General features: G+C 36.5%; 6 protein-coding genes across 10 annotated transcripts; 5 read left to right on the forward strand and 1 right to left on the reverse strand.

Annotated features, from left to right (window-relative positions):
* Positions 1-502: 502 nt before the first annotated feature.
* LOC148829330 (uncharacterized) lies at positions 503-16,370 on the forward strand. The gene is made up of 19 exons (XM_088924317.1): positions 503-522; positions 794-852; positions 1,221-1,278; positions 2,327-2,481; positions 4,895-4,959; positions 5,523-5,616; positions 6,145-6,411; positions 7,252-7,533; positions 8,022-8,273; positions 10,202-10,933; positions 11,022-11,140; positions 11,230-11,440; positions 11,738-11,887; positions 12,054-12,244; positions 12,827-12,975; positions 13,624-13,881; positions 14,768-14,927; positions 15,058-15,187; positions 16,240-16,370. The coding sequence occupies exons 1-19, from the start codon at positions 503-505 to the stop codon at positions 16,368-16,370; spliced, it is 3,483 nt and encodes a 1,160-aa protein (XP_088780443.1).
* A 3,281-nt stretch (positions 16,371-19,651) lies between these two features.
* krr1 (KRR1 small subunit processome component homolog) lies at positions 19,652-29,221 on the forward strand. The gene is made up of 10 exons (XM_088924022.1): positions 19,652-19,768; positions 20,685-20,860; positions 21,836-21,970; positions 22,475-22,600; positions 25,004-25,087; positions 25,167-25,223; positions 25,778-25,948; positions 26,680-26,757; positions 27,404-27,497; positions 28,672-29,221. Exons 1-10 carry the CDS (start codon positions 19,693-19,695, stop codon positions 28,812-28,814), a joined length of 1,140 nt encoding a protein of 379 aa, XP_088780148.1. The 5' UTR covers positions 19,652-19,692; the 3' UTR covers positions 28,815-29,221.
* A 2,698-nt stretch (positions 29,222-31,919) lies between these two features.
* On the reverse strand, positions 31,920-41,555 carry glipr1a (GLI pathogenesis-related 1a). Its single transcript, XM_088924303.1, has 6 exons — positions 41,285-41,555; positions 37,226-37,474; positions 35,234-35,352; positions 33,997-34,082; positions 32,326-32,352; positions 31,920-32,231 (listed from the first exon to the last, which is right to left on the reverse strand). The coding sequence occupies exons 1-6, from the start codon at positions 41,468-41,470 to the stop codon at positions 32,065-32,067; spliced, it is 834 nt and encodes a 277-aa protein (XP_088780429.1). The 5' UTR covers positions 41,471-41,555; the 3' UTR covers positions 31,920-32,064.
* Positions 41,556-44,844: 3,289 nt separating this feature from the next.
* LOC148829333 (uncharacterized) lies at positions 44,845-53,252 on the forward strand. Of its 3 annotated transcripts, none has more exons than XM_088924379.1 (7): positions 44,875-45,171; positions 45,813-46,024; positions 48,247-48,316; positions 48,739-48,829; positions 49,177-49,286; positions 50,586-50,803; positions 52,603-53,252. In XM_088924379.1, exons 1-7 carry the CDS (start codon positions 45,033-45,035, stop codon positions 52,630-52,632), a joined length of 870 nt encoding a protein of 289 aa, XP_088780505.1. In that variant the 5' UTR covers positions 44,875-45,032; the 3' UTR covers positions 52,633-53,252. The 3 variants fall into 3 exon arrangements, with proteins under 3 accessions (XP_088780504.1, XP_088780505.1, XP_088780503.1); XM_088924377.1 differs by having other exon boundaries at positions 53,012-53,252; XM_088924378.1 differs by having other exon boundaries at positions 44,845-45,171; positions 50,586-53,252.
* A 1,072-nt stretch (positions 53,253-54,324) lies between these two features.
* caps2 (calcyphosine 2) lies at positions 54,325-72,628 on the forward strand. Its single transcript, XM_088923828.1, has 18 exons — positions 54,325-54,518; positions 55,008-55,054; positions 56,425-56,470; positions 58,268-58,378; positions 60,022-60,063; positions 60,562-60,750; positions 61,807-61,920; positions 65,017-65,084; positions 65,401-65,511; positions 66,064-66,138; positions 66,366-66,461; positions 66,567-66,660; positions 66,896-67,011; positions 67,930-68,006; positions 69,254-69,408; positions 69,665-69,784; positions 70,128-70,224; positions 71,793-72,628. The coding sequence occupies exons 1-18, from the start codon at positions 54,435-54,437 to the stop codon at positions 71,966-71,968; spliced, it is 1,818 nt and encodes a 605-aa protein (XP_088779954.1). The 5' UTR covers positions 54,325-54,434; the 3' UTR covers positions 71,969-72,628.
* A 17,965-nt stretch (positions 72,629-90,593) lies between these two features.
* Positions 90,594-179,697, forward strand: kcnc2 (potassium voltage-gated channel, Shaw-related subfamily, member 2). Of its 3 annotated transcripts, none has more exons than XM_088923667.1 (4): positions 90,594-91,457; positions 167,608-168,541; positions 171,224-171,388; positions 175,455-177,681. In XM_088923667.1, the coding sequence occupies exons 1-4, from the start codon at positions 90,891-90,893 to the stop codon at positions 175,517-175,519; spliced, it is 1,731 nt and encodes a 576-aa protein (XP_088779793.1). In that variant the 5' UTR covers positions 90,594-90,890; the 3' UTR covers positions 175,520-177,681. The 3 variants fall into 3 exon arrangements, with proteins under 3 accessions (XP_088779793.1, XP_088779794.1, XP_088779792.1); XM_088923668.1 differs by lacking the exon at positions 175,455-177,681 and adding an exon at positions 177,764-179,697 and having other exon boundaries at positions 90,601-91,457; XM_088923666.1 differs by having other exon boundaries at positions 90,601-91,457; positions 176,941-177,077.
* The last annotated feature ends 108,661 nt before the right edge of the window (positions 179,698-288,358 follow it).

Raw genomic sequence — 288,358 nt, forward strand, 5'->3', positions numbered from 1 at the left:
GGAAAAAGCAACTTTAAGTGTTATTTCCTAAGCAGGCAACGTCTCATGTACTTATTGTGATTAAAAAACGATGGAATGTCCCGTACTAAATATTTAAATTTAATAAATGAAAAAGGGAATAGTCAATTTACTGAAACAGCTGTGACTATTTCACTATTGTCACTGATTTTCCTCATAATCAATTGCACATTTTAGCCTTTATGACCCGAAATATTGTTTTGGTAAAAAAAGGTTAGAAGTGAGAATACATAGTGAATAGGACACTATTCATAACCTACTCTTCGTGAGACGAACTCTGGCCATTGTCCTCCCGGATCCAGCATTCTAATCTTCTAATGCACTGAAAAAAATACCTTCCTTCTCCTTTAAATCCCGACAAGGCATTAACGGGAAAATGATCCAATTAAAAAAAAACCCGTTAATTACCTAAATACCATGCAGGTGCTGCAGACCTTTAGATCAAGACCAGAGGGGGGAATTGGCTTTTTAGACGAATAAAACAATGCAAGGCTTTCTTGAAGGGTAAATAAGAAGTATCAATAATAACTCTTAAAAAACATGAGTACGAAGTGTGTAACATTGTACTATATTTTACTAAGCTAATGATTTGATTAGTACAAGAAGGTCTTAACTGTTGACATTGTAGCCATAGGCGCTTCATTGACCTTTCAAATTTCAAATCACCGAATCATCGCATTTGATTGAAAGATGTAATGTCATAGCTAATACTTTATTCAGTTTTTAACAAAACAATAAAGGTTTTCTTGGAATTAACATTATTTTATTTTTTCAGGCTTTATTCGGCGCTCATAACCTTTCTAAGCGTCTTTGTAGGTCATTCAGCTTCTGTTGGTAAGTAAGATTTTGTGTGCATGAAGCGTCTTCATAAAGTCCCAGGGTCTTCGTTTTGTTACCAACGCTGATAGTTTTTTTTAACTGTAAGTTTATTTACAGAAATACAGATTTAAGTGACTAAGTATCTGGCTTGAACATTACCTCGAATATGACTTCCTCATATTCAGAATTATTGACTTGATTTTCCTTGTTTTTTAGAAGGGTAGTTAAATAGGCATCTGGATATCATCTGTATGTAAAATTAATACCAAAACAATTCTGAAATTTCGATTTTAGTCGAGTGTCAATAGTATTTGTTCTAACTATAGCCCTGGTTGAGCGTTCGTTTCAGTTTTGACTGCAGAAATGTTTGCGTTGTTTTAAAGGCAACTGTGGTACCTACTCTTTCTGCTGGATGATAAATTCCAATACCACCTATGAAAGGTAATGTTTATTTACATCGCAGACAACGTTGTAATACCAGGCGGGCAAGGTATTTCAGTACATCATATTCATGTTCCTCTATAAAAGTTCGTGAGCGAAACATTATGATATTCTTCCCATCATTTGCTTTCACACTTCATTCCTTTACGACAACGTTCGGCAATCTAAATCTTACGAGAACTGCAGGTTAACACTAGATACTACAAGCAAAGCAATTAAAAAAGGTAATTCATTGATGTAAATGCAATGCTCATGTTATCATTCTATATGGTGAGAGGATGAACCACCACTGCTTTAGATTTTTATACTTTAAATGTGCACAATCTGTAAACTGGCTCGTATTTTTATTGCGCTACATCCTAATGTTGTTAGAAGAATGATATTAAATGCTTTCAGTTCCAATTTGTAATGATTATAAGGACAAAACCTTGTTTTATTTTAATGTGGATACAGGGACTTGTCAAGAGTGTATCTTTAGCATTTATTGTGCCATTAAATATGACTAGGAACTTATTGGAAGTGTTTTTGCCATCTATATCTCTGAAAATGTGCCCATTCAGTGTCATACTAAATGGACCTCCCTGGTAAACTGAAATTCTGTTGTAAAAAATGCTGTCCCAAGATGCCATTCATTTTTTTTAAGGTTTACCAGTAAACCCATCCATTCTTACCAGCACTGGTTGTTTTCCTTTTCACATAGTATTTTAAATGAATAGTGCACTGTTGCATTTTAAATGGCAAAATAATCTTTAAATCTTTAAATAATCTAAGAGTAGAAATAATTTTGGTTGATTTTATAGACACAAGCTTCAGAAATGTGTGTTATAGTAAACTGGTACAGGGAGTGTTTTCTAAAGATACGTTGCTAATAGCATTCAATTAAACTAACACATCTATCCTGACCATAGGTTGCATACCATGAAGGTAAAATATTAATTCCCATGTTCATTTCCTTTTTAGATCGTATTTAACAGGAACTGATGATTTAATTCTTCTGAATGGGTAAAAATGCATTATTACAAATTTACAACCTTCTTCTTTTAAACAGCCTTGATAGCAATCTTTGGTTAAATGGTGTTGAATTGTTGTCGATTGGAGAAAAAGAAAAGTTCATGTCTCTGAAGTTGGTATCATCAGGTTTCCATTCATTAACATTTCAGAATGGAAGAGACCTCAGTACTTGGAGAATTTCAACAGGTGCATGTAAGTATAGTATAGTCTTTAAATTTCTGACCAACAGTTTTTTTTAAATCCAAGAAATAGTGCTTTCGTTATTTGAAGTGCCAATTATTATTGCAACAATTTTATATTTGGGATACACTAAAATGTGTTTACAGTTTGATCTTTGGTACAGTAAACCACTTAGTGTGTTTATGCTTGACATGAATCATGTCCTCACAAAAAGTTTAAATGTTAATAAAATCAGTATACTGTATCTGTTAATTCATTCTAAATTTTGGCAATGAAAGGCAGAATCTGTAGCAGGTTTGTGGCTTAGTTTTTATTGTGGTTTTGCTGCTATGTAAATTATTTTTGGAATCAAACACATTATACTACTTGATAATAGCAAAAATAGCCAGCCCTTGATCCTGCATAGCCACATGTCTAGCCACATGATCTAGCATGTCATATTGATCATGCTTAAACCAATTTGTACTTGAAGCACATAATCTTAGATCAATTAAGAAAGCTAATTGTAATTGCTTTCAATTAATTCTGGAATGGTCAGTTCATTTAAAATAATCTTTGACTTAATTGCATGGATAACCTTAACTAGGTGAAGTAAAATTGATGTCCTTAGAAACTGATAATTTAAGGACCAGCGTTGGCTGACCATGTTGTATACAAGTGCTTTCCATTGCCTTGTGGAAACTATTTGAAAATGACACTTTCAGTCCTTAGTTTTGTCTCGCATCAAAAGCGGCAGAATCGGTTTGATAGTATGGTATACTGTGGACTGAAATGGTTCAGAACACAGAAAAATATACAGTACATATTCACAAACAGAATGCTTAAACAAACAGTGCATTAACATTTGTTTTTCTTTCTTTACTATTTCATATGCAAGTACAATTAATATAGCCATTACATCTAGTATTAACTGTGAACCTTACTCAAAAGCAGCTAAGTGGTTAAAATGGGTTTATATGAAAAATAAGTTTCTCAAAAGACAATGTAGGAGAACACTTTGTCTTGTATTAAACGCTTCATATTCTGCCTGGCTTGCAAACAGCTCAGTACATTATAGTTCTGCCTTTCTTTTTCACTCTGCTGCAAAGCTGGTTCTATAACATTTCAGGTGTCCCTTGACATGTCATTTAATTATTTAAGCATCTTGTTTGTGGTGTTGTACACTAGTGCATATTCTGGTGCAATAATCATGGAGTACCTTTCTCAAGGCTACGACATCATCACCCCACCCATGGTTTGAAGCCATAACCTTTCAATCTGGAGTCTAGAGCCCTGAACACCATGCCGTGCTGCTACACTATAGTGTAATTCCATTACCCAAAAGTCACTTTTTTGAAGGCACTTAAAGAATCTTATTTCTGTTTTATCTGTATTAGTGCCGCCTATTTGTGTACTAGTTGTATTATTATGGTTAAATATGTTGAAGCGGATTTTATTCTGTTTATGCTTGGGTAATATTTGTCTCACCAGCATGCATTATAGTGAGAGATGTTGTTAAATGGAGATGTTGATTCACCTCGGTGTTTTCCTCATCCTGAGCTTCTTTCTCTGGTCTGGAGATAGTGGCTTATGTGCAATGCTGGCTCCAGCGATCAGCCTGTTCATGGGCCTCCTGGTATATTTGTGCATGTGTGCTATGCTGACTCATGTAGGACCTCCAGTGAACTGGATGAGACCCCTTTTCATCGCTGTTTCATTAATTAGTTCACTTTATAGTGGTGCTTCAATGTCGCTTTGCTCCATCTCCCTGCTGTCGAAGAAAAGTCTTCACTCAGGTTAGGTGTGGTCAGGCCGAGTCCTTTATTCATGCGCATGAGGAGGATAGATCATGCAGATCTGAGAGCAATCCCTCATACAGATCTACAAACATCTAACTCCCCGAGATGATAAATGCAATGAGTTTTATACAGTGGACACACACAGGAAAGCTCACTCCAAGTTTCCATATTAGGAGATGTTTTTCTCTCTACAAACATTTCTTTGTAATTGAACACGTTCTTCTTAAGAAACAGTTCTACAGTACCTTGCATACAGACAATTCTACCTTGCATACAGACAAAAGGAAGTATAAAAATAAAAGGTGTGAAAATGAGCTAGACATTCTGCGGTTTGTAATATCAATGTCAGAAGGTCAAATAATATGCTTGAATTATCCTTTTATACTGTTGCTAAGCAAAAGGCATATGAGCTAATAAAAAGTCACTATTTATATATTTAATAAAAAGGCAATTGCTAAAATTCTTCCTCACTGCCCATGTCCTCTGTAGCATTTTCATTTGAGAAAACTACTTCTTTTTCAGTAGAATGTGCTTGCTATGGTAATGTTCTCATGACCAGCTGATCTAACAGTTGAGAAGATAGCTTAAAAATGTTCAATTCAGTTGCACTATTTTTCCACCCTAATGGAAGTTTTTCTTGTTTCAAGGTTCAGCCCCTTCCGTTGTAAAAAGTCAAAATGAGCCTAAAGAGCAGCCCATCAGCAGCACAATTGTGAGTGTCGTTTCTGGTTTTCTAGGGGATTGTAAATGCTGTCAAATGTGTGTTCCTCAAATTTCTACAGTAGCATAGTGTTGGAGTTTGGCCTAAACTGTCTACACAGGTTCTCCCTCTTATGGTGAAAACCTTTCATATGAAAATCAATTGGCACATGGCCAGAACAATAACATATTTCTAAAATCAACTTACTGTAAGTGATAGAATGCAACAAATAAAATAAAATTTAGAGTAAGGGGTGAATTGGGGGGGGAGGGGAATCATTCAACAGTCCTGTTTTGTAATCCAAAGAAAGGCTGAGCTATACGTACGTAGTATTCTGAGGACTGAAACATTGTACAATACCTCAACTAACTTTTCAAGTTGTAATGAAGCATAATGACACATACAGTAGGTTTAGGTTTTATTGTATTCACATTTTGCACTTTATTGGCACATTTCTGCCTGTTAGAATAAGTAGAGGAATATTTGTTTGTTTCTCAAGGTAATACAACTATTTTCTGCTGTTTGCATTTAAAGTCTGTTTTGAAAGAAAACTCGGTGCTCTTTTTATTCTGTAGGAGGTTTTGAAGTCTTTCACAGCTGATCAGGTTTTTGCATGTGAAAGCAAAACTCTTTATCTGCGTCAAGAGAAGGATCTTATTTTTGCAGTCGGTAAGCTTTGTTGCCTTTAAATTGAAAATATTTTTCAAGAAATGGAAATGCCAAGCATTTTTACAAGGTCAAAATGATTTTATATAGTTCAAAAACTACAAAATCATACACATTTCAGAAGATGGCAGCAAAATTAAAAGGTTGTCTTGACTTGGAAAAGTCTCGGAGACATGCAGTTAGAAACATTACATGGCTTATTTTGCTCCATTTGTTTCAGTACATGAAAACAAAATCTAAATTTTCATTTTATGTATGCAACCTTAGTCTAGCAAACCAAGAAGAGTTCAAATAAATTACTTTGCTCTCAAAGAAATTACATCTGAATGAATCACAGTTTGCTGGTAGGTTTTTAACTGCTTGAATATCAGATCATTTTTTAAAGCAGGTTTTTTTTGGTTGGAGGTCAGTAACATTAAACAGTTAGTTTGGCTATATAGTTTTAGGTTAATGCATGTGCTCATGGAATTTTAAAATAGCAGTTTCCACTAACTTTTTTTTTAAAATTTTGATTGTCTAAACACCTCCCAGGTTACACTGAACGCTTTCCAGTGAGAGTCGAATCGAGAAGTGTCTCTACACTGCAGCTCTCCTGGACTGTGTTGTCCACTCCACTTGAAGTCCCTGTGTACAGGGTCACCTTATATGAGCCTGAAGATGACGCTGCCATTTTGGTGAAGGAGGAATCTGTAACGGAACCCTACTACACGTTTCGCAACCTCGACTCCTGTAGGGATTACATTGCATGTGTGAATTATCCAAGTAATCCCTCCATCTTGTGTGTGAAAGCCCTCACGGGTAAGGCTGGTTGGTTGACATTGGAGTGTGTTGCTAGAACTGCTGAGGTGACAGAGAGCAGTTGTTAGTACTGCTTTAATTGGTTACAGAAAAGCTTTGCAGGGACCAGACAATTGTGTTAGCAATGTCTCATTTCAATCACATATTGCAGAGTTGACAAGTCTGAGGAAGACTGCATTTTCTTAAATGGACCCGAGTCTGCCACATTATTCTGTAAACCTTAGGGTTAATGAAAATATTGTGAAATATGAGATAGGTTTTTAACTAATAATATTACATTCATATTATAATAGCTGTTATTTTCTTATTTTAGTTATCCAGTTTTTACTTTGAGGTTATTTAAATGAATCAGCATACTTGTCCCCAAGGGAAAGCCTTTATTATATTAATAAAAATATATATTACCATCAAATATGGTATAAAAAGTAATATAATCAGTTTTGCTTATTTATAAACCTCAAGACTGACAGAATGTCTTTCCTGCTACTGAGGAATAATCAATAGTTTTGAGGTACTACAAAATGTATTCCTTGTGATTTTCAAGGTTAAATCTCTGAGTTGTATCTCTGCTTGATACAGGCTTGTATCTAGACACTCCTGTTAAGAGCTGTTTAGCCCAGCTGGATAGGAGAGATGAAACTCCAGTGGCTGAGATGTATCTGAGGGGTAGTTGAATCACAACACAATCTCTAGCTACACTAGCCAACTCCACTATATCAATTACTAATAACCACAAAACTTAGACTGCATTGTAGCTTTGATGTCTGTCAAGGTTGTGTTACTTAAATAGCTAATTATGTTTTTGTTGAAGGATTGTGTAGAGTTATTCTTATTTTTCAGATCCTGAAAAACCAAGGAATTTCCGAGTCACTGATTCCAATGGCAGCAGCCTCACTGTGTCATGGGACTGCCCTCTGAATCAGGAGTACACCTTGTTCACGGTGTCTGTTCTCTACCTGAACTCAACGGGTCATCTCCAGATAGAGGAGTCTTACAGTCATAAGGAGGACAAGCTGGAATTCACCCTCAGCAACCTGCCTCCTTGCAGCAAGCTACAGCTGGCCCTGCAGACCGTGTGTGAAACTGAAGAAACGCGGAGCAGTGAAAAGATCTTTATTGATGGTAATGTGAATGTGTTGCAATAGTGATGAATGTTATTTTCTTCATGGAACTGTTGGTTTGGCCCAGTGAGGCGTAAATATTCATTGCTACCATGTTATATGTGCTTCTGTACTTGATCAATATGATAAAATGTAAAGTGTTACAGCATTGCTTTACAGTAATAAGTTGGTAGTCCTAGAAAGCATTTTACTTGTTTGTGTAACATTATGAACTTTGAGTAAAGTTTGCAGCAAAATTGGATTATTGGAATATGCTTTGTTAATAAGATCCAGATTTGAATTTCAAATAAAATAGTAGTAATGTAGTAATTCTATGAAATAGAAAGCATATACTGGTTCCAATATTTTATAGCTTTGTAATTCACTTAAAAAAAACAATTGATAAGTTCACAATTTATTTTGGTAATGCTCATGCGTTGTATTTGTGTATGGTAACGGGTATTGTTTATTCTTCAAATGCATGCAGTAATTTTGTTTCCTTTTCCGCAGCTTATGCTAAACTGGAAGATGTCCGTCAAGTTGCTCACACCAATAGTAGCTACACCCTGATGTGGTCTGTAAGGAACAACTCCTCCATTTCTGCATTCAGAGTGTACAATGATGAAATTCTGCAGGGGTCTACCTCCCAGAACACCTACACAGTGACTGGAGTACTGCCCTGCCACCAGTACAATGCAACTGTAGAAGCCATCTGTGGAGAGAAAACAGTGATGAGTGTGAGGACCATCCAGGCTGAGACGGGTAACTAACAGAGATCTGCCAAAGCAGTGGTTCCTGATAGATACTGGCCATAATATGCAGTGACCTTCCATTAAAGGGTCCGTTTCTTCCATTAAATCTTATGAAGGATTGAAAATTGAATGGTAATTTTCCTTGTTGTGGGTTTTATAGGCTGTTTCCTTGGCCACTTATTATCATTTCAGTTTCAGAATTGAATGTAATAATATACAAATGACTCTCTCAAATCTTTCTCATGTTGTTATGCCCAGAAATGAAGAAGGCTCCACAGCTGAAATGTTTCTTTTCTTTACCTTTCTGCATCAAGTGCAGATGGAATGAATCTTTTAGCATGTTTTGACATGTTTGGCTACCTACTCGAATGTTACTATTTAGATGCATCAACAAAACACTTTGTATCTCTTGTTGGTTGGCCCGTGTTATTGATGAGTGTGTTTCCAGTCAGGTCCTTAATGACACTAATGTGATATAAAATGTGACCAATAATTTTTACTTAAGGTCATTTAAAAAAAACATTTTTGATATCATTGTCATGCTATAATAAGAATAATAGTAGTAAGATCATGGCATATTTTAAGTAGTGTACTCAGTGTATTAGACAACATTTGTTAGTTTTATTTTAGTGTAAATTTTAAATAGATAATGATTTTAAGTTAAATCATGAATACATACTGCTTAGTAAGCTATCAGAAATGACAATTGTAACCTGTGCACTGACATTACATAAATCAGATAAGTCGGTGCTAATTCATTATAATGATTTAACAGGAGATCTACTGCCAAAGTCCCAGTCTAGTAGCCTATGTGACTATTAGAAGCAATACAAGCTGTCCATCTATAACAAACGCTTCGCACCATGTTGCTGTTGTGACGGAATCCTACAAGACAGCATATTTTACTATAGGCCACTGGTCTAGGGTAGCGCATGTGGTCCTGTGACTTGATCAATGTAGTTCTGTGCAATTTGGTTGCTATCAATCATTCTAAAGCAACTGGACACTGCTGCCCACCAAAGCACTTCTTGGAATGTCCCGTCAATCTTGGTGAGGCTGGGCTCCTAATGGCCCATCATTGATGGATTGTTTGGATGTAAGGCAAAGGGTACTGTAGAAAGTGCTGGCTATGAACATTCTAAATAAGTGACAGTATATCTAGTGCAGTTTACAAAATACTGATAACACAAAACCCTTGTTCTTTTGATAAGCGGGGCACATTGGTTTGTTCAGTTTTCAGTTGTCAAAAGTCTTGACTTTTAAAAGGTTAAAAAACGTCATCACCAGTGCCCAATCAGCTGTCACTCCTAAGGTTATTTAGTGTCAACTCGGCACTTGCTTGCAATTTATCAATGGTTCCAATCAATGTGAAAAATCTATATATTTTATCTTAAAGCATGTGTAAATATTGAGTATCAAAAGAAACTAATGTATGCAGCATTTGTGATTTTTAAATTATAAATATCCAGAGGATTAAAGTTCCGGCCACCCTTTAAATGGACACGTTTCAGCACTATTCATTTTTATAATCTTATTAATCACATCAGTAGGTGTATCTTTCCTGTAACTCCAGTGGTTTTATGTATTATCTTTTGGTGCTTGCTGTAATAGATGATGTGCATTAATAATGAGGTGATATGCAATGACCACTTCACACCTCCTTTGATGTAAAGAGGTGAAAAGTGGTCATTGCATAGGAGGAAACATGAGAGTATCTTTACATTGAAGGCCCATTGATGCAAAAATACTCTCATGTTTCCTCCTTTCTGATGGCATCAGCATATTTAGCAATAAGGTATCTGAAGATTTTTAAATGGCTTGTTACTTGGTGTGATGAAGTTAGTCAAAGATGTGATGTTAATTTTTTTTTTTAAATGGAGCCTTTGTTTTTGTTTACTAAAATGATCAGAAATTCTCACAAGTTGCAATGTTTTGCAGGCCCGGGTACTGTAACAGATTTGCAATTCCAGCAGCAGGACTCCGAGGTCCATTGGAAGACTAAGTCTGGGCCCAGGGTGATGTTTGCCTACCAGCTTTATGATGAAAACCGTTCTGTGATTCAGGGTGGGAAGGTGAACAGCACTACTCTGGATCGTTTTGACTTGAATCCCAACACTTCCTATCAGCTTGAGGTATTTGAGGAGTGTTTGGGTGAACATGGCCTTTCAGCGTTCTTGGCTTTTATTACCAATGCAGAGACTAGAGCTGTCCCAAGTTTGGATTTCACTGACAAACCAGTGTTGGAACCCCCTGGTAGCATTGTGGCTGCAACAAAGCCCTCTCCTGATGCTGATGCCCCAGCTGTTCTGATAGGCGCAGTCCCTCAGTGGGCAGTGTCTGGGGTTCCCCCAGACTTGGAAAGGGAGACTAAACCCCCATCAGTGGTTGCGAAAACTCCGGAGACGGCAGTTAAAGATGATCTCGCGGAAGATAACATGATGGTGATAACGGCATTGGATCCAGAAGCAGATGAATCCCCATTGCAACAGATCACACCCACTCATAGAAAATTCCCACCAACCCCATTTGATCCCAAATCACTTGTGCCCATGAACACAACCAAAGCATTAACTCCACCTGCCCAAGCAAGAACCACATCTGTGCCTGCAAAAGTCACGCCTATTCTTGCAACAGTCATACCAAGCCAGAAGGTGGTCACACCTGCTCAAGGTTTGTGATTTGTATTTTTATGTTGTATAATTTAGAATACCAAAACTTCACTCTAGGATTAATGAAAGGCATTTTTATTTTTGTAAAGATCTAGAATCTGATGTTCCATCATCCCTTGCCGTTGTTGTGCCATGGGTATTGCCAACTTATCTTCAGACTTTGTCATCTAAACCCAGAGTTGAATTGGAGCAAGTGGTCAAAAATCAAGTAAGTAAAGCTTAATTGTGTGAAATATCCACCAATGTCAATCCATCATATCCTGTGAAATTTCCACTGATGTATCCATATATTTTCAGTTGAAGGATGTCTTAAAGAAATATCACCCCATAGAAGTTGAATTGGTCGCGTTTAAGTCGGATGAAGATAAAACTAAGATCTCTTTTAAAGTCTACAACATTTCCAACAAAGAGGCTAAAGAGCAACTGTCTGTCACTGAGCTATCCAATTACATACAGGCCCTCAACTACCCTAACATCACAGTCAAAGATGGTATTATTTTCTGGAATGGTAAGTGTGTTTTCTGTCATACTGTAGTCTTAAGTGTTTTTTTTTAAAGACTGTAATAAATGTAATGAATATGCAACACATACAGGAATGTTAGACATTGTCATACATTAGATATTGTGTGTAGTTAAATAGAAATAGTCCTTTAAACTTGTATATTGCGCATGCAAAAATGGACTTAAATTTCACTTTTTCTTAGTGACCTTAATTGATTCATATGCCAGATGTCTTTCCTAACCTATTTTATGTTATCTCCCCAGAAATGATTTTCATTATATAGTCTTCTCTTCCTGCACACAGATACAGATGAATGTGCTTCCCCTGTCCTGAATGAGTGCAGTAAAAATTCTTACTGTATTAATACTCTGAGTTTCTTCACCTGTGTCTGTCACGAAGGATATTATGATGTCAGCGGTGCCTTCAGCCCTCCTGTGCACTCTGCCTGTGATGGTAGGCCTACCCTGGAACTAGTGCAGTTGTAAAAAGTGTCCTGGGGTGCTGCAGTAACGGCTGTGCATCCCCAGTGCTAAAAAAAATAAACTGACATTTCTCTGCTGTAGCCTGAACACAAAAAAACAACTAAGTGCAAATTGATCATTTATACTTCGGTTTACAGAGGCTGGGATGTTTACTCATTGTGATGTTGGCCACATAAAAGCTGGGATTTCTAAGGAGTTTTTAAGGAGTCGTTTCAGTGGTGAAGTGAGTGTCGTTTTGAACGATGGGAGCTGCCAGGCTAAAGAGAATGAAAATTATTACTCCTACTCCATAACTAGCAATCGCAGCTACTGTGGAGCTACAATTCTGGCAAGTATCCCATGATTTTTGTTCCTTAATTTTATATTGTTATAATGATTTTATATACATATAAACTTATACAGTACATCCAAGGGGAAGTTTTTATTTGTACAGTAGCTGAATGAAACAATCCTGTTTAGCCTGGCTTAAGCCTGAGACTACTATTATTGAAAGGGCTGCTATTGAATTATTGTGGAGGCAGAAACTAGCTGCAGTTCACTGGTCACATGGCCAGTACATGTGGACATAAACCCAGGCTCTGTCTTGAGCAGAATCCAGTCAAACATACCTGGCAGAATTTGAGTTGGATTGTAAATGTACTAAATGTTTGCCTCCTGTTCAGATAGAATTGCCTTTGTGGCACATTTTAAAGTATAAGCAACTCTTTGTGATCTTAATTTGGTTAACAGACCACTTTACTTGTATACTCCAAGGCAGTTTTTAATCTTTGTTTTCACACTTGATTTACAATGGCCAAATTGTGGATTTACATTAAAGAACTGAATCCTTTAGTCTAACGCATGACTCTTGTTTTATGAACCTTAACTGAATGGTTCTCAAATAATTTGATGTTTTGTCACTCTTAAATAGGTGAATGAAACCCATATCATGTTTAAAAATGTTCTTCACGTCACTGCTGGTAAAGTGATCACTAGAAGGGACCTTCAGGTGGTATGGAAATGTGTCTATACCAGAGAATACCTTCGTCACACACACATGGGAGAGGATCTCTTGGACTGGTGAGGAAAAAGGCAGTACTTTAAAAAACAATCCTTTGTCTTGACTCTAAGATACAGCATTGCGTTTTTAGTTACTCTGCAGTCAAGGGACTCGGTTCAGTTAAATTATTTGTGTAAAGCCATAAAAAGTCATTCTTTAGTTGTCCGGCTTTTATGTGGAGTGTGGGAAGGATTTTTGGTAGGATTTTATTTGCTAATGGAATTCTTGCTCCTTTCTTTTCTGGGAAAATCAAGTCTGTAGCTTTTCACTGGGAGTACATTTCTATTCATTTTTCTATTCCATTTAAAGTTTATCGGGTTAACTTCTAAGCAATTGCATTTCACTTCAAATATACACACATGCCCACAACTCCATACTTAATTTTTTACTACTTTTGAAGCTTTTTTTAACTAACATTAAGATCTAATGTTTTTAATTTAGCAATTGTAAGATTAATACTTCTACACAGTTACAAATTTAAAATGCTGTATTGCACTGCTGTATGCAGTAAATTTGTTTATTGGTTCTGATTTTTCTGCTAAAAAAGTCTAACCTTATAGACAGGTTAGCACAGCTTAATACCTTTTCCCAACATTTGAGAGAATCAGTTTTTGTAAATATATATTTTCATATACCACATCAAGCACAAATGTTTCTTTCCTTACAAGGCATCAATCCTTAATCCTAATCCAGTACAACACCAGCCGGATTTTGGAACTCCGTATGACTCTACACGACAATGATTCTTTTAAGTCCAACAACTCGATCCCGATGGAATTCAGCTCGGACACTCACCTCTTTTTTGAGGTGACCCTTCATTCACAGGACACCTTTGCCTTTGACTTTGTTTTGGAGGTGGTCTCCTGTTGGGTAACGGAGACCTCCAACCCAAAGGGAACACCGAAGGTATTCTTCTTGAATGAAAGGTGAGCACATACAGACCTGCTGTAGAGTGATGTGCCTGATATCGCACATGATTCATTGAAGTACCCATTGTTGCATGAGCTAGTGCAAATTTAATAATTTGATATAGGTCTTTGTTTTTAAAACATGTTTTTCCCTCACTGACCTAGGATGTACACTAAATTGAGCTGTGAACATTGTATTTACTGTATGTCGGTCATTTGTACGGCACTGGTAGATTATTGAAACAACTGCCAGACCACAACATTTCCAATGCCAGTGTTGTGTGCTTTTTAGTTGCTGACCTGTTGCATGTCTGTTCTGTTATTAGTATAATGGATAAAGGGTCATTAATGCCTAATATTTCCTAGATTTAATTTGGAAGTAGCAGGTTTTTGACAAATGCAACAGCATGTACAGTAGCATTATGGATAACTACAGCTCAGCTTAGGTATTGTCCAGTTTTTTCTAATTGTCCCCATTTTAATGTTTTCAAACCTATAAATTTAGTCTACTGTACTTGGTTTCAAGGCCTCTTATAAACCTGTATTCTGTAAAACAGTTTGCCCTTGAGGCTGATTTATAAATGGCTTCTCTCTCACACCTACAAGAAATGCCTCTGTAATTGCATGACCCTGTGTAGGACCCTGACAATGGGAGCAATGGTCACGTGGGGTTTCTAGAGTGTTTTCACTTGTGAGATGCGAGTTGACTTCAACGTTCGTAAATAAGCTCCTTCACTGGCCTTGAAAATGTTGCGGTGCACTTTAACTGTAAAAGTTTTTTAAAAAAACTTGAAAAAATACAGGAACATTGTGTAATACATAGAGGATCTGTAATGTCATATCTATGAGGAATTCCCATTTTTGCACTTTAAAGCCATATATTGTAAATTGTTTTTTCCCCCAGTTGTCCTGTTGACGAGACCTTTCGGTGGTATACAGCTAATGGATTACAACAGAAGAGACGGTTTTCAGTACAGATGTTTACTGTCACTCCAAAGAAACCCATCTATGTGCACTGCTTAACAAAAATATGCACCCAGCAGGAAAAGGAAAACTGCTCAACGGTATTTTTTTTCTTTCCAATAGCACTAAATTACAATAAGTTTTCTTTTACACTACTGCATCTTGTATATAAGTTACCAGAAAATATTAAGAGTATGCCCCCTCCCTTTCATTCTTAAAAATCTTTGACAGGTCTGTCCTGCAAGGAGAACAGACAAAAGAAGAAGAGATCTTAAAAACAAACTGCTAACGGCAGTTCTGTCAGCTGGGCCCATCATTGTCGGGGATCATGCCATGATGTCTGAGGCAAAACGATCTGATTGTAAGTAACTGAACCAAAAGAACTTCACATTGCTCGCTTTAGTACATTTTTTTTTTACCAGTTTGGTATTGACATCTCCAGCACACAGGACCCTCACAAAAAAAAATTAAAGAACAATCTAATCTCTCTGTGGCTACTGTAGGTGCAGCTTCTGCTCCAAAAGTTAAATCGACCACTGTTACAGAGAGAATCTTAATTCTTAATTCACCGCGGGTCAGTGCAGTGGCTCTGTGGCTATGGATCTGCGGCTGTGGATGGGAGGTTGCCAGTTTCTATTCCATGGCTGGCAGAGGAATCCTACTCCATTGGACCCCTGAGCAAGGCCCTTAACCTCAACTGCTCCAGGGATGCCGCATAAATGGCTGACCCCAAGCTTCTCTCCCTGTCTATGTCTCATGGAGAGCAAGTTTGGGTAGGCAAAAAGACAAATCCCTAATACAAGAAATTGTATATGGCCAATAAAGTGATCTCTTAATGTGGTGTTCAACTTGGTTGGTCTGTGCCTGGTTTCTGTTCGTGTGTTCTCAATGAGATCACTAATCAATACTGCTGTCTTTGTGACTAGTGATAAAACCATTGAAAAATGTAGTCCATTAGATTCACTGATGGGCATCATGGGGTCTGCAGTGTTAAGTACTGAATGTATGTATTCTGGAGGTGCTTGGCAGTCTGAGAAGTCTGGAAATATCTAAAAGATGTAATGGGTACCAGTTTTATTTGTAACCACTAGATGTCGATGTTGGTTCACCTGGCATAAGATATTAATTGAGACAAACCATTCTTTTTTTGAGTGCTCAAGCCATAAATTTACTTTGAAATCATTTACACATTTTCATAGCTGATGTTTTTTATATCTGCAATTTAAACTATGCTTCCTGAAGAATGACCTGGAAATTTAGTTTGATGTACTTTAATGTAGGAGATTAAAGGCGGATAAATTCTTTCTTTCTTCAGTGAAACATTTGCTGTTCTCTCCTATCATACTGAAGTCTCTCAAGTGTTAATGACATTCTGTCATGTTCTTTAACCTGAACCTTCTTGTTTTCTCACAGGGGATCAGCTTCTAAATGTGATGACAATCATTGGTGGAACAACAGGCTTCCTGCTATTAACCTTGCTGGGCATGAATGCAATAAAGCGCATTTTAAAATGCAGTGAAAAACATCAAGAAAGGATTCAGTGATAATACTCCTTTCCTTCCTCTTAGTTCTTATAGAACTTTTATAAAATTTGTTTCTGTTCTGAAAAACAAATCCAAAAGTACCTAATGGACTAATTTTGAAGTACAATGTGGTGCTGGATGTACCCAGTAGAGCTGGTGTGGAGTCTGTCAACACTGGAAGACAACTTGTGACTTGTCTTCAGTGTCCAGGATTTGTACCTGTTTTTGCAGGTGTTGTACATCTAAAATTGTTATTAATAAACCTACTGAATTCTTGATTATTGCAGATTGGTATATTTCATTAAACCAGATTTTGACATGTACAAAATATAACATTTTTACACCAGATTTTTTTTTACTGCACATTAAACGAGAACAATGCAATTGTCTTTAAACACAATTTCAATGGGCTGCCGTGCTGTTAGTGTAAACTTCTGTAAACCGTGACATTCTTGTAAACGGAAAGCCCACCAGAGTCTGGAGAGATTTCCACAAGGAGCCAATGCAAGGAAGCTACAACATGAGCCAATTTATACTGTACATTTTACTCATCCTCAAATCAGGCTGCTTGAGTTTAATATACTGCAACCAATTTAAGACAGCCTTACCAAAGAAAGCAATGGAATTAAGCTTGTAGAAAAGCAGCTCCTCTGTATCAGACTAAAGATTTAACCTTATGATTTAGTTTTTCGTTCAAGTCAAAGTTTGAGTAATTTGAATAATCCTTAGTGATCAAGACTATTTTCAAGTTCAAGTTTGTCATTCCAGCCATATACTGTACAAGTATACAGAGGACTGAGATCGTTCTCCAGGTCTATGGTGCAAATACAGACAAGACACTAACAAGACAATATTATATACAATGCTGACGTAGACGTTTTCTGACCGGTTACATAAAGTGCAATGTGGCTAGTGCAATTCACTTTACAGGATTGTGCAAAGAATACATCGGACAGTATGCCTGACATTAGGCAAAAAAGAACTAAGTTTCCAGATTTGGAATAGATGCAGTAAGTACCAGGGTGTTGAGGAGCCCTTCAGCCTGTGGGGAAAAAAGCGGTTGTGGAGTCTGGTGGTGCTGGCCCCTATACTGCGATACCTTTTATCAGATGGTAGGAGGGCAAAGAGGTTGCAGGAGGTGTAGGAGGGATCGTCCACAGTAGTGGGGGCTTTGTGTGTGCAGCGTTTGTGGTATATGTCCTGAATGGACGGAAGGGAGGCTCCAATGATGTTTCCTGTTGTATTGACAGTTCGTTGCAGGGACTTGCGGTCTGTGACCTTACAATTCCCAAACAATGATAGTTTGTCAAGATGCTCTCGATAGTACCTCTATAGAATGTGGATAGTATCATGGAGGGAAAGTTTGCCCTTCTCAGTCGCTGCAGGAAGTGGAGACGTTGTGCTTTTTTAGCTAGGGAGCTGGTGTTGATAGTCCAAGTGAGGTCATCCGTGATATGCACACCAAGAAACTTAGTACTTCCAGCTGTCTCCACAGGGGAGCCGTTGATGTGCAGTGGGGAGTGATCAATGTGGGCCATCCTGAAGTCGGTTATCCTCTCTTTTGTCTTATCTACGGTCAGAGACAGATTGTTGTTGAAGCACCAGTCCGCTAGTTGCTCCACGTCCTCTCTGTATGGTGCCTCATCGTTGTTACTAATGAGGCCTACTACTGTTGTGTCATCAGGAAACTTGATGATGTAAGTTGCATTGTGCTTAGCAGTGCAGTCATGAGTCATCAGCGTGAACAGGAGCGGGCTGAGTACACAGCCCTGGGGGGTTATGGTGTTCGGTATGGTGGTACTAGACATGTTGTTTCCTATCTGGACTGTCTGAGGTCTCTTGGTCAGAAAGTCCAGAATTCAATTGCAGAGGGAGGCGTTGAGATTCAGCAAGCTCAGTTTTTCTATCAGTTTCTGGGGAATGATTGTGTTGAATGCTGAACTGAAGTCAATGAACAGCATTCTTACATAAGTGTCCCTCTTATCAGGGCAAGGTGAAGGGCAAGGGATACGGTATCATTGGTAGACCGGTTGGGACGATACGCAAACTGGAGGGGGTCCAGAGAGGTGGGGAGTCTGGACTTAATGTGGCCCATGACTAGCCTTTTGAAGCACTTCATGATAATTGGTGTGAGTGCCATGGGACGATAGTCATTGAGACAGGACACATTAGTCTTCTTCTGGGCTGGTATAATTATGGTGGTCTTGAAACATACAGGGATGACCACCTGGCACAGGGAGATATCAGAAATGTCTGTAAAAACATCAGCTAACTGTTCTGCACATTCCTTGAGCACGTGACCAGGTATATTGTCAGGTCCAGCAGCCTTATGTGGGTTAACTTTTGCTAGTGTCTTCCTCACATCAACTGCGGACAGGCATTAATAGACAAACTATTTCAAGTTAGGATTAAGATTAGTGATTTGTATTTTTTAACTGCACTGGTTAAGGTGTTATTGATCCAAGTCTTAAGGATGATGGTTGTAGTGTGAAAGAAATACAATATTTTAATTTGTATCATGAGGTTTATAGTTAGATGGGAAGGTTTAGAGTTGTTTGTGTAATGTTGTTTGGATCAGAATTGGGCTACATTAATTTATGAAGGCCCTATATTAGAGCAGAAAACGAAAATTGTGTAAATTGTGATGTTCATTAAATGCAGAATAATGATAAATTCATGTACCTGTTCGGGTGTTAAGTATGTAGATAGAACACCCTAGGAGTGGTTGTGAACCAGTGCTGTTGGAGTCCTGGTTCCCGCAGTCTGACCAGGGTGTCTGCAGTAACCAGTATAAAATGAATATTCCTACTCGTATATTTTCTAAAAACAAATGTTTCCTTTTAGTAATTGTGGCATTATTTAGGTTATGAATTTAAATTTTGATTTTAATCAAAATTAATGATTTAATTTTGCAATCTACAAAAGCTAAGACCTTTATCGATGAGGCAAACAAAAACTTAATTTATTTTTCTATGTCTCCTGAGTGAATTCCACCCAAAGCAAAACCCCTCTTTTTGAAGTGCCAAACATCATTGTCGTTTTAATCAATTTGGATGTTTGTGATTTGTACGGAAAATGATATAAAGCGTTTATATCCTGCATGTTTCAAATATACCTACAGTAAGTACTTCATTTTACTTGCCTTTCTATTATTCCTAAAAACAATATTCCTAATTTCTACAGTTAAAGTTGTTTAAGAGGAAAACTTCTATTCAAAAATATCATTTTATTTTGCTCGGTAAGAAAGTTACAAACTTGTTGCTCCTCACGGATTGTTTACGCAGATGCACAGTTTTTTTTCCCTGTCTGCCACGTGATTCAGCGGTGAAAGGTTAGTGCAGTCATGGCGTCTTCCACAGAAGGAGCAAGCGTGAGTGAAACGCCGAGCAAGAAGAAATACATAAACAAACAAAATGAAGGTAATAAACCATAACTTCAGTACGAAGCCGGTCATAACGTTTAGGAAGCTACAAATCTGCAACATTGCAGTGTGATTGGCAATGCTATTAGTTATCTTAGGAGACAGTATTGCATATCTGAGATTTCTGTTGCAAATGCTAACTTTCCCATCTATGTTGAAGCATTTCTTAAAAGTATCTACCAATAATATTGTAGTAACAGTGGTTCATATCGTTCTAGATACGTGGTGTAGAACTAGTACATACAAATCTTTTTTGATGAAGCCATTTCCTAACAAATCGCACCTATACAAAAATAGAAATCAAGATATAATTTCTGTGAAAGTTTGCACTGTATTTAAGAACTAGATATCGGCGGTACTTATCCATCGTACACACTTCTAGATTTAGAGATGTGGAACTTGTGAAGATATTAACTGATAACAAATACAGAACCTGTATACAGAAATACAGAACAGCACAAGACATTGAGAAACATAACAGGTAGACTTTCGAGGATTTTCGAAAAAACCTGAAGATACAGTATATGTAGAGGGAAAACGAAAGTCTCTGGAACGGAGGTAAACGTGGAATGTTATTTGGGACATCTGGAACAACATTGCAGAATCGGGCAAAAAAAGTAAACAAGCATTGCTAGCTGCTAGAAATAAAACAGATTATTTCTTTAACTTTAAAAAACGGAGCATTTCTAGTTTTTGTTTCCACTTTTCAATAGTTATGTGTTGAGTAGCTTCTGAAATTCATAGGGGCCTGTTTGTTGTGTTAAAATTGTTTCAGCTTAGTAGTAATGTTGCTGTTGCTACTGCAGGTTTTGGTATCTGAATAGTAAATGTTCAGAAGCTTAAGTGTCTTGTTTGTCAATTTCTTTAATTGACTATTCATTTGTTTGTTTGTTTTCGGGGTCTTGAATGAGCAGTTGATGAGTCTGAGCTTCTGACAGTTCCTGAGGGATGGAAGGACATCCCGTTTACCAGAGAGGACAATCCGAAGGGTTTGTTGGAGGAAAGCAGTTTTGCCACTCTGTTCCCCAAATATAGAGAAGCCTACTTAAAGGAGTGTTGGCCTCTTGTGCAGAAAGCACTAAACGACTCTGTAAGTTAAATAAAAAAACAATATATTTTAGTATATATCCAGTGCCTTCATATGTTGGCTTAAGGTGCAGTGTCCAACAGATTTTTTTTAAATACTAGATGCCTTTCATATTGAGCACTGTAACATGGAGTGTTTGTGGGAAAGGAGAATATTAGCTTCAGTTCTTAAAAGAGAAATGCAGAAATGTTGGTTTTGGAGGTAATGACTGCATAAGTGATGGATCATTATAACACTGAATTAATACAATTTGAATCATTAACATGGAGGACTGAAAAGGGAGAATCTAAAAATATATATCCAGACCTAAAAGGTAATAAGTAGTTAATTATACTAAAATTACTCTGTTGTGTCTAAAACATGTTGTTTATTTTTTTTCTTCAACACTTTTTTTGCCTTTGTTTCCTGCTGTTAAGCCAGTTCCTGGTGTTTGTACCAATGTATGAAGTAATGAAGCTTTTATGTGCTACTGTGCAATATGTACTGTAATAAAATAGGTACCATTTGAATTACAGTTTCCAAAGATATGGAATAGATGTGTGAAACATTTTAATTTGATGACCTTGTGCTGTTTTTATATTTAAATTTTATAGTTGAGTTAAAAATGCTTAATACTGTAGTGTACTTGTATTCTAGCATTGTAGCTGCTACAAAAAAATCTTTTGTTCTTGTTTTTTCATGGGAATTTAAGTGGTGCCAGGCAGCAGTTAAATGTTTTTTATCCATTTCTGTTTGTGAAAACAGTCTAAATAATTTTATTTGGTGGTAGTACTGTATGTGAATGTAAATGCAAGTATATTTTACTTTGCATATTTTACTTTTATGAGCCACCAAAAAGTATTGGAAAAGATAATGATCATTGTGTGGATCTTTTATAATTTTGTGTATTTTAAAATTCTAAAATTGCCTCAGAAAATATCCTTTGCTTTAGTGGTACTTTGTTTCTCATGTGTTTTATATTTCTTTTCCTTTCTTCAGTACATCAAAGCAACCCTAGACTTGATTGAGGGTAGTGTGACAGTCAGCACCACAAAAAAGACATTTGATCCATATGCCATTATAAGGGCTAGAGATCTGATAAAACTGCTTGCAAGAAGCGTTCCATTTGATCAGGTATGTATTTTGGTACATTTACAGTACACCGCCAATAAACACGAGTATCTATTCTAGAATAACTTTGATATTTTGTAGCCCAAAAGTTAAAGTTTGGGATCTGTCTGAAAAATATTTTCATTCTAGGACTAAAGTGCGAGTTTTGTCTTTAGTCCTAAACATTTCATATACGTTGTTCTTAAATGATAGGTTCACTCGTGGATGAGTGAAAAACATCATAGGTAATGCTAGGTAACTGCTGAAATAGACGTTAAATATGTCTAAGCCTATGTAGGTTCAAGTCTGCCGTTTTTCCAAGAGTTGACTGTAAATAGAATGTAGGTTAGATCAAAACTGGGTCCCTTGTAAATGGGGGTATTTGAAAGTACTGTATAAAACCATCTTGAGTGTAATTAATTTGATTTTACTAGTGGTTAAATGATGGGCAAGCCACTAAATTTCAAATTCCACATTTAATTGACATCTGTTTTCCTGATCTGTCCACCTAATGATTGTTTGCTTTAGGCTGTGCGAATTCTTCAGGATGATGTGGCCTGCGACATCATCAAAATTGGGACTTTAGTCAGAAACAGAGAAATATATGTGAAGAGGAGAGAAAGACTGATAGGACCAAAAGGATCAACTCTTAAGGTAAGCATCACAAGGTGTCATAAAGAATCCATGCGTTGTGGTTTTAGCTACATTTTTGTATTTCACTCGCTGGCACTGTTATTAAATAAACAGTCCTGTAAAGCCCAGTACTGAGGCCACTGTGTCCCTCATTGTTCTTTGATGTTTTATTTTAGTTGGGGAAAAGTATGACTTAAACTTTTACTTTTTTTTTTAAAAGACCAAGAATTAAACATCAAAGGCCAGTGATGTAATTTTGAATGTATTTTTTGAGAGCTTATCTAGATTGTCCCTGTGTGCTTGTGTGGGTGTGCACTGCAGGGTTCTGGTCTCCCATCCAGGATGCCCTGCCTTGTGTCCTATGCTCCCATGATAGGCTGATAAGTTTTCATTTTGTTTCTGTAAAAACTTAACTCTTTAGAATTTTCTTCTTCCTTTTTGTAATATCAGGCATTCTGTAGTTTTGATGACAGCATTTCAGAAGTTGGTGCTTGAATTACCTTCATCAGGATATATTAAATCATTCTGCATGTTTTTAATTACAGTTTGTTTTAGTTACATCATAAAATGGAATATAGTGTGGTCCTATGCAGTTTTTTTTTGTGTACACCACAAAACTTTTATCTCAAACAGGATGAAGCTGGTCCCTGTTGCCTATTTCAGTTCTAAACTGCCGAAAAGCTGTAAAATTAATATATGGGGAGAGTCTTTAGTTTTTCTGTGCTTTAAGTGTGTTAGACTTTTCAATGGTAAATTTCAAGTTTCCTTTATTTTTCCTTACAGCATATTGTATGTATTGTCTGACTGTAGGTTTTGGAAGCATCTTATAGATTGTTTTGTGGTTATTTTTAATTTTGTTCTCTTGTCTTGGAGAGATCCATAGCATCACAAGAGATTTTAATTATATTTTAAATGTATACAGTCCAATAAAGTTTGCCAGCATGGGACTGTAATTGAAATAAAAATAGAAGGAATTAGTGGGCTAGACAACTGTTCACCCTAAAACAATCTAAACATAGAGTACACCTATTAGTATTGAAACTCTGCAGGACAGCCAAGCAGTTATATCTTGTACCTCTGTTAGTACATGTGGTCTATTGCACTGCCCATCTTTGTAGCCCACAGGTTCTTGATCCGGTCTTAGTGTGTCAATGCAGTGACCAGTCCAAGAAGGTGTTCGGTCTTGTGTTGTCACACATGAAGAAATGATTGCATATTTAGATGATTGCATATGAGAAGCTGAGTGACCAGGGAGCTGATTTGTATTTGCATTTGGGATTTTGTTCTCCGTATATCTCTCACCACTGCCTCTCTACCCATGTTAAGGCATCTTGCTTTGTTGAGCTGAGCTAGTACCATTTGTTGTTGACTCAAACAAATGTGGTTGTGTGTCCATGTCTCTGTTCTGTACGATCAGACTAAAATTATGTAGATGATTGTTTTACCCATGGAGAAATTAGATACCTATGGCTTCCACCATGCAATGTGGAGACTTGTAGAATTTACTTCATCATATTGCAGAGTAGAGCTTCTTATACTAGTGATTATCTTGCATGGTGGCAACTTTTCAGTGACTAGTTTCTTGGCCTTTTGTTCTCATTTGGTCCCTACTTGACCAATATCATTGGTCAGGTAATGTGTCCTCTTGAAAATGAAGTGATGGCACAGTTCTATTATGATCCCAAGCTGTTAACTTACAGGCCTTTACCTAGATAAGGTGATGTTGAACACTTCTCCATCTTCATTAGTTTATCACCTTGCAAGATGAAATGTGCTTCTTCAAGACTACCTTTAGAACCCTAATCAACTCAAAACCAAATGAATTAGGCCATCCTAAGGAACTAAACGTTACTATAAGACCTCTACAGTCAAGCATGGCTTGATTAAATAATTGCTTACTCAAAGATTGCTCCAGAGTTTGTGTACATTCCATTTACTGCTCATCAAAAGTTAGTAATTTTGAGCAGTCTATTTTGTGGTGGGTTTGTTGATTTGTTTAGTTAGAAATAATATTGGACATTCATTGTATCAAAGAAAATACAAAGCAGAAAAAAGGAACTGCTTTGAAAATGCATTTCATTAATATTGTTTGCTGTCTTATTTGTATTATTCTCTGCCTGGTACAGAATGTCATACGAACAATAGAGCAAAAAAGGCAATTAATCATTTTCTAATAAGTGGAAATGCCAAAATAATCAGTATGAAACAGTTTGAAAGAAAGGTGGACTTGGCACAAAAAACTATTTATATAAAATGTCTATTTTCTGAGCCGCCTTGTTCTTTCATGTACTGATTTATCATCAGACTAAAGATAAGGGGGTGTTACCCTCAATGTGTGGAAAGACCTTGCCATTTTCAGAAAGTTACTATTTATACACATTCTTATCATGTTTTTCAGAGCTTTTTTTTCCTTCTTTGCTTTAGGCTCTTGAGCTTTTGACAAACTGTTACATTATGGTACAGGGGAACACAGTGTCTGCCCTGGGACCCTACAGTGGCTTGAAGGAAGTGAGTACAACTTGCCATAACATCTTGTTTTAAGAAACTGCTGTGTTGTTTCATTAATTAGTTTTACTTTGCCTTCTAGGTCAGAAAGGTTGTTTTGGATACAATGAAGAATATACATCCAATATATAACATTAAGGTATGTCCTTCTGTCGTTGTAACTTGAAGCATTCTACGTGCTCAGCCTGTTACTTTGTATGGTTCCTTTTTCATTAGGAAATCTGTGAGGAATGATTGTGGAGATATATATTCATGTGCATATACACATTAATAGAGTATTGTGTACATCTGAATACATGCAGCTAATGAGAGACAAGCGAGATAAAAACAGGAAATGAACTGTTTGAATCATTGAAACTGCTTCCTATTTTTTTCTAACATTCTGTATTTGTTCTCCAAATAATGCATTGCAAATTAAGTTACACAATCACTCTTCATGACCTAGGTCCTACTCATTGTCTGTCTATATCTTTACCTCTGAGTTAGAGTGGTAACCAGGAACTTTTAATAATACATTGAATGGCATATTAGTCGGTGTGCCTGTTGTATCTAAATACACAATGTAGTGACATAAGGTCACTATCAACACTGGTAACCCATCCTTGAACTCAGCCTGTGATCTCCATGCTGCTTTTCTTTCGAATGACAACCTGCGTACTCGGTGACGTTTTTTTTTCATTGCCCTTTTTTAAGACTTTGATGATCAAACGGGAGCTCGCCAAGGACCCCGAGCTGCGAACACAGAGCTGGGAGAGGTTCCTGCCCCACTTCAAGCACAAAAACTTGAGCAAACGGAAACAGCCCAAGAAGAAGACCGTGAAGAAAGAGTACACACCCTTCCCTCCAGCTCCACCAGAGAGTCAGGTCTGTGCCCCATTGCTGCAGAGGAAGAGCCCCTTATACACCAACAGAAGTACAAAACTAAAAAGTCTTGTAGTCTGAATTATATAGTGGTAGGCAAAAGTCGCCTTATTATAAGGAAGCGCCAAACTGTATCGGGAACTATAAAACTTTATTTCAGAGGCGTCTGCATATAGACTGTCCTCACAACAGCAAGCCACTGCTCTGTGCAAACAGACAAAGGAAAAGAAAGCACCCTACCTAAATTCTTCATAACTCATCATATTCCTAGCTGGTCCAGCCAATCACTGGCCACTTGATATAGAATTTTACCAAAGCGCATTGTTCTTGTATGCTAAACCATCAACCCTGCAGGCAGTTTGTAGAGATAATTCTGCATCAGGCCTAGAATAAAGTGCCAGTACTGGAGAAAACTTTGACGTCAGAAAGAAATTGCAACATACATCTGAGACTGCAATCAAGATGTCTCGCGCAGAAAAGTGATAAAAATATTCCTCCAGTAATCCTGGCAGTCACAGAAAGAAAATATTCAATTTAACTCTTTACATTCCTTCCTAAGATGGCTAAATCAAAGGAAATCATCACTGCTCAACAACAGGAAGATGTTCCCAGGTTCCTTTTTAAACCTTGCTGAAAAAAAGTTAAACCATAAAACACTTACATCTTTTTGAATGATTAATTAAAAAAAAAAACCTCTGTGATTGTCTTTGATTGCATGATGTGATTGTCAACAGGTTGATAAGGAATTGGCAAGTGGCGAGTTCTTCCTCCGGCAAAGTCAAAAGAAACGGAAGAAGATGGAAGAAGTTAAGGTGGGCATTTTTTCGGGGTGTTTCTGATTAGCATTATAGTGCTTGTCTGAATGTAAACTTTTCAGTCAGTTAGGGTTGTTTTTTATAAGTGCTTGATAATAGATGAAACATCTTTGTATGCAGTGTTTCGATGTGTTGTTCACTCATTGTTTGTGACTAATCTCTCTTTGTTATGCAAGTTGCATTCATTGCTGTTAATTTGGTTATTGCCACACATAATGTAACTGTAGTAAAAATATATGGAGCATTGTAGTATTTTGTTATGCTGTTGCTTTTATATATTTATTATGGGAGAACTGTTAAGGATAGATGGGACAAATAAAAAAGGGATGCACAAGTAGGGAATGGATATACCTCAGCTGTGAGGAATTGATTTATTTGAGGCAGCAGTATGGAGCAGTGGTTAGAGCTCTAGACTTATAACTGGGGGGTTGAAGTTCAAATTAAGGTCCCATCCTCGCATTCCTGCAGAAAAATTACCTACTGTATAACTGAGTATCTATTAAAGTAGTTCTCAGTTGGCCTATCTGTTTAAATAATGGTTTTCTGTGCATTTTAGGTTCTGCGTACCATTTTGTGCTGATGCCAAGATTCTCAAACTTGGGTCAGGTTTCTTAGTCAATAACTCACACATTTTGTGTCCAAGGTGAAACAAGCTGAAGCTTTAACCAAGAAGCAAGAAGAAAGAAAGAAAGCCTTTATTCCTCCCAAAGAAAAGCCTGTTGTGAAAACGAAAAAAGGTATGCCATTCTTGCAAGAAAAGCTCATGAAATTGTGGTACACTCTTGGAATGGCTGGCTAGTCATATGTCTGACTAATTCAAACTCCGCTTCCATGTCCAGCATAATAAAGAAGCTTTCATTTGAGGGTGTGGGTTATTTAAAAGTACAATAGTAAAATATTCAAAGTTCAGTGTAGGCTTTAGCATTAAATATTCTGTGATTCTTAAGATTGAACTGCCCAGCTGTGTCATTTCACACTTCAGATATAAATTGAGAAACCCGCTGTAAAAATATTCTGATTTGTAGCTTGTCTTATTGTGAAGTGCTAAATCGAACATTTAAAAATTCTTCTTCTTACGGACTGTAACACGTCTCAGATTGTGAATCATTATGCCCCAAAATTAATGTTACCACCACACAATACGTTATTAATCCAACCAAGGGATCGAGGTGTTATTGCTGACTTTAAATGCATGAACATTTAAAAATAAAAAGAAAAAAACTGCACTGAAGCAGTGAACGATTTTGATTTTGTTGGTTTCAATGAGATCACTATTTGAAAAGAGTTGATGCTTTTCTATTTGTTTTTTTATGGGTTTAAGTTGCATTAAATGTATATAGCTGTGTCTGAACTGTTTGCTGGGTGCATATCTCGTATGTATAGCAATTCCCTTTTGAGTCAGTTTGCTATAAGTTGCATTATTTAGGAGTGTAAACTGGAGTTCTAACAAGACCTTCTGTGCTGTATTTGGTGAATCACTCAGTCTAATTTATGGTCCCCTAACCCAACTCTATTCCATTAATTCTAATGGGAAAAGCCTTCCGCTTTACGTTACATAAGCATAGTTTATGGTCTTAAGGTCTCAAAACCTTCATGTTTACATTTTGTATGGGGAAAAGTTCTCCTTTGTACGCTGTTTCACTATATGTTGACTTGTTGTTCCCTAACTACCATGTACAGTATCTCATGGACCACCTGTATAGAGTGTCCCATTAAAGATTTATATTTGTGACCTTCTATTTTGAAGATAAGAGAACAAGGTTGTTAAAAGAATATTTCCGATTTTCTCTTTTTGGCATGTATTTATGTTTTCTTGAAGGTTTATTCTTTGTCATCTGTGGGCAATCATCCCATTTTGGTGTCAAATTCTAAATTTTTTCTAGTACAAACTTTTTTCTTTTTCATTTGTAGCTCCTAAGGAAACTAAAATCGATGTTGAAGCTATCAAGGAAAAAGTTAAGAAGGCAAAGCATAAGAAGCTTGGAGCTCCCCCGACTAACCCAGATCTGCCCTCATCCTCTGCCTCTGAAAAGAAAAAGAAGAAAAAAGCCTGAACTGGCTTTCAGTAAGAACTTTCTGAGAAATCTTGGTCTCCAGTAGCCGTAGCTGCGTTCTGTGCTGACACTGGCTGTATTTTTATAACTCCATCTAATTTATAATAAAATCACATCATAATAACCAAGTTTTTTTAAGCATTTATTTCACTTAAAACTAACAACTGCGAAGTCTTTATTGTATTTTATTGTATTATAAGTACTGTAGTTTTTTATAATAAGTTTGTGATATACAAAAATCAGCTTTGAAGTTTCTAATATTTCTCCACAAATGTTAAATATCAGAAAAGCAAAGACTGCCACACTAGATTATTCTGTTATTTACCATTCTGAGGTGTATCACGTGGCAATTGTTAATTGCAATAAAATGACTAGCTTATAGGTGTCGTAAAAAAAGCCAATTTAAAGAGGAGTCTTGTATTTTGTATACATTACAGTATAGTTAAAAAGCATCGTATGTCATTGTATGGGCTTGGAAGACTTCTTGGTTTGCAAATTTGAAATTCTGCATTACAAACTATAATTTAAGTTGTAATTAAATATTGCCAAATGTAATCTATTAAATTTGAATATCAAGCCTTGCTGACAGGAAAATGTGTAAAGAATTGAAGGTGTGATATCACCAAAAAGGTGTATCCTTTTAATGCTTTAGGTGTGGAAGGTTCTTCTGTCTTTAGAGAGAGACCTGCATCTGCTTCAGAAACTGCCTTATACATCCAAGGTGAACATACCTTTTGAATGGTGGCTATTTACTTCCGATATTTCAGGAAAATGTTTTTATAATAAGAATTTACATGTTTATACCTGAAAGTGTTGTGGAATTTAGGTAATGGGTTAAATTTTCAAGATGTGTTGGAAAAGCTTCTCTTTTAAAGTAAGCTATTACAAGTTTACTTGTTTATTTAGTTATTTGTGTAAGGGGTTACAAATAAATGGCTTGGGAGGAAATTGCTTTTAAGTTTTGGTGTTGTTTTCCATAGTAAGTATACACAATACGTCAATCACTTTGATCATTATTTTCTCCCACATTTTGCTAATTTTATAAAGTAACCCCTCACACATCTAACTTGTAAATGTAAGGGAGTAGTATTTAACTTTCCTAGACACACTAACGGGTCACATTTATGTGCACAAAATAATAGGGTTGCTTCATGTCGTCTGCACGTTTAAGTGGATGGATGTCATGGAAAGCTTTCTTGTGCACATTTAATCTTTTACAGAGAGCTGTACTATATACTTTATAGCACTGATGGTGCTCTGAGAAAACTAAATAATACAAAAGGCCCAAAAGGTTAGTTCCAAAATAAAGAAATGGATGTATTTAATTAGTAACATTCCAAAGCTAAGTATAAAGAGTGCTTAGAGGGGAACAGGCCAATAAACTGCAAGGAAGAAGAGAATGGGTTTTTAGAATAAAACCTCCACAAAAAGGGATTTTTTTTTAATTCAAAGGCAAATGAACATTGTACTTACTATAAGTCCATCTTTAAAGTAGACCATTTTTAAAAAATAGTCATTTACCAAACAGCAGGTTACATATATAATGCAACTGTCACCCTTGCATATTGCACAATGTTAAAGGAAATTCACGTCAACTTCCATTAATGATATTTAAAAAATTGTCAGGAGTGAGGAAGATTATTCATTAGTCATTAAAGATTGCTACGGCTTAAACCTAGCATTATTTTTTTAAAAAAGCTGTTAAAATAAGAGAAGTTCTACTCAGCTTGAAACAATCAATTTTACTTCTAATGCATATAAGATTTCAGTCCTGATTACAAATGATGAAAATACTGGAAGGTTATATCTCTATAGTCGCAACATTTTGTGATTCTATGTTGTGCTGTAGCTGTCACAGATGTAGAATGCAGTCACTGCAGCAACAATCTGGGAACTCCTCAAAGATTTGGAGGTCATTCAGGACTTGGACAAAACTTGCAAAAAACATCACTGAACATGAGTAACTGAGTACCCGAAGGTTGCCATTAAATATCATTAAATCGCCCCATTATGTTTTTCTGTCTTGTGTAAGGTAAAGCACAGCACCAAGAAGCATTAATGTCACTCATTTGTTACTCGTACTGTCTCCAGAATAAGCAAGTGATTACCCACATTGAGGCTTCTTATGTCTGTTTCCTGTATATAAATATTATTTTTCTTAATTTTCAAAAGAAGCTCAGACTTTAAAATGTTCAATTTTTTAATATGAGCTAAGAATAAAGATTGTGACATATCATTATGTACAGGGACCTTTGTAGCTCCATCCTGGAAACTGAGCAAATCTGATGTTCGTTCATTTGTCTGCCCATATCTTAAGGAAGTTCCACACCCAGAAATTAAATACAAAGGATGGTGGGTGTAGTGATAAAGATAACTCGAACATTTGGATTTTTTCCCATATTTATCTACAATGCAGTATATTTTAAAAATTGATGTATAAACGTATGAAGAACGAAAGATAAAGGTGATTACTCATTCTTTAGCAGACAATGAGGCATACTCAACTAATTCTTTAGCAGTACAAGATGACAAAGACTTAGATCTAGAAAAGAATATTGCAAAAGTACCTAAAAATTGCTGAATATTTGTCTAGTTCTTTAATAACAAAAGGTGCTAAACAATGATAATGCAATATTAGACTGAAAAAGAAAATGAATTTAGAATAAAATTAGATATTGTGTTCTGATTTTTAAGTTTGGACTTAGACTCGATCTGTGATGTTACATAGGTGTAACATAAGAGTTACAATTACAGCAAGCACAGTACATGGTACATGTATGTGCCAAATCATACGTGATATTCATGAAAGTTATTTTAAGCATACAAACGTCTGTTTCTTTATTTCACTAGAACAAGTCATGTTAGAACAGGAAATAGAATAGGAATATTGATCTTAAAGGCATGTGCTGTGCTGGGTTAGCATCATCAGTTAGAATCAACTCTTCTTATTGTCTTGTGTTCAACCATCCCAGGCATGATGTTGTCCCATGACAGCACACGCTGTGCCGTGCACTAGTACACTAGTGCATGATATAATACTGGTGTTCAGGAAAACTCATAACAATCAATTTTGTTATGCAATGAAACAGATGCAAAGTTTCAGATCAGTATGATTATCAACTTTATTTTGTTTTTTTTTTACAGTGTTGTTTGAATTTTACTTAAGAACAGAGAGTGTATAATATTTAAACCAGCATTTTTATTTGCTGATGAACTAAGAAATGTGCTTTCCATTATGAAACAACCTAGATTATTCATAAGCAAACATGTTTGGATACAACTGCTGAACCCCGTATACTCCTGCAAATATCAGAAGAAGTGACACAGGCCTTGAGATTAGGACTGAAATGCAGAAGTAGTTGCTAGAAGCAGAAGAGGTGGCATCAGTATCCCAGTCTGGATACCAGTCTTTATAACCTGTCAAGCAAGAACAAAATAGTTTTATCCATGACATTGAATCTGTAATTTATTCAAATTTATTCAATTAACCTTATAATCATTAAATACGTACTTTTTAATTGCTCTTGGGCTTGGTTTCCTGAAAAACAAAATAATTTGTTTTAAACACATGCTAACCTTTTATCAAAGAACACATTTCCCAAGATACACATGGTATCATACACTCAACTAACAAAAAAAGAAATTACAGTGGTTAATTTAGTTTTAGATATTGCTTTAATCAGATTTCACTTAGTTTTATCTATTCTATATGTTTATTTTTAGATTCACACTATACTGTAAAATCATAGCTACTATTTGAATGTTGTGCTTACAGTGTTTTGCAAAACTATTGAAAACCTTGCACATTTTTCACATTTTGTTGCTTTAAAGCTTGCAGTCATGATACTTTGAACTATCAATTAATATTTTTATCTAAACTCCACACAATGTAAAAAACTACTCAAAGTAAAAAGTACAGTACATAGATAATGAATATGAAAGAGTCATGATTGCATAGGTATTCAAATCTTTTTCCATGACAAGCCTAAATTAATTTTGGTGCATAAAATAACAATACAATTACAATTAACAATAACAATACAATACAATTGAACAATTGTACAATACACTAGATTATTCTGTTATTTACCATTCTGAGGTGTATCACGTGGCAATTGTTAATAACTGCAATAAAATTGGTTGAGTGGCCTCTTTGTGTGGTATGATACTGTAGTTCTTTGCATGAGTTCAAAATAAATAGACCTGTCTCAGCAATATCCCTCGGTCAGGTAGTAAATTCCAAGCAACCATAACCATAATGACCATGGAGCTTTCAAAAAATTGAGAAGGGTACAAAAGCATTTTGAAATACCCTTACTATCTATTTTAGCATGGTGAAGTTGATAAGAAGTGAAAGGCACCTAAACACTGCCTAAACCAGCTGTCCATCCAAATTACACATGGTGGTATGGTGGTTAGGGATGGACAACGGTGACTTTGAAAGATTTACTGAATTCAGTGCTTGAGATGGAAGAAAATGTCCATCGATCAACAACTGTCGTGCATGGTGGTGGCAACATTATTGTAAAGTTCCAAGTCTCATTAGCAGACACTGCGAAGCTTGTTAAGAATGATGGGAACAAAGGTGGAGCAAAGTACTGAAAAATCTTAGAGGAAAACCTGCTTCAGACCTAAGATTGGGAGAAAAAAATCACAGTTCAGTAGGACTGAATAGACTGAGGTACACTGCTGTGACTAAAGAATTATAAAGTTAATGCCCTTCATTGGTTCAAAGTCCTGACAAGAATCCTATTGAGAATCTGTGGAAAGGCTTGACTTGAAAACTGCTGCCCATGCGTGATCTCCAAGCAAATTTAGAGAGCTACAAAGTAGGTAGAGGATTACTCAAAAAGACCTGCAATTGTAATTGCTCCTAAATGTGCTTCGACCAAATATTGAGTTCACGTGTCTGAATACTTATGCAATCAACATATTTTTTTTTTCTTGGTGCTGACATTTACTGTAAGACATCTAACTCTTCAGCATCTTCAGTTTGAACATTCAGGTTTTGAATGAAACCTTTAAAAACATTTTACATTTTGTGCATGCAACTATTGTAATTTCACAAAATGTATGAGATTGTTTTTGTATCAGATTTAAAAGACTGAGCTGAATACATTCATAAATCATTGAAAAATGCTCAATGCTGAATTTTATACACTTGACAGTATGTTAAACTTACGGCATAATTTGTTAACACAAGTGTCACTACCACATCTACTGCAGCTGGCTCCACTAGTGTAAGGATGGACTCCAATTAAGTTCCCACTGGTAAGAAAGAACACACACTTTAATCAAAACACTGTCCTTAGGACTAAGCCAGAGATAGTACAAGCAGTAAATCTGTTCCAGAAAGGTAGGAAAGTATAAAATATACAGATGGAAAAAAGAAACGCAACATTTTCTGGAATGAGAATACTATAGTTATAGCTTATGTACTTTCACAAAAAGTTGTCAATTTGTTTTAAGTCCTCTGACCAGCAGTACAGCTTGAGGCATTGCAACTTGCCAATCATACGAGGACTCGTCAGGTGCACCTTTACCCAATGAGTTCCAGGTGGAACAATGCCTGATGTGGGCACCTTTAATATGGCCTTAATTCAAAGCTTAGGTCACTGCAAGAAAAAGGCCACACTTAGTCAGTTTTCTGTGCATTCCATAATGCCTCGAATGTCACCAGAAGCCAGGGAGAGGGCCATTGGCATCCTGCAGGCAGGCATGTCATGTGCCAGCATTGCCAGACACTACAGAGCAAGCCACTCCACTGTGTCCCGACTGCAGATAAGGTTTCAGCAGACTGGCAGGACAGATGACTGTCCAAGATTCAGTCGCCCTTAAGTGACCACACCAGAGCAGAGCCGACATATCAGACCAGTCCATCTGAGAGATCATTTCAGATCTGCCACCCGTTCTGCTGCTGAAACTGCCGGCAGAAGCAAGGCTCCATGCTGCTGGCCTTAGAGCAAGGCGACCTTTCAGAGACCCTCTGCTCACACCTCCTAGACGTCACACCCGACTGGCTTGGGCCAGACAGAGGCTGCGATGGACTTGTCAGCAGTGGCAACAGGTCCTCTTCACGGATGAGTCACTCTTCAGCCTGTTCCACGCAGAGTGTGGAGGAGGAGGTGATGCGTTTCTTTTTTCCATCAGTATATATATTACAACAATTGCCAATATATTATTAAGGACAAACTTAATAATGAGGATAATATGTAGTTTGATTATGATAATATTTGGTTTATTTTCACTAGTGTTGTAGTTCTCATATATGTAAGCATGTCACGATGCTTATTTGTAGTAGTGTGGACATTTCTTTTGCATTCATCTCCAATATTGATGCATAACCTTAGGGTCTGAAATCATTTACTGGTTAGATGTGCTTGCAAATCATGCTTCAGTGTTGTGTTCAGTATACTCACGCATCTCCATAGTTGCAAACAAATATGGTTGGATTTGGAATGGAAGTAGAGAAATCAGTGATTCCAGAAGGACAAACCTGAACAGCACAACCAACCTTGTAGCTTTTCTCCCAGACAACCTAGAGAATAAATACATGAAGTCAAATTGCTACAATAAATTTGATGTTCTCTCATATTTTTCCATCTTTCTTTAGTTTTTTTACTAGGTAATTTCATTAGCTTGAGCCAGATGTCACTAGCATATGTAAAAGACATTTAGGCTGTTTGAAATCACCAATAATACTTTACGTAACTATTGACTGAACATTTGGAAAGTTCCTGTGTAAGTAAGGACCTATAGAATTGTTCTAAATAGCAATTTTTTTATTGATTACGCATTTAAAAAAAATGAAACAAAACATTTAGAATATATTTAAATGTGAGTAAGACAGTGGAAACTGAAATATCATCTCACATTTTAAAAAATGTAATATCTTTTAGACCCTTCCCAGAAAACCACACGACTAACGGTAACTCAAGTAGATTTCTTTACTGCAATATACAAAGGAGGACAGATGCAGCCAGTAACTCGACCTCTCACTCGTTTTCTCAAGACCAGCAACAGGCTTTGATTTTTGGAGATGAGCAACATTTCCATGCAACAACAATGCATTTTTATGATTGTTAGTAACAGTTTGTTGCCATATACAGTACAAAATTAAGACAGTTTATACAGTTGTGGTCAGCCCTGGGCAACTAGCCAAAGTCCCTGTTCCCACTATATGTAGCTAAATCAGATGCAAGATACAAAAGCCATACCACCGTTCACGAGACCCTGGCTGTTTGAAGTGCAGAAACAAATCTTGCAGAATTTGCAGATTTAATTTTGTAACATAACATCGGAACAAGCATGAATGCTGAATGCCTTCATGTTTAAGCACTGTTCTGATTTAATAATTATATTCCAAGTCTTGCAGTAAGCCCATGTTAGGTGAGGAAGGTTGCAAGTGCAGAGAAATACAAACTTCTTCAATGATTTTAAATATGGTCATTGAAATAATTGAACATAATGGATCTAAACGATGAGTGGAATGACTATTCAATTACTTTTTGAGACCTGCTCTGTTATTAACAGCAGGAGTAACTGATAATACTTAACCTTTTTCTCTGAATGTCAGGATAATAATGAGGTTTTATTTGTTTCTTCTTCATTACGTAAGCCGAATTGAAAATATTTACTACAATTGGAAACGTACTGGTCGTATTTTCAACATTTCCACTACTTGATCGTTACAAAATAGAGGGTGTCAGGAAAGACAGAGCAGTTAAATAAAAAGTGATAAATTGTGTTTTGTCAAGAACGTCAAATGTCAAAAATGCACCCGAGTGGTAGGTAACCATTTGAGACAAGTGAAAAATAGCACTTGGATTGTTTCTATTCTTGGGCACAGAGTCACAGAGTGACAAAAGTGGGCATAAAGCAGTGTCTTGGGGGGGGGATATATTTAATTTAAGTATATATAAAATGTCCAGTGTTTTGTCATGGATGGTGTGTTTTGCCTGTTTTTTTGTCTGCTTTCTTCTTTCAAGACCTGCAATGTTTCTTGTGTAAGCAGTAGGGCAGATGCCAATCAACAAAGATTTAATGACAAACAGTTTGCCTAGACATCCATCAATTACCACACAGCAAGCGGTTATAAACTAGATTATGTGGGGTTGCTGAATAGGCTTAACTGAACCTCAAACAGGGGGACAGAGAGGGACAAAGGAGGAAGGGACAATGCACTATGACACCTGCACAACTACAGAGTCAGTCCTTATCTGTCCCCGATTGTTACGTCTGTCTTAACCCCAGTATCACCTGGATAGTCCTGCCTCTCATTCAAGTCCTAGAGTTTAGGCCAGAAAGAGGGTATACTGTATAATCCTTGGCCATGTCTAAACAATGTCAATGAGAAAAACTCAGTGACAAAAACAAAGTGTTATCACTGTGATTTATAAGAAATATCATACCTGAGTGTAATGTCCACATACTTTGCTGCACATATTGCCGTTATATTTATAGTCTTTAACTTCACCATACCACCCTTCTACTGCTTTGGATACATTGAATATGGAAGAAGGTGCTCCAACCCAGATGTTTTCCCCAACAGGAGTAAAAGTGGGATGAACCTTTCCAGGTTGTTTCAGGTAGATATTGTGATTAAAATTGCAGGTCCTTGCCCAGGCTCTTGCGGTTTTGGCCAAAGCCTCATCCCAGGTCTAAAAAAAAAAAAAGTTCCATAAATTCGTAAACCTAACAAAGATTAATTCACTTAATAATCAATAACAGCAATTGAGAGAGTTTAATATGTTACTTTCAAGGAAATAACACCAAGAAGTATTTTTTTTTTGTATTTCAGACATTGTTTCTTAATGAAATAAATAAAGTGCTTGTTACTATTATAAAGTCCTATCTATCATTTGCATATTTTACCACAGGATTATCTGTTCCTTCTGGCTCATTTTTATTTCATTAAACATTGTGATAACAGAAACAATGTAAGTGCATTTCAATTTAAAACTAGTCTGAGGGAGGTCTGGATGTCAGTGGATGGTCAAGGTCTTTTTTAATAAAAATAAATTACTACTTATCCTTTAAGGTTGAGGACACAAATCAAGGAGCACATTACAGGGGTTAATATTGGTTATTACAAAGTGGTCAATGGGATTACCTAGTGACACACTGTCCTCCACATAATTCTGTGACATCCAGAAATGACCAGAAGCTGGTTTCTTAGCCTCTAGTGGTTGGAGTCTATTCTCTGAGTGTCTGTTTCTCTGACCATGCAACAGGAACAGGGCATCTATCTGCACTTCATATTAGTCAGAGGACCTAACACCTTTAGTGTTGGTATAGCCAGTCATTGAGGCAAAATGTGTGGTAGCAAAGCTAGGGGTAATGTTTGTTTTAAATAGCGATTAATGTGGCATGTATGTTAAGCAGGAAAATTGCCAGAAAATCCAAAGGATGTTTTCTCCTTAGTTGTTGAAGAAAACAAATGAGACTCACTTAAAATACTAGTTAGACTAGAGCATAGTAATAATTATAAATTAAAATGAAGTAGATAAATATATGTGTAACTACAAACACAAGATTATTATTTTTTAATTACCAAATGAGAGATAATTAGGAATATTTCATAGTAATCATCTGAGACTGAGAATTCTTTAAAAAACTTCTTCTTCACCACCTTCCTTTTGTACCTCTTTACTACAGTATCTTCAAGGGCTTCAATACACTTAAATAAGTGGTTCTTCTGAACTTTTCTTTCTTTATCTTTGACTGGTTGACTTTGTCTATTCCAATATGTATATCACTGTCTGCAGACATCATCATTATTTTTTTACTTTGTTGCTTTCTCTGCTTTAAGGCCCTTCTTTGTCTTGATTCAGTTTTCTGCTGGTGAGTCTGGACAAGTTTAGTTATGCCAGCTGACTGCCAAGGATCTCCATTAATGCTGATATGCAACAATATTCTAGTCTTCTCCTTTCTCTTGTTCCAAGAAGCTTCTCAATCTGGTTTTGATGCATTCCAGGGCACTTGCTGTATGTTCAGGTCAAACATCAGCTATAAACCTAGTAAGTGGCATCAGACTGCAGAAAGATGGACACTAGTTCTTTACTTTGTCTGGCCAAATGTGGGGTTTTTCCTTATTGAATAATGCAATAACCTGGGTTGCTTCTGTAATTCCATCAGCATTCTGAGTCTGTGTCATATCCTCAGTAGTAAACAGAATGTAGAAATGAGAGACAAGAACCTGTTTGTGATTTGCTGATCTTTGCCCAGTGCTGTCCTCAGCCAGGTGAGATAAAGTCAAAGTACAGTACATCTCATTTGGTCATTATAACAATATGACTGAATAATTGTATGGGGTGTAAGAATGCAGAAAAGAGGGCTGAATTATGATGAGAAAAGCAAAAGGACTGAGGATTTAAAATTGTTATTTTTAAATGGGACAGAAGTGGTGCAGGCAACATTATATTGAACAGCCATTGCCATGTTTTTTAAATAAAATATTATGCTTTTTCATAGCCATTTGTGACCTAGATTTCCAAATCATGGTGACATAACAGGCCAGAGAAAAATGGGCTTGACTTGGATGGAACATCCTGAGTTTACTGCACAACAGAAAACTCTGGAACAGTTAATATCGCATACCATGAGGATGAGACCATAGACATATCGTAAGAGTGTATGCACAAATACCAAACCAAGTGGGTATAAAACAGGAAAGAAACAACAAAATGAAAAGACAAAATTGTAAAAAGTCATCATAAAAGTTTTCACAAGGCTTTGTTGCAGCTTTCACAGGATTAATAGATGCTATTTTTAGTTTAATTAACATATTTATAGTGGATCTGAAAAGGTTTTACCAGACTTTAATTATACAGTATTACGAGACTATACATTTAAAAAGATAACACACTGACAATCCAGACTAGAAAAGGTTGATGTGTAGTTACTTGCTGGTAATTACTAATGGAAAATCCCAAAATAACCTAAGGTGTGACTAAAGGAAACGTTCAGAACTTGTTTTTGGAAGTAACAAGATAATGAGATTGTTCCTCACTTAGAGTAAAAAATGAAAGCTTGTTATGCTCAAAGGGGAAATGGATTTAAATGGGAAATGGTACAAAAATCCACTTGGGTCCTTATTTTCCTGAAAAGGTGCCAACCCAACATTAAAACTACTGGATAAGCAATCTGCCCACACTGTACTTAAGGGGACAAAATATCCCTTAAACTTTCAGTTGCCTTACAAAGGGCTTTCTAATTCATCTTTGTATTTGTTGCATTATAAAAAGCTTAACAATCAAAAAGGAATTGTTTGTAAAAAAGCCTAGGAGTTATTACTATTTTCTGACAATGTCAGGATCTGACTGTCATCGTGACAAGTTGGTAGAAAAACAAATAAATCATAAGCCCTTTCTTTTAAAATAATTAAAAGTCATATAAACACAAAAATGTCAAGATCATTTGTTCCCAGTGTACCTACCCATCCTTCAGTATTATTAAATGTCTTTTGAATGTCTGTTCTACCAGAACATACATTTAAATTATTTGCACAGCATAGTGTCCAAACTTGCTTTTTATCTCCTGGGAAATTCCATGTCAGATCCATTTAATGTCAGTAATTATGACATGTCACAAGAAGCACTACATGCAGATTTATACATAGGGAACAGTTTACAACACATCATTTGTAGAGAGCACTTCTCACCTTAAAAATAGTGCAACATGTTCATAAAATGAATGGTTCTAATAATGAAAAGGGTAGGAATGTATGTTTAAATACAACAAAATGCTTTCCTTCATACTCTGATACCATGCCATGTCTACATTGCAGTTGACAGTAATAGCAAAATCTTACATTAAGCTCAATTTGGAGTCTCATTTAACAGACATGGAGGTTGGTATAATATTAAAGATAATTAAAGTCATTAATTTGTCAAAGCACAATTAGCTTGATAATGCATAAGCTGATGATAAGAACAAATAGGAAAGAAATAGTACTTCACTCTCCAGAAAATTAAAACTAGATATTTAAAGCGTTCAAGAGTGAATTCTATAGATTTAAGCAGTCAAAGAAACATCTTCTTGAAATGAATCAATGTTAACAGACCCTTTACTTCTGCTCTATACTAGGAAATCTCACACATTTTTTTTCCTTTCAGCATTTGGTTTTTATGCCATCCCCTGTGGCTACAAACATATGGTGCAGCACTACACCTAACCTTCTGAAAAAGCAAAAAAAATAACACAGGAAATATCAAACTTCAACTACCTCCAGAAAATCTTTCTTTTTTGCAAGACCTGCTTACATCAGAATTTCATGCAGAAATGTCAAATGATAATGCAAGATTGTATGCATTGCTTAATGAAATTTCAAGACAAACAGTAGCTGATTGTCTTTTTCTTAATTCTGCATCTGCGCAGCATCATCATATCAAATGTGCATAAAATATGTAGTACATTTATTATAAGAATACACTCTGAAAATCTTTCTGAAGTTTTCTGAAGTATCTTACCATGTACATCATACCACTTGCAGGTGGATTTACTTGAGAGCGAAACTGGTTATGAGTCTCAACACACTCTTTGATGAAGTCTTGATTGTTGATATCTGGCAAAGGCTTCTCTCTTGAAGACTGCAGGTAAACTGTGGAATCCATCATTATTGTAAAAAGTAGCAGAATAAAAGACAATTGGGCCATGTTCAGCCTTTCAGTCTTGAAGTCTTACAAGCGTGGATCTGTGACTGGCTGTAGTGGCTGTGAAGAGAATGATTTTAGGGTGGGAACTGTATCCCAGAGAGCACTGACTAATGCAGTAGTTTCTGAAGAGCAGAAAGAAGTTATAATCAGGAACTTTGCTAACAAGTGTAGAAGTGTGCAAAACAGGAAGGAAATCAGTATACATGCGGATATTATGACAGTTACTTCAGATGTGTTTCACATTTTCTTTAGTTCATCAGGTGAACATGCAAAATAATCCTCACAATGACAGCCCATTTCCTTTTAGAAATTCTCATAAAGCAGGGGCTTTGCCTAGAAAGTTAAATGAATCTTATTTTATTTCATATCGGAAACTTGTCCTGTTGAGTGCTTTGAGAAGACAAAGGCTTTGTGTATACTGGGTTTCAAGAGTTGGCTTTACTTCTGCTGATATATGTACAGTATGTACACATGATGATTAAATAAATGCAAATTATATCTGTTGCAGAAGATGAAAGGAGTTCTTTTTTCTTATCTCCCTTTTTATTACTTTCATTTTATAATGATTGTCTTTGGTACTGCTTTAATAAGAAAATGAAAAGGTTATGGTCATTATTAGAGTGCTATTTCTATGATAGCAAACTGAAATTAAAACTAACACGGGAGAATTCTATACATGTAAAAACAATTTTATACTCTATGTTGTATCTTACGCTTATGGATGGACTTTGGCACAGCACAGGAACTACAGCTAGCAGTTACTGTATTTTCTGATTCTACTTACTGTACATTTCTTATAGACTGTTCATGTATTAAATTGTATTACATTTTCTTAGACACCTTCGTGGAATAAAATATAATAAAACCGCGTGTATACAGCATTTCCATATTGTATTAAGTACAATACACTATATGTATTGAGCTCCATCGAGAAGTTAACGTAAATATATATTTTATTCATAGTTTTGGCATTACTTGGTAATGTTTGCAGATGTAAAAATACTGATCGTTTTTTGATATTAAATGAATCGGGCCTTTTTGGGGTTGTTGGATTTTAGTACCATTTTCACGTATAAGTGAAAGTAAACGTTTTTTTTTTCTATTTAATGTGAACTAAATTATGGGCTATGTACCCACGAACCATTAAGTTAACGACGGATGTATTTGTATATTTTGGGCTTCTACAATTTGTAGACTCCCGCCACCTAGTGGATATATTTGAAAATTATTTTTTTGACAGCTAGTCCCGAAAGTTGAAGGTTGTAGTAGAAAATACTGTACATAGAATACACTTATACCCCGGTATCAGAACGTAATATATATTCCATATTTCTTATGGGGAAGATTCAACTCCGTTCCAACTTGAAGTCAAGTTCACTTAAAAACCACTCTAAATATATGATACCATAGGGACCAATTATAGCAAGCCTAGTTAACAATGTTATTCAAATAAGCCAAGTATAGCTGTAAAGTTATTAATTATATCATATTTACATTTTTCATTTTTTCATAATATATCGCTGGTCTTAAGAAGTCCAGGTCCATTCTCAAGGACCCCAGTCATACCAGTCACAAACTATTTTCTCTCCTACCGTCCAGTAAACGGTACCGAAGCATTCGGTCAAAGTCCAACAGATTACGGAACAGCTTCTACCTCCAGGCAATAAGACTGCTAAACAGCCAACCTGCAGCTCCCCTAACAAATCACCTGTAATGGCTACATGGAAATACAGTTTTCATTGTATTCGGCACACTGCACTACTTGGACATAATATATTGCATAGACCATGGACACATAGCAGCTCTATTCATATTGAGTTTTGTCTGAGTTTATTTGATTCAATTTCTATTACATTATTATCTATTATTATGTAACCTTATTTTGTAACCTTAATTTTGTGATTTGTACCCCCCAGTGAGCTCGTAGAAAAGACATTTCATCACAAAAATTGCCAGACTATGTCCTACTGTATGTTGTCTCTGTAGCAGAAAAGCTGGTCAACACATTAGTCTTTTATAGAATTGATTACTGCAACACCGTATTCAGTGGGATATCTATATCCCCACTAAACAAACTTCAGTAAGTCCAGACTTTGGCAGCAAGAATCCTGACCAGGTTGTGTGCCAGTGATCAAAATTACTCCTGTCCTGGAGTCCTTGCACTGGCTTCCTATGTGGTTTTGTGCCAACTTCAAAATCCTCATGCTCACTTTTAAGGCTCTACATGGCTTGGCACATCAGTGTCTATATGACTTATTATTTTCTTCCTACTCCCCACCTCATACTTTTTTGTTCAGCTGATTCAGGTCTCCTGTTCCCCTCCCAATTCCTTACACTCTATGCGTGACAGGGCCATATCCTGCTATGCTCCAAAGCACTGGAATTCAATGCTCAAGGACATCAGAGAGTCACTTAAATTGAGAGCATTCAAATCCGTGCTCAAAACCTTATGTGTTAGGAAGGCTTATGTGTGACTGATATCTGTGTCTGCTCCTTGCATCTTCTACGACTACTACAACATTCCTAATCTTTTGTGTTTCTCTGTGCTAATTGTATTTCCTATCTTTGTTTTCATTTGTTTTAACTGTTCTTTACTTTTCCTATAAAGCACTTTGAACAGATACATTTAAAGGCGATAATAATAATAATAAAAATAAAAATAAAAGAGCCCCACCCAGCAGGGCGAAGCAGTGGCACTGTGGCTAAGGATCCGTGCCTGTGGCTGGAAGGTTGCTGGTTCAAATCCTGTGGTTGGCAGAGGAATCCTACTCCATTGGGCCCCTGAGCAAGGCCCTTAACCCCAACTGCTCCAGTGGTGCTGTACAATGGCTGACCCTGTGCTCTGACCCCAAGCTTCTGTCCCTCTCTGTGTGTGTGTCTCTCATAGAGAACAAGCTGGGGTATGTGAAAAAGACTAATTCCTCTGCATGAAATTGTACTGTATATGGGCAATAAAGTGATCTTATCTTATCTTATCTTCCAATAGGCGACAGACAGGATGCACACTGGAGGTGACGACAGTTCATCGCAGAACGCTCAATGCACAACAATTAGGAGATACCTGGTAATCAAATCCTACAGTTGGTGTCTTCGGTTGTAGGTTAAAAAAAAGTATGAATACTCCGCACAGAAGGGCAAAAGGCTCCAGGTTGGAAATAAAACCAACACCCAAGGGAAACACCAAAGTTTTGGGGTAGCTATTAAGCCACTCACGGCCATATTTTGTTTCAGTCGAACGTATGTGATCAAAGCTCTAGTGATGATTTTATTCTCGTGTGTGATATGTGCGTAGTCTTGTCAGTCATTTGAAAACCAACCAATCAACGCCCTTTCCTTTCAGTTAATTTGAACAGAGGATTGGTTGGACTACAGACAGGAAATGTAAATAAGCGAGTAAGAGGAAGTGTTCATGTATTTAGAAGAACGCTGCTGCTACACTTTGCGGTGTTGGGTTTTTATCACATTGGAATTTGGCTAAGATTAAGTGAACTTTTCTTGAGGAGTGGGTCGTGGCTGGCTTTTGTGTATTTTGTTTTTTGTACGGAGTTGATTTTTTCCAACGATGGTCCTGACATATTCGCAGCAGTTGACGGTCGCCTTCGCCGCCGTGCTGTGTGGCTGCCTGGTCTTCCCCAGAATGTTCGGGGGCGGAACCGGGTCGAAAGATCCAAGAACTTTCGAGCCGCATTACAGTAGGAAAGGTAACAGTGTTCGACGCGCTGGGCGACCTTTACGAGAGCGTGGGAACTGGGTGCTGTTTACCGTGGGTGAACCACCTTAAATCGGTAGGCTGCACTGAAGCATGTGTTCTGACAGGACGAGATGTGCGTTTTGCGTGGACAAAAACACAACATTATACGCTTGCGAGTCATAGACAAAACACTAATTCAGCCCTGTTAATATCCTAAAGTACGAAGCTGCTTTTATGCTAATCAATTTTGTGTTTTTTAACTTAATATTATTTACCGTTCTGCGCAGTGTAAAAGAAACACAAAAGACCTAGATCATTATTTTTAATTATTTGTTAATTTGCCAAACACCCTTTGTCGGTAAAGGATATGCATATTAAATCTGAAAATTTAGAACTTTCTCAAGTGAATAGCAAAATGAATAGCAATTTCATTTTATGAAGATCTGCTGTCCCGACACTAGCCAGTGACTGAATAATAGAAATGTCAAGAAAGTGTGTTGCATACAGTGTTTTAATCCGGAAAACAAATATTTTGTTTTTCGTTGTTTAAAACTTGTGGATCACACAAAAACTGCCTTTTTCAGCCGTGGGCTTTATGCAGTTACTGCAGTTCAACTTACAAAAACGTTATCTGTCTTCTCTGTGTTGCAGTCGGCCCTGGTCCGTTAAGAGGACATCAGGTCAATATGGATACAGGAAGCGGGAAGGGCCAGTCATTTGAGAACATACAACAGATGAGAAAAATGATGGAGCAAGAGATAAAGAGCGAACGGCTTAAAGCAAATAATAAAGGCTATGTCTTTACCCTGATGCCATTGTATGCCATTGGCGTGGGCGTCTTTGCCGTCTACAAGTTTCTAAAGGTAACACAAATTGTGACAAAGTTTGACAGAGCACCCTTTAACAATTAGCTGTTTCTCACAGCTGTTAAAGATACTCTGTAATGCAGATGAGTAATGTTGTTTTCTTCTGCATCATGGCACAAGAGATTTGGAGGGAGCTCTGGGACCCCTGGGTGATTAAATGTGTTGTGTGAAAGCTAATTGTATTAACAACGTTAGCCAGCCTGCTGTAATCCCTGTGGTAGAACAGGAACACAGAAGTTAATATTACTGTGAGGCAAAGTGAATGTGAAATGGCCTTAACAAATCATGAAATCATATACATGCCTTACAAAAAGTACGCAGACTCTTGCACGGTTTTCACATTTTGTTGGTTTTAAGCCCGCAGTCATGACACTTTGAAGTAGTCATTAATATTTGTCACGTACACAGCCTGCTCCACAGAAAGCAAAAAACAAAATGGAAGAAGAAATCTGAAAGAAAAAATGGAAGAGTCATGATTACATAAGTAAGCACACACTGACTAATTTAGGTGCAGAAATGACCTGAATGAGCCACACAATTAGTAGATCAGAATAATGTACCTCATTGGGTGTAAACATTACATCTGACACAATGCCAATATAATGCATCACTCAGTCAACACCATCCCTACTGTTAAGCATGGTGGTGGCATCATTATTCGAAACTTGTCAAGACTGATGGGAATATAGATGGAGCGAAGTACTAGGACATCTTTGAGAAAAAAACTATTTTAGACTTAAAACTGGAACAAAAATTCACCTTTCAGAAAGACGAATACCACAGGCACAAGGCCAGAGCTGCACTGGAGTGGCTTACCGTAAGAAAGTGCATGTCCTTCAGTGGCTCAAATTCTGTCTTGAGTTCTGTTGAGAATCTGTGGAAAGTCATGAAGACCTTTATCCATACCATAAGCGAACTCCAAGCAACTTGAGAGAGCTTGTGAGTGCATGAACAAAAGTCTAAAAGAATATTCAAACATTGCAACAAGACAGTGTGCACAGTTGATAGAGACACATACAGTCTTGCAGTTGTAATTACTGCAGGAAGTGCTTCCACTCTCTCTCTTTCCTAGCGTTAATCCCACATTAGCAGGGTCTGCTTGTCAGCACACCAGTCTCCATTTGGTGGTTTGATCCAAATCTTTGAACTGACGTTGCCATTAACTGCGACCGAGAAATACTCCAACCAGCGCGTCGCTCCGCCTGCCGTCGGAGTGGGGGGAGGGAGGAGAACAAAGTAATGTAGCCAATTGCAGGAAGTGCTTCCACTAAGTATTGTAAATAAATACTCACTTTTAGATTTTGCTGACATCTATTTATGATCTGTTATCTTACCCATAGACATCTTTAGTTTAAACATCTTGATTTTGAACAAAATCTTAAGTGTAAAAAATGAGTATGCATAATTTTTGTAATTTTGCAAAATGAGGAGCCATAGGAATACTTTTGCAAGGTTCTGTGTGTGACTGCAACATGAAAACTACAAAGAAGTATATTTTAATAACAATTGTGGTTTTGTCTAGTGTCAAGAATAGAAATCTCATGTTATTATGAAACCAAAATCTGACAATAACAATTTATCAATAAGTCCCATCTCTGGATGGAAGCAGTATTCATTATGCATCCCAGTTTTAAGCTGACTTATATCTCCATTGATGAGTGTACGATATATTACATTTGAATCTGATGTTAACTTTTGCTTAACACCTTACCTGCTACTATTTACTTTGACTATTTACTAAAAAGGCTTGTGCTGTTTTTATCTGAAAACAATGTATGCAGTAGTGCCTCTAATGTTATTGATAGAGTGTCTTAAATTTCTTCCTTGCTTCTTATTTTTGTTAGTATACAAATAGTTCCAAGGCTTAGCTCCATTCAGTGTCTGGCACCATATAGCTTGAATTGAAATTAGGGATTGGAATTCTATCAGTGAAGATTTTCTCCTGTCATTCTAGTGGGCTTCCACATGTGAGGAGCTTGACACGTCAGTTCTTAATATTCCAGATTCAAGACATATTTTTTGCTTTATTGAAGCATACCAACAACATTTTCGGCTCACAGGCACTTAATACATCTGTATTGTTTTATTCTAAAACATTTATAGACAAATGCATTGTGAAACATGAGTTTTCACTGTAGACTTTAGAGTTGAGGTTCTGATTTTACTTAAAAAAAACATTTTCTAAATTTAATTGCTTTTACCACTTCTGTAATATACAGATTAAATCCAGTGAATCTCAGACTGGCAAGGAAAAGACGTCTAAGGGAGCTAAAAAGTCAGAGGAGACAGGTAAAGTATTTTTTATTCATATTGTGATTCATTTAGAGAGGATGGTGTACTTTAATGCTTGTTGTGGGATGGTGGCTATTACCATGCAGTTTGAGTATATTGACAGCACTCTTTTGATAACCAGAGTTTAAACTGTAACTTAATGGTTTCGAGTTCAGAAGGTTTTCTTTTAGAACACTAGTTTACATTGCAACTTTAGTGATGCAGAACAGTTTGTGTTTTTTTTTTAATTTAGGCTAATACAGTATATTTCTTATTTACTAACAGCAATCACTGTCACTATATTGTATTTTTGAAGTGTTGAGACATATCAAAGAAAGGAAAGCCTGCTGTACCTGTAGCCAAGGCAGAGGTAGTAATATGATTTGATTTAAAGTCCAGTACAGTATAATAACCTATTTTAATGGTTATGATCTTAACAGAAAATCAACTGAATGAACTTGAGCAACGTCTAGCTCAAACAGAGAAGATGCTTAATTCAATACTGACCCAGCTAGACCCATTGACTACCTGGTGAGTGAATGTCCAGTGGTTAAAATAGGTTTGGAGAATCTTCTGCGGATGTCCTATTAATATGCCTTCAATACAGTTATTACATAGACTTTATGTCTGAAACTCATCTAGCTCTTATTTACAGAAATTCCTTAAAAATGTGTGTTTCGAAAGAAAGGGCATTTTAATATTTATTTTTTCTCTTAGTCAAAGAAAGATGGTGAATACAAAGAAGTAAAATGCAGCTCGTTGTTCCTGCTCCTAAACTCTTGCTCTCTAGATGTACAGCTGTAATTCTTAAAGTTGTTTATACAAAATCTTGTGTTCATTTTTTGATGGTCTGAACTTTTTTCCCCACCACATTCCAGTGTGGAATCTGTGGCCTTTGAACAGAAAAATGAGATCATGGCCCAGCTACACTCCATTAGACAGCTGATGAAAAAGAGAGGCATGGACTTCCCTCCTCTAAATCCTGAAGGTTGGTTTCTCTTCTTACCTGAAAGTATTAAAGGCCTTGGCAGTTTCTGGAGGCCTGTATTCATATATACAGTGGATATGAAAAGTCTACAGACCCTTATTGAAATTGCAGGTTTTTGTGACTTAAGCCAGAAATCAAGATAAATCATGTCAGACATTTTTCCATCTTTAATGTGACCTTGTAACCAACAAAATTAAAGAGAAAAACAAATAGATAATTATTAGAAATAATAATTGGAATTACATGATTTATCTGACATGATTTATCTTGATTTCTGGCTTTACATCACAGAAACTTGCAATTTAATATAATAATAATACTATAATAAGAATAAGCAACGGCAGGCGGAGCGACGCGCCGGTTGGACTATTTCTCGGTCGCAGTTAATGGCAATGTCACCTCAAAGATTTGGTTCAAACCACCAAATGGAGACTGGTGTGCCGACAAGCAGACCCTGCTGATGCGGGATTAACGCTAAGAAAGAGAGACTATAATAAGAATAAACTTTTATAAAGCGCCTTTAAAGGTGGCTTCTTAACGCACTTTATAGAATGACGACAACAACAATAAATAAAAATAATACACAAGATAAAACACAATTACAATACACAGAGGAGACCATTGATGGTGGTACTAAGTATAGTAGGAGCAGAGGGGTAAAGAATGGAACCAGTTAAGTAAAGGCTCTTCTAAAGAAGAAAGTTTTGAGTCTGGATTTGAAGGAGTTTACAGAAGGTGACTCTCTGATATCCTTGGGGAGAGAGTTCCAGAGCTTGGGGGCATAACAAGTGAAGGCCCTGTCACCCATAGACTGTAGACAGGCTTGGAGGACAGTTAGGAGACCAGAATTAGAAGAACAAAGGTTGCGAGCTGGGGAGTAGGGCGATAATAGTTCAGACAGGTACTGAGGTGCCAAGCCATGCAGAGCCTCATGGGTGAGCATGAGGATTTTAAAGTCCACACGGAATCTGACAGGAAGCCAGTGCAAGGACTCCAGGATAGGAGTAATGTGAACACTTGCACTAGACCTGGTCAGGATTCTGGCTGCCAGATTTTGGAAATACTGCAGTCTATACACCCTTAATTGCAATAAGGGTGTGTAGACTTTTTATATTCACTGTAGATGTCGGATAACTATGTTTACACTTAATTAAACTGAAACACGTATTATTTTTACTCTGTCAGCGCAAATGACTGTGGAGTAAATAAGAAACCTTCTTGAATCTATGTAATTAATAGGCAGATTGAAGATGTCCAGCAAGTTTAATTTGGAATGGTCACTGTTTTTTTTTCTGTTAGAACCACCTTATGGTAAGAACCTTGAAGACATTCTTGAGTCAATGACAGCCCAGGAGGAAGAGACAGAAGGCAGCACTGTGGACAAACAGGATGTGTTAGAGCACCAGGACCCAGACACAAGCTTAGGAGAAGCTTTGGAAAGTGAAGAGGATAAAAACAGTGGCAGTGACCATCATATGGCCTCCTTGGAGAGTTCATTTAAAACAAACATTGAAAATGTGGGTGCTATTAATATTAACTCTGAAGAGGTAGAAGAAACGGGATTAAGGAGACGTAACAGACACGAGTGAACACTAACTTTCTGAGTTTTTATAAATACTGAGGATTTCCCAGTGCATTATTCTTTAAATTGCAGATTTAGTAGAAATGAAGTCTGGTATCTATTGTTTCTACATATGTGGTCTTTAAAACCATATGTTAAACAGTTCCAGAGCTTCCTTATGCTTTTACATTACACCCCTTTAAGGATTGTGCACCTGGGTTGCACCAGTGTGAAACCCGAACCTAGCTGAGGCTGCCCAGTGTGCCTTAGGTGTTTACCCACTGCACTGTGTGAGCTGTGCTACACTACTTGATGTTGCACTCCAGGGTTGCAGGAGAGAATATCTCTGACAGAGTAAAAGTTAGGTCTTCTGAGAAATATACTTTGTTGTAAAAAAATTGTCTTGTTAAGTACTCTACAGCATTTTCAGGATAGGCATTATTCTAATTTATTATAAAAGTTATATAGATTTTTAAATTTACCACGGATGAGGTATTTGTTCCTGTATAACTGTGTGAGGCTTCTAGTTTTTAGTGAGGCATGTCTGGTCGTAATCTGTGCATTGCATGTTCTGTGTTTTTGTTGAAACTTCTGCTGGTATGTCTCAATTCAGATATGTGTTGACTTTTTAAAAAAATGGATTGTTGTGAGTAAAGACAAATTATATCATACTAGTCTTCATATATACAAGGGAATTCATTCTTCATTTAATGGTGTGAATTTTGTTTAGGAGGACTTTGCTCATATTTGTAAGCCCATACATTTTGTGTTTACTGACCCTATAGAATGATTGATATAATCTTAAGAAGGTTAAATGAATCTAATAACCCAAGAAATTAATACTGGTGCTTTAAACAAGAAACAAACAACACTATTTGGTAAAAAATGGCTTTACCTTTTAGGATAAAGTGGTGACACAAATCTTCTTGAGATTACTAGTTGTAGTTGAGGACCAAAGGTTCGTAACTCTTTGCAAATGTACAGAGGAAAAAAGTTGAACTGTCGATCTGTGACTTTGAACCCGGTTATATTTTTCTACGGGGGAAAGATCTGAGTGAATTGTTTTCATTGATATTGTTTACAAAAGGTGTATGAAAGTTTGATGAATGCCTCTAAACTGCTAAAACTGGGTATACTTAAAAGCAGAAAAATATTGGATTTTAAAATAAAACGTGTAGCTTTCACCTTTTACCATTTTACCTTAAATGTTCATAGACCAGAAATGTGAAAAGCAATCTAACTTCTCTTAATTGGGCAACTCATTGATCCAATTAAGTGATTCTGAGCACTGCTAGGAAAAAAACCAAAAGACACTATAACTCATGTTTTAAAAATAAAACAACTTGAAAAATAATATATGGTTGTGAATTGAAAAAGAATCAATTGCATGTATAATACCACTCTAACAGCCTTGTAGCATGATTGTATCTTAAACACTATGCATGATTCGCTCTTGTCAGTACTGGGATGAAAAACCAGGTCACTGCTGTTAAAGGTGCTGGACTGGTAGGTGCCACTCCTCCCTCTAGGCCAGAATGCCCAACCCAATGCCCCAGTATGATGACAAAGCACACTGTGATGTAGGAGGTGCCATCCTTTAGATATAAAGTTAAACCAGGGTGCTGACATCTGGATAATAAAGAATCCCAGGGCTGAATTTGAAAGAGCAGGCGTGTGAATATAGGTATCGTGGCTAATTTTCATTCCGGGCTTAAACAATGTAGACTGCATGAAACATTTCCATTTCTCCTTTAGAAATGTATCCTATTCCATCTGATGTGCTGAGTAGTGTGTCGGCTGTGCATTACGCAGGTGGGTACTGTACTTCAGTGGTGGCTGAAGTGGTTTCCCTCTTGTATGAAAATAAAAACAGGTGGACACGTGAACTTGTCTACAACTGCATATCACAATAAGATAGAGATAACGATTCATTTGTGATTCAATGATTCATACCCGAAGAAGGCTCCACAGCCGAAATGTGTTTCCTTTCTTTTCTTTTCAGCATAGAATAAACCTATTACTTGTTCCTTTGCAGCCTACACATGCTGACGTAGCTACCTACAGTACTTGAACTACATGAGTCATCTGTATTTGCATCTCTTAAAACAGTGTTGTGTTTTCTGAGAGATTTAATCTTACAGTCTCTATATACTTTGTCACACAGGGGAATCAAGAAGAGTCATGCATTTCAACAATAAAGAGTACAATACAAACTTCATCAGTAAAAAGGAACGTCTGGTTTGTAACCTTCATTACCATTTGAGATACCTGTCTATATTATCTGTTAAACATGTCTACTGAAGGTGGAGTGCCTTGCTAGCAAGGTGAAAATACTGTATGGTTTGTGTGCAGACTTGGTTATGATCTATTTGGTTGCCTTACTTTAAATAAATTTGGAAATATTGTGTTGTCTTTTTTTCTGCTTTTATTATTGTGGTTTTAAAGACTAAATGTAAACATGCTATGTTAAAGAGGCCCTAAAGTGATTTCATCCTTAAAATAGCATGTCACACAGTAGCATCAATACTAAATGTTTTTATACAGGGCAGATCGTTAACTGTAGTTTTATATAGTCATTTTTGTACTGCAACTTAACAAAACTTGCGTTTGTCTCTTGGCTTGAACATGGGGACCGAAACCACGCTAATGCAGGTTCCCTTGAAATCCTCAATGGCTGAACAAGATCCTTTGCAATCAGATACCAAATGGGCAAGGAGGGAGGAATGGCCTCCTTCCATTTGAAACCTGTTCAAAACTACAGGTCTGTAACTAGAATTTAAGGATCTTTTAAATTTATTGTATATAGTATCATTTTCAATTTGTCATGACTATATGTTCATAAATCATTTAAGTGACAAGTACTGTTGTATGTCAATTATTAGTGATAGACAGTGAATATTAAAAGTTTAGCTTATACATCTCAGGCTTTATTGAAAAGTATTTTACTACAAAATGTTAAGTAACGTTTTTAAACCACTCCCAGCCAAGCAACCTTTATTCCAATTTATTCTCATTATTTGTATATATTTTTACTTAACCAAAACAAAAACATCTAAAATGCATTATTAATTTACCATTCCGATATACAGGAATGTCACAAACCATGTTTGTAATCAGTGCTACTGAATGCAATTTTTCCAGTAGAAGAACCGAATCGAAACTATCGAAGTTTTTTTTGTTTTGTTTTGATCTAACGAATACGTGCCCAGCGGTCACGCTTTTAATCGGCATGTTGTGTGTCTTCAATCAGAAAGCACATGTTAACGTTATGTTTTCACTTTCGTTTCGAAATATTTGTTAAGTTTGATAATTTTGAAAAATGCATTACGACTATGTTCCATTTCCAACATACTGCAGCCGATTTTATGAAGTCATCCATGTAAGTGCGGTCTATCTGCGATCCGGGTATCGGTGTGGAGTGACCTGGCATCCAGTGTTTGTGAAACCAAGCAACAGGCGTGGGAGGCGGAGTCTGTCCTCTACACCTTCCGCAGATGGATGCTTGAAAATGGTTTCTAGGATCGAAACTTTGAACTTCCATTATTTATAATTCGCTGAACGAAAAATATTGGTTTCATTTTGTTATAATGGACTTAGAAATACAAGGCGTACCAGCTACACCAAGAGGAGGAGCAAAATCCAGGCAAGGAGGAGAAAAGAATTATGCACAGGTACCTTGGGCTGGAGAGAGATATATAAAACATTTGTTTTGATGTAATATGCTCAGTACGGGATTGTGTTTGGTTTGCAAACATTTAATAAGGTGATTAGAATATCTTTTAATTTCTATTTGTATCATTCTTGAAAATAATAAAAAAATACGTATACATTTTCCCCGAATTTATTTTGAATGTTAAAGATGAATTAAGAAGGCCTCTGCCCTCAGACTTGTTAGCTACGAAGAGGACTACTGGTCACTTGATAAAAACTAAAGCGTATTCGCAGTGTCATGAAAAGATGCAGTTATCTGAACCGTGAAAACAAAGTGATACCCAGTCATAATAAAGATTAATACGTATTGCTCAAGATAAAATATGCATATCGTACAAGAGAACAAGATAAAACATTTGCAAAGGAGAGGGTTGAAAGTAAGTATAATCTTCTATGCTATCAAAATTCTTTTCACATAGGAATTTGATCTATTTTATTTTCCTTTCCAGGGATGGAGAGTACAGCCAAGAGCATCTCGCAGCCCTCGTCCTACGGAGTAAGAATTACAAAGTTATTTTTCACATAAGTTATTTTAACCACAGTGTTAAAAATTTTAACTGTACTTATAGGACTATTACACACGTTACTGACTATTTTAATTAATGTTGTTATCTTTAGTCCTATATACACTGTGATTAGAAAAGTAAGTATCCCCCCATATGATTTTATATTAAACATTTCCTCTAAGAGTTGATCAATCTTTCACATTGCCTAATTCTGCTCCACTCTTTCTTACAGAACTGCTCCAGCTCTGTGATGTTTGAGGGCTTTCTTGTGTGCATAGCTCTCTTTAAGTCCTACCACAACATCTCTATTTGGTTTAGGTCTAGACTTTGACTTGATCATTCCAAATCCTGATTTTTTTTTCTTTTTGAGCCATTCTGCTGTAGATTTACATCTGTTTTGGATCTTTGTCCTGTTGCATGATCCACTTTTAGTTCAGCTTTATCTGTCAGACAGATTTTCCTCTAGAATACTCTGAAATAGTGTGGAATGAGGCAGCAAAGGAGGTATGTGTTTCTTCTGGTCAAAGTAGTGTTTGGTTTTGGCCAAATATGACGTATTGAATTATGGCCAAAACAACACCAATTTTGACTCATCTGTCCAGATCACATTTTTAAAGAAGTCGTGTTTTCCTTTCACTGTTTTGCAAACATAAGCCATGCTTATGTTCTTCTTGGAGAGCAGGGGTTTCCTTCTGGCTTTTTTCTTTTCGTGAAAGCCATTCTTTTTCAATCTTTTCCTGGTGATAGACCCATTAACTCTGACGTTTATCATAGCCTGAGAGGCCTGTAGATCCCTAGATGTGACCTTTGGGGTTCTTTGAAACATGCTATGAGCATCATATGGCCAGATCACACAGTGATCAATTTTGTAGGATTTGGTTGAGAGTGAGTCGCAAAATTACAAAATTAATTAATTAAAAAAATTACATTTTTTGAATTTTTGGAGGATACATGATGCCCATTAAAACAATTTTTTTTTCAGAACATCTGGAAATTGTCACGAGAAGAACATTTTGTTATGTGGTAATTTACTTGTACCTCCAATAATCTGAAATTGTAGAACAGTGGAACTGGATCCTAGCTGTGTTTCAAGCATTGCAGTTCAGTCTGTATTCAGAATTGTTAAACTTGCTCTAATTAAAAAAAGACTATCACAGACAAACATCATTAAACAGGTGTTTTGCAACAGTCTTTTTATATCTTACACTAATAAGGAATAGAAAGTGTACATCAGATCCCCTTTTATTGCAATTAGTTAAGCATAGGCTGCATGAATTATCAGGTTTCTTTACAATTTTGATGTGAACAGGAGCATAATTAACCTGTTCTGTAATACCAATACAGCTGTTGTTTTTGGCAGAGTCCCTGAGCTAAGACTGGGGAAACTTGGTGACTCAGAAGATGAGGTGAGTGATGCTTATACAGTATCTTGTAATATTAAGTCAAGCTTGATATTAAAGTACAGTGGTGTCGAGTAGAATAGTAAGCACCAAAAACCTGAGTAGTGGAACCAGTAGTATCTGTTTCTCTTTTTAATGCCTCTTATTCTATTTTGCCATTCACAGTATGTTTTCTGGAATCTTAGGTCTGTTTAAAAGTAAGTTACAATGGCTACTGTAAGCGAGGGGATTGTTGGTCAGTTTCTTTAATGTGGTAACACAACAAGCCCGATTTACTTTTTGGATTATGCAGTTCATATAACTGTAACTTTGTTGGCACTAACTATATCATGGTTATATCATGGTATTTTTATAATCATTGATATTTTTACATATACGTGGTTACAAAAATGGTGAACAACCGAAAATAACTGTGCAGATTAATCAATGTGTAATAACTAACTCCCAAGGTGTAAAATATTTTTGACGAGAATATACCTGAGTGGTTGGTATAATTAGTGGCACATGAGTTCTTGGTTGTCTAGCACAGCTTTGGTGAAAAGAGTAATACTTCAGACACACTGGGTTAAACAGATATTTATCAACAATGACAATACACATGCTAAACTACACACTATATGAATGTGAAACACAATTTATGCTATTTACAAATTTTCAGGCATCCAAAAGCCCTATGTCCTTATCACCCAGAAAAACCTCAGACTGCTACCAAGCATTCAGATTTTATATAATGGCAAAATAAGAGATAAAGCTGCCTTCTAAACCAAACAGCAAAAGGCCAAAATAAGAGATCAAGCTGCCTTCTAAACCGAACAGAATATGACCTACAGTTAAATGTCTCTGATTGTGAACCTGGATGCTACAAAATGGGAACCTATTTCCATATTCTAAAATGTACTCAATAACCAGGAGAGGCCATTTAACCAAGGGATTCTTTACACAGGAAATCAAAGTTCCTAACAACAGAATAGCAAGCTCTCCTAACAAGGTTCAGATACTTGACTCCAATCTGGTCTTTATAAATGATCAGGACAAGGAGCTCTCAGCTTCTGCCCTTCTGTTCCTTGTCCTTCCTCCTGTCTCTTCCTTCCCCTTTTTTCCCTACCTGCCTGTTGTCTTCCTGGACAGTTGATTGACACTTAATCATTTACCCAGAACTTAATAAACTAAGGTAACCAAGGTTAACTTTACTGCTGCTTTATTCACTGAATCTCTAACTTCAGCTTCTCAGCAGACATCTCCTTGTTTTGAAGCCTCAGAGAACTGGAAATGTTGACAACATTCTGGTGTCTAGATTCTTAAAGACATCTCATAGCAGTATTATGATGTAAAACTGTTAAAGCCGCGATATTAGGGTAAGAAGGTTGCCAAACATCTGGGTGTTTCAGAATTCCATGTATAACTTGAGTTAACCCTTACTTTTAATTCACTCCACAATATGTTAAACTGTGTATTCATTAAATTTCTTTTCACACTCGCTTTACACTATCTAAGGTGCCTGAAACAGTTGTTAAATTTAAATTATTTGTTAACTGGTGCATAGAATCAATTCTGCATACCTCTCAAGTTACTGTCAGTCTTGAAGGAATAAAAGTTACTTGACTAGTGTTTTTTCTGCTTGCTATAAGAAAGCTAACAAAATACGCCATGCATCATATAATTTTTTTATGGATACTTCTGGCATTTAGTACCTCTGATTTTAAAAATACTTCTAATGGAAAAAAAACATTTCAGTGTCTTTATTTTATTCCTCTGACCAGCTTCCTTCGCTGCTCTCTTAAATTCTTTTGATATTTAAAACAGGACATCTACATTCCTGCCAGCAAAGGATATCCTCGTTTTGGTCCCCCAGATTCCACCTCTACTGTGAGCTGGGGGTCTCCTCTGTCTGCTCCATTGGCTCCCCTTCATCAGGTCCGTCTACAGCTGAGTACTGTATATCTATGCTGCTGCCATTATCTTTTAGAAAACATTAGTGCCTTGGTTCAGTTTATTTATTACTTTAATCCAGCCATTGATTCTCTTTGTTACATGTTGTGTTCCTATTAGACATCAGAACGGATAGTTTTCTGACTATCGGCTAGGTTAACAGCATTCTCCCTTCCCAGCTTGATTACTTTACTCACAAGGTTGTGTGCTGTGTAGATGTGCAAGTTATTGTTAATAAATATATGTTTTGTCTATGTTTGGGCCTTATTTTAATCATCAGAGTAGTGTCAGAGAATAAAATAACGCATGCCGTGTAATGCTTGAAAATCCCTGACTTGAGTGGGGTGAAATTATCTTTATTTGCTTGCATAGAAAGCTAGTGTCAGAGTCCTGTTGCAGTATTTATTTAATAAAATGTTAATTTAGTAATGCCCAGGTGACACTTGAGTTATGTGAGGATTGAGTTGTCTAGGTCTACTCTTCTTACTTCACAGCAGTGACTTCTGGATCTACATTTAGTGTTTGAGTTAATTGATAGAGAATTCTAATTAGTGGATATAAGATATTTTTAGATAAAAACAGGAGGTTAAAAGTCATCTTATTTTTACAAAGTTATTCACTGTTTTGGTAGGCTTACTTTTGTTGTAGTATTCCTTTTAGTAAGTAGTAGTAAGCTTTTATCATCAGTACCGGTGTTAAAACAACTGCCCTATTTAGCAAACCGTGTGGAGATATCAATTTTTTTCATTCAGATCGAAGATGTATTTTCTTCTTTTTTGTCCTTATTTGAGCGATCTCCATTGCATCTTGATCTTAAATCAAAGCTTTTAAAAATGTTATACTCTTACTATATTATAATACCTGATATTAAAATCCAACAAAGAAAATCTTTGATTGTCCAAACCTTTGACAGAATCATTGAGCAAATGAGCACTTTTAGCTGCAAATAAAGTGATTGGGACATTTACATATTGTAGTTATGTTGGCAGTATGTGCAGCAGTATTACCACTTGTAGCCTGATCTCGTCAGATCTCAGACGATCTACAGTACACGGAAAAACAGGGTGTCACTGCATCTGGTGGACCAGATGATGGCACTCTTCCCTCTGTCCCAGAATTTCCAAACCAGTCCCCAGTTTGATGTCAGGATACTGTGTTGTAGAAGGTGCCATCGTTAAGATGAGATGTTAAACCAAGGTTGTGATGACTCGGTAATTAAAGATCCCATGGCACTGTTTGTAAGAGCAGGTGTGTTAACCCCATTGTTATAGCAAAATTCCATAAACACGTTTGGCTTGCACAAACAACCCTACATACATTTGCCCCTAATTTCAAGTGGTGACACAATTTCTCACTCCACTTCACATGATCTGATGTGTAGTGGGGCTGTTGGCACACAATGGGTGCATTACCTCCAATGTTCTCCTGTGAGGGATCCTTTGGGATTTAAAAATGTATATAATTAATTAAATAAATTATTGTTTTATAGTGATATCTTTTTAAATGTTCATACTCAGCCACAACTGAACAGGAGTTTCCTTCATTGTAAAATAATATCGTAACCCTAAAACAAGATGGGTGAAGTATTACAAATCATAAAGCTTTCTTTAATTTGTGTTTTCTTACAGGGTTCTAAAATGCACTTCATTAAAACAGATGAAAGCAAAAAGGTAAATGTTTTTATAGGACAAGACTTTAGACCTTGTTTATTGTTTTAGAAGGTCTAAGATACTGGAAGCAGTGTGGAGCAGTGGTTAGGGCTGTAGACATCTAACTGGGGGTTTGTACATTTAAGATCCATTTCTCTCGAGATTTATTCTGAAGACTCAAAATTAGAGTTTTCATTAAATAATCACGTAAAAGAAATTAGAAAAATATGCATTATATATTATTACTATACCATATACTATATAGTATGTATATACTACAATGCTTGTACTTTAATTTGTGTGGAATATCAAGTTAATTTCGGAAGTACAGTAATTGCAATAAAATACAGTATATCATTTTACTAATTTTATTTTGTGATTTTATTTTTAAACAACAATTTGTTGTGAAAGTGTTTTTTTTACAGTGAACACTCCCACAAGAAAAGGAAAAGCCTGTTTTCACTTTACTTGATGCAGGTTCTCCTGTTTTTTATACTTTGTTGGTATTGTGTTTTATAGCCTTCTCCTTGGGAAGACAAGACAATCCCTGAAAATTTGCCTGCACCTTCCGAGAGATATAAAATAAAATACAAGCAGTATGAAGCGGAGCTGAAGGAGAATTATAAGCAGCATTCACAGAGAGTAAATGAAAAAAACAAGCTGGAGACCGAGGCACAGCCGTTGTCACATACAGCACCACAGCCGCAGGTGATGTCTGCTGTCATGTTTTGTGTTTGTTATTTGTTAAATAGGCCTTTTGGTTTAGTTGGGTTTTATGAAGCTGAGACTTGGATAAATGTTGGTTATTTACAGTCCAATACAACACAACAAAATGCATTCATGTCAGTGCTTTTATTTTTGCAGTACAGCATAGTTAGGTGGAAATTGCTTTTGAAGATGGTAATTTGTCTTTTTTTGCTATCACCATTAATGTGAATTCTTAAGAATTTCTTTAATGCTTGCACATACTAATACAATTTAATATACTAACCCCTTATTTAAAGTTTACATTTGAACTTTTAAACAGCTTTATGCCAGACAAAAAATGTGAGTACACTGATTAAAGAGTAGCAAAATATTTGTTTTATTATTGTGTTATTACTACAGTAGCGGATTTATGAACAAACAGATTTTCTCCAAGTTAATCATTAATTGTCTGAAAATTTCTTTCTGTGGCATGATACACAAAGGAAGAATAAAACATTCTTAAAGCTGTTACACTCTATTTTTACGTAAAACATTCTATAAAAAATACTGCACCTTGAAGATAATAAACTCTTAACCCACCGTCTGACTAGCAGTGTCAAGAAGTAACTTTTGTATACTCCTCAAGTTGAGAAGTTATAATTTGAGAGAAGCCAGAGTGGTGGATGTTCTGAACCAACTACCAGACCATCTAATATGCGAATTCTGTTTCACTGGAATCTTCAGACAGCAGCATTTCATGGAATTTTGATTTTATATATTTTATATTATGGGCATTTCTAATGAATTATACATTTTGTAAATAGGATAGCATAAATAACTAAGGTGAGGATTGTTACCACACAGAAAAGTGAAGTAACTGTAAGTGCTGTGATCTTTTTATTGGAATATTCTAGGGTTATATCCTGAGCACATAAACTTAGCTTCAATTGCTTCAGGAAAATGCCTAGCTATATACAGTATATGGGTGCAAATGTACTGTACGTTACACTGATTAAAGTGTCAGCCAAAAAAGCCTAAATGAAGAGAAGATAAATGATGAAAACTGTTTCATTTTAGAAGTCTCTCAGCAATGAAGATGACTGGACATTGCTGGATGAAAAAGCCCTCCTTCAGCAGTGTTATACCAGCAAGCCCTATACTATCCAGCACAGCATGAGAAAACTGGAAGCTGTAAGTGTTTTCAATTTGAAGCATGCCTTGAGCTTTAGAATGGGAAATGTGAGTCTCTTGAAACTTGGCAGATTATACTAACCAGCCTGGAGGTCTTTAAGTTCAGATCTGATCTGTGTTGCTTTATGACTGTAGGTATAAGTCCCCAGTGGTGGTGACTGATTACAGCTGCCATTTGGCTAGGCAGAGTGAACTAGGGGCTCCTTGGCTTGCTGTGACACAGCATCCCCTGTTGCTGGCTGTGTTACCAATCAGAGCTGTTAATTTCCTTCACTTGGTGCTGAAGTGAGTTTGGTTGTCTTTGGTTAATGCAGTGGTTACTCTTATAAAAGTCAATAATAGTGTGCCGTGGTTAACTTAAAGTGCAATAAAACAGTGGAATCTTGGTAAAAGCATAGTAAGACACAGACAGAAGCAAATAACATTTGAAAACAAAGTAAGGCAAATGCACGATCATGTTAATCATAGTTAAATCATAAGAAACCAGGGAAAACAGAAAGCACATTCAATGTGTTAATTTTCTGGTTCATTAGTAAGTCAGTTTTGATTAAAAAATGATCATTTTTGGTTGTTTGATTTTGCTTTCACCTACCCACATTCAGTAAATAAGGACTTTGCATTGGTTTAGTGATTAGAAATAAAATTAAAAAATAATATTATTATTGTTATTATTATTATTATTATTATTATTATTATTATTATTATTACTATTACAGACCAGTCCAGGTATGAAAAAGTACATAATACTGAAAATATGGGTTGGTGTCATATTGTGAAAGGGGACTGCCTATCTGTCATCTATGCAGCACGTTAATATACTTGCCACTAGATACATACTAAAGAATCTGCTTACTATTTGTTTATACAGTGCAGTCCGTAAGTATTTGGACAGTGATACAATTTTTGTTGTTTTGGCTCTGTACTCCAGCACATTGGATTTGAAATGAAACAATGACAATGAGGTTAAACTGCAGAATGTTATCTTTAATTCAAAGGGTATTTACGTCAATATTGGATGAACCATATAAGAATCACAGCTAGGGCTGGACGATATGACCTCAAATCAATATCACGATAATTTCACACATTTACCACGGTAACAATAAATTAACGATAATTTTTTTGAAACCCTTGAAATTTTATGATTACATGATATGCTGAAAGATCATGTTTTAAATATGCAAAACTATTAAAGTTGCACACACCTCATCTAGTGTTAGAGACAGCTGTTGGCAGAATCACGGCCATGAGTGCACTTGTCAGTCTCTGGCCAAACGATTGACACTGCATCTTTTTTAGATACCAGCTCGTCTTCATTTGTACTTGAGTCATCCCTGCCTGACTGGGGTTCAGCATGAGCGCTCGTGTTGTCTGATGCCCGGCACGCTTCTTTGTGTTTTGAATGAAGAACGAAGGTTGGACGAGGCAGAAACATGTGACTGGATATGAGGACTGGGTGTTGTAGTTTTTTAAGGGGACCGCTCATGAAAGTACAGAGTGGGGAAAGCTTTTACCGAACATACCCACCTTAAGCAAAATTAGGTCGGTGAGAGATTCTTAATGTCGGTAACGGTAAATTTTTGGTATATCGCCCAGCCCTAATCACAGCCCTTTATATACAGTACATAGTCCTCCCAACATCAGTAATTAAAATAATTGGACACATTAATATGATCTTAAATAAAATTGTCATGTTTAGTACTTGGTTGCAAATCCTTTGCAATCAATGACTGCCTGAAGTCTGCAACCCATAGACATCACCAGATGCTGGGTATCTTCCCCGGTGATGCTCTGCCAGGCCTGTAATGTAGCCATTTTCAGTTCCTGCTTGTTTCAAGGGCTTTTTGCCTTCAGTCTTGTCTTCAGTAAGTGAAATTCATACTCAGTGGGATTCAGGTCGGGTGATTGACTTGGCCAGTCAAGGACATTCCACTTTTTGGCCCTGAAGAACTCCACAGTTACTTTAGCAGTATGTTTGGGGTCACTGTTGAAAGGTGCAGTGCTGTCCAATGAGCAGATAAGATGCTTCTGTACACTTCTGAATCCATCCTGCTGCATGCCATCTGCAGTCACATCATCAATAAAGACAAGTGAGCCAGTTCCACTGGCAGCCATACACGCCCAAGCCATGACACTACCTCCACCATGTTTCACAGATGAGGTGGTATGCTTTGGATCATGAGCAGTTCCTTTTTCCTCCACACTTTCCTCTTTCCATCACTCTGGTACAGGTTAATCTTTGTCTCATCTGTCCATAAGACTTTGTCCCAGAACTCTACAGGCTTTTGTATGTACTTTTTAGCAAACTGTAACCTGGCCTTTCTGTTTTTGAGGCTTACCAGTGGTTTGCATCTTGTGGTGAACCCCCCGAGGTTATGCAGGTGTATTCTTCTCTTTATGGTAGTCTTTGACACATCGATGCCTACATCCGGGAGAGTGTTCCTGGTCTGTTCAACAGTCAAAAGGGTTTTTTTCACAATTGAAAGTATTCTTCGGTTATCCACTACTGTAGTCTTCCGTGGTCTACCAGGTCGTTTGCTATTACTAAGCTCACCAGTGCATTCTTGCTTCTAAACAATGTGCCAAACAGTTGATTTTGACACACCTAATGTTTTGGCTATGTCTCTGATTGATTTATTCTGATTTTTCAGCCTCATGAAAAATCTGCCCACTTTACTGGCATTGCCACTTCTTTGGTCCTCGTTGAGAGTCAACAGCAACGGACTCCAGATGCAAATGTCACATCTAGAATCAACTCTAGACCTTTTGTTAGCTCTCTTGTGCATGAACTAACAATGCAACGTCCACACAGCTGGCCAAGAAACAACTGAGCAGCCAATTGTTCAATTACTTTTGGTCCCCTAAAATGGGAGGACTATGTATAAAAAGGGCTGTGATTCCTTTTTGGTTCACCCAATATAGACGTAAATACCCTCGAATTAAAGCTGACATTCTGAACTTTAACCTCATAGTCATTGTTTTATTTCAAATCCAATGTTCTGGAGTACAGAGCCAAAACAACAAAAATTGTGTCACTGTCCAAATACTTATAGACTGCACTGTATATACTATAAATGTATACTAAATGTATTTTAGGAAGATCTTGCAGCAGGAAGAAGAAAACAGGCTGTGGTGGAGCAGGTAATGGTGGATCAACTATCCAGGTTAGATGTTCTTTTGAAGTTAACTTTTCTTGAAAATAAAAACAAATTACATGAATTAAGGTGTATTTCCTGTTGGAAGTGTTATTTGACCAGTGATGATTATTGACTAGAATCAAATGTCTGTTACAAAGAAAAATTCTAAAGGGTAGAATTTTTCATTTTTAATTAAGGGCATGTTTTTCTATTATTGCATGTTTTTTGTGGTAATTGCTGGAAGCAGTGTCATTTTGTAACTTCAATAAGCATTTCAGCTGTCTGCCAAATATATATTTTTAAAAGCATAGAATAAGTCGTCTCTTAAAAAATATCTTTTTAGAGCAGTCATTAGTGACCCTGATCAAAATTCAAACAGCAACGAGCAGATTTCAGTACAGCGGCCAGGATCAGCGCCCTTGCGATTCAAGAACAGAGCTCTGCATGACACAAAGTAAGCATAAACTATGTGAACACTTTTTGGACAAAGTGATGTTAGGAGATTGTATAATTTAAGTATAGTTTAGCTTTAGAGATCTTTCTATTCCACAGTAGAAATAAAATCTAAGTTTAGTGAACAAAATAAAACAATTTGGCTGTGCACTCAACAGGTAATATGATCATATTTAATTAAAAATAACCCTGTGCTACAATTGCATGATCTTTTCATAAAGTGATAAATATAAACTGTGATATTAACATCACTTTATTAGCTCTATACAATTTCTTGCATTAGGAATTTGTCTTTTCGCATACCCCAGCTTGCTCTTCATAAGACATAGAGACACAGACAGGGAGAGAGAAGCCTGGGGGCAGAGTGCAGGTTCAGCCATTGTAGAGCGCCCCTGGAGCAGCTGGGGTTAAGGGCCTTGCTCAGGGGCCCAACAGAGTAGGATTCCTCTGCCGGCTGCGGGATTTGAACAGGCAACCTTCCAGCCACAGGCGTAGATCCTTAGCAACAGAGCTGCCGCTCAGTGTTAAATTGTTAAATTACTTGTTCTTTCAGAGTGAGGACCAGATCAGCATTGACAGAGAATCTGCTGTCTAACAAGTTGCGCTTTGATGCCCGAATTTTAACCAGGTAAGTTTATCAATGTATGTTTTTTTTCTCTGGAAAAGTGCTGCTAAAGCAAAAGCAGTAGAGTGTGAAGTGTGTGATAAGAGTAGTTTGAAATATTTAAGTTTCTTTGGTTAGAGCACATTTTTCTTTAAAATCACATATTTTAATTCGCAGCTTCAAGCTCTTGATCAGATCCTGTATGAAATAAAAAGATTTTCCATTTCATTGGAACAATGTTTAATTTCTAGGAGTGGGCGTGATGCCTGCAGAGAGCTAATTGGATTCTTCTTTGCTTTTGATAAATCCTTGACTATCTATGAATATCGACACTTCGGAAAAAACAGGCAAGTCTTTTGTGCTTTTCTTTGTTTCTGACTTTCTTAAGAAACAATCCATTCACTGTTAATTTTGTATTTTTTCCTAAAATTATAAATGTTGGTTTTCTTTAGATCAAGTGCTCTCCCATTAATTCAAAAGGGGTCATACAGTCATCAACATGGAAGAAGAAAAGGAGTAAAATTTGGAATTCATGACTTCTATGTGGCAAGTAATTTTGCAGTTTTGTACTGTTGAATGGTTTCGAGTCATGGGAAGATTTGTTAAATCTGCTTTTGACTGAATTGTGATTTAAGTAATTTACATTTTTTAATAGTTTCAGACATGGACAAGGATAGTAATAATTACTGATATTAACTTTGTGTTTGAACCTAACTCACTGCTTTTTTACTTATTGTAATTATTAGCCTTTCCTTTAATTTTTGCTACTTTAATGTAACAGGGGGCTAACTTAACATTTACTACCACTGGACATAATCTCCCAGAAAATATAAAACAGAAGCCATTGCTAACTCTTCGGATTACTGATGTGGATGAAATGGCAAAAAGCATGCTACTGTAAGTTCAGAAAACATTTTTAATAGTATTATACAGTATAAACATTAAAAATTAGATCATTCTGTATGGTATGTTGAATTATAAAGAATTTTTTTAATGATGCCTCTGTAATGAATGGGTATTTCTTCCAGTGTAAAAGGAAAATATAGAATAAAGTCTCAAGTATTTTAAAGTTCAGTCACCCCTGTATGTGACTATACGACAGGTATGACTTTATCTGTCGTATAAATAGAAGCTTTTCTTTTGTCAAATGGCAATAGCTTCATGGTGTTGCCACATACCTGTCTGACAAATGACAATTATTAAGAGAGCACATAAATGTAACTAAGTAAATAATAAAATAATGTAGTTCTTATCTAATTTAGTGTCTTCCAAATGTGTTGGTATGGCAAAGTGAAAACTATTACATTTGATTTACAGTCAAGCAGTTTGTATTTGTGATCATGAGATTAAGATGAATGATTAGCACAATATGATATACGGTGTGTTGTACATATGAAGTTACACTACCAAAAAGCGTGAATGCTCAATTCCAGAGGTGGCCATGCAGTCCTAGGCCATGCTTCACAGAAGGTTGTTTGGAGCATCTGCAGTCACTTTCTTTCTTCACGCTTTAAACTTTCCACTTCATAAAGATTTATCTTGGTCTCCTAAAACTTTTTTTCCCCCCAATATTCTCTCTTATCATGTGTGCTTCTGATCACAATAACATCGGTAATTCAAGTCAAATTTAGTGATCTACAAAAGTCATTACAGTCTTCCCCCTTAAAGCACTAGGTTGAACTACTGTACTTCTGAACTACTATACTTCCACCTCCATACCTGTTGCTAACTAATTAAAATAATTTAAACAGTTAACTTAGTAGGGTGTGGGTTGAACTGATTTTATTTAAATAGAATATTTCTAATGTATTTCAGGGCCTCTGTAGAAGACATTTACCAGGATCCAACAAAACAAGAAGTAGATGACAAAAATACACTCTTCTCCATTCAGGGTAATATTTCAGTAATAAACTATAACAAATACTTAAATGGGTAAAAAATAAAAATCACTTTATTTTTTTCTTCCTCTTTCCTGAAGTGTTTCCAAATAAATGCTTTCAAACACTGTATACAAGATACAAAACATATTTATGTGATTACAGTCATAGAATATGTTACATGAATAATGTAGGAAAATTGCAGCTGTTGAAATGTGATAAAGTGGCTTAAGAATATAAAATGAAGCATTTTAATGGCATAGTGCAGTGATTCTCATTCCTGTTACTGGGGAGCCTCTGCACTACAGATTTTATAGGGAACTTACTGTAAGTCCTCAATCACACAGGGTTTGGAAACATGGTGATTAAGTCAATGATGTAAGTTGTTAGAAGCTAAAGTAGATTGAAGCTAGAAGACCAAGTGGCTCCATTGCCAAGAGTATGGAATTGTGGGGAAATGTGTGGTTTGAAAGTCTTTGTGGAAATGAATACATTTATAGTGGATAGAACTAAGTATTTCTACCCTTTTAGATTTCTTAAAATACTAATTACTAAGAACACGAGTAATCACTCTTTTTATTTTGTTGGGGTCGGGGTGTTTTTGTCATCCCCAAGTCAGTTTTATTCTAGTCAAGTAATTTGGTATCACATAATTAGCTAGCATATAGAATATGAAGCGGCATGCTCCCATTGCTGAACTGTTTGCATGCTCACTGTTTAGTCATAATGTACTGTAATCCCTCTTATATGTGCTGTAGTTTCTTCCATAGTGTTCTTAGGTAGAATTCTGTTTTAGATTGTTGCATTATATGTACAATGCATCCTACATTTCTGTTAGTTCACTGTACTTCATTTTCCACTTAGTAGTCATTACGGATTTTCCATTTTGTTATATATAATGATAATTAAGTGTTATATATAATTGATTCTAAGTTTACTTGTATTGCTACCTCGCAGCACTAGGGCCCTGGGTTCATTTCTGAACCTGAGGTGCTATCGGTTTGTATGCTCTCCCCCGTGTTCATGAGGGTTTTCTCCATGTGCTCCAGTTTCTTCCCACAGTCCAAGTACGTCTGTGTCTGTTTGCCCTCTGATGGACTAGCGTCATGTCCAGGGTGTATCCTGCCCACCGGGATAGGCTCCAGCTCCCTCATGACCTTAATTGGATGAAATGATTAGAAAATACACGGGTGGATGCAAGTTGATTTATTTAAAAAAAGATGTCAGTCAGTTATCAAATCACAAACATTTGTCTTTGCCAGGAACACTGAAAGAAAAACTAAAGAAGAGAGGAGTTCGTACACTTACAGGAATAGGAAAGCTCTTCAGAAGCTTGGATAAATCTGGAGACGGCGTTCTACAAAAAGAGCAGGTTCAGCTTGCTCTGAAGGAGTTTCACTTGACATTGTCAGAAAAGGTAGGGCCAGAATAGACCATTGCTGAGCTGTCGAATTAGTGCTGTCTAATTATTTAAAATATAACTGATTAACTGATAAATACTTAAGTGTGACTGTCCTCTGTAAAATTATTCTGAATTTAGAATTTAGAAGTTAGAAGCTGTTTCTACAGTGTGTGCATGTGTTCCTTCTGTTGGGCAGCTAAATCCAGTTGAGATAATAATTGAAAAAATATTTAAGGAGAAATATAAAAATCATGACATTACGTTTCGTTAGGACTTTGATGCTGTTTGGCGGATAATGGACCTGAACTGTGATGGTCAAGTCGATTATGGGGAGTTCCTACGAGCAGTCACTGGAGAAATGAATGAATACCGAAAGGCATTTGTCAGAAAAGTAAGTCACCTGTAAGAGTGATTTGATTTCTTGACTCACAATAAATGTGTGCCAATAAAAGATCTCATTTTCCAACAACCACACACTGACAGTGTTCTTATCATGATCAAGTATTTAAGAAATTTAAAAATATTAGTATAAAAAATTAATATTAATAAAACTACAGTACTATTTGCTACTATTAGTACTATTAGTTGCACTAATGTCTAATGTCTAAAAATTTTCCAACATTCAACTATGCCATCTCTTAATTTGTCTGCAGAAAGTTATTTTGGCATGCAATATTGATATCCAGTTGATATAGTACAGAATAATTAACAATACATCTCTAATGGTTTACCAGGCGTATATGAAGCTGGACCCAAACAAGACTGGTAGTGTTCCTCTGACTGACATTGAAAAGTTCTACTGTGCCAAGGGTCACCCAAAAGTACTGTCAGGTAAGATTCTGTGAATGCATAAAATGTCTATTGATAAAATCTATTAATTTTTGACATTATGGAAATTTAATAAAAGTAGATTTTAGAAATAAAATTGAATTGTATATGCTCAACAAGTGCTGCAAGTTTTAAACACTGGTAGAAACAGGTACAAAATATAAACAGATACAATGTCAGCAAACAAAAACATTACTTACATGAAGTTAAAAAAAAACAGCAGTGATCAGAGACCAAGAGCTACATGAAAATAGATATCAGTGGAAGATCGCAATAGAGCACACATCTTCAGTTTATGTATTTAAGAACAAACCTGTTGCCTTGTGGGTGAATTCTGCTGAATGTGACCCACTCTTGAAGCCCACGTGTGTAGTTTGTCTAATTTTACAAGAATATCAATTGTCTGAGAAATACTGTAGCTGTATCCATATAAAAACAAACACATTTAATATGGTCTGCTTAAGATTAGCATTACTGAATACTGTCACAGGTTCCTCCCTTTTCCACCTAGTCACCTGGGCTCAGTTCTTGGTGAAGCCAAATTTAATCAGTCCACAGCCAAAAAGAATGCTTACAAAAGCCCTTATTTACAAGGCATCAGACAACAGATATTGCTTGTAGGAACACAAAGCAATATTTTTTTTTTAAATAACAAAGAAATCAGAACACCTTCCTCCTTAAATTCTACAAGAGGATCGAGACAGCCGAGAGAAGCCTCTGCCTTTTATTGAAGAAGCTCCACCTCCCTGTGACCTCCCACAACCACCTTAAAGGCACCTTGCTCTTTTACAGACATTTTCACACAGTGTCTCATTACACAAAAACAGTATACAAAAACAAACATTGTCCCCACACACAACAAAGTATTTTTGTCTTGTATATTTTCTTTTAAACTGGTTTCATACAAATATTGTAGGTTATGGATGCATTAAACACAGGTGTTTCTAAATGGATGGGGAGACCAGCTCCTCTCCAGTCCACAAGAGGGCACTGTACAAAGAGGCCAGGGGCTGTCCAGTGACTTAAAATTGTGCCCTGATTCAAAATGTGGTTTCGACTCTGAAACCAAGTGAGTGCAACCGTAAGACTAGCTGCAGTTAAAAAACAAACATATTCACGCAATTATTTACAAATCCTATTTGCCTATTCTTTTGTTTTTGTCTCTGGCCTGCTGCATGATGTAAACTATGAACATAAAAGGTAAGTCCTCAAATTCTTTTATTTTTTTCCCCTTTGTAATACAGTACAGGCCTGCAACGAACACTGCAAGCTGTGGGATGGGTCCCATCTTAAATAGTTAGAGAAGTTGCTTCCTGTCTCCTTTTAGGGAAGCAGGTCTGGTTAATCAGGTGATGGAAAGGCTAAAATGCACAATAATAGTGTTTAAGTATGTAATGCAGAATGGCAGAGGCTTTTTGCTCTGCAACCTGGACTTGTGCTTGATTTTACATGTGTTTTTACTAGATGTCAAAGGGGATAACACCTTTAGCTACTCAGGAAATAATAAACTAGGATTTTCATTGTCCTCCAGGCTAACACACTGTATTGTGTAATACACTGTATTGATCCAGGTGAAGCCACAGAAGATCAGCTGAGGGCTGGGTTTGTAGAAACCTTGCAGGAAGCTTGCACAAATCACAATGATGTTTCATACTGTGAATTTGAAGATTATTATGAAGGACTAAGTATTGGAATATCTGAAGATGAAGATTTTGCAAATATCTTAAAAAATTCTTGGGGCATTTAAAAATACAGGACCCTCAGTAAGTGGTTAATATAATTAACATATATATCTTAAAGTATACAACATTGTGTGTTTGTGGAATGTGGAAATGAAGGAATTCACAAAGTGATTTATGCCCAGTGTCATGTTCGTATGAATCACTTTTGAATGGTAAAAATGGAACTTTCACCAGTTAAACAGTTTAACGTTCTTCATCGTTCCTCCTCCCTCCAAAAATCCGAATTAATTTCCACTCGTGCCCAACCACAACCCTTGTATTTGTATTTCCCATGGCTTCTAAACAAGTAAAAAAACAACTTTTGTATGTACACTGACATTAGACATAAACCCAACCCATGCACTTCTGTCATTTATAACCATTGTTAAAACATGTTATAAATTAAAGGTGAGTTACTTTATTTCTGCATACCTTTAGAAAAATGACCACAATAAATTAAATTATGATCTGTTAAAAAAATTGACAAAACAATGTTTAGTTTGTTAGTGCAGGTTCCCACTGTTCCCAGTTCAGGTTTGATCTATTTTGCGTTTTTCATTGAATGCAAATTCAATGTTTTCCGAACATGAAACTACTGCATCATGTGAAAAAATGTAATGGTAAGGCCTATGGGTCTGACTGTCAGTGTGAAAGCAGTGGTTTTCAAAACAAAATAAAAGTTTATTTTCAGTGTTTCTTTTCACACTGGTCAGTGTGGTTGTTACTTTGGGTATTCCAAAGAGTTGTGAAAAGCCAGGTTTCTAACATTTCTGTGAATTACAGTGTGGAATAACTTGGGATTTTTTTTTCAGTTTCTCTTGTCCGTATACAGTGCTTTGCAAAAGTATTCACCCCACTGCATATATTCCACATTTTGCTGCAATTTTTACATTTCCAAAGAGGAATTTATTTTTTGAATCTGCCCCAGACTAATAAAGCTAAAGATGATGATAGTATGTCCATAAATGATATTTTTAAATAATATGAGAAAATGCTCAGTTCCAAACCAATTTAGCTGCAGCAGTTGTTTGAAGGGTCACAAAATTAGTGTTATGGTCTATGTTTTGCAGTTAATTAGAGTGCTCTAACTTCTGAAATGTAAATGCACCTGTCCGTCTATGTTCCCTCAGGAAGATATTCAATTTCAAGCCACAAATAGCATACAGAAGTGATGTGGCAATTTAACTATGACGATCAAGTTGCTTTGGAAACAAATCTGGGATTAAGCTATAAAGAGGCACGGAAAATAAGAAGGTTACTTATACTGTACCTTTGAGCACTGTCGGTTATTAAGACCACACACTTACTAGATCCAGCCACCCTTCCAAACTGGGCAGCCGGCCAAGCAGGAAATTGGTTTGAAGATTGCAATAACTTTGAAAGATGTGTATAGTTCTGTGTCTGAGATAGGATTTACTGTTAATACATCAATGATACCTTGATACCTATACAAAACTGGTCTGTGTGAGTGGATGGGAAGAAAGATGCCTATACCGAAGGACTCTTCTTAAATCTTGTATGAGATGGTTGGTCACCCTAGAGAAAAACTGAACTTTTGGTTGGAGCCCTGCAGTGGGACTAGGATCCTGCAGCACCCAATCTAATTCTCATGGGCTCGGGATATTTTGTGGGCGATAAATGAATTTACTCCACTGCAGGTAGGAGTGAGTGGTTAGACATTAGAGAGTGTTCTTTTCATATCTATGTTTATTAAATACTTAAAGATGCTTTTAGTTTGAAAACACAGCTAGGAACCAGCTTCCTTAGTCTCACTGTCACAAATCTTACAACTCTCAACTGCTGTAACATAGCTCACACATGCTGCATTTCAGTACAGTATGTGTAAGTGTGCTTGCGCTCATGTTCGTGTAGTAGAAGCCACTGTCGATCAGTGACCTTCTTTTCGTTCATGTATCTTGAAGTAAACTAAATGAAAGGTCTACATTTGTTAGGGTTTTTTTAGTTTACAGGTTTATACATAACTCGTTACCATGAAGGCCTTTTTGGAGAGCTGTAATGGGCAGTTAAAACTGGATATTCAGGTGTGCATTATCTTAATTATGTGTTACATATTACTTAATTAGCAGTTTAATGTGCTTTGGGTGGCAGCAGGTTGATTCAGTGTTTAAGTTCAGGGGGTTCTATCTATGTGGAGTTTGTATGTTCTCTCTATGTTCATCTGGGTTTCCTGTGGGTGATCTGGTTTCCTCCCACAGTCCAAAGAAATTCTGCCTTGGTATACAGTACATGTGTGCGTGCCTGTACCTGTGTGTGCCCTGCAATGATCCTGCCTTGTGCCTGTTGATTGCTGTAGTAGGTTCCAGTTTCCCTGCAGCCCTGAATTTGATAAAGTGGATAGAAAATGGATGGATGTGCTTTTGGTTAGAAATACCTCCAATACTGAAATAGCCAATACTATTCCTATATTCAAAACTGTGTGCCAGGCATGGGTATTGTAGGACAACACGGATCTTGAAATAAAATATTGTGTTCAGCAGGTAGTATTAAGTTAGAATTAATAGTCTTGGCAGGGTCTAATCCAGTTGTTCCCAATCCTGATCCTGGTGACCCACACCTGCTGGTTTTCATTCCATCCCACCTTCATGAGATAACTGCAGCTTTACTTGATTTAAGAAGTTGTTTCAATTGAAAATTTGCATTTGTTTCTAGTCACAAGTTTGAGATTTTATTGTACTTACAAAATACAACAGTTAAAGCTCCAACATGTTTAAGAGCTGGGATCAAACAGTTCAAATTAATCTTATTGTTATTAAGTCAATGAAATTGATTGTGTAACTGAGGGCTCAGCTGGAACAAAAAACCAATAGGTCCGTGGGTCACCAGGACTGGGAACCATCGGTATGAATTTTGTAGTAGGTCTGTAATGCAAAGTATTACATATAGCACAAGCCCAACACAGCACATCACTCATTTAGCACCTTCCCAGTTGTCAAGTATAGTGGTGTCAGCATCATGTTACCACGGATACTTATCAGCAAGGACTTGGACACTTGCCAGAGCTGAGAGGAAAAATTGATGATGCAAACACCCGGCAAATCCTAGAGGAAAACCTGCTTGAGTCACCCAAGAATCTAAATCTAAAACTGGGTTTAAAATCCACATTGCAGCAGGACAATGAACTGACGCACAAGGCCGAAACCAAACAACTGTGATCTTCTACAAATAGAGTGAATGTCCTTGACTGTTCCTTTGAAAGTCCTGACTTGAAACCAATAGGAAATGTGTACTGAGGTTTGACAATTGCAGTCTATCACCCATCAAACTTGTAGAAACTGTCAGTCCTATTCAAAAATACTGACAGCCGGATTTGCTTGAAGTACTGGAGGAGGCTGAATACTTAAATATTCAGTAAATTTCACTTTGTATAACTTGTAAGCAGGTTTTGCTGATAGTCAGCTTCCTTCACTTGAAATGGCATTCAGTTTGATCTTGGCAGTTTTGAATAAAAAAAAAAACATTACTTGCAGTTCATAAAAATGTGATATTATTAGTATGAGGGGAATACTTTAATAATTGCTAAGCACTCTATATCTATCTGTTCTCGGGGCATATGGGCTATCAAAAAGCTGTCTCTTTGTGGATAGTTAAGGGTGCATGTGCATGCTTACAGGCAGACTAGAATAGAGCTGTCTTTCATCCTGCCCTGATAAAAGGCTTGGGTTTCTTTTTACAGTAAAATAAGGTTCTTATTAGATGCAAATAAAGTATATTCAGAGTAACATTTAGTTTTTCTAAATCAGCAGTGAAAATTAATCTTATTTTCATTTAAAGGAACATATATTCAATGTTTTTTTTCATAACATAGAGCAAATCAATTAGAATATGTAACTTTTTTATTTTACAGTATTTGAATAACAAGCTAGCATATTTAAGTGACATTGAAATTTTAGTGACATTGAAATTTTAATGGGTGAAATTTATGGACTGGCATTTAATCCCTATAATTTAGAAGGGCATTATGAATGTTAAATGTGCTAACTTGTACATTTGCTGTCATACTGCTGTTTGTTCAAAAGAAAATCACTCTGGACATTGTATCTTAATTGTGTATATTCATTTAAGTTACATTCAAAAATAATACTTATACTGTATGTCAGATGAGTTACAAATAAGATGGCAACATTTAACAGGAGCAAATAAAGAAAAGTGTATTTAATGTGGAAATAATAGGCAGTTTGAATGTGTAAGTAACTATTGACAATATAATTAGTAACCATGACAGTACATTTATTCCAATGTACTGTATTCTAGTGTAGTGTTGGAAAATTCCATGTGTTCATTATATTAGAAGACAAACATAATGTTTTAGTTATAGGTGATTAGGATGTGTTTCGAAGAGTAAAAGTGTGTAACACCTGGCAATGTAAATATGTTCAGCTTCAAAGCAGAGATGTAGGGGGTCCTAATCCTGTGATCAAAAGCAATCATAAAGTTTACCTTGGTTTACCTAGTTAATTTATGTTGTGGGTAAATTATTGCCAATCAGCAGTCCAGAAATACACCATATAAGATCACATTAAGACCACAGAGAAGAAGAGAAGAAAAAGAAGGTCAGATCACAAGAGAGGAGACAGAAGTAGTTGGGACCTGAAGCTTGCGCCAGGTGAGAGCCCCTACTTCATGATCATCTAGGCAAAACCCGATAGGAGATAAGTATTTGAACCTTGCCAGAGAGCGATTATATTCTCTTTCTCTGTCCTTTACCTTTACCTTTATCCTCTGTTCCTCAGCTGTTGATGACTCTTAAACATTTACCCAGAACTCATTTAACTTATTTCAAAGTAAGGCAGTGTTCCTTTGATCAGTGTGTCAGACCCAAGTAAACACTTAGTTCCTTTCTTGCTCTGAAGCTCCTGAGAACAATAAACTTTGACACTAGCTAGATGTTTTGACTATTGTCCCTAGACTCTTGAGATACCTGAAAATTCACTCGCAACTACCATAACAATATGCATGCTCAATTGGATGATTCATTCAACCAGTTTAAGATTTTCTAAGCTGCTGTTGAATTCTTTGGTGGTATAAGCAGTACTGTATATTTTTGGTTATTGATGTGTTGCTGTCATGCTACTGTACGTTAGCAGACATTTTTTGGGGAGTGTCAGAATTAATTCTGCTGTTCCCATCAGTAGTTACTGTACATCATCAGTAAAAAAGGGTGTGCCCGTTTCAGCAGAGCCCAATCATGCCAAAGCCATAATATTACATCCACCAGGACTTAGCATTTGAACAGAAACACAAAGATGAAACAGGAGAGCTTTAAAACAAGGCGTTATGTATAGGTGAGACCAAGATCGACCTTTACAACAGTGAAGAAAAGTTAAAGTGTGGAGAACAAAAGGAACTGCAGGTGATCCAAAGAACAACACCTCATCCGTGAAGCACAGTAAAGGTAATGTCATGAACTCCTCTGGAACCAACTTTATGTAGTTTTATGTTTTAAGTGTGTTATCAATGTCCACATAAACACGAAGAAACTGATGAATTCATGCATCAAATACTGTATGTTTCATTAAGCTCTCACTGTGTTCGACATAAATGCAGCACAAATAAACTCTGTACTGTATACGTTATTGATTGGGATTGGAAAAAAAAACATGGTATACCCCATGCAGATTTATATGGGTGAGTGTTAATACATTTGTCTGTATTGTTCACCAAAAATAATGTTCATATGAGTTTTTGAATTAATACATTTTACAGTATCTGCCTGTAGAGGTTGCTATCATCAAAAGAACTGAAAAACATCCCTTGCAACATCAGCAGGGAAAGTTTCTCTCACATTCCCTCTTGTGCTGATGACTTGCTTTTATTTCTGTTAAACACTGTACATAGAGCTCACAAATTACCAATTACACTGTAAAACCAACTTTGTCTTGCATAACTTTGATAAAAGCACACTGCAGCAGTGATCTTTATATAGACTGTAAATGAGGTTAATAGACTTTCAGGATACTGTGCACAATGTGAAGTTTTTTATTCTCTTCAAAGCAATTAAAAAGTTTATCATTTTGCAATGCATTTTATTCTGTTGACCTTATTTTTTTCTTGCATTTGATATCAAGCCCTTAAATGTATGTACAGTAATATGCAGTATAAGGTGTATGGTAGGGCATTTTATTTATTTTTTCTGATTTATGTAGCACGTATAAATATGTTTATATGGAGATCAGTTTCACCGACATGACAACTCTGAGGGATTTAATTAAGTTACAGATTGCTTTTTTCATTTTTAGTTGTTCAGTTTAAATCTGTAGCTTAGTCATTGCAGAGTAGCCTATATAAAAACGGTCATTTTGGCTAATGCTGAGAAAGTCTTATGCAGTTCAGTGAAAGCACAGGGTGAAGAGTGCTAGATAGGAGGACTTTCCTTCTCTATGGTCTAAATACAGGTAGATATACAGTATATCTTGCAGTATTGCATTTTTTAAATTAAAATCTGAAAAAAACAGTTCCAAACCTTATAAACCACAGTTGTCAGTAATGGCTGCTTTTTCACTGTTAATATTTTTGCGTCCTGCCTTTTAAAATGTTTATAAATGAAAATTATTATGGGTTCAGCTCAGTTTTGTGTTTTCTGTTAGTAACAAATTTTAAAGTTTATTTGAATGGTTGCTGAAAAATCCTGCATTCAGTCGTTTTTTTTACATACTGTATGTATTTGTAATTCTATTTACAGTATATATTGTAAAGTAGTGTGTAGTGTAGATTGAGCAATTTGTTCCCTGCAATTTAAGTGCCACATCCATGAGGCTTTTGGTGAGGCTACATTCATATGGCAGTGAACAGGCTTGCACCTGTTTCATGAAATAATTTGTGTTGAATAAGCAAACACTGTAACAGCTAATGAATATTTTATTGGGATGCCATTTTTAAAGGGTACAAGCATAGACCTAGGGTGAGACATAATTTTAATGCTAAAGAATCTTGTTATTAATATTAATCAATTCTAACTCCTTGAATTGAGGATGCATTTTCATCCTACCATATTTAGTGAAGCCAACTTGCATACTTAATGTGACCTTCTTGTTAAACTTTCCTGATTATCTGTACAAGGTGTCTAGTGGAAATTCCCTAAATTAAAAATAAATTTTCACCTTCTGTATTCTGTTGCAATTATATGCATGAAGGTTCCCAGTGTAAATATATTAATCTAATATTTTATCTGTTTGCTAAAGATAGGAAGTGCTCGGTCATGAATGAAATAGGGCTGTCCCTGGAGACAGAATTTCTGGTGATGAAAAATTACTTTTACCAAGCTTCAGTACTATAACACATATTGTAGAGTGTTTATTGAAACTTAAGATTGGCTTATATTTAGCTTTTTTACAAAGCATTTAAGTAATTGACTATGCTTCTATTCTTCTAAGAGCTGATAAATAGCATTTATTGATTTACTGTGCAATTAAGACCCTTAAAGACAACTTAACAGAAAGACAAAAAATCAATACAAAGACTTAAATTACTGCCTAAATTCTGTATGAATTATTCATCAATAGCTCATCATTTTTTGTTTGAGAAACCAGTTTCTTTCAGAAGAAACTGCTTTTCAATCCAAATCAGTCATTTTCCAGGTAGCAGACATACAGTATTCAGAAGGGGTGTAATAATCGGCCTGCACAGCTCACTTGGTATTCAGTGGAGAGACCCTTGAACAGAACAGCCACGAGAGTCCTCTTCACCCTGTTTAAAGAAGAAAAAACACATAGGACAATATGACAATATAGAAACTAACGGAACATGAAGGATATAGCCTGCAGACATGAGCGACACATAAGTGACATACCATTGGTGTAATCGTTCAAAGAAGTGTTTCAGATGAATCAAATCAATTCGATTTTGTGTAGACTTTGACATCTAAAAATAAGTTCAGCAAAAGGTAAGAAAATTGGAGAACTCAAATCATAATTAAGTAACATAATTACATACTGGCATATACAGTGGCTATTAAACTTATTAAAGCTATTAATTATTATTTAACTGTGTTTTAATATAGAATCACAATGTATTTCTTTGTGATTTTTTTGCTATTGATCAACACAAAACACTCCAATGTTGCTTTGAATGAAAGAAATTAAGAAAAGTCTTGTCTTCCTGATGTTGTTTTTATTGGGAGCTGTACCAATCAACTGTGGGACCTCCCAAAGATAGATAAATTATCCTAAACTTATGTGAAATACCCTAATTGCACACAGATGGACTCCATTCAACAAATTATGTGACTTCTAAAGATATTTGGATGAACAAAAGCCTATTTAGGTGTGTCTTGGTAAAAGGGTTAAATACTTATGCAATCACTTTTTTTTGTGTTTTAGATTTATAGTTAATTTAGGAGGATGCAATTTAGTTTTAACTTTGACATTATAGAGTGTTTTCTGTCAGTCAAGTCCGGTGAGGGGTGAATACTTTTGAATACCACTGTATGATGTTCAGATGTTCCACTTATTTCTTTTCTTGCATTTAATGATACATCCTCTTCAAAGAGCAGAACTCCGACCATGTTATCAACTTCATGTTGAGTGGAATTTCGAAGCTGAATATTTAAATACTTTAAATACTTTTGGAGATGGGAAGCTTTAAAGGATAACTGTTGTTGACAGGGTGCTTCAAAGTGTGTTTCCAGATCTTGCTGCTGGGTGGAGGCAGTTCCTGTGGACCTCTTGCTGTGAGAAGCCGTGCCAGCGTGTGTGCTGTGAGCTGGCTAAAAGCACTCTTGCAGAGTGGAAATGACAGCTTGTGCTGGAGGGAAATACACAACCTCTTACAGTCTTGACTTTAGTGCGCTCATTTGTTTTCACCTCATGTGGAATAAGCTTAAAACATAAGCACAAAAATGAGATGAAAATGTACCGCAAGTCACCGCAAACTTTAATGTCAAGTGATATTTTTAATGCAGGATATGAGAATAAAAAAAAATAAAGCTGGTTTTGTATAAGTCAGGGAATGTTGGTTGCTAACTATAGCAGTCACATTTTGACAGTTATGTGTTAAAACAGTTTACGAGTTATCTGTCCTCTGTTATGAATAAATCAGTTTCCTCTGCATGAAAATGGAAAGGTGTTGTGAAATACAGGAATGCTTTGTCACATTTTTAAAAAGTGATAAAGTGGAATTTTTCTCCTAATATTTTTTAAACTACAAGAAAGGATAAGCCATGACAGAAGAAATTCAAAGAGAATGGAGAGAAAAGATGCAGTTCATGGTCTGGGACAGCAATAGCTATAAAAATAATATTCATGCAGTATTATAACGATTAAATAAGTTCCTCACTAAACTCAACACTGAGTTTCTGAAGCTGACAGTTGACATTTCCCAGGAAACCATTCAGTACTACTGGAACTTTGTCTCCTAATACTCTGGCAGACCCAGATGAGATGCTGAGTGATACCTGTGAGTTTCATTCACTTATTTATCATTCAGCAGTTAGGCTGACAATTTTAATTCCTGGTTAAAGCAATTCAGTATACCACAGTACTATAGCAAGTGATTTTCTCAAGTAGTGAAGGACATTTGAAGTCATCTATATGCGTCAGTGGCATTTTACATTGTTTTTCTATTGATCCTTACATCCATAGAACCAATACACTTAGGATTTTGTGCTTCAGACAACAACAACAAAGAAAAAACTAAACACAACACAATTCTCACCTTCATCTAACAGGGTTTCAGACTGCGGTTGAATCTCCACATGTACTCCTGAAAATCTTTTATTTCATTATTTAATGCAACATACTTTCTGTAAAGATTACTCTGGTTTATATTTCTTTTGCTTTTGTGTCACTCAGGAGGAATTGTATATCATTTCATCTTAAATCTACAAACTGTGTGTCTCCTTAGTTCCACTGGCCATGTTGCATTCAATAGATGAATATATACGCGGGCCCTGTTGTCTGTACTATTGTAAACTTTTGTCTAAACTATTGTTCAAATACACAGAAAATGCATTTTAAAACAGATGGGATTTCAAGTGTTAAATGCATTTATGCCCTAATGCCCTAATGTTGATTTACCATGTTAAACTTTTCACCAAGGTAAATTTTTTACCACAATTCTAACCTGGTATGACCACAGATTTTATTTTCATTATGCTATACTACACAGGACTATGGTACTTTATGATGGTGTCCCCATGGCTCATTGTAGAAAAGCATAGTGAGACCGAAGGAAACCACAGCAGGTCTGTGATAAAAATGAAACAAACATACGGTAAACTGTCATAAAGTTGTGTTACTTCAATTTCATTAATAGCAGTATTTTATTTTTATTTCATTCAAAACGAGAATACAGCTCACTCAGATTAGGGCATCCATTTCAGTGAAGTTCCATAAATAAAATATCTTAAAAATATTTGACTAAAACAGATCTGGAATTCATCTTTGTTGAATAGGGATAAAAAGTAAAAAAAAAAAAGCTGCTAAGAACTGAAAGCTTGAAAGCACATCAGTTCAAAGCTAAGAAATTTTTAATGCTGCTTCTAAAAGTCAATCAGGTTGTCATCCTGTTTTTGAATTTCTCAATTCTGAATCCAGCCAGCAGCCTAAGAGGTGACCCATAAAAAGATAAACTGATAAAGAGATATGGCCAGTATGTTTTTGGATTGTGGGAGCACCCAGAAAAAACAGTATGAACATGGGGAGAACATACAGGCAGGAAGCTGCCCAGGTCTAGAATTGAACCCAAGGCACAGTGCTGCAACGTTAACCATTGCACTGCTGTGTGGCCCTGTCCTAATATTAATCCATCTAAAATCAAGTTAATTGACACAATTTGTCAGTCAGTAGTCAGTGGACCAGTTGGAAACAGGCATTAAGTGCCACAGTAAATAGAGAAACATTTTTAATTTCTGAGACAATAATAGAGCACACTGTTTGGAGGTAGTGCGTTCCCCAGTAAGTTCTTCAACATCAGTAACACTTGTACAGAAGAGCATCAAGTCCAAACATTTACTACTGCCAGACATCCTTTTTCAAAGGTTAAAAACGTTAATAATGTTGGATTCCTAGCACAAATCCTGTGAGATTTCAATGTATTCATATTTTGTATGGGATATATCGCCTTGCTAGGAAAAAAACAAAGTTTTTGCTGTAGAACACTGTATTATGAAATAGATTGCTGGTTATATCTCAATTTCGATACAGAACAAAGGGCAAACCCATCAACCATGGACAGATTAATGTGCAATTGAGTACAGTGTTTTGTTTTGACTGATTTCAACAGAACAATTGTTCTCCACAAAAGGAAAATTTAACTTTCATTTTATATAAATGCATCTTTGGGAACATGCTCATAAATTATAATATTTCTATTACACATTTTATCCACAAAAAGGTACTATATGCTGATTTCTATTAATATACAGTACCTGCATCAATGGTATTGCTGTACAATTCCTGTAATCCTTGTAGTACCTCATGAAGTTAGGTTTCCTTTATTGTATATGTAAATGTAATCTAATTGACAGTTTTAGAAAGCAGTAGCAAACCTTTGTAATAATTCATAAAACATATTGTAAAATGCTGCACATTGATCACCATGATACCAAGAGACTGGATCATACCATAGCTCGACCTATTTCTATTCTTCCTTTGCAAAACACACATACACAATTTTTGTCTAACCTTTGAAAAATCGCACTTCAGATACTGTTTTAAAACTAACCATCTAGTATTCAAGCTGAGTGAATAAGAGAATGTTAACATTGCATTTTAATTCTCTTCGGAGCCGTGGAAGTCAAACAAGAAGGAGGTTTACTGATGTGACATCACCTGCAGTGTTCTCTAGGCCCTGATTATAAGGGGACTCTGGAGACAGGAAAATATGTCATCTCCAGAATGAAATAAAGCATTGGGACATTCAATTTCAGCTCAGGTCTATTAGGAGCTTCACGGTTACCAAATAGACCCAGGAGAAAATAACCAGAATAGCTATGTACTGTAGCAAGATGGAGCCTGGGAATGTAAGATAAACTGATAAAGAGACCACCCTAAGCTATATACAGTGCAACCTCTTAATAAAGCTGAAGTATACTATTTTCTCATACATAGAAGCTTATAATAATTACAACTTACAATCCTATTCTGCTCTATAAAGCAATTTAGTTTTTGATACACTGATCATTCAGTTTTATTTAGCATTTATTAATTCCTTATTACAAAGCAACTTTCATTCAACTCGACCTTGGAAAAGTTCGCTTCCTGAAAAAAGGTAAGCAGTGCAGAGAGATCAATGTAGACTTTTGTAAGAAGTGGTTAATATAACTGAGACATTTAAACTAAAAGATTGTGCACACCTTCTTGCAGGACAGTACTGAACTGAGTCTTAGGCTTTAAAAGTACACTTTACAATGACTGAAACAAAAGCAGAGGGATTAGAACAATGAAGGCTCTAATGATACAGCAGGTGAATCTCAAGGGTGGCATTGGAAGGTAATCAAAGACAAAGGACTAATGAGAAAGTGACAATAGAAGGGGGTGGTGGTAGGATTGAATAAACAGTAGTTAAGGGCAATGATGGTAAATCAGTTCCAATTAGGAGACGTTAGCCAGTATAGAGTAGGCAGAAGAGACGTTGCACAGAAGAAACAAGAAGGGGAAAATATTAAATGAGCTATAGAGTTTAGTTATGGTGGAGAGAGTACATTGTTCAGCAATGAATTCAGGAATGCTAACTATAAGACTATTGCAGTTGTCCAGTCTAAACAAGAACAAGGGCTAAGACCAGAAACTTAGTGATGTCCGTTGTTAAAGAGATAAATCTTTTGGGATTTATTTAAAAGAAAAAGAAAACAGGAGTGTTTTGTGAAGGAATGTGGGGCTGCATCATACAGTAATTCAAAGCAGTAGAGGAAAGAGGTGATAGAGCCAAGGCCAAGAGAAATAGTGATGGCGAGACCAGTATAGGGGGATAGGAGGAATAATAAGAAGGAGGGGTTATTAATAAGGTTAGAATTTGAAATCCTGAATTAAAGGTGATGAGAGGAAATCCAGGAAAAGTTATCTGGTAGGTACTTTGGTATCCACAAAGAAGTTTCATAGATGATGATGAAAGAAAGTCTACATTGGCGGTGTACATATGGTGGGAGAAGCCAATGCAAAAAATAAGAAAACTGAGAGAGTTGGTATCGAGAGAAAAAAGATGTCCTCCTTCTGATATTTAAGAGATATGTGTGGGTCAGTTAAAAAAGGAAAACAACTATTAAATGAAACATGGAAGGATGAATCAGAGAGGCAGGAAGAGAACCAGTTAAAATTAATGTTTGGAATACCAAATTAGGAGAGAGTGGTTAAGAAGGACGTCTAGTCAAAATCTCAAAGAGTACTAATGCAGAGAAAAGTGAGACATTGGTCATATAAACTGAGTTTATCTTACTCGTATTCTGCAGTAATAGTGATTCCATGGATAACAGGATATTTCAAAACTTACATCTACAAGTCCATGGATAACAATGATAGATAACACTAAAGTGTTAGATGAACTGAGCAACTGTTTAGTATATAATTGATTAACTTTTATGCTTCAGGCCATTTAAGGGTCTGTTCAGCTCCTAATGCAGGATATAAACTTTAAGTATAGCCCTGTATCGTGTCCAGCTACAATCTTTTGAATAATAGAACTGCCATCTGAGATGAAGGACAAAAGAGTAACTAGAGCACTGTCAGGATACGGCTACACTACACTGAGACACAGTCATGGTCAAAGCTCTCTGTAGTTGCTAAATGTTTTGACTGTGTATTTATGAAACTCCTGAAAATGATAATGGTATCATATTACATCTGAATTAAATTTGCTGAGTATTGTATATCTTACTATCAAGATCACATACATGAGTATTCCTTGTCAATTGCTTAATAGAGGCCTCCGCAAGATTGTCCTACAAGCTTAGTCTTTAGCTGAATTCATCCAAACAGCTCTTGCAAACCTCTTTGTTTATTTTTTTCTTATTGCACAAGGTCTTCCTATTTCATTTTTGTCCTTTAAGATCCATTCCATTGTTTTCCTGGTCCAACCACCCTGTAACTCACAACTGGCAACCCACTGAAGTTAAGCAGATGTGAGCCTGGCCAGTACCTGGATGTGAGACCTCCTAGGAAAGCTAATGTTGCTGCTGGAAGAGGTGTTAGTGGGACCATTAGGGAGCACTTACCCTGTGGTCTGTCTGGGTCCTAATGCCCCAGTGTAGTGATGGGGACGCTATACTGTAAAAAAGGCACCATAATCTAAGGTCCTGATTCTCCAAATTCCCCCTGGCCTTTACCTATCAATCTTGGCCTCTAATAATACCCATCTATGAATTGGCTTCATTACTCTGTTCACCTCCCCACTGATAGCTGATGTGTGGTGAGGGTTCTGGCACACATTTTCTGCTGTTGCATTAATCAGGTGGTGCTGCACATTGGTGGTGGTGGAGGGGAGTCCCCATTACCTGTAAAGTGCTTTGAGTGGAGTGTTCAGATAAGCACTGTATAAGTGTAAGGAATTAATTAATTTGCTTTTCATTTTCTGTCCTTCTAGTTTTTTTACGTATACCTTTACACATGCACCACTGGGTCATCTGTAGTTTCCTTATTAGGTATTAATATTGTTGTATTCAAGATCCTGATTTCACATCTGATTTTAAATACGGGTACACAGATGATCTTAATGTTGAGAACTTTGAGCTCTTTTTCCAATTCTTTATGTTGACAAACTTAATTGGACCCAATACATAGGCCTTTTTGACCTTTTAAGGTTATTGATGCCTTGAATTCAACTACTTCAATTTCCTTGGAAAAAGCACAATTCTTGTAAATATCACTTTAGATCATTTTCAGGAATGCTATTTTCTTGTAGTTCTTGAAATTCTGCTTCTTCTGAGATTGGGGCAAACATGATTATGTCATTAACAAATTATATATAATTCAATATAATTATAATTAATTAATATAATTAATTGCTCTATTAATCTTCAGACCATTTCCTTTAACCTAAGTGCCTTACAAACAACTTTCAATATAGTTGTAAAGAGCTCTGGTATTACATATCCCCTTGGCAGACATCTTTCTTGATTTTGTTTCTTGTCCTTGTGTGATCTTATCGAAGATGTTGTCTGCCTATTAATGCTACTGATGTTATTGATGTAGGTCTTTTTAATTCATCCTTTCTTTAAGTCTTCTAAAAATGCCTTTTCATACTCATAATTCATTATTAATCCTGTGTACAAGGGTATATCATACTCCCTGGGTGTTTAAATTATTACTATAATGATATATAAACATGACTTTCTGTTATTTCAGTACATGGTGTCTAATCCTTTTCTGAGTCCTGCTTGTTCTATAAGATGGATTAATGGCAGTTTTTGTGGCAGCCTGTAGATGTTTTTCTTTTTTTTATACTTTCTCTAAGACTTTTGACCAGACAATTTGCCTGTTTCTCAACCTTCTTATATTATATAAGTCAACATAACATCATTGGGAAATGCTTTCCTCAAGGTGAACATCTGGTATATCATTTAAGACCAGATTTTATATGAAACATCTTTGTTTATAGTGTCGATATAATACTTTAAACCTCCAACTTTAGAAGCAGAATACAGATTTTTGCCACTAATTACTGAGTATAAGCGCTAATTGATTAATTTCTTTGCGTGTGGTATTGTGAGAGTGTGATATGACTCATTAAAACAAAGACATAACACTTCAGTGATGCTGATGTGATGTCTTCACTGTCATTGTATTATGTTTGTGCTGCACAGGGGGTTTGATGCAGGGAATATCATTCATTACAAATATCACTCTTTGGACAGATATTAACTGACATAGGCTTGCACCATTCCTTCTTAAGAAGCATTCTTCCCTCATAAGAAATAGGAGTTACAGTACAATTCCTTTCTAAGTAATATTTTGTGACCGTCTGAAAGCCAAAATTACATCCTTGTCTATTTTTCTGGCCCGAAAAAAAGATTGTGTCCCGTTCACTATCCATCTTGTGAATGTGTGTGTATGTTTTTTTTTTTCCACAACATCAAATGCCTTTTCTGTTGGCTTTGGGTATCCAGAGTTGCACAGTGTCACAAAGCGTTCTTCAGGACCCTATGCAGATGGCAGAATCCAGAGGGGAGTGAGACAAACACAGGGAAAAAAGACTGGGATGGGAGCTGGAAGAAGAATAAGGGGACATGACCAAGGTGCGCCAGTGCTCGGGGGGGGGGGGCGTGGTCCAGCCAAACAAGTCCGAAGGGGATCCGTAAGAAAATCCAGGAAATGCAAAAGTCCAGAGCCTGTTGGTCCATCCATGACGGAGACAAGACAAAGTTAAAAGGCGGAGCGGGATCTGGTGAAGGGTCAGGGGAATAAAAAAGGGTAACGGGGCCAGGCGCCCCTGGCCCCAGACCCAGATGGTCAGGAAGCCGTTGCGAAGCCTATGCCGTCGAGCCCCTCCTGGACTCGCTGTTAGGCAGGCTTCCGGGCGTCCATCTTCCAAAGCTGAGCCCAGATTAGTAGGAGCGTCTGGCTTTTGTAGGAAGGGGGCTAGAACCGGGGACAGGTGCAGAAAATCAAAGATAAACAAGAAAGGGCTGGAGCATCCTTAAGAGGAGGGGCTTACTTACAATCGTGACACACAGGCCATAATGTGTTGGCTTGAATTGGAAATTTAACTATCACTCCTCATGACATGCCTCTCTGATTTCTACCAAATTCCATTTTTTTCCATGCATCTCATTTCAAAATCAATCATTCATTAAAAACATCTTGTTTGGAGCTGGGCTGACAGTAGACTGAGGCTTCATCTGGTATACTTCTTTGCAATACTGCTCTTGACATACAGATGAAGTGGTCATTTTGAATGGTTGAAACTTATCCATTTATACAAAGTAAAAATAATTCAAATTAGCCTTTTGCTGTTAGCTGTATTAATAAATAGAATGCATTATGCCAGGGATTGAATTATTAAACAGTGAATGAATTTCGTGAAGCATAGCCACCTGAATTTATTAGGAAATCGTGTTGCTCTTTTCAAAAGTAGGCGTTTCCATGCTCATAGAACTCCTTTATCAATAAAAACACTGGTTGCTGTTTTGCCCTGTGATATTTTTTAGTAAAAAAACAAGAACTTAAACAACAGACAAAACTGTATATTGCAGGATGTTCTAAAATAGTATATTTTATTGCACTAGCACAAATGCATAATTATGAATGTAAAGGGTTAACATATTCTTAATGAAAATGTTTTTTGTGTACTGCACAATGTGTACTCCTTTGCCATTGCTTATTATCTATATACATAACATAAAACACATTCATTACATAAAACACATTAATATGAAGAGAAATTGTGGTTCTTTACATACAATTACATTGTAAATTACTTGCAATTTAAGTCATACTCATAAAGCGTTAATATTTTTATACCGTAAACTATTAGAACAAAGTATTCAGGCTTTTTGCACTCCTAGGTTTTTATCCAACCTCTTAAGTGAAAAGGCTTAAGTAAAACCAATCTAGGCGTTTCCAATGAATAAAATGTTTTTTTGTGTATGCTTATTTTATTGTTGCTGTTTAATACATAATAGCATGTATCGTTGGCCTTTTTGCCAATCTGAACCCACAATGTTGTGGTAATAATCAATGCTGCGCAGAGTTCCCAGTTGCTGACAAGAGTAACACCTGTAGTTAAAGGTCGCCTCTTCTCCATCTGTTCAAAACAACACTCTTACGGTGATGGAAACATTCGTTGAGTCTAGAGAGTAAGGCTTCTGTGAAAAAAAAGGCTCTAGTCTGGAAACGTTGGCTTGGGTGTTGGTTTCTGTTTTCTGTAAAATTAAAGCAGCAGAAGTAGATTGGGCAGTGCTGAAAGAACAGCTCCCTCGTTGCAGTGAAGTGAAAGGGTTTTTCCCCTATACGAATTCCGGTGATTAATCTATAAATATTTCAGAAAACATAAATATTTGTGAGAAGCACTATTAAATATCATGAATCTTGCGACATAAACAAGCGGACAAACTGATATTTGAAACCGCTCATCTTCAATGAAACAATAAAAGAAGGCTATGTGCCTCCACATATAAACCATTGTAGTTACCCTCTAGAGCTCTTAAACCAAAACGTGTTCTGGTTTCTTAAAACCCCTAACAATTAATAATACTCTACTCGTAGCAAGAACATATACATATAATAAAAGACAAGTTTTTTTTTTCTTGAAACTACTTTTGTTTCCTATGAGCTATAGGCTATGAATTTCGCTTTTTCATAATGCTGTGTATAATTTTTAAGGCGGTCTAAGAATTCATTAGATATATTTTCAACAGACAGGAAAAAAAAGAGTTGCCTGTCTTATGCCACGTCTCTTAATATATAAAACGCCTTTTTAAAGAACCACGGGTGAAGGAAATGTTTCATGGGGTGTGCCCTGGTTTGATTTCAGGATAAAAGAAGCAAATTGAGTTGCAAAAGAGAAGAGTATTTGATGATTTCGAAACACAGAGGCTCATAAAATCCCAAGAGTGAAAAAGGAGAAGGTGATTGATCAATAGTGAGCAGAGATATCATTCCGTTTGACTTCACCTGCTTGTGTGCGAGAGAGGGGAAGAAAGGGAAGGGACTGATACAGGCAAAACAGCACAGCACGCTCGCAAAGAGAGCTGTTGCCTGAGATCATTTGCACAGGGAGAAACCAGGGGAAGTCTGGCATGCAGTAAGCGGATTTTTCTTTTCCTTCAGATTACCTACAGCAATGCAATAATACATAAGGCTTTCAATTGAACGTTTAACAAAATGAAAGCAATTTTCTTTTGACGAGTATCACGTCCGATGGCGTTTACTGATCTTACCGAAGTGGGAGGTACTCAACTGGCTTTTACATAGACTACTTTTTAAAAGAAAAAGAAGGGGGAAAAAAGGTAGACAAAGCTGCGATCTCCCATTTTTTTCGAGTCATGTCTGATCCGGAGCGATGGGCAAGATCGACGACAACGAGAGGATAATCCTCAATGTTGGGGGAACCAGGCACGAAACGTATCGGAACACACTGAAGACCTTGCCGGGCACACGGCTAGCTCTGCTCGCTTCCGAGTCTGATATAGAGTCCGGGGTGGATCAGCAGCAACAAGTCCCAGGCTACATCGAGTACAACCCGAAGAACAACGAGTACTTTTTTGACCGCCACCCTGGGGTTTTTGCCTATGTACTCAACTATTACAGAACCGGGAAACTTCATTGCCCTGCCGATGTCTGCGGTCCGCTCTTCGAGGAAGAGCTGGCTTTCTGGGGTATCGATGAGACCGATGTGGAACCCTGCTGCTGGATGACCTACCGGCAGCACAGGGACGCGGAGGAGGCGCTCGATATTTTTGAAATAAGCGGGGAACCTGGGGTTGGAGAAGGGGAGGACGAAGAATTGAGTAAGAGGCTTGGCATTGAGGACGTGGTGTCACCCGAAGGCAATGTCAGTCGCTGGAAAAAGTGGCAACCGGTGATTTGGGCTCTGTTTGAGGATCCCTATTCTTCCAGAACTGCGAGGGTAAGATACTGGTAAAGCATCAGTAGCATAAACGGAACGAACTCTTCAAAGCACAAATGAGAGTTAAGATGCTAAATTTGAATAATATCTCACAGTATTTTCTGTAGTAGTTATCACCCCTTATAGTTGACCGCCTTCGTATTCCAAATGAATAATGAAGTTCAAGAGGACCCAGTTTATTAATTTTCAAACCCAGCTAGGGAGCTACACTGTCACCTTCCAGCAATAAACAGCCTCACTTTCCCGTGTTTTTGAATATAGCAGAATGCCAAATAGAACTACGATTTATGACAATGTTTTCAGTATATATAATAAGGCAGTCCCGCCCCCCAATGTTTCGCGTTTTACATGCATGCACTCTGCATTGCTCACCATAAACATAAAGATCCTATAATAACAGTGAGTTAGTTAATCGTGATGCAGTCAGTCATAACTCCAATTTACGGACATTTCATTAAAGTCACCCTAGGCACCCTGTAGTTACTGTCATTAGACAGGATTTCTGGCCAATATACTGTAGGAGGCTGCAATACATTTAATTTAATATAAAAACTTTCTGCATACTGGAATAAAATACATCGAGACATCTATGCCTGTAAATAAACACTATTCAAAGGATACTCATGTTTTGCATTCAATCTGAAGCGATGTTTCTATATATAGAAGGTTATAGAAATTCAAATCGAGGTTGTTATGGAAACCTGTTGTGGAGGTGGCAGTAAGAAAAGGGGAGAGCGGGGTATTTCTTTGAATGAACTGTAATAGGTGGCATTTCATCAAAAACGAATAAAAACCTGCAGGTTGCGTTATACACGCGTTGGTCTGGAAACGTGATAAGTCTTACCCGCTGTGTATGTTTTTTTAAAGTTTAGAATATTTATTTTCTGTCTATAAAAGCGCGCATTGCATTTTTGCGAAGTATACAAAGTGTTTCTTAATAACAGCTCACATTTTTGCAGGGGACAGACCTGCGACACTATTGTGTCCTTAGATGTCACGAAGGCATCATGGCGCACGTTATAAAATATGGTGAAACGCAAGTGGCTCTGATGGCAAAAAGCCAGGTTAATTAGTCTAGACGGTAGTAAGACATAGTAACTATTTTTAAGTTGTTAGTGCACAAGCGTTTTAAAGAATGATTAATGTTGAGGAAGACAAACAGAAACAGAAGGCAAACATCAGAGGTTAACATCCAAAATATATAGCAATTAATTCAACAGAACACAATCATAAAATATGATATGCAGTTATAATAAAACATGCCGCAACATGGATCAGTACTGCGTTTCCAAGGGAGGCGCACTGAATATTAAAGCAACATTCCCATGCTAATTAGCTCAATGCCCAATGTCTACGACTAGAGGAAATAATGTTCTTGTTGTTTTATTGTAACAAATCAGTGAAGTTACAGTATATAACAGTCTTATCATATGAAGAATCTATTATCTTGAGTGTGTAACTAAATAGCCATCTTTTAGTAAGATTTATAAAGTTACTTAATAAATACACATATTCATGTAATAGAACTAACATGCTCTGATCAGGTTGTGGAAAATTAGGATTAGTACTAACCAAAAAGTGTATTTGTTTATCCTTTTTAATGCTTCATTCTTTGGTGAGGAAGGTATATAGCACTTAAGATCTGCTTTTTATATACACGAGGCAGTTCATCATGAGACATATTTATTTTCCAAAACATAAATAATATTCAGATAGTGTCGATATTAATAAAAATCATTTTGTGCTAAGTGTAACAGCATCTCTACCATTAGAAACATTTCAATTGCTTTCCTAACCAAACTTAGGTATTGGAAGCTTCCCTACATGGACAAAAACATAATTTAATAGATTATGAAACATGATTTTAATTTGTTTCCTTATGAATATATAGGCTGCTGAAGCAGTCATATAGTGACATTTTTGTAAGATGATTTAGAGGTAAAAATTATTTTATGTTTGACTTATGAAAATCAGCCACCAAACACACAGGGTGTGTCAAGCCTACAGTAGTTAGTCTATTTAGATATGACAATGACTAAGCTATCAGCGTCAATAGCCCAAGGATGTGTCTTAAAAAGTGAATTTACTTCTGCCATTTTCTAGACAAGTGGGACCTTTGTATGTCTGGGTGGAGCTTAATGAGTCCCAAAACTTAAATACAGTTATTATGTGTTGGAAAAATAAATTGCTCTTACTTTAATTAACAATCACAAGACTGAAACAACAGGAGGACTCTTCTGTTACAGTTGATATGATGTGAACACGTCCATTCATTCATTGAGAATGCTGCATCTGTTAAGTCCAGTGATGCATCACCTCTCTCAATAGTGTGATTTATACACAGACTATATAAACCTCTCTCCCATATGTAGCAACTATAATAGCCTCTTTTGATGTGTTGAGAGTATTTGCTGCAGTCATTATTTCCAAGTGTCTGCTCCTCAGGGTGAAGCAAACTGGTAATGCTCTCAACCAGTTCAGTGATTGTACTGGGCCACCCCTTGCCTGCTCTTAAAATAGACAATTATCCCATGAGTAGCTACAGTGAATCCCCTTGTCTTGCTGTTGTGTCCTATTGTGATCTTGGAGACAGGGACATGGTTCATCTAAGCAGACATTGCGTCACCTCTAAGTGCCAAAATAAAATTGAAAATGCCTACTCTTTTTCTATAAAAGACACCATAGCATTGTCCTAGACTGTTGCTATAATCAATAATTAATTGTTTCTCTGGTCTCCTAATCTTGGGCTTTGTGAGCAATCTGCATTTTTAATGAGACAGGGGAAAAAAGTGACCTTGTTCTGTGTGGGAGATGCATTTGCAGCATTTCCAGTACTGTACATATAGTCGTCCTAGTAAAACTGAAGTGCTAGAGAAAGGCTAAAGGCTAAGTTATTCGTATTGTCTGTGTCTTTGAATAACTGCCAAGCAGAGATAAAGTTAAAAGTTATCCTTTTATCTGATATAACGACATCTGCATGTGAAAGGAGTCCGTCTTGGAGTTAGAGCAGATTTCCAAATGGATAAGCGTAGATATTACATTTAGGGGCTGCTTGCTTGCCACTTCAATTCACACAGCTTTGAATGCTTTTAACTATACAACCAAAGTTTAAGCAAGCTCTTGTTTCAACCTCTGGATGAAGGTGAAACCTTTTAGTGGTCGGAAAAAAAAAAATTTGGTCCCAATGAAGGTCCTTAGAATTTTAGAGCTCCAGTTGGAATTTTAAACAATATTAGAATGTAGAATAAGAATGCTAAACAGACTGCCTGTATAGGACAGAGTTCAGGAATGTCAGCAGAGTATTTAAAGATATTCTGTCAAGGTGATTCAATAGTTGGCCAGTCATTTTCTGTTAGCTTTAGAAATATACCAGAAGTGAAAACAAATCATTTTCAATTTGTAATAGATGCTCACACCATTTAAATTACAGTAATATTATCTCAAGTTCATACTGATATAAACATGGTGTAATAAAAAAGCATGTTATGCCTGTTGCTTTAAATATTAATATTATTACTAGGTGTTTTCCCTCTTCACTTCTTTCTGCTGTGTTATGACATAACAAGAAAACTAGCTTACTATTCTGATCTTTTGCTTACTATGGTGAACAATAAAGCACAGTCTTCAGTTTACTACAAATTTAGTTCTTCATCAGCCTTTAAAACCCATGCTGTAAGTATTCTAATGTCACTGAGGACAGAGCGTCTTTCAGATTCTTGGAGTGTTTAGTTGTTGTTGCAGCTTGGACTGCTGATCTAGCCTTGCTGAACTTGTGAAATCGGACAGACTGGAAATTCAATGCCATAAGCTGACAAATAATGGGCAAATCTGATTAGGAGGTCCATGGTTAAGAAAATGACATACTGTAATTACATGATTTTGCCTCAAATGTTTAAAGATGGTAGCACTGTAGCGTAGGGACTACAATTGCAGACTCACAGTGGTGGGGCCCTGGGTTCAATTCCTGACCTGGGATGCTATCTGTGTGGAGTTTTTATGTTCTCCCCATGTTTGCATGGTTTTTGACAGGTGATCCAGCTTCTTCCAAACTGTCCAAAGAGATACTGGTTTATGGCTTCTGGGAAAATCGGCCCTGGTGTGAGTGTGTGGTTCTCTGTGTGTGTCTACTGATCGACTGGCGTCCCATCCAGGGTGTATCCTGCCTTGTGCCTGTTGCTTGCTGGGATAGGCTCCGGCTCCCCCACAATCTCAAAGTGGCTGAAGCAGTTAGAAAATGGATAGATGATGGATGGATGTTGAAAAGACCTCAAACAAAGCTATACAGGAGCCTCAGGTGATCTCATAGCTCCACACAGAAGACCATCTTATTTTGACGTGGCATCATTTTTGTGCCACCATAGGAAACAATGGCTTCATTATTGCTTTGTCAACCTGGAATGCATCACAAAGATAACGTCCACAATAGTTATACCTCTCTACACTTGATGGGCAATATGTATACTTTGTCTGCCTTTAATTAGGTATCTCATATTGCACACCCGAAGAAGGCTTCACAGCCAAAACGTTGTGTTTTTTTCTTCACTTTTCAGCATGGAATAAACCTTTACTTGTTCCTATCTCATATTACTGTAAATCACCTAAATTGTTGGTCGAATTGAGTGTTAGCATAATGATACTATGATCATTATATGGTGGTGAAAATGTGACAGGGCAGTTTTATTTAGTTGCAAGAGAAAGTGAAGAAATTTGCTTTTAATACATACACACCCCCTGCTCTGATTTTCTTGTTTCTTTGAGGATGATCGTTTGGTAGGAGACCAGAGAGGTTGACAAGGCTGAAGGAATTACTGTAAAATCAATGGTCGTGTGAAAGTGAAATGGCATGTACTGCTTTTGAAAGTGAATGTGTCTTCTCTACCTTCCAACATTGTTTGATAATTAAAATTGCCATTCCAGGCAAACAGTACAAGAAATTAATTTGAATGCACCAAAGTGATGATTAGTTCTAAAGGTTTTCAATACATATGTAGTATGAGTGTTTACCAGAAATTTACAACGATTTAAAAAACTTGCTTGCACACCTAACAAAAAGTAGAAAACAGAAAAGCATTATACAAACTGTATTAAAACCAAGGTTTTTTGTCAATGGTTAAAACCAAGTTAATTTATTAAACAACCGTTTCTACTTAGAAATGACCTGGCCAGGTTATTTCACAAGCAAAAAGCTTGTGATGGCTTGTTGCTTTCATTTCTGACATCAGATTGATCAGATGACAATACGTTTCAGCCTCATTATATCATTCTGTTGTGAAATTTCATAAGCGTTCACTTATTCTCTCAGTTGAGCCACACTTATAAAGATGATTGCAGTATTCCATGATTCATGGTAAGATAAATTGCCTTGTGAGGCTAAGGTCAGTTTTTGTTAGCTTTCTGCAGGTATTCTTGATCTTTCCTAGAGCTTGGCTTATTTTTCAATCCAAATACTCTGAGCAAGTAATTTGAACACTGTGGCCTTTGGAATACATGACGTTTAGAGTATTTGAGTGTTACATGTGTAGTAAAATGTGTAGAATGTGTAGATTTGGGTGTTACATTCCATCCCATTTATGTATTGTATTGTTTATATAGTGTTGTCTAAACCTACCAAATGGAAGATATATTTTAAAAATTAGAGCAGGAAATCTTTGGACTTAATTTGAATTCTATATGTATATTTGGCCACTTCAGACTGTAGCACTTTATGATTCTATTGGAATGCAAGACTAATTCATGATGACAACATGGCATTCAGACCATGATACTTTTCCTTTTTTGTAAACAGTTAATCATTCCATAACATAATTTATTTTATAAGGTCCCACTATGTTAGCCTCCACATTTGTTAAATGCGTTAGAAATTCTATGTAATAAAACCTTTTTATTGTATCTTTGTAGAACTCACTTTTAGGAAAAAATAATATATTTGTTTAACCTAGTGAGTCACATTCATCCTGAGATGGACAGAAATGAATTTAAGGTCTATGTATGCACTAGTCTTTCTCAGTAAAATCTGATAGTGGGAATGCTTTGTTTTGCTAGGAAACATGCAAAGAAATAATAGATTGTGTATAAAAACTGCAATTTATTAAATGACCTTAAATTTAGATAAGAGCAATGTATTCTCAGTGTTAACAGTTATAAATGTTAATGAAAGGTTATTGTTTATTCAGATTATGCAAGGTTTTTCTAAATACAAATACAAATAATTTTGAAAGCTCCATAAGTAAAACATGTAATCACCAGCAGAGATTGAAAATAATTTCATAAAGGTCAGTGTTGAAGAAATGGTTTCCAAGCCTTAATCCTCAAAAACAGTGGTGTATAAATATCAAAAGTAAATTATTCAGGAACTGAAAGTTTATTAGGAAAAGAAAATATTTGATATTACAGATTTTTTTCAATTCATTGACTAATGCTGCATCCTAAAACAGGAGGATGTAGTTTTCTCTTGATGTCTGAGCTGCTTATCCTAATGCTATGTGTTGTCTCTGTGTTCCATTATCAATGTAAAATGTTACTTGTTTTTATTTCTGTAGTTCACCAAAGTTGGATTGTGATGGTAAATCTTTCTTTTTGTCTGACATCATGTTTTTAATATTAAGCCTGCTTTTACCACTTAAAAGGTTAAAATAATACTGTCTGGATGTCTCTGCACGTTCAAAGATGCTACCTCGGCAGGCTATGCTTGTTGTCATGGCAACATTTTGCTCATGCTTTCCTGTTTTCATTGAAAACTGCCCGGTCTGTGAAACCAATTGATCTCAGGAAGTTATTCAACCATGAATTCCACTTTCTAACCCTTTACATTCTGCATATTGTACTACATTTTAAATGTTTAATCATTCAATCATGGTCAGTTACACCTGTATTCTTTTCCAGGCAAGCCTCTAGTCTCATTTAACATTTGAAACCTTAGTAAATCTAAGGCTTATTCAAAATATATAGTGGTTCTAATACGTATTTGTACAGTATGTCCATTGTACAAGTATATATTGGACCCAGTGCATGTGTATGCATTTGAAACCTACTGCATTTACAAGTTGCAAAATGTCGTTAGTTCGTCACTTGGAATCTCACTGTTCATCATCTTTTCTGTTTGTTAAATAAAAGTTATTTATGAATTTTTATGATCAAATAATGACAGGATTCACTGTAGGTCACTAAATCCACGTTGCTGTTTAGAATGTTTTAGTTCACATCCCCTCAAGACCAGTCAAGATTTATTTTACCATCTTTTCTTCTGTTGATCACTTTAACGCAACACATAACACATCAACAACAGTTCTACTGGAGGGATTGGGATATCCTGACGTGCTTACACAACATGTGTCATCCCAGGCTGGCTGCTTCAAAAGCTTACACAGTCTTTTTCATTTGCTAGTCATGCTGCAGGTTATTTCAGTGTGTCTTCATGTGGCAGCCATATTTTCGGAAAACCAACAGGGATGCTGACTCACTTATACATTAACCACATTTCTACAAAAGTTTAAATTTAACGTGTTCCATTTTTTCCCAAATAGGAAAACTGTGTGATATTGTGGAGTAGTAACTTGTTACGTTTGTTTCACATATTAACTATGAACATGTGAGTACCAAAGGTCTAGACAGTAAAACATTTCTAAACTTATTTTATTTATTCAAAAGCTCCCCATTTCTAGTGCTTTTCTAGAAACAAAAAATGTTTTTAAGTTAAAAGTTAAGGAGGAGAAAAGGTAGTGAACACTATCTTACCATTATTCCAGAAGTGAAATGATTGGGAATGAGTCAGCAAAAAATGCAGTACATAGAACAATGATATAAACTAATAATAACACTTTGTGAAAAGCTTTTATTAATGCAAATCTGCCTTTGCCTGTCTTAGGGCACAGGACATTGGTATATTATCATTGAAACCCACCTTTTTATTTTTCAGTATCCCTTGGACCCACTAGTTTGGGTGTATTAATTACCAGGCAAAAATTATTTTGCTTATGCATAGAAAAATTCCCATGTTCCATGTGCATTCTACCAGATTACTCTATAACTCTGAATCCCAAAGGAAAAGTGCAACCTTGCATACTGTTAGATTAAAAAAAACATACAAAACAACAACATATTTAAAAACAATTTATTATATTCTCATACAGTATATATATACTTCATATTATATGCTTAATATTTACAGTAGTAAATATTTATAATCTTCATACATATATTACATATTATTACTATCCATATTACATATTATATCAACCATTCATTTAAATACAGAAAAAAAGAAAACATGATATCTTCACTCGTTTGCCTTTATTTTAAAATGCCATTCATTTCTTTCTAAAAGTGCAAGCATTAGTGCGTTGTGTAAGAACGTCCTAAATGAATATCTACATTTAGAATCCATTTGAAATCTGGGTTTAAACATTTCAACATATTAGTTCGACATAACTCTTTCTTTTTTTAACCATAACACTACTTGAGCATGCAGCAATTACTAACTACTGCACATTAGCATATTCATGAAATGTTTGTGAAATAAAAAAAAAAAACATATGCATGAGCAAGTTATGTGCCTTTGAAACAGCATGTTTTTGCACTTTGCCCTTTTCAGGGAACTTGTTCCACAGTGTGTTCTACTAGAGTTGCAAAGGAATTTGGTCCAAAGCTTCCACGAGGAAAAGACGCTGTTGCAAGAAAAAGAATCCTAAAGCAGATCGATGGACTATGGATCCAATGTTCACTTTCTCTGGACAGAAGCACTGAAACATAGAGACTGATGGAATATTGTGCTGACTTCATAGCCCTTAAAACAAAGGGAAAACACTCTTCACAGGGCAGTTAACTTAGTCATTTGGAGCTAAAGAGGGAGCTGGTATTTTGTGATATTAATCAGCTGGTATTAATCACCACCAACTGCTGATGCAAAGGAATATACAGTAGGCACTGTTTTTTTTTTCTGAAACAGCAGAATCATGTTTGAGGGGCATGTAGAGCTTTCATATCTGAAATTCCGTTTTTGACTCATATCTTTGTAAGAACTGCTGAATGTTTATTGCTGAAGGGAATTAAATCATTTAGAAACAACCTGGCACAGTCACGTGTAGTTTTGTCTTTGTTTCAACACAAATGTCTTAAGGAGGAGAAACCCTGTTGGATAATACTGTTACAAATGGGGCTGGACAGATATTTTAACACAATTGACAAAACACAAATTGTTACAAATGGGGGGTTCTGAAACTGGTGAAAATCAGTATTTGACTGAGCGGTTTAGTCAATTTGTGAAATAATTATTCATAACCCCCGACTTGTAAGTGATGTTCTAGCTGTATACCCAAGCGGCTGGTATGACTAGAGGCACGTGAATTCTTTATTCTCTTGCACAACTTTGTTGAGAAGAATAATAATCCAGGAACACTTGGTTAAAACACATATATATTACCATAAACTACACAAGGCACAAAACATACAACACATGAAGTTACATTATGTACAGTACTTACAGACAAGGCGTTTCAGACGGCTAATATTCTGGTCACCCAGAAAACCCCAGATGGCTACTAAACACTAAACTCTTAATATGCCTACAGAGGCCACACAACAGATGGGCTGCCTTCTAACTAAATGAAAAGTAACCTGCAGTTAAATCTCTCTCTCTGCACCCTGGATCCCACAAAATAAATGTGAGCCTATATCCCTATCCATAAAATGCACCCTAAGCAGATGAAGACCAAAATATGGTAAATAAAAGGTGGCAAAGTGATACAATGTTTTGGCATTGCTGTCTCACAGAGCTGGGGCCCTGGATTCAATTCCTAGGATGTTATCTGTGTAGAGTTTGTATGCTCTCCTCTGTTTGCACAGAATTACTCCAGGTGCTCCAGTTTTCTCCCACAGTCCAAAAACCTTTGTGGTAGGTTAATTGACTTCAGGGAAAACTGGCCCTGTTGTGAGTGTGTGTGTTTCTGTCTGTGTCTGCCCTGCAATGTCCTGGTGTCCTGTCCAAGGTGTGTCCTGCCTTGTGCCTGTTGCTTGTCAGTATAGATCAAAGCTCCCCTGCAACCCTGAATTGAATAAAGTGATTAGTAAATACATGGAGAGATGGTTCAACCAGTAAAGGTGCTTGGTCATAGCAGAGATAGAGCTCTATAGCTCTGTCAGTGTAAGGCTGAGTATATGCTATGTTAGTAGCTGACTGTGACTGGGATCTCCAGAAGCTACTGTAGTTGCCCTAGTAAGGTGAGCTTTTGTCAGTTAGGACTCAGCTCTCAGGAACTCTTGGGAACTGCTACATGCCTGTGATTTTGCAGAGATGTCAATGAGAAAATGCAGTAAATAAAGATGATAAACAATTGGTGATTCCAAACATGCTGGTTATGAAATAACAAAATAACTGGAAGTCCCTGTTTAAAAAAGTCTGCACATCTGTTGCAATGAAATCTACAATGCATGTCTGACAAACAAATTAGCATTAGAAAAAAATAGTCCCAATTGGAAGGACATGATAATTATCTTATACTTAATATTCTTTCTACTGCTTTTTCATTATGTGTCTCTTATCATAAATGAGGTTTACCTGTTATGAAGTATTTAGGACATTATTTTTGCTTGAGACACCAAGAGGACCAATCAGATTAGTCTCTTGTGCTGATAAATGTGGCAACTAATATTCAATCCTAATTTTTTTGTTCAGTGAACAGGAGGCAACTACAAAATTGTGTATGGTCTTTATCACATTTTTATGGTAAGTGTCAGTTGTGAGGAAGAGAAATTTTGCATGCATAGTTTCTCAGAGCTCTTTGTCCTGAAATTAGTTTAAGATTACAGATATACCATATGATATGCATCAGGTAAGGAAATTGAACAATTCTCCTTTATTATTGGTATATAAGGTCTGTTCTTTTAAATTTTCTATTTTGAGGCGATATGGGTCGATATTATAGTTCAAAGAAAAAATGAGAAAATCTGAGATGTATTATATGATGAACTCTTGAACAATACGCACATCTGGTCAGTACTGTAAATACTGTATGCTATTTACAGCATACTGTATTTATTTTCATTAATCTGGAATAATATTAATAATGTTAATGTTCATACAGATATTACTGTTCATTCTCAGATTCTCTGCATCTGTTTGTTCATACAATTGCAGGTGTTAAGAATATTTTATCCAAGTAAGCCCTTAGAAAGAAAGAAATGAAATGGTTTTCTTTTATTGTTTAGTTTCACCATTATCTCTACTGTGTGACAGATACTGCATGAACATATTACTGGCTATAAGATATGAACCATCCAAACAGAACCAAATTAAATGGTGCCATGCCTTTCCAGATTATTTCAACTGTATGATGCAGGAAATACTCTAACTGCGACTAATAATAAATACCATTAAAATAGAATTTCATACATGTTAACCAACAAACAAAGGTAAATTATTTAGGTCAATAGTGCAATTATTACAGGTTAATAATTGTATCTAAATTGAGAAGCATGATGGTCTTTTCTGTATTGTTCATATTACTGCTGGTAAATGAACCATGTTGGGAATGAAGTGAGGGCTGATCGAATGCTTCTGGGTGTGTGTCCTGTGGCCATTGTTGAATTTCCATCAACAAAGCGACAACTGAGAAATCACGTGCGCGCATTAGAAACAACAGGCATGATCATTATTTATCCATGACCTGTATGGCTCATGAAATCAAGGGCAAACTGAATGTGATGGACTCTCCTCCTTGCAGACTTCAGTCATTTTGAAAATGTCTGCAAACCAGAGCAAATCAGCCGATATTCAGAAATTCTTAGCAAATTGGCTTATGTAGATAATGTCTAAGGACTGCACATATTCAGTATGCTATAGAATAAGAGCCTTTTCTAAAGATTGAGATTTCTTTCCATTGCTGCCATGGTTCCAAATAAACAGAAGGTACACAGAATTAGCCCGTGGTTTCTTCACTCATGTTTCTTAGTAGATATTTAAAACAATTCTTCCTATTGTTCCTGCTAACTATTCCTGCAAAAACTAAGTACCCAAGATTCACACTTTCAACAGCCAGGTTTCTTATTTAGAAGAAAAACCAATAACTTAATCCACTACTGTTTGAAATCTGGGAGGAGATTGCATGTTATTCTCATGGTCAATTGGGTTATAGCTTTTCTTCCCACTTCCTAAAGACCTGTAGGTGAGGTGTGAGTTGCTACACTACTGATTGACGTTTGTACCTGGTATGAGCAGTGATAGTTACAAAACATGAACAGAATACAATATGCATGATGAACCAAATGGCATACTCTCATTTTTTATCCATTTTGATCTCTAAGGTCCCTATACAATACAGCACATCACTAATGTTGTGATTAAATACATGTACTGTATGGCACATCTTTTGTTTGTTTCTCAGAATACAGAGCATTGATTTTGCTCCACGTACGTATTGCAGAGGTAATAGTACATGTCGTTTCATAGAGAGACAAAATGCTTTAAATACAAATTCCACTACTAACTGAATGACTAACTGAATGCAGTATAAAGCAGGCATGTCTTGTACGGTATATAAAAGATTTCTACTTTAGTAGCAGACATTGTGGATTTAATCAGCCAGGTTTTTGTTCATCTAACAGACAGTTTCTCATCTCCTCAGCAATGGAGTATTATTGTTTTATTTCGCATTACCAAGATCTTGCCATTTCCCAGAGCAGTAGCCTTATAGCACCCAACCCCAGAAACAGGCACAGCCATAGAGAAAATACATCAAGAAATTGCACCTAATACTGTAAACCATATACACAATGGAGCTCATTGGTAAAATGTCAGTGCTAGCTTTGGAGGTGACTTGCCAATTGCTAATTTCACTTTGTACCATTTTCTAGTTACCCTGATAAGGCACTGTAAGCCCGATAAACCTAGTCATTAAATACATCTTTGAAGAGTGCATCCCCTTTAAGGCAAATGAAGCATTTCCTCTCTTGAATTTCCTCTTTCTGACAGCTGCTTAGAAGAACCAAGCCTGAATGCATCTTTTGCTTCACTGCTTACAACTGGAAGGGATTGCAACGGAATGAATAAGGCTCCACTCAGTGCAGGAAGTCAGAAACTGTTTCTTCTGTCTTCTTTGTTTTGCATAAGGTTAACAAAGGGGTGCTCACAAAGCCAGATTTCATTTTTATTCCCTTTTTATTTTATTGTGTATGGGTCTTCAGTATTCTTCAATAAACATTGCAGTATTGAGTAAAGTGATATGAAATTTTGTAGCTTTTGCTTATTATTGGCATTTTCTAGAGAGATTATATTCAGTTAATTACCTTCATAAGTAGTATCAGTGCTAATATGACATGAGTTTCATCGGATTGTAAATGAAGTTAAAACAATGAAATGTCATGTCTTAAATAGCTTTTTTTGTCTGGATTTAACTTATAATTGTCAGCTAACTAAGCAACTTGGGAGAACTATACAGTATCTTCACATAGACATGTTATTTGATTTATTGGTTCCAAAAGGGAAAACAAAATCCTGTTTCAGAGGAGTTTTTTAGCCACATCTTGCAAGAGATTGGCTGTGACATGTTAGGGGCTGCCAGGTAAGTTAAAACCTAATTGAATGTTAGGGAAAAAAAGCAAATTGCTTTACTTTGTTTTTAAATGGAGTGAGGGAGTTTTTCAAACCACCTTTGCTCACAAAGTGTTATTTAAAAGTCCTCAGCAGAACAGAAATGTCTGAAATGCAAAGTCTCTGTGATGTGAAGTAAGTTTATATGGTTTGTTCAGAGAGAATGAATAAAGATTTAAAGAGTCTGGAATAGGAAGCTGTTAATTCAGACTTCAATCTGTAGAAAAAAATCTTAGAGGGGAATGTAGGGAATAGAATGAGATTCAGAAGAGTGTACTATAAGTTCTTGTGTCATTGCCTCAGGTCAGCAAGTCTAAAATACTGACGTATTCCCACACCAACCAACATTGACTTTCTACTTTTTATTGGGGCTACCTACTACTATGAAAGCTGATTTACTGTATAATATTGGTTTACTCATTGATTGACACTCACTAATATATTAATAATATATTATATAATATATATAATTAATATATTAATAATCATCCACCTTAGTTTATCTTCAAATATTTTGATTTATGTACAGAACTGAATGCTTATTCTCAGAGGTTTTCTGTCAACAGCCATGCTACTGTATATAAATGAACAAAGTAATATTTTTTGATATGAGAGATAATTCCTTGAGGCCGTACTATAGACATGTGTCAGTGGATGGAAAGGTCACTTTCGTTGGCTTTATTTAAACTAATGGGAAAGAAAATGAGAATAGCACAATAGCATTATACTTAGTGATCAAAAGCATACAATAAACTGAAAAACTGGGAACTAGATTCCTGTGGCGGATTGGGAATTCAGATGTGGAATGCTTTTGATCATCTGTTGCTGTTCATTGCAACTGAAGGGATATCCCATTGTGACATCATAGCACACAGCTATCACACACTGCTTTCTTCCCAGTGCTTTTATTTTTCAGAAGACAATTACAGAGATTAAATAAGCTGCGCCATAAGACTCCTTTGTGTGGAATGTGGCAGTCACACAAGCACAGCATGATATGACCTTTTGGCTAGGATCTCTGAAAGGGTATATGAGAGTGTTTAATATAGCATAGTATTGAACGGAGTCTAAATAAGAAAACACAGAGCAGCAGGGAAGATACATCTACTGTAAAATTAGAAAGATTAATTTTAGGTAAGATATTCAGACGGTTTCATCTTTTTTTGGCTTTCGCACATCATTTGAACTAAAGGTGTGAGTTCTTGATGGATACAGACATCATGTTGCTTTTTATGCAGGAGAGATGGCAGAGAGAGACTCCAGTGTTACTCTTCCTGTGTGCCAAAAATGTCTGTGAAAGTCTACCAGCAAGGAGGTGATTTGCAGATTGTTAATATGAGGTGGCAATTTATGCATACTGTAGGTAGGAAGGGTTCTTTCTATGACAGGACAAAACAAGAAAAAAGAAAACTGCCACAAACAGGAAAAATGTTCAAAGCTGAGGAAATAAACAGTAACAAAACCTAAGGTTATAAACACCTGGGACATGTTGACTTACATTGTTTAATGTTAGGATTGAGGAGAGCAATTTGAAAGGAAACCACAATTTGTGTTACACGATAACATGAATATCAGCCTGAATTTGTTTGTCAGCAATGAGTGGTAGGTGTGTTTTGTGGTTGCACTGATGAGTTTGGTTAAAACATTATACTTTATGTTATTATTACTATTACATGCATTTTACTTTGAAGGGAGGAGGTGGTGTTAACTTACAATGCACTTTTTTACTGAAACCTGCACAATGTACAGTAATAACTACACAAAGAATAACCGTATCACTGTATGTTTTGCTTTCAGTTTTACTGGACAAACAAAATATCTTTATGAGAATCAACAAATTCTTCAACCTGCACAAAATCTGCAGAATATTAAAAGCATAAGAAAGGTTACAGACAAGAGGAGGCCATTTGGCTCAGCTAGCTCATTGGGTAGAGATACTGTACTTGATTAATCTTAGTAGGTCTTGCATGTTTCAACTTCATCAGTTTGGCCAGTCACTCTGTAAGGCATATCTACAGTATTGTAACGCAACGGGGGCTCAGGCGGGCGCCCTTGCCAATTCAGGTCGGCCCAAAGTATAGGTGGCTCGAACCCGGGACTTCCGCGTCTCTCTGCAGCGACCTAGCCCCGTGAGCTAAAGAGAGATCTCTATCCAGCCCAGTAGCTGTAGTCCTGCTATCATAGGGAAGGGCGGTGACGTCACCTGCTCTGGTACGCCGGCTCTTACACAGTACCTGACGGCCGTAAGCGTTACACTCTCCCCCGCTTAAATCGCCGTCCCCGGCGAAGGGCTATCCCACCCCGCTTCTGACACCAATGTAACGCAACGGGGGCTCAGGCGGGCGCCCTTGCCGCTTCAGGTCGGCCCAAAGTATAGGTGGCTCGAACCCGGGACTTCCGCGTCTCTCTGCAGCGACCTAGCCCCGTGAGCTAAAGAGAGATCTCTATCCAGCCCAGTAGCTGTAGTCCTGCTATCATAGGGAAGGGCGGTGACGTCACCTGCTCTGGTACGCCGGCTCTTACACAGTACCTGACGGCCGTAAGCGTTACAGTATGTAATTGGAAAGGGTTCCCTGAAGGGGAAATCCTTAGTGCAATACCTCTGGGAGGCAAGGTTTCAATCGTAAATATCCTCCTGGCACATTACAATGGTAAATTTGTATAACTATTATATTTGAATGTTATTGTTTACCATGCTGTCCAATTTATGTCTTGCTCAGGTGATTTTTTTTCTCTGTTGTTGATTCTAATGCTCACAAACAATCATCACTGGTGGGTATGACAGGGTGTTGTAGGTATTGCTTACTTAATTATTGTATTTGCCCTTTAATATAACTAGTTGCTAAGAATCAATTTAATAGAATTGATTATATTCAATAGAATATATTTTCAGCTCAGTTGTGCCCATGCAACCACTAAATCTCATTTACATTTTATTTCTACTGCACACCTACTGAACATGGAAAGTAGTATTGCTTGATAATTTTATGATCTTCAGTAACCTCTACATATTCATAGCACAGTCTTGTTGTTTGGATTAGTTTTAGTTATCCGTATTGGAGAACTTCAGACATACTGTGAGGTGATACACTAGCCTGACAGGAGATACAATGTGCGTGTCGCAGAGAAGTTAAGGTTTGTCCAACAAATACCCTGATCTGTTAACTAATACTTAAGTAAGCATTTTCTATAATGCACATTTAATGTGCAATGTAGAAAATAAAAATGTCATTGAAAGGACCAGAACGTTGAATTTATATATTACGTATTAAAAACACATAAGCTAGTAACTAGTTATGGCAACTGAAAATAAATTCTGATTGGTTGCAAGGATTGATTTGTTACTTGTTACAAGAACTACGATTGGAAGTTCAAAGGGTCAAGTGGGCAGTGCAGCATAGCAGGTAAGCACTTAAGGTAACAGGTGAATTGTGGTTCAGGTCCCTGCTGCGGAGACCAGCCAATACAATGTAAATCACATAAAGAGGCATAAGAAGATTTGAAAATATTAACAAGATCAAGTATCGGGTAGAACGGAAATGAAATGGCCTGGCAAATTAAAATATAAATAAAAACGGCAAAATTGTGGCAGCTTCATCCCTCAGTCTCTTGTAGCCCTACTTTAGTTTATTCAATGCAAGCATATCAAGTGATCTTTTGGTGCTTTTAGTGGTCTGACTTTCCCACCTATTGTGTAACCAGTGTGCTGTGTATAAAGCTGTGTGGTACAGCTATAATTTTACTATTTTTCTGCCAAAGGTAATTAAAAAAATATTATTGGAAGAATTCCAGAATATTTTCAAGAAAGTTTGTATGATTTAATGATTGGTCCAGTGCATGCAATTTATCATGTGTTTAGGCAATGAAATGTAGTTAACTGCAACATATTTGCATTTCCTGTATGTTGCAAAGTTAGGTGTGTACCTGGATTACCAGCTACTAGTGTAATTAGTTGAGTATATGTGGTAAACTGACATCTGTTTACAGGTTTACATTAAAGTAACTGAACAATGCTAGAAAAGTGTTGGATTCTCTGGTTGTCTGCATTCAACCTTTAGCAATCAATACAAGGGAACTATGAGATAAGCCTTTTTGAGATAATTTTCAGGAACTGGGCAACTCCCTGTAAAGATTAAATTTTAAAGCAAGTCCTAAAATATCTTCAACCTCTGCTCTGCATGTAACACTATGAGCCTTGGAAGTTAAGTTTGCCAGATGAAAATGGCAAAGTCATTGACTTTGGGTCTCTTATCTGAATCGCCAAGGATATCACATTTGTGCTGATGCTGAATCAATCACATCAAACACACACGACTTCAGTTTCAGTTGTGTAGAGGTTAGTGCTAGGGCAATTAAACTAAGCCCCGCCAGGGACAAACTGTTAAAATTTAATGCAGACCCCTTGTATAAATGTTTTCTTCTTGTTAAAGAAGAAAAAAGCACTGCAGTAGAGAAAGGAAAAATGGTTTAAAGAAGCTGTGGGTGGAAAAGAGAAACATGATAGCACCGTATACTGTATATATAAAAAAACATTTTCTATTTCAGAGCAGTTATTGTGTAATGAGACATGCTTGGGAACAGCATTTATGGGTGACAACTATTTATGGGTGAGGAAACTTCTCTTGTAAGTGGGCTGAAAAAGGAATCTGTCTTTTAATTTTATGTTATGTAGCATCTTTTTAGGATGAGCACAATCTCTGTGTACTTTACAATTAGACATACTACAGCGAGGGATAACGAAAGAGCTGCAAGCTACAAAAACAACACCCCTTTACTGTTGGTACTGTACAGCTGTAGTAATAACAACAATTAAACTTTATTTTACATGAGACCTTTAACAAGGATTTTAGGCTTTAAAGCAGGGAATGTGGTTTATTTTGCGATGCTTCAGATATTTAGGACATAGCAACAAAAGGTCCTGTCACCCAAACACTGTAAAAGGACAGTGGGAACACATAGTATCAAATGAGAAAATGTCAAATGCAAGGAAGTAAATAGATAACATATCAATTACATATAGGAGAATCATATTATATAGATCTTGAATTTAGGTGAAAGGATTTCAAAATTAACTTCAAGCCTATCAGGAAGCCGATGTAAGTATCTTGAAGGCAGGAGCTCTAGTTTCCAAATGCTGAACATATTGTAACTTGTCAAATGCAGTTTTACAGTTTTGCAGGTAGGGTGTTACAGCAGTCAAATCCTTGTTAAAACAAGCAAATGAATCAGTGTTTCAGCTTCCGAGACAGACACCATAGGATACAGCTCGACAATATTTTGCAGATTGGGAAAAAACAAGGCTTTAAAATATTCAACACAAGGATCAAAAGTCAATGCAGGAATCAAAGATCACTCCCAAATTCTTCGTTTTAGATTGAAACTTGTGTAGTGCCATCAATTGACAGACAACATTACAGTAAGAATTTGACCTAACTGATGAGAGCAACCTATTCACATGGTCTTAGTCTTGGCACTATTAAAATGCAAAGTGCCATATACTGTAATTGACATATCCAAAAACAAATGCAAGTACCACCTATGCTGTAGGCTGATTTTAGATTGACAAACAATATATTTTTTTCTCAATCAACTGAGGTTTTAATTTTGATGTTAATTTAGTTATATTGATCATTATAGTTATTGTAGCTCATATGCAGCTAGGATAACAGCAACTTATTGGTAATGCTAATGTTAATTTCTGTTCAGTATCTGAGTGGTAAAACTCATCCTTCCTGTCAGGATATCCCTGTGTGCTTGCATTACTCTTTAAGAGTATATTTTAAAAACACAGCAATGCTCTTTCAGAGTGCTGGAGTCACATACAGTAAATCACTTACTCTTCATTACACTTTTGCATTGACCTCCAAGCTGCACATTGTCCTGCATATTATTGTTATTCCTGTCAACGATGGCAGTAAATGTAGTAAATCTACACTTTTTGTTTTTACAATATAGTGGCCCTTTTTAAAAAAAAGTTTCCACCATGATTTGTATTTTTGCCAAGTACGATCAGCCCCCCCTTTTAACTTTCTACATGATTAATTGGGCAACCCAAACTCTATACTTTTTCACGACTTCACCAGCTGTTCAGTATGGCCATGAGGTTTTTTTATTTGTTGCAGTATAACTCGACTGCATGCTTTTCAATCTAGGGTGTGCATGACCCACGTTAAAATGGCAATCTCTGCTTTCTTCCACAGGGGGTTTGGTACAATAGAAGTCCAGCATGGGCACCATCTGCGCAGTGCCCGCCCTTGATTGAGCTCAGCAAATATGCTAAAAAAAAACTGGATAAAATTACACTGATTACCATATACAGTATATCCCACCCAGAAAAGGACGTTAAAATGACCCAAATGTTACTAATTACTAAACAATGCAGTAGTGGCAAATTAAAAAAAGGCTTTACTTTCCTGCAGCTTTTGCTTATCCCTTATGGCAGTCCAGTTGCTCGCTTACGATTTACTTGACTGAACATGTCAGGTTCTGCCTTTTGAAGTGGCTGACGAGCCATTTGTATGATCAAATCCAGAAGCAGAGATGCCAAGGCCAGAGTGAAACCTTTTTCAAACCACAAGGCATAACCCTGTTAAGAAAACATGTCAGAAACTCTGGCAGTTATGCTCACCAAATTACGTTATGTTTAATGTACAATGAAAAGTCTCGTTTTTAAAATGTTATGTTCTGATTTATGAGAATTATTTTCGGAGCAGCATCTCTAAGCTGTATTGTAGCTTTCTAATGTACTCACAGTTTATTGTTTTTATAGACAATTAGATTTATCCATTAAGTGGGCACAGTTTTTCCCTGATACTGGGTATCCTGTCCTGTAACATGTTATTGTTTGATGTAATGGCAAATAATTTTGATGTAGTGTAAAAATGCTTCTTTTACAGGAGAGGTACTGTATATTTTTTTATATTTTATATTATTTAACTGTTACTGTTACAAAATTTATGTTGTATTATAACTGGAAATTAAGGACACAGTGCTCTATTCTATTCTATTCTATATCCTTCAGAGATGACTAGCCTTTATGGACTATTTTTACACAAGAAGCGTAATACTTCTAGATTATTCTAGATTATAACAGTAAAATGTTTTTTAATAAAAACTTTGGAAACTTTTTGGTCACTTGTATTTAGCTTTTTAAAGATTTGTTTACTAAAACAGTTTGTTGTTTGCATTGTACTACTGTACTGTACTACAGTAAGTCATCATACTTCATTTGTCATGAAGTTTCTGATTCATAGTTTTGATAGCAAAACTATATAGAATTTGGAGATTTCAGGTTTTACACCTGAAAATATGCATGAGCATGATTTATGAGCAAACTCCAAATAAGTCACAGTATTGTTATCTTTTTATCTGCCAAGTCTAATTCAAAGATAAGAATCCTTGCAGATGTGTTGCCATCTGTTGCACAACAACTAGTATAAGGCCTCAAGAACACTAAGACAAGATTGCAGCTCTTAACGTAAGTCCCCTCCTCCAAAAAAAAGAAAACTGGAATCATTGTATCATTCCTCTTACAGCTGTTTTTTTCATCTGTGACTCTTAATTGAATGTTATCAATCTGGTGTTTCTTTAAATTCAATCTCACTGACATATTGCATAAAAGTGAACTAAATACATAAACGGTGGTCTGTGGTGCTATTTACAGTTGGTTCCTGAATTTTAACTGGCCAACCATCCAAGAAACAAAAGGACACAATAAGCAGCTGAAAAATAGTTTGGTTTTTCATAACATGCTGTGGGATAGTAAATGTGATAGTTGATTTTATAGTATATAATATACAGTATATAGTATATTTTAGTTCTTTGAACAAGTAACAGCAGAGCATATGGTGTGGTATATTTAGATTTTCAGAAAGCTTTTGCATAAAGTTGTTGGTTTTAGGTATTCAAGGTAATCCATGGATTTGGATTAATCAGACGTTAGTGGATAGAAAACAGAGTTAAAGATAAAGGCGACTGCTTAAACAGGGGGATGAAATGAATGTTGTAGCAAAGTGCCACAGGGATCTGTGTTATGCGCTTCCTAATTTATATTGATGATCTAGATGATGATGGCATAGTTAGTAAATTATTGTACATTTGGAGATAATACCAAAATAGAAGAATTATGAAACATTTGTAGAATCTGCAAAGAAAATGATATAAAACAAAGTTTGAGATGGATTTCTGAGCCAGGAATACTGGCAAATACTTGGCAGATGACGAGTGCACAGCTAAATATCAAATGGGAAACACTGACCTTAAAGAATGTATGGATGTAAAACCAGCTTTCTTAAAATCATCAGTGAATCACAAAAGAGAAGACACAAATGGAAACTAGGTGAAGGGGAAATGCATTGTAAACAGGATAAGAAGTTTTATAAAAAGGGATGTGGGAGTCTGGTTAAAGCTGCACAGCCACATAGTCAAAGCTGATACTGTCGCTTCTTTCCAGAAACAAATGAGATCCTTGAGAACCTGTTCTCTACTACATAGTAAATGAGAAATGAGCCAGATGGCTGAATGGCCTCTTCAAAGTTTGCAATCTTTTTATGTTCTTATTCTTAGCCTGAAGTGTTTTTAAATCTAAAGATAAGTGGGTTTCTGAAACAAACCAAAAAAAGACACACTTTAGAGTGTCTTGTCTCCAGAGGTTTTCACATGCTGCTTACAGCATAGTGGAACAATATTGTTTAGAGTGGAGCAACATACTCCAAGGGGGTTTTCCTCAGGATTATGCTGTACTAAAGACAACTCAGTGACCAAAGGATTGGCTTACAGACTAGTCTCTTCATTCTGATAGTGAAGATTTTAAGAACAAGTTTGATATTTAATTAACATTTTAGTTTGGTTGTATTGCTGTTTGCAGAATAGTGTTCATAGAACCATAGAACTTTTTATTAGAAATAGCGCAACGTGTTAGCATAGCAGTATTCACAAGTTGCAGAATGACCTAGTAGTTTTTACTGCATTACAAAATCTGCTTCACTTTATCTTTCTCCAGATAGAATTGAGATTAAATTCCTAAGCCAGGTTTGATTAAAAAAAACATTTTCCACACCTACAGTATGCAATCTTTTTGCTTTTGCAAATAATTTATGATAATTAGGAGCACGTTTGATCTAATGGAGGAGCCTTGGAAATGTCTGGTAAAACAATTTGGTCTTGCTTTTCAGAATGTTCGGGGTTCTATCAATGTCTACTGTACATAGAGCTGTGTTAATTCTGGACTTCCATAGGGTACCTTAATTAGATAAATTCTCCTAGCAGATTTTGAAAAGTTTAAAGTATTATCTGCCATTATGGTGTTTCACTATTTGCCTTAATTATTATGTCCTTGTGTTGTTCAAGATATGTTGACATTACAGGAATGTATACTGTGAAAATTCTCATCTATACTCAATGATCAAAATGTGCTTTCATACAATTCTGTAGTACAGATCACCTTGAACCCTTCATATTGTTACAGCTTCAGACTTAGAAGTGTCTCTTAGATTTTAGATAAAGTTCATGCCACTGGGAAGACTAAATACTTCTAACTTCAAAGGGGAGAGGATGTTTGCTGAGGTCTGGGTGGGGGTGGGTGTGGGGTCCGTTGAGCAGAAACAATTGTAAAGTTTACCTTAGTATACCTAGGGAAGTTGTGGATTAATGATTAGCAAGGAACAGTACAGACACATACAATATAAGATCACATGACAAGCAGGACAGAAAAGAGGGACAAAGAGAAGCAAGGAGAAGAGAGAGGAGTCCGGAGGAGTTGGGACTTGAAGCTTGCACCAGGCGAGAGCTCCTACTTCATGATCATCCAAACAAAACCTGACTGTAGCTAAGTATTTGAACCATGTTAGAGAAAGCGTGCAATTATGTGTTTGAAGAGAATTTGAGAATACCTCAGTTAGAAACATCTTTCCCACTTAGGGTGCATTTTTATGGACAGGGATATAGGCTCCCATTTATTTTGTGGCATCCAGGGTACAGAGAGAGAGATTTAACTGCAGGTTACTTTTTATTTAGTTAGAAGGCAGCTTCTCCATTATGTGGCCTCTGTAGAGTTTAGTACTTCGTAGCAGTCTGGGGTTTTCTGGGTGACCAGAATGTTAGGCCTCTGAAATGCCTAGTTTGTAAATACTGTACATAGAGTAATTTGTGTGTTGTATGTTTTGTGTAGTGTAGTTTGTGCTTTGTGATTGTAATAAATATTTGTTAACCAAGTGTGTCTGGATTGTTAATTACTCAACAAAGCTGTGCTGGAGAACAAAAAATTCACATGCCTTCAATTATACCAACCACTCGGGTATATTTCTAGAAATTACTTACAAGTTGGGGGTTATGAATAATTATTTCAATGATTGACTAAACCGCTTGGCCATTAGTAAAAAGTCTTTGTCAGTTTCTTAACACATAATGTAGCAAACACCAAACGTTAATACTTATAATTACTGGAAAACAGGTAGTATAGATTACATTTAATATGTTTTGTGCACATTAAACATACAGGATGAGTGTGTCCTCCAATTCTTAAATGAATAATACAGGATGATTTTCACACAGATTTCAGGAAATTTGTAGAACACTGTTACTCTCCAGAAATTTTGACTGGATAATGCACTGTCTGAAAGCAGTCATGACTCATGCATTACTTATCATAGCTATAGTTAAAGATGAGTTTTCATTACCATAAATATGTCATTATGAGACACTAAAGAAAATAGACCTCTGTAGGCCAATCATCTAGTATGACACAGGTGTTTAGGTACTGTAGGTGTTCCACAAGGGTCTCACATTTATTTTTTTGCTTCAGTTTTTATTTGCCATATATATTCTGGGAATAATATATTATTTGAAGGAGACTTGCATATATATACTGTATACAGTATATTAATACTCTTGAAAACTTGGTTTATCTCTGCATTTTGAAAAGTTCCTTATTGTCTTATTGGTTACTTGATGCTGTCTAAAATGGAAAAACGTAAGTTGAATTTTATTTTATTATTTTATTACTAATTATATTAGGATAAGAATTGTAGATTCTGAGAATGGTTTCTGATGGATCCATTCTGGAACAGGCTGAGGTGTTGAAATGCTGTATGTGGCTGTGTAATGTTTTACTTACCTTTGATTAATAAAAAAAATCAAATTGTTTAGAAAAATATAGTATTTCATTCAAAGACTGCGTGTGGAATACTGTTGTTAATATTGGATTGGGTCTCTGTCGTGTATCACAGCATTACATTTTGTAAAATACAGGAGCTTTAATATTTAATCATGTAGTTTTGTTGTATTGGGAAAACACAATCTACAGGCTGTTTTGTATGTTTTAATATACTGTATGTGTTTTTTCTGGTACCTTTCTGATGTATTGTCTGATGTATTATTTTCATGAACTACATTTGTATCTGATGAGTGGCTCAACCAGCAAAGGTTTTTTTCAGACTCCAGCTTGAGCCAGATGTAATAATGGTTGAGACATTGTGAGGTGCAGGTCTGGGCACTGCAATAATTATTGCAAATAATTCTGTGTTTTCTCAAAATAATGGAACATTTTTTTCTGTGGCTCTGAAAGACTTCCATACCTGTTGGTGGTGATATGTAACCAACATTCTCTCAAAACATTGCGATGATTGTTACAAAATAATGCATTATCTTTTTAAATTATAATAATTATTGCAAAATAACACTGTTACCTTGAAATAATGCAATAATTATTGCAAAATAGTGCAATGTTATTGTGAATCTTCATAATATTACACAATTAAAAATGATGATTTTCCGCTCACTGTATGGTGACAGGTCTCAAACCCTGAGTGTGGAGTTTTTGGTATTGTCAGTCTGCTCTCTGAGCTACAAAACCTCTCTTGCATCAGACGTTTTCCTGTTTCCTACTCTCCACTGCACCGATTCAGTAACTACAGTATCACTCACTTCTGCATCATGATCATTAAGTCTATTATTTAAACTGGCTTCTCTATTCACTCCTCATTCAGTACTATAGTTTGCTTCAGTATCAGTGTTCTCTCTGCTCTTCTTGTGTTGCCAACTCTGGTTTTGTCCCTCTCCCGCTCCTTATTTTGACTTGTGTTTGGCCCTTATTTGCTCCAGACTTCAACCTTGATAACAGTTTTGACCCAGGCCTTTTGACTGACAGTTTTGACTTTGATTCTGCTTTGTGTTTGTGCTTGTTTACCTTGGACTGTTTACTTTTTACTTCAGTGGCTTGATGATTCTGCCTTAGAATCCCTTCGCAATCACTACAGCAAGACTGAGCCAGAATGGATTCTTCAGAGTTGGATCGGAATCATTTGGCTCTGGCTCGTCAGGGAGCTTTCCTGGATACACAGCAACAACTCAATCAGCTGACCACTGTCTTTAATCAACTGTTTCCTCCGGTTTTGGCAATGTGACAGTCTCAGGGTAATTTGAATACAGCTTTCTGCTCTACTACTTCGATTGTGTCTGCTTCCATTCCTGCTGAAGGTTACTATGATTACCTATGATTATGATTCTGGGTCCAGAGAGAGATTCGGGTGAACCAACAGCATGTAGAGGTTCTCTTGTAAAGTGCTCCATGATTTTGAGCTACTCCTTTTTCTTCAGACAGGGTTAAGGTAGCTTATAAAATATTATTACTAATCTATTCTGAAAATCTAAAAATCCTATCTATTCTGACCTGGGAGAATTTTTGCAATTTCCTTTTTTGCAAAGAAGACTTTTAATTCCCCTGCTTGCTCTACTGAAGTTTCATCACAGCTATTCCAACTTAAACAGGGGGACTGCTCTGTCACAGAATATGCTTTTCAATTTTGCACTTTTGCTACTGAGAGCTTCTGGAGTCAGTCAGCTCTCATGGCTGATTTTCTCATGGGACTGTCTGAAATTGCTAAGGATGAAATGGCAAGTTAAGACCTTCCCCAGGGCCTCAACAGCCTCTTTTAATTGTCCACACTTTTGGATATTTGACTCGCTGAATGTAAGCTGGACTGCAAATGTAATATTTGGCCACCATGTGCTTTCCCATTCCATTTCTCATTGGCCGTCAGTCATACACCACTCCTGCTGGAGGAACCCATGTAAGTTGGACATACTTTTCTGATGCCACAAGAATGTTGTTGTCACTGTATTAGGGGAAAGTGTATTCTGTTCACTGTTGTGCCAAGGGCCTCTTCAGTAATCTATGCCCAGGGCTTCAGGGGAAACCCATCACTCAGCAGAGAGTGAAGATTCTTTATTGAGTGGAGCCTACTCCTCATATGTCTCTTCTCAGCATCTCGTGTTAATGCCTTCATTCTCTTGGGAGCACCAATGTTACAATCTGTATGCATTCATCAACTCTGGAGCTACAGATAACTATATTGACACTAACTTAGCTTGCTGTCTAGCACTACACTTATTCTCTGTGTTAAAGTTTTATGTGCTCAGGCTTTGAGTAGCACTTTCACTGTTGAAGTTCCTATTTCATGGCAAACTGCTCCAGTAACCTTGAAGGTGGGTTCTCTTCACACTGAAATTAGTTCTTTGATGCTCATTCCAACACATACTTGTCCTCTGGACCTAGGGTTCTTGTGATTTGTGAACCATAACCCTACTTTTTCTTGGAGCATATAAGAACTGGTTATTTGGAGTCATTCATGCAAGAGCCTACTGTATGTCTTTCACATATCGCTGCCTCTACTGCATTACCTAAAGTTTCAGATTCACTACCATCTTTTAACAGTGGCTACCAGGATGTTTTCTGCAAGAAGAATGCTTTAATATTGCCCCCTCACCGCCCTTATGATTGATGAACCATGCCTCCTGGGGATCACATTTTTGTTATGTCTGGTCCGGGGAATCTACCCATGAAAAGTAGATTCAGGAAAATCTTCAGATTGGTTTCATTTGGCCTTATTCCCCCCCCAGTTAGAGCTGAGTTATTCTTAGTTGAAAATAAAGATGGCTTTCTCCGTACATGTATTATTTATAGAGGATTAAACATAATCACTATTAAGAACAGGTGCTCTCTTCCACTTATCTCAGCACAAGTCTAAAGGCTCCTGTATTTACAACCTCATTCAAATAAGACAAGGAGACAAATGGGAGAGGGTCTTCAAAACCCAGAATGAGAATTATGCATATTTTGGTATGCTGTTTGATCTCTGCAATACTCCATACTCCATCAGTTTTTCAAAGCTTTGTGAGCATCTTCAGAGATCTTTTGGATAAATTGGTTGTGATGTATCTGGATGGAATACTAATTTTTTCAAGTTCTGAGCTGGATCATATTGAACATGTGTGAGATGTTCTACATTGGCTGTGAAATAATAATTTATGCTTAATGCTGTGCTAAGTCGGAAAAAATGAAATATTTAATAAATTACCATACTTGGTTATTGCAATCCCCCCTTCCCTCAGTGCTCAACATATGGACCCAAGAAAGGTCTTGCCAATAGCAGACTGGCCAGTCCACACTTCTCTGAAGCAGAATATTTTATTTCTGCTTAAATAACATTTTATTGGCTTTGCCAATTTCTATGGATGCTTCATTCACAATTCCAGCTCCATTATTGCTCTAATTGATGAATAAGTCATCTGGTCAAAGTATATGGTCCCCTGAAGCACAAACAGTCTTCACATCAGCTCTCATTTTCTCCCACCCTAATTAATTAAAAATTAATCTCTCCTCTGGTTATCATCCTCAAACTATTGGCCAACTAAATGGATCAATCAGGAGCTTGAACAATATTTGTGATATCATGTGTATGAATTCCAGATTAATTGATATCAACTCATCCCTGGGCTCACACAACATCTTGATTAACACGTCTACTGGGAATTCACCATTTCAGTGTATCTGTGGATTTCAGCCACCACTACTGTTTCTGGATTCCTCAAACACTGTTTTTCCACTTGTGGACTAGGCAGAAGGCAGTCTTCTGCAGATATGGTCCCGGTTCAACAGTATCTTCTCAAAGCCAGCTAACCAGCAGTGCCATCCTCATCCACATTTAACATTAGAGAAGGTGTGGTTTTCAACCCAGCACATCAAGCTTCAAGTCCCTTTGCGAAAACAAGTCCCAGGTTTATTTGGCCCTTCAAGATGATCAAACGCTTCAGTCACATCACCTTCAGGTTAGCTCTTTCCCGTTCATTTCTTATATGTCCAATATTCCTCGTCTCTCTTCTCAAGCCTGTTACACGGTGTGGGGTAAGACCCAATACTTGGTTAAATGGAAGGAGTTTGGCCCTGGAGACAGATCTTGTCCCGGCAGAAGATCTTCACACACCCGCCTAGCAATAGGCCTTCCATTTTCGTCCTTCCCACAGTACAGTATGTGTGCCCGGAGGGAGGGGTAAACCCACACCTGCATCTGATGATCATTAAGACTACTATTTAAACCAGATTTCCTATTCACTCACTGCACAGACTTGCTCCAGTCTATTTTTGACTTTCCTTCCACTTAGTGTTTGTGCTTGTTTACTTTGGACTGTTTACTCTCTACCTCAGTGGCTGAATGATCCTCCCTTAGAATCCCTTTCCAATCAGTTCAGTTATCTCAAAATAATGCAATAATATTTTTTTCTGTCTTGCTAAAAGTGTTGAGTCCTTAGATTCAGTACAAAAAAACAGACACTTGAAATATATCTACAATTTTGTGTGAAGTGCCTTTCTGTGTGCCAGGTTCTCATATCACTCGCTGTAACTTTATGGTTTAGATCCAACTTGATTTATGGACAAAGCTAGAAGTATGTTTCTACTTTTTCAGTATACATAATTATGTTTTTTGAGGGTACCTTCTTTTGTTGTGCATTATTTCTGCCAATCTTTGTGCAAAGTCATGCCCCAGTAGGCTGCAAGGCTCATTCCACTCAAGAAGACACAATATAGAAAAAGAAGGATCAATACATAGAAACAGTATGATTTTATACTGTGTTTTTAGAGGGTTAATGTCAGTAGGATCAATGTCATAGATAGAAAACACTAATTTGATGCATGAAACAAAGTGATGCATGACCAATGGTATTACTTCTAATTTACATGTACATCCAACAGTTCCAAGCACACACAATATGTACGATTCCTTAAGGAATGTTCCTGCATTTGAAATGTTCAAAAACTGTATTTGAAAGACTTATTTCTCTTGGGTAATACTGAGAAAACAACCATTTGATAGAGTGGAAAACGTGATAATACATCAAGGCCTGAGCTCTGGGTTTGATTGAGATGCAGGCAAAAAGGAATGTTTGCTTTTCTTGGTGTTTACATTAATGCCACTCTTTTAAAGTCTGATCCAATGAGGATTACAGACAAAACGAAAAATTAAAAGTGTGACTAGAGCCGGGATGAGAGCTGGTTTCACAATGTTTTCGTTATTTTGCAAGCCTCAATAGGAGTAAAAGAAGCTTTGTCTTATATGGTTGAGATCGAGTGCATGGGTGGCTTCAGATATTGAGAGTTTATCCACATTTAGAGAAAAAACAATTATTAATAACATCAAATGCTTGACAGCTATGATTCTTTTAAGGGCTTTACTTGATGTTCCTATGGAAAGCTCTCCAAAACGAGTATTTCCTGGAAGCAGTTTGGAGAGCAAATGCATTCCCAAGGGCCAAGACAATCATTTCATTTGGTTCAAGGCATATAGGGTTTCACTGCAGACATGTAAACCTGTCAGACTGGAAAAGTGAGGCCTTGTGTGATATATTGCCGTTCAGATTTTTTTTCTTTTTTAAAAAGAAAAAAAATGTACTCCTCTCCCCTTCTAAATGGAGACAATGACGATTTCGCCTATTTCAGTTCCTTCTATTTTGCTATTTTGCTTTTAATCTACTGTTTTACAATTCTGTGGATTTTCTTGCCTTAATCCTTTGTTTCTATGAATGTGTTATTTGCAAGGATGTGTTTTTTAACACAAACTAAGTGGAATTTTTTTTTTATTATCTGGGGTGCAAATGCTTTAATTATAGTGGTGGATAAACATTCATTACTGTATATCCCATTCTTATGTGATTAAAAATAAGTATTTATTCTAATTGAAATTCCAGAAAAAAACACTACAGAAGCTTTATTTTATATATGATATACTGTATATAATGAGTAATGTGTATTTAGCTGTATATTGTTAAGCTACTGTTAAAAAAACAACAAAATAGAATAAGCAGCACCAAATTCAGCATGACATGAAGTTTAAGCATATCAAAAGGAATTTCTTTAGCTAAGCCCTTTTTAGTTGAAAGCTGTGGCATATCTCCATTTCTTCTGCGTATACACAGAGCAATCTGGGTCTTCTCTTTTCGTGTTTGTTGTCTAGGTTACTGAGTCTTAGGTCTTATTGACGTCATGTTGTTTGTGACCTTCTCAGTACTACTAATGCTGCCTCGGGCCCATCAGCTCATTTCTGACAGGTGAAGTAGCAGAGCAACAGATGTGTTGAGTAAAATGGAAAAATAAAAAATGCATTTTTTTAAATTGTTAGTCGGGATCCATAATCCTAAACATTGTCAAGGGCAAAAAAAAGAAAGAAAAAGAAATTGACAAAGAAAAGGTCAACACTGTTTCAGAATGAGAAAGATTATCTTTCAAAACAAATTTAAATAACTCAGCAACAGCAAAAGAAATGCTGAATGGGTCAGTCCATATGACAGTGCATTATAGACAGGTGTAGTGGAATAAATAAAAAAGTAAATGTAATGTATAATATAATTGTTATATTTATTTTATTTAAATTATAAGGGAATAAATGGTACTGGTAAAAATGCAAACGAAAATTATGATAATAACGTGGAACAAAATTCAGTATTTATGAAATTATTATAACATAACTGTGTGCTTTTTGTTCAGCATTTCTAATTGTTCCATGTAATAAATACTTTATTTTTTAGATTTGTTTTGTTTTATTAGAGGGGGTATTCTATCAACTGTTAACTTCATTCATTGATCATGTTTTAAAAATTTTACTGTAAATGTAATTTTATTAAATGAATTTTGATATCCATCTATATATTTTCTAACCGCTTTATCCAATACAGGAGAGTTGAAGACCATCCCAACAAGCAATAGGGGGAGGCCTTTCCTCTATGCTGCAGAATATTATTTTCAATTTTCATTGGTTTAGAAAAATAAAATGTACCCATCACAAAATATGCATCTGACCAGTATCAGAATTACTCTGAACATCGGTTCAGTTCTGGACTGCAGTGTGTTAAGTGAGTGCCAGTGAGGAAATTACTTTTTCTGTTTTTGCCTCCATTGCTGTTCAATAAACATTTCAAAATCAGACATTTGAACTTGTATCATTATTGATATATTATCATATAATATACATACTAAATACTTTAAAACATCTGCGATGGACTGGCGCCCCGTCCAGGGTGTACCCTGCCTTGCGCTCGTTGCTTGCCGGGTAGGCTCCGGCTTCCTGCGACACCGTATGGTTTGAAGCGGTTAGATAAATGACATGACATGACTTTAAAACATGCTTATTTTAAGTTTCTGAATGTGATTTTTGTTCACTTCAATGGCATCTAACCAAAGGCCTCTACACAACCTGAGGACAAAAGGGAAACGTGAATCTAAAAAGAAATATGAGCATATGATATACTGTATATTACCTCCTAAATGTTTAAATGATCACTGCTGTTTACTTTAAATGGACTGAAATAGCATTTCCTTTCATACAAAAATAAGCCTTCGGCTCAGGACGAAAAAACTATCACCATGGTCAATTTTCTTGCCATTGTGGGCTGTGATTCCTAATGTTATTATAAATTAATGTATTCAACACCTGTACCCAGCAGGCAGTGACAGAATGGAATTTAAGTTTCTTGATCATGATGCAGAGGCATTGGACACGTCTGCACATCTCTTATGCATTCCAGAAAGGCATACAAGATTCAGGTCAAGAAAATCTTTTTTTACACTCTTAGAACTGAGCCCAAGTGTGAGTTTCGGCTATGGATTAGCACTGCTGAGCTCATGATCCTTCAGTAGGCTATAGAATTACCTTCAGACATTCTCATATCATTTCAGACCATTAAAAGATAGATGGGCCAGTGAGCATTTGTTGAAGTCACATACAGTATGCTTTGTTGTCAAAAGCCATAATAAATTACTAACTTATCTGATTGGTCGCTGAGATCCTCTGCTTTCTACATCCCTGGTTGAATATATTGAAATGATTTGTTCTGAGGTATGAAATAGGCTTTTAATTTGAAGGATAAGATGATTAAATCACTCTCATACAAAGTGTCTTTGATGTGATAATGCATTAACATTGATTTGTAAATGGGAATGGGTAAAAACCTGTGCTCTCACCCTTGGAAATGATAAAATAGGCCTTATATGCTTTAAAGTGTGCCTTGAAACGTCTGCTCGTCAAAATTCAGTGACTTGAAAGTGAGTAAATTACTCATTGTGTGTGTGTGTTTTGTTACAAATAATGAAACAAAAAATAGCCCTAATGTTAGTTGGATTGGTATTATAAAAGATGGTCTACAAATGCATTCTTTGTTTTCCTTAAAGTTTTCTATGAGTACCAAGGTGCTGTAGTCAAAGTTTTCATTGATCAGTGTCTGTCGCTAAGTAGACTAATAGTATGATGAATGAATGTGTTTTGGCATTTGGAAAATGGCTTTTTTTCAGGTTGGAGATAAAGTGCAATGGAAAGATAGTCTTACAAAGTGTTGCTCTAAGTCTGCCTGACCTTGAGAGACCGTAACCTTGTGCTTAAAAAAGAAGTTCTGTTTTGTTGGGTTTGCATTGATCAAGCATGTAAAGTTATTCATTACAGACGCTTCTACAGACATCTACAATTTGATGGTCATTGGGGATGTAGAAAGGGATAACATTATCTGGTTCAGTTACCGGAGGTGATATCTAGGAGCAAAAAAGCAAAGCATATTTATTTTATAAAGCTAGACTTTGAGAATGTAGCAGGATTTAAATTACTGTTTTTTTTTCTTGTGATGTCTCAAAAATGATTTTTTCCCTGTTATAAAAGTATCCTTTTTCTTTTGTACGTGATGCACAATGGGGATCTGCATGTCAAAATTTATTTTTGACTGATATGCACATCACTAAATAAGACTATTTGCATCAAAACGTTCCATCAAAAACAGAAAAAAACAAAACTAACAAAATTATAATAATATAGGACAGTGTAATATAATTTAGCACAGTGATTTTGTGCCACCCAATAAAGATAGGGATATAATAGTAAAGACAACCTATTAATTTTTCCCAACACAGTGTTGTACTTCAAGTAACATATGTAATTGAATGTGGCCATTCTTTAAATCTGAAATGTTGATATCAAACCAGTACAGGATATTGTGATTTTTTATGTTTAGGAGAGGGTATACGACAAGACTTTGACTTGTTTTGTGAATTTCAGCAAGTCACATGTACAAAAAACGCTCCAGGCTTTCTTTCCAGACAATGTTTTGTTTTCGTTTGATTTAATTTGCAAGAAATGTGAAGGAACACAACCACTAGTGCATTTGCCTTCCATCTCTATGAATGGATCACTTTTGGTAAATGGAATACTTTAAGGGTGGCAAAGTGGCACAGTGGTCAGCACTGCTTCCTTAGAATACTGGAGACCTGGGGTCAATTTCTGGGGTATTATCTGCATGGAAATTGAATGATCTGTGTGTGTTCATGCCCAGTAGGTTTCCTTTAGGGGCTCTGATTTCCTGCCACAGTCCAAAGACATCCTGGTAGGTTAATTAGCTTCTGGGAATATTGGCCCTAATGTACAATATTTTTCTGTTGTTGTTTGTACCTGTGTGTGTCCTGTGATGGATGATAACCATCCAAGGTGTATCCCGCCTTCTACCTGTTGATTGCTGGGATAGTCTCCCGCTCCTCCACAACCTGGAATTGGTTGAAACAGATAGAACATGAATGCATGTGTGAGAAAATGGATGTTATACTTTAATTCTGGCATTTTGATTTAAGATTTGCTTGTGATAAGCTCTTGTTGCCCCGTGATCCTGAATTGGATGAAGCAGTTAGAAAATGAGTGGCTGACTTAGGATTGACCTGAATCAATCTGATATTTTGTTTGCTCTAAGATATAATGTTGTTCAATCCCTTGGCAATGATCAAAATACAGATAACAGAAAAAGTCAGAAAGTCTGAAATCCTGAAGCTTGAAATATGTTTTCTGACATCACAGTGTATTTCTGAAATACAGAACATACCGTGAAACTTCCATGAGAAACATAAGTAACATAGGTTGTTTTAAATAGATGCTATGGGTCCTTTAAAAATGTCCATGACAAAGGGTACAGGAACATATTGAATTCATATTTATGCTTTTACACTCTGGTGGGTTGGACACTTGTATGTTACAGTTCATTAGTAAACAAAAGGGTCACCTCAGTTAAAAAGTGTTCAATTGGCAGATGTTCAAGACTTAATAACTATGGGACAGTGGAAGACAGAAAAATACCTGTTGAGTAAATGGAACTTTCTGTGGCACAAGGGCCATTGTAACTGACACTGTCCTTAACAGTGTATTTTGCTTTTTCTTTAAAAAAATGAAATAGTCACTGTAAGTATTAATTTGTATGTCTAACACAACATGTTGTTATAAAGGGAAAGGTTGTAATAATTTGAAAATGCTCAGTGAAGTGGAGAGATTGTGCAGAGTAAAATAATAGCCAGTAGTCAATACAATATTTTTTTCTTGCTTGAACAAGTTTACCCATATTATAGAGTACAGTTTTTATCCATTTGTTAGACCAGACCATTGAATTTACTCTCAATTTTTTAATCTATGGATTCAAGGCAGGTTAGGATGTGGCCCTTAGCAGGACAAGAGGACTAAAAATTTTAGGTTCAATGGTCCAAACCTAATTTCCTTGCTTTCTCTTTAACTGATGGCCACTAGCGCTTAGGAGACGTCCTTAAAGCATTGATTCTGTTGTTTTTCATTAGGACTTCATTCTGGCTCTATACTATTCTCTTAGTTAAAATTAGCACTTGACACTTTCTAGTTATTTTCTTACCAGAGTGTGAGATTACACTGCTATGAATCAGCAATGAACAGCAATAAATGTGTATGAAAGCTAAGGAAATATGTGCTGTCATTTGGATATTAAAGCCTGAATATATGATAAGTAGTGTACAGTATATAATCTAAAATCTGCAGACACATACAAGTTCATTGTATCTATAGTTGAAAAGCCTATGCTAGTGAAAATAAAGGAACTTATACTAGAACTTGGGAATTTGAGGAGTTCAAATGACACACAGTTCACTGCACAACATTGTTCTATTGAGCTTCAGAACATTTAGTTGTGCTTCTTTGCTTGTTTACAATCAGATTCACTTTTTCCTAGGACCTGTACTTTAATAGTTATTTAATATTGCAAATAACACTCACAGAGAATTGCACAGAACACTCACAACAGGGTATGAGATTAAGAGCAGGAAGAGAAGTTAAGTGTTTTTGATTTCAAGTACCCCTCTAAGGCAAGTAGCCTAACTGTGTGTTATTTCATTTTTAAAGAATAAGCTTTCACATGAAATTAATTAACATAATTTTAAGTTATATTTTGGTACATTTTTTACATTTATTTATACAAAGTTTTTATTAAGTTTGTAATTCCATGACATTTCTGTTGTAAATGCAATTTAGACCCCACATGTTTTTGATACTACAATTTTGGCAATGACTCCTGCTCTTTGTAGGGGGACCTGGGAGCTTCAGACAAGCTCCTGTGATGCGCCCACCTGTCCGAGCTATTCATCATTTGACACCCTGCACGCTCTACCTTGCTGTACAGAATAGTTAGTCAGTTGGATTTGTGGCACATCTCTCTCTGATGTCATTGTAATTCACAGAAGATGCTACTTCTTCAAAAACTGTGAAGACCCTGCGTGACTAATTTCCACCCAACTTAGGAAGAGCTCTTCTTATTGTTATGCTTCGGGTCATGTACTGATACGACAACATTGGCCCTGTGATTTCTTTGAACCTAATTAAGTTTCTTTACTGGTTGAGCCACTCAGGTGAAGAAGGTCTCACAAGAACTGCTTCAAAGCTTTGATATATACAGTAGTAGTCATTCAGTCAACAGGGTATTAATACTCACTGCTTTACACACATTGTAGATGTTTTATTATCAAAATGATAGTTATTTATAAGGATGATTGCCATCTTCATCTTTATAGTGTTTCATTTTTTATGTTTTATATACATCATTGTATATACAGTGTCTCCAAGTACAAGAGAAACAAAAAGTATTACAAATGCAACTAAGAATCTGAGTGCCTTGACCAGTAATAGGGCTTGTCTGGGCACAGACTGAGCCCTATGATCCAAGCACAGTGCTTTTGAGTCCTGGTTGTGATGTCAGCCGGCTGGGAATGGGATTCCCCAAGCAGTAGTGCTCAGTTGGCTGAGGGAGGAGTTGGGATAGGCTTGCTGGGTCTCTCTCTGCTCCCTTTAGCACAACACCCCCTTCATCCTTCCAGGTTGTTGCAGGTTTGCAGTGCTGCAGGTGCAGGATGTGCCTCTGATCCAATCAGTGCTGAAGTGCCTGCCATGCTGTGCAGTCTGTGACATGTCAAAAAGACAAGTGGACAAATGGCTGGAAGGTGGGCAGGTTGGAGGAGTCTGCCTACATGTCCTCCTTCTCCCCTGTGTGAGTTTACAGGGCTTGTAGCCAAGAACGGAGACATGAAGAGCCCACAGTTGACTATTCCAAATCGGGTAGGTTTATAACAAAAACTTAAATGGCGCTTATACACTTCTGAGAAAAAATAGACAATTTAGACAATGACAATAAAAACAGATAACATGATAAAAATTCACAATAATTTAATATTGCAACCGTATATACATACAGCACAATGCTTACAATAAAGCATGCAACAATAACATGACTGACATCTAATTAAACAGGATATAAAGTATGCTTTCAAATTCGATTTAAACTTGTTAATGGTATCACTGTTCCTTCTGAAATTCATCCCACAATCTAAGTGCTACTTAATAGAGTCAAGAGACTGAAAGCTGCACTTGGGAGAGTATGAAGAAAGAGCTGTGCAGATGGAATTAGGTGCTAACCCATTAAAGCCAGGAGTATGATTTAAAATTTTACTCTGAAGTCTTTTTAGCTCCCCAATCCAGAGCAGCTAAAACTGGAGCAATGCAATCAAAACATTTAGCCTTATTTAGAATTTGGACTGCTGATCTATTAACATAATGCAACTTAATAATGATTCAGTAGTTCTGTTAGATCGTAATGAATGTGAGAGAAGATGAAGATGTAGAAAGTATTTGGAGGCTGGATATGCCGCGCACACCCCCCCTCCCACCGTTGCCATTGGCATGAGCTAGGGGGTTTTGCTGCAAGTGTGTAAATGGAGAGGCATGGGGGGGTATGAGACAGATACGATAAAGGAAGTCCTGAGTGCAAGACTTGCATACATACACTACTGTAGGCAAGCAGAAGTGTGCTTAATTAGCATCTAACTTTCCTTCTGAATTTCTTTTTTAACTTACGTTATAATTCCATTAATTAATGAAAAAAAAATCTTTAGTTTTAAGTCTCACGTTTCATCCAGAAGGATCCCAGTGTGCTTTACACATAGAAAGGAACCCGCGTCTTCCATTTCGGAAGAGCATCACCCATCTGGGTATTGCACAGCTGCCATTATGTGCCAGCAGCCTCATTGTGCTACAGATCAGGTAGATGGGGAAATGAGAAATTGCTCTATCAACTGCATAAAGGAGGAATTCAGGAAGGTCAGACTTTACAAGGCGGCATTTATCCAGGACTCTTTGGTTAACAACCCCTTCTGTTTTGCCAATTGCCGGGGGATCTATAATGACTTAAGTAGTAAGGGCCATGGTTAAATGTCTCACCCACAGGACAGCATCTGTATACTGACCCATTGATTTGGAAAATTTTGAGTGCCAACAACACAGCAACCTGTACTTCCTTCGAGGTCAGCCATCCCAATAGTGACCAGGTACGGCCATTCCTGTATGAAAGGATTAGAAACAAACAAGGAATTATTGTAGTGTATGCAGAAAAAAAAGAAATGCATGCACAAGTTTTTCTTCATCTTGCTATGTGAGACAAGAATACACATAAGCAATATTACAGAAGTAGAAAAAGGATTCATTAGTAGCATTGTGTTCAAAAGCATGTTGTTCAAAAGCCAGATTTTGATCAAAAATAACACCAAGGTTTTTTACAGAGTAACTCTGCCAATTCTCAATTCCCTCAATAACCAGCTTGAGATTTTTACATTTACAAAGCTGCTGTAAAGAACACACAGTCTTATCAAGGTTCAGCAGGAATGAATTGGGAATCATCGTTTGTGCGGGTTTGTAGGGGTGCCAACTTCTCAGAGCTGCATCGAATTTTTGATGTCACTCTAGCTGAGTGTTAGAAAGAAAAAATGCTAAATTGAGGTCAGGAGTTGTGCACATTGAAATTTGAGTAAGCACAGCAGTGAAAATTAATACTGTATTTATAAACAATATATCAGCTAATGAAAGCATACTGTATATATTCATACATTTTCAATAACAGCTTATTATATTTCTGTGTAGTATTGGATTTACAGAGCCAGAGCAGGTACACAGGACACATATAGTAGCAGGATGCACCCTGGAATGGTCTCCTGTCTGTCATTACACAGAAGAAAATTCAGAGAGGCCATTGAGACAGCAAAATAAGAAAGAAAACTGGAGCACCCCAGACAAAACCCACAAGCTCATGGGGAAGCCAGATAAAAACCCCAAACAGAAAGTGCCTTCTGGCTTAAATCAAACAGCTGTGAAACACACCACAGTGCTGCCACAACACCAGAAGCATACAGTATAAATGTATGACAACATTTGGAACCTAGGACTTGGATGTGATGTGGCTGCATGTGTTAGTGAAGAACATTGCACGTTTTGGCAAACTGCTCCCTTCAAGTTAAATATGATTTCAGTTAAGAGAACAGAGCCTGTAACACCTACAAACTTTTCCAGGCTACTCAGAAAAACAATCAATTCTGTGAAAACCACCACTGTGGATTGGATTTGGATTTGCACGGCAAACTTGGATCTATGTTATGCTTTTATAAAAAAGGAGTAGGAGGTGCACATTTTTTCTTGAGAATTCATACATTTAACAGAGCTTTTTAAATAATTTTAGCTTTCTTATCAAGTATGCTAAGTAAGAGACCGACCTGAAACATTTGTCAACCACAATTTAGTTTCCTGAACCAATTGTCCAAGCACTGACTGAAACTACAGAACTCAATTGATGAGAATGTATTATCAAAAATTTTCATTTATATGTAACTGTTACCTATTTTCCCTATAGATTTAACTTTTTTTCTAATTTAACTCAAAAATATATTACTGTACTTAATTCTAAATATTTATATTGTAATCCTTTTTAGTTTGTTCCGATAAAGTTCTGTCACAAGAAGGCTTAGAAAAATATAGAATAATTGCGGAGAATGATAAATGACTAAAGGCCTGAAGTTCAGGGAAGTCATCTCCACAATCTATCATTGGATTCTATGTTAATAATGTAATAAAAATGGAAATATTCTTATCATCCATATTCATTCTCTAAATTGCACTCAATGCAAGAAAATGTGATAAATGATTCAAGTACCGCCTTTAATATTAAAAAAGTTCATGAAATGTACATTGCATTTAAGGCTTTAGATATATCCATGTGGCATTGCGGTCTAAAATATTCAAATAAATTGATGTTTTCACTAGCAGGGGAAAAGGGAATGTATTATAATCTGAACCTTGTGGTATTAAAGTTTTTGAAAATGTCTGTAAAGGAAAAATCTGTTAAACAAATAAAAAACAAACAAACATGTATGTAAACATTACACTCTAAATCAGTCTCTTCTCATGGATGAAATTGAAATTAAGTGTAGCACATACTAATGCAGATTTATGCAAAATGAAACTAATGGACATGACAGAGACCTTTAAGCTTCTCCTAGAGACATGTTTGCCATTCAAAAGGATTGTTTCCATTAAAACAAATTAAGGGTATCGGACGTTATAGCTGAAAAGAAGAAGACTAATGACAAATATTTGGCATGATGTAGTTATGCCAGTAGCAAAGTGTGGCACACCCAGTGCAAAACCATTTTTCGTTCTTGGGATTTTAAAAGTGTCATGTTGCTTTTCTGTAATTTGAATTTAAATTATCAGGACTTTTGTACCTCAGTGAAGCATGTCAGAGTTTGCAAGTAATGTTAGTGTTTAATTTGTGATATATTTTAAGCTATACTCAACTAATTGTGTGGCTTAAGGTCATTTTGTACACCTTAATTTTGGCTTGCCATAGCAAAACATTTCCATTTTCTTTCCTGTTATCTACTTCTTTTTTGTTTTTTTGCTTTGAATGTGTAAAATAATTTATGTATATAACATACAGTATATCGGTTGCTACATACAGTACAGTATATAGATACTTTATTGATCCCGTGAGGGAAATTGCAGAAACATGAAAGTATTATGACAGGAGGCTTTAAAGCAACAATAATGTGGGCCTGATTACTTTTGCAAAGCATTATATATATTGCTCATGTTATCACTGTGTACACATCTTGCACCTTAGTATTAAGACTACCTAACTTGTATAATGCTTATCAGCAGTTCTAAATCAATCAGCTACAGAGCATTAAAACTGTATCCTGACTGCAAGAGTGATCTCTCTCCCAGAAGAATGCAACTGTTTGATTTGTGCTTCAGTTTGAGTACAGTGTGTAGCAGAAATACTGTACATCTGTTGTACTAACCTCTAAGGTTATGTAATTACAGTCATCTGAAGGTACGATAAAAAGTGCGGAGTTGTTTACATGTTGAGGCTTATTATGCATTAGTATTCATTATTGTGCAATAGTTGGTCATTGAGTTACCTGTATATGAATTAAGAGTACTATATACTGTACACAGGGACACTCCCCATGAACTGCAAGGAGGATCTGTTCGATTTTTTATTTTTCTCATTATTCTTGTTCTTGAGACCCTCAGAATATGTAGGATTTTGCTTGTCTCTGTATTATAACGCCACTCACATCTTCCCACTGCAGAACCTAATAACCCCACAGAATCATTCTGTTGCAGATCTCACCCTTAAACAACAATTCCCATTCCTTTTGAAGAATAGCTACAATTAAATGGAATACTCACCTCTCCATGGGGTATTAGTCTGAGCATTTATACAAACAACTCTTATAGGCCAGTCACATGTGACTACTCTGCCATCTGGGATCTTAATCACAAACTAATTGCTTACAATTTCTTTCTGAGGTATACTTTTAAATTTCTTTCAGCTCTTATAATGTTGGTAAGGTTTATTGATGGTATCAACTCTGCACCAATTTCTGAATTTTTAAATTTCCCTCTTGCAAGTTTGTTATCTGAAAGGTAACCAGTTGGACCTCTTGGAGTTTTTCAGAAACAATAAGAAAAATATCCATTGGAGAATATTTTATGCTGTGTCATTGCTACCTGTGTCTGCTCAGCAAAAGTTGCTAAATAATTAATATTAGTTAAGACAGAAATAAGAACCAAAAAAATTGAGGAGAGATTGCATAAAATTCTGTATGTGGAAAGTGCTGGAAACAAAAACACTTGAAGCAGGGTGAGTAGTTTTTAACACAAGGATTGAGTGCAGAAACAGATAGGTACAATGTCTAAACAAGCAACCAGATCAGATAGCATCAGTTTACACCAGTAATTAACAACTAAGCTGGAGTGAAACCCAGCAACAGAAGTGTTCTGTGAGGGCAGGATTGGGAACCCCGTTGTCTAGAACAGACGAAGTGCCCATGTTCCTTTCAAGAAGTTGCTATCTATGCACATCAGTACTTTGGAATTTAATGCAGTCTTTCAGGCCTTTCCTTTCAGTGTGCTAGAACTGTACTTGTGCAGGTGGGCAACAAATCAGAGCGGTTCTTCATCAATCACCAAGGAGTCAAGGAGCGCTCAGACCCTGGAATGGATGGCAGTTCAGCTCCTTCTAAGGATTTAATGCTGCCTTGCATCCCTCCAGTCTGTGCATCAGCTACAGCCCCTCAGTCAGGTGACAGATCTCCTTTCAGGAAGAGACTCACTAGCCTTGGCTGAGTAGTCAGATGAGATGAGGATAGACATATTGTACAGTAGATCTCCTTGCATATAGAGAATGGATTGACTGTAAATAACATGTCACATGATTGTAGATCTTTTCTCCAGTAGCTCTCCACCCAGCCTTCCTGGAGAAGGTCAGGAAAACGAGACTGGTAGTCCTGTTCATTGCTCGCCATTGGATTCAGAGTCCATGGATTTCAGAGCATGGCAGCCTCTGGATGGCCTTGGCTGATTCAAGGCAGTTGGTGGGTGGATGGTGGGCAGATCCCACTTTGAGTGAATGTCTTGTCACAGGCTTGGCAAAGGCTTGTCGCATGGCCTAAATGAGAAGGTTTCTTAGATTTAACCTTATTGGTGGCCAAGGCTACAAGGCAGTTCTATTGTTCAGAACTTAGAAGGACTGCTTCACTGCCTAAATTTGGTAATGCTTGTACAAAATCCAAATCCTTGAACTAACATTAACGTGGTTGGTGTCTGTGCTATATTTTGCATATCTAAATCCTTTTGACTTCCTTGTGTAAATGTTTTGAAACAAAGTATGCAGATAACCTGGGGACAATTGAAAATCTGAAAACTAAAATATATATTTGAGGAATCAAGGAAAGTATCAAGAAAGAATTTTTGATAAAAATGCAAGCTTAAAAACAAGACTGACAAATGTTCTCAAAGTGACTATAGTTTTAAATATAGTTGAAATACAGTTTTACATGTAAAATGTTCCCTATGGTATGCGATTTAAAAGGTCAATATACAGTATATACTGTATATTATTATAAACTAAATAATTAATTCTAATAAAAGCCAAAGAAAAAATGAAAGTTATTTCCTGATGACCCTAAAAACACTGAATTCACTCAAATCACAAGTGCTTCCACAAACAACCTATTTAAAAAGTTTATTTTTGTCAGCTTAAATTAAGTGTTCTTTTCGGACCCTATACAGACGACACGATCCAGGGTTGAGTGAGAAAACACGAGGAAAAAAGGCATGCAGGATACAGGGATGAAAACAGGGGGGGGCGTGTCCATGGAGTGCTGGTGGTCGGGGAAGGTGTGGCTGAGGCAAACGATCCAGGGATGAGACAAATGGGAAATCCAAAAACAGGGCAAAGGTCCAAGGCCAGGCAATCCACCCGAGACAGACTATTAAAATACAGAACCGGGTTGGGACCGGCAGGGGGCATGGGAACGGGAACAAGAAACAAAAACTAAAACCATAATGGAGCCAGGCGCATCCAGGTCCCGGGTTCGCATGATTCAGGAACCAATGCAGAGCCCGGAATAGCGTCAGCGTCTGGCTTTTAATGGGGAACTGAAAAGGGGCTGGAACAGGGAACAGGTGCGGGAGATGAAACTAACAAGGTAGGGCTGGAGCGCCCTTAAGAGGAGGGGTTGCGATCATGACATTAAGTGGGAGTTGGCATTTTTTAACATTGAAGAGGTTAAAAAAAAATATTTCACCAGTTCAACTTTTTCATACTATAATAATGTTTTTTTTCTTACCTAAACCATAAGGGACACAATGTTTGAAGGGAGAAAAGCCAATAATTGGTCTCTCATCCATACAGGGGGATCTGAAAGATCTCAATAAATTCAATTGTCTTCATTGTATATCACAATTATTTAAGTTAAATAGATGTTTTGAATTTTAGGGCTTTTTTGTTTAGGAGTTTATGAACAGTGCCAAAATATATAATGCATACCTACTAAATAAATCAATTGTTGTGAATCATCTGCAAGAGCTTGTCTTGTAGGCTTCTTTGATCTCATGTGAAGAATAAAATTCCAGCTGACACTCTTTTAGAGTTTAAGAGTTTGTACTTTTACAAGAGGGCCATAAACACAGCTTTCAAGTAGAAGGATCAACAAAGAATCTCTGTAGATAATCTCTACGGAACACTGTTGCATGTGCAAATAACAGTCCAGTTGTCTGACTGTTCTTATTTCAGAACAGAAATCTCAAAATTTGGTAAACAATGCAAATATGATAAAACAGAATTATTTTGTTATTTCTAGTAAAAGTTGTGGGATCCTGTTGCTTTTCTTGGTGGCATAGAGCACTTGGTAGGATTACTGTACATCCTAAATGGGAAGCCAGACTATCAGGAGCACACATACACAAGCAGTGCAATTTAATAACACCACTTAACGCAGCCAGCATGTCTTTGGAAGGTGGGAGAAAAAATTGAACACTCGGAGAAAACATGAGGCGAAGAACATGCAAACTGTATCTTCTTCCATAAAATCAAAACCTTTTTAACTTCCTAAAAAAAAAGTTGCATGAACATCTAACCACTTATAAATTCTAAGACTATTCTTAGATTGTATGTTTTAATAAAAAGAAATTATTTACTAATAGCTTGGCTTTTTACATTCTCAAATAATACAGTCCTTCTAAAATATCAGCTCCTTTGTTCTTCCATCGGTATTCCAAAAATTAAGATAAGATCACTTTATTGGCCATATACAATTTCTTGTATTGTAATTTGTCTTTTCACACACCCCAACTTGCTCTCCATGAGACACACAGACAGGGAGAGAAGCTTGGGTCAGAGCACAGGGTCAGCCATTCTACAGCACCCCTGGAGCAGTTGGGTTTAAGGGCCTTGCTCAGGGGCCCAATGGAGTAGGATTCCTCTGCTAGCCACGGGATATGAACTGGCAACCTTCAAGCCACAGGTGCAGCTCCTTAGCCACAGAGCCACTGCACCGCCCGAAGTTAAAGGCTGTTTATGTTGTTATGGAAAATTTAAATACAGATACAATTTTTGAGAATACCACATGGTTATTCAGTTATATAAAAACACATGCAGACAGTGAAACCCATTGGATGAGTTATTTATTTGGCATTCTGAGGTATGACCATCCAAGGAAAAGAATGTTACCGTTTTAATTTGTGCTGCTGTATTAGCAGGTGGTAAGCTTTTTTCTGAACCAGAATTTACAATCCAATTCACCAAGAGGGTGACTAGGGGCAGTGTACTGAAAGAGGTGCAATCTTACCAATGAGATGTTAAACCAAGGTTTCTAGCTACTTGTGGTCTTTAATAAGCCCATGCCACTGTTCACAAGAGTAGAGCTGCTAACACCACTGTATGGCTAAATTCAATTCCTATATTTCTTCTTAATTCAGTTTGTGAAGGATTTTTGACTTCTCAACCTGACCTGATGTGTAGTGGGGGCTATTGTGGTGTAATATCTGCCACTGTCATCAGGTGGGGACTACTTTTCAGTAAAGTTTATTCTGGCTTATATGTAAAGTGTCTTGGGATTCTTTGTGATGTAAGTGCTGTACAAATGCAAACAATTGTTATTAATTAATATTGCATTGCTGAACCAGGCTGTGAGTAACATGGCAATTCTTAGCCCACCTGGTCAATTGCAACCCATGGACAGGGGACAGTGTCCTGCCACTCATCAGTCAGATGAGCCCTAGAAAGTCAGGTGGGGGAGTGGGAAGGAGAAGGAGGCAAGTTGTTTGGTAACACTGGAAAAAACATTCCTTGATGTTTCTAGCCTGGGTCCCAGAGATATACTGTAGATGTTGTGCTGCATGTTGTCAGAAGATTAAATACAGTATGTCATGAATATGCATGTTTGCATTAGATAGGATTAAGGAAGGTCTGCCTAAACCATGGCTTTGTTTCATTTGTGCTACTTTCATAAAACATTTTTATGACATTCTGACATTTTTATGTCATATTTTTTATTACATTCTGATATTATCACACATTAAGCTTATTTATACAAGTATATTTTATTCATTGAAATACACAAAGGAGTACTGACATAATATTTTCACACTTGGAATCATATGATAACATCACCATCATGTGCATTTTATAGTTCTTTTTTTTTAAGTACTTTTAATCTAGGAGGGAACATGGTTTATCCACTACCGCAGTGCAGCACCCAACTGGTTGCAGCCCCACTACACAGCAAATTATGCAAAGTGAGATAATTCTTCATCATTGTTGAGAGGGAATCAAGAGGAAATTTAAGGTAGACAAGATTGTGCAAACCAAATGCGGCTCGGACACTTACCGTAACATCAGGATGAACACATCTTCTCTTACAAGATCAAACAGAGATCTTTACAGGTTCCACTTTAAAATCCCATCAAAAGCATAACACTTCTAACAGCACAGTGTCCCCATTTACCATGCTGGGACATTGGTTTGGAAATTCTTGTCCACAGCAACAAATATTGGCCTTTTAAACTGTCAGGATAAAATTATATACAGTATACTTTACCACAGTAGGTTACTAGGTGTTCACCCATTTGTATCTGTTACGGCTGTATTATCTGGAAGTTAAGGATCCTCGTTGTAACAAGTGTAACAATCAAATGCATCCTTTGGGATCTGATTAAAGTAATTGGGTTTCGTAAATATTTTTTCTGTTTCTAAGATAATAGAAATATTTGTATAATTGTATTTGCAGAAGACATGCATTAAATTTAAAAAGCCAGTTCTCATGTACAAACTATCTTGTGCATGGTTCTTAACATAATATGTGAGTAGAATTAATAATGTACTTGTTCAACATGCTCTGTAATTTCTGTGGTACCAGACAGGTTATAAGAAAAGGACTCTCACTGGGTTTGTTTTCATAGCATTGGCATAAAAGTACATGTCATTTATTTGAAATGCAGAGGCTATTTAAACGACCGATTCAAGAGCTCTTTCACTTCTAGATTAAATGAGGGTAGACAAACTACTTGAGAATGAGTCCACACTGCTTACTTGATTGGCAGTACAATGTTATTCTGTTTGGTCCCTTGTTGTCATGCTCTGAAAACATGAAAAACACAATTATACTGTATATACAGTATGTGACTGTGTCCATGAAATACTATAAAACACAAGGTGCTTTGCTGTAATTATAGTCTAAGCAAGTTTGGCAATGATTTTACACTTATATGGGTGGATTTAGTTTTAGCAAGCTTTTTTTTTTAAATCTGTAATAAAACTTGAACATAACTGTAATTGACAATTCCTGTCAGGGCAACTTAAAGGAAATATAGGCTGCTTGTTTGAACTATATCCATGCTATTTTAAAAGCCATTAGAAAAATGAATTTGTAAATGGTTTTTCACTAATATACTTCCATTTCAGTGTGTTAGTAAATTGTTCATTTTGTGTCTATGCAAGGAGATCTAGAGTACAGTATGTCTCTCCATTATGGATTTGATCAATAGATCTGCTATTCCTGTGTCTTTCTTGTGGGCATGAAGGCATTCATTTATAAATCCAAAAGGCAAGACTCCACCTGCCTCTAACTGATTATCTCTTTATGATCAGTTCAATCTGTTGTAGCCACCTCTCAGAGATGCCCCTTTTGATCTTGTCTGTATCTGCATATTAATGACATTTTCTGTCAGCATTGATACTATGAAAATAATCTTTAGGTAGCGACTTATTCATACAAAAATAACTATCTATATTCCTAAAGACTGAAATACTAGACCTCAAAGCGATTCATTTTTTTACCTACTTATTTAAAATTGATTAGATGTTATTGATGATATTCTGGTGTACAGCCTAATGTTCTATAAGATGCTGTACATTTCAAAATGTCAGTTAAAACATAAGGCCATCCAGTCAGCTTAAAATATTTGGATTTTAGTGTAATTGGAGACAGGGCAGGAAGCCTGTTCTTTACAAGTCACTGCAATACTTAAAAATCCACAGGTACTACCAGTTCAAGTCAAGCTGTCTGCTGCTCAGTAGCTGAGAATCATTTTGCAGCAGTCAGTTTCACAGGCAGGTTCATTTTGTTAAAATAAATCCATCAGTTCACATGCTGATTAATCAAGATAAGAATTACTATAGATACTTAAATACAGTTTACAAGGATTTGATATAATTATATTTATGCAAAGAAACTGAGATTGATAGTGCTAATGATTGATTCCAGAGCTAATGAATAATGATTGCCATTTTCCCTCCTAATCCATGTGCCGAGTTCCAAGCAAAATGCTCATACTCTAGTTTAGATTTCTTAATAGGTATGACTTCATTGTGATTTTAGCACTGGTCTCTTGAACATGGAGAGAGCACTCTAACCTCTTAGCCACTGGACTACTTTTTAAGGGATGACACACATAACAAAAATGTACAGTAAAGTTGCCTGTCCTTCATGGAAGTTACTCTGAGATTTCAGAAGTCACAGAACCTTTAATTTGGACAGACAACGGATAATATTTTCTTGTACATCTTATACCTTTTATACTTTTTGAAAACATCTGTGTATTTCTGGTAAAACCAATGACAGAAAAGGTATTCTGCAGGCATTTTTAGTTTGGTAATGTTAACAGAAAGAACAATTAATTTCCTGCATATTTTATAATAATGAATGAATTTAGACATTCATACATTAGGTAATTAATTCAGAATTAACATTATTTTATATTTATATTAAATCTGTGTGATAAATTTTAAGAATAAAATATGTTAACGGGTTTCACTTGTAAATGCCCTGCACACATTTACATCAATAGTTCTGTTTTGTGGTTGAAAGAACACATGACAACACAAGAGTATAAGAGCAAAAAAGAGAATAAACTGTATTTTGTTGAGCCCTAATATTTTTAAAGCAACATTTTAAAAAGCCAGGAGGAAAATGTTTGGAGACAGAATAATGTGTTGTTTGAAACTTAATTGGGTTTGGAGGACTCTTTTAATAGTTGGGCCACTATTGCAAGTGACATATCAAAAGCAGTTATGGGTGGCTGGACCTATTGGGAGAGGAAGTATGATGACATTTTTTCCTGACCAAAGTAAGAGTGAGAATGAGCAAAATCTAGGGTTATTAAATAATGGAACATACCGTAAGTGGTTATGATAAGGTCATTTGAAAGTTGACATGAAATGAGGAAACAGCTCTGCCACACACAGAAATCTTCAGCAAATGAGTGCAGAAGATTTGGTTTTACTGCAGGCTCATCTACATCTCATATAACAGTGCAGCTTCAGTGTCCTGTTCTTGACTGATTGACAGTTAGAGATGAGCCTGACTCACTCTCTCTCAATCTTTTTTCAAGACCCTCAGCCACAGTCTTTGAAAACATTCATTCAATTTTTAATGAGTTTCAGCAAAAACAGGCTCTGGTCTTGTCACGCTTTATGTCTTCATCTGATCACTCATCAGCAGATGACACTTTATTATGACTTATGTAACTCCTTGCAGTTCCCATCTCCATAGCAACAGCTGAATCTGTTATTTTATGGAGCATATCAGTGGGCTGCAGCTTTCAGATTATATGTAGAAAAAAAGGTGATTAACGAAAATTTGAGAAATTCATCTTCATATTCGTACTTCAAGAGCCATTTAAAAATGCATTAGCATAAAACCATTGTGTCAGCAGCAAACAATATTGTTAATTTTAGCACTTCCATAGTAATAGCATGGATTTCACTTGTATTGTCCTTTGATTGAATGAAAGTCCGTGACGTACAGTCATTTTTTTTAAACACGAGTGTTAATGAAACAGATGCTTTTAAAGTCATTTTCCTCTCTATACAACTTGCAGTATACTCACACAGCATCAATTCATTAGATGTTGACTTGAACATATCGTATCTTAAATTTATTAAATGAGTTGATGCAATTGTCTCACCCTCTGTGTACCTTAAACCATAAACATTTATGGTTTATGTAAAAAAACAGCCAGTGAGAAGAATTTGAGAGAACAAAGCAAATCAACAATAATAAAAAAAACAGTTTCAGGTGAATTGTAAATAAATTCCGAATTGAAGGTAAGAAAGTGAAAAGAACACAAAAGACAAGCAATGAAATATTCATTTAAAACAGCCATGAATGAAACAGTGTGGTATTTATAGAACTGCACATCTTAAACTGTCAATGGAAATAGTAGCTACATGATATTTTATTTATTGACTCCTTTTTTCAGTGTATTTGGTTATGATGCACATAAGGGGAATTATATCTTCTGAAGGTGCTCTGTTGATTTGCAAAGACAAAATGTGTTACTGTAATAAAACATACTGGCAAGCAGAGATGCAAGGGTTTGGAAAATACAGAGGGTAAATATTCAGTAATCAAGATAAAATTCTTGTTAAATTACAGAGGGCATCTAGCAAATACACCATGTTAAAATCACTATATGTAACCCTCAACCATTTGATGTGAAATTATTAAGAAAGATCTGAGCAAGGACATGATCCTTTGGCCCTTTAAATTAGGCTTGCCCTCTAGCAGTAGAAATAATTCAAAGGTCAGTGCTAGGGGAGGATAATACAAAATATTTTAAGTGTTTTTTTTTGTTAGTTTGGAAGCACATCACCTTGATGTGAGGGTGCTTCAAGAAATGGTCAAATTTCAAAGAACTGATTTTTTGTAAACTATAGCTATCAATATTAGAAACATCAGATTTAGCTGCTCTATACCTGATGGAATTGCCCTTCACATAGTTTAGATAAGAGACTTGTGATTTCCCATTTTTATTCATTTGGTCCTCAAGTGATAGTTTTCCTCTCTCGAAATGAAGCATGGTTTCTCCTGACAGTGAAGAAGGGTAATTGAATTCACATTTTTTTACTCATTGTATGGGTCTGTGTGTCATTATGACTTTTTCGTGGTTGTCATCTAATGAAATGAGACTGTCAAATTATTTGAACCCTTGTCATCCTTTCTCACTCATGAGCTATCTTGCTTGAGGAAGGCAGCAGTTAAATTTACTATATATTGCCAATGAGTAATTGGAGTAGCTGATAAAAGCATACTGTACCTTATTATTCAACAGAGCTCATAGAAAATAATTATTCTCTTGACTGAAGCATTGTTGAAAATTACATATATCTCAAAAAATATATCTGTCCTTCTGTATTATTCAGTGTTGTTAGTGGTTGTAATATGCTTGAAATGTGTAGGGCAATGTAAACCTTTAAATGGTTTAAATGGTTGTGTGCAGCATTGAGCAGATGTCTAGTACAATCCATGTCTGTTTGTGTAGAACTGATATTGTATACTATATTTATATTATACCTTATTTGTTTCTGGGTTTTCTTGATACTGTAGGTATGCATCAAGGCTGAAAGGTGACATAATGTAAGCCAACAAAATAAGAGTCGAGTACATTTGAGTACTGTGAGAGACAGTGCTGTTTGGAAAGTGTTCACTTTAAACAAAGAGGACACAAAAAGAACAAGCATAAAAAGCTTACAAGGCAGGATCATGGTTTGGATGCTGTTCCACTGTTTACAAATGTATACAGACAGTATAGTATAAATCCTTTAATTTACTTTACAATATTCAGTTATCTGGAAAGCCTTATAAGATCTCATAAGCCTTTCAGAGTTGGGTGCATATCCAGAAAAAATGAAGGATCAAGTTAATGTAGTTCTAATAGACTGGGATCACATATCTAAGTTTTAAAAATGCATTTTGTGTGCAATATACAAATAATGAGAAATTAAGCATACACACATTATGCAATTTGCATTAATATACAGTATTTATACCAAACAGATTCAATACCTAAAATATAATGATGTGTGTAAATATTTATTGTAATACAGTTACTGTAGGATAGTTTTTTATTTCAGCTAGAAGAAGGTCAAACTATGTGTGCATCTTTTTTGGTGCTGAATGTAACAGTGCAATCCAGTAATGAATAAAACATCAAATCTGAAGTAAACCTATGGGACAGGACTGAAATACAAAGATGGAACTCCCTGGTGAGGACACAGTACCTGAAAAACCTGTGAATGAAGTTCCACCACAGCTCTTATGGAGCTCCTTCAGGACCATGCATCTCAACATCATGTCATGCACTAGGGAATAGCAACTGTGGGAGAGCCCTTGTCCTGAAAATGAAGAAGTCCAGGTTCTTGGTGAACCTCTCTTTAGTTAGCTGGTTCTCTGCCTTGCTATAAGGGAAACGACCAAGAACATGTACTGTGCACCTCTGATATAACCAGCTGCACTTGCCAATAGCACATGCGATGGGAGCACTTGCTTGGGTTTCCTAGGCTAGACTAACGTCACAAATATGACAAAAATAGGTGTAAGCTCCCCTAATAAAAATGCTGCCATAGCCTGCAGTGTCTCTGTCACTGCACTTTCACAGCTTCTGCCCTTTGCTTCCACATAGAGTTTCCTGACTGTCCCTTCTTTGGCAAGAATACTAGCTGCATGGACACCTCAGCTTAGCCATGTTTGTAATCTTTTCCAATTCCCTCTGTAGCCTTGGACTTTCATAATGCTACAAGATATTCAGCTTTTATTACTGCTGTATTTCAACTGAAATGGTCAGAATGAAGTACCTGATTATGCAGGCAACCTACAGCCAATCTTTGCAGGGACATGGGTAAGGTTAGCTTCTCCTTGGCAATCACTGAAAGAGCAGGTTGAGGAAGTGGCTGTTGAATGCAAATGAGCCCTCCTTATTTAAACTCTGCTGCTTCCCTATGTCAGCCTCTGGCAGTACTTGAGTGGAGGTACTTTGATGCACGGTGTTCAGCTCAGTTAAGGGTAACCCCTTCAGGCCCATTTGCTGAAAAAGCCATTCACCCTTCCATCTGGACTCCAACCGAGACCCACAGTTTCAAACTAGTTATTACATTGAGTACAAAGTGGTTTATTTTTAGAAAATCAGACCAAACTAGTACTGGAACTGAAAGTAGTTGAAAGAAGGAGATAATGATAATACTAAATAAGAAATCAGAAGAATATTGCACCTGAATGGTGAACCCATTGAAGAGAGAAAGCACGTGACCCATACAATTTCTACTTTCATCTGGGAGTGATGTGAAGAATTAATTTATGAACTGGTAAACAGACAGTAAAAGTGCCCAGAGTTCATCCCTCACCTATAGGCAGTGGCTGAGCCAGGTTGATCTGTGGTCCAATCAGTCCTTACCCAAGAAATATAAATGCTCAGACCTCTCAATAGGTGTTGCAACACTACAGTATTATTCATATTGATATATTAAAAACTATTCTGATAGGTATGATCAGTCTGGAAATATAATACACATTTCCTCTTGTTTAGTGTTTTAGTTTAGTTGTAGATTTGATTAAAATTCCTTTGCTGTAATTTTTTGCTCATTGTCCATTTTCAGCCTTGAAGCAAATGCTGAAAAGATTGTTATAAACTATTTTCTTCATTCATAGTTAAGAAACTGCTGTAGTTTGTGATGATTTCGATTTGTTTTCTCTTATTATAAGACATTTATACTGCTTTTCAAACATTTGGATAATTTTTGCATTCTTAGAATTGGGCAGTTACTATTATTCTTCAGTCACTACCTTCAAAAGTGAAGTGATCTTGCTTAATAACCAAGACGCATTTCTATTTTCTGAGTATAGTTAAACTAAAAGTAATTAAGTAAAACTATTCACAGTGTCCAAAAATGTTAGAAATGTGCCAAAAAGATAAAGGAATAGTTTAATTTTGTCACACTGCCTCTTGATTTATATTTTATATTGAATTTTGAGGTTGTTGAAAAAAATAGGCTTGCAGAATAAAAGAATCATCTGCTCTAACCGAAAGATGACTATTATTGCCAAGCAGAAGTGACTATACTGACACATTAGTTATTGAAATATAAAAAAATGACATTTCATAATGGCCCAGTATATAAATGGAAAGTTGTAGCCTCATTGGAATGAACCTTGTGATTTTCTCAGTCACTCTTTGTCAGATTAATAGCTTTTGACATGCTCTCACACACTAAGCACAATAGTAAATGGCTAGAATACATACTGTACGTCTTTGTTACTGGTGTAGTAGCTTAAATGTTTAAGGAAATATTATTCTGTGGCTCAGTAAAAACTGAAGTACGGTCTGAGGAATTATAGTCCTATGGTGAAATCAATATTTGAATTCAAGAAAGTTGCCTGTTGTGTGAGAAGAGGAGAGAAAATTATGTGTGCGTCAGTAACCTCTCTAAGATACACTGTTACTAAACTGGGCTTGGCTACTCATACTCAGCTTTAAGTTGGGTAATTCTCAGTGGTGTTCCAACACATAGGAAGTGCAAGAAACATAAAACATAATCATATTTAGTAGTGGTGTTATAGCTGGGATTCAAAGAATTTGGTCTGCTGGTTAGATCATGTTTACATGAAATGTCCAAATACTGACAAAGAGCTCAATGAGAAGATTGATTCATTTGTCTTAGTTACCTGTGTTAATAAATATTGCCATGTTATCCACTGAACAATTTTAGAGTGCTGGCTTTTTTTAGAGTGGTGTACAATTTGGTGTTAACTAAAACAAACAGGCTACTGAAAGAAATATTACATATTTATTTGCAAGAAGCTTCAATTTAGCACAGGTATGAAAGTCAAGTAAATGAAACCATGCAACAGAACATGGTGGATTTAACAGATCATTTGTGATCTGTTACTAAGTTGAAAACTAAAAAAAAAACATTCAGGACTAAGGGAAACAACAGAATACATAAAAACAATAAATTATGGCATTGGATGAACTGGCATTCTAACTCCTTAGCAAAAAATGCACATTTATATGAATGATAATATCTGTGCATCTGTGTTTTGTTAGCTGCACAATTGACCTTGTGCTCAGATTCTTAGCATCATAATACAGTATGTGGTTCGTGCATGTTAGACATATTGGTAATGCTTTACATGAATGAAGCTTACAAACACATTCATAACCCTCTCATGAACAACATACAGCATAAAACATCATGCATAGAAACCATTCAGAAAAAATAAACTTTCACCTACCCATATACTGTAGTACCAGAACTAGTGTCACTAAGATGATTCCACAGAAAGTCCTTGTCAGCTCTCAAGTCCTTCCTTCCTTCCTGCTCTTAGCTTTCAGTTTGAAGTATCATGATGAATTGTAGTTAATAAACATATAACTGTAATATCATTTGCACAAATAGTTGTAATAGATTGTTATTCAGGCTGTTCTGATCAGTCATGGAGAGTACTTTCTGGCTAATTAATATGAAGCTTGTTATAGAGAACCTGTCCTGTTATTTTAGGAAATTCTGATCTTCTTTAAAGTGGAATCCTCAGGCTTAAAATGCTCTCTCCTAATTTGGCATTGTGTTTTTTAGAATAAAGATGTACTGTATATTTTAATAACTGTATATTCTAATATTTTTGCATCTATGTTGTAGGGAGAGAGATTTAGTCCTGGGTCGTATTCTTTTATTTAGGGTGGAGGGTATTTTTCTTTTGGCTTGTCAAGGTGCTGCATAGTGTTTCAGGTTACAGGGGTTGGACTCTACATTTCTGGATCTGTAGGGCATAAGCCTATGAAACACATAATTTCGTATGTACTGTAGCATTTAATGTTGTGCACTGTTCCGTTGTTTTATTGTCTTTTTAATAGATATTTGTCTGTTCAAGGTTTGACTGATTTTAATACTTTTCTATCAAAGCCATGCCGTAAAGAATATAAAGAATTTACATGCCTCAGATTTCTACTTGGGTTTATTAATTTATATTTTTCCCCCTTTCTCTAATTTGTAATAATATCTACAGTATGTGTATTCATGCTGTTCAACATTATGTGGATCCTCATTCACTGTTTTGTGCAGCTACATATGGCACTGATAGCATTTGTAGCCAATTACAGTACATTGACCTGTTCCGGTAAGATGTATGGTGTGTTGTCTATGAGGTATGTTTATATAGCTAATCGGATTGGCTGCCAATACATTCTTTTAATGTGTGAATTCCCATTGTTAGCATTGTGATGTACAGTATATTTACATATATTTAAGTTGTTTACAAAAACACATCTGGCATTAAAAATGGTACTGAAATACAACCCTAAGCCTGATTTGGGAGATCCCACATTAACCTACTAATGCAACTTTTTACCCACGTCTTGTTTGGTTCTCAGATGGCTCAGTATATCAATTAAATGTAAATGGTTTAGAAATAGAGAGAGAATTGAGTCTATTACTAGGTACCAAGTAGTACTAAAATGAATGCTTTCTGAATGAAAAAATCCCTCTCCCAGATTTGCTGAAGCTGTGACTGTGTGATGTGTCTGGCAACATTCTGTTTTTCCTACGGTCATCTTTTTTTTCTTTTCTTAGCTTTAATTTTTGAATGAATAATTCAGATTTGTAAGCCTGAGTGTATTGTGCAGACCTATTTTTAAATATGCTACTGGTTGCTTGCCAAAAGCTGTGGATTTGAAAGGTTTCCCCAAGCGAGTCAGCTGTCATGAGGGGAAGGTCTACAAAAATGGAGAGAAAAACAATAAACCACTTTGTCTTGTGGAAATGGATTTTCGTTTGTTTCAGTTTCTTCTTCATTACCTCTGTTTTTTCTTACCTTGACAAAGACGCTCACATCTGAAGCTAAGATGGCTGTACTATAAAAAGAAGGATCTGAAAATAGCAAAGAAAACATTCACTTATGTCAAAAGTCAAAGACCCTTTGGCTGATCAGTATTAAAATCCTTCTCTTTTGTCATCATGTTTATTTTCATGTTCTGAGCAATTACAATGCAATTCAGGGCATGAAAATGACTTTCAGTCAAAGAACAAAGCATTGTGATCACTGTACAATATTTCAAATGGTAGCTGCAGGATTTGTTTTATGAGAGGAAATTGTCAAGCCTTAAAATGAGTAGTTCATTTTATTTGCTTTTTGCTGCCTTTTTTCAAACATTCTGTGGCTTAGAACGTAAGATTTCTATGGTATCCTCTAATGTTTTTGTATTGCTGACACTCCATGCAAAATCACATTTGGGTAAATACAATGGAAGTACATTAAACGTTCATTAGAACTGCAATCAATATAATTTGCTTTTACCTTCAGATTGGGAACAAAAATATAGAAAAGTGTGTAGATCTGTACAGCTTTATACATTATATAAAAATATTATTATAAAAAATTATTACTTATGTTATTAAAAATTGAACTTAAGATCACAGTTTAAACTGTGACATCTGTCAAAACCTAATATGGATGAATAATGAGGGATTCTTGTAACAATGAGTAATAACTTGTGAACATATTTCACTCACAGTTTCTGAAATATTTTAACCCTTGAGAAGAATTACTAACTTGTAAATGGATTGTTAAGTGATTAAAGTATTAAATTTAGTAATTTAGCAAAACATCTTTAGATTACAAAAGGTTGGTGTTTTATTAGCTTTATTCACATCTTAAATATAAATGGAATTAAGGGGCACACCTACCTTTTAACATACACATTAAGTCAAAACTGCAGAGATGACTTAGCAGCACTGTTCTCTTTGTCCATATGTAATTATAAAGGAATATAAATGCACCATTAGGAAAAGAAGTGTAACAGTATTATTTTTTTCAATGAACAGATCAGTATGTAGCGGAGCTAGTTTGGACACAGTGATGTCATCGTGCCTAGGCTGGGGGAGGTCTCCTCTAGCTCATGCAGTGGCTCCCTGTTGGGTTACGCCGGAGACCCGGGTTCATGCCCCAGGTGTGGCGGGACGAAACGGGCATTGTGGAGCGGCGGAGGGCATGAGCCCACGTGGAATCGTGACGGTCACAAGTACATGCCTTCATTTGAAATAAATTATTAGTTCAATACATGGTCGTATTCCAACACAGCAGACAATGGGTGCAAAGTAGGATACACCTTGGATGGATGCCAGTCCATCTCAGGGAACATACTGTACATACATGTTTGCACACATGAGGGTACAATATAGAGACACCCATTAACTGAGACATCATGTCTTTGGACTATAGAAGGCAATCAGTGCACACATCATACCCAACGTGTCCATGGCAAGACTGTACAGATTTCACCCAGAAGGTGCTTCAGGCCACAGTGAAAGCCAGGAACCCAATAACACTAAACACCATACCTGTTACGAGCACAGCCGGCACCAATTAACTCCAAATCATTCAATCTTCATTCCACACCTTTTCCCTGCAACTCTTTAAACCCTCTGGTCACTGCTTCTGGTTCTCGGTATTAGGATTCCATCCTCCTTCTGAGCTCACCTCGCCCTCCTTTTCTGAAACTCTCTCTACCTCGTCTGGATCCCCTGACCTACGACATTTTGGCTTTGGATTTCTCGCTACCTCTCTCTCGTCTCGCCCCTCTGGAATTTATTTCTACTGTACGTTCTCGCTACCCAGATTTGACCTTGCCTGGAAAAATCTACCACTCTTCTTCGTCACAGGTCTTGGATACTTTAGCTTTCGGACCCCGTCTCGAGACCTGCACAGGGTTTGTAAATAACTCGCCGCTAGCAATACCACTGTGCTGTCACAGCCAGCACCTTCAATAAAATTAAACACATGATACATTATGGAAAAGAAGGGAAAAAATCTGTTCCTCCATCTCTTTCAACCTTTCTTAAACACAGGGCATCAGATGACATATATTTTTATACAAATTTAAATGAACTCTAAATATACATATTTACACTGTATGAGATGCATCCATGCATACAGTACAACTTTCTGCCAAATTCCAGAGCTGTGAAAAGCAGTCTGCCTGCCATCTTAAACTTTTAGCTGCAGTTGTACCATCACTCTTGGGATTTTTGTATGCTTCTCAATTAATGGAAGTCCAAGTCAGTGTACTATGTGAGGACATACAGTAACTTGCATTATTTATCACACACAAGCCATGACTAGGTGTTACTAGAGATCTGAGTTTTGTTTTGTAGTCCCCTTCCTGGTTGTTACATAAAAGATTTTTTGGAGATAGGACAAGGAAAATATTATTTTATTTTTTCTAATTAAAAACATTTCTTTAGTGCAATGTATTTGCACATTATACTGAAGTTTGTGCATTCTTTTGCTCAAAGGTGTCATCTTTTAGAATATACAGGCAATTGCCTGAAACCTCAGATCAAGGCTGGTAGAAAACCTAAGATTGAAGGTACCCCCTGGAGACAAGCACCAGCTGTGAGGTAGAGGCAGGGAGGGAGGAGCGAGGCATTAACTGAAACAAGAGGGTTGGTCAGGTCAGTATGAAAATAAACCACATGGATTCACTTTAGTTTTTTTATTTTTTATACATCAGTATGTGTGTATCAGGTATGATGTCTTAAATGTAATTTTACAGTCTGAAATTCCAAAAGTGATCCAGTATATTTTCTGGTACAACTGATGTTAATTTTTGTTCGTGGATTTATGGTTTAAATTTAATTCAGCCCTTTGTTTGATAACTCCACTTACTGCTAATCAATTCATGTGATTTAATTTTTTAATAAAATCCAGTTAAGAATTATTAATTATTGAATACTATATATCTAAAACCCTGGTACTGTAGGGATTTTGTGCATTTACTGGGACAATTATTAATTGTAGCCAGCAGTCACAAAATAATTCTTTGATGGCTATTAGAAAATCTACCTTGCGGAATAACTCAGCAACGCACACACACGGATACTAATACATGAGAATACATTTATTAATATATAAAATGTGCATATAAACATAACAGATCTTATAGTGAGGGTTAGCAGAATACAAAAGGTAATTTAAAATTGAATTAAATTGATATCAACTGTGGCTGAGGTAACAATTGAATTCTCGAGTTGTAATGCAGAATGTTGAATACTTATCCAATCTCTGTGGATTCAGATCTCCCACGGACACAAAGGAACAGCGGCAGGCTGTTGCTGTGTCCAATCGGCATCCTCTGGCCTGGAGCCAGGCAGTCCTGGTACGGCGTGAAGTGTGGGAGAAGGAGGGAGAGATTCCTGCTGCGGCGCACTGGCAGTGGGCTCTCTGAAGACCGGCTAGTTAGTCCTGGCTGCACTAGCAGAGTTTGTGCACATGAAAAGTGATTGCGGGTCCAAGCAAGTCACACTCTTTAGACGGGAAGAACAACGGTTCGTTCCTGATGTAGGGCTAGTCCTGAATACTGAGATTCAGCTGTCTACAGTTCCAACCGTAGTTCACTTATTGATCAGTCAAGAGTTCGCGGTGGGGTACTGGCGGTTCACAAGGCTTGCTGCTGGGCTAACCTCGGATGGATCCTTTGGCTACGTGCGGGCGACCTCCGGTCTCGACTCTTAGAACAAAGTAAAGTCCTGGCACTCAGACACACTGGATGTCACGTGCTTGTCCGAGATGAGTCTGAGAATGTCCTGCAGGGGCCCCTTCTGGGCCCTGTGCTGCCTCTTTTACCTGGAGGAACTACGGTTGTTCATTGGTTGAAAGTTTCGCGGGCATTCGAGACACACGTGGGGTCACCCTGCCCTACCAGTTCCTGATTGGCTGATCAAGGTGGAGGATGAGTAAGGCGCCAGAGATGACCATTTATTAGGCTGGCTGGAGAATCTCAGCCTTGGGAGTTGTTCCTTATCAGGAAACTCAATCAGATAGAAAAACACTTAAAATCTGAACCAAATGGAATGGCCTCTCTGTGTCCAGCACCACTGAGATGAGGGAGAGAGGGATTGGCAAGGGAGCAGCAAACTTAATTCCTGATATTAATAAGTCTTGCTCCGACAGTACCATATGGGGAAAGTTCAATGGCCACTAACCACTGCCCTTTGACATAAAGTGAATTTATTTTCTTACTGACAAGTGTGTGAAGCTTGGAAAAGAACTCCATTATTCATCCGATAAAAGGAGCACAGTTTAAACACTTCCGTATATTGAAGCGATAATAACACTAAGTAAAATGCAATATCTTGCTATGGCACTTGTAGAGTACCATCCTGTAATCTAACAATATTTTCCATTTTCATTTTCAATTTCACTAGAAAGGTAGATGTACTATATTTTAATCACTTGGTTATGTCCAGTTTGGTAAATAAAACACAAAGAATGACTTCATTTAAAAAATAAAGAGAATGTTAAATACTACAGCTTTGTTAAAATCAAAATGAATCCCATTGTAATTAAGGAGGGAGAGGTTTCAATTTTGTCATGATATTGTACACAGGTACAATTCAAGACTAATTATTCCTTGAAAAACTGTTTAATCTTTGGGTTGCAGACTAATACATATACATAATACTGTACATACATAATACATGTTGGAAAGGTAAAATGCTGGTATCGTGGGAAACTTCAAAGATATCCCTTAAACACCTTTCTAGATGGAAGAGGAAAAAGGACCTAAAGGATAAGATTTTTTTCAATTTATATACAGTATGAGCTACTATGTTTCTCCCATGTGGGCATTGGCTTCCCAGAATTGCAAATGGTGACCACAGTGGGTATCTGACAAGAGTATTGATCTGGAAAAAGTGGAAGCTGAACTCCTGGCAACAATTTGCTCAATGAGTAATTTCTGATAAGGTGTGTTGTGATAAATAATGGTGCTTAACAGATGGTTAAGCATGTCCAGAGGAGGTATAAAAGAGGAAATTAGGGTCCTTTCCTGCTAATTATGTAGCTTCCCGTTGTTCCAGAGTGGTTATCTGATGGCCTTAGTCAAGAGATGTGATGAGACACATCTCTCTATCTCTGCCTCTGACTGGGAATTTCCATGGAGCACAGCCAGAATCAGTGTCAGAGATGTCTTATGACTCACTAATATGCATTTTGTTTGATTCATAAATTGATTACATCTAGACCAGAGTGTAAGATAAAAGGACTGCTTTGCTTTTATATTTTCCTAAAAGCATTCAGAAGATCAATTATTGAGTATGTCTCTGTTACAATCAATCTTCATTTTTACAGAGGCATTAGAAATGGAAAACACAATAAATCTATTTTATTAAGCAAAAACAAAAAGAAAATGCTTAAAATTTAAACACAGTATGAGCCCTGAAACCTATGTGATGATTTTGCTCGTATTAATCCATTTGTCATGTTTAGCATGCTTTCATTCTAATTTTTCTAGCTGTTCAAGCTATGTTGATGAAGTCAATGCCCTGGCTGGATGAGATCCTCAAATTGATTAGTAACTAGCTAAGCAACCCAACTAGCTAAATAGAGCAAATGACTTTGTCATATTCTTATGACATACTAGCAAGTGATGCAAATAATTTTTTCACGGGAAGGTGTATGCATTTGAGAACATGTTTGGCACCACATCATCTCCATTTTGAGGCAACAACTCAATGAATTAAGTTAACAATTGTAATATTTGAATACTGAAGGAGAACTAAGGCATTGCAAACTGGTATGCTTTAATAAACCTCTACATTCTTAACAGTTTAAATCTTTTGATCAAAATGGTGGCTTTACCTGTGCTTTTTAAAATTAAGCATTGTTTAAGGCATATGGCTGCATATTTTTTAATGGAGGTTAGCATTAATGCCTTCCAGCTCCAGACTCTAAAAATTAGATGGAATACTAAACATTTCAAAGGGGGTGCAATTTTTCAGGCACAGTATCTCCATATTGATGCACACCTGTTATTCACTAATGCATTCCTACTGGCGGTCAAGAAGGAACAAATCTCCAAACACCACTTTCATCTTAGGAGCCTATCAAAAAGAAACAGCACTGACTTTGTTTGGGTCCAGTTTGTAATTTTTCTTTTGTGCCATAATAAAAATAACACTAAGAAATCTAAGGAACACACATTTCTGCTCAATTTTTTGTATATACAGTATGGATCTTGAGACTTGGTATGCTGGTGGTCCTTTTCATATTTGAATCAAAGGGCTTTCATCTAATGATATTTAATAAGATCAAGCGCCTTTTTCAATCAATTTTTTATTATTTTGCTTTGATCTATGAATTTGTTTCTCTTTGCTTTATTTATGATATCTTTAAGCAGAATTCCTGACAGACCTTCATAGGCCTGCTCTGCCAGATATTTTTATTATTAGACATCAATGTTTATGTACTAACAGGCTGCCGATTGAACTTGGTCCTCGTGGAGCACTAGAGTTGAATTATGCATTCAGTGAACTTTCTCCTGTGAAGACGACCAATGGGAAATAAATCACTATGCCTCTTGGTCAGAAATGTACTTAAAGGACTGTGGGAAGATTTACTGCACATGGGCTTCCAAACACACATTATTTTATATAAGGATCTAGAAGACATTTGTCTTGGAATTTTAATGCATCTAAGAAGCTTTTTTATATCTATCTGACTGTCTTAAATCCCAAGATCTTATATGAAAACTGACGGAGACCCATCAGAGCACAATGACCTACATATTATAACTATATTCTGAAACTGCATGAGTCATACAACTAAAATCATCACAAAAAGAAATTGCTTCTGGAGGTCTGGTGATTTCCCAGCTTCTTAAACTACTGGGTGAAATGCACAGCTGTGAACTTGGCTCCTTCATTAAAAGAATACTGTATATTTATCACTCACGCACCCTGTTTTAGTTTCGATTTTTGCATCTCTGACCTAAATATGTCACATTTGAAAACAACAAATAATATTTCTATTAAAATAACACAGTAGAGCAGAAGTCTAAAGAAAATATGAAAAGAAGGAATTTGTGCAGTTTGTACTGTATCAGCTTTTCGATTCATTTTTTTAAGTGCAAACAATAAAGACATAAAAGGTAATGTAGTTCTGTAGAGTAAAGTAACACATTTATTTGAATTGAAAATCATAAAGACTGATTAAACCTCATATCTCTCATTTTTCATACTTCAGACAAGGAGTATGAAAATGACTTAACTCTGTTTTTGGAAGACAGCTCTGTTTAAGACCTACAAAATACATCTCTCAGGGTTATAAAAATAGACTATATGGTACCCTGCCAAGATTTCAAAAATGTCAAAACTAATTTAAGGCAAAGTAAAGAATTTAAAATGTTAATAATAGTTTACTTTATACAATGGGAATTATGGTTTCCAATCTTTTTTTTTCATGTGCAGACATTTAATGCATTTTAATGTTCTTTTGATGAAGAAATTCAATACTATTTCAAGTGTTAACATTTATTGATGTATTTGCAAGTTAGAGTAAAATGGCATTCTATATACAGTAGCATACTCAGTAAATGATACAGCAGTGTAGATTTTAAGATCAAAGAATAAACAAAGATTTACACATCTTGTTTCCTTAGATAGCACATTGTGTTTTATGAACATGTCCCATAATTATTTTTATATTTTGTTTTTGTAATTGTAGGAAAGCCGTTTATAGAATACATTCATCAACACTATACGTAAACTCCTTTCAGTATGATGTTCAAATTGTCTCCTGTTTGCCATTTACGCTTGTTTCCAAGCATCCAGTGCTTCACAGAATTTAAACTACTGTATGTCTGATGTCCTATTTTATGTAGGTGAATTATTCTGAATTTGCATTCAAATTGATATACGTGGCACCTTCACTGATTTCTTATGACATGCAGCAGTGCCTGTGCATGGAAGGTGCGGCTTCCCTTTTTGAGGCAGCAGGAGAATAAGATAATAGGAAAGTCAGCTTTACTAATATGAGGGACCCCTGTTAAGTATCTATATTTGCTTTATATCAACACTGTGGATGAGGAGAAATTGTTAGCAATGAATGGACAATATTAGAAAATTGTCAGCCAGTGAATTCTGTCAATCATTTAAAAAGTTATTCTTTTGATTTTCCTCTATTGTTAAAATACTTGTCTTGCGCTTGAACAGAGAAGAATAATGTAAAAAGACAGGTGTGCTACTGGATAGTTTTAAAGATGACAACGTAAGGTTTTCATTCAGAAGAAGACTGGCGTGTCAGCATGCCTTTCTTCTTCCTTATAGAAAAAAACCAAACCAAACCAAAACACACTATTCTTGTCTCTCTGCTGCTGTCATCTCCTCAGGTCGCTACCTTAGTGGCTTTCTGTAAATTGTTGTCCAGTTTCTCTCACTTCCTCACTCTCTCTGGTAGTCGGCTTACTTAGCTCTTTCCCAGCTAACCTGCTGAAAGAGATCATGTTTTTATAAAGAGGATCACAGCATATCAGATATCACAATTGTAATGACCAACAGCTGTATCCTCTCAGATGGTGATTAGGCTGACTGACTATCACAGGGTGTCCACACAGCCTTTAAACATCCTGTAACTCTGATCTGCTGTTCATACAGTAGTACTCAAACAAAACCAAACCACACTAAGTGTAAATAACTGGTTGCCTAATGGAAATCTAAATACTATAACAATGAAGGTGGTAGGCTCTACAGTCATGATCTGTTCTATGTTATTTATAAATAAAACCTGATGTCATAAAGTAGACCTGCCATTTTATATAGATAGACTGATATTCCATTTATGTTTTTTTATTTATAAAAGAGTTATACTATAATCTGAATATTTATCTCTTCAAGTAGGAGAGATCATGAAATTAAACATAACTAATTAATCTTCATCTAAGCCTTGAAATTTAAATGTGTCATTATGATGTCCTATGTAGTGTTTATGGTGTATGAATATTTGTAGACATAATACCAGTAAATTATGTCAGAGAAAATGTTTTAAATTACCACTGATCAAGACTCTTTTCTGTAGCACATATATCAGTGCAGAATCAGTAATTAAAGTTATTTTTCGTAGGTTTTTAGTATGATGTGGAATTGAATGTTTTGCCCTTCTTTATTTATACTAATGTCAATTACAGTACCCATAAAAAGACATAGGTAGAAAACAAATATAACTGCTGTCTAACTATACCTAGGTAAATGATAGATCTGGAGAACTCATTAAGTTGTATTTGAATGTATTTCTGTGTGTAATCATGAAATTTTAATATGTTTTATAATTACATACTTCATTTTTGGCATACTTCAGAATTTTCTATCTTATGAATATTCAATGAAAAATAATTATTTTTTTCATGCTGACTAATGGTGAGATCAAGGACAAGGACTTCTCACAGCATGATATAGATATTACTACACAAAACAATCTTAATGAGGGGATGTTGATCAACCATTGAACTCTGGGAGATAATTTGACATGATCAATTTTAGCTTGACTCTGCTATTAACCTTTGTTTCAGGAGGCTTTGGGAGTCATTGCAGTTCAATGGGGCAAGTCAAACTCCAGGTTCTTGTCCTTCTAATAGCAGAAATCAGGCTTCTATTTTTTTCTATGTTCAGACTCCTAGCGAACCTTTCTTGCTATGTTTAAATAGAATGTAATGATAGGCTGTACTTTACGTCTTATACAGTAAATTCATGGCATTGGTGTATGCACTTATAATTATAATTACTTATGCGTATATAGCGCTTTTCTGGACACTCGTCTCAAAGTGCTTTACAGGTAATGGGGATCCCCTCCACCACCACCAATATGCAGCCCCACCTGGATGATGTGACGGCAGCCATAGTGCACCAGTACACTCACCACACATCAGCTATCAGTGGGGGGGAGAACAGAGTGATGAAGCCAATTGATAGATGGGGAGTATTAGGAGGCCATGATTGATAAAGGACACTGGAGTAACACCCCTACACTTTTAGAGAGACTCCCTGGGATTTTTAATGACCACAGTGTCAGGACCTCAGTTTTATATCATCCAAAGGATGGAACATTTTTACAGTATAGTGTCTCCATCACTATACTGGGGCATTAGGCCCAACACAGACCGCAGGATGAGTGTCCCCTACTGGACCCACTAATACCACTTCCAGCAGCAACATTAGTTTATCCCAGGTGGTCTCCCATCCAGGTACTGGCCAGGCTCACACCTGCTTAGCTTTAGTGGGTTGTTAGTTGTGAGTTGTAGGGTGATATGGCTGTTGGTGTATGCTTTCTGTTAATATGTTTACATTAAATACAGCTAATCTAAACCAGATGTGTTTCCAACATGGTCACCCATATTTTTTTTTATTGAAACCTCGATAGCTTTTATGGACTATTTAATGGAATCTAAGCATTCATAATAGACGTACAGTATACTATCATTGTATTCTAAGAATAATGTCCAGACACATACAGTAAATCATTGCAATGTAAGTATTATAAAATCAATATGAAGTAATTAATTATAACCCCATAAATACTTTACCTATAAAATGTGATATACAGTCATTGCAAACTATTTTCAATGAATGAAAATACATAAATGAAAGCAGATTATGTACAGTACACTACAATAAAAATTGAACATCATGTTTTAACACTCATCTTTTACTTCTCTGTGGTCTCTGGGTTTCTGTGACCCTTATCAGGAATATGTGGGTTTCTGATAATGAAATATTTGCAGATAGTAAATGTTAAGTGCACACAGCCCTAAAATGCATTGTCTGTTCTCAAAAACAGTAATTTCTGATAAAAGTACTGTGCAACACAACTATAGTTATGTGTAGATGTTGACAGGATGAAGGATGTGTAGCTTTTATGACTGGTAATGGAAGAATAAAAAAATGAGTGCCTGAGAGCTACTTGGAATATGTAGTTTCTAGAGGCTTGTTTGGAAGGAAGCATGTCTTCCAAACAAGCCCGTTTTACAGGATAAAAAAAAGACAATTAAACAGTCAGTCTTTTTGCAGTGAATAAACCATGTGTGTTAAATATGAATAAACCATCTTTTGCAGTTATTTAAAGTAGTTGAAAACATTGCAAAAGAATACAAATGTAACATCAGCAAGTCATGAAGTTGTGTGATGGAGATTTCAAAATTTAGCTACAATAACATTTAAAAATAGTAGAGACTGGTAGCATTTGCTACACTGCAAAAAAGAACTGCAGAAACTGGTTGCTGCAGAAGCAATTATTGGAAGGACTAAGAAGCTTTGCACTTGTGTTATGAATGAGAGCACTGGGTAAAGTTAAGGTGTATACGTTGCCTGACAGGGGCAGCATTTTACTGGAGCAGTGCTATATACAGTAGTACTGATCCTGAACTTGCTCAGAATGCACAAAAATAAGTTTCTGTAAATTAAAACTCATTGTGCCCTCAGAATTTTGATTTTTCACAACCAATACTGTATACAGTAGGTACGCAGTCCTATCTTAACCAAGGAGGGTTTACAAAGCAAAATAAACAGAAATTACCCACAAACTCATTTGACATTTTACAATTAAACACAGTTAAACACAGCTGCCACAAGTGAGTAATGTCACGTTCGTAAACCCCTCCTCTTAAGGACGCTCCAGCCCTTCCTTGTTTTCTACTCATCCACTGCACCTGCTCCCTGTTCCAACCCCCCTTTTCAGTTCTCCTTAAAAGCAAAGCGCTCACTCTATTCTAGGCTCTGCTCTGGTTTCTGTACCAGGCGAGTCCGGGACCTGGAAGCGCCTGGTCCCGTCAAGTTTTTAGTTCCTGTTCCTGTTCCCGTGCCGGTCCCGACCCGGCCCTGACCCGGTTCCTGTTTTTAACCCCGTTTGTCTTGGATGGACCGCCCGGCTTTGGACTTTTGCCTCTTTTTGGATTCTCCCTTGGACTTATAACTGGATTGTTTGCCTCGGCCACACCTCCCCCGAACACCAGCGCACCATGGACATGCCCCCTGTTTTCATTGCCGACTCCCGCATTCTTTTTCCCCGTGTTTTCCCCCGCTCTACCCCAGATTGTGTCGTCTGCATAGGGTCCTGAAAGAATGCTTTCGTGACAAGTAAGTTCTTCAAAGGAAGGGAGATTGTTAAAATTAGACTTCATAGTACTGTATATACTGTAGGTGTCTTTGACTTGTTTTACATAGCCAAACCATCTGGCTTCTTGAAAATTGTATTATACAGTACATTCTGATTTATCCTTTAAAGAAGGGTGGAGGTGCACTTTATGTTCCCAAGAGAGTGAATATTGGTTTTAAATGACTAAAATATGCAAACCCTTAAATATTGCACAGAGAAAAGTGGCACCAGTAGAATGTCCATGTGAAGAACAGGGAATGTGGACTAAAAGTACTCTAGCAAAGGGTTTCAAACAAAAGTGCAATGCAACAGAGATATGCACCAGACCTGCTTGATTTGATAGACTTACAGAGAAAAGATGACAGGACGTAATCAATGTGGCAATACGCTAAAATTGCTGCAGAATTCTAAGATTATTTTATATACAGGGTAGGAGATTTCTTAGGTAGAAACTGTGAACACATGCTTTGCTGGTGAATGTGTATCTGGTTTCATCAGATTGTGTGCTACAATGGTGGTTTCATGAGCATCAGAGGAAATAAAATGTCAAGCTCATCTGTGAAGTGCTTTTCTCCAGTAAAAGAGATCTATTATTACCTTTTCCTAAAACCTTGTTTATTTGGTTTGAAACAAATCAGGTTATCCTGATGTATGTATATATATAATTTATAACGGGAGCTGGTCCTGATTCCCGTGTAGTGCGTAGTTTAGGATCCTGTGCAAACAGTATAATCCACAAGTGACTGGAAATGGAAGGGATGGCAAACAGCGGACGGTGCCGACAGTGATCAGGTGCACGGGGGGAGCACAGGCAAACAAGTCCAAAACAGTCCAAGGGGGAAATCCGGGCGCAGTCCAAAATCCAAAGCCAGGTGATCCATCCAAGACAAGACAAGAGTAAAATCCAGAACGGGATCTGGAACAGGAACAGGAAGTTAAAAACAGAACGACGAGGGCAGGTGCTCTGAGCCCCGGACTCAGCTAGGTCAGGACGCCGATCGGAAGCCTAAGCCTTCATGTCGCAGACGTAGGGCGACTGTCTTCCAATGCAGAACCCCAAGGTTCCAGAGCACCGGGTTTAAATAATAAACGGAACAAGGGGCAGGTGAACGTGATAATGAAACTGAAATACAAAAGGGGCGGAGCGCCCTCTAGAGGAGGGATAACGATAGTGACATATTTGTGTTTCAAAAATAGCCTTTTGCCTTTACTAATACAGAGCTTCTTCTTTGCTCTTCTGTGTATTCACATTGCGTAGAGTCTGCATGTTCTCCCATGTTTTTGAGGATTATTTCTGAGTGCTGAGATTTTGTTGTACCTTTCCAAAACATGTCTCCAAATTACCCCTGTGTCTCTGCCCTTCATAGCTGGTCTCTGTCTAAAGTACAGTTCCAACTCATGCATGTTCCTTTTGGGACAGGCTCCAGCTTGCTGCAATCCTACATGAGATGAACCAACTATGAATAATGGTTGGAAAGTGATGGATAAGCTTCATATTGTCTGCGCATGTATAGCACCACAAGGTCGTTGCTTTTTCTATGTCCAGAAAAGGAGGAGTGGTAGAGGGTACATAACAGTGAGTTTTAGAGGTGGGTGGAGGTTCATGAAAGGTGGTGAAAATTACAATAGCTGGTTTGTTTTTCACCAGGTGGTGGCACTTACATAGTCATCATGGATCTTTGGAAGCAGATAGAATTGAGTTATCATCTACAGTACTTTCCAGTTTGGAATTCACCTGTAGTTGCTTCTTTGTGGAAAATGCATGTTGACTAAATTCTATCACCCTGCCATAAAACAGCCTGCTATGTGACAATTGCTCACTTAGATCAAAATGTCTTCAGGAATTATAGACATTTGTAAAAAATAACTTCAGAAAGATTTCAGCTTGTGCTCATGTCCTCATAAAATCTGAATCAGAAATTGATCTCTCCCACCTAATCAACTGCACTGATTACCTGTAAAATATACTGTAGCATGGGTTTTAAGATTTTACTGTTAACTTACAAAGCTTTACACCCACTGTCTCTGTCTTACATCCAACACACACAGGTCTGCTGATAATGATTTAACCCACATTTAAACAGCCTTTTCTGTGTCTGTAACCCAAGATGTGGAATTCTGTGGCCTTGCGTGTACAGGACTTTGAGCTAGTAAATATTTTTATAACTGGAAAAAAGACCTACTTTTGAGTTTTAAATCTCAGCTAATTATCTTCTTTTTTAATTTTTTATCTTGATATGCATTTTGATGTAATCTTCTTCAGTGCTTTGAGAACCAAAGCATGAAATTAATTTTAATAAATAAAATTCATAGGTAAAATTTGATTTGAACTAAAATTCAAGCAATTAATGGGTGTGAAATTACTATGTCTCTAAAACCAATTTGCTTTCATTGCATACATTTGAAAAAATATTCATTGACCAAACCAGTTGTTCATAAACGACACATAGATTATATTAACAGTTTTCTATGACTTAAAATCTTATATAGAATGAGTAAAGAAGAATAAAAAAAGATTTATAGTAGTCATTAATTCTATAAGAACCAGTTTCAGACAAAAAAAAAACATTAGAAATGGTGGTTATATTAATTTATTCTTTGGGAAAGCTGTGATTAAAAATACATGAATAATTCCAGTGATAGCTCACAAAGCTAAAGCTAAGATGCTTATGTAATTTCTTTCAATGTTTTTACTTTTATTTTCAGACCCTGGTGTCTGCTTTACTTAAAGTGAGAGTGAAATCTTTTTTCTAAAAAAAAAACTCCACTCAAGATGATATATCAGCATTAAAAATGTACAAGCCGGCAATCTAAAACCATCTTAAAATGATAATAACCTGAGTTGACTCATAATTACTGGTGGTATTTTAAAGTTTAAAGACTTAGGACTTAAGACTTAAAGGAACTGAAATAAAGAAATGTACAGGTACTCCTTGAATAATACAAAGGATCATGTGTCAGGATAGGTCACCTCAGGTTAATGTTTAAATCATATGCAATTACACTGCTACCCAACATATGTTAAATATGCTTAACATCTTCACAGTATTTCACAGATTGGAATTCAGATTATTATCAAATGCCTGTAGTTCATCAAGATTAGATTTACTTTCACTTTACTTTGCCTTACCTACTGGTGTACATTATGTCCTAAAATAGTAAATAGACTTCAGTATGTACAGAATTCTACAGTTTGTATAGAATTTGTACTCCTTTGAACTTGTACTCCTTTGTATTTGTACTTGTGTAGAATGTACCCCTATACCCTATAAATTGTAATGGCTCCCATTGGTGTTTAGGGTGTACTTTTTCTCCTTCTCATGTACAGTAATCTATCTTCAGATTATGGATTTATAATCCAGTTTGTTATCTGAGAATCTATTACAAATTCTGTATCAACATTTTTAAACACTTTCAAAGACCTGAAATTTCACCAGGGTGTATTATGTATATGTTAGTTTTACTCATGGCTACATTAAATGAATGATCTTTTTTCCATTTCTTGTGTTGTGTGTTACATCTATGCTACTGTGCAACATGCTATGCTTCTTGAAACGTACACATGGTATAAAGAAAACTGTGTTGTTATTATAATATTTAACTTGTGATTCTAAAGTTCTGTTACCCGATCTATCTTCTGTCTAGGCAAAGTTAAATATTAAACGTACCGGTGTGTTGAAACCTGAACAAAGCTCCACAGTTGAAACATTGTGTGTCTTCCCTTTTCAGCATGGAATAAACCTTTACTTGTTCCTTTGCAGCCTATGCATACTGATGCAGCTACCTACTTGAACTAATGGAATTACCGTACAAGTAAACTTTAAATTGAAATTATGTTACTGAAAGTAATAAATGGATCAGGGGACCATTTGAATCGCTATTTGTTTTGAAACCACTTTTAAATATGATGCTAATAAAATGTGTTTGCAGAAGTCTGTTAAACAATCATATGTGACAACTGATATTGTTCACTGTGCAGATGCTGTATTTATATGATGATTTATGCTGGGGAAGAACAGTCCTGACTATAGCCAATAGTGTGTGTTCTACATTCATATGTTTATTGAGACAAAATACTTGCCAAATGTATTCATACATGAGTTTCCATCTATGATGTTGTGCATGTATTGCCCTTGTACAGCATGTATAACTGTTCATTTAGCAGACATTCACTATGTATGGGCCTTTGTGTGCTGTACACAAGTATGACACAAGAACACTTTTCTCTGTCTCTTGTGGAAGAGGCTGTGCATCATTTCTCTTTGAGCAATAATGCATTGAAACCTTCGGAAGTGTCTGGCTTCTGATAGCACTAGCTAGTGCAGATCTGATGCCACCAGGGATACACGTGACCACCGGAATATACAACTTTTTGCTTCTTACTAATCCAGCAATGTTCAGAAATGCTCAAGCTCCACCACTGTCTGGCTTGTAGTCTCAATTCTACATTTATGCAACTATGGATACTTATGTAATAAGTGTAAAATATGGACATATGGACCTATGGATGTAGTCAGTGTAAAACAAGTTTTCTTAGATTCTTCCTTGTTCTGGTGCACAGGGGAACTAGTCAGCCAGTTCAGACCAGAAAGTACATCTAGGTATGGCTGTTATTACTAGGAAATATTTTGATGCTTTTACTGTTAGGATACCTTTGTTGTCTTGTGAGCCAAGCATGTTCTACAAAACAAACACCTGGGTTTTAATCTATTTACATATCATTAAAGCGTGAGAAAGAAATTTAATGATTAATAAGGAATAAAATAGCACTTTTTACATCTATAAGGGCAAACACTTTACCACTGAATTGCAATAACCACCATGGAGACACTTTGCAATCATGAAGCACCAATAGCAATACTATACATGAGATTCGGTTGGGAAATTAGAAATAACTTCACCAATTGAATTAAGGGGAAAGTTTAGGTTAGCTGTATTGTATAAATCCAAGATGGAATTTAGTCAGGACACCTGGGTTAACACCACTCTTAAATACAGTCCCATGGGAACATTAATGACCAAATAGTCAGGACAACAGTCTAGCATTTCAACTAAATGATGGCACTTCCTACAGCTTAATGTTTCCTGTCACCTTAGTAATCAATGGTTTTGGAAACTTTGATCCCAAGGCAAGATTGCTAACTACTCTTGCACCAACACCTTGAACACCAGTAACCTGATCTGCTTTAGAGCTCTCTTTCCCAGTGTTGACCAGACCCAGACCAAGTTGCTGTCCAAATGGGCTTTAAAGCATACTTCATATGACTTACAAATTGAATACGCTGCCCAAGAATAAGCATATCTTTTATTTTTTGATGATAAATGGTGATAAAACCTAAAATATGCTATGTATGATTGATTCTTTTGAAGATCTCTCAAATCGTTTGATTTGATTGATCCTTAGCTTTCTTTCAGCACATTCCTAGGCACTCCAGGCACAATGGGTGTTCAATGGGATACAGGATTCCAATACATACATCTATCATTCTATAGATAGGGTTGCAAAAGAGAGAACACTATTCTCATCATCTTAGATCTTATGTTAATAAACCTATTAAAACATTTTCCAGTGGTTTAAATTGAGCACTAACTCTGGATTACCTGATACTAATTTAAGTAAGGAAATCAAAGACTATTTCTAATTAACATCTACAAAACAACCCCTTTGAGTATTACTTTCTAAGATGACTGTGTTGTCCAAAATATTGCAAGGTACAGTATCATTGCTTATAATAAAATACGCAATTATTACTGTTATTATAATTGGATATTATCCAATTCAGGCTCAGAGGGGTACAGGAGCCTATCCTTGCAAACAACAGACGCAAGGCAGGATATACTCTAGACGGGACTTCAGCCCATCACAGAGCGCACAGAGACACAAGCATGCATATGCTCACACCAGGGCTAGTTTTGCCAGATGCCAACTAACCTGCCAGTATGTCTTTTGCCTGTGAGAGGGATAAAACTGGAACACCCAGAGGAAACCCATGCAAACACAGGGAAAACATACAGGAAAAGCTGAGAGCACCCTAGGTCCCGGATTGAAGTCAGGGTCCTAAAATATAATAATATTATTACTAATAGTGATTAATAGTGATTTTTTACAAATTGCTTATTTGCCATGAATCAAATACGGGATGCAAATTCTAATACATATGGTAACCATGAGCTGCCAGAAAATAACTTGTAGCTGCTCTTGGTAATCTTTCCTAACAATATTATGTGTTTTAGATTTGAAATCTTCACTTCAAAGGGTGAAGGAAGGTGATGCTATTTATAAAAAATGTAAACATTTTAGACTGTAGAACAAAGAGACTCAGAGAACGACAGGCTTTTCTTGATGGTCTTGTATTCCTTGTCACAGTATATGAGCAGGATAATACTGATGTTTCTATGGAAGAGCTACAGTACCTCTGTGCACTTGGAAGACATTAGAAATGGCAGAATGTGATCATATTTTTGTGGTGATATGGCAATGAATGCTACTGGGAGAGGTATCATCCACATTAGATTTCAAGGGGTTAAGTCTGTACTTGAATGACTTTGCTCATATGTGAATGGAATTCTAAATCTTTGGATGTCTCTATGCTTTTTAAAGAATCATATCACATGACTGAGCACAACAGGACCACCATATCTTAAGACTGTCAGAGTATGTTTTTAATTCTAATGTCAATGAGGTGAAAATAGTGTAACTATGCAATGTCAATTTCAAAGATACCTATTAATCCAAAGTTTCATAACAATAATGATAACATGCAAACAGCAGCAGTTTTGCAAATAAACCGCTGTGAGAGTTTACCTTTTCTCCTAGGCTATGTTGAATAATTGAACCTGTCATTCCAGGAATAATTATATTAAGGCAGGAAATCCAAATCACCATGTAGCTATATAGCATTTTAATTTACTTACCCACAATTTCATATTCAGGTCAGCTTTGGTACTGTTTCTCATGTAAATTTAGCTTTGCCTTTGCCTTGTCAAGTATCAGGTGTTAATTAATTTTCTTCAGGGCAGCAGAGCGTGAGATTTTTCTTAACTCTGACTTTCTTCTTTTGCAGTTTATCGCCTTTGCCTCCTTGTTTTTCATCCTTGTGTCAATCACAACGTTCTGCTTGGAGACCCATGAGGCTTTTAACACAGTTATAAACAAAACTGAACTGATAAGGAATGATAGCCAATTTGAACTGGTCTCACAATATGAAATTGAAACGGACCCAGCACTGACATATGTGGAAGGAGTCTGTGTACTCTGGTTCACTTTTGAGTTTCTTGTGCGTGTCATTTTCTGCCCTGATAAGCTTGAATTTGTCAAAAACCTCCTGAATATCATTGACTTTGTGGCTATTTTGCCTTTTTATCTGGAAGTGGGTCTCAGTGGGCTTTCATCCAAAGCTGCTAAAGATGTGCTGGGCTTCCTCAGGGTCGTTAGGTTCGTCAGGATCCTACGAATCTTCAAGCTAACCCGCCATTTTGTAGGACTGCGAGTGCTGGGACACACTCTTCGAGCTAGCACTAATGAATTTTTGCTGCTTATTATATTTTTGGCTCTGGGGGTGTTAATATTTGCCACCATGATTTATTATGCTGAGAGAATAGGTGCAAGTCCCAATGACCCAACAGCCAGTGAGCACACAGAGTTCAAAAATATTCCTATTGGATTTTGGTGGGCTGTGGTCACTATGACCACCCTTGGTTATGGAGACATGTACCCCAAAACATGGTCAGGAATGCTGGTAGGTGCCCTTTGTGCATTGGCTGGGGTGCTCACAATAGCCATGCCTGTACCTGTCATCGTCAATAATTTTGGAATGTACTACTCGCTTGCCATGGCAAAACAGAAACTACCACGCAGGAGAAAGAAGCACATTCCACAGGCTCCCCAAGGTGGCTCACCCACATACTGCAAGACAGAACTGAACATGGCTTGTAATAGTACCCAAGGCGATGCCTGTCATGCTAAAGAAAACAGGCTCTTGGAACGCAACAGATCAGGTATTGTACCTTCATTACTAATGAATGGCTATATAGACCTACCGCATTTTTTAAAGTAATACTGAAGATTTCATCTTTACTTTTCAATTAATAATTAAGATGTAATGAAAAATCAAATCACCATCCTACCGTATGAAGCACGAATTAACTTTGCTTCAATTATGTAATTTTTAAAACTTTTAAATGTGTCATATATTTATACTTATTACAGCTATGATTGGCACTATGTTTCTGTTTTGTGAATTCTGAAATAGGTTTACTATATAGTTCATTTTGATGTGTATAATATGGTTGCAAATGTGTGTTGTCCTTTGTACATATATTTGCTTGCTCCAAAGTATGCAGCATGTGTTTTAGCTTGGCATCATGCATGACAGGTTTGTTGTTGTGTCATGAATGTGTGTTTTTCATTTGTGCTGTCCTGTTGAGTATTTTGTTCTCACCCATACAATCCTTCCCTTCTATGATTAAAGTGTTTACTCATTAATGAAAACCACATAAACAATTAATAAAAGTAACAAAAATGATAGTATTATAAAATTAATTACATATCTTTGTTTGATAAAATAAAATATACAATACATGCATGCAATCCCCCCAAGAAAATTAGGAGCACAGAAACACTGTTTACAACAAAAGTAGTACTTGTATGCAAAGGGTCATTGCTGGTCCCACTAATATGCACCTGAATATTGAAGTATTAGAATTCTAACAATAAATATCCTAATCCTAACTCAAAAAAAAACAATGCATTTGTGGCCAAAGTATCTGGGAAAATGTTATTCGCGTTGTAGAAACAATATTAAGTACTGTCCTGTATCTTGTTGTATGGAAACTATGATTCACTGCCATTGTCTTGTCTTAAATTATTTTCTAATAAATATGGCTTTCACAATGCAGATTGCACACAAGCAAGATATACAAAGCAGAAAAAAGAAAGAATAGTGTTACAAATTGTGGAGGGCTGTCAGAAGTATAGAAAATTAAAGTGTGAAATCATTAAAATAAATCAACCCCAATGTCAGATATACCTGTGTATACCTGAGACAGGTACATTGAGGCACAGCTCTGGCAAAAGAGTGATAAATCAAAGGTAAACTAGAAAAAACACATTAATAATAACAATAACAATAACAATAACATTAACACAAAATGTTCACCAAAAACACATACAGTATACTTGTTACACTATAAATGAATTAATACTATATATCTCAAATGCCTATGCTCTACAGAGCCAGTAAACCCAGAATATGTTAACCCTGTAACCTCAAACACTATACAATGCCTTGGAAGGTCAACAAAAGGGATAAAACCTATATCCTAAATAAAAAGAATACCACCCACACAGAACTAAGCCTATTACCTGAATGGCCACAAATGAATGGGAATGTACAGTATCTCGATATTCTAAAGATGCACCAAATTAGGAGAGAACATTTTTATCCCAAGAATTCCACAATAAAGGAAATCAGAATTTTCTTAAGATAATAGCACAGCAAGCTCTTCAAGACTAATCAGGTCCTTTCACCTGGTGTTTCTGCTCTCCCTCTTCCTTCCATTCTTTTTTTATCTCTTTTATTAATTCTCCCATGTCTTATTATATTGACTTTCTATGTGTTGAATGTTTACTTTTCATCGTGATTAAGCAAACTAATTCCCTAGAAGATCTCCTTTGATCATTTGTGTTTACCTGCATGTAAGCTCAGCTCTACCTGAAAAATTCTCAAAACTGAGAGTTTGTAAGTAATACACCGACTTAAAATGTGTAACAGTTTTGCAAGATATTTACAAACTGGAACACTTTCTTGGATAGCATATACTGTGTACATACTGTAAAAGTAACTCAACTAAAAGACCCTGAAGCTGTAACAATTCCAAGACTTTGGACATTTACACATGAAAATTAATTTAAATGATGGAGATGTTTGTAAATCAGATGGCAGGAATCTTGGAGGAGTTTTAGAATTGTTCTGGTAAGAAAATGGCTTTCTAGAAATACTATATGTCTGAACATCAAAAATATATAGAAAAGGCTTGAAAATGATTATCTGAGAATCTGAAAAATTAAATCACAAGTCAGAAATTAAATATAGTTGACTATCAAAATTAACACAATTTCTATTGCTTTACGGGGCCTTGAGGATCCAATCCAAGGGTCCTCAAGGGTCAAAATTTACAATGTAGGCAAATGTTTAATTTGATACAATAGAACTAAAGAATACAACGTTTATTCTCCCATATTTTACTACATTACAACTCACCAAATTATGAAAGTTACAATTTCAAAAACTGTTTTTTTGGACAAGATAGGCTTTGTTTCCTTAAAAATTCTATGTAAACAATTTGTTTAAAGTAAACTTCCATTAAGCTGTATAAAAGTCAGGCAAAATCAACAAACAAGATGTTTGTGATTTCAGAAGCCTTATATAAATGTTTGTACATAGATTCAACTTCTTAGAAAGGACAATAACCCTGATGTCACACATACAGTACCATGAACCCAAATCAATGTACAATGTCTTTTTGCATCCCTTGTTCATTGTGCTATTGCATTCATACCCTTTGTAGTGTAAGCTTGATGTTGGTGTTTGGTATGTTTCAGTGTGGGAAAAAAAATGTGGAACTCTCTGTTGGCCTTTTTCTCAATATCATTATTGTCCAACATGGTGCTTTGACCAGTGTTGTCAGGTGAAGACAGTGGAGGAAGTGACCACACTCTGTCACCTGAGGAAAGGCTCCCAATGAGGAGATCTAGTACCAGAGACAAAAACAGAAGAAGTGGAACATGTTTCTTACTGACGGCAGGTGATTACACATGTTCTACAGATGGAGGGATCAGGAAAGGTATGGATATCTTTTGTCCCGTAAAGACACACACAGTATCAATGGCATAAGCCTGACCCCAGCCAGAGCTTAGTTAAGTTATTCACATCACAACAAAAGTATGAACTGAAATGAATAATTGTAGTCTAGCCCACAAAACTCCCAAGGGGGATACAATTTCAGTATTTTTGAGAAAACATATCTCTATACTAGCCCTGACATTTTGATAAACATAAACAAGTACTCCAATGGTTTGCTGTCATGTCACATGGAAGAACTAACCAACAGGATCCAAAAGTCTCCATCTCATATAATACTTTTAAGCTTCAAACTAACTGGGCCATGAGGAGGATAAAGAAAAAAAAAACCTTGGTATTTTACATTCAGCATCATCCACAGTACGGTCAGGGTGTTGACTCATTAATCCCTCAGAGCACAAGCAGAAGACAAGTATAGTTTGATGAGGTGGATGCTGTTTTCCCCTTGCTATAAGTTGCTTTTATTCTTGTGTCTGGTGGTCAATAATGCATAATAGCTTGAGGCAAAGTTTTAACATGCTGGTGCACCTGTATCCTGCAGAACTGCAACACACCGTATTTCATTTGCACAGAAATTCATGATAAAAAATATGGTGATAAACAATTATTGAAGATATTGCACAATTCTTTATTTTACTAGTTTTCTCTCAATTGAATATTTTCAGATTCACTTGTTACACTTAAACCTTTTAACTGGTCTTGTGATGCAAATTAACTGCCTTCTAATATAAAAGCCATCACTAACTTTTCAAAGTAAAAGTAATCATGACCTTCCTATAGGTTTTAATATTTTAGATGTAAATATGAATTACACACTTCAACATCCTAGATGAAGTACAGATGCGAAGACTTAAACACCTTACTATACAAAGCCCTGACATGTTAAAATGGACAGCCTTATACAGGGATAATGTAGTTGTGAGAAAAACAACAGCTCTTAACATGTCTGCACTTTATTTTGCAGTGTGGCCTTGTGCATGAAGCATTGTGTAATGCATTGAGCCATGCAGAAAACTGATTATAATATAGGTACAGACGTAGTGAGGGAGAACTAGAAATTCTGCTTATTTCTCTGAGGGGAATTTACATTCTAATAATCCAAGGCTCTCTGTTTGTTCTTTCTTTAGTGTGCATCTTCATTTGTACTCTATCCAAAAAGGCATTAAAACCACAGCAAATGGCTGTTGAAACAAAGAAAGAGCACTGGCTGTGTTTTAATTGTCTTTAGTTATATTAAAATAAAATGACACACTTGCTTAATATTATTTTCCTATTTCTTTTTATAGGGCACAACATAACATTGTGAAAAAAATTAAATTTTAAAATGACTGTCAATCTTTTAGGTGTCCAAGAATCAAAATATTATCCAAATTAAATCGATCATTTAGTTATCTCAGTCGTTAAATTTGAATTTCTTCTGGAATATCAGAGTCCATTAAATCTTTGCTAATTATGTACTATTAGGAGATAATTGCTTAAAGTGTTAGTAATCCTACATTCTGAAGCAAAGTGCCCACATAGATCAGGTCCTGGGTGATAGCAAGAATCTATTTATATAAGAGAACTGAGAAATGCTCATGCACTTTAATTTTGCTTGGAGAACAGCTGGCAGCAAAACAAAAGACCAAACATTGTTTTTGTAACTTTAGTTTTCAAGTGACAATTAAAATGACAACTCATTTTTCACAATTATTAGAAATATATGATTTACTTAATTAAAAAAATACAATACAATACAAGTAATTTCTGTTCATAATACAAGGTGTTAAAAAGTTCTAAATATTCTGTCAAGCCTTCATTGCCTGTCCAATCTTTTTCTAATAGAACAGAGTCCTATACATAACCATGGCATGTATCGGTTTCAGTAGATGTACAGTATATGACACAGTGAGTAGTCTATATAGAACATAGATAAAGAGAAAACAAAGGAAGCGTGACAACAAAAGTTTGTACAAAACTGATTTATTTTTAAAAAGTGAATAAGTGAAAGGAACTTGAGCGGTGCCTAAGGAAAGAAAATAACAAAACCAAATGGATCTAGCTAATTCAGTGAGGTCTAACCTAACTAACCCAAACAAACAAAAACCAAAAGGCCTTCAGCGTCTTCATGCATCCTAACTTCCCTTTACTGAACTAACCAGAACCAAAATACACGAGTGGCACACGCCCCTAACCTAGTGTGTCTAGACAGAAAACAAATCTACAGTACGTGTGCACAATGTAACCCGCCGACCTTACCTACAGTATACCTTTTCCCCTGGTGTTCAACAAGTTCACAGTTAACAGTAACACGACACGAGTGAACCAATTGCACAATGGTGGAAAACAGGTAATACACGAACAAGGAATAGGACAACAAATGAGCACAAGCAAGGTAAACAGGAAAGTAACAAGTGCAGGCAAGGTAATCCAAAACACAGGTAATCAAAACCAACAAACAAATGAAAACGAAGCTAACAATGAACAAACACGAACACTAGCGAGCAAATGCGAACACAAGCCAAAGCTAACCAAAGTTGAGCAAAAAGCTAACCGAAGTTGAGCCGAAAACTAATGGAGTTGAAACGTCTTCAGGTATTTGAACTTTAGGTCTGGTTGCTGATTGGCCGGAAGTTGACTGATGATGATGTCACAACTGCAGTGATGGTGTAGTGATGGACCAATGGGGAGAGTACCTGAATACGGGAAGCGGAAAAAAAACAAAAACACGGACACGCACAGAGACTTAACACATACAGTACACATACAGATATTAGAAAGTATGTGTTGCTGGCCACCAGATATTGAAATGTGAAGCTTTATATGCAAGGGAGTGCATCCAGACTCCTGACTGGATCGTAGAGCACATACTGTACCTATTGGCACAGATTGAGTAGCATGGCCTGCAGGTTGTCAAGCCATTACACAGTGGCAGTGAGTCTATAGTAGTGGTGGAAAAATGTTATACTGCAAAAGAGGGAAATAGAGTTAATTTGGGGATCCTTGGCTCTGCTCACCAAACAACAGTGACTCCCATTGCTGGCCAGGTTCCTGCAGAGCTCTGCTGTATCAGTGGTGGCTGTGACAGTCCTCCAGTTGGTACTTAACCTCCACTGTTTCTGTTCACAGTGTGAAAAGAGTCAACTCATCTGTTACATTGTGTCTTTGAAGACTTGTGTATAGCTCTTCAGCTCTCTGGAGCAGCATATGCTTGAACTGGAGAATGACTAAAAGTGATTGTTGTATTTAGTAATACAATATCAAGGATCTGAAAAAACAAAAGTCTCTGCATTATCCTGCATTTGTAGATGTAGTGTAGCAGAATTTAAAAGATATTGCAGAAATATTTTAAATAAAAACATAATTAGTAAGAACTGTATTAGGTAATTTCACTAAGAGTGGATAAACAAAAACCCACACGACACCCTTTTCCCATTATAAAGGGTAAGGAAGAAAGCATATTACAGCCATTTCTGCTTTCCCCTAGTTTTAATAGTTTCATGAAAAGTACAGTACAAAGAAGTGCAAGAAGGGACACAAATGGACTACACAACCAAATGTCAGGAAAATATAAATTTGTGGTATTCAGTTTGGACTTATTTACATAAGAACTTCAGGTATTTCTGTAACAGTTCATTAAGCCCTTACACATTTGTAAAATATATTCCACACTGTGACATTAGATGTGACATTAAAACTGTCTACCAGTGCCAGTTTTTTAAAACCTGCACATACAATTTCAAGAATAATATCTTTCCCAAATAACAGCTTACCAGCCATTAGAGAAGGGCCTTTAAGAAACACTGATACACTACTGCATACAAGTAGACTCTGAAGCTTTGCAATTGTGCAACTGAACACTCAGACTATAAGTAACAATATTCTGAAATCCTGAACTAAAGATATCTCAAATGGCATTTTATGTTAGTCAACAAAAGTGTTGATTGTCACAGTATTATCTTTTGACAACTCTAATGCCATTGAGTTATATTGTGGGCTACTGGCAAAATCAAAGCATTTATCAATAGTTTTATTAAGAAGAATGCTTATTAAAATGGGTTTGATTGCAGAGTCAGCACTGAAGTTTCAGTGGCTAAGAACACAAATGGGAAAAGCTGCCTACCCATCAGCATGAGAGAGGACAAAGATCGGACCACAGACTGTTATTATTGATGCGTTCAATCCATCCGAGCCATTCGCCCTCTGAAGTGTATTTAAGCAGGGTCTTCATTTTCATTTTCAGCTTTAATGGCTGTTGTTTTCTTTTAGACGACTTGTATTAAACAGTTTCAAATGCTTGATATTTTTGTTTTGTTTTTTGACCTGTGAAACTTCAGTGGATTGATATTTAGAACAGAAAAAAAGTAAAAATGAGAGGACAGATGAACATTATAGAAATTATATACTAAAAGAGACACTTTTTCTATTTATACATTATTTTCTGATAACTCATTTACTACTGCTAATGCAACTGCATATATATTTTATAAACCTACAGTGTTAATTATAGTACATTTCAGATGTCACTTATTTTACATGTCATTATTTTAAATATATCTTCCTTAATATCATATTTAAACCACATACCTTAAGTTACAAAACATCTGCTTCATAGACAAGCTTAATTAAGCTTGTCTTAAATATCATGTTTGCTTTAAATTACTTTGAATTATTTCTGAAATCAATGTGGTTTTCCTGTAGTGGATTTTTACCACACTTGTTCTTATGTAAAGAAGGTCCTAAACTGATGCTGAGTGCATATATACTGTAGTTAATTAAATAATATTGGAATTACATAAGATTGTCTATATTCTCCATATAATTCTGCTAATATACAGTACATTTTGGTGTATATATAAAAATTGCATTTTCTGTCAGATATGCACAATATATTATTATTTTAAAAGTCATGAAAAAGTATCACAACGTTATGCAACAGTTAAAGAAAATGATTGATGTGTGGATGATATTTTTGTCCATTAATTAACATGAGATCAAATTTCTATTTAATGAACAAGTAACATAGAATTGGTCATCATATTATCTGTTTGTGTTTGTATGTTTATGTGCTCTGTGATGGGCTGACCTCCCATTCAGAGCATAGTTCCACCTTGTCTGCTATGCATCCAGAATGGATTTGCGTGATCCTTGCCAGAAGAAGTGGTTTTCAGGCAATGGATAGATTAAGTAAAATTGAATGTTTTGAGTACAACTAATTAAAAAATACCCTGGAAAGGTCAATGTTTTATTTCACAGAGATTGACTGACAATCACTTCACAAATGCAAATAGCTTTAGAGTTTTAACATTTTTAGATATTTAAATATTAAAATGTAATATTTTAAAATAACAAATACATATATATTTCTTATTATAAAGTAATATTAATTGAAATTAACACTTCAGCATGTTAATTAATGGACATTTGTAAATGAAGAACTGAAAACACATTTTACAGATAAATGCATGAACGATAGTGTTGCATTGTGTGTCCTGTGTCTTGTTCAAATTTCTTGGCTGACTCCAACTTATGTCTTGTGCATTTTCTTGCATAAAGGATATGAAAAATCCAGAAGCTTAAACAACATAGCTGGCTTGGCTGGTAATGCTCTGAGACTGTCTCCAGTTACTTCACCCTACAGCTCACCTTGTCCACTGAGACGTTCTCGATCTCCCATTCCATCAATCTTGTAAAGCTAGACTGCATCAATAAGCCTGGTAGAGTCCATTCAAGTATTGTAACTGCATAATGGAAGTGATTCAATGTAGAATTAAAACTAGATACTGCTAGTCCAGTATAAAATGTGCATGCTGTAAACTGTAAATATTAGGAAATAATTACTTTGTTAATGGAAGATCCCTATCTTTGGCTTTCAATGTGATTAAAATAGTGTTTCACCATTATTTCCTGATAGCCCCGCATTATGGCAATAAAAGAACATTTAGTGGCTCTCTATATGGCCAGTATATTGAATAACAAATGTATTTATTCAGGGAGATTATGTATATACTTCTATTTAGAAAAAAAAATGTGCTTCCAAATGATATCACTCCATTGGACCTCATGTCTGTGACTTTTATTCATTATGAAGATGTCTGGAATCCCGTCTTGACTCACACGTGCACCCTTGCAAAACTCGGGCCAGATCATTTTTGCATGGATCATCCTGTCTCATCGTCTGAAAGCGGTGTTGCACAACAATTAATTCTGGATGCAGATGGCACTGGACATATGTGTGCATTGTACCATTTGCTAAAAAAGTGCATTGGCCAACAGTTTTTGCATGTGGAAAAATAGTTTGTGACTGGTATGCTGTTCTACTGCGAATCCAAATGTGGCAGGGTTATCGAATTGAGTATTTCCGGTTGTTTACATGCAGATAACTGCAAAGAGATTGTCTTTACTGGTTACACGCAAGCAGAGGCCAGCTCTCTTTCTTAATGGCTTGGGGAAGGCACAGTCATGACAGAAAGGTAACATTGACATCCTGGCTTGCATTTTAAGATGATGTAGACAGCAACAAAATTTGTGATTTTCAGTGGTTAATGACTTTTAGTTGTGTATATGGGGGTAATTCAACATTTTCCCCCCAGACAATCTTCTGAAAACACATTACGTAACAAAAAACACACCTTTTTAAGACTCACAGTACATGGTAGCAACAAAACGTTAGTTTGTTAATTAAGGTTTTTTTAATCTAACACACGTTCCAAACAAAAACACGTGATTGATACAGTGTCATTTCATTTGTTGAAAAAACACAAAGATTAAATAGATTATTTTTTTATTTTTTGTTTTCCTAATGACAATCCCACCATTACTCAAGGGTATGCACTTCACAAATATTGTTCTTTCATATACTTATTCTAAATTTATAATTCTGATACAAGATATACTATAACAGGTGAGTTGAAATGACATTAAAGAGCACATTCGGTGTATTTCCTCTTAATTAGTTTTGAGAAATGATCACTACACTCTACTCAAAAGCATAAAGAGCCTTTGATCCATCACTTTCAATAGTGAAACCTTTCAGATATGAGGTATGTCCTTACAGGAAATGACCCTGTAACCATTGAATTGGACCTCATTTGACTATATCTAAAGAATATAATCAATGAATTATATTGCCGTGCTTCACAAAAAAATGATAGAACTTAAACTCTAATTAGCATAGCATGTTGAACCTCCCCAACTTGGAATCTGATTGGCCTTATCCTAAGCCTATTGTAGCAGCAACAGGGTTGCTTAGCAACTAGCACATTCTCAGATGTGGTTTTAAATACTTCAATGATTTATACTTAATGAATTGTACATTTCTACCGTCATAGCTTTCTTTAAGAACACAGTTATGTTCAATGCATATCACAGGTTTTCACAATAACTTAAGCATATAAAATGTATGCTATATCTAAATACAACTGCATCTACTTCATATCTTGTATGTAATTCAACTGCATTAATCTGTTGAATTACCCCTTACGTGATGTTGAGGATATAAAGTTTACATTTACATAAAATATATAAATATATATACAGAGAGTTATATATAAATATATACATACGTACTGTTATATGATAGCTGTTGTACAGTATAATAAATTTAACCCTGTAGCATGAACCTGCATGTCATTAATCTTGTATAATATTATATATTATCCCAAATATACATTTCTGATATTTAGAGATGTACATTGTTTATATTTTGTTGATGTCTTCAGAGATATTTATTTTACCAAGGCCAATAGCAAAGGAATTAATAAAATATTGGTGCTGCTGTTATTGACCACAGTGCTAAACAGTATTTATCATGGATTAACATCAAAATGGACATTGGATTTTAACCATAACCAGGACTGTTGTGGAAGGACTTCTGCTCAGAGGAAAAGGTTCACACGGATATTGCCTCAGGGGATGGTCACTGGGAAGATGGATGGATGGAGCCCAACCCCAAAAAGAGAAAAACCACGAACAGACTTTGTACGGCTACTGCTGCAACAGGCAAATATCAGCCTCCAGCAGCCCAACACTGGGACTCTGAACAACAGCAACATATGAATTTGTAAATATTAACCTGCACGTGGGCTACTGAAATCTATCACCTGTGAGCTGAGGCTGAGTCAGATTTTGGAATTCAAAGTCATCATTGACATTGTGTTTAAAACCTACATAGCTAACTCTATTATCCATGAAATCCCTGCAATAAGTCTACACTGTAGTGCTGTAGATGTATACAATTAAGGCACATCATTAGAAGCAAGAAAAGATCAAAACATGTGCTGAGATTAATAAATGTGACATCTGGTCATGAATACTTTATTTTCTTTAGTATCTGGGTGAATTCATTGCTCTTCTATGCTTTGTGATATCTTTTTCTGTTTCCAGTAACACATCAAAAAGGGAAAAAAAATGTGAGGATTAAGAGGTTTTCATTTTTCTTGACAATCTAAGAAGACCTAGTTGTGACGCATCAAAATAAAAACCCCCATTGCACTTACAATATGAAAGGGCCGCCCTTTTGGATCTGTGCTCATCAGGACAGGCAGGGAGTTTTCTTTGTTTCTTTTAAATAAGATCCATCTCATCACATTCGGGTATCCTTTGTGTGCAGGTCTCTTCTCTTTGTAGAAAATGGTACAGTATCTCTGATAATTTTTTTGGTAAACTAGTAAAAACAAAAACTGCCATGTTTTGTTTTGACCTATTTTCTATGTACACTGTACATATACTCTACTTGGTAATTTGCAATGTTCCTATCGGATGGAAACAATTCCATCAGAGGTGTACAGCCTGTGGGCCGCAAGCATCTCTCAGAGACACACAGTATGATAAAAAAGTACAGTATATCAAATATTCAAACACAGACAGTTCCTTAAAAAGTCTTCAGTCACACACAAACACATAAAAATAAAGCAGATTTTTTGATGAGGTGTTGTGTATAGTGTCATTTCAAGAATGATTGGGAACTACACACAAGACCTATGTCCTAGTTTAGCTTGCCCATTCCTCCATTGAACACAGACACTGTAGCTCAATGACTGTTTTGCAAGGAAGGCTGAAAACAGTGAGGACTGTAAGTTGCAGATATTCCTCCTACAAAAATCATCCCTTGTATTTGGCAAGTTTATTAGAACACTTCCGGAGCATGATGCTGACCACACCACCTCCACCTCCAGTGTCGAATGGTTGAGAAAAATGGTGGCCCTTGCCCCTCATTCCCCATGGGCCTTTATGGCCTGAAAAGGGGACCTACCCTACCTACCGTACATATTAGAACACTTCAATGACTGCCTGTTTTTAACTTGTGAGCGTATGAAATATGATTAATAAAAGTAAAAGAAAAACTACTGGTATTCATCTGTAAAGACTTTTAAGGAGGTTGTTGGTAACTTTTAAGAAGTGTCTTGGTAACCCTCAAACAATGAATGTAATAATACTGTGCTTTATTTTTTAAAACCTTTAAAAGAGTTCATCTCACAACACTTAATACAATTATCAAGAGAAAATAATAATAATTATGTTAATACAATAATTATATGAATTAGTACATTAGTAAAATATATTAATTCATTTTAAATATTAAATATGTAATTAAATTGCAAAGCCTGTAAAACAAAGCACACAAAAGACAAAGCAATCACAAATGTAAAGCTTTGAGTGGAGTGTTCTGAAAAGCGCTATATAAGTGTAAGCCATTATTATTATTAAACACCTTCTAAAGAAGTGAATTTTCAGGTTAGATCTAAAAAACCTTATGTGGTGGAGTCCCTTTATGCTTGGTTATGTGAGTCAACAGATAACCTAATCAAGTAAAAAACATGTAGAGCCTTTAACATAAGCAGAAGGATTTTAAAATCAACCTGAATTCTTAAAGGAAGCCACTGAAAGGATTCAAAGAATGTTATGATGTGATTATGTGTGATCATCAATCCATAAACAGTGAAACAGCTTACCTGCTAAAGAGACTGAAAGAATGATACATAGTCTGGCAATATTTCTAAGATGGAAATGTTTTTACAGTATTCTGTAAATTAAATTTAGAAATCAAAATTGAATAAGGATCATTATTTTACTCTTTGTGGACAAAAAAAAACATGATTGGAGATTTTGATATTGTATGAAGGTAATCAAATATCACTTCTTAGAAATGATGAACACAACTTTGGAAAAAGTGTTTGGAAAAATCTATTTAATTTCTATGACACTTGATGCTTTCTTGTGGCTGGAGTTCAACATCATAATAGGTGTTCATTAAAAATTCACACTTCTGTATTCCTTTGTTACCAGTTAGTGCATGGAACTATCCAGTTTCAACACCTCATCTTCTACAGAAAACCAAGATCATTTAATGATTTGTTCTTCTAACATAAAATTACAGACATGAATAAGAGACAAAACGCAAGTGGTACCAGAATGCACTGCGAGTAATATTTTAATGTATTAAAATTATTTCAGAAATGGCTTACTCTGTCCTAATGAACACAGGGCCCACAGGATTCCCTTTCATGTGTATTCTTTTAAATTCGGTGATCACAGGTGAATTAGATCTGCAAACAAGTGAATATTCAATTGTTGTTGTCACAGAAAGTTGTTTTTATAATTTTCTGCCAATTTCTACCACATTATTCATTTGATGATAAGCACAGTCAGCCTGCTTGTGTACTTTCTTCCCATTCCCTTAATCTGTGTGCTTATAAACCTCCTAGGAACCCTTAAAATGATATATTTGTATCTAAATGAAATGTGTATATTTTGCAAATATTCTCTAAAGTATCTATATTTCTGTTTGTGTTGTGGAGATACTGGTCTGATTATTTGTCTATTTCTGGATCATTGTAGTCAAATGCTGTGCTGCTTCTGTTTGTTCCACCTTGTTTCAAAAGCTGATTTTCAGGATTATTTGTGTTGCGTGGTGCCATGAATGTAGGGGCAATTCCCAATCGCAGTTGTGTAATGTAGACATGTTGTTATCAATCTAAGGTGCATGCACAACCCCTGATGATATGAAATCAAAATGTAAGGAAAAAAAACCCCATCGTAAAAAATAAGAATAAAACAAATACAAACTGGGAAATAATATGGAACACATTAATCATATAACAATGTGGTTTTGTTTCTTTAATAGTATTTAAATCAGTCTAGTTTTAGTTGTACAAATTCAATGAACCTCTTAGGATTGTAGTACAAAGAATGTAGTATGCTGTATTCGCACAGGGACAACTATGGATAACTACAGCAACTTTACACGTCTAGCGTTTAGCAAGAAACATCCTTCAATCCATTTAACAGAAATTGCAGATGAAAAATTATAAGGAATGTAGACTTTAGCCAGACACTTGTCCACATTCTGTAAAACGTACTAGAAATAAAAATAGGTTTTGAAAAAAATAAACGTGTAATATTAGCCATAGTGCAACCCTGCTGTCCACCATTGATAAATATTGATGCATTACTGCATGAGATTTTTGATTCAAAACCACAAAGGAATTCTAGAGATAAAGGTAGTGTATTCACCAGATGGTTATCTTACAAGGGCACAGTTTATAATAACCAGTTACAGTATATTGCCTATAATCAGCAAAATTGTAATTCAGTGTTTTTTAATATGATAAGTCAGAAACAGTTTAAAGAATTCTATCAATCATTAATAAAATGATTAACTTCCAGGAAACTAATCACTTATTTATGCACACATCAGTCAAACATTTATGAACACATTAGTAGCAAATATTACTATTGCTGATTTACATCTCTCAGAAAGACCACTAAGGAATTAGGCTATTACTGTCTTTGTGACTGTTCTCAATGTTCAGTCCTGCTTCTTCTGATTATGTGTTATTGTATTACCTTTTTCCTCCATTTTCTTCACCCATTTGTTCATTGTGTGGTTTAATACATTCTGAACATGGTTTCACGGAGGCATCTTATCTCTCCCATTTTAACTGACTATCTTTGCTACTATTGCTATGGAAACAGTTCCCAAGTCAAAAAGATGTAAACAGCTGGGGATGAAATATATTTTTACAGGGAAGAAGTCTCATGAGATTTGCACGTCTGTTTTTCATGGGAGTCTTGGAAAACACACACTCTAGTGGACGGGGAGGGGGGTGAAATTTTAAAAGGACATAACTCTTGATCCTTAATTTCTAGAGCTACTCTGACTACTGAACATGTTTTTTATTTTTATGTAAGTAAATCAGTAATTTGCAGATTCCACATGACAGACAGTAGTGTTCTTCTTGAATTTCACTAAAGTATCTCATAACACATTTGTACTGTATATTTCCACTGTGAACAGTAATAACAAACAAGAAAATACTGTACATTACAGTATACCAGGATATCAAATTATATATCATAATAATAATCAGTGGAATATTATTTATACAGTATGTAAATCCTATAACAAAGAACAGTTGACGTGATTACTGCTGTCCTCAGTTAGTTTTCCAATTATTTTAATTGGGGATTTGAGCTAAAGAAAACAAACATTTTCACATACTAATTGCCTGGAGATTGTCTTTCTTTAATGTTTTTTTGGGAAAATAATATTTATCGATACAATCAACACTAGGAAAGTAATTTCCCTGTGCATAATTAAAATTATAGGAAAATGTGAAGTTAGTACTGATATGTGGAAGCTACTAGAATTGAAAGGGTGGGTGTTGTCTTAATGTGCAACCCAATGTAGTGAAATACTGAATTTCATTCACAAATTCCTTTTCATTTCACCAGGTGCATTTCTGGTCAAAGTAGCAGAAAGTTCTTTATGTAATTTTATATCATGTCCTTATTTGATACCTGCCAGTGTCTTTTACCAGGCATGTTCATCATTTTTGGCTGGGATTATGGAGCTGTTTTCTAGATGTCATCAGGATCTGGACATCTTCCTTCACCAATGCCAACTAGAGCACGCTAACAGTGCCTGGAACATCAGCACATCCCAAAGCTTCCCGGAGCAGCTGTTATCACCTGCGTGACATTGACTGAAAAGCTTTGAGAGGACCTTGAACATCAGCTGAAATCTCATCTATCATCACCACAGAGTGTTTGGTAACTACAGGAGTGAGAGTCAGTACCTCATGTACTGTCTTGATCCAATCTCTTATTCTATAAATGAGGCACTGTATAGCCTGAACTGTGATTAGCAGGTATCAAACATGGCAGTGATTACTGAAAATTAGTTAATTCCCCAGAGATGACAGATCCCTTTAATTAGTATATGTTGGCCTGCTAATTTACCAAATGTGTGATTCCATATTAGATTTCTTTAAATTCTGTAAATTAAAACAAACAAAATGAATGAATACAAAACACAGTCACAGTCTTTCCTGTTATTAGTGCCCGAAATGGCTTTGTAATTAAAGAAATATGTTACTGAGGAATCTTGTTCTTATTGTACTGCAGATCTAAAATTCAAATCTATAATTCCATCCTTGAGGAGGAAGGACCTTCAAACAGTATTATTTCTGCATTTCCCAAAATATTATAAGTATAACAAATGCATTCTTGTGCTCTAAAAAGGCTTCAAAGTGAGCAATTTCAAGTAGGGATCTCAATGCATGAAATATTTCTGTGTAGGAGCAGCATGGTGAAAGATGACCATCATTCTTTACAATAGGAAATTATGAAAATACATAATTCGCTAAGATGGAATAGGAGGAATGCACAGCCCAGATAAACTCACCATCATCCTAACCATATTTCTAAAAGGAAACTATACATTTGTCACAGGAAATTATGACTGTTCATAATTGACAATGTATAATAAATACAGCGCCTTGCAAAAATATTCAAACCTTTCTGAATGTGAAATTTTGTGGAGATACAAATGATGCATACACTTGTTTAAACTTATATTATAAGTTTGTAATAAACTTATTATATTAGACCAAGACACTTTGTTTTGGCCCTAACAAACTGAACTGGAAATATGTGGTTAGATTGTTGAACTTCAATAAGAAGGTAAAATAAATAAAGACATCTAGAAAAACTTTACCAAGGTTTTGCTGCAACTGGAAAAAAAACCTGCTGGATTTTATAGGCCTTAATTGTTTGAAAGGAGATTTGTTTTTTGTTTGTTTTTCAGTCCCATTCAGAATGTGGGATGATTAGATGACATGTACTGTAGGGATGGGGTTTAAATTTTTTATAGATTCAGGGAATATAAAAAGCTTTGTTTTTGAGCAAGTTTTTATTATAAAGTAAAAAGATCTCCTTAGGGGTTTCATTAATTGGGACCTCACTGAAACATCTGCACATGCAGTAAACCATCAGAGGGAAATGGAGAACAACATACACTTGCTATAAAGACTGGTAGCCTGCTCTGAAGGTTAATTAAATTTTAATGATGCCTAACCGCTTACAATGTAAACAAATAAAAAGGTAGCCTTGGATGTTATACAGCTTTTTGGCATCTTTGGTAACATCTGTTTTATAATGGCTAGGTGTTGACATTTTTAAATGAGACAGACAGCTGACATAGGAAATGGCTTTAATAATAACACCTTAAATTATCTTTTACTTAATTCAAAGTAAGTAGATCAAGAGAGCATGTAAAATAGAACTTTTCACATTTAATATAGAAATTTGGGATTTGTAAAGTGAAACAGAACTGAAAAAAAACCCATTGTATGTATACAGTATACAGTATATACAATATCTTTGTCTTTAATGAGGGTGAAAATGTGTTTAAGGTCCTTTTCATTATGCTTTATCTTGCTGGTCGCATAGTGTCCTGTCCATATTGTATAAAGGGAGAAATTGTATTATGTTAAATGAGTCACCCATTTCCACTGTTGTTCAGAATTAAATTCAGGGCATTCAGACCTAGTGAAGCAGAAACCTACTCTCTTGTGGATTCTGAGCTGAAACCACTGCTAGTTTACATCTTGCCTCATATGCACTTTTTACCCCATTAGGTTCCTTTACTTTAGCCTTCAATTAATTGATTTTAAACCCGGACCTCTCTTCAGCTCTTGTAAATAAACAAAACAATGATAAAGTTTTGAATTCACATTTTTGAGTATGTGCTTTTGTCTGCTACTGTTTTCTCATTGTGTCCCCATGAGGCTGAAGTTTAATAGTTTTTGTTTTCAATAGCTACTGTAGAAATTATTCTCTCTAGTGTTGTTTGGCTTTGTATGTTATTTTGCCTCGTCAACCTGACTGGATTTCATTCAGTAGCCACCAGTAATGAAAGAAAATTGAAATTTAACATTATTATTAGACAGAAATGTCTGAAGTCGTATCAATGTGGTTAACTGTTTTCCATAAGATTATCATCAAATTACATTTTCATTTACATTTCAATTACATTTTAAAGGTGGTAATGATTCTGTAAATGTATTTCTCAAAAAAACACCATTCAGATATGTTAAAGATGCACTTTAGGGGTAGGTATGATCTGAGGTATGCAAGTTCTTTATTCTCTGGTAGATCTCAGTGAAAGTGTGACAAATCATAGACAGACTAGGACTAAAAATATGTATTAACAAGAAAATTACACAAAACTAAATGATACCCAGTGAGATGTTGGTCTTAATACATAGCCCTATAATCTGAAATATGTATATATACAGTATATGCATCTAAACAGGCTATATAATGTATACTGTATAATGCCTAAACTGGCCAACATGAGAAATATCCTGCATTCTAAATGAACAGAATACCACTCAGTGTTAAATGTACCTTCCTAAAACCTGGGTGCCTAAAATGAATGAAAATCTCCTTATTCTAAAAATCCATCACTAACATAGAGACAACATATTTAGCCTAAGGTTTCCACAATTAAAGAATTCCGAATTACCTAAAATAAAGAACAATAAACAAGTTCAAGTCACTTAATTAGAATCAAAGGAATCAAATCAAATCTTAAAAAAGGTTAAAATCACTTAATTAGAATCTGGTCTCGATGATTGAAATAAGGTCTTCTCACCTGGCATACATCTTCTTCATTCCTACTCTCTGTTCGTGTCTTCCTCCTAATTACTCCTGTGTCTCCTTATCCTGTCTTTCTCTGTGTTGAAAGTTTACTCTTTATTATGATTAACCAGAGAAATTTCCCCATTCAATCACCTTTGATCCTTTTTGTTTACTGGCCTGTAAATTCAGCTGTAGCTTGGTCAACACCTTCTCTAGAAACTTTTTTTAAGAAACGTTTTAAATTTACGACACCCTCCTCCTCCCAACTGTAAGAATAAGATCCTCATATCAAAGAAATGAGACATTAAGCTTTCCTTATACATTTTATGTACATTCAGTTTTTTTTGCAATTAAAGGAGGGAAAATGCCACTGAAAAATGGCAATTTGATGATTTTATGCTATTTTGTTCAAAGTTATTAATGATGTTTTCAAATACAATGCAACAAGATCAGGAGAGATGACAGCAGCCAAGTTCAATTTGTCCCAGGTTTGCCTTCAGCCAAGCAGGTTGAGCCAAATCGTACTATGACCAAACACTCAATAAACATTTTCAATACATTTAAATCATGGGTGTTGTTATTCTTTGCAATTTATGAACCATTACATTTATATGTATTCAACATTCAATAGTAAAACGTTTTAAAGGACTATAAAGTTTTTTGTTAGAATTTCCAATTCACCACATTGCAGATGACTAAATAAAGTACTTAAATATTCTACCAGTGATATTTCTGTAGTCACTTCAAACCACTGATTTTGAGAAAAGAGGAAATAAAGAAGGAACTGCATCCTTTTAGAAAATAATTTTACTTTTTCTTTTCTTTTTCTGCACCCACAGAGCTGCTCAGATGAAAAGGGCTCTAGAGGAGTTTAATGAACTCTACAGAAATAGTTAACATACAAAAGCATGAGTTAAACTAGTAAATCATTGTTTCTTTCAGTTGTCTGAAATTTCATTGTCGTTTGAAGTAAAGTTTAGTTTCTTGATTCCATCATTAATGCCTTCTGGAAAAGGAGCATTCCCTGATGAAAGAAAAGGACTCTGAAGTATATCCCTGAGATGAGTGAGAAAACACTATAGCAAAGAGTGAGGAAAGACACTATTGTAGGTCTGCACTACAATACTGCTTTCGTAGCTATTCTAAGATACTAATAAGCTATCTTAATATCAGAAAAACCTAGCCTGCTCTTATTTAATCAGTTTGCGTTAAGCTCTCCCATTTGTTCCATACAGGCAATGGGCATGGAAAACTTGTAAACATCAACAATTTACAAATTTACAAATAATATTTCTGTAAAGGAGTTATAAAACTGTAAAAAGCATTATTGAAAAGAATCCCTCAGACGTTTGTTACATTATTTGTCAAGGTGAGCAAAAATAGCTTTGAGATTCCTTAATCAAATGCTATATGCAATTTATTAAATGTCTACCTTTAAAGAGGTTACAGAGGTTAACCATAGAGGTTACTGTAACCTTGTGGTTGTTACTCCAACAAGGTCTTTACATACAGGACTTCAATAAAGATTATACTTCTCTTACAATTTTATTGTTACTTGCACTATTAATTAATTTTGTAACTTGCACTACAAAATTAATTTGTAATTTATACAAATGAATAATTCCAACCATATAAGCCTTGAAGAAAACAGAAGCTATCAATTATATATTGTTAAAGCATTAAAGAAAAACATGGTAGAAAAGAACTATTTCTTATTTTGAGCCTTAGAACCTTTAATGTACATTGGTCTGTACCACACCCTGTCTAAGTCTTTACTGCTATCACTGTTAAGAGTAAATATCAAAATGTTGATTGGGTTTTACATACAGTATATAATTTCTGGCATTTAAACCAATTAAGCAATCATATGATATGCAAACAGATTAATCATATCATTACTTTACAAACTAAAAGGTGTTAAAAAATCAACAAATACTGTGGGCAACAATACCTATTTACTGAGTTTTTATTGCCTCTTAATACTGTATATAGTTTTAATTAAGACAGCAAGTTGTTATGTTGAAAACATGTAATCGTAGTTTTCTGCAGTAGTTTTCGTTTTTCAATATAGTGGTACAGCATGAATATGTATGAGCAGGAGGTTATGGCACTGTCAGTCTGCAGAGAGACACCATGTTAGGTTACAAAATATTTTTTTTAATAAAATGGCTATTAAGCAAATAACTTACAGTCTTTGTTAATCACAGAATTCTGGGTTATCATCTGGTATTTTATGTTGTGCTTTATATTTAGTGTCCCAGAGGCTGAAACCAATTATTGCCACAGCAATCTTCATCTACACCTCCTTAGCCATGGGAAAAGCAATGTAAAGGATTAGTTTGTCAAGGAACATTTAGAGGTTCAGCCTGATTGAAGGGACCTTATAAGTTTAATTAGGTGTTAAGTTTTGAATCTCATTTTAATGGAAGGATATGTACAGTACAGTATATGCTTGCATCCAATAGTATTATCCAAAGGGAACCCCAGTAAAATGGAGCCTAACACACCGGGAATAGGGAGGAAGCCAACACTACACCTTGGATGGGATACCAATCCATCAAAGTGCATACATTCTCATGCCTTCTCTTATATGTAAATACAGTATAGGGGATCAGTTCAGATTTATACTCCATGTAAACTGGTAATCATGTCTTTGGACTTTAGAAGGAATTAAATCAATCAGAGAAAATCCTTGTGGACATAGGGAGATCACATGACCCATAGTAAACACCCCAGTGCACCATTAAACCCATTATTTAAGAGCTAAGATGTAGCTGCATTAAAATTAATGTCACGGTGATGCACAAAGGTACAGTACGATCAATATTCCTGTCTCTTGAGCCTAGAATCACAAGGACTCATAATTTAAAAAGCTTAAAATCTTGTGAAGACTATTAATTAAAGAAAAGGGTTATAATAAAAGGCTCCTTGAAGCTTAGTCTTAGTCTCCGTTTGTGGAGCAGTCACATCATGGAGTATATGAGCAGAGCTGTGTTCAGAACTGTTATGGAGACATCACTGTTTTATCCATATGGTAATGAGAGAAGAGATGTTCCAAGATTAAAAAATGTTGCCATGTGGTTCTGTTTAAGATGGTCTTTTGTTCACAATAAGGCCCTCTCCGCAAGTCCACCTGTACATATTGTCTCAAGTGTATATACAGTATCTTATCTAAGTTAATTTTGTTAATATTCAGATAAAATCATGCAAATTATATAAACATCATTTCTACTGTTGTATATTTTTATTTCACCTAAAAGCACATCCTGATTCTTCCAAAAAATCCTAAAGCCCAACCTGTTGCAAAATTTATGATAATTACCTAGGTTGAACTGTAATAAAACTTCTCATGTTTTAATTTGTCTCTGTGTTTTGCTTTACTCTGATTTACATGCTGGAATCAGGCAGCAGTTTTTTAGCAGCCAGCACATGAGCATGATGGACAACTTCCACTTTCTTATGCTCTTATGTCTATTCATGACATAAAGACCCTTATTGTTTGAGGTTTTAGTGCTTTAAATTGGCATAATTGAAAACTATGTTAAATAGTCCTGGTTTAATGTAAAATATCAAGAAACACACCAAAGCAGATGAAATACACAGACAGCTTTCTTGCATGCTTTTGGATAAGAATATTTCACATGTTTGTGTGTATGGGTGAAAACCAGGGCTGTCCATATTTGGTCTTGAAGATCTACAGTTCAAAAGGTGTAGTATTTAAATTGTTTATTTGTAAAGACTTGGAATAAGGGTGTCAGTTTAAAGTATTATCTGGCTCATTTACTGTATTGTCAGGAATGGACATCAAGAGCTACAGGTTGTTAAGTCAAATCTACTCAATTTAGTAAATTTTATACTTAAGGGGGCAAAATAAATTGTTCCAAATGTTTAGTAATTGGTGAGTCAATCTTGACCTATAAAATCCCGTTCTGAACTGTAGATGTTTGGGAGTTTTTGGCTGCTCATGGTGTAAAACGTTTTCCAGTTTATTTATGTGAAGAGAACTGTGTCCACTTTGGCAGATACCAAGTGCTGAAAAAATTAGATTTTTAATTTCACTTGAGATATGCTGCAGCTCTTTACAACCTGTCAACAAAATATGATGTTGTACTGCCCACTAAAATTAGCACCAGCATGTTCTCATGTCACATCCAGGTAATGGGAGCTGAATGAAGCAGCTGCAGGACTATAGAGCTCACGGAGAACCAAAAACTCGGGTGCAGAAGCCTGTTGTGTGACTGTGTAATAGGGGATCTCAGCACTCAGCTCAACAGGAAAAGAACATCATGGATAAGCCTACTAATGCTGATAATGCTGCCCCAAGCAGTTCCTCTTCTTTTTTATATTATTATAATATATACTGTAAAATACAGTATACTCCTGTTATACCCAGTAATTCCTGAAAATATTTTTCTTGGGTTCCAGATTTAAAAACATCACATTGCCACACCTCTCTTCAGTTCACTTACAGGAAACCAATTTTGAAGTCTGGCTTGGAATATATTATGTTTAAATTAAAAGTTTGGGTAAAATTCTGAAAACATGTGGCATGTTACATTTTGTCACCTTTAAAGAGTGTAGTAGATATCCATCCATCCCCCCAAAAAAGATATCCATCCATCCATTTTTAACCATTTTATCCAATACAGACCCTATACCTGCAAGTAAAGGGCTCAAAGCAGGATACACCCCTGGATCGGAGGCCAATCTGCTGCAGGGTACCCACCGACAGAAACATTCACACACCCTCACCAGCACCAGTTCTTTCCAGAAGACAATGGACCTATCAGTATCTTTGGACTGTGGGAGGAAAACCAAGTGAGAACAGATAACATACAGTATTAACATGCAAATGCCACACTGATGGCACCCCACAAATGGAACCCAGGACCCCAGTGCTGCAAAGCAGCAATGCTAACCACTGTACCACCATGAAGCCCCTATAGTAGATATATTTTTTAAAATGCCACATAACACAGGTTAAAGCATACATTAACAGTCACTGTTACAACTAGACTTTTTTTCATTTTGGTTTTAATGCAACTGCACAAAGAGAGAGGCAAACCATATGACCCTGTGTTCACCTGTACATTTTGAGACAGGAACATCCTTAAAACTGCCTTTAAACCAAAAGATTGTAATTCGGAAATTCAGTATTACGCCTTTGCTGACTATTATTTCTTAATGGCTGTACTCAGTAAACTGGGCAGCTGTTGGCTGTAAAATCTAACCTGAAATAAAATCCTTTCAGAAAATCAGTAATGTTGTTCAGCTGTTCACATGGTCTGATCATTGGCAAGAAAAGTGAACATCTGCAGAGTAATGCAGCTGCATAGTATTACACATTTATCGTGCTAGGGCATTAATCACCAATTTTCATCTCAGCAGAGGCATAATGCTGATTTCACAAATTAATGTCTTTCATTTGAAGGGCAGCTTTACACTGCCCTGTCCTGTTTCAAAGTATCCAGGTGAACATGCTTATTGTACACCTGGCACTAATTTAGATGTAATGTTGATAAAAGCCTTTTGAACACCCAATACAGTCCGGAAGTAACAGCTTTCAATTCAAATTACTGTAGCAATAAAATGATCTAAGGAAAATTATTCACATTATTTACTTAAGAGTTTTTTTTGTCTTATTCTGTTGTATTGTCTTTTAAATATACTGTAACAAGATGAATTTCAAACAAGATTTTTCCTGAGACATGGTTAATAATTATATTTTTTGCTTAATAGTGTAAGATAACTTTTGCAATACTACTTCTGCATTTATATATTTGCTATGTATTATATTGTTAATTTTCTTATTACTGGTACTGGCATAAAGTTGTGTTACAGTATATCCTGTTACCGCCTTGTTCTGAGGCACACAAAATGATAAAAATAAACATTATTTACTCACTGAAAAGGTTACATTGGAGAAAAAAAAATTAGAATATCCATAGTCTTTTAGATGACAAAATTCTAATAAAATCTCTTTGACAACTGAAAAGTGTTACTTTTGTTTTTAAATCTACAGTATAAAGACCTTTCATTAGGGAACCCAGACAAACCAATTAATGTTAATTGAAAACATGGGACGTTAAAATGAAAATAAGTGAATTTGGATTAAAATTGCTATTTGCGGCATTACCATTAATACTGTTCACCAGAAATCAGTATTAAAACAGGAACATACTGTTTAGACATTGAAATTATTAAAATTACCCTCCCGTGAAAGACAGAATTAAGGAAATGATAATACTTTTTCATCCATTTACCTATCTTCAATAACCATATAGTCCAATACAGGTTAGAGGTGAGTCAGAGCCTAATCCAGGTGATCACGGGCACAAAGCTGGATACATACTGGAAAGGATGCTAATAGCAACACAGAGAAACAATTTCAAGCCTGAAACTGGAGTGCCTGGTGAAAACTGACACAGATACAGTGTAAACATGCAAACTCCATGCAGACTGCACCCCATGCCAGAATCAAACCTGGGATCCATGTCTGGTGTTATGAGTTGTGAGGCAGCAGTTACAGTACCATCTCCATAGTACTGTAAGTCCCCTTTTTTTCCATTGCATATAATTTTTAAATGCGTACAACAGTCCTTTTGTTCACTTAAAAAAAGTTAATTGGTGTAATATAACTGACAGAAAATGTAAATATTTAACATGGATATGCAGAGCCATTGGTATGAAATATGAAGTCATACAAAAGTAAAATTTTCTTAATGCCCTATAATTTGTCTTTGTTCAATACTGAACATAATACATATTCTTTGACAGTTTTATAGTCATTACAGAACATTAAAACAGCTAATTGGTTTTAAACATCCTTAATGACAATTTGATTTACAGTCAGTATTAACAGAAGCAGTTTAATGTTCACAGGCAGGGAAAGAAACCATTTAACAGACTTCCTTTCTATTCCATAGCATGCACTATTATATAATTTACCATTTAATTTGTATGATGGTTTCTAAATAAATATTAATATCTTGGTTTTATTTCTTTACTCATATTGTTTAAGATCATTTAATTATGGACTTCTTTTTTCACCACCGTATAACCTGTGTTATTGCATTTGCTCATGCAAGAAGACATCAGTATAATCAAAACACATGACTTTTCAGACGGCAGTCCCAATCAGCATTTCAATATTCTTTTCATCCATTTCATTTCACACATTATTTGTTAAAATATTGTTTGCTGTGATTTAATTGTAAAAAGGTCGCATTTATGCAGTGTTCACTGAATCTTTCATCTCTGCAATGTTTCCTGAGGTTTCTTGGGCAGATTACTGGTTTAACAGGACTTTTTTGCATTCCATAACCAGTGTTTTTCCCCCACGATTTCTCTTCCTAGTATTTGTCTTTAGTGTACCTTAGTTTTTTTGAGAACTTGGTAAATCTTGTTATATAAGTTAAATTTAAAGATTTGACTGGAGATTTCCAGTGATGTTTCTGACTCCCCATGACAGCTTTTACTGGTGTCTTAATGGTAATGCTAAACTGGCATCAGTAAATTGTGCAATCTAAATTAAACAAGAAAGTCTTCCTTTTTGTAATTATCATCTAGATCAATTATCAGACAGTAATCACTGTTATAGGCACTTATGAAATTTGAAAATTGTGCTTACAGTACATTAGGATTCTTGAGAAATTACTAAAGAGCTTAATGATTGTATCATTTTCATATTAGAAGTAATTGCATATATCGCATAGTAAGCTAAGCAGTAATTCAGTAATTTGATATGTTGATACATTTTGAGGAAGCTTGTTTTCTGAGTATGGAAAATTTGTGAAAATTTACAAAAAATGCCTTCTGTATTTTCATGGGAATTTTGTTTTTGTGCTTGAGACTCAGGACAGTCAGTGGAAGTAACACCCATTCTATTTATTATCATAGATAATAAAGGTGATATTCAGTAGCCAGGATTATACACAATGTGTATGATGAGGAATCCCTGATTTACAGCATAATACACAGCTATAGACTTCAAAAGAAAGAATCCCACAGGTGTTCAAGGTCTATACAAACAGTTCAAGACCTTTGAAAACTATTTAGTTGGTCCGGTTGATAAGCTACATTAGGTAATTAAGTGCACAAGTTGTCACGATTATCATCCCTCCTCTAGAGGGCGCTCCGACCTTTTTGTGTTTTAGTTTCATTATCACGTACACCTGTCCATGGATTCACCGTATTTAAACCCAGTGCTCCAGAAGCATTGGAATACGGATGCCCGGAGGCCCGCCTAGCATCAAGTCGCCCTACGTCCGTGGCTTGAGGACAAAGGCCTCCGAACGGTGTCCAGACCAGCTGAGTCTGGGGCTTGGAGTACCTGACCTCGTTATTCTGTTTTTAATTTCTTTGTTCTTGTCCCTGATCCCGTTTCTGACTTTAATCGTGTGTCTTGGATGGATCTCCTAGCACTTGGACCCTGGACTGCGCCCTAGTTTCCAGTTTTGGACTTCCTTCATTTGGACTTGTTCGCCTGTGCTCCCCCATGCACCTGGATCACTGTCTGCACCGGCCCCTGATCGCCATCCCCTCTGTTCCTATCCGTGTTTTCCCTGTAGCCCTTTTCCAGTCACTTACGGATTTTACTGTCTGCATAGGGTCCTAAACTACGCATTACATGGTACTCAGGACCGGCTCCCATTACACAGGTGGAGCAAAAACCTGCAGACACTATACAGTAACACTCCAGGACCAGTGTTGTGTATCACTGGTTTATAGACTATACTAACTTCACACAGAATGTGCCTGGAATCAGATCCAGAACTCAGTTTAAAAATGACTGTATCCCCTATTTCCTTCATTTACATAGCATTCAGGGAAAACTAAAACGTTCCCAGAAGAATCTGAGTATTAATGTATAAATGTGAAAGGTACACAGGTGATACAGTATGTATTTCTTTAGACATAAAAAACTTAAGCAATTGGAAACGTGTAATCCAAAACAATGTTCAGCTGAAGGCTAAAGTCTTTTCTCTAATTTCCCTAATGAATGATTAATTAAAATATGCCTGTGACTCTACCAGGGCCTATTAGAGATAATAAGTGGTAGGGGCAAGAGATTAGTGGTATAATAGTAAAAATTAAATAGTGATGTAATGAAAAGGCACAGCTTGGTAGTAAAAGCTCATCTTAAATTGACAAGACTGTTCTTTTTGTCGGTAGCACAATATAAATTCAATGGCATGAATTTAAGCCATGAGAATGGAATAAAGCATAATCATTATTATATTTCTTTAAATCTTATGCTGTCCTGTATCTAACTGGGTGTTCTGATACAAAGTGGTAATTTCTATCAAGATAGTAGTTCAGGTGGGTAGCTGCGTCAGCATGCGTAGGCTGCAAAGGAACAAGTAATAGGTTTATTCCATGCTGAAAAAAAGAAGAAAGAGAACACAACGTTTCGGCCGTGGAGCCTTCTTCAGGTGTGAGAGAGACAGGGCAGTAGGCAAAGGTAAAGTAGCGGGAGAACAAAGGTTGGGAGGGAGGAGGAGTGAGAGGCGGGAGCAGGGGACAGAAAGAGAGGCCAATCAAGAGGTGTGAAGTCAGAATGGGTGCAGAGAGGTGTGAAATGAAACTTCCAATGAATGGAGAAAATTTAAAAGAACAGTAGTCTGTCGTTAAGGGAAGGGAGAAGGTGTGATCCTAGCTGCAGAATAATTTTAGTTTCGGTGGTCTTTCTGATGTATGAGTTTGGAAAACCGTCTTTGAGAACACAGACGGAGAGATTAGAGTGGTCGTGGCCGTCAGAGGTGAAATGAGAAACAATGGGCTTGGAGAGATCTTTAATCTTTACAGCCCTGACGTGTTCTCTGAAACGGTCTCCGAGTCTCCTTCCTGTTTCTCCAATGTAGATGGCTGGGCATTTACTGCAAGAGATACAGTAAATAAGGTTGCTGGAGGTACAAGATGCTGTCTGGGTGATCCGGAATTGTCCTGAGGGGCCTTGAATGAGTGTGGTGGTGGCTGTGTATTTGCAGGTGATACAGCGAGCTCTGTTGCAAGGGAAAGTGCCTGGTGTGGATGGTTGTTGAGGGCGGTCAAGGGAGCTGTGAACAAGGAGGTTACGCAGATTAGGTGGTCGGCGATATGAGATGATAGGGCGATCAGAAAAGAGGGCCCCAATGGAGGGATCATCCTGTAGGATGGAAAAGTTGTGGTTAATGGTCCTGGGGATAGGAAGTGTGTTAGGGTGGTAAGGAAGCACCAGAGGAATGCGGTTGTTACGGCGGGAGTTCCTGATCGGGTTGATGGTCCGGGGGGTGTTTTTGGCTCGGGCAAGGGCCCTGTCAATCACACTGCTGGGGTATCCTCTGTTGATGAAAAATGAGTACATTTCGAGGGCTTGGTTCTCGAAGTCGATGTCGTTGCTGCATAATCGTCGTAACCTAAGGAACTGTGAAAAAGGAAGAGAGTTTTTAGTGTGGTTGGGGTGAAATGAGCTGTACAGGAGGTAGCTGTGTGAATCCGTGGGTTTGTAATAAACTGAAGTGGACAGTCGGGGGTAGTTGATAGACAAGTGGATGTCTAGAAACGGAAGAGTAGTGGAAGATATGTTAATCGTATATTTGAGGGACGGGTGGAAGTTGGTGAAATGGTGCAGGAAGAACTCAAGCTGATCGTTGGAGCATGTGGCGGCACCGACGCAGTCATCAATATATCGTTTGTAGAGGTCAGGGACATAGCCAGTGTAGGAAGCGAAGAAGCGTTCTTCTACCCAGCCGACAAAAATGTTGGCATAGCTGGGTCCCATTCTGGTGCCCATGGCAACTCCACTGACCTGTTGGTAAAAAAGATTATTGAAAGAGAATGCGTTCAGTGTGAGGACCAATTCTGCAAGGCGTACCAGGGTGTGGGTGGGTGGATCAAGCACTGTGCGTTTGTCCAGCATGTGCTTGAGTGCTGTAAGGCCGTCATTATGGGGAATGACGGTGTACAGAGATGTGATGTCCATGGTAAAAATGTAGCATTCGGTACCCTGAAATTGGAAATCATTAAAAAGTTGGAGCGCGTGGTTGGTGTCTTTGATGTATGAGGGAAGATCTTCAACCAGCGGTCTCATGAGGCTGTCGAGAAAGGCTGAGATGTAAGTAGTTGGACAGTTACATGCTGATACGATGGGGCGTCCAGGGGTGTCCAGTTTGTGGATTTTGGGGAGGAGGTAAAATTGAGATACCTGTGGATGTTCCATGATGAGCCGGTTTGCCTCCTGGGGGAGCTCATTACTGCTGATAAGAAGAGAAATGGTGGATACCACTTCCTTTTGGTAGTCAGTGGTAGGGTCCTGTTGGAGAGGGAGGTAGGCAGAAGTGTCAGTTAGTTGTCTAGAGGCTTCAGAGATGTATAGATCCTTACGCCACACCACAACAGCGCCTCCTTTGTCCGCTGGTTTGATGACGATATCATCCCTGTTGCGGAGAGACTGGAGCGCATTACGCATTTCTATCAAGATATGTGTAATAAAAGAAATAATAGTGTCCATACTGGCCAAAATAACAGTTTATGACCGAGCGCTATGCTATCCTGAACTTTTTTTGAAGTAAAAGTATTAATTTTTCAGGTGCCTTTATCCTTTGTAACATTAAGAGTTAAATTATATCAGTTCATTATGAAGTTTTTAAAAATTGTGGTTTAATTTATTTAAATACATTTATAGTATTGTTAAAAAATCTTTAAAAATTTCATACATAGTATAGATACAGGGCTAGAGAAGAGTTATTCTACCTGTAATGTGATTAATAGTATATTGTAACTAAAGAAAAGTGAATTTCTGTGTAATGTACTCCGAAGCATTTCAACTATACTGTGTCTGTTCCACAGTGGATACTGCACATTGAAATGTAATATTCACATAATATAAAATTATTTCGGTTAACTACTGCAATAGTATTCAGTCTAAACAGGTCTACAGAAGCTCACACTCTGTGTTTCCCTGCTCTCTGGCTTACATAATCAGGCATCATTCTGTTACATACCATGAATGCTCCAGCACCCTTAGTAAACTTCATAAAAGTATTTACTGTATAAACTGTATAAGCAGAACAATTCAGAATCTTGGATTACGAGGATCATAACTTCAATCAGTAGTATTTGATTGTGAATTTCTGCTGAACAGCCATAAAAGTAACATTTTGATTTTACTACTGGATTTTTTAGTTTAAAAATTGATCTATTTGAACTCATTCAGTGATTTTACAGGTCTGTTCAGATTCTAAGAAAAAATATGATTTTACTATATAAAATAATACATAAAGCACTGTCAAAATTGAAAAAGCAGCCAATTTCCAAAGTGACTGAATAGTATTTAGTTGATGATATACTGTATGTTCTTATACATTCAATGTAATCCTTTCACCCAAAGAGTAGAGAGGCAGTACTCCATCTACTCATGAATTTGTTAATATATTCTTACTGTATTTGTGAAAAATCCCCAGTGTATCATTTTGTTTTTTCTTCCCCTAACAAGACAGGCAACATTTTTTTTTCTCTGTAAACCTTTCGCCGATTTTGAATAATCAGATCAATGTGTATCCCAAGTCCTGTTTGCAGTGTTCAGTGTTCCTGAAGGACAACAGATGCTATTTCAGCAGTAAAAGTCCTCAGTTAAAGAGCAAGCCAAATAGTGTTATTGGATGTCTGAAATTTATAGCAAGAGCACATCATAGATGATTGACGGTTTTGTTCCTATCCTCCAGGACAAAGATCCATCTTCACTTTAGAAATACGTTCATATGCACTTCTAATTTTAGGTTTGTGACCCTCTATCTTACAGAGCCATGGAAAAACTACTCAAAATGAAGAATTGAATAGATTCTGAGTATAGCCTATTAAAAATGGTCTCTGACCTAATGTATAATAAATAAATTTGCAGTGTGAAAAAAGGCGCTGGCCATTTTTGTAGATATCAAGCACGGATAATTAAAAAAAAATCAAAACCAGCTGGGCCTCTACCAACTGCGCAAACACCACGTATAAAAGCAATGAGATCCAATAGATGCTGTTTTCTGGAAGCCATACAGTACATTAGAACAAGTAAAGGTTTATTCCATGCTGAAAAGAGAAGAAAAGAAACACAACATTACAGGTGTGGAGCCTTCTTCGGGTGTGAGAGGGAGAGAGGAAAACCGGCAGTTGGTAAAGGATGGGAGAACAAAGGCCGAGAGTGGAGAGGAGGAGGAAGCAGGAGAGAAGCAGAATCAACACTCAGGTGTGTAACTGAACTGCCAACTGCCGATTTTCCTCTCTCTCTCACACCCGAAGAAGGCTCCACAGCCGAAACATTGTGTTTCTGATGCAGCTACCTACTTGATCTACATACTGTACAGTACATGATATTTGGGCGGAGCGGTGGCTCTCTGGCTAAGGATCTGCGCCTGTGGCTGGAAGGTTACCGGTTCAAATCCTGCAGCCAGCAGAGGAATCCTACTCCATTGGGCCCCTGAGCAAGGTGCTTAAACCCAACTGCTCCAGGGGTGCCGTATAAATGGCTGACCCTGCGCTCTGACCCCAAGCTTCTCTACCTATCTGTGTCTCATGGAGAGCAAGCTGGTGTATGCGAAAAGAGGAATTCCTAATGCAAGAAATTGTATAGGGCTAATAAAGTGATGTTATGTTATTTTTAATATCAGCAGTGTATTATTATGCACATGAAAATGCTTTTTATTGCTTCCCCACAGTGTCTAAAAGATTAAAAGAATGTGTCTACATAAACAACTACTATAGATCTTACAAGCTGCCTCTTTAAGTTTTCCCATTTTAATATTTGTAACTTGTATTTTTCTACCTGCATGTAACACCTTGCACGTGTTTACTTTAAATATCCCATGCCAGGTGTCTGCCTAATTCTGAAAGTTGTCTAAGTCTAGGACTATATTTTACAGCCTCTAAGGTCTTTGCTAATCATCTTAGATTGGTATTATCTGCAGATCTGAATACGAGAAAATTGTCAAAAGCTTTTTGAAAATCTAAATAAACCATTTCATATGCTCTGTTCTTTTCTATTACTGCTGTTGCTTGCTAGTTAAGCAAGACCAACCTTTTCTAAATCAATGCTGACTATTCTTTGAACCTTTTAACCATACAGATGATCCTCTAGTTCATAATCAGTTCTGATTATGGTTTCCCTGACCTTGTATCTAATAGAAGTAAGACTTACTCATCTATAATTACTTAGTTTAACTTTGTCACCCTTTTTATGAATGGGCGCTACATTAATTCAATAATTTTCCAGTCAGTGGGTATTTATTAAACTTGTCTCAAGAGATTTCTAGGAGTTTTGTGAATTACCAATGAATAATATCTCTTGTTTCCTCAAGTACAATTGGTAGAATACCCTCAGGGCCTAAAGATGTACTTATCTTAAGTGCCTGTAGTACTTGTAACACTTCTGATTTTTCTATGCCAATATTATTTAAGGTAGGACTTTGTGTTTGCTCAACCCACGGCATATTGTCTGTTCATTCCTCTGTAAACACCAGATTAAATATTAATGTAAGTCATCAGCCCTAAATCTCATTTCCAATACACTTTAATTAATCTTTTTCGGTGTTGTAATATTGAAAATAAATGTTTGCTTTAGTCTCCATTGCAATGTTCCTTTCTATTTCTCTCTTGACCATTCATTTAACTATTGCTTTCAGTTCATTATAACTGGTTCTTGTTCTGTTTTCAATGCTTAATAAAGTGCTTTTTCTCTCCTCATGTTCTTTTTACTTGATTTAAAAGATGCATTGACATTTTATTGAACATAGAGGTATAACAGGCCTCCATATTGATTGGTAATTTATACACAACAATTACTGTATTTTTTGCCTATGTGCACCACACTCACTGAAGTTCATAGATAGATAGATAATACTTTATTAATCCCGTAGGGAAATCAGGGTGGTCTAAACACAACCTTGATTCATATCTAAATTACTTTGCTTGAAAATCCACCTGTTATGATTTAGTTCAGCATCTAACATATTGCTGTTATAAAAGTGTTGCGCTCTTGACAATTGGTTCTTTTGTTTTTCTTCATTTTCACCAGTTACAATACAGTGTCCAATAGGTTTAATCACCTCATCACCTATTACCAATAAATCAGCTCATTATTAGAGCTTATGTACTGTAACAATCAATGTCACCCAAGTATATACTTTACATTTAAGAATGTCAAAATGACACCACAAACATTTAATCAATATCTAAAATTCTTTAGTTTTCAAAATCCAAACATGCATAGAGTGATACGTTTTGATGATCAGAAATGTAATTATAACATATTATTATTGTAACAGATTTTTTCTTTAAAGCACTGGTAAGAATCAAGTCCAGGTCTTACACATAAAAAAATATGTTTTGCAGCATAGTGAATAAACATTGCATGTTTTTTTTCATTATGTCACAAACGTCTTATAGGTCTAACACACATAAGAGTGGATTTAACAAGGCTGTGAGATGTGTGTACTGTAAATAAAGTTAGATTGAAATATTTGATCTGATCTTTATAATATTTGAAAACTACTATAATATGTTTTACCATACATACACATATATTATTATTCCTCTCCATCTTCATTTTTTAAATAAATAGACTGTTTAGCTTTTTGCTTCCTGTGATGCATGCAGTCTTGTGATTTATCATATAATAAAAAAGTATTGTACTTGTAACACAATGTACTTTCAAACTTGAATAATACTTTATGTTCCATTAGAAAATGGAATCAGCAACAATAATAAAATAATAGATAGATAATACTTTATTAATCCCGTAGGGAAATTGATGTGTTACAGCAGTCCAGCCCAAGACAAGCAAAAACAGACATCAGAATAGTTATAAAACAAAAGACAACAAAATAAATAAAAATAAATAAATAAATAAAAAATAAATAAATACATAGGTGTGTGCAAAATGTGATGATCATAGTCACTGTAAAAGCAATAAATTATGTGCAAAATGTGCATAGGTTTATAGAGACTGAATGTCCAAAAAGTACAATGGAGCAAACATGCTGTCCATAGACGAGCAAATGAAGGGCTAACAGTCCTAGCCTAGGGCAGCGTTATACACCCTGACAGCCGCAGGGAGGAAAGACCTGCGGAAACGTTCCCTTGAACACCGTAGCTGGAGCAGTCTGTTGCTAAAAGTGCTCCGCTGCCCAGTAACAGTCCCATGAAGCGGATGAGAGGTGTTGTTCATGATGGCTGTGAGCTTGGTCAGCATTCTCCTCTCAGCCACCACCTCCATGGGGTCAAGGCTCATCCCCAACACAGTGCCAGCCTTCTTGATAAGTTTATTGAGCCTATTTGCATCTTTTGTCATGATGCTGCTGCCCCAGCACACAACAGCGTAGAAGATGGCTGCCGCCACCACTGATTCATAAAAAAATGTGTAGCAGTGTTCCACACACACCAAAGGACCTGAGTCTCCTAAGAAAATAGAGTTGGTTCTGATCTTTCTTGTACAGGGCATCAGTGTTACCAGACCACTCCAGTTTATCATCCAGGTGTACCCCTACAGATGCAGCCATGCAAAATGCACGGTACAAACCTGCGGTACGGGAAACTACCCACAAGCCACCACAGGGCACCGCAGTAGTGATTGGCTGGCCAAAATGACCGACAGGGGCACTCATGGTGCATTGGTCGGTAGTGAAAAGATTTAATCATTTAATCTCTTTACTGTGCACATTTTAATCCGCTTAGTATTGAATATTTATATGAAATTTTACCACTAAAGAGAAATTTTAGTAGCTGAGCATAAAAAGAAGAGGAGCATAACGCATCTGAAGGTCATAAACGATATTAATTTAGGAACATAAACATTACTGTATGTAAACTGTACTGTGTATGGCTGGTCTTGGTAGTTTAAAGAAAAAATACACACCAGTCTTCCATTTCTCCCTAAATATTTTAAGCATGAAAGTTTTATGAAACGGTACCCAAATATGCGATTGCTGTATAGAATGAATTTTAATTTAAAAACATTATTTAACACAAAAATTAAGCTGTTTACATCTTCTGCCTGAGAACATAGTCACCCGTTGCTACCCAACGCAGAAACACAGCCACTAACTAGCAAAGAGAGGACATTAGCTAGCCAGTATGATAAAGAAATAAATGATTATTTTGTTTATTTCTTTTGCACATTTATTTGAACATTTCCATCGATTGTACAAGCACTTGGAAACTGTCCAATCCCTAGTTCATCAGGCATTTTCTTTTACGCTGCGGGCATTCTCCCGGTCTGGCGCCGGTCTGTGTCTTCTAGGATATAATGCCAGCGATTTTTTGTTAAATTTGGGTTTCCAATAACGCCGCAGCAAACTCTTGTTTTTATGTCCACTATAACAGACCATCTCCTTTGCTTTTAACCGAGCGTTTAATAATTTCCTAAAATGAAAATGATTTACTTTATTTCCCTCACGGGATCAATAAAAGTATCTATCATCTATCTAAACCATGGGACAGAATTCTGGGGTCTCCCTATACCAGAGATTACGGTAGGGCTTCAGAATGGTGATTGGCTGACACCATCTGACACCCCTCTGATTGGGGAAAAAAGACGTGCTGAACTGCTCTACACACTGTACCAGAAAGAGGATTTCTTTCTATTCGAAACGTGTATTTTAAAAGTTTAATTAAGACGTAAAAACCTTACAGCGTACACAGATTTCTAAACTGATCAGGGGGAAGAAAAATCACATTTCGTGCATAAAAAGTGGTTATTAACTATCAAAACCTGTTTTATTTATTTTATTTTTATTTAGATTAAGAGTTCCCGTCACCCCCCATTCCCATTTAAATCACAAACTCGTGTTTAATTAAATGTCTTTTAACGTAAATCGTTATCTTTGTCTTCTGCATAATAATGTTCACCACTCTGTCCAGCAAATTAATAATAAACTTTATTTTATATAGCGTTTTAAACGAATAAGTAATTAGATTGCTCATAAATCTAATCACTTATTCTACATAAACACAGCGTAATTGCTCTCTGAAAATGCTTTTTCTTTTTATTTAGGCTCAGATTTCAACTATAGATCGTACACTAATTACTAGCAGTAAATACTGATGTTTTGCTTCCTCTTACCACAAAAATATTAAAAATAATGTATTGTAGCTGGGATGAACTTTTTTTCGAACGTGTCTCTACCTGCTGCGACTCGGACACGGGATTGGTTAAAGATGGCGACAACTCAGGCACCCAGAGATGGGGGGGCGTCTTTCCGCCTCCAAAACTAAAATGCCAAATAGGAGTAGTTTTTAATTCAGTTTGAATTATAACTGTACGTACTGTCTTCGTATTTGGCCAGGGCTTTAAAGAGAGGGCGCGCCAAAATTTTTCGGTGGCGTCGTCTGCGCTTTAAAGGTACCCCTGTCGCGGAAGAATTTGACCTTGGAACGTTCACCCAGCATAATTATTGTATTTCATTGCACTTTGACAGATTGTCTTTAAATCAATTGTTGTCCGAATATCCCCACCTCCAAACAAGAACAAAATTGCAACGATTTTATTAACTGGCTGTTTCAGTAACCTACAGTAAAGTATATATCTAAAGTAATAATTTAACAATATATGTAAATGTTTTAAGATATGTTTATGTTGTGAATGTCTGTAGATTGTATCTTATTTTTAGTTTTTGTTTTTAATTTTATAAGGGAATCTTGATTAAAATACTTTTATTTTTTCACAATCTGGTAATGCCAGGCAGAATTCACAAATTCACAAATGGCCTTGCAAATCAGATACTGTATCAAGGAACAAAACAATTATCGCGCCCGGCTCCTCAATGGAATTGCTTTAACATGCTAATGTGTTAGTGTAACACTCTGTGTCTACAGTACATTGTGAACAAACCGGTTTCACAGGTATTTTCAACCCCCAACCAATGTTGTTTCATCGGTTGTTATCCTGTAAAGCGCTTTGAGGAGCCACCTTTAAAGGCGCAATATAAAATAAAGTTTATTATTATTATTATTATTAATATTGATCATATTTTTCCTCCCAGAACTTGTAAATTGCTGTTATTGTTGTTGTTATCCTGTAAAGCGCTTTGAGAAGCATACTGTCCAGCTTGTCAGGTGCATTCTTTTGTAAAATAATAAGTAGAGCTTTGGGCTTATTAGTGCTCCACTTACAGCAACCCAATGTAAATACATTTTGTCTCCAAATCCACCACCACTTGTATGAATCATAGCCCTGCCAAATGATGCAAATTCCGCTGCAATGGTTGTGTGCAGGAATTTTTCAGTATGGCATCTCCATGTTCAAGTAAACACTGCTCTGTGTGCAAATCCAAATGCATTTAAAAAAAGTTTTTTTTAAAAAAAGCCACCTTCAAAGGTGCTATATAAAATGAAGTTTATTATTATTAATATTGATGATATTCTTCCTCCCAGGACTTGTAAAATTGTTGTTGTTATTGTTGTTATCCTGTAAAGCGCTTTAAGAAACATACTGTCCAGCATACCGTATTTCATTGCACTTTGACAGATCGTCTTATAATCACTTGTTGTTAGAATATCCCCCAAGAGGATATTCCCCCCAAGAGGATATAGAGGATATCCCCCAAGAGGTAACAGTGAAACGGGCGTACAGTCTGGGGAGATCGCCTGTTTTCCATGTAAATAGTTCCCTGGTTCCGCACCCCTTGGTGTCTCTCTCTCTCTGTCTCTCTCTCTCTGTCTCTCTTGGACCCACGCTCTTGGCGGGCTTGTCTTGTGTTTCTCTCTCGTCTGGGTGCGGGAGTGCTGCTGGCGGGTGGTGACGTAGAAGAAATAAAGCGCAGTTTTTAACTCCACAGGTATGAGTCTTTGTGTTCGTCCTCAACGAACCAAAATTCATTACATTGGTGTCAGAAGCGGGAGGATGGACGGTGAACGGCCGATGATGTCGGACTCAGAGAAGCGCCGGTTCCCCCAGCAGCCGAGTGACCCCCTAAAGCGCCTTTTGGGGGCGAGCAGCAGCCGCCAGGGGCCGGGACGACCCCTCAGCACCGCCAGTGGCCATAGCCCTTATCAGGGCTACCCCACGGTGACCTACTCAGCGGAAGGGGGGCCCTTTCCCGGGTCGCCTCAGGCCATGTGGCAGGAAGGAGATGCCAGACCAGCGGGGTCCAGCCCGCCAACCCTGATCCAGCCTGCGCTGGTGAGACCGAGCTGTTAGAATGGGGAGATCCCATGGCAGATGTTTGAGGCCCAGTTCCAGATGGCGGCCTGGGCAAACGGCTGGTCTCAGGTGGAGATGGTGGGCCACCTCGCCGCCGTCCAGGAGGGGAAGGCCTGCCAGGCGTTGCTGTATGTACCCGGGGACCAGCGGTACAACTACGCGGCGTTGGCGTCGGCCCTCCGGAGGCTTTTTGGCAGGAGAGGGGAGGCGCCGGGATTGCTCCGGGCAAGGTTGGACCAACGCTGCTGCCTAGCGGGAGAGCCACTGGGTCCAGTCGCCGCAGACGTGGCGGATGCCCACCGGGAGATAGTGCTCCAGGCGTTTCTCTGGGCCATGGTGCCAACTGAGGTGCAGCGCCACGTGATGCTGGCCGCGCCGGTCCTCTTGGAGCAGGCCCTGGCTCTGGCTGAGCAGGCTGATGCCGTATTCGGGGAGAATGGTGGGCACCAACGGAGGGGTGCACGGGGAATCAGATGGGGAGGAGGAGACGGCCAGCGCGGCGATGCTGGGGGAGTGACGACGGCTGGCCATCTGCCACCGCTGTGGGGAGAAGGGACACATCGCCCAGGAGTGCCAGGCGCTGGATCCCCAGGGACTCCGGAGGCCGTTGGAAAATGGGAGTGGGGCGGCCTAAAGGGGGGAAGGCTGCCCTTGAGCGATGCTACCCCCGCTCCGGAAAGCCAGAAAGAGTGCTTCACCCCGCTTGCTGTGGGAAGGGTTGGCCGGGGCTTATTTCTTCCCTGCCTCATCGAGGGCAGACCCTGCCAGGCCCTCGTCGACACCGGTTCGACCATCACCATGCTGCGGCCTGGTGTCCTGCCGGGCACCGAAGCAGCCGGACCCCCAGGGCGCTCACTGTGCACTTTGGGGCTGCGAGGGTGAAACACCCCTTCTACCTTGCCCGTCCGCGAGGACTGTATCCTGGGGTTAGACTGGTTGCAGCAAGTGGGTGGTTGCCTTGACCTGGGCGTTAGGGACAGGGTGCTGCGCTGTAGATAAAAAAGTTTGGATTCTCATGTATCTGGTACAAGTATCTTTTAAAACAGTCTTTGTTGTGCTCTTGAGGATCCTTGTGATATTTTGAGCTCTGGTTGAATGATAAGTGTCGCAGTTTAAATAATTTTCATTGTTAGAAATTATGAAACGCTCTGTTAAAAGCAAGGGAGTTTTTATGTCTGTTATACTAAAAGAAAATGCCCGACGAACTAGGGATTGGACAGTTTTTCAGTGCTTGTACAATCGATGGAAATGTTCAAATAAATGTGCTAAAGAAATAAACAAAAAAAGTAATTTATTCCTTTATCATATTGGCGAGCTAATGTCCCGTCCTTGTTAGTTAGATCAACTAAATGCTGTGTTGTTACTTTTTGTTGATGAAAAAATAAAGTCTTTTCATTTAAAATGACGGTTACAAATAATGTGGACCAGCGTAATACTTTGAGTTTACAGCTTGTCCAAGGTCATTCATTATTAATAATATGAGTAATATCTTCGGTAAAGGCTTTGATGCATAAAATATTTCTGCATGATTAAAATATTTGTGATAAAGGTAGGTTGTGTACTTTTGCCCAACTGAGCAATCTTGCTTCATAAAATATACCAACTTTTTAATGACTGATGATTAACATGCTGTAATACACAGTTTAAATTTAAAAGCTCAAATGCTGTACATGAGAGGTTAAGCTTTATTGGCTCCTCCTGGCGGTTTTACAAGGTGATTCCGGATACTTTCCAGTATGACATCAAATGACGCAATACACCGCGTGATACTTCGTGATACTGCGTTTTGATGCGACACACCCACCGGGGTATACCGCGAAATACCCCACCCATTTTGAATGGCTGCATCTGTTAGTACTTGTAGGAATGTACGCCCTCTATGTCCTCACCCTGGATCGAAACAGGGTTCAGCGGAGACTTATTCCTTCGAAAGTCGAAGATCATTTCTTTGGTCTTGCTGGTGTTAAGCTGGAGATGGTTAAGATGACACCACTCCACAAAGTTGGTAATCAAGCTCCTATATTCCTCCTCCCTCCCCTCTCTAATACACCCCACAATTGCAGAGTCATCCGAAAACTTCTGCAGATGACATGTCTCAGAGTTGTACCTGAAGTCAGAGGTGTAAAAGGTGAACAGGAATGGAGCAAGGACAGTCCCCTGTGGAGCCCCAGTACTGCTAACAATCTGTTCGGACACACAGCTCTGTAGCCGTACATACTGTGGCCTGCAGGTCAGATAGTCTATAATCCAGGACAGCAGGGGAGTATCCACCTGCGCTGCCCTTAACTTATCTCTCAGTAAAGGTGGATGGATGGTGTTAAAGGCACTGGAGAAGTCAAAGAACATAACTCTCACAATGCTCCCCGTCTTCTCCAGGTGAGAGTTAGCTCTGTGTAGCAGATAGATGACTGCATCCTCCACTCCCAAGTGTGACCGGTAGGCAAACTGCAGGGGGTCCAGTGCTGTACTCACCAGGGTTCTGAGGTGGTCCAGTACAAGCCTTTCCAGAGTTTTCATTAGGTGTGATGTAAGTGCCACTGGTCTGTAGTCATTCAAGACTTTAGGGTGCCCCTTTTTGGGTACTGGCACCAGGCAAGATGTCTTCCAGAGCATCAGAACCTTTTCTAATCTCAGGCTGAGGTTGAAGATGTACTGTACCACTGAACCCAGTTGGTTCGCACAGATCTTTAGCACCCTGGAGCTGACACCATCAGGACCATCCATGCCTTCCCTGCATGGAGTCTCCTCAACTCCCTTCTGACCTGGTCAGCTGTGATGGATAGGCCAAGGAGGGCAGGGGAAGATGGAGTAGGAGTAGGAGGGATCACATGATGGGGTGACTGAGGACATGAAGAGGGTGTCTGGGGTGAAGGCCTGTGAGGTGAATGGACAGTGGACCCTGTATCGAATCTGTTAAAGAAAAGATTCAGCTCATTGGCCCTGTCCAGGCCTCCCTCACTCTGTTGGCCGCCAGACAACTTGTATCCGGAGATCTTCCTCATGCCATTCCACACTTCTCTTACATTGCTCTCCATCAGCCTGTCCTCCATTTTCCTCCCATAAGCCACCTTGCTCTCCCTAACTCTCACCTTCAGCTCTTTCTGTGCTCGCTTCAGCTCCTCCTTGTCACTTGCCTGGAAAGCCCTCTTTTTCCTATTTAGGATGGCCTTCAGATCACTGGTGACTCAGGGTTTATTATTGGAGAAGCAACGCACTTTCCTGGTGGGTACTGCACTGTCAACACAGAAGTTTATGTAGTCAGTGATGCAGTGGGTAAGACCATCAATGTCATCTCCATAAGGCTCACAGAGTATCTCCCAGTCCGTTGTTTCAAAACAGTCCATCAGTGCATCTTTAGCCTCAGCTGACCATCTCCTCACTGTCGTGGTGGTCACTGGTTGCTGTAGTACAAGAGGCTTGTACAGAGATAGGAGGTGAAAAAGGTTGTGGTCAGATCTGCCAAGGGGGGGGGAGTGATGTGGAGCTGTAGGCATTCTTGACATTAGCATAAAGCAAGTCCAAAGTCTTGTTATCTCTAGTAGGGCATTTAACAAACTGACTAAAAGTAGGCAGGGTAGAGGAGAGCGAAACATGATTAAAATCGCCAGTTATCAGCAACATGGCTTGTGGGTGACGAGTCTGTAGTCCGGCTGTAACAGTGTGTATGACGTCACACGCTGAGGCTGCGTCAGCAGAGGGCGGGACATATACCAGCACAACAATAACCTGCGAGAACTCCCTAGGTAGGTAATATGGCCGCAGGCTAACTGCTAGTAGCTCAATGTCCGGGGTGCAGAGCTGTTCTTTTACAGTTATATGATTAAAGTTACACCATCTGTTACTCACAAACACTGCTAGCCCTCCTCCTCTCTTTTTACCGCTCTCCTTGATTTCCCGATCCGCACGCACCATCTGAAAACCCTTTATTGTAGCGTTAGCGTCGGGAACCAGTTCGTTCAACCAAGTCTCTGTGAAGCACATAATAGAGGACTCACGATATTCCCACTGGCTCCTCGTCAGCGCCGGTAGCTCCTCCATCTTGTTGGCAAGAGATCATACATTTCCCATTATGATGGAGGGTAAAGAAGGTTTGTACCTCCTTTTATTAGCCCAATACGTTGCTCTGGATCTACAGCCTCTACTCCGTTGAATTAGTCCTCTGGGGATCTCTAATCGCTCACCCGAGAACACTGCCGGCTTCCGTAACATGAAGAGCTGGGCTCTGGTGTAAACAAAAGAGCCCGGTTTGCTCGTAGTACACGCCGATTTAAAAAGTTGCTCAGAGACCGTCATGACTCCGAGAGAAAAAAAAAACACAGAAACAAAAACAAAAGTAAACGATATCCCAAACTAAAACTAATGTAACTACCGGTAGTAACAACAAAAAGGACACACAAATCACAAACTAACTGGAGCTGCTGCAACAGGCTGTCGCATTCACGGCGCCATATTGAATTGGTAATACCCTCATTCCCTGGTTTTATTTTTGACAAACATGTGAATAATGCATCCTTTAAATATGCACTTTGGCTCCATGATTACGATACAGCCAGCAAGTTCAGTGGATAGTATTGACCTTTTTTACATGAAAATGCACATTTAAAGCAAAAATAACTTTTTAATAGAATAAGTGTGAAAAACGATAAATATACAATAATTTTTTGGTTGTTGTTTTCAATCTTGAAAGGTTGATGAGCCATTAGCCTCTTTATTACTCCTGGGTGCTTCACTCTAATTTATCTCTACTGCCTAAAATCTGTGGTAGAAATTCCCCTTTCTTCAAGATTATAGTATATTATGGCCCCATATCCAATCCAGACAGCCCATCTCTTTTCTGGTACTCTAAACATTAATCAAACTCCAAAATCTGCACCCCCTAAAAGATAAAAGATTATCTTATATAGCACTTTTCTGCACACTCCACTGAAAGAGCTTTACAGGTAATGGGGACTCCCCTCCACCACCACCAATGTGCAGCCCCCACCTGGATGATGCGACGGCAGCCATAGTGCGCCAGAACGCTCACCACACATCAGATTCTAAAATATGGATGATTTCCAAATATCAGTATCAGGTATTCTGGGTTTGGTTTCCTCTGTCTTTTGTTTTCTTTTAGTCCCTCACTTACAGGTCCACCCCACAGAGTCATCAAACCCTCATTGTGATAATTGATGGGCACCCAAGAAAACAATGTGAAGATTGCTGTCACTAACCTAATCGTATTTCCAGGTCTAGGCCCAAACTCTAAACCTTCACCCTGACTGTGTGGGAAGAGATGAGCACCTGTGACAACTACTACCACTGGGGAATTTAAATGAAAACACAGGAGCTCTTAAATGTAGGAAACAAGCTTAAAGATAGAGAGCACTAAAGGTAGAGTGTAGAGAATATGTTGTACAACCTTTGCAGACAGAAAACAGACATATTTGTTAGATGTATTTTCATTACCTAGAGCAAGCCACTTTGACGTACTGTAACAGATTTCAGCTAAGTAGCATGAGGATCCAAGAGGGAGGTAACTTTTTGCAGTGTGGTTATGGCTTTGTTTGGGGTAAACCTGACGTAATATTAAAATTCATTGTGAGTCTGTGTCCCGCTTTGCAAGGTGTTCTTGATGTAATTTAAGTTTTGTTTTCATATTTGTGTTGTGTGATCTGGTTTTTGTTGTGTATTAAGCCACGGGTGTGTTTATGCTGTAGCTCCTTTAAACCATGAACAATCTTTAATGACCTTGTAATGTATGTTTTACTTGTCAAGCAATATCAGTCTGACTACTAGAATTAAAGCTTGTGGGTTTTAAACGCTGTGTCCTTAATTATTGACACCACGGTCACTCACTCAATTAAAAGAACCTTTTTTTTTCATGAACCTCCAGGCTACAGAATTTAGACATCCCAGTCCTCTATAATGCTAGCTGACATACTCAGATTAGATTTCCCTCTTTTTACCTTTTAAAGCTATAGAATAACTGCTACACTCCTGTTCCTGATACATTATTAAAAGGGAACCTTGTTTTATGTACTTGTCCTCAGAAATCTTTTCTTGGTAGACAAGAAAAGATTTCTGTTTCTTGCTCCTTTGGCTCAATCTTGTGCCTAAGCTCCTGTTGTCCAGTGGACACACTCAGCCCCTACGTCATTGGGTGTTCTTATGTGACCCCAGTAACCTGAATCTGTATACATTTTGCTTCTATGCTGTGCAATCTTGATTTTATGGACATTAATGCATGATTTCATGGGCTACTTCAGGTTCCTACAAAATTACTTCTATTCACTCAGATTACATATCTGTTCTTTCCATAATCAAAACAGGGGGTTTCTCTGTTTTGCTGCAGTGAATATTGTAAGCTGTATTTTGCAATCTTTGTGCCATTAATCTGTGCAGCACTTATACCTTAATCATTTAAGCAAGACAGGAAACTCACTGCAATGATATAATTTAAATTCTAGAATTTGGCTCTGTAAGAAATAATTATGTCTTTAATCCTGTAAAAGAGGTTAAACTATGTAAAGTATATCCATGTTGGTAATGGCAGGTCCTACTTAATCTGTTTGTAGTTTTTATTACCTAATTTGATTTCAGATAAATTTCAATGTATTGAAAACATAACCCTGAGTAAATACATATACTGTATCATGAAGTCCAAGCTATGTCAATGGTATGGATCTTCAGCCATATTTTTTCATCTTTATTTTCACTATTGAGTGTATAAATGTACATAATACATTTTGGAACACATTTTAACTCAAAACCCATATGAGTTTTAGATTACATAAAGAGATTCCTTGAATATGGTTTCAGATGACAGGTTTATAATGGGAGCTGTAAACTCAACGTTTTCTTCTTTCTCTTAATTAAGCTGGCTTTCTACAGACAGTCTGTTGAGAGCTTGCACAGTAACATTTGAGAACATCTGCTTTTAAAACAAACATGTCATTAGCCAATTAAATTAATACAACACCTTATAGAAATGTGTGCACACTGTGATATGAGGTTCTATGACTTTGAATTTGCAAGAAAAGATAATAAAACTGAATTCTGAAGTTACAGTTGAAATGACATGCTTTATTATCACTGTATTTGGGGTATTACACAATTTCCCAGTGATAAATGCCATGTTTATGACCTGGATCATATCTCCCATATCTTGTTCATAGCAGTAGTAAAAATAAATAAATAATAGACAAAAATTCCTCTTTAGATGTATTACGAATAACCGCAATTGGTAATACAACCAGTATTAAACACAGCATTTTAAAACTCTGAGTCTCAGCTCAGGGGCTCAGAAAGAATAAAATAAGAAACCAAATTCATTTTAGGTTCTTACACAGTGTGTCAATAACATAATAACATAGTAACATAAGTCTAACATAATTTCTCCAAGGTATTTTTTCTGGCAAAACTCATTTACATTACACCTACTGTAAACTGCATCAAGCATTTTACTATAAACCTTGTTAGGACAATATCTTATGCCCATGTCAATAACTTGCAACTCATGTACTGTAGAGTTTTGACCATGGAGACATCAAAATAAACTTTGAAGGTTATCTGTGTTTTTGTTGTAGCTTCATTTGGAGATTATGTCCATCTGCTCCTTTCTAATAAATTTTCATTGTCTGAATAGGCGTCATTCCCTGAGCTTGTCCTTGAAGCTCACATATCTTTGCCGGGCAATTCATTTACTGAACTTCTGTTCACTATGCTATTTTTAAAGCACCATTGTTTTTATTAAGCTAAATTCAACATAAATTATAAGGATTTCATTATTATAGTACATCATGTAGTTCAAACAGCTTCTCTTGATGGTTTTTCCCTCTGTTTTTTTTATTTCTAAATTTTAGTCTCACAGCAATTCCTTTGAGCTTTTATGTGTTACTTAGACACTTTCTTTTTCAGAAATGATTCTAAGAGAAGCATTTTTTGTCCAATGATAATTTTATACTGTATATGCATACTGTGTATTTTAATTAAATGTTCATAGTTTGCCGTAGAAGTACAGTATGAATTTTAACATATTTGTCTATTCTCCCACTTTTTTCTCTGACCCTGAAAAAAAATATTTAAAGCACACTATTATTAATTGACAAAAATGTATGTAGTGCTGAATGGCAAAACGTTGCTGACATCACTTCAGCTCGGAAAAGGATTAAAATTATGTGAAAATGATTGCTCTTTAGAAAACTTGCACATTTTCTGGAGCTTCTTTGAAACATGATCTGTGACTTTTAGAATACAGGTGATATAATTTGAAAACAATATTTTTGTTTCAATAAATAAAGAAGGGCACAGAATCTTTTTCTGGGTAACAATTCAACTCTTTTGAGAAGGCGTTCCCTGGATCAGTGAGACTGAGACATTTAGAGTGTAAATGCATATAATTTCTGCTGTGCTGATGGATTTTTGTCCTGGAGGTATGGAACAGGATCAGCAGTAATCTACATTGTGTTCTTCTTATTCATCAAGACCTTCCATTAGTGATGCTTTGATTCCTACTGCTACCTTTTTAGTGTGCTGCTCTGATTGATTTATTGAGGGTCCTTACTCTCCTGCATTCTTCTGCAGAAGCTCAAACTGCATACAGGACTTTGGAAACAGCTGTACTGTGATTGATGAGTGAAAAAAAAAACATTTGTGCAATGATTTTGTAGCGGAAATGATTATTAATAAGACAGAATTATGCTGTGTTGCTGTGCTTTTCCTCTTTCTCATCACTGTGGTCCAAGCCAGAGTGAAGTCATTCATGCTGGTGCACTGATTTAGGGATGTTCGTCTTCCTGATAAGGAACAGTTCCCAGGATCCGGATGCAACCAGCTATCATGATAGATGCTCACTCTTGGTGCCTGGTTCTCTAATGAGACTCTAAGCACATCTGGATTATGGTCCTACAGTCAGAGGTCATGGTCAGTCATTCCTCAAGTTGACCAACCAATCAGGAACCTGCTGGGCGTGGAAACCCCAGCTGCCTGGCAACCTCTTGACCAATCATCTACATGTTGCAAAGGGCCTACTCACACCTGGACAGGGCTGGCAACACCGTAAGGATCATGTTTTTCGACTTCTCCAGTGCCTTCAATACCATCCAGCTCTTACTTCTAAGGAGGAAGCTGGAGGAGATGCAAGTCACTGCCTCCATGACCTCGTGGATCACTGACTTCCTGACAGGCAGACCACGGTCTGTGAGACTTCAGAACTGTGTGTCTGAACAGGTAGTGAGTAACACAGGGGCTCCTCAGGGGACGGTTCTTTCTCCATTCCAATTCACCCTCTATACTTTGGACTTTAAGTACAACTCAAAGTCATGCCACCTGCAGAAGTTCTCAGATGACTCTGCAATTGTGGGATGCATCAAGGGTGGGCAGGAGGAGGAGTACAGAGGACTGGTCAGCAGCTTTGTGGAGTGGTGTGGGGAGAACCACTTGGAACTGAATGTAACTGTCAGGAGCAGTTCTTTCCGGGCCCTATGCGGACGACACGATCCGAACGGTGAAGAAACAATAGGGAAAAATATCATGCAGGAGTCGGTCAGGAGACAGGGGGGCGTGTCCATGCAGTGCTGGTGTCCGGGGGGAGTGAATCCAGGGCGAACAATCCAAGGGTAAATCCAGAGGGGGAATCCAAGAAGGGAGGTTTAGTCCAAGACCAGGGGATCCATCCGAAGTTAAAACCAGAACCGGGTCGGGACCGGCGGGGCAGGGAATCAGGAACAGGAAACTAAAACCATAACGGAGCCAGACGCAGCAGGACCCCGGGCTCTCACGATGCGGAAATCAATGAGAAGCCCCGGGCAAACGCCTGCGTCTGGCTTTAAGGTGGAACTAAAGAGGGGCTGGAATAAGGAACAGGTGTGGGGAATGGGACAGAACGAGGAAGGGCTGGAGTGCCCTTAAGAGGAGGAGTAACAATCGTGACAGTAACTAAGACAAAGGAACTGGTGGTAGATTTCTGGAGGAAAAAGGTCAAACCTACTCCTGTCTACATCCATGGGAGTGGCGTGGAGATGGTGGACTCGTACAAGTACCTGGGAGGGCACATCGACGATAGACTGGAATGGTCTAAGAACATCGAGGCCATCTATAAGAAGGGACAAAGCCGACTTTTCTTCTTGAGGAGGCTCAGGTCCTTCAATATATGTAGTAAGATGCTACATATGTTCTATCAGTCGGTGGTAGCGAGCGCCATTTTCTACGCAGTGGTATGCTGAGGCCCTGGGATTAGAGCAGTGGATTCTAAAAGGCTGAACAAGCTCATCAGGAGAGCAAGCTCTGTCATTGGGTCTGACCTGGACCCCTTGGAGGTAGTGGCTGAGAGGAGAAGGGTGTCCAAACTAGAGGCCATCATGGACAACATCTCCCATTCCCTCTATGACAGGCTTGTAGAAATGAAGAGCACGTTCAGCAATAGAATGATTCATCCACGGTGCGACAGGGAGCGCTACAGGAGGTCATTCTTGCCTTCTGCCATAAGACTGTACAACGCATCCACCTTGCGTCTGGGCAGAGGCAACATTGACAGTGACCTGTTTCTGGATTGAACACATCTACACATCTACTGCTACATCTGTTCTTTTTCTTTTCCCGTTTGCAACTGTTTTTTGTGCAATATATGCCAGGGACCTGTACAATACATTTATATTTATATCTATATTTACATCTATATTTAAATTCATATGTGCAATACAATTTTTCTGCATATTGTTCTGTTCTAGTTTGTTCTTTGTGTGTCCTGGACTGTGAGTAACTTTTTTAGTGCACCCCTCACTGTACTGATTGTATTGTATGTATTGTATTATTATTATTATTGTATCATTTGTTACACTGTGGCTGTGTTGTCTGTGTTAAACTGCTGTTGCACTGGAATTTCCCTCACGGGATCAATAAAGTATCTATCTATCTGTATTGTCCTCCAGTTAAAAGGCATTGCACAGAGTCTGTGTGCCCTCGCAGTCCTTCAGACTCATCTGAGCAACCTGGCTGTCTGACAATCACATAACTGCCAGTGCTGTTGTCTGAGTGTTGGGACTTTTTCCCAAGTGCCGAGGCAGAGAAAGCCTGTACGTAAAGACAGAATGGTCAAGCCTGCAGCAAGACGTCGTGAACTGCTAGCAACCACCGTTGTATCCGCCTGATCAATGGGGCAATACAGTTGGACTTTTGTCGACATCTGAATACTTTTATTCAGAGGGAGCCACTATGCCGGAAGCAAACCAAGTTTCTTCCCCCCAAAGAGTGACTTGCACTGATCGCACAGTGTCCTCTGTGCACAGATTCACTACTTCAGCGCGAGGCTAACTAGCAGGTCCCTGGAGAGTAACAACTGTCCAGCGCGAAGCTGACAGAGGAACTCTCTCTCCTTCTCCCCAAGACTCCAAGCCACACCGGGACTGGTTGGGCATTGAGCCAGGAGACCACAGATTGGATACCTCTTCGACAGAGCCTGTCAGCTGTTCCTTCGCTGTCCTTGCCCGGAGATACAAATCCATAATGGATGAGTATAAATCCATTATTATACATTACCAATCTTGAGAATTCAGTTGTTATCTCAACACAGGTTGATATCAATTTGATTCATGTAAATGCATTTACTTATAAGTATTGAATGTAGAGTCTGTATTAATGAGACTGCTTAACAATATAGTATAGCCAAGTGCTATACTAAATGCATATTTCCTTGTGTGGCCGTGCAACCTTCCCACAGTACAAACTGTTGAGACTACTTCCAAGCATTTTCCAAAAATGAAGCAGTCCACCATCAGAAAGTCCAAAAAGGCCTCTGTTTATTTAAATAATAGTAGCAGCAACAAACATTACATCAGAGAGCAAACAACTGACTCTCAACAGAGCCACCTTCCTCTTTCAGCTCCCAACTGAAGATTGACTCACAGAGCTTAACCTCTGCCTTTTATTACAGAGGCTCCTCCCCTTTTAAACAACCACAACACTCTTATAGAACCCCACTACCAAACAGTCACATTCACCTCAATAAAAACACAAACATCAAAACAAACATCCATTACCAAAGTCAAATAAATTTCACATTTCCCTTAATATTTTAATCCCTTATTGAAACATATGGGTTATTATTTTAAAACACCGGTGTTCAAAAAAGGATGGGAAGACCAGATCCTCCCCTCCAGTCCACAAGAGGGCACAATGGGTAACAAGCCGGTGGCCATCCGGTAATTGCTTTCCTGGCTTAAAATCTGTCCCTGCCTCTTAATGAGGTTTTGACTGTTAAACCAAAATGAACTGAATTAGCTGCAGCCAACAAACAACCAACAAACCAACCACAAAAAGGTAAGAATTATATTTACTTCAAACTTAGTGTATGGGACCAGGTCCATCGCACCCTGTTTGGTATCTCTTCGTGTTTTGTATCTCTTGTGATATATTCTATATCTTGGCATCTCATCTGCCCTATGAGGCTGTTACCAGACAACACAGGCTATTAGTGATGGACATCACAATACTGAAGGAGCGAAGAATAAAGCAGAGAAAACACCCAGCACGAACAAAAGTGTGGAAACTGAGAGAAAACAAAGTAGATTTCAACAGGCTGGTGAGAGAAATGAAAAACAACACAGAGGAAACAGAGGAGCCTTCAGTTGAAGAAGAGTGGACTGAGATGAGCCACATCCTAGAAGAGGCTGCTACCAGGGTTTGTGGAAAGACAAGAGGAGGCAGACCGAGGGAAAATGAAGAGTGGTGGTGGGATATGGAAGTTCAGGAAACACTGAAGGAAAAGAAAAAGCATACAACGCACTGAAAGATGGCACTGGAGAATTACAAGAATATAAGAGACTAAAGAAGGTAGCAAAAAGAAGTGTAGCAAGAGCAAAGGAAAGAGCCTGGAAAAAATGGTATGAGAAACTTGAAACAAAGGAAGGAGAGGACCAAATCTACAAGATTGCTAAACATAGAGCGAGACAGAAAAAAGATATTATCCGGGTGGCAGTACTCAAGGATGGAGAAGGCAGAGTCTTGATTAAAGAAGAACAGATCAAGCAAAGATGGCGGGAGTACTTCAAAAATCTGTTAAATGTAGAAAATGAGAGGGAGAACCTAGTGGAAGCAGAAGTAGTGTGTGGACCAATCCAAGAAATTTCAGTAAAGGAAGTGACAGAAGCTATCAAAGAGATGAAAGTGGGCAAAGCAACTGGACCATCAGGAATAGCAGCAGATCACTTTAAGAACCTCGATGAAGAGGGGATTCAGTGGCTGACGAGATTGCTAAACAATATTGCAAAGGAAGAGAGAATTCCAGAAGAATGGTCAAAAAGCAGTATGGTTACCATCTACAAGGAGAAAGGAGACCCAATGGAGTGTAAAAACTATAGAGGAATAAAACTTCTGGAACATGGATTGAAAATCCTGGAAAAAATTCTGGACAAGAGACTCGGGAAGATAGTCAGAATCCACAACTCACAATTTGGATTCTCAGCGGGGAAAAGCACAACAGATGCCATTTTTGTGATGAGACAGTTACAGGAGAAGACACTAGAGAAAGGGAAAAAGCTGTATGTGGCCTTTCTGGACTTGGAGAAGGCATATGACCGTGTGCCCAGAGAGGTGGTGTATTGGTGCTTGAGGAAGAAAGGAGTACTAGAAAGCATGGTGAAGTTAGTTCAAGCAACCTATAGAGATGCAACTACGAAGGTGATCACACAACGGGGAGAGACAAAAGAGTTTGAAATCACAGTTGCAGTACACCAAGGATCAGCACTAAGTCCTTTACTTTTTATAAACATTATTGACACACTGACAGAGGAGGTAAGAACAGAAGTGTCTTGGGAACTCATCTTTGCTGATGATGTGGCACTGATGGCAGATTCAGAAGTAGAACTACAGGAGAAAGTGTTCAAATGGCAGAGGAGTCTGGAAAAGGGTGGACTGAAAATGAATGCAGAAAAATCTGAAATAATGGTAATGGAGAGAAGAGGAGATACTATGACCAATGTTGAGGAGACAAATGGAGGAAAACTGAAACAGGTTGATGGTTTTAAATGCCTTAGATCAAAACTGGTAAAGGGAGGAGAAACACTGGAGGCAGTAAAACAAAGAGTGAAAGCTGGATGGAGCAAGTGGAGAGAAATAACGAATAATCTGTGACAGGAAAATTCCTAGAAAGTTAAAGTGCAAAATGCACAAGACTGTGATTAGACCTGTACTACTATATGGAGCTGAATGCTTGGCAGTTGGAAAGAGGGAAGAGAACTTGATGAGAAGAACTGAAATGAGGATGTTGAGATGGATTCTGCAGATTTCAATGAAGGATAAGATCAGAAATGAAGAAATCCGTAGATGATGTGGGGTGGTGGATGTGGTTGAGAAGATGCGAGAGGCGAGGTTACGGTGGTATGGACATATCATGAGGAGGGACGTTGAGGAAGTAACAAAGAGGGTAATGGAATTTGATGTGGAAGGTAACAGGGGACGAGGCAGGCCTAGAAAGAGATGGATAGATTGTGTGAGAAAAGATATGGAGGTATGTGAAGTGAGTGAGGAAGATGTGCTCGACAGAGACAAGTGGAGAAGAGCAACCAAAGCAGCTGACCCCAGGACAGTCTGGGACTAAGGCTGTGAAAAAGAAGAAGAAGGTATCCCTCACAGTAAGATTTGCCATCTGCATCCAGGCAGACTGATATATTTTTATATGCACAATTTTACGTATTAATAAAAGTATTGCATGTATTTGTGTATGCTCTGCTGATTGTTCTGACCATTGACCCTCTAATAGCCCTAAAAGAATCACCTCACGATTTAATGCCACAATTAATAAATTGTTCCTGTAAATTCACAAAACCCCTACACTGTAGTAACACTATTAAGCTTGTGTCACAGAGGCGTGGTGGTTAGCTCTGCTGCCTCACAGCTTCTGGACCCATCGTTTGAGTAATGGAAAACTCTCTATGTCTATGTGCTTTTTCTTTGTTTATGTAGCCTATTACAACAGTAGGTGCTCTCATTTCCTTTACATCATTGTGCAGGAAACATAATGATGTAGTTAAAGGATCAATATTATTTCTCATGGCTAAACACCAGTAATATAATTTTTATGGATGATCTATGGAGTAAGAAAATTGACAAAGTGACCCAGATCAGGCATTCTCACAAAAAGGTCAACAATTGCTTATTGTCAGAAGACTCTTGTCTGAACTACTGAACATGCCCCAGAAAGCTATGGGGAGTGACCTGCCCTCCTTAGTCGCCTGACCAATCAGTATGAGACAATTGCTTGGGTAATAGTTTAAAAACCAGGAAGCTGAGGCTAGAGTTTTTCCATATCTGCATTCTGATGAAAGACTGCAATTCCACTGCACTGCATGGCAGCAATCATGCTCAGATAATGATTGGTGCTGTGGAGTAACATGAGATTTGGGAGATTCTCTGTGAGATACTGACTTCTTGGACAAAAGTAATGTTTTGAGAAGTCTTGGAGAGAAACCTGACTACCACTTTTATTGTCAGTAAGGAGGTTCACTGACTGGCTGTCTATAGATGGAACTAAAAATCACAAGTTAAAAGCTCAAAGACAGCTTTTACTTTTACTTTGTTTGGGTTTTGGTCTATTTTGTCTCATACTCTAAATAAAACAGCACTATATCTTTACCTCATACTGTAACTATTTTGTGTGTCTGCTTTCCCTCCACTTACCTACAAACAGTCCTGTTTGTGAAACCCTGCTGCAGCTTGTATCACATTTGTATTGTAATTATAGACTGTATGTACTGTACTGTATATAAAGGAAACATAGAACCTTAAACAGTGACCTTACAATCTTACTGGTAAATGTTGTTTATATCTAATAATTAAGTTTGCCTCAATATATTGCTATATATTGGGGTATACATGGGATAAAAATATGGATAAACTGCAGAGTTTATCAGAGAGACTTGTGTTGCTAAGATAACACAGGTATAGAAACTGTGTAATCTAACAAGCAGCAATTGTGGATGATCTCATAAATTACCAGTAACATACTGTACCTGTACTTTCTTGAGAGCCGAAACAGCTAGGGAGTCTGTCTGAGCTTGGCTCACACCAACGAAGGACAGCACTGTAGTTCCTGTGTTACGAAGTGTATGTGTATAATCCACCTGGCACATGCAGACAAGCAATAACTGGCCAAGCAGAGCAAAGTGTTGCTGGTATGCGAGTGTTCTGTGTCCACTTACTCTAGCTTATAGGTCAAGCATGGCAGCGAGAGTAGCCGAGCTGAAGCTCTGGGAGAGAGTGGGGTTGTTGGTGTCTGTGTGCAGCAGCAATGCTTTTGCTATCAGAAGAGTAGTAGCCTTGGTCATTGTGATGCTGACCTACCATTAAGGTGTGAGGGTCACTAGAGTTACTGGAGCTTGGAGTCCACGAGTGAAGGGCTCAGCAATGTAAGTTAGCCTTGAGGGAATTGACCTCAGAGGTGGTCATTGAAGGACCAAAGTGTTTGAGTCAGAAACAAGACTATATAATAACACCTAGGTCTATGTGTCATGAATTTGAGCCTAAGAGTCCATAATCCAAGGGCTCTAAAGTCTTTATTCAGTGAACAAGCTTGGACAGAGTAAGTGTGAGAAAATACTAAAGCACACCCTGTGTCCTTATTACCCCAATGAGGAAGCCTTTGAGAGTACCACTGTCAGAGGAGAGTGCATGTAAGGGGAGAAACACTTAAAAAAAGGGTGTGCATGGGCCCACTTGGATTAAACCCTTTTGTGATGGACGCCACTTGTGGAATCATGACACAAATTGAGTTCATTTTAAAAGATATAATAGAGATAAAGTATATAATGAGAAGTAACTCATTGCCTGCATCTTGAGTCATACAATTACAATTGAATGTAGACAATGACAGACAGGAGGTGATGACACAACATCATTTCTAGACAGCCTCAAAGGAGGTTATGACACAACATCATTTCTAGACCAGTGGCTACACTGCATGATAGATGAGCTGCTTGCCAAGAAAAAGAAAATTTATTTCATTGTCACCGGCCAAAGCACAAATCTGAATTTCTTTTCAGTAGTGGACCCTGTACAAATTTGAACAGCAATACATTTAGAAAATAATAAAGTGATTTATATTGGGTTTTTTTCCCAAAAACCTGATAAAATGAATGCTGCATATATGATTGTCGCTATACTGTAATTCATCAAGACAAAAATTGAGAAATATGTAGTAATTCGTGTGATTGCTATTTAAAAACCATATCACACTTGATCATTATAGATGAAAAGAGTGCAACTAATTTTGTATTGTTATTTATGATTATATTTATTATTTTGTATAATACTAATAATAACAACAATCATTGCACAATTATTTCAAAGTCTTCTATTTGGTTCTACACGTAAAAGTTGTCAACTCCATTTTAGAATTCTCTAACACTTGTTTTGTGCCGGATTCAGAATGCCATCGATAGTCTGACCTGATCAGTCTACCCAAGGTTATTTAGTTCTAACTCTTTTCTGTACCATTTGGCACTTTCCTGTTTATTTTCTTTACCATCTGCCCTGTGCCTGAGGGCTATTTATCACTCTCGGGACTCTTAAAAATTTGTTTATTTTGTCTGGGAAACTTATGAATACAACATTTTCCTAAAGAAAAAAACAGGTTAGAAAAAGTCAAACTATGTTGTAACATTTCTTATTTATTTCTAAATGGCCAGGATAGGCTTTTCTTAATACAAACCAGCTCAGTAAATGAAGGATGTGAGCGCCCGTTCCAGGACACTAGTTTTATCCAATCCTCCACTTATCATAAATCTATAAATTTATCCATATCACAAGCTTCACATGCCTTTGCAGTATTGTTTCAGGGACAATTACAATAAAAACTCGAGTTTGTTATGCTAAAGAAACAAAAAAGCTGTTACTACAGTACATAGACGCTCTGTAATTCAAATGCATATGGACCAGAATGCATATTTTTATACTTTAAAATGTCAGTAAGATTAAACATGTACTAAGGCAGGATGATATCATGATTTGAAGGATATGTAATAAAGTGAGAGTCACTGCACTGGTGTAGATGAATTTGACAGCACATTTGTTTACTGTCTCATAAATTTTGCTTGGGATATATAAAAGATAACCTAGGATTTTTACCATAGATTGTTTATGAAGGGGGAGTATTTAATTTGTTTGGAACATCGTATTTAAAGAATTAGACTTAATCTATTCTTTGCTTCACATCCAGAAAAACGATGAAGATGAAGCCAAAAGCATAAAGGGATTTGTGTACGTCATTTCATAACATGATGATTTCTATTCTGTGGTGCCTTCTTCAATCCTAGAAATCAAGATTATGTGCTACGTTAATTTAACTAGTACTTAACTAGGTCAGAGTGTGTTGGTTTTTCCCCTTGTTTGTTGAAAGATAAGAAATTGAGATAAAGTTAGACAAGTAACACACATTTGTTTTGGAGAGGAGATAACCTTGCCTGTGTCTGCAATGACCACATCAGCTTTTTTTATTTGCTTGTGTGGATTTGTCATCAAACTACTGAGAATTTCAGAATGATAGAGTAAACGTTTCAAGGGCATCTGCAAAGAGCTTTTGAGTCAGGAGGACCTGCTGTTTAATGGATGGCATGCAAATGAATCCAAAAGTGGATGCTCAATGAAATCTCTATGTACAATATAAAAGGAGCCTTAGGCCTATTCATTTACCTAATGTTGTAGATCAGGATGGACTCTAAAAGCAAATAAATAGCCTCTAGTTACAGCCTCTAGTTGAATACCCAAGCCATAAAAACTAGATTTATATTTCCTAAATTTTAATCCATATCATCGTTAAAGAAAATAGGAGATGAGGTGGAATGAACAGCTTTACAGACTTTGTTGAAACCATTTTTGGCTAAAGTATTCATATACATGTACAGTATAGGTAAACAAAACTAGAGATAATTATTATAGAGGATAAAAATAATATAATCCAAAGCCCTTGCATGTTATGGCAAGCTTAGTCATCAGATACTCAAACATTCCATTTATAGTACATGCTGTATTATATTCAGCATAATGGTATCTTTTAAAATAGCATTCCCTTCAGGTTTGTTGTTGTTCCTCACTCTTTTACAGTACCACATTGTATTTCTTTATAACATATAGATCCCTGAGCTCTGGTGTGGTGGTGTACACATTAGAAAGTACTGTAGTCAAGGCAAAGTTTAAACCATATGAATTGTGAATAATCTTTTTTAGCTCACTTGTATTTCCTTGAGAAGATGGTATAATGTACATTTGCAATTTATCCAGTCATCTCACTGTACAGTAAATTAACTTTTCAAAATCTTTCAATCTGACTTTAGAAAATTAAATAGCACTAAAATTGCACTTGTTAAAGTGACTAATGATCTTTTCATGGCAGTTAATTTGGGTATACTTGAACATCAATTCCCTTAGATACAGTATCAGCACTGCATTTAATAAATGGTAATTTATTTTAATAAAATGGTAAATCATACCATTCTACTTTATCCATATGAAAGCTTGTTTGGCTTCTATAGTAGTGTCTTTATACGATTAAATCTTATCTTGAGTTACATTTTAATGTATTTCTATTGCTAAATTCGAATCTGTGGTTTGATCTGTAACATTAGGTGTTCCACAGGACTCAATACTGGGTCTTCTGAGTGCATTTCTGCACTTTAGTATTTACATTTTTCCCTTGGGCAACTACTAAACGTACTAGTATAAATGACCATGTCTATGACTAATACTCAAATCTATACCCACAATTAACCTGACACCAAAATAAGGTTTATGTAATCATATTGCATTTCTGATATAATACTTTAGATTACACAAGTATTTTTTTTTAGTTTTGACAAAACTGGGGCCATGTTATTGAGCTCCTCCTGTCAAGCTCTATGTCTTGTCAATTGTCTACACTCAATTCAGTTCTTGTGCCAAAATTATGACCTTTTTATTTATTTTCAATCTGGGATTGACTTTTGAAACTCAATTTGAAAACAAAATATTTATAATTTTATTTCCATGTAGTAAATATATACAGTAGGACATTTAGATAATATATATATATGACTTTCCATATAGGACATTGCCAGTCTATGTCCTCTACTATCTATATCAGAACTGAAAAATTGCTTAATGATTTTGCTTTTTCAGGGATTTATTTTTGTTCTTACACTATCTCTAAAATGAGTTGATAAATTACAGCATTTTTAGAATTTAGCAGCTAGAAGTCCGATTATTTCCAGCATTAGTTTTCACATCAATCCTGTATTGTAGTAATTGCACGGGCTTCCTGTCAGATTTCAAAATTATTCTGCTTATTCCAAATGTCTTTGTTCTTTAGTATCTAGCCAAAAATAATATAGTATATGTTTATTCCCCTCCATGCAAACTTTGCTCAGCTGATTCTGGTGTATCATATCTTATCACTATTGGTTTACACTCTTTTGGTGGCTAAATATTTTAGTTTGCTTTTAAAGTATGTCTGTTAGTGAAACAGATTTACAGTAAACTCAAGTGATCCTTTCAATAGGTCTCAAGAAAAAAAAAACACAAATACAGAGCAACATACACCAAGTTCACCTTTTAGAGTGTGAGGAAACAAAAGAAACAAAAGCTTAGCTTCCACTTGAGTTTAACTAAACTCTTCAACCCTTTAAAAAATACCTGGCTTCAGAACAAAACATTGATATCTCACAGACGCAGGAGACACAGGACCTGTTCACTGTCACACACAGGGCCTTCGGTTCACTCCACTCAGTTTTTAAACGTCCTGGTTTTTAAACTATTACTTGTCCAGTCATCTTTCACAGAACTGGTTCTTGTTAAGAGCAGTGTCAGCGTACTGCACATTGGCATACTGTATTGTACATTATCTGTAAATGGACAAGTAGAGGTAAATGTAGTTTAGGCCAGAGCTGCCATCTTGCCTGAACCTAATGTCGTCAAAGAAGCATAACTGATACTTTTTATTGTCATGTTCTAAGCAAGTTAAAGTAAATGATTTTATAGTCTTAGGTGTAGGAATTCTCTATTACAGAAATTGATTGACACAGACATCATGTACTTGTTTATCATTAAGTGAATAACAACAGTTCTGAGTCCATCTCTGTGTAAGACAGCAACATGAATATGTCTAGTTCTAAGGGGCTGCAGTCAAATCAACAGCAAAGCAGGGAAAAAAACTAGCAATTGTAACCATTACGCCACAGTGCCACTCTGCTTCAAGCATTTGCTTCATAAACATATATCCAATAGTGGTATTGGGCTGTCTAGTAGTTAATGGTGATTGAGTATCTACAGTATAGACATTCTGCCTTTTTGGGAACAGAACTGAACACCCATAGGGTAATGTATGGCAGTCTATGTTCATCCAAAACCTCAGCTAAACTTTCTGGGAAACACAGTCAGCTGGGTCAAAATGTGAGGAGGACTGGTGCTGGGAGAAGATTGAAAATCAGCAAGATATAGCCTCTGGTCAATATACTGTAGATGCTAGAAGCATTTAAATTTATCAGCTATGTAACCCACCACATATAACATAAGGCAAGGGTTCATAAATCCAGTCAAACCGCCTTGAGGATCAATTCTTTCTTTCTTGTGATGGTATGAATAAACCTGTGAAGCCTGATGAATGTAACGTTCTTTATTTGTTGTGTTTAATTTTTTAAACACAGAAAGTAAAGAATAGTCTCCTTGGCAACTCTAAGTCACCTCACCATAATCATGCACTGGGGGTGTCTCCCTTAGCTTTCCAAAATTGGATAAATCTTCATATGAATTCTGTTAAGATACTTCTATAGCCTGTTTTCATTTCAGAGCTGAGTCAGAGAGAGACAGAAGAACAAATTGTTTTTCTGACCTTTCAGTCTGGTTTAAGAACACATACAGCCAATAGCATAGGTTTTTAGCTGTCAGCTGGTTTCACAAAATGCATTTTGGAATTTTAAATTACCCAACCTTATTATGTCTGCACTGATATAGAATATTTTTATAATATAATATTTTTGTAAATTGGCATTATTTCATCAATAAAAGAAACAGAGTAAACTGTTGGATAATTCCTCAAACGACACTCTGTGGCATTTAGTTTTGTCAAAGAAGAAAATTACAACAATGAATAAGATATGTTTACCATGTTCAAAAAGTAGCTGCCAGCATTTATTATGTACACAAGTTAGGCATGTGAGAAATTTAGTAAAGGGAGCATAAAATTATAAAGAGGAAGTATCAATCATATCAGATCAAAATGAATATCAAGACCGTGCTAAACAGTATGCCAACTTGCTATGCAACAAGTTAACAATTACACTCCTATAGTTAGGAACTCTATTAAAAATTAATAAAAAGCAGCAGACCTAAAAAGGAAAATATTTATTTACTATAAAACAAAATGTTAACTACTACTATACAGTATACAGATAGTTACAATACTGTGAGCTTCAGTATCCTGACTTCCAGAGATATAGGTCAGAGATGAGCTCTTCCAGGTCAAATGAGGCACAAATACCATATAAGAGAATAAGAGTGGACCTGTGTCATATCCATTTCACTAAGGACCAAATTTCACTTTGAAACAGATGTGAAACAAATGGGAACACATTCTCATATTCAAAAAATGTGCCACAGAGAAAATTAGACTTTTTTTGCCTTGTGGGTACCACAAATAAATAAAGAACTCTATTTCCAGAAATGGGCAACATGGTGGTGCAGTGGTTGGCATTGCTGTCTCACAGTGCTGGAGCCCTACTGTAGGTTCAATTCCAGACCTGGGGTGCTATCTGTTTGGAGTTGTATGATTTCCTGGTGTTTGTGTGGGTTTCCTCCAGGTGCTTGAGTCTCCTCCCATGGTGAAAAACATACTGTTGGTTAACTGGCTTCTGAGAAAACTGGCCCTAAGTGTAAGTATGTGCATGTCTATGTGTCTGCCCTGTGATATTTGGCATCCTTTCTAGTGTACCCTACCTTGTGCCTGTTGCTTGCAAAGATAGGCTCTGGCTTACCTGCAACCCTGTATAAGAAGAAGCAGTTAGAAAATGGATGGATATTTCCGCAAATATAAAACAGCTATCGCTTACCTGGAGTTTCTGTATTCCCAGTCTATAAATGAGAAAACTCAGATGGAACCAATTACTTCTGCTCTCACTTCTGATGTTTCTCTTCTCTCACCACACTCTCTCTCCCTGTTTCTGGATCCTTATTTTTATCTCATCTTTGAGCCTGCTTTCCCCGTGTCTGTTCACCCATGAAGGCTGATTTAATGATTTAACTTCAATTAGTTTAGAGATGGCTATAAATTAATACAATGGCCTGGCTATGTTTGACGGTTTATAGAAAGCATATCTTCTAATGTCTGTACCAAGGCCTGTGTAGTCATCCTAGCTGTTAATATGTGATACAGTATGTTTATATAAAAGTATTTCTTTAAAGATTCTTACTTATTTAACTAGCTGTTGTTTAAAAATATTGTGACAGTTTCCAACTGATTGTAATAAATCTGGATTAGAAATATTTATGCTATGATTTGTATTTAAGAAAAATAATTACTTGCTAAACATTACATAACTGTATAATAAAAGAATTAGGATTATACTATTTATGGGTACATTTATTTTACCTTTATAAATCACCCATCTCTTTCAGACACTATTCATGTGAAATATTTGATCAACCCAGCATGAACCAGTTTTCTTTAAAAATAATTTTCTTTTTAATATTACAGACAATAAAAATATTGTGTGCATATTTGATGCAGACTGGGCTTCTCATGAACTGCATTTTGTAATGAACATTCAGTTTTCTTACATTATCAAAGTCAGCCTCACATACTATCAATTTGTGTGGGTCGGCCTTCAGTTATAACTGTGAAGCGTGTATCTTGAATAACATTTAACACATTGTTCAGGGGCTCTTGTTGTGTGAAACTTTAAGGTAAACAAATAAAGAAATGAAAAAGATGATCATATTAAAATCTGACGTTTTTATTGTGTTAATGGATATTAAATCAGAAAATGGGGAATCTGATAAGAGTCAGATAAACATACCCAGAAGAGAAAAGAGAGGCAGGAGTGAGAAAAATGCAAGACAGAAACGGCTGGTAATTTGCTAGTTCAAAGCAACATAGAAAATGCAATTATATTCTTCTGGGGGAAATAAATACATGTGGTAGAATTTAAGCATTGAAAGTGTACTGAAAAACACCTGTTTTCACAGCTCTCACATTTCACATTTACCATGCAAAAATACACAACTGGCAGTATTTTATAAAATAAATAAATATAAGTGTCATATTTAAGAAGATATCAACATATTGTGATAGAATATAAGGTAAAGTTCTAAATGGGGTCTGTTAAAGGCCAAGGATAAGCAGTCTTAACCCATCGTAACTTTCTGCATTTCATTCTGCATTCTGCATTTCATGTCCAAGGAGAGTTAGTACTACATTTCCCAGCTGGCAACAGGCTAATTAGGGCCACTTGCAGGTTTCATTGTGTTAATTGAGCTCAGGTGGTGCCAGTACAGGGTGGATTGTCTTGTATTGAGATTGAGTAGGTATGCTGAAGATCGGTATTTGTCTATGGCTTAAAGCAGATAAGTAGTCTATAGTTTTAGCCCTGGTCCTGGAATAGCCCTGTCTCTACTTTTTTTTATCTAGTCGGGCTCTTAATCACCTGTTTCAATCACTTAATTAGTGCATGTAAATGATTTACTTGGTGGCTAGAAACATTTAAAGAATTAAGAACTTTATGTAGTCTCTTTTAAACTTGCTCCTCAAGATGTTTCTCCCTTATTTTTGACTAAATGGCTCTTAATATATAATAGGTGAATGATGATGAATACACCCAGGTAGGAATGATATTGTCAGACAACTCCAACAGTGAGTCAGTGTTTTTCCTTCTGCTGAACTCTTAAGTCTGCTTAAGAGTGATTTTTCTGTAAGCTGTACTGAAATTTTGAAACCAAGGCCCGGATGAAGAAAAAAAAACAAGCAAACAGATTTTACAGGCACCAATTATCACTGGCGACTAAGGAAATGGTTTGAATAAAAAAACTAACAGACACAGGAGTACTCTGGGTTGAGGATGGAAGAATGAAAAGGCAAAGAAAACCTTTAAATTTGAACAGTGATGTGCACTCCTGATCTTAGACGGCTGTGTTATCTTGTTTTTATTCTACTCTACACTCTTAATGACTTGACTTGAATTAAATTTGCAGTAGATAAGGGACAAGAGGACCAGCTACTAACTTGACACACAAGCCATTTTTTCTCCCAGGTGTACTGTATATGATACATGCTGTACAGAAGGTACAGTCAGTTTGCATAAAGAGATTGGACAAAATACCCATTTATCCTGTCATATTTTGCCTTGTTGGCTATAAACAGGCACTGACTTTAGCTGTACAGGTGTTCACTATAACACATACTGTAGAAGGCATAGATGATTTAATCAGTAGTACATGGCAAAGAGTTTTTCCAAAACAAGTTCAAGAACTCAAGTCTGTGTGTGGGTCACAAAGTCTGTATATATACTTTGGCACTCTGGCATGCATTAAAAACGATGGCTGAGGAGAGGTAATAAACGAACAACCAAAGTAACAGTAATAAAGTTTTCCACATATTTAGATTAATTAAACCTAATTTGAAGCTAAAAAACAAGGCAAATAAATCAATATTTGAAATGCATTATAAAATATATCTTTCCTATAACTTGTTACTTTCAAATTACCAAAAGATTTTCTTTTTATTTCACTCTTTTTCACTGGGAAATACAATTTGTCCTTCTATTATTGAGATTGAGCTGAAAGCGTCACTCACTGGAACTCATCTGGGTAACAGCAAAAATGATGACATTTACAGTACATCAAACTTTAAATGCTAAAAATTGCCAAAGGCAAACAGATTCTTCTACAATTGGCTGAAAGTCAGATATTTTCTTTATTCTTACATGGTCTTTTTCATTTTTCTGATTTGTAAATTATTTAAAGACAAAATATCTACAGTAAAACTAATCAACTTTCAAAAAGTACTGTAGTTAAAATAAAGGATCTTGAAAGGTTTTTCAATTTTATACACCACACTTAACTGAAAAAATAGAAAATCAACAGCTGGTGATTATGATTTCAAACTTATATTAAAAAGTGATCTTATGAAGTTTTTTAATCATACCTGAAGAAGACTCCACAACCCAAGCTCCCAGCATGAACCTCTCTGACATGACCTCTTTAAGCTGTCAAGAACTTTTTAAATCAAACATCAGATTGCCTTATCAAAATATCAGAGGGCATATGTCCAGTGTATACTGTTGTATATGTCCAAAGCAGTGGGAATGGTGTGGCATTGACCCTGGGGACTGTAAACTAGAAGCAGACCAGGCCTGTTCCTCAGTGCACTGTGCTGCATATAAATGAAAGTTGTGATAAGTGACCTTGTAAGAGGCCTACAGTAACTATTGTTGCCCACTTCTCTGATGTATCACAGAAAGCAAGAGTTCACCTGGAAAATGTGTTTTTGGACAGCCACAAGACTGGGCTGAGCCAAAACAGTGGATCAAACTATCATGCAGCGCAAAGTTGTGACCAAAAACAAATAAAAAAAAACGTTTTTTATTTATAAAAATAAAAAGCTTCCTTGCTTTGGCGACTTAATCTTATTCACATAAGCAGTATTAGAAGTATTCTTCTGCATTTGACCTAAAAATGTTTGGAATGGTACTGTATGTTACAAGTAGAGAGGTACTTTATGGTCATATAGTGTTTATCTTGAGCAATAGTGTAAACCAGTAAAAAACCATGCAGGTGGAATCTAGCTCTTTATATAACATGGCATTGGAACAGCCTACTGCATTAGAATCACAGCATTGCCATTACTCACACTGTACTGTATATTAGATAATTTAGTACTTTGAATAGTCTTATACTTTCCGTGAGCTAGCTTTCAAGATAACAAATTGATGCTGTTCAGAACAATTAAGACTTAATTTATTTGCAACAAAACATTAAAGACAATTAAGTAACAACTAGATATTCTATAATCTTTGCAAGTGTAACTATCTCTTCTGGCATTTTTATGACATTTAATTATCTTGTAAAAAACTGTTGGCAGACCTCCACATTGCTGGCATTAGGTCCAGGAGAATTCATGAAGGAATATTTTAAAATGTTAAATTACTGACTTTGGGCTTTTCAAAGAATCATTAAAATAAACCTGAGGGAGGGAAATGGGGGATGTGGCAATGACTCAGGCATTTAATTGTATCTGTGCTTTATAGAAATATTTCAAATGATAAAAATTTCAAATTAATATTTAAAACTTTTGTATATACAGTACGTAGTTTTATATCTGTCTTGTGATACTCCCGGGGGTTGGTGTCACGGCAGCTAGTATTTAAAAGTAGCGTTTAGGTAGACAGACATGCAAGCTTAGTCATAGAGTACAAATTTACAGTAAGTTTTAATGTCTTTATTTAACAGATAAAGAAAATAATCAAACTTACAAGACAAAAACCTAGTCTTTTTTTTGAGTTACTGTATTTCTTAGACTTCTTAGAATCACTCTCTTTACACACTGGAAAGCTAAGCTGCTTATCAGTTTCTGAAACACTAAGACTCTCAAAACACTTCTCTTCCTGAGACTGTCCCAAAACATGGTCCAAATTTCACAGATCCACACAGTCTTTCCCCTCTCACACCTGAAGAAGGCTCCATGGTCGAAACATTGTGTTTTCTTCTTTTTTTTCTAGCATGGAATAAACCTATTAGTTGTGTTTTTCCCTATATGTTCACATTCGGCTTCTTCTCTCATTGCTGCGATGTAGTACAGTGGATCTGCCCTCTATCCCCAGACAGTGGATGCAAAACAACCACTGAAAAGCTATATATTCTTTTTTAATTAAGACCTGACCAACAACTGTGCTACATCTTGTTGGAGAACTCCAGGCTGGTTCTACATATTATATTGACTGTCACTAAGATAATCCGGTCACATAATGCTTTGCTGCAACTTTTCTCAGACATCTGTCTCTTTCTCTGTCTCAGATAAACACCAGCTTGATCTAATATGCCAAGAACCTTTTAATTGCAGGGCTATATGTTTTGTGCTCCTGCTACCTTAGGTCCTTGCTTTGTAAACAGTTCAGTGTTTGACTCATCATGTAAGATGTTGCTAGATAACCTTGCTTGTTTGAGTGAATTCCATCACAGTGTGGGCTGATGGTATTGTACTCATTTCAAGAAAGGATTTTAAATATGTTTGGAAAAGGGGGCTATATTTACTATAGGTGTGTTTTTAGGAACGGGCCTTACAGGGTGGTTGTAGTTGTTTGTTTGACTGTCTTTATAACTGACCTTTCTTTATTTCCAACAATCAAACTGCAACTTTAGTTAAGCATTAGCATGACCGTAGAACTTAAATTTTAAGACTTGAATAATACCCATAGTAAAAATAAGTAGTGTGCTGTTGATAGGCTGTTTTTTACCATGATAATTATGGTTGTGATAGTATGCAGTTATTTACTGGAAACTTGATTAGTTGTCTGAATCAGAATGAATCAGAGATGATCAAAAACCTTAAAATAAATAACAATTGTTAAATCACGTATTCACTTGCAACGGCAATGCCTCCTTTGGGTTTTTAAATTATAGTTTTTTTATAACTTTTAAATCATCTGTGACAGATTTGCCTGTGTTGAGGTCAATCAGTATAAATGAAATGAAAGTTTTATTAACCAGACAGACTTGGCAAAAGCACGAGCTCTCAGCCTTTTAAAATTGTACGTTTATCTTTGCTGCCTGATTGCCTCTTAAATGAGAATATTTACCTGCATTCTCATGCCAGTCACTCAGGTGTTCTAGATGGACAATTCTTTAATTAAGACTGGCAAGATTCCTGCCATGTCATGATATCATGCTATGGTATTCATATATTGTTATATTGTTCTTATTCAATATTCAATATTGTGATTTTAGCTTTTACACCTTATTTTAAATACCAGTAGATTGTGCAAGATATACAGAGTACATTTCTAGGAGAAACCTAGAAAATAAAATGATTTGCAAACAATAGCTGCCCTTAAGATATGTAAGATGTAACTCAGCATTACAGGAATAAACTTTAAATATAATTCCAGGAGAACTGAGCTTTCACACCTCTTGCCCAAATGAGAATCATTCTGAGACATTGAATCAAAAGAAGGAATTTTTCCAGGCTAAGTGATTTTAAAGCCACTTTACTTTCCTGCTTGTTAAAATATGCGTGATTCATTGATATTGCTAATGTTTTAAGCTGGGACATTTTTCTCCCCTAAGCACTGCAAAGAGAACAAATATCTTTCTCCTGACTGATTCACAATTGAGCTTGTGGGATTTGGACAGATTAGCGTCACACATCTGCACCCTCAAGGGTTCAGGCTAATTTCTTTATTCAGAAAAAAGCAACAGCTCTATTACAGTGTTGTTTTAACTATATTATTTTCAATTAAGTCTTCATAAAACATGTATGCATTACAGATAATTTAATGATGTAAACAGAATAATTTTATTATTAAAAATCCAGAAACCCATATTGATGGAGAAATACTTCATACCAAAGCTTGGGAGCTTTGACAAGATTTGACATTACATGTCCTTCAGCACTGTAGATTTTCCAGCTGCCATGGGTAATGCATTTTAATATCTTCTTCACACCACATCACTTAAAGAACACTGCCATGCAGATCTTGTCAGAAAAATTCAAGCCTGTTACTAGTAATAATGTCACAATGTTTAGTGTATGTGGATTCATACATTAAAAATGCTTCTCATTCTTATTTATAATCAGCTGCCTTTCCTCCTTTGAAACAAACTTGAATTTCCTGGACTGGATTCAACTTCATGCACAAATTTAAAATCTAGATCCACTGTACACTAACAAGGAGATCCTTGTCCTTCCTGGATAACTTACTGCCAAGACAAAGCAACAGCAGAACCCTCTGTCCCACTTCTTCCCTGACACCACCATCAGGATTGGTTTTTAATAGCCTGCAGAGAAGAAGATTAAATATTGCTCCAGCAGCTCTCTCTCTGATGTGGACGTTTGAGTCCATTGTTGTTGGATGAGTATAATTGAGCATTCGTCTTAATCGATCTTGAGAATTAACTGTTATTCTACAGTGTTGATATCATTTGATTCACTTTAGTAAAATAATTTACTCATCTTTGAATATACAAATGTTGAGTAGTTATGTGACTGATTAGTAAGAATTAATAAACAATTATATTATTAATGCTTAATCCTTATTGTTTATCTCTATCTTAAGCCTTCTTTTCTAGGATGCAATGACCATTTCAGTTTACAATTTTACAAAATCTGACTTTTCCCCTTTTCCCTCTCTGGCTCTCTTTCTCTTTTCTGACTCTCTTTCTCTTTACTCTGTTGTCCTTTGTCCGTCCTACTGTACATTACACAGAACCTTATTCCATTTGATGTCTTCATCTCAGACAGAATCCTTCTGTTAATTGTGGCTTTTCTTAACAGGACACTTCATCTGGTCTATATTTCCATACCCATATTCTCTTGAAACTGGAGCTAGCTAGTTCTTAGCTAGATAGCCTCTTGTTATTAATTTTATCTTCTTGTTTCTCCCATGCAACCCATCTTTTCATTAGTATTAACTTTGTGCTTGCATTTGGGTTAAAATTTCTGTCCTTATTTGCTGTTCTATTGATGACACTGCACGTGATATTTCAACCCCTCACCTCTATTTATACCCCATCTTGTTTCTTCTGATTATATTTTGCTTGCCTGTGCTTCCTGTTCCCTGATTCTTCTGCCTGGTCATTCTGGTGTTTTTCACCCCTGTGTCAGAACCAGAAGTATCAGGCTTGCAATATCTCTGGTTAATTCCCAAGATGCACAAGACCTACCTGTACTTTTACCATGCTGTGTATTATTTAAACTATATTGAGGATTTTTTCTCATCTGTTTTCCAAATTCAAAAGTAACAGTAATTACCTGTCAAGGTCTCTCTTTATGTTTGTAAAGAATAATAGCTTCTTGGCCTGTGTATGTGCTGAACTGTCATATGTACAGTACAATATTAAAATCCCTCATTTTTCCTCAAGGAATCGCAGTGCTATGATAGTATTAGAAAAATATAAGAATATGTTTTCATACATATGAGTACATTTCTAACAAACTGATTTTGTTTTGACAAGATTTCTATTTTTGACATATCAAGGAAAAGGGTAAATGCATAAAATGAGACAGTGTGCACCTGACTTCATATTTTAAAGTAACATTATTACTATAAATATTATTTTCACGGATGGTTACAGATTTTTTTTTAGGCATGTGAATAAGCATACTGTACATTTTAGATTACAAAAATTTGAGATTTGAAATTGAAAGCTGCTTTGATTTTTTTTGTTGTTGTCAGTGTGTAGTTAATCCTTTCAGTGTACTAAAAAATAAAATTTCCTTCTGCATTTGATCTGAAATGCTCTGCTGTCAGCCACAACTATGACCTGGAAATGTCCACCCTGGTGTGTGTGGGATGATAAAATTTCAAGAAATCCCCAGCAGTGACTCAGATGCTCCTAGCAGTCTGTGTTCTATAAAAGAGCTCTTTATTGCATTGAACAAAACAAGAAAACACAAATGAGTCATACTAGTAGAGGTTCTGTAGGATTTGTGGTAGTCGGACCAGACAAACTAGTCACTATTTTACTGAGAGCTGGATTAAAGTCTATACCCTATAGCCTTGGCAAACCTATTACAACAGAGGAATGCTTACTGAAAAACATGGTCAAAATACTATGAAATGGCATTGTGGAATCAGATGAAATCTTTTGAGAATAATTAATACTTTCATCTCTGATACACTTGACTTTACTATGCACTCAAGGAAAAAAACAAAGTAATAAAACAAAAATATTTAAGCCAGAACAAAACAAAGAAAAACTGCTTTCTGTTTATTTAATGTTTCTTTAATAGAACCATTTTAAATTAAACCTATGCATGGAAATATATCCTCAACTGTTAAAAACCTGATAAAAATTAAAAGACCTACAGTAGTTATGCAAATTAAAAGTTTAATTAATGCTACCATTTAGCAACTGGAAGCTCATCTGGAAGGGAAAGTCCCATGGGAACTGATCAATTGAGAGACTTCCTTAAAGGGTGCATTTGTTTTCAAACTAAAAGAAATTTCATACCCTGAAGTAAATCTTTACATTCTGTTAACATTACTTATTCATTCAACATTTTTAGCAATATTAAACAACTCATTCTGTTAGGTACCGTTAGGTCAACACATCTTTTGACAGGAAGTGTAGACTGGAAGCTGTTTGAGTGAACCTTACAAATTGATGTTATCCAAAGCAGCATGTATTTGTAAATAAACTACAAAACTTCTTCTAAATATATATTAAAAGGAACACCTCTCCAAGATAGGGTGTGTGTTAAGAGCATATATATGCAGTGAATTATGTGTAGGTAAATTAATTAGCTCTCATCCATTCACAATTTTATGGGAGATGGAATTGTCTTACAATTATGTACAGTGGTGTGAAAAAGTGTTTGCCCCCTTCCTGATTTCTTATTTTTTTGCATGTTTGTCACACTGAAATGTTTCAGATCATCAAACAAATTGAAATATTAGACAAAGATAACATAAGTAAACACAAAATTCAGTTTTTAAATGAAGGTTTTTATTATTAAGGAAAAAAAAATCCAAACCTACATGGCCCTGTGTGAAAAAGTGATTGCCCCCTAAACCTAATAACTGGTTGGGCCACCCTTAGCAGCAACAACTGCAATCAAGCGTTTGCTATAACTGGCAATGAGTCTATTACAGCGCTGTGGAAGATTTTGGCCCACTCATCTTTGCAGAATTGTTGTAATTCAGCCACATTGGAGGGTTTTCGAGCCTTAACCGCTTTTTTAAGGTCATGCCACAACATCTCAATCGGATTCAGGTCAGGACTTTGACTAGGCCACTCCAAAGTCTTTATTTTGTTTTTCTTAAGCCATTCAGAGGTGGACTTGCTGGTGTGTTTTGGATCATTGTCCTGCTGCAGAACCCAAGTGCGCTTCAGCTTGAGGTCAAAAACAGATGGCCGGACATTCTCCTTCAGGATTTTTTGGTAGACAGCAGAATTCATGGTTCCATTTACCACAGCAAGTCTTCCAGGTCCTGAAGCAGCAAAACAGCCCCAGACCATCACACTACCACCACCATATTTTACTGTTGGTATGATGTTCCTTTTCTGAAATGCTGTGTTACTTTTACGCCAGATGTAATGGGACACACACCTTCCAAAAAGTTCAACTTTTGTCTCGTCAGTCCACAGAGTATTTTCCCAAAAGTCTTGGATCATCAAGATGTTTTCTGGCAAAACTGAGACGAGCCTTTATGTTCTTTTTGCTCAGCAGTGGTTTTCGTCTTGGAACTCTGCCATGCAGGCCATTTTTGCCCAGTCTCTTTCTTATGGTGGAGTCATGAACACTGACCTTAACTGAGGCAAGTGAAGCCTGCAGTTCTTTGGATGTTGTTGTGGGTTTTTTTGTGACCTCTTGGATGAGTCGTCGCTGCGCTCTTGGGGTAATTTTGGTCGGCCGGCCACTCCTGGGAAGGTTCACCACTGTTCCATGTTTTCGCCATTTGTGGATAATGGCTCTCACTGTGGTTTGCTGGAGTCCCAAAGCTTTAGAAATGGCTTTATAACCTTTTCCAGACTGATAAATCTCAATTACTCTGTTTCTCATTTGTTCCTGAATTTGTTTGGATCGCAGCATGATGTCTAGCTTTTGAGGATCTTTTGGTCTTCTTCACTTTGTCAGGCAAGTCCTATTTAAGTGATTTCTTGATTGAGAACAGGTGTGGCAGTAATCAGGCCTGGGTGTGGCTAGAGAAATTGAACTCAGCTTTCCAAAGATGTGATAAACCACAGTTGATTTATGTTTTAACAGGGGGGGCAATCACTTTTTCACACAGGGACATGTAGGTTTGGATTTTTTTTTCCCTTAATAATAAAAACCTTCATTTAAAAACTGCATTTTGTGTTTACTTATGTTATCTTTGTCTAATATTTAAATTTGTTTGATGATCTGAAACATTTCAGTGTGACAAACATGCAAAAAAATAAGAAATCAGGAAGGGGGCAAACACTTTTTCACACCACTGTATATTATGTAAGACTATTGTTTTATGGAGACAATCCCATCTCCTCTAGTGTTGTGATTGAACAATATTTCATTGATTGTTGAATGTTTACAGCAATATTCATATTGATCAGATATCACATCATTATTGAAAGGAGTGCTTTCTTTAAAGCAAACCCAGTTTGTTTCAAGAAAATATAAATATTTAATTTAGAACTTAAACCATTTAACTGGATCAGTTTCTTAGTTTTAATGATACTACAAGGAAAACTTAAAAAATATATCATATATATGATATGTGTATGATATATTATTTATCATGTTTGTTATAATATAAAATCTGACTTATATCAATGTTTTCTTACCTTTGAAACTTCACTCATTTTGCAACATTATTACAACATGATGTTGTAACTCGTATTATATTCAGATCTGTGCCTTTCTAATCTAGAATATAAATACATTCCCGTAAATGTATTAAAATGTGTTTTCTCACATCTTACTATGTGTGTGTTAACACTCACTTTTGTATTCCTCAAGTCAGCAAGTCCTTTGAGACAACAGCTTCTACACATCTAGAGCAGAAAGAGGCTGCATTTGGTACTGAACAGAATCATAAATATTCTGATAGAAACAGGAAATGCAGCATTCTAGTCTAATAGATTGAATAAAATATTTTAGTAATTGTTCTAAAAAACAAAGTCACTGCAAATAATCATGAGACAATCTCAGCAGGAACATTTAAGAACCTCAAAATGAAAACATTAAAAATAAAGTAAAATGTAGGATAGAGCTCTCTGAGCAATAAATGAGTCCTGGCTGTCACATTCGTAAACCCCTCCTCTTAAGGACGCTCCAGCCCTTCCTTGTTTTTTACTCATCTCCCGCACCTGCTCCCTGTTCCAGCTCCCTTTTCAGTTCGCTTTAAAAGCCAGACACTTACTCTGTTCCGGGCTTGCATTGGTTCCTGTACCAGGTGAGTCCAGGACCTGGAAGCGCCTTGTCCCGTCAAGTTTTTAGTTCCTGTTCCTGTTCCCATTCCCATGCTGGTCCTGACCCGGTTCCTGTTTTTAAGCCCGTTTGTCTAGGATGGACCGCCCGGCTTTGGACTTTTGCCTCCTCTCGGATTTCCCCTTGGACTTATTTCTGGATTGTTTGTCTCGGCCACACCTTCCCCGAACACCAGCGCACACCCCCTGTTTTCATTCCCGACTCCCGCATGCTTTTTTCCCCGTGTTTTCCTCACTCATCCCCGGATTGTGTCGTCTGCATAGGGTCCGGAAAGAATGCTTTCGTTACACTGGCTGCACTGATCCTTACCTCATCAGCCTGTTAGAGCTTTTATGCAATGTTCAAATTTCTGTAAATGTCCAGCTTTCTGGTAAGAGTTGGCTGTTTGCTATTATTCTCTATTAACCACAATGACAAGTTGGTCATACAGAATCTTTGGACTGGGGTCATGAGAAAAATATGGTCACAGCAAGGCCTTGACATTGTTTTTATGAAGTTATGCCATTGTAGTCCTAGCACTGATATTGTTCTTGCATTGCCATGCTTGAAAATGGACATTTTTGATTTGTAGGAAACTGTTGGCCTCACAAATCTGTATATTTACTACAGAAAATAGTGATTCTGCCCTCTGTCTACACTGAAGGCAATCTCGTGTTAAAGGATTAACATACTGTAAGTTAATTCCCCAAACTCCCTAAAACATCACACTCCACTACCTTATTAATTTACTTACGAAATGCACTAGTCAGCATAAATCTGATCTTCAGTCACATATGTCAAGTGCACTAAGGTATTCAATTGCGACTTAAACATTTTACCGTTCTCTCTACCACCACAGGATACATTTTTTCTTATTAAAAAAGCAAGCCATTCCTCTGATGAGTGTGTTATTTCTAATTTGAATATTTACAAATTTAATTTAATTTTTATTTTGATACTTTGGTGGAGATATCACTGTTTTATGTTACAAAAAATGGCAAAATATTAATTTACTAATATTGAGTGTGCATTAATTATATCCAGAAGATTAAATTAAACAGCATTAAATAAAGTGGCAATTAGTACTCACTGGACATTTTGATTTAGTAAATGAAACATCAATTATATATTACAAACCACAACATCACACACCTATGGTAGTAGGTTAAAACAAACAACATTAACCCCTCCTCTGCATCCAGAGGATGCCTGCACTTTCTCTGCCTCTACAATTAACATGACCCTCTTTATGAAAAAAGGCAATAGAACTGTCATTCAGCCTGTAAAGTTGCCTCCAGCCTGTCAGTCTCTATGCTGCCGACACAGAACCAGGAGCTGTTCAATACTCAAACAAGACCATGCTGAGATGATAATAATAATAATAATAATCATAATCATTGCTTACACTTATATAGCGCTTTTCTGGACACTCCACACAAAGCTCTTTACAGGGAATGGGGACTCTCCACCACCACCACCAATGTGCAGCCGCACCTGGATGATGCGATGGCAGCCATAGTGCGCCAGAACGCTCACCACACATCAGCTCTCAGTGGGGAGGAGGACAGAGTGATAAAACCAATTCATAGATGGGGAGTAATAAGGCTGGGGTGACACCTCTACTCTTTTTGAGAAATGCCCTAGGAGTTTTATTGACCACAAAAATATCAGGACCTTGGTTTTACGTCTTATCCAAAGGACACTGCCTTTTTAAAGTATTGTGTCCCCATCACTATACTAGGGCACGTACACCTACACAAACTGCAGAGTGAGTGCCCCCTACTGGCCCGACTAACACCACTTCCTGATATGGCAGCTGGCATGTGAGATCTGCATACTGGTAGATGCAACTTGGGCAGGCAGCAGGGAGACGCTTATTTACTAGCTACATTCATCTAATGGTACTAGTCTGCTGTGCCGCCAATTTTAATCTAAGACTCCATCAACCAGAGAGAATTGTGTGAATGTATGCATTTTATATTTGACATATCATGCACCCTACTGTACTTAAACCTTTAACTTTTAATTCTGAAATGACATTTATAGCCGGGAAAACCTTTATTACCAAGTGTTGGACTTCATTACCACACACAATCTGTCTTTTGAAGTACCTTCCAGATTTCCAACACAGTAAAAAGAGATATACAGCACAAAAGCACTTTAGTGATTGCACTGATTTATAAGTAAGTAATTAAGATTCAGAAATTAACCTAATGACAAATATTATTCTCTGAACAGCTGAGATTTAGACAAGGGACCTTATCAATCGTAAAGGAGTGACCATGTGTTAAAAAATGGTTGTGGAAAATGTTTGTGTCCATCTGTGGACAATTAACTTACATGTGCTCATTTACATTGGTGTTTAACCTCACAAAAATGGGTATTACACTAATTAAGTTTAAAATAATCTGTGAGGGAAATATTCCATTATTTAATTTACAGTATGTTCTACAGTATATTTTTTCAGTAACAGATACTTCATGCATACTTTTAAGAATGTTTTTTGTTTTTTCATCTCATCCACAGGCCAGAATAAAATGAACAATACATATTGTACATATTGAAATATATATATATATATTGCATTGCATTAGCCCAGCCAATGAAAGTTAATTTTTAAATGACTGCCGGATGGATTCCTGGCTTTTTTTAAATTTGAATTGGCTTGTGCTTTAATATTGCTGTTTATGCTTATGTTATAGGTTTGGAGGTTTTACAGGAAACCATTATAAATTGAAATGTACAGTATTCTAGCAAAAACAGCAGTATACTGTAGGAGGTAGGATATAGGCCTAAGGACTCAATAGTCTTTGACACTGCAGTATGGCAGCTAAATTAATCCTTTTTTCCCATATTGTTTTTTATGATTTAGTTCCATATAGGCCTAAAATAAAACTCAATTTCTGTCCTGGGTTTATCGAGTAACATGATCCTTATACATCCTCACTGTTTTTTCTTGTGTTTGTAAATTAAAATTATTATGGGCCACTGTAAAGGAATACAGCATTTAATCCCTTGTATTTTATTGCAGCAATTGTTATATAGTCATGAAAAAACAATAAAAAGGGTTTTATGGATGTTTCATTGTTCTTTTTGTAAAGCTAGTTTTTGTTAGAGAATTATGATAAAGATATTATAAATGCATTAAAGAAAATGTTTTATGATCCTTCCTCATGTTGGTTAAGTGCTTTTCAATCAGATAAATGTTCATATCTCCATTAACAATGTATGTTTTGGATGCATAAAAAAAGAGAAAATCCTAACATTCTTTTTGACACAATACCTGCATGTACTTGAAGTGAAGATTAAGAGAAAAGCAGCCAGAGACTGAAAACTCAGAAAGTTGTATGCAAAGAGACAAAATATTAGATTTGGAGTATAGTCCTCTGTGCCAATTGAGAACCAAATAACTCCTGGTTCATTACATACACGTACAGTATGTAAAAACATAGCAAATCACATTATAAGTTTTTGCATACTAATGGGAAAGTTATTGAAAACAAAACAGATAAGTCAGAGAATACTGAAAGAAAATTATAAAGTGTATTTGAAATCATTGTAATTGAAGCTCACCTGTTTGCTAAAATATTCAAAAGAGACTAATTATAATATGTATTTAACCTTTACGCCTGTAAAAATTGGAAATTGGATCAATAAATAGTGAGAGTGCTTGATGACTAATCAAACATAATTTATAATCACACACATGGCTTCTACATATACATACCATTTTCTAGATGTAACACGAAAACATGCATAACAAAATAGCTGGAATAGAATATATATGCAAACAATTAGCTGTGATACAGAAGGCTGATTGTTCATTGGCTATAACATGTTATGGTGTAGTATAAGTATAGGTGTAAGTGTTTTATCAGTCTCCTATAATTGCATCACATTCATATTCTCAGATACAACTAAACGCGCATTTACTATCATGAACTAAACACCAAATGTGTTTGGAATGATAGTTCAACTCTTGAGAATTATAAAGTGTATACAGAAGTTTTATACTCAAAGATCCATTGGCCAAATGTTCTTGATTGGCTTAAAAGTCCCACTGAGAAGATGGAGCTGGCTGGATTGGTCTGTGGTTTGACTTGGCAGCTGCTTGCTGTGTGCGGGGGGTGTCCTGGTGCCAGAGAAAAAGGGGAGAGATTTCTCTAGTGTTGCTAAGGAGAGCTCTGCATAAAGTAGCATCATGTTGATGCTACCTGGGTTTGTGAACACAAGATTTTTTCTATTGCAGAAAGAATATCTTGGGCAGAATTCTGTACTTTACTGACTCACTCTCATGGCCTGGTTTCTTGGAGAAAAGGCCTGACTTATACTCCAGTCATATGGTTAGGAAATACAGATTGCCAGTTCAGTTGGAGAGACAAGAGGAGCCAGTAAGTTAACCAAAAGAAGAAAAATAAGTTGGGTGCTAGCTTTTAAGGCAAAACATCAAAGATGGTAATTGGTCAAGATGTATTAACTACAGTGTATTCCTGGTACCCACCCTTCGGGTATCTCATTAATGGATTTTCCAATGGGTGAAGGACAGTGACCTCTGACATATTTCCTTGGGAAGAAACAGACTACAGATTCACTGGAACCCATCTGTACTACATATCTTTAGATGGTTCAGCATTGGACACAACTTTACGACGTTTCTTATCAGAGGGGCCTCTTGGCCACATTCCTCTGCATTTACAGGCAGGATAAAGCTGCCTTTTCAAGGCACCAAGAGATTATTAGAAATCTTTAATAGCACTAAATGTGATAATAGGCCTTACCACTACACATCTCAACTTCCAGTTATTAAAATCAAATATTACTGATGCTTTTTATTTATAGAACACAGTGGTGTGGCTAATAAAGTATTTTATTTGCAGAGTTTTAATCATGTATTGTTGTTAATTTACCACCAGCTTCATGCTGCCAATAAAGACACAAGCTGTGTGTTTTATAGTAATGGTATTAACACTTTGGAAACATTCCAGTTAGATTTAAGTATCTATTAAAACTATATGATTCAAAGAAAAGGTCACAGTGTCATTTGTACTAACAAAAAAAAAACTATGTTCATGATGTACAGTACCATCTGAGGTACACCTCTTAGCTTCCTGTAATACAGTATGTGTTTAATGTAAGTTTTTTTCTGAAGTAAATATTGTACTTTTTAGAATTAGTGCAGAAACAAACTAAATGTAGTCATTTCACAGTGTGTGACAATGAATATGTGTAATAACACTATTACAAATGAAAATTGTGACTCTAGTTTTATAGCCAAAGTTAAAAGGAAACAAAAAACATAAATGTGTATAAACGATAATTGATATTAGGAGATGGGTTTAATGTATCGATGCTGGAGATAGTAAATCGGTGACATGTTTTCGGAAATAAACCCAAAGGAGGGCAGAGAAACATGGGCAAGCAGGCAAGCAGCTGTGTAAGCACACAGCATGCTGTTTGCAGCAAGTAGCAGAGAAAACCTGGTGCAGCGAAGGTGAACACAGTCCAGAGCTGTGATAAGCAAAGCTCAAAACCAAGAGACACAGTACAAAGCACCAGAGGGGAATCCAATGAACAAATTCGAGGTTAAACATGGTCTAGAAGCCATGAAGCAAACACTGTTAGAACTCAGGAGCTCTAGATGAAACTAGAAATATAGTAAACTCTATGACAGAGTTCACAAGTACTGCCACCTCATGGCTTATATAATCTTGTACCACCTGAGGTCCGGCAGATACTGCAAATACTTCCAGGTGGTACAAGACTCCTGTTAAATTGATTACCACATTAACTGCAACAGATAAAACAACACATGGCTGTGGCAACAAGCATGACAGTGGGCATTTAAAAACTACAATGAAGGACTGAATACTGACGGAATTTTAGATAGCATCATCCTACTGTGATGCACACAACCACTATAGTGCTACTGTAGTCTTGCTTCTGTAGACAAACTAAAAAAAAAAATGTAAGAAATTATTTCTGTATTTTTAATCATCATATGGAACAATATTAAGATACAAATTACTTCAAAGATTATTGTAATGACTTCTAAGTAGTAGCATAAAGAAAGTAGCAATCTAAAGAAAGATAAGGTATCAAAAATATTAAAACTATTTGGTTTACATAAAAGCACTCCATCTATCCATCCATTTTACACCCACTTCATCCAATACAGGGTCACAGGGGAGCTGGCAACGGTGCAAGCCGAGATACTGTATACCCTGGACTTCACACCAGTTCATCACAGGGCAGACATATAGACACAAACACACTCAAAGATTCACATTAAGCTCAATTAAGCTACCAGTATTTATTTGGAGTGTGGGAGGAAATAGGAGCACCCACAGGAAACCCTCATGAACACTGGGAGAACATAAACTCTCCATGCAGGGTGAATCCTAGTAACGTAGCCCAGGTCCCAGCAATGCAAGGTACTGTAGCAATGCTAACAATTGTGCCACTGTGCCGCCCTCAAAAAGTACTCATTGCTTTAAATGCATTTTATAACAGACGTTTGGGAGGAAAGTTAGATTCACATCTCGCATACTTCTGTTCTCCTGGACATCCTTTGATGTACTGCATCTCTCTCGCATCTCCCAGCCTGCCTATTTAAATCTTTACAGCAGACCCCTTAGCTCAATCTTCACAATAGTGAAGGGGGTTTGGCATCCTATCCAGCTGTAGACAGACTGCCATTATCTCTGATAGACAAGTCATGCCAAATACTTTATAGATATTCATCTCTCCGTCTCACAGTCATTAGGATCTAATCAAACCACTGAAATAGCTATTAATTGACAATTATTGGTAGTATTGACAAACACAAGTGAACAGGAATGTTAACCAGCTCCACGCACAGACAAGAAAGCAAGACCCTTATTCAAGTAGAACGCTAAATCCCTTGGGTCACTGAAAAAGATATGATATGTGAATTCAATGCTGGAATTCAGGTTTGAGACTGAAACAGCCAATCCATAATTAATTGTTTGCTATAATTTCTTTGCAATTTCATCCTTGATGGAATACAATATTCCAATTCCAAAATACCAATTGCCTTCTAGTTATTGATAACATAAGAAAGTGCAATAAGTATTTGACAGTTTTCATTGATTCTCCTACAAAACAATGGTTGCTAGTGCTAAATGAATGCCATCACAGAACCCCTATCCTGCATAAAATTTACTTTTAAGAACTTATCTGATTAACAAAATCGTATAATCATTTCTGATAATCTTTTCTCTATGTATTGTTTTTTTGAAGAATGACATTTTGTTTTTTACTCTTGAAAATTAATCCTGATCTACAGTATGTTATTCTATCATCTGCTAATCTTAATGTCGCAATCTTGACCTTCCCTCAAGTAAAGGGTCAAAACTTTGGAAGTCTTCTACACCTCCAACTACATTAGTTGCACTCATTCACTAGTTTTTGTGAATTAGCAGTTAATACACTACTTTTCAGTAATTTTATTCAGCACAGCAGGGGGCTTTGCCAATATGATATGGGAATTTTAATTATAATATTTAATTATGAGGTGAACTTGGTACCACAAACCAAGTGTGGCTTGGAATGTAGCTTCGGCAGACTGGATTTGATGGCACAAATAATGTTTTATATGGAGTAAATGCAGCTAAAGCTACATGGTAGGAGCATTAGTATGCAACTTCAATATTCCAAATGACTACATTTGTCAATATTATTGGCATAAGCACACATTAATTAGTTTCTTAATTAAACCAAGAAATTTGAATGGCGGTAGGATGTATTAAACAAGACACATTGGTATATTTAAAATTTCTAGTAGTTTGCTTGTTTACTTGTTTAGTAGTATGCTTTTTAAATTCTGAGTAAAGTATAATCAAACAAATTTCCAAGTTAAACTACATCATGTAGTTATAAGAAATTACAGCATATCATTCATTTTGTCTTATTAGAATGGGATAGTCTACATCATGTAGAGTTTTAATAAATTACAGCATATTATTCATTTTGTCTTATTAGAATGGGATAATGGGAATTGAAAACAATTTTTTTTGTAAACAGGATCCTACTGAGAAGCAGTGTTCTTAGGCCTTGGATATACAGTAATTAAAAACCAGAATCAACTTTATTACTGGAACCAGATGAGAGTCTGCACAAAACATCTTAAAAAGAGTTTTTGAATAGCAGACACAATAATTTTTATCCAAGCTTAACAATGGTTCCCAGGAAAAAAAAATCAGTACAAGCATAACAGATTATCCACCTCCCCAAAACTCGGCAAGAAAGCCAATTCATCGGGGATCCTGCCTTTTATTTTAGAAGCTCCGCATCCTTGATTACTGCTCAACAGCCTCTTAAAGGCATCTTGCTTTTTCACCTACACATACTTCATCACAACCCACTTGCACATAAAGATTGAGTCGTATTAAGTCATCTTTTTAACTTTTCTGTATTTTTAACTTTTGGAAAAGAAACGTATGACAACGTTTTGGCTGTGGAGCCTTCTTCAGGTGTGAAGGCCTTCTGCAGGCCTTCTTCATGACACCCGAAAATGGCTCCATAGCTGAAATGTTGTGTCTCTTTTATTTTCAGCATGGAATAAACCTGCTATTTACTTGAACTTCTACTTTATTTTTCTGTAACTAAGCATGAACAGAGGTGTGTTTATTTTGGCAAGGAAACATTAAATATTGCAAACAATTTTGAGCCAATGTTCCACCGGAAGCTCTGGTTTACCCCTTTAGGCCAAAGAGATGCTAGTAGGTTAACTGGCTTCTGGAAAAGCTTGCCCTAGTGTGAGCCCTGTGATGGACTGCCTTGCACCCATTGCTTGCCTGGAAAGACTCTGATTCCTCCACAATCCTGTGAATTGATTAGAAAATGGATGGATGAATAAGCCGATGTACAGTAGCTGAAAAAAAGTATGATAAAGGCTGTATAAAATAAACAATGAAGGTAATGAGCTATATTCTATTTTTTCCACATGTGCAATATTTTTATTTTATTAATGATTCAATGGAATCAACCAAATCAAAATTACACATCTCTCAAATTATTAATTTATTTCCCAAAAATAAGTGCCATATTTATTGACACCACTGTTTTCAATATTTTTTGCACCCTCTCATTTGCTGTAATACCTGCACTGAAAATGTTTTATGAGATTGGAGAAGACATTCCATAATCTTTTCAGATCTTTGACATCCTTAATTCTGTGCTTATAAACTGTGCTCTTCAATTTAAAATACAAAGCTCAAGGTTCAAGTCTGGAGACTGAGGTGACCATTGCAATGTGCTGATTTTGTGATCAATTAAACATTTCTTTGTGGATTTTGGTGTGTGCTTGGATTTATTGTCTTGCTGTAAGATCCAAGTTTAAGTCTTCTGGCAGAGGTGAAAATGTCTCGGTACTACCTAGAGTTCATGATGCAGTTGACTTTAACAAAGGCTTCAGGACCAGTGGAAACAAACCAGGATTATAATATCAAAGACCCAGCACCATATTTTACAGGAGGTATTATGTTCTTTTCTGCATATACAATGACAAATATAGAGGTGTGAGAAAGAGCCAAAGAGTTATATTTTTTTCTCAACTGACCATAGCACCCAGCCCAAGTGCTAAATGCATTTAACAAACTCCATGTGCTTACATTTTTTGGGTTGCTCTCAAAAGTTTTTTTTTCTGCCAGCCCTTCCAAATATCTTATTTGCATAACACTTTAGCATATTGGAGACTTGGTAGAAATGAGATTCAACCAGGTTCTATATTTTTCCAACTTTGGCACTTGTATTTTTCTTTGTCCCTAGAACGATCTTCCTCACCGTGTGTGGGGGCAAGATTCACTTAAGTTTCATACATTCCACTTGTGTCCTTTACCAGGCAGGTTTATCACTGTTTCAGTTTCAGTTCTTAATTATTACTTAATTATAGTAGTAAGTGGTATATTTAGGGTTTTTGTTTATTTTTGTACCCATTGTCTGATTTATGAAGGTCAGTAACCATTTCTCTCTTTTCATTTGTGAGTTCTTTGTCTCTCCCCATGGTGGTGGATGACAAAGCGATTTAAATGCATGTTATCTCATTTTTATACCCCAGTGAAAAAGGAGGCCACAGAAGCCCATAATATACAGTAGTTCCTTAAGACTGAGATTAACACAAAAATTAGAATGTAAACCTGTTTGATTTTATTTATATAAATCTTTAGAGGTGCAAATCATTTTAACACCTTTTTGAGAAATAAAATTATTACTTGTTAACAAAACCCATTTTCTCTGAGCAACTGCATTAGAATAGGAGAGTACAGTTTTTCCATATTTCTGAGCAGGAAATATACAGTAGCTCATTACCTGTGTTCTTAATTTTATACAACTTGTTTTGCTCATCAAGAAAGCCAATAATTTTGGAAGTGATTGTATGTCAAGTCTGTTCAAATAAAGTGCCAATGCATCTGCTACAAAAATGTTAATGTTTGAGTCAGTCACTTTCCTGCTAATACTTTTTAAATTTAAATTTTTTAAAAATTTTTGCAGCAAAAAGGGAAAAGTTCAATGTACAGATGCAGCCATTCAAAGTGCGCGTTACAGACACGTACTGCAGGTGGCGTCGCGCATTGTGACGCAAGATGACGCGTGGCACCGCAGTACGTGATTGGTTGACCGACAGGGGCACTCGTGGTCCGTTGGTCTGTCGTAGAAAGACTTACAGTAAACGTCTTTGCTGTGCCCGTTGTAGATATTGAATTTTACCACTGAAGGGAAATCTTAGTAGCTGAGCATAAAAAGAATAGGAGCATACTGTAACGCGTGTGAAGGCCATAAACGATATTAATTTTGGAACATAAACATACAGTATATGGCTGGTCTTGGTACTTTAAAGAAAAAATACACAACAGTATTCCATTTCTCCCTAAACATTTCAAGCATCGAAGTCTTTAACTAAAGAGATACCGGAGTCAACAGGCATACTTTTAGAATTTGATTAAAAGGGAATATAATATTGAATCGCGTATATATTTTATGAAAGCAAGATTGCTCAGCTGGACAAAAAGTACATAACCTACCGTTATCAGAAATATTTATGCATCAAAGCCTTTACCGAAGATATTACTAATAGTATTAATAATGAATGACTTAGGACAAGCTGTATACTCAAAGTATAATTTCTTTAGCACATTTGTACAAGCACTTGGAATCTGTCCAAGCCATACTTTGTCAGGCATTTTGTTTTACTTCAACGGGCATAAAAACTCCCTTGCTTTTAACAGGGCGTTTCATAATTTCTAACTACGAAAATGATTTAAAATGCAACACTTATCATTCAACTAGAGCTCAAAATACTCACAAGGATCCTCAAGAGCACAGCAAAGACTGTATTAAAAGATACTTGTATGAGATACATGAGAATCCAGGCTTTTTTTATCAATGTTTTCTTTTCCGTATACCAGATTTTATGGAACCACTTCAGAAGGGTGTCAGCCAGTCAGACTCCAGGAATCGGTACTTTAAAGGAAAAATACACACCGGTATTCCATTTCTCCCTAAACATTTCAAGCATCGAAGTATTTAACTAGCATGTGAAATAGCGTGTGAAAAAGTGGTAGTTTTAAGCTTTTCTGCTAATATAATATGGAATCGCGTATCTAAAGAATTTAATAACGATATGATTATATTCGTGTACTGCGACAGGGCTGTGTAGGGCTGTTTCGCCTCCCTGTTCATGCGAGTTGTCTTGTAGCCTACTGGTCTACGTGCCTGATTAACAACTTGCAGGTTGTGTGTTCAAATCCAGCTGGTGCTGGACTTTTCTTTTAACAAACATTTCTTCGAAAAAATAGAATAGCGATATTATGGACAATCAATTGACTTTTATATTTCAAAATATCGCAACATGATCGATTCTAAGTCATTTTTGATAACAATGAATAGTCACCTTCTTCCCTTCTGACAACGGTCCCTGCTTCTGCTTCCTGCTTCTATTGTGTGTGTGTGTAATAGAGTAAATTTTTATAGAGAAATGGAGGCTGGACAGTATGCGATACAATATAAACATTTATATTGATTTAAATCGTGTTTTGATTTAAATCGCAAACGCGTGTTTAATTATATGTGTTTTTTTAATCATAATCAGGCTAATGCAACATAAATTGATACAGTATCTCTGTCTTATTTTTAGTAAATAAAGTGCATTTTTGCACACTATATGTGCAAACGTTTTATGATATGTCGCTGTTGTGAATGTCTGTGGAAATATGCTGGCTGGACAGGAGGCTCCACTGTACACAGAGAGCTTAGAAGACAAAGATATCAATTTATTTTAGTCAAAAATTTATATATCACCTTTAAAAGTGGAATCTCAAAGCAAACTAAATACCCAACACTGATTGAACCCATCTGCCATGCTAATAAAACACCTTGAATTGAATTGAATTGAGGGAAAGAGGGGGGGAGGGCGCGCGGCAAATAAGATACACTCCACAGGCATCCACAACAGCAACATATGAAACGTTTGCACATATAGTTAAGTTATTACTTGGTTTTCAAAGTCGGGAGACATTAGGGGCTTGCCACACCCGGACTGTTAAACCAACGCATTAGCACGTCAAAGCCCATTGAGGACCCGGGCGCAATAATTGTTTTGTCCCTTGATTTACTGATCTGCATTAATTATGGAAATCGAGTTCCTGCTCTGTGCAGACGACCTGGTCCCGCTGTCGCCCACAGAACAGAGGCTGCGCCAGAACCTGGCACTGCTGGAGCAGCACTGTCAGACCTGGGCGCCGACAGTCAATCTGGACAAGACCAGAGTTATGGTTTTCCAGAAAAAAAGCCAGACCTCAGGGAAACAGGTACAAATTCACACTTAACAACACATTAACACCTAACAACGGGAGCAGGGACGAATTAGGCCAGCACCCACTATTGTTAAACATACAGAAAAGGATATTAAAGTATTGAATATTAGTATTGGCTTTAGTATTAGCTATACAGAACATTAAAGTGCCCCTTTTCCATTCAGCGGGTGCCTGAGCCTCTGTGTCCTATCTTCTGACAGTCGCTGTTGTGAACAAACATTTCTTTGAAAAAATGAGACGTTTCCCTTGGTCAGAGATATAAATATATAATATATAAATAAATTAAATTTAACTAACATGTGAAATAGCGTGTGAAAAAGTGGTAGTTTAAGCTTTCCTGCTAATATAATATGGAATCGCGTATCTAAAGAATTTAATAACGATATGATTATATTCATGTACTGCGACAGGGCTGTGTAGGGCTGGTTCGCCTCTCTCTTCATGCGACTGTACCAGGAAGAGGATTTCTTTCTATTCGAAACGTGTATTTTAAAAGTTTAAGAAGTAAAAACCTTACAGCGTACACAGATTTCTAAACTGATCAGGATCGTTATCTTTGTCTTATGCATAATAATGTTCACCGCTCTGTCCAGCAAATTAATAATAAACTTTATTTTATATAGCGTTTTAAACGAATAAGTAATTAGATTGCTCATAAACCTAATCACTTGCTTTTTCTTTTTATTTAGGCTCAGATTTCAACTATAGATCGTATTATTAATAACCATAATAACAACCAACCAACAAAAACAACCATATAAACATAATACCAACCAAAAACATAGATAACGACCACAATACAAAATCAAATATATCAAACCATTATACTCTCGCAAATTCCTCCAATTATCATAATCCCGCCCCGTATGCAAAACCAAACCCTCCTCCCATCCCAGTTTCTCCTCTTTATCATAAACAAAATCCACCTCAATTTTCAACATAAAGCCTTACTGGGTTTTCGAGGGGGGGGGGGGAGGTGTCTTTCGCTGGAAATCTCGCCTGCTTCTACTTTACGAGTACAACCCCCTCTCTGCAGGAGTGCTGGCTGTGACGAATTAAACCGGTTCACAGGTATTTTTAAAGTAGGAAGTACAGTGTTAACTGGTAGCTGGGCACTTCAATTAAGTCGCTTTAACATGCTAATGCGTTGGTGTAACAGTCCGGGAGTGGCAAGCTTCTAATGTCAACTTGACTTGATTGGAAGACAATGAACGTATTTTAGCCCTAAATGAATTAATAGCAAACATGGTTTACATAAAATACATTTTTCCAAGAAAGTTTATAATAATGCGATTTATAGTTGAAATCTGAGCCTAAATATAAAGGAAAAGCATTTTCAGAGAGCAATCACGCTGTGTTTATGTAGAAAAAGCGATTAGGTTTATGAGCAATCTAATTACCTATTCGCCTAAAACGCTATATAAAATAAAGTTTATTTAGAGATGAATGATCAGTGTCGCAGTTTAAATAATTTTCGTAGGAGGGCTTCGACAGATTCCAAGTGCATTTTTGCAATTTACATTGTAATACAGTTTAGAATACAGTTAGTCTAAGCTTTATCAGCTTTATTTATGGGTTGCAATTTAGAAAAAGTCAAAAACCGCACTCAAAATGCAATTTAGAGCTTTCTGGCAAGGGGAGACACCCAAATTATAATGTAACATGCCACTGTCTGTGCATGAACAAAGTTATACTGCAATTTTCCTTAGATACGCGATTAAAAAAAATAAATTTTTTGAATCCCCGGCGGAACACACTCCATAAGAATCAGCGCTTTTATACAGTATATCGCCTTTAAACACATATATTTAAACACGCGTTTACGATTTAAATCAAAACGCGATTCAAATCAATATAAATGTTTATTTTGTAATGCATAGGTGACTATTCATTGTTATTAAAAAGACTTAAATTCGATCATGTTGTGATATTTAGAAATATAAATTTGTTTGGTGCGAGTGAGGTTTTATTTAATATCTGACCAAGGGAAACGTTTCATTTTTTCAAAGAAATGTTTGTTAAAAAATAAAGTGATACTGTACAGTAGTTCCATGGGATTCAATCACAGACCATGTGACATGGGAGTCAGGAAACTAACACACAGCGCCACCAGATTTGATAACGCTATAAAAACGCTATAAAATAATGTGACTAGGCACAGAACAAGTTTACAGCACAGTACAATAATAAATGCTGACCATGACTTTAGAAGCATAAATTACCTTACACTCAATTTAAACACAAGCTGTCTTTAGCCCTCTAAGCTGGTTCATACAGAAATGTAGAGATCCAGGCTCAGAACACACAGCTTCATTAGCGAATACATATGCAGGACAACTAGAGAAGACGTTTTACAGAGGATGGATTTTTAGAAACATCCCATCAGTGACATCACTGAAGTCAACTCCTACTGTGGGTAACTGTCGTGTGGATAGTTTCACAAGAATCAGACAAAGGTTTAAGCATCGCTTGTTCTAGATAAAACTGCAAAAAAAAACAACAACCCATAATGTACTTCTTTGCGGCTCTGTTTGCCCAAATCATATATTCACAACGTGAAATTAGAAAATAATATTACATAACCAAAATCCGCAATATGGAAACAGAACCTGTGTAATTGTTGACAGATGATGTTCTCGTAATATTTTTACAAGACAAACTACAACATTTAAAAAATGACTTGTATGTACTTGATATCTCTAATCAATCCACGGCAATATAGTTAAAGCAGTCCCCGCACAAAACGAAACTAAAACGCCCTGGGCATACCGTTTCGCGCTTCTTATCAGTTGCTCAAAAGTAATTTGACCGTATGAAATGCATAATATAAACCTAGAAACATATACAGTACGTGAGCAGTACTTACGTAGTATCGGTGTCAAGACATACCTCTCAAATACTGTAAATCAAGTTAAAAACATCTCAAGACCGATTCTGGTCATAATGAAACCATGTTTCGTGTATGTTTTCTTTAAAGTACCAAGACCAGCCATATACTGTATGTTTATGTTCCAAAATTAATATCGTTTATGGCCTTCACACGCGTTGCAGTATGCTCCTATTCTTTTTATGCTCAGGCACTAAGATTTCCCTTCAGTGGTAAAATTCCATATAAATATTCAATACTTAAACGGGCACAGTTAAGACATTAAATATACATATACATACTGTATACAGTACAGTTTGCATACGGTAATATGTTTATGTTCCTAAATCAATCTCTTTTATGAGCATGTGTAAGGCATGGTGAATCGATTCTCAAAAATTACTGTACTTTGCATGATTGGAAAAAAATGCGTGATTGCGAAATGCTGTGGTGTTACTTTTACAAAGACGGTCAATGAAAAAAAGAATGTGGACCAGGGCAATACTTTGAGTTTACAGCTTGTCCAAGGTCATTTATTATTAATACTATTAGTAATATCTTCGTTAAAGACTTTGATGGCTACAGCTCAAACATGAGAGGTTGAGCTTTATTAGCTCCACCTTGCGGAAATTCCGGATACTATTATTTTGCTAGCGGTATTTACCGGTAACTTGCGGTATTTACCGGTAACTTGCGGTAGACTGCGTACAGCGTACCGGAAAATAATGCGGTATCGCCCGTGCATTTTGAATGGCTGCATCTGTATATAAAACAACAAAATACAATTATTAAATACAATTTTCTAGTTCAAAAATAATTATAAGTTAAATATAAAATCCTTTAATTTTATCAAACTGTTCCTTGTTATTCAGCATTTGACTGCCATGGAGGTGCAAAGTTATTGCTGTACTTTATAGCTTCAACCTTGGATTCTGAAGGGAATGGGAATATTAACTAGCTCTCTCCATTTAATAGCACCAGAAAGCAGAACTGCATAAATTCAGTTTCACATAAAACTGAAATCTAGAAGTCAGTGGCATCTGTCTTACCCTTATTAAGACTCATCAATGGAACATAGTTAACTTTGACCACAGAACCAAATGTGGCATATACTGTATATGGAATATATGTGTATTTGTATCAATCATTACTGACTTCAACTTTATAGAGTATGTGTTATGTAGAATTAGAAATCCTTTTACTGAGTTGTACCTTCTGGCACTGCCATACAGTGAGAATTAATTAATATTCACAATCTCATAATAGATCAATAAATCAATCTTTTGAAATCGGCTTGGTAATGTACAGGAAAGGTTGAAGACACAATGCCCGCAAAAAACTGAAACAAAAAATTCACTTAAGCCTTTTTTAAAATCACTGCAGGCATGTTTTCTGCCAAAGGGACGTGATATGGATTTGATTTTAACTTACATGCAAAAAAATACTTTGCTTTCACACTGTGTTGCATGTTTCGTCAAGATGTTCATATTCTGTACTGTAGCTCCATTGAAGCTACTTCTGGTTTTAGGTAATAAAAAAGGTATTGATTCACTGGTGAAATAAGATTGATATTCCATGAAAATTCTGAGGACTGGGATAATCTCAATGGTTTTATTTGTTCAGTATGCAGCAGAAAGAAAAGGTGCTCTGAGGATTTATTTGCAAAAGATGCCTCACCCTGCTGTTTCTGCAATGCCTTAAGGCTGAATACTGCTTCAAGGCTTGTGGCTAATTTTACCTAACAGAATGCTTACATAGTTGACCTTTCAGTTTAGCATTTATAGCTAAACTGCCATAAATCTCCATAAAAATGTGACATGAAGAAGAATGAAAAAACAAAGAAAGCAATTTCTACTGAAGTTTCATTTGTCAGAAAGCAACCTAAACAGAGAAGGAACTAAATACAAGGTCAACCGTAATGTAACAGCATATACCTAGAAAACAGAACTAATTATATTATTTTAAAAGCCTTAGAGATTAGCCCAGAGGAAGATACCACATATAACTTTGGCTATTTTTGCAAGTAAATGCATATAACAACTCACATACTGTACAATAGAAGAAGACTTTCAGGGTAAACAGCTAAAATGTGATGCTAACCTTGGTGCCTATCTATATAATTTCAACCAAGTATCAATTAGAAGTGGGGGATGTATCTCAATGGCAGAGATTCTGTAGATCAAGAGGTCCCTCCATCAGCTTCTGGCACCCTCTGAAATCTCACTATTTACAGTTAGTAGCATGACCACATTTTCTGACATGAGAAACTAAACTCAGATGGATTTGACTGGGAAGAGAGATCACTTTGAAAACCATTTGGCTGCTGCAATATGGTGTTGCTGAATTAGTAGGTGGCAATTTCCCTTGACACCAGAATTTGCAACCTATATCCTGATTGGTTACACAGTGTTGTAGAACAGCTTCAGATAAGATGTTACACCTACAGTAGCTTCATTAGTGATCTCTTCGCACTGGTAACCCTGATTTCCTGACTGAATTTCACTTGTAGTCTCTGTCCTTAAGTTCTCACTTAATTCAATCTGCTATATTAGTGGAGTTGCTGTTGAGTAATGGTTAAAGAGCATCACTGAGGTAAGTCATTCACTTGATGCAATGGATAAAATGAGTCTTGTCCTAAATTCAAAGTGCTTTGAAACCATTTGGGATGAAAAGAGTTATACAAATGTAAGGTGTAAATTATATATAATTACCACTCCCAGGTCCCCAGGTCAGTTCAATAGCAGCCTGGTGTGGTTTCTTTGTGGAGTTTTCATGTTCCCCACATTTTTTATCTGTAAGCTGCTTTAGTTGAAAGATATTGTCTTGATAGTCATCCCTCCTCCTAAGGGCGCTCCGACCCTTTTGTATTTTAGTTTATTACGAGCACCGGCTGCCTGTTTTGGCTGTTATTATTTAAGCCTGGCGCACCCACTATTCCAGGCTCAGCATTGGGAGATGGAAGCCAGGAAGCCCGCCTACCAGCAGGTCCAGGAGAGACCTGACGGCATAGGCTTCATCACAGTGTCCTGACCATCTGAGACCGGGGCCCAGCGCGCCTGGCCTCGTTACCCTGTTTTTAACTCCTTGTTCCTGTTCCGGATCCTGTTCCGGATTTTAACTTTGTCTGTCTTGGATGGTTCTCCCAGCACCTGGACCCTGGATTTCCCCCTTGGACTCTTTGGACTTGTTTGCCTGTGCCATGTCCCCCGAGCACCAGATCACCGTCGTCACGCCCCCTGTCTGTCATCCCGTCCTGATCCTCTACATCTCTTCCCTGTTGTCCTTCTCCACTTACTTCCAGATTATACCATCTGCATAGGGTGATAAACTACGCTTCACAGGAGCCTGGACCAGTTTCTGTTACAGATACGATGTCCAGGTTAACTGGCACCTCTAAAATTGTGCCTCGCATTCTAGAATGTATGTGTATCATGCTGTGAGCTGGCGTCTCATCCTGGGTGTAGTCTCACCTTGTGGCTTTTGCATTCTGGATCAAGCTCTGGATTACTATAAGCCTCTAAAGATAAAGGTATGTGTTAAACTGCAAAAGCAAATGAACTTTAAATTAAAAGAAAGGTAAGATGAATGTGTTTATGATGAAACCAGGATGACAAATTAATGGTTTGGAAAAAAGGCAAACAACAAACTGACCATTGAGCTTATATGAAACATTTTGCTCAGATTTATCTTCTTATTTCACAATGACTTTTACATTCAGCAACTACATTAGAGGAAAGTACAGTATGTACATAGTGTATGAAAAAGTAAAGAAGAAGACAACATTTTTTCTACTGATTTTTTTGGATGTCAAAAATCTCAAATGATTCAGCTAAGTCAGTCTCACCCACTGCAATAATCTCTTTTAAGGTTATATAAGTTTCTGTGCAGACAGAATTATTTAAGAGCACAGAATTTCTGGTCTGCAGGAAAGACTTTGTGATTGGGATAAACAATGTTTTAGTTTCCTTTGTACTTGAAGAACTAACTGAATGGAAAAATGATAAAGTACAGTAAACTCTCAGTTTAATAAACTAATACAGGAGAAAGGGTGTCTGCAATTGTCAAATGTATTGTAAATCTTGAATATTGTGTTTTACAGCCCCAAAACACACTGTTACAATATATGAGAAAAATGTATAAATACAATTAATATATAAAATATATTACTATTATATAACAATATTGTTCAATAATAGTTCGAGGCCTGGAAGACATCGGAACACAGAAGGTAAAATGGTTGCAGCAAAGTACAGAGAAATCCTGGAGGAAACCTGCTGCAGTCTGCAAGAGACCTGTGACCTGGGAGATTTATCTTCCAGATGGACAATGACCCAAAACACACAACTAAAGCCACACTGGAGTGGCTTTAAAACAAAAACAACAAAAAAAGAGTGAGTACTTATGCAATCAGTTACTTTCTGTTTTATACTGTATGTCAAATCAATTTAGAAGAGTCTGTAGAAGTTTGCTTTCACTTTGACATTGTAGAATTTTGTGTTGATGAATGGCAAAAATCTGAATCAAATACATTGTGATAATATATTGTAACACAAAAAAATGTAAATAAAACATCCAGTGGAATAGTAAGGGATTTACAAATAGCCACTGTTAATCTACAAGCATTCAAAACAAAAACAACACTCATTGTAAGCAAATTATCTACCCATATAGGGTACCATTGATAATCCTGAATTTTAAACCTACAATATTGTAACAGGAGACAGAAAAGGGAGTGTGGATCCTGTGCACTCTGGAGAGAGAGAGAATTTCAATCCAAATCGCTAGGCAAAACGTAATCCAGGAAACAAACAAGAAGGTCTGATAACGGTAGAGACTGCAGGAGAGCAACAATCCAAAACTCAAGTAAATCATAAATCGAACTCACGAAATCATAAACGAGGGGGCAGGCAAGAAGGTCTGATACCAAGTCGATTGCAGTAGTTAATAACGCGCACTTGGGAGCTCGAGGGGAATCCGCAATAGTGAGTGGGGAAGTGAGGAAAAAGGGGAACTGAAATAGTGACGGGAGTGAACAGTACAGGTACAGTACTTGCGGTTTGAGGGTTTGTTAGACACAGTGCACGTGGGAATGCGAGAAGGGTCAGAGACGTGTGTGGAATGCATTACAAATATGTAGTATTTATTTTTATCTTATCTTTTTCTGTTAAGTCTGAAGTGCCTTAAAGTTAAGTATGTTAGATTGAGTGGTTTACTGTACTTAATAATAATAATTGCTTACACTTATACTGTATATCACTTTTCTAGACGCTCAACTCTAAGTGCTTTACAGGTAATGGGGACTCCCCTCCACCACCACCAATGTGCAGCATCCACCTGAATGATGTGACGGCAGCCATAGTGCGCCAGAACGCTCATCACACATCAGCTATCAGTGGGGAGGAGAACAGAGTGATGAAGTGATGGGGGTTATTAGGATTATTGGTAAGGGCCAATGGGAAATTTGGCCAGGATGCCGGGGTTACACCCCTACTCTTTTCACCACAGAAAGTCAGGACCTCGGTTTTACATCTCATCAGAAGGACAGTGCCTGTTTACAGTATAATGTCCCCGTCACTATACTGGGGCATTAGGATCCACATTGACCACAGGGTGAGCACCCCCTGCTTGGCCCACTAACACCACTTCCAGCAGCAATCTTAGTTTTTCCCAGGAGGTCTCCCATCCTGGTACTGACCAGGCTCACACCTGCTTAACTTCAGTGGGTTGCCAGTTGTGAGTTGCAGAGTGATATGGCTGCTGGGTAAGTAACTGATGGGTTTACTTGCACTGGCTTCCTGTAAAATTCCATGTCGAATTTAAAATCCTCATGTGCACCTACAGTATAAGGCTCTGCATAGCTTGGCACCTCAGTACCTGTCTGAACTATTATCGCCCTACTTCCCACCTCACAACCTTCGCTCTTCAAATTCTGGTCTCCTTACTGTCCCTCAAGCCCGTCTACATTGTGTGGGTGACAGGGCCTGCTCCTGTTACACCCCAAAGCTCTGGAAGTCTCTGCCCAAGGATATCAGAGAGTCAACTTCTCTAAACTCCTTCAAATCCAGACTCAAAACTTTCTTCTTTAGAAGAGCCTTTACTTAACTGGTTCCATTCTTTTCCCCTCTGCTCCTACTATACCTAGTACCACCATCCATGGTCTCCTCTGTGTATTGTAATTGTGTTTTATCTTGTGTATTCTTTTTATTTATTGTTGTTATCATTCTGTAAAGCGCTTTGAGAAGCCACCTTTAAAGGCGCTATATAAAATAATGTTTATTATTATTATGCTTATTATTTAATATAAATGAGCTAACTGGTGACAGCAACTGTTATTTTGCTCAATCACTCAAATAAAGGGGGGCATTACTATTCCTGAGACATCATTCATATTCTGGATAAGGCAAACTAACAATTTATCGTTCAGGTTCACATTTACATCTTTTCTTTTAATGATTTTGCATTATTTAAAAAAAGAACATTCAACATGAATTCAGCATTTTATATAAATAAGGGCTTTTTACTTTTTTAAAATAATATTTTAATTATGTATAAATTAATAGCTAATGAGTTTTTTTTTAAATAATATGGGATATGTGTAGGGGAACTGCATGCAAATTAGATTACAACCCTGCTTTTAATGTTAACATACTGGGATATATTGCAATAGCTTGCCATATGGAAGGGCTATGCTTCAGGATAATGCCATCTGCCATAAAGCTTGTTGGAATGGTATCTAATTTATTGTGCTGAACACCTTCTTTGCATAATTTGGATACATCTTGCCAAAAAAACTTGCCTTCTTTCACAGTAGGAGACCACTTTATCTGTTGTTGTGTTGACACTGTGGGCAGATTTAACAAGAAACACATAGCTGCTTTCTCTTTTTTATTTCTTTGAAAAAAATATTTTCAATACTGGAAGCTATGCTAGTGCTAACCTTTGTTTGTCTTCTTTATACCCTAAATATCCAGTAAATTAAGAGATACTGTATATTTCTCTATTTTTAACTTCCCAGCCCCCTTTAAAACCATATTTATTATTGCTGTCTATTATACATTTATTAAGAGTAGGTGACTGCTGCATGAATTGTAAAGGGGTCATAAACTTTTTTTCACCACCTTATTGCCTTCCTCTTATGTTTGATAAAATAATAAAAATAATAATAAAACAGCCTAAATAAAGTGAAAACAGACAGCCATCACAGAATTTACTATGGTCTGTGGAGCACAAATGTTAAGACTTTATATGTCTTGCAAGCTGCTCAAAAGCATATTCTAATCTGAAAAGGAGGATGCCAACTGTAGGCAGATTATGTTACAATTCTTCATCACAGTGGCATGGCATTAAGATTCGCTCTTTACATAAACACATTGTGAAGTCGTAGAAGGACGAGTTAGCCGCACGCTGCATTTCTGATTATGCTAAAGCTTGGCAGCCCTCTGAGCAAACCGATGGCAAAGTGGGACTTTGCTTCAGCAGCAGGTCTGCATTAGTTAAGGCTAAATTGCTACAGATGAAGTAGCTGTCAAAAAGAATAAAACTTTAAGGGCTTTTGGTATGAAACAGGGTATCACAAAATTAATCACACATGCCTCTCCTCTTCAGTGTTAAAACAAAATCAATTTTAACATAAGAACCTAAAAAGAATTTGCTCAACTACTGTAGGTCTTCTATGTTAAGAGGCTGTGCATTGTGTGTTTTTTTACGCCTGTTACTATTTCTGTGTGTGGACTGTATTCAAGCATATACTGTAAAGTTTAAATGATGGGTCTACAATTTGCCTAACACAATTATTTTGACATTTTTGCCAGTGTAGTGGCAAGGCTTATTAAAATACAGGAATTAAGTTTGCTGCTCCCTTGCCAGTCCCTCTCTCCGTCATCTAAGTGGTGCTGGATACAGAGAGGCCATTCCATTTGGTTCACATTTAAGGTGTTTTTCTAGCTGATAGAGTGTCTTGATAAGGAACAATTCCCAATGCTGAGATTTTCCACCAACCCTAATAAATGGTCATCTCTGGCACCTTACTGTCTGGGAGATTCCAAGGGAGAGTCTCATCCCAAGTTGTTTACAACTCTAAGGTCAGAGTGCATTGTTACTCATCATCAGCCAATCAGGAACGGGTAGGGCAGGACAACCCCACTTGTGTTTCGGATGCCCATGAAACTTTCAACCAATGAACAACCATAGTTCCTCCAGGTAAAACAGGCAGCGCAGGGCTCCTCAGTGCGCCTCCTGAACATTCTCAGACTCAGCTCAGGCAATTACGTAACGGCCAGTGTGTCCGAGTTCCAGGACTTTACTTTGTTCTAAGAGTTGAGAATGGAGGTCGTCGCGCGTAACCTAAGAATCCAGCCGAGGTTAACCCAGCAGCAGGCCTCGTGAACCCACCGCTAACGCTCACCTGATCAATGAGTGAATTACTTTCGGAACTGTGGACAGCTGAATCTCAGGATTCAGGACTAGTGCTACATCGGGAACGAACTGGTCTTCTTCCCGTCTAAAGAGTGTGACTTGCTTGGACCCGCAGTCACTTTTCATGCGCACAACCTCTGCTAGTAAACCAGGACTAACTAGCCGGTCTTTAGAGAGCCCACTGCCAGCGTCGCAGCAGGAATCTCTCCCTCCTTCTCCCACACCTCCAGCTGAACCAGCACTGCCTGGCACCGGGCCAGAGGACGCCGATTGGACTTAGCAACAGCCTGCCGCTGTTTCTTTGTGTCCGTGGTAGATCGGAATCCACACAGATTGGATGAGTATTCAACATTCTGCATTACAGCTCGAGAATTCAATTGTTACCTCAGCCACAGTTGATATCAATTTAATTACTATGAGTGATGTACTTGCCTTTGAGTATCTAGTGTAGAAGTTGTAATCAAAGTTCATTTACGAAACAGTATAAATGAATGGTATACTGAATGTATGTCCCTCTTGGTTTGTAACTCTTTGTGATTGAATGTATACCTTTTGTATTCTGCTAACCCTCATTCTTAAGATCTGTTATGTTTATATGCACATTTTATGTATTAATAAATGTATTGTCATGTATTAGTATCCTTGTGTGTGCATTGCTGAGTTATCCCGCAAGGTCAGTTTTCTAATAGCCATCAAAGAATCATTTTGTAACTTACTGCTACAATTAATAATTGTCCCAGTAAATGCACAAAACCCCTACATGGTGCACAGAAGACAGGCTTTACTGCTTTACACAAAAACCTTACATTGCCAAGTAATATATGAACAAATATTGTGCTACTGCCTTGTGAATAAAGAAGGGTGGGCTACCGCAGAATTAGAAGTATAATCTTTGTAAAGACCTGACAAATATCCAGACGTGAATCTAAGGTGGCTGCTAATTACTGGAAATAAAGAAATTGGTCAACTCCAGACTCCAGTAGCTACACATGATAACATTCCTGCCTTTAATTTTCTCAGAGCACATCCTCTGTCTCCTTTACTGTGTGGCAATATCAGTACAAAATAATTAAACTAGGCAAACCTATATAGCTTTTGTGAGAATACGCCTTACCTTTGTACATGTGTTGTCAGACATTTAATATTTTCTACTCATGAGACAACAAGGAGTCTAAAATGGGAATGTGCATGTAAACAAATGTTACATGCAATGATCCCTTAATATCCTTTTTAAACAGATAATTTATGAATTATAATTAATATTTGGGGATCAGAATGAATCGAAATTTTGAAATTGTAATTACTTTTCCTTTTTGCAGCTCCAAACCTCTCAGGAATAAAATTGCATAATAAATCATGGAGGTCTATGATTTTTGTGTTCTGTTATCTGGAGTTTAACCCATTGCACTAAAATAAAGTCTACTTGTATCATACTTGTATTCAGCATGACTTTGATGAATAATTATTAAACCCTTTGAATAACTTCTGCTTGCATGTAATATCCATTATGAAAAAAGTGAAGTACTAGTACCTCTATGTACATTCACCGTACATAGGTTACTTTATAAACTATATATTATTCACTACAGTGTGCTTTAACATGACTCTTCTCTGAAGTAAAAGGTTTGACATAATTATGGACAACAACAATAAAAGCAATAATACAATGATGGTGCTGATAATGAAATTTGAAATGAGAAGACTGTTGAATTTTATGTATATATTTTTAGTGTATCCAGGATAAGGAGACCTTTAGAACTTGACATTTAACTTCCATTAAACAATTAAACAAGTGTGTACCATACTGTATCTTTCAGCCTTTTGTTGCTAGAATAGGCTCTGGGTCCCTGCTACAGTACCTTAAATTACAAGAAGAAATTAGAAAATGGATGGATAGGTTTTTTAACTCTGGGAAGTGGAATTGAAACTCTTGTCCTGGAAAGGATTCATGTTGTCATTCCACAGAATCCCAAACTTACTTCATTAAATGAAAGACCATTTTTAGTGGTAAATTATTCAAAGTATATAGCAAGTGGGGAACTGCGGTAGGAAAGCCCATGGTGAAGTTAAAAGATATCAGAACAAATTTTCAAAGTACTGATTTTATAACCCAGTAACATTGCAAGTTTCTTCTTACTTCAGCTAATGATATACAGTAGTAACAGTACAGAGTGATGAAAAAATAATTTTCTCATACAATGACACATTTACAGTACTTATAAAAACAACTACTTGTGGTTTTTGATAAAAAGAATAACAGCAATAAGTGTTGCTTTTGAATGTTTAAGGGTATTATGCCTTTACATTCCCATATCTCTCACAAATTCCCACTTTGCCATTTGGAATCAGACACATCCCATAAAAAACATAGACAGATTTGATCCCTTTTGAAATCTGGAAAAAATAGTTATGTGTCTCTGAGTATAACATCAACTTTTTCCCTGTCATGTTATTACAGAAGGTGACCTTCCAGCATGTCTCTGTATGAAAATCCCATAGAGAGAAAAGTTGGATTTTTTTTTGTCTTTGTAGAAAAGGGCATCTCTCCTGACAGGACTGTTAAGCAAAATTGAATTGTCCTAAGATAACTCTCACAAGGTCTGGTGGAAGGAAACAAAGATGTGAATGACATGTTAAATAAGTATCATCAGCTAAATCTGAAAATCCATGCCTGACGTTTTTCATTCTGGGAGATATCTCTTGTGAATATTTTAGTATTTGCTAAGTTTTAGAATTGTGAAAAAAGCAACAACTAGGAAGCCTTTTATTTTTAATCCATTGAAGCTTATCGTCTTTTGAAGAATAGCAGTGACCAAATTGTATGGTCTATCTCAAGTACCACATACACTGCAAATCCACAGTTTAAGTAATTATTAAACTATTTACCTGATCAAAGTGGATTGCTTATGGAGTCATATGCTAAATTCCTGGAATGGTGATTACATGCAAAAGACAAAACTGATTATGGAAAATATAATTATGATATAAATAAAAAAGTAGGAAGACACTCTGATTATCCAAGGGCTTTGTGATTTCTTGATTTATTTTTATTTTGTATTTTTTATTATATACCCCCAAGATCAATGTGCATTTGGAACAGGCACTTTTATTTGTAAAGCCATCTTTAATTTTAATTAACATGTGAATGATTACGTAAATTGAATTGTGATATTATTGTCTAGGTTTTGATATACATACTGTATAATGAAAAATACTTTTTTTTTCAAGCATTTAAACACTGAAAGAATTGGTTTCGTTTTCATGCTCATGGTAAATAAATATATTTATGAGGGCTCTAAAAAGCAAGGGTACTCCACTGTGAGACTGAAATTGACTAATAAAGACCTACGAAATAACTGTAGTAGTGAATTTCCAATACAAGACATTATTTTTTATCATTTGTTGTCACTGAATAGAAGAAAAGTAGTGGGCTGTATAAGGACTCATGTGTATCAGCCATTAACATCACATAAATGTAAACATTAATAAAAAAATATTAGGCCAAGAAGTTATAATATTTCAACAAATACAAGCATACACTCAAATACATTCAAGCAAATGAAAATAGATAACACTGAAGGCGGGAGGATACAGGAGAGAAGCATGGGGGTATATTTAAATGCTAAGATATATTTCTTAGTTCAGATATGTTTAGTGTAATAATTTTTGAGTCAACTTTTATTAGTTTAAAATTTTCAAAAACAGAAACTCTCATTTCTTATCTTGGTCCCAATGTTGCACTGACAGACAAATTTGCTGTATGTTCAAAAAGATGGGGTTATCAGCTGGTTTGAGATCAACAGGTCACTTTGAAATGAAGTGGATTTTCCACCTGCCTCAACATTTAAAAAACAGCATTTAAGTAGAGCAGTGGTTCTCAAACTTTTTGGACCAAGTACCACCCCTAATCCAGCCAAAGCATCCAAGTACCACCTACAAGTCATCATCTCATAGGAACCCCAGAAATTCTCAATGACCAACATGAGCACGTGCGCACACACACTCACACATACATATAATAAATATTATAATTATAAACTTCATTTCATATAGCGCCTTTAAAGGTGGCTTCTCAAAGTGTTTTACAGAAAAAAAACAGTAACAACAACTAATAAAAAAGCACCATTTCAGTGAGAGGGGTGAGCTTGTTTAGTCGAGCAAAGCAGATGTGAATTAATTTTTCGAGCCTTGATACAATTCACAACAGAGTCTAACAGATTTTAAATCGTCAGGCATTTTCTTGACGGCAAAGGTCTCGTGGTGGATGTTGCGATGCGTCCATTAATTTCTGGAGCAACCTCTCTAATTCGTGCAACTACACCATTATGTCGGTTTGTCATTGCTCTAGCACCGTCTGTACAAACTCCGACACATTTTATCCAGTCGATGCCATTCTCTTCGATAAATTTATTCAGAAGCTGAAATATGTGCTCTCCTGTAGTTCCTGTTGGTAGCGGCTTACAGAACAGAAAGTCCTCATGGGACGTACCCTCAAACTCGTATCTAACGTAAATGAGCAAATTGGCCAAATCGACTACAGACTCATCTAATTGCAGTGAAAAACATCTGCTCATCTTAACGCGCTCTATCAGTGTACTTTTGATATATTCCTTCATTTCAATAATTCTATGAGTGACTGTGTCTTTCAGGGGGAGGGGGGCAGCAGGTCGAGCTGTTTAGCAGCTTTTTCTCCACACATAATACGTGTCAGCTCTTTTGCCAACGGTAAATACGGTTCTTCAAAAATAGTGTGGCTTACCTGCTTTAGCAATCCGCAAGCTTGCATTTTTCCGCGTTTCCGTTTTTATTTCCGTATTTATTTAGAGTTTTTATTTCATGCGCATGGGAGCAAAACACAGAGACACTCGGTGTATTTTTCTGAAATTAACTTAGAACAGTTCTTAAATATTTTTCTGTTATCTATCACGCTTTCCTGTGCTCACAAGATTACCAGAGTTCGTAGCACGTATTTCTATGCATTCCTGTGTTTACAACTTGGCATTGTTCCAAAATCACGCACATTCTCCTTCCTCCCTATTTGCTGGAGATACAGTAGCTTTTTTAAAATACAATTGGTCACTTGCATCCGTAGCACGCATTCCTATAGAGTGGTATAGAATTACAGAGTATCTCTTGTGTCCACTGAAGTATTAGCGCGCACTGTATCGCAGTACGTAGGCTGTGTATTCGACACGTTTAAAATACAAAATACAAAATATGAAAACCCGTCCTGATTTTTCAGCGCACACGACACAGTTCCAGGGTCTTTTGGCGTACCACCTGGCGGCACTCCACGTACCACTGCCGGTACGCGTACCACAGTTTGAGAACCACTGAAGTAGAGCATTGGTTTTGAATGAACAAGTGTTGCTTATTTGCAATTTGGAAACAGTAGAACATTTTGTTATACTTGTGAAACAAAACAAAATTTTTTGGATTGCGTTTTATTATTAACCATCACCATATTATGAACCTGTTTCGGACTCTATTAATTAATATACAGTGTATCATTGTGATTCATATTCTTTATAAGCCAACAGTTCATGCATTCATACACTTTTCAATTTCAAGGCATATTCTGTTTCATCATTTCTGACTTTCATTCCAAAGGCTACAATTCTGTAATTGTAAATTGTTTGATGTGTGTGTTTTATGTTTTAGATAGTGGAAAAAAACTGTCACCATCAATAAATTGTGTGATTTTTAATAGATGTTAAGTTATACAGTATGTTTACACGAGAATATCAAAAACAGTTACTTTATTTCAGGTAGTTCACATTTGAAGTTACAATTATCAGGAGCACTGCCAATACATAAACTGTAAATACAAAATATTTATAATCACTCAAATCAGGCTTAACATAATAGCACCCAATATACATTTCTTTCATAATTTATTGAAGGGGAACTGCAATGCCATTTCTATATTTCAAGGTTAAAAAAGAATCGGCATTTATTGATGCATTTCAAACCACAATAAAAGTAAATTGTACACAGTCAAATGTAAAACCTTCAATTTAAATGACAAATTTGATTAAATTTGCAAGTATGTGCTTTTGCGATTTTGTGATTAATTCAGAATTTGTAATTTTTTTGATACCATCAATTAATTTATTTTGCTATATAAAATTTAATAACCAGTCAGAGAAGCTGAGACTGAAGTTCCCCATTAAGTATACAGCAGCAATTGTTCTTTTAACCATGTTTAACCAGTCATGTGTTTGATGCAGTACATAAAAACCCCACAAAGTGCCTTGTGAAAATAAGACAAATGTCATAAACTAGCACAATCAAAATAAAAACCTGGATTTAAAACAAAATACAACAATGGAGAAAAGAAATTTAGAAGAACCTATTGTATTTTTACTTTATTATTTATATTTTAACATTCCACTTACTTAATGGTTATCATCTATAGTCAAAACACAACTAAATCAGCTTATTCTACAGTATTTTATCATTACCTTCTAAATACTAATGTAATACTAATACTTAGATTTTTTGACAGATCAATTTTACATTTCTTTCTAAACATCCAGTCCATACTGTAACTCTTCATCTGAGTAAACACAAAGGCTCATGATAGACACATTACTATTAACCATTCAATAAGCTACCAGTAATCTCATGTAACATAAGGTGCCTCTGTGTAGATGCAGTGATTAAACAGATAAAAAACAAATCACAAATCCAAATGTGCACAAATCTAATGACCAAATAGTTGAAAATGTGACCCTGCTTCACATTAACACAAACATCTTAATAAAGACTGGATAATAGTAAAAAAAGATTACATTTTACATCAGTTTATCTAGTCTTACCTAAAGAATTTCAGCTTTGTTTTTTTCCTAAGTGATCTTTCATTTAACTAATAAATAAAATCTTACTAAGTTATTTTTTGTCTTTGAATAGATAAATGCAAGCTCTCTCTGGAGTGCTCTCATCTGCTTTATAAAAAAATAAAGCCCACGGATAGTAAATCTTGGAGGTTTAGAATTTAGAATAAAAATGAAAGAACAAAGAATAGAAATGCAGTGATGGGCCACCTGGGACAGTTCTTGGGAAAACCTAAAAGAATCTACAGTATGTGCTGGAGTCAAAACTCGTCATTATCTGATAGGACAGTTTAAGGTTAAGGGTGTATCACTCCAAATGATACAGTACATCTTATCAGGCAGCAGGAATCCCCATCCATTTGTGCTGGCAAGTCATTTGAAAATTCTGAATGTGTGCCATGATGTTAGAGTTTTCATCAGTACAATTAAGATTTCTTGGCATGAGTATCATGTAATTGCATGGTAATAACTTAGTAATTCTTATAAAAATATTTCTATACATGGTAAAACCAAAATATTTCTTTACATGGTTACAATAAGCCACTCTAAATTAAAGGCACTCAATTGAACTGTTCCCTAAAATATTTGGGGAGAAATTAACAATGTACAGTGTAAATAAGGTCATAATTAACACATTAATTATGAATATATTTACAATGTGGTCTTTGGTTAAAAAGTTACATAAGGTAAACCTGATTTTGCATTTGTGTAAGGTATGACACAAAAAGACAATACAGTATATAGCACAGGCCATATACTGTATATTTTATAATATATACAGTACAGGTATTGACCAATATAAAAAGGTATTGACCAAAAAGACACTATATACAGTACAGTGTATGCTTCAACGAAGACAATGAGAAGTAGGAAATATACAGTATATTATTAATTGAAAATAGGCATATATTTAAGGTAATGTAAAGTATGATTTAAGATTTAAGCTCGACCTTCAGTGAAGAGCTTGGACCATCTATCAGTATTCATCACAGATCAAGTCTCATCAAAATGTAAATGATGTAATGAAAAGACAAAAGAAGGTAAAGTAAGACATAACGACAAATGAGCCATTTTGTCGGCTTAACAAATAGATATTTCGGAGCAGGTGCCTCTACAGAAGGTGCTGCAGGTCCCTTTATACAAACAACGCTTGGAGACTGATGGTAGAGTGATCAAAAATATGATTAAAGGTCACAGAGCTCTGGGCTGTCAGCCTTTGAACTGGATCCTTTGGCTTAACAGTAAACATTTTAATTGAATTGTAAATCACCTAGTGACTTTCTTGCCTTTCTTTCCACTTAAATGATTCAGGACCTTGAATGATAGCCATTATTCAGACCAATACCTCTTGATTAATTTGGGGAAAACCCTTGCTAGCAAATTGATAGTTTGTCTATTAATCTCTATTGGTCACATTTCCTTTCTGTTGCTCCCTGTGAAATAATCACCTGATGTAATGGAGAGTTGTGACAGAAAAATAAATAAATTCTGGAACTATCATTTTTTAGAATATCTTCCATATTTGTAAAGGTTAGCCTAATTTCTCAATAATTAATTTTTCAAGAAAAAATAAAGAGGGATAACGCTTCAGTTTACACTTCAGTTTGCAATAGTTTTCCAGAATTGGATAATAAAGATTAAAAGATAATGCTTGAAAATGATGCATATACAGTACTATTAACAGATATATTTTTAAACTGGGATTTTGAAAAAGAAGGAGCACTTTCATGCCTGTCTTTCTTTAAGATTGTCAATTGTGGAACCCTTGAAATCATTTGGGTTTGATTTTTTATTACAAATCAGTGTGATCAGAATGAAAGGGTGTAGTGTAGACCCTGTTTGCTTTGCTTCAAAATTTCAGTGGGAATTCAATCAATTACTCCAAGGAAGTTTCATACTCATTTCTAATTGGATGTTGTGGGAAGGAAATGAATATGCTGTACACTTGTTGACAGTAGATTTTTCATTGAAAATCCTTCATCAGTTCTACCTCTATCTTAGGTCTCAAACTGAATGGTCCTTGGGCATACTGACTATTAAGAGTTCTTGTGACAGCAAAGAAAACACATTGTTTATGGCTGCAAGATGTTGCTTTTCCTTTACCTTGTCTGTCTATCATATGTTCTGTCACCAGTTCTCCTTTGTCCCTTTACTTAACTTGGTAGTCCAGCTTCTTCTGCTAGGAGAATGGCTTGTTCTGCCAAAGCCTTACACCTTGCTGAGATGATGTTTGAGTGACAGTATTCATTACCTCCTGTCATTTCAGTGGTAAAGTGGACATCTTCATTATTTTGAGCATTTGCAATCGTAAAGCCAATGAAGTGCAAGTGTTTGGACTGGATATTGTTAATATTGAGTCTTTCTGTTCAGCAAAAAAGGGTACTGGTAGTGATGAGTCTATGCTTTGAGCATTTGGTAGAGAGAAAAATGTATCTAAAGAATGCTTCTAATGTTTCTGCATCCTTCCTTGCAAATGGCTCCATTCCAGAGGCTGTCATCTTTTCCATCTCTGCAGTTGAAGTCTTCAAATAGAATAATTCTGGCTTATTATGGGATTTCAAAAAGAATTAGTCAATTTGCCATTAGATAGATTTTTTGGTTCGGCCATCAGAATGTACGTTAGAGGCATATGTGGAAATCACAGATGTATGTTACTTTCTTGATAATTTAAGTTTAAGAGTGATAAGGCACTCATTGATTCCAACAGAAAATTAATGAATGTGGTTGATGATTTCATTCCTGATGGCAATTACAAATACATGAACTCAATGTTCTTCCTCTGATTTTCCCTTGCAGAGCATAAATATACAGTAGCTACCTCCATATTCCTTGGTTTGCCAGTTTTAATTTTGTGATGTTCAACCCAGAAAGGAAATCTGATTGTGGTGGTACAGAATACTAAATATATTTCTTGCTCCATTCCAAAACGTAGGAGAAATACTGTATGAAAACGGGCTGTTCAGTTACAGCCACAGCTGTCAAAATGGATTTCTGTCTCAACTAAAGGGCTTGAGGTTCTTCTTACAACAGCTGTCTCCATGCCAGATTACAGTTAGAAGCTTCTCAACAGCACTGTTCAGGTAAAATTATTATTAGGTTATCGTCCATGGACTCAGAGAATGTTCTTTCATGTAGGTCATTCTTCTCCATTCATCTGCCAGTTTAGGTGTTGAGGTATTCTAAATGGATCATCTTCTTCTGCCTGCACTGCTGTTGGACCATTTACTGCGTATAGAACGTGCAGGAATCTTAAGAAGCTTTCACATTAACTGCATCAGCTCCTGAACTGAAGCTGTCCTTCCATACTTCCTCCTGCCATGTTAACTACATTACTCATTTCCCAAGTTCCATGGCAAGAACAAGTAGAGGGACTTTGGATCTCCACTGCCTTATATTATTTGTAGTGAGAACAGTAAAATAATAGGACAGAATTATTGAAGATATTAAATGTGTGTTTATATTTGGATGTATTGTTGGACATGGGGGAATATTTAAAAAATTTGAAACATTCAAAGCATTAAACAATTCTAAAATGTAAACAAAAAGTGTGAAAACAAATAGTTTTAATGAATATAGTATAATATATACTGTGTATATTTAAATGCTGTATTCTTTATAGTAAATGAGGGCTCATATACTGTATAATGAATTTGTAAATTAATAGGCAGTAGGAAGAAGTTTTTACAGTTGCGTTTTACAATTGTTATACTGTATATTTTGTTATATACAGTATATATATATATTGTTCATATCTCTATTATACATGATTGGGAACATAACCATCAATAACAAAATTGTTCCTAATGGAAAATACAACAATGTTACAATGCATTGTTTCCAGGGATGTGCTGTGTTGTAAAAGCAGCAATTGCTTTTTACTTTGCCAATCCCAGCAGCCTGAGACTGGACTCCTGTTGGAGTAATAAAATGAAGCTTTAGCTATGGCAGGAGAAAGAGGGGCTCACGCACCAGAATCACTGGGGATCACAGCCATGATATTAGCACAGTGGTTGTGGGCATAACAGCTAGATCAGGAGCATTCTGACTTCCAGTGGACTTTCAGGTGACTTGGAAGACTGATCATATGCTATCCAGGACAGACTGAAAGACAAGACTACCCTTGGAGTGGCAAGCAACAAAACCAGAAGTCCTGGGAAGCTGAAACTGTGGGATGGATGTGGGGACTGAAGCATCATGACCAACAGCTGAATTGAGAGAAGAGCTGCGGAGGGGGTTGAATCATGGCTTATGACTTCTTTGTGTCTGAGGCCACCAATGGGAGAGCTGCCAGTGTCATTGACCTGTAATTAATTAATTAAAAAATAAATTTACATTTTAAGAAATATATTTACTGTACATTTATAACAGCTCACAACGAATCAGCAAGAAACCTGATCTGCATTTCATCAATCATTTTAAGGCTACTTTATGCTAACATACTGTATTGTGCACATTTTTTACACAGTTGTGGGCTTAAAAATGTGGCTGCAAGGTAAATGCAGCTACATTTTTATAATAAACCTTAAAACACTGTATGATCTTCTGAGATCAATGTTTCTCCCAGCTTCAGAAAGAGTGTTTTGTTTCTATTTTATTATTCAACCCTCCATAATTTGAACGTCTTTACCACCAGAAGTCATGTGAAGGTCTTTTTTAAATTTATTTGCCTCATTACCTGGAATATTTCCAAGACATGATAGGCAATAAATCATTATTACCCTTATTGGCTTTCTTCACAACCTTTATTAGATGCTGTGTTTCAGTGAACTCCCTCCTGGTTGTACCCCATCAAGTCCCTTAAACGTGTTCTTAAATACAAACAGGAGAATAATGACCAATACGAAGGACAGACAATGACAGTCAAAAAAAAACCTTTAAGGTGCAATATTTTAAATTTCAGAAAAAAAACATCTGATAGTTACTATAAGTTACTAAAGTGATGTATGCTTCAAGCCATGAAGAAAAAAAAATAGAGAGCCCAGGATGTTATGCAAACAGAAATAATGATAATACCTGTTATGTAATTTTTGAAGTTACACATTTGTTAATTTCTTAACACAATAAGTACCAATAATCATGATCTTAATAAAAAATGTCTTTGGCAATAATTTAAAAAATAAAATGATTAGCTGGAATGAGGTCTAAGTCATATAAAGATGCAAGTGACATGCTTTCAGATTCCAGCTGTTGTCCTCTTCATTAGTAATGCAAAACAAAGCAAGTGATTAATACATTTTGCAAAAGTAAATAGTAAATATTCAATAAGCAATATATACCAATAGATTGTAAAATAAGCAACATGTGTTATTGGTTCCAATACTCATTTGTTGCATTTTAATGCCTCCTCTTGACTCTGAAACATTTCTTTGTTACATCTCAGTTTTTATTTTCCACACAAATATTGCATACATACTGTAAATGGAGCTCATCATAAAAGAAGAGGAAAATAATTGCATTGTTAGTAAAAAGCTGTAACAAAAAACATACTGTACGTAATACAATATGTTACATAGCTCTCTAAAGTGGTTTAAGGGCTTCTATGCAAACAAAAAAGTTTTTTGTATTTAGTTGAACACAATGAATTGACTTCATTTAACATTTGCTCATCAAAGACAAACATAAATATCAAATTTAGAATGCTTTCTCAATCTCAATAGATTGAAGAAGAGACAAATTTACTGTACTACTAAATCATCAGGTTTCCTCTAGTTCCATTCAGTGATCATGATTTTGTGAAAGTTGAGACGCTTTAAAGTGAATTGTAGAGCAGTGTGTGAAGGCTGATAAGACCACTGAGGAGACCTTAATTTTTTCAACAGGGTGTAGCTGTACAAATATTTTCATATAAAGCATCATGTTTCATACTTTAGATAAGACTGATCTGGAAAACAACATATGTTGAATGTTTTTATTAAAGCATTTTATCAATGCTTGCAGACTAAAGAAAAAAGTAAAAGCATGATAGATCATCTAAAGTATTAAAGACAACGTGTGAAGTACAGTACTGTATATGACAGTGATAATGCACATATGGACATTAAGCTCTTGAGCAGCATACCACTGGGAAATCAACAAAACAAAACTATATGAAATGAATGGCTTGATATATGAAAGCATATGTAAACTGCCAATGAAGGGATTTCATCGGATGAATTTTCCTGTTTAAAGTTTTCAGGACAATTAATTTCAGTCTAAATTGATGATAAACATGTAAGCTTCCAGGATATGATTACTGTTGTCTACCCATACAGACTTTTCACTAAGAAATTCAATTCCATATCCCATCTAAATAAGATTTTTCTTCTTGAAATTCCCTTCAAAATATTTCAAAAGAAAGGGTCTATAGGAAAAAAACACTTTATTTTTTTCCCACAAATATTGCTACGGCAAGTGTCATAAAAAGTCCAAATGTGCACTTTTCAAGTTCTAAAAACAGAGCATGAGCCACCCACAGAGCTGAGGCAATGATCAAAGGGGGCCTTCTTTTTTACTTTAGTTAATTAATGCCTTGGTAAATGATTAACAGTCAAAAATTCCAGGAAAAAAGTCAGGTAGGCAGAAGCAGGAGGAGGAGAGACAGACAGGAAGAACAGATAGAGAAAGAGAAAATATGCCAAATGATAGAACCATACTTGGATCAACCTTAAAGACCAGATTAATTGAATCAACCCTAAAGTCCAGCTAAGTATTTAAAAAGGAGAGCTTGCTGTTCTGTTGTTTTAGGAAGCTCTGATTCCCTTTATGAGGAATCCCCCGGCTACAGACGTTTTCGTCAGGTTAGTGATGCATTTTTAGAATACAGAGATATAGTAGATTGCCTTTTACTTTCAGATTTGTAGAAAGGGGGATTTAACTCTGTGTTGTATTCTGTATTATTTGGAGTGCATATTCAAATACAAATACAGGTTATACAGATGCAGCTATTCAAAGTTCGCGGTACAAACCCAGCTACGCGTGCACCACTGCACCGTACCGCGGTACGTGATTGGCTGGCCAAAATGACCAACAGGGGCACTCGTGGTGCATTGGTCAGTAGTGAAAAGATTTAATCATTTAATCTTTTTACTGTGCACATTTTAATCTGCTTAGTATTGAATATTTATATGGAAATTTTACCACTAAAGGGAATTTTTAATAGCTGAGCATAAAGAAGTGGATGAATATAATTATATTGTTATTAATTTATTTAGATACACGAATCCATATTATATTACCTATTAATCAAACTCTAAAAGTATGCTTTTGTTTAATCTGATAACGAGCTTATTTGCAGAAAATGTTAAAACGATCAATTTTCACAAAGTATATAAACCTACAATAATATGGTCAGAAGGAGCACGTAAAAACATTTCCGAAATAACCACATGTAAGGCTTTGATGCTTAAAATGTTTAGGGAGAAATGGAATACTGGTGTGTAGTTTTTCTTTAAACTACCAAGACAAGCCATATACAGTACAGTTTACATACAGTAATATGTTTATGTTCCTAAATTAATATCTTTTATGCGCATGTGAAAGGCATACTTTGTATGATTGGAAATTAATGTGTGATCGGATCAACGAAATGCTGTGTGTTACTTTTTGTCAATGAAAAAATAAAGTATTTTTGTTTACAAAGACGGTTACAAAGAACGTGGACCAGGGTAATACTTTGAGTTTACAGCTTGTCCAAGGTCATTCATTAATAATACTATTAGTAATATCTTCGGTATAGACTTTGATGCATTAAATATTTCTGCATAATTAAAATATTTATGATAAAGGTGGTAGGTTGTGTACTTTTGTCCAACTGAGCAATCTTGCTTTCAGAAAATATACCAACTTTTTAATGTATGATGATTAACATGCTGTAATACACAGTTTAAATTTAAAAGTCTAAAGAGTACACAACTTAAATTCTTATTTGAATAAAGATTGTCCCTCAGCAGTGATCGGGATTCGAAACCAGATGTTTTCTGGTGACAGCTCAAATGCTGTACAGGAGAGGTTAAGCTTTATTAGCTCCACCTGCCGGTTTTACAAGGTGATTCCGGATACTATTAACATAATCTAATTTGCACACGGTACGGCGTGGTATACTGCAACACGCCCACCGCGTTCTACCGCAGCATACCCAGCTTGTTTTTAATGGCTGCATCTGTACTATAATACCTGGACGAAGACAAGCCAGGTGAAGACAACCATTTTTTATCTATACAAGAAATTGTTTGCCAGATAGCAGATTTTGTCAACAGTGATTTATCTTTTTTTCCAAAGAACACAAAACTGAATTTGCATGTTAGGATTTTAATGCTGTAGAGTCTATGTGTACAAGCAAGAATAATGAGAATACCATTCTGTAGGTCAAAGTGTCACAGGCAGAGCCAATAAGGTGTCAATTCTAGATTGGAACCATTGAAAAACCTACATTTCTGCATCACAAAACCAAACCAAATGTTGCATTTTATATCTTAAAATTGTCTTTAATTTTAGGATACCAATTACATTGAATTTAATTTTATAATCTGCAATTTATGCAAAAGTTTGAGTATCCCTGATGAACCCCTACAGCTAGACTACATCTGTGATAGTTACAAGAAAATCTAATTCCTGCTTGAAAAAGTAAGTAAGTAAATACAGCATCCTATCCTAACAACAACACTCAACATTTCAATACTGTTAAAATATATGGTAAACAGTAGCAGTTCTTGCAGTTTACATTGATACAAAAGCTCAAATGTTAATAAAGAATAAGATAAATTATTGGTCATAGTTGAATCCTGAGCATGACAGCAATCTTCCTAAGAATGTTTTTTAGGGTTTGACTGAACTTTACAATATGCCTATCTGCCTGAGGATGATATGGTGAGATCTTAATGGCTTTAATACTTTGTCAATGGTTAATCTGCTTTAAAATTTTAGATGTGAAATTTATTTCCTGTCCAGTCAAAGATTTGTAGTGGAATACCCACTCTTAACTTCAACTCACCATTTTTCCTGTTTTACATTATATAAGGGAAGTACCTCATTTTACTTGCTGCATAATCACATATTACCAACACAAATGTGTACCCTTCTGGCTTGGAGGAAGTGGACCAACTATATCCTTTGTGATGCAAGAGAATGGCATTTTCACAACGTTTAATAACCTAATAAAGAAAAATATAAATCAATCACTTTAGAAATAATAAAAACAGGATTCAGTTATAAAAAGGAATATAACACATTTCAACCACAGATAAAACTGATATTAGAACAAAAGACAGAAGCATAAAATGTATTTTTTTGTATTACAACTGCAAAAGAATGAAATTAAACTAATCTTGGATAATAATGGAAATTTTCTAGAAAGAGAGATGAAAAGGGTCAATGTGTGAAATGAAGGTATTTTACCAAGAAAGAAATCAACAACAGGCTTATGGCTGAGGAAGGACAAAGCTCTGTATTAAACAGAATTAGCATAAAAGAAGCAAAGGTACTAGAAACACTTAAAAAAACAAATCTTGATGGTGTTCTACCAATTGCACATTAGAAAACAAGAGATACTGTACTATTCACAGGTCATTAACAAAACTCTATGATGTCACTTACACAGAAAGGTTGCTATAGATTGGAAAATTAGGAAAATTTGCAATTTAGTGTCTATCCATAAACAGAATGACAAAACTGAAACATCTGAAACAGTTATAGATGAATATATGTAACTGCCATTATGTGTAAGTTTATTGAAAACAACTGACTTGTTAGAATTCTTTGAATGAATGACAACAATAATGATTCAAACAACATCCAATATGATATATTCAGATTTAAAAAGAGTTCTAATCAAATGTTTATTTTAAAAGATTAATTCTTTAAGTAACTTTTTTCAATACAGATATGAGGTTCTGCTCATATGAGGAAACCTATTTAAATATGATTCTTCCTTATTTATCGCATGAATAGCTGAAACCTACATTCAAAGCAAATGTATGACAGTAAAATAATACTAATTCAATTACATAATTTGAAAAGCTAGAATAATATTTATGCTCAGTTATAATGCTGAATGGAACAAAAATATACTCTTCCATATGTTATGAATAATTTGTAGAAAGAGATTGACTCTTTAGAAAATAAAAACAAAACTGACAAGTTACAGTATTTGCACTTTTTTCTTTATAGAGGTGGGCTATACTTAAAAGATAATTAAAATTTATTTTCTGTCAAACTGTAAAATATAAACTGTTCTCTTGGTTCAATGTTTAATATCTACTTGTTTAATCATCTGCTCAACCACACATCACTTTAAAGGAAAGATTGCGCTTATGGCAAACTTTTATTACTGGTATGTGAAAGTCAGCTGCACCTAAGTATTTTCCAATCACTTCTGGCAAGCCAGAAATAAAACCTTCTATATAAATGTCACTGTTTATATGCAGAAAAAGGCAACTGAACACTCAGATATGACTGATGACACAAGCTGAACCGATGAGAAACCCAAGAGGTACTGCATTATTTATATTTTGAGTGGATTTTACTAACAATGACTTTGTATTTTGATGCGTGTTTTGTTTACATGAAAAATTAGAGTGTCATTTGTAGGTATAGATCCAGACATTCAGAATGTGCAGGGGATACTGCAGTAGTTTGCAGTTCAGGGGCTGCAGGGTACTGCAGCTTTTTAGAAATGCTCAGTTGTGGGGCTATACTACTTTGTAAAACTGCCAGGTGGAGCAGTAAAAGCATAACGTTGCATGTGGAGCATTTGGGGTGTCACATTACAGCATGTTAAACATTAAAGACTTAGTAACTTTGGCCCTCAGAACCAATTTCCACCAGGAATTTTCTCCCCTTAAATATAAGCCTGGTTCATGCTCTGAATGGCTGAAAATACAATGGATAACAGCGTTTCTCACCAATCAAACCACATGTAGCCTGGCAAAGAATAATTAGCACAGGACACAAATATAATTTTGGGGTTCTTTATTTCTAGGTGAGTATGTGGTCTGATCTGTTCTTAGTTTTAAAAAAATAAAAATAAAAAACAAAAGAAATGACATATAACGATATTTTTATATACACAAAATACGGCAGTGGTTCTTTCACGCAGAGGAGAAAACAAAGAAAACATGTTTAGTTTTACAGTTTTTTACATTCCATCTGACCATTACAGAAACGCATCTACACTGAACAATAAAAATAAATAAATTACATTACAGTTGAAGTTTAAACAACTCACCACGCAGCGCGTGCAAAAATAAGCCGCTCACAGGCTGCACAGGCCACCTCTCAGCCCTCACTGAGAACTACATTACGACAATAATTAGTATAAGACTTACAATTTCATAAACTTAACAAACGGTGCTAAACATAAGTCCCTGTAAAGAATGAAGGAACAGAAAATACAAGGAGCATGTGAAACCCATTACTTACAAATCAATAAACAGATATCCCTAGCCCGAGTAGTTGTCTAAAAACTGGCTACCGCCTCAGTGTACTCCGTTAAAATCTACTATCCATCTTGCTAATCTTGTCTCAATCCTATGAAATACCCCTTTATACTCATTTAGGGTGTAAAATAGGGAAACAACACCGTATTTACCATTACAACTCTCTGTAGTAATTTCGGGTTGTTTTTAATGGTAACTCACTGCTTCTTAGTCCCTACTGCCCATGCACAGAATGCTGAAATCAACTGACAGGAACCGCGAGCTAAGACGTAGCGCCATCTAGTGGATTTGGCATAACAGGCCGCTATTCACCACTGGGTCACACACATTTTTTTCAGGCGGTCAACTTCAAAATTCGATTCCAATAGCCAATCAGTCATCTCCAGGTCTGGAGGTGGGTTAGTCTAGCCTTTTGTGGATATATATCGTACTACCGGCTAAGGTAAAAACATATTCTGTTTTTGCTAGTTTTTGCTTTTGTAGTCATGTTTTTCTGACTTATTGATTACTAATTGACATACTTATGCAGAAGTGCATCATCAAAAATTGTTTTTATTGTGCGCGATTGCCTTGGTGTATTTCTCTTCTAAAAATAAAAATTTTGTGAAGCTCCAGTTGTCTATTTTCGATTGATAAAAGGTTTTCTGTAAAGGTTTTGTGGTTTTGTTTGTTAAACACAATGAGATGCGCTTTGTAAATCAGATTGCCCAGCGTTACCGGGCCCTAAGCTCACTAAGAGGTTTTAAACTAATTAAAAATTAGGTATATTTTATAAAAGCAAGATTGTTCAGTTGAATATATAAAAATAGTTTATTATTATACTGTAGCTTGTGAACATGATGTGCCTCTTTCAGGTTTACATCCACATTCAGAAAATCTAAAGGTAAATTCTGGTAGCTAAAAATAAAGTAGTAGTAGTATAACGTAATACTGTACCTAATGTATACACAGTAGATGGTAGTGGTAGCTAAATATAAAAAGGTATACAACAATATTCCACCTTCTACATAAATATTTTATGCATCAAAGTCTTTAACTTGGTGACTTACAGTGGGTTATGGTTATAACATGCTTGTTCTAATATTATAAAGTTTATATACTGAACTTAATAAAAAGATATTGTAACGCATACGGCCTCCATTGCTTGTGAGAGCTGGCTTATCAGCGCGGTGACGTCACCGCCCTTCCTTGTGAATAGCAGGGACTGCAGCCGCTGGGCTGACGGGAGATTTGCCTTTGGCTCAAGAGGCTGGGTCTCTGTTGAGTGACGCCGGAGACCTGGTTCGAGTCCCTGACGGTGGGGAGCCGACCTGATGCAGCAGCGGTGAGGGCGTCCATGTGAACCCTGAAGCGTTACAATATCATCTTTTATCCTTTCTAAGAATACATAGTAAGAACACCACTTGCTGTTATTGTAAAAGAAAAGGTTGTTCTGATTTAAAAACACATGATAGTAATATTAATATGGAATCATTTAACTAAGCTGCTAAAATATTACAAGTGGATGTTTTGGAAACATTTTGACATTCATTTAAAAAAAAAACTTTTACTGTCTTTATAGTGGTAATGGACAATGGACTGTAATGTAGCGCGTAACACCCAGGTGATTCAAGGCCCAATCAGAGAATTACTTTTTGTTTGTTTCTTACATATATATAAAATATATATAACAATATATAAAAATAGCCCACTATTATAGCTTGCTGTGAACATGATGTGCCTCTTTCAGGTTTAGATCCAAAAATCTAAATTTTGTCTTAATTCAAATTTCAGCAGCCAGTAATCACCCAACAATTTAACTTAAAATTTAAAACTTTAAACCATATATTGTACTGTACAGTATTGTGCGGTCCAAATACTTACTGGGAGGTTGTTTCTATCACAATTGGCTCCGGTGTCTGTGTGTATCTAGATTAATTATTATAAATGATGGAAATGAGAATTTCTTCACTGAATTCTTTAAGTTAAACAAAGGAGGGAAAAAGGGTTATTTTTAGAATTGCCAGTAACTGGAGAATAGCTCATCAATATGTTACCATGACAGTGAAAACAGACGTGTTACACCTTTAAGTTAGCCAGCAACTATTGTTTACTACTGTGTGTTGTGATGATTTTGTGTGGCTCTGTGGGAATTATTCTGTAAACTGAAGAGTTATAGAGGAGACCCAATGAGTCTTGTCTTTCCAGCTTAGAATGGACCTTTAGAGCAATCCTTTTGGCTATATATTTAACATAGCTGGATGTGTAAAAATAGTTTGTTATTATAGCTTTTTGCGAATGCGATGTGCCTCTTTCAGGTTTACAGTACATCCACATTAAGAAAATATATATTTTGTCTTAATACAAATTTCAGCACAATAAATATAACTTTAAATTTTGATGAAGAAAAATCTTAAGAAAAATAGTATACCGTGGACTATGGTAATACTGTTTTATATAATTTTTTTCACAAATTTCAATCTTTAAAATGCCTTTGGTTTGAAGGCTCTGTGCCATTTGTTGGTGAAGTTATTGACATATGAAGCATCCTGTCTCAAAAATAGGCATCTTTAAGAAAGAGAAGGTTGTGAAAACAGTGACGAATAACCCTGAACAAAATACATTTTTTATGATTAATAATTTAATATTTTAATAGTGACTAGATAGATTATTATAGTTTGGTTTCAGTGGTATTGTTAATATCACTTTGTTGTTCTCTTATTATAATTGTAATACGTGTATACTGTATACTATTTAGTTTTAAGACTTGTTGCAAAGGCTTGTCTTGATTGCCCAATTGGGATGCAGTATTTTGAATTGAATTTAATTAAACTGGTTGAACTGTTTTTTACTCCCACTATTGACAGTATTCACATTTTCTCATTCATATTTTCAATTTATTTATTTAACATATTGTGATATATGAAAATAAAATGCCAATATAATGTACATAATATTTACTACTTTATTTTTTTTTAATGAGTCTTTATTTGTTAAAAGAAAAACGTGTGCCATGACAGGGAATCAAACACTGACCTCCAGGTTGATAGGCAAGCACCTTATCCACTGTACCAATCTGTCATTTAGAGACAGTGCTGAAACAGACATGTTAAATTGTTTCCAACATAATCACAAGCAAATGAGTCAAAGAAATTGATTAAGATGTTTACAAAGAAAATGGAATAGGGTAATAATTTGAGCTATGTAAATATATTATAATCAGATCCTTAAATTAATATCATTATTCATTTCTTTAGATATGTGATTCCATATTATATTCTCTATTAAGTGAATTCTAAAAAGAACACATTTTTTTACTGCGATAACGAGCGCAAATATTCATAGAAAAGGTTAAAACAGTAAATCTTTTTATATAAAGTATATAAACTTAATATTATCAGAACGAGCATCTCAAAACGTTTCCCAAATAACCACAGTAAGTGAC

This window comes from Atractosteus spatula, chromosome 8 (assembly GCF_055471065.1).
Source record: "Atractosteus spatula isolate fAtrSpa1 chromosome 8, fAtrSpa1.hap1, whole genome shotgun sequence".
NCBI lineage: Eukaryota > Metazoa > Chordata > Actinopteri > Semionotiformes > Lepisosteidae > Atractosteus > Atractosteus spatula.

Coding starts and splice junctions, on each gene's coding strand:
- LOC148829330 (XM_088924317.1), top strand. CDS start 503: ATGCAAGGCTTTCTTGAAGG. Junction 523..793: donor ATGCAAGGCTTTCTTGAAGG/GTAAATAAGAAG, acceptor TTATTTTTTCAG/GCTTTATTCGGCGCTCATAA. Junction 1,279..2,326: donor TCCAATACCACCTATGAAAG/GTAATGTTTATT, acceptor TCTTTTAAACAG/CCTTGATAGCAATCTTTGGT.
- krr1 (XM_088924022.1), top strand. CDS start 19,693: ATGGCGTCTTCCACAGAAGGAGCAAGCGTGAGTGAAACGCCGAGCAAG. Junction 25,088..25,166: donor CCTACAGTGGCTTGAAGGAA/GTGAGTACAACT, acceptor TTTGCCTTCTAG/GTCAGAAAGGTTGTTTTGGA. Junction 26,758..27,403: donor AGAAGATGGAAGAAGTTAAG/GTGGGCATTTTT, acceptor TTTGTGTCCAAG/GTGAAACAAGCTGAAGCTTT.
- glipr1a (XM_088924303.1), bottom strand. CDS start 41,470: ATGGCCCAATTGTCTTTTATTCTGCTACTTTTTACAATAATGATGGAT. Junction 37,475..41,284: donor CAAGTGGTATGATGTACATG/GTAAGATACTTC, acceptor TTTTTTTTTTAG/ACCTGGGATGAGGCTTTGGC. Junction 32,232..32,325: donor AGCCCAAGAGCAATTAAAAA/GTACGTATTTAA, acceptor CTTGCTTGACAG/GTTATAAAGACTGGTATCCA.
- LOC148829333 (XM_088924377.1), top strand. CDS start 45,033: ATGGTCCTGACATATTCGCAGCAGTTGACGGTCGCCTTCGCCGCCGTG. Junction 46,025..48,246: donor CCGTCTACAAGTTTCTAAAG/GTAACACAAATT, acceptor TGTAATATACAG/ATTAAATCCAGTGAATCTCA. Junction 48,317..48,738: donor TAAAAAGTCAGAGGAGACAG/GTAAAGTATTTT, acceptor TGATCTTAACAG/AAAATCAACTGAATGAACTT.
- caps2 (XM_088923828.1), top strand. CDS start 54,435: ATGGACTTAGAAATACAAGGCGTACCAGCTACACCAAGAGGAGGAGCA. Junction 55,055..56,424: donor CGCAGCCCTCGTCCTACGGA/GTAAGAATTACA, acceptor TGTTTTTGGCAG/AGTCCCTGAGCTAAGACTGG. Junction 65,512..66,063: donor AGAGCTCTGCATGACACAAA/GTAAGCATAAAC, acceptor TTGTTCTTTCAG/AGTGAGGACCAGATCAGCAT.
- kcnc2 (XM_088923666.1), top strand. CDS start 90,891: ATGGGCAAGATCGACGACAACGAGAGGATAATCCTCAATGTTGGGGGA. Junction 91,458..167,607: donor ATTCTTCCAGAACTGCGAGG/GTAAGATACTGG, acceptor CTTCTTTTGCAG/TTTATCGCCTTTGCCTCCTT. Junction 168,542..171,223: donor CTTGGAACGCAACAGATCAG/GTATTGTACCTT, acceptor TGCTTTGACCAG/TGTTGTCAGGTGAAGACAGT.